The sequence below is a fragment of the Thermobia domestica genome, chromosome 17, assembly GCF_964235325.1.
Source record: "Thermobia domestica chromosome 17, izTheDome1.hap1.1, whole genome shotgun sequence".
NCBI lineage: Eukaryota > Metazoa > Arthropoda > Insecta > Zygentoma > Lepismatidae > Thermobia > Thermobia domestica.
In genome coordinates, this window is record NC_137470.1 from 93,713,762 (window position 1) to 94,002,119 (window position 288,358).

A 288,358-nucleotide genomic window follows, 5' to 3' on the forward strand; every position below is an offset into this window, starting at 1 on the left:
GATTCCATTCTTTTCTCGGCCCCGATTTCTCGCCTATTTTTCTCTTTTATCTTTCTACAAATTGCATAATTCCCTGTAATTCATAATCCTCTTTTTTGTCTGAAGCTTTTCTATTAATTTTCCCAGAGTTTATCTCCTACCCAATTCGATCTGTGTTCCATTTATTGTTACCTCTGTAAATTGCCGATAGGTCTTGTTGATGACAGTGACAACATTCCTGCTTCATTTCCGACGAAGCAGCAATAAGTGAGTGAAATATTCAAGTCACTCCAATTTATTTACACATGCTCTGAAATTCGCATTCGCATTCGCTTTCGGTTCTAATGGAGGCGCGGCCCAACGAGCTTGATGCTTTATATAGAGTGTGCGGCTAGGGCGAGAAATATGTGTATTTTGCCGTACTATGTTTTCCTGTTGTGTGTATTTGTGCATTCTTAACTTCAGTGCAATGGGTTTTGTCTTCGTCGTTGTTTCACATGTTAACGCTTCCTGTACGCTTGACTTTCATCTATCACAGGTAATTAATCAACGACGAATTACAGAAGTTAATCTTTCCATATCGATTTTGGCGTAGTTCCTAGTCACAGTTTTTTTAAACTTTCATGCCACAGCTTTTCTGTAATCTTTTCAGGTACTGCGCCATATTTTCTTTGGTTTGGAAAACATGCAAGATTTTCTGCAGTGTTGCGACCCCCAAAACTTATCGTTTTATAGCTCTCAGGAATGACTCGAGATATCAATTCCTCACAAACGCCATTGGAATTGCAAGACATCCTGTTCGTATTTCCGCATTGTCACATGAGACTACTTCTTTCTGCTGCTACTCTATAACATGTGCCCTTCTTTCGGTAAATCCTGTATTAAGTCTGTTAGTCACTGGATTTTATTCATGGTGTGGTTTACTCACTATTGTACCCTTGTTCCTCCTGCAGTTTTGTTGTTGTACATTTGTTCGTTTCTTCTTGCGGACTCAATAAATTCTCAACTTTAGAGCCTCGTATTTTCCTTATTCGACAACACTGATAACCCATCGTTTGCTTATTTTTTTCCACGTTTTGTGCCAATTGTTTTAATGTTATAAAATATTACGTTTTATTTTGAAAACTATAAGTTTGTGATGGGATGGCAGCACTGCTTGTGTGAGACTACTACCATGATCTTGGTTACGTATCCCCGTCTCATAGGTATTATGTTACTAGTTCACGTTTCTCATTTTCTGCTTTCTTCCGGTGATTTGTTCCGGTTTTATATGTAGCGGGTGAACAATGCATTTCAGCACCGAGTGACTATCACCACGTTGATTAGCGGTCCATAATTTGTCAGGTACCAATTCATAAATTTCTAGCTGTCACTATTCATATACGTCCTTTGAAAGATCCAAGATGCTAAAAGAAAATAAGATATCTATTTCTTTCAATACATATCAATGTCTACAGAAGGATATTAGTGGAAAGTATTTAAAATTTGACTTAACGACGCAATTTAACTCAAATGAATTTGATATGCCTAATTTTGTAATTGCGTTTTTTGAAGCTGATAGAAATGATAATCAAGAAAAAGACTCAAGTAAATTTGACCACTGTAAAGTTGTTAACATTTTCTTTCGAAACGGTCGGAGCCAATATTTTCCTTAAGAGTCTTTGAATTTAGATTTCGAAAAACATAAATATCTTAAAGCATATGAGATATATACAATATATTAGAGAGACACCACTGGAAATAAGGGAAGGCATTGCAATCCAAGAGAGTTCTTAGAAAATAGATCGAGGTTTGCAATTAATACAAGCAAACATAAATCTGCAACAGTACATGAATAAACTAAGTTGAAATTGACTGTTAATTTTGAAAGTGAAGTACCAGAGAAAACTATTTGTTATGTTGTCAGAATTGGGAGAAAGAATTTGCATATGATTTAAGTAAAGAAATGATGAGAAAATGTAACTATGTTTTAGATGTTAAGTGTTGTAATAAAGTGAACATTCAAGAGAACATTTCACGAGAGAATTTAACCCACAAACGCCCAAGACCAGTTTTATTTGTTAGCAACTGCCTTGAACAATACCGTGTTACATCGAAAACCTGAGAAGAAAACTGAACGAAATTCGTACAACAAGAGAACGGGTAGTGTGCCTGAAGTGGAACAACGGTGGTTTGGCTAAATGAATGATATAGCCCGTGTAACGTAGTGAAAAATAAAGTGGGTCACTGGTGGCACAAGGGGAGTTTGTGGGTTAATTCTACTAACTGAGGAAACAATATTAAATCTTGAGAAATTATAAACCAAAAACAAAAGGAAATTTAAGAGAATAAAATGTATATATATCATTCTTATTATATGTTGCTTTCGATATTCGATTTTGCTTTCTGCATTAACGTGCTTTATCAATGTATTTATGATTATCACAGTCTATTCGATTAATACAACAGACTTTGCTTCGACATCTGCTGTAATAACGTGTTTGCTACAATATTTAATATTGCATTGAAGAAAGAGAGTTATAAAAGTATGGTTAATCAAATTAAATTGTTTAAAGATGAGGTTAATGTAATAAAATTCACGAATGTTGAATTAACGAATAAGCATTTAAAAATATTGTTAATAGAATCAATGATATAGGTAACAAAAGAGTATTAGAAAAAATATTATTTTCAAAAGATCTCCTAGGAAAAGTTGAGCTTTTAGTATGGAACCCCAAAGAAATTTATTCCTAATACTTTCGATGTAATTGTGAAAAATATTCACGAAAATATTAAAATAGTTTGAAATATTAATTGTTTATTTTCTTTAAACCATGATCAATGCACAGAGTTTAAGAAATCGCTATTTCCCATAGAGAACCAAATCAGACGGAGACTACAATATCAGTATCCAAACTTACGAATAACATGTATACATATATATAAAATTTAAAAAGTAAGTCTTCATGATTTTAATAACATAAAATCTACTTATAGGGTTATTCTTAGCAGTGTGCAAACCGCAATGCATTGGATTAAACTTAGTTTAATCCTTTGTTGAATATAATTTCAATTTTTCAATATCTTAATTAGGAGCTGAGATTTTGAATTTTGACTGTACTTAGCAGTTGGTGGCTTGGAAGTATAGGGGTGAAGTTATTGCACAACTATTAAAACTAATTATGCCGTTTGAATTATTTGCGTCCATCATCTAGAGGCTGAGAGCTTGAATTTTGACTTTAATTACGGGCTGGTTGGGGTAGAAGTATAGGGATGAATTAATTGCACAAGTATTAAAACAAATTATCACTTTTGAATTTTTTATATCCATAATCCGGAGGTTAAGATTTTCAATTTTTACTTTATTTAGGTGTACCTGAGGGTGGGAGTATATGTTTGAATTTATTGCACAAGTATTAAAAGTAATTATCACGTTTGAATCATTTAGTCCATTATATACAGCCTGGGATTCTGAATTTTGACCTTACTTAGGGGTAGTTGTATCAGGGTTACCAACTTATTTTTAAAAAATATCATATTTACCCCTTATGGTCTGAGACTAGTCGGATAAATTTTAATTCGATATGTATAAAAATAAAAATTATGGCAAGGCATAAAAATATTATGAGTTAGAAACTCTGACTGCGTAGGTCTGACTGAAGTTAGCTGCCATCAAGCGGAAAAAGCTTCTCAATCATGCTAGCTGAGTAACCGTGGAAGTTGTTCATTTGCATAGTTGGAATCGCTTGTTCAGAAATTTGAATAAGCGATAGCCTCGAATCGAAATTATACAGACAAACTGCAGGACATGTTTTTTCGGCGGAGATAATTCTTGGCAGAGATAACTATTTTCTCAATCTGAGATAAAACAGATTGATAGAAAGAGGAACATGAAATAAAATTGGCCGATGTCCAAGAAATAAGAGAAACAAACCAGAATATGATGCAACAAGGGTCTAGGCAATTTATGTAAATCATGTGTATAGAAGAAGCATCCAGCTAGCATACATATGCAAGTTACATGAAAGAATATATATAAAAATACAATTTGCTGCTGAGGTTGTATATTGGAGTGTTGTCTATTAATATTTGTGTACATTCTAAAATTCATATTCCCTCTAGTCAGCTTCTGTGGACAGATTTGAATGAAACAAAAACTATGTGGGTGCTTATTTAATGCGAATTCTTTTGTAGTAAAAGAAATTGTTATATTCTAGTGGCTTTATGGAATTATTTAACCATAAACTATATATTAAGTTATAGTTTCTCTAAAAATACTTTTCCAGTGGCGTACTTAATAGAAGGTGTGAATGTATTTTTTTTTACATCAGAATGATCTGCTCGATATGCAAAAGTGTTGCAAAAGTGCTAATGAGGGTAAAATTTGGATATGTTGTAAAAGCTTATGCGTAAAACACTCCACTTAACCTAACTGAATAAACTTTAGAATTCGTAATTACCTAGGACTTGATATGCAAAAATGTGTGAAGAAGAAAAGTGTGCTCGCAGTTAGGTTTTTAGTCTACTCCCAAAAGCTATGATTCGACACTAATATCGGCCATTTTCTAGTTCTAGTTTTGAAAGTTTTTGTAAACGCCCCCTGAGACTCCCTGGTTCGAATTTCGAAAGAAACCTTCGTCTTGGTCTGGGGCGTGGACCAAGGTACCCGTGACCAAAATTTGGAAGGTCTCGATCCACTGGTGTTGTCCTCAGGTGGCACAGAGACAGACGAAAAACTCTTTATTTTATTTATATAAGATATGTGTAGGGGGCGCGGATGTTCAGTGTCAGAGCTTTCAATTCATTTACGTGAGGTTCCAGTAGAGTTTTGTTTAAAACTAACATCAAGATGAAAAATATTTTTGTTCAACGTCCCACAATTATGTCCAGGAGAAAAAATATGAACATGATGTTCAGAACAAACTTAATTCAACTCTGGTTCGTGAAGTCCATGATTCGTTCCCAGGAGAATGTATGAGGAAACTAGTTTAGCCGAGAAAACCTATGAACACCATGTTGTTCAACACAAACTTAATTGAGCTCTGGTTCAATAACAATTCCCAACAAGCGGACAAAAACTGTGTGTGTACATGGGCTTTCTCTCTAGGTTCTCCACTTTTACTAACACTTTCTTAATTCCATGATCCTTCTCCTATGACCTACAGAGTAGAACGGAGGGATTTGAAAATTAAAAGATTTCGCTTCATTTAATCTGATATGGGAATAGAATCGTGCCTCTCCATGTATGAAGTTTGGTCCACAGTCACATATTATTATTATTATTATTATTATTATTATTATTATTATTATTATTATTATTATTATACCTTTCGCCTAGGTGGGGTTACGCTTTCAGCTTAATCAGATCTATCGTTTGATATGACATGCAAAAAATTACCAAAGAAAAACGCTCATTACCATTTATGATATGGTAATGATTTTTGTTAGCATACGACAACTGATGTATCTTTTTGTTTCTCCGCCCAACTTACTCTTAGCGACTGTTATGCATTCATCATTCCCCCTCGCCTCCACACACGAGTTGCGTTTTCAACGTAACATAAAACGGCGGAAATCATACAGACACTAACTAACCTTGTATTGCATTCCATGAACTACAACATGCGTATACGTACGCGTGTGTCTTTTCTTAACGCTACAATTCAATGTTATTATGTAAATTGTATTCAATGTTATCTTCCATCATGTATGATATTTCGCTTACAAGTTCTTTTGATGTAGACTAATATTTATCCCTCTCACATCTCTCAAATTGTTATCGATACACGTACTTCGAAGCTGTGTGTGTGGTTGGGTGTACATTGAGGTATTGTACAGTTTGCGGCATAGAAATCGTTACCCAAATTCTAAGTCCAAATTAATAACAAACTCTTGCCCCGTTTTCTTATGCATCCTGAAATACAAGTCTCAATCGATTAGGTGCTTCTATTATTCAATCCAACTCCTTCCCCTCCTCCACCTCTCCTTGTCTAAAGCAGTGTGTGTGATGTAGTACACTCTTTCCATTCAGCTGAAAAAGAAACAGGAATCAAGTTTACAACGTTATAGCTTTAAAACAGTCTTTTCCATTCGTTTGTTCTGAAATATTTTTAAGAGCCTAAATTAAAAAAGTCACACGATGTTCCCAGAGCTTCATAAAGAACTTTAGTTTCATTCTTTCCCTTCTTTAAAGAGTGCAAGTTAGTAAGATGCTCCCTAAGAAATCTATGGAAATTTCTAATAACGGCAGTAGGTTTAGTGCTTCCTAAAGTCTGTAATACACGCACAGAGCTCTAAAATATCTACTGACAGAAATGAGTGTTATTCAATGATTCATTTCATTTCTTTTCAGTAATTGCAAACAAATGTTTCAGGGAGGTCATTCGGGCAGGACAGGATGGTGTAATTCCCTCTCAATTGAGCTTCATAAATACGTATTGTTTGATCAAATGTATAATAAAAAAGTGAAAATCTTATGTCGACAGAGAAGCTCCATCCTCGCCCCGAATAAAATCTAAAAGACACTGCTTTTAGCAAAAAACCTAAAAATTACGATAGCACATTGCTAGAGAGCTTACATTTGGTTTCAAGAGTCGAAGGTTTGATCTGAAGCCATATAAGTACATGAATGACATTGAGAGAGAGAGAGAGAGAGAGAGAGAGAGACAGACAGAGAGAGAGAGAGAGAGATATTCAAGTATGGAGACAAAGAGGGGTGATTTATATACACAGATTTATAATTGGGGAAAAATGATCGGACAGCACTCGTATTATGATGAGAATTGGGATTTTATGAAACAGAAGAAGGGAAGGTTTCGAACTGCGAGGATTTCGAACCACGAACCTTGTAGTTATCGAACCATGACCTTATCCATTGTGCTACAGAGAACCCTATCTACACGTTCATATACGTTTCCTTTAGCTACGTTGAAAGCTAACTTAATGGGATATTCCAAAGGTTCACTCGGTGGATACGCCGTTCAGATAAGACGTAAACCTCTTGTAACTTAGTTAGAATGTATCGTGGCGAATATAAATCATTGATCAGGAAATGGCGACAGGTTTGAAACAAATGCAGAGTATGAGAATTAAATCAGTCATATTTGTGGTTTCGTGTGGAGAAGAAACAAACTTGTGGACCAAAAGTTTAAGAACAACTCAAGTTATTAATGTAAACTTTGCCGAAGATTATTCACTTATATTCTCATAAAAGAAATACGAAAGACGTTCTGAAACGAAGAAATATAACATACAGCTTTGCAAGCGGAGGCAAAGAAACCTAAAGTAACGAGATTAAAGACGAATCATCCACCGCGTAGTTGTCGTGGTTAAGTGGTCAAGGCGATAAACCAGCAATCTGGAGGTTCGTGGTTCGAATGCACGTCGGGCGTTTTTTTATTTTAGGATTTTGATGGCGATTGATCGACGATGACACACGTTTTATTATATTCAGATATTTGAATACTCGGAAGTTTCAATACTTGAACTATCAAATCTTCATGAATAATAGTAGTAATAATAATAAACTAATAATAATAAGTATTATCTTGTATAAGATTAAAAGCTAGGAGCTAATTATCACTCAGGTCATACCATTACAAGCAGAAATGTGACATTTGACAAGAATATTTTGGTTTTGTTTAATGTTGCCCACGAGAAGAGGAATTTTTCAGAGGAACATTTTACATTCGAGACGGGACAAGGCTAACTCAAATTATCGTTTCGTTTTGGAGATGAGAATCGAGACGAGACGAAAAGTATCGTAAACATTTCTCGTCTTGTCTCGATTCTCGAAATTGTGTATGTCTATTCTTTAAGTAACAATTGCTCTGTAGACTGAACGCTATAGGATTTTTGTTACTTTGTATTTCAGAGGTTATTGGATTATGGTCTGTGTAGGTATTTTGGTTGCAAATCTTTTATAATTACCTTACATATCCTAAAAATTAGTTTATTATATGCCTTACTGTTGAGTAATATTCAGTTTTTTTTATTACAGTTATTTTCCTTAAAACATACAGTAGAATAGTTTCAACATGAACGTTTAGTGGAAAGCTTTTGTTTTAAATGTGAGTAGTTGCAGAGATGTGTCTTGAAGGTACGGAATCCCTTCTCAGAAATCCCTACGTTTAAGTAAGTGTTGCCAAGTTTTAGGGCAACTTTAAAACTTTTAATACCAGTATTTATTATTATTATTATTATTATTATTATTATTATTATTATTATTATTATTATTATTATTATTATTATTATTATTATTATTATTATTATTATTATTATTATCATTATTATTATTATTATTATTATTATTATTATTATTATTATTATTATTACTGAAGTGTTGTTAATTTAATGGTTCACTCTCTTCCACCCAGCTGCCGCCTAGTGGGCATTTGTGCTAAACAAACACCCTGTGTGTAGGTTTTCTCCGGGTTCCGCTTCCTCCCACTTTCTTTATTCCAATACTTTTTTCATTCTCATCATCGACGTCTTCTTTAGCTCATTCGTCATAACCATTACTTAAAAACAAATTTTCTTACGGCTTTTGTGATTTATGTATCCCTACTTTCTACATGAAATTTGCCTTGAAACTTTCCGTTTTAACATTTAGCTAGTTGTAGGGACGTATGCAGAGGGTATGTCCTGATGGTCCTGATACTTCTCTCCAATCCCGGTTATTTTCTAACTTCTGCCTAACGTTACGGGTGATTTTACAGATTTTAATACAATGTGTCCTCATACAGAATTCGTCTTCTATATTATTATTATTATTATTATTATTATTATTATTATTATTATTATTATTATTATTATTATTATTATTATTATTATTATTACTGTATATTTGAGACTTCAATATTACGTCCTATTCCAATGCAAATAAGCATACCAAAGTTAAGAAAAATAAAACGAAATTTTTTGGATCCTCTATAAGGATGAATTGCCTTATATGAGATACTTTGAAAAGAAAAGAGAGGAAAAAGGTGTCAGCTACTGGACAACATGAAAAGCGAACCTTCGGAAGCCTTAACAGAAACTAAGTAGGATTTGTCTTCATCACGATACATAGTAACACCCTTTCTTTGGGTAAGAGACATTGGATTATGTATGACTTCTATTGATATTTTAACAAAATATACAAACAAATATAAAAAGAATAGTTCCTATTTACTAATTTTTGTTGAACGAATATATGGAACGTGTTGAAAATGGCGAACGAAGATATTATTATTGTTTATAGTAAGAGTGGAAGAACTTAATAACAATTCCACAATGACCTTTCAGACAAATTTATGACTCATACTAGGTCTGAAGGATGACCCGTTAGTATTCATGAATTCTTTGCGGAACACGCGAATTTTTCAGACAGTAGAAATCGAGATTGTAGACTGTGATGTCATGTTGTTAGCTTTTCCCTTGTGAAGGAAGTCGTTTCAATTCTAAATTGTAAGAACGAGAGAAATTGACTATTTTTCATGTTATTATACATCAGAAATATCTACATTCTAAATTATAAAATTTTCCTGAATATCCTCGGAGGGACTCGAACCGCGGACCTCTAACTGACGAAACGAATGCTGAAGCCACTACTTTATGACCGCTTTTTGAAGTAAGAGTCAAGAAACACTCGTCTATGCAGCAAATTGCAAATGTTTACGATTCAAATATTTTATTAACTTTGAAATACTGATTTCGATCATGGTAAAATACTATAGTCCAGAGAATTCAAGCTTAAATTTAAAAAAAGACCGAAAGTATCTCCGTAACTTATCTATATTATATTCGGTTATTCTTGTTTTACAGGTATTTCCAGTAACCTTGAACGACAGGGACACGAACACAGATACATCGAGTACACGTAATATTTCAAAGGCTCTCCCACCGGGAATCGAAACTGAGACCCCGCCTACTGAACCATGTGATTGGTTGGGTGCCTGGTTCGTTCCTAATGCAAGTAAGCTTGAGGCGGACACATAGTGCTCGTGGGGTTTCTCGGGATACTCCCACTTTCTCATTACACGAATTCGTCCTTCTTAGTTCACTTGTTTTAATCAGTGAACTCAACCTAACAGGCATAATCGTTGTCCATTAAACGTAAAGATTTCATTTTCAAGGTGTAAACCCAAACTAATCCGAACCGAAAAACATTTGTATTTTCTATTGCTCATTAACGTGTTTTCACAATATATATATATATATATATATATATATATATATATATATATATATATATATATATATATATATATATATATATATATATACATAGGAAATCGTAATTCCATTCAAAAGTGAACAGAAGGCTCATAATACCTTAACCTGAAACGAAACCATTACATATGGTGTGGAACTTTTCCAAAATATATACGGATATTCTGAAAAGTGGTAATATATCGTCTATTCTCAAGCAAAACTGAACCAAATTACGGTTCGTTTTCTGAAATGAACGGACACACGTCTGCTTCAAGTTTAAACCGAACCCAAACCATTAACCCAGAGATGGCCTGGGTCAATGAATTCTTGACCCACAACCCACTGAACCAGCACCCAACGTGACCGACGGCCGAGCACGCATCGCGACCCTCTCCGACCCATGACGCACCGCGACCCACCTCCCATCGTGATCCACTATGGCCCACCACCCACTATGACCTACTCCAACCCACCATCCACCATGAACCACTGACCCGCCAAAACATATCGTCATGAACTCTGACATGATCCACGGCCTCTTTACCGACTAAAGAGTTTACACTTTTAATACAATCAGGTTGTGATATTCTAAGTAATCGGAGTTTGAATTTCTACCGTCAATCGCTCAAGCACCGCTCTGTTACAATAACGATGGATCTGACCTTTACAATATAAAATGGTGAAGTGTTTGCCATGGGTAAAATTACGATGAAATTCAATTAAATTATCATGGTCTAATTATTTCCTTGTTGAATTATCGATACTTTTCAGTGGAAAAACGATTGAAATTTTTAAAGTCCAATGCAAGGTCAGTAGACCAACTTACAGAAGCTTATATTACAAATTTTGTCTTTTTTCTCACAACTTTATGGGTAGATTGCCCTGTGCTTTAAGCGCTCCATATAATAAACAATTATTATAGCACAAAGCGCATGGTAAGCAGGGGCGATCCACTTGGCGATCACCCCTCAGAAGAGGAAACTTTCTTATTTTGTATATAAATAAAACCCTATGTTCGGAGCTCTCAAATGTAGCTCTAAGTAGCAGTATTACAACCCACCGCCCCCGCACAAGTGCGTCCTGGATTCTCCCCTGATGTTAAGCTATATGTATATATGATGCGAAGCATTGTATTGTTTGTGTCTCAACTAATATCGAGAGTTTTCGATTATTTTTACAGACCAACCCACTATCAAGTTACCATATATAGAAATGCCGCTTCTCCCCATAAAGGAGAAGTTTAGAAATGCTAGGAGACGTTCTGCTCATCCTCAATAAAGAGATAATATACTGAATTTCCGCTCCGTAAGTTGAACGGCTTGTAATGTACTCATTTTTTAAAAAAAATTCGGATCCCCACTATACCTTGGAATATTATTATCATGAAAGCAATATGATAACATCCAAGTTTGAATTAGGGCCTAAATATATACCAAAATTCATTCCATTTGACTGCAATTTGGCCGTAATGATTAGGCACATATAGTTACTTCATTTTTATATAATGATTTATATATTACAGTGATTCAAAAATGTATTTGTTTCTGTAGTTAGCTCCTCTAAAATCTCATGGTCTCGAAAGCCAAGTAGTAGTATAAGTTATATTGCTATTATTACAATTACAAATATCAATATCCAAGAATGGCTCAAGTTCTTTTTTCACCTAGAGATACTCTTCTCAGGTAAGTAAACAGAAACAAACGAAAAAGGGAAATGGGTGCCCTGAAAGTAAGACATAGACAAATTGACCAGTGTTCAGAAGCATATATTTAAATCACGCTCGACCCTACTCATAGGAGGTGGTTAGTTACAGTTATCAGTTTCTCGCCACGTAGCATATATAAATACAGCAGAAGTTAAATAACTGTTACTGGCGGTCTTCGTGGCCGTGCGTACTAGCGCAGTGCACTAGTAATTATAATTGCTTTCGGCGTGGGTTTAAACCAGGTACAAGGATTTTCTTCTATTTTTATATAAAAAAATAATACTCAAAAAATTGATTTACTTACGTTATGTGTGCAGTTTTGCTATACGATTCCACTGCGTAAGTAGTAGTAGTAGTAGTTGTTGTTGTTGTTGTAGTCGTAGTAGTAGCAGCATCGGATTAGAAGCCCCGCAGGGCTCGTTTTGTTCCACATTGACTGCCATTATAAAAATTTAACCTTAATTGCTTCTTCAATTTTCTTCTTCAACCCCAAAAATATGACAATTTTCTTCTATTACAACACAATACATACACCAGGTTTGGACCAGGCCCGCAACCAGCCACAGAGGTTTAGAGGGGAAACAAGTGCAATGGGGGAACAACTGATTAAAAATTCTCTTACACATATCTAAATTGTGTTTTGTGTTGAGGTCTGAAGATACCACGAAAAGTTTAGGTGGCCAGGCCCTTTAGCTCTCTGGTTGCGGGCCTGGTTTGGACAATCTCAAACTTGCAACCAATAAGAAACGTGTTTTTAGTTTCTATGGCTAGGGTCGAGTGTTAAAAGAAACATGCTGTTCAGAAGATGCTGTCTACAATGCAGTGAGCAGTGTGGGTCTTTGCGTTGTGGGTCGCAGTAGGTCATGTTGAGTGGTGGGTCACAGTGGGTCGTGCTAGGTGGTGGGTCGCAGTGAATCACATGCTGTTGACCCACTGACACAAAGAAAACTCGATCCTCTTTACCCACTGACCCACCGACTCACTGACCCACACCAACTCTGATTTTGACTTTTCGGAATATCCGTACATATTTTGAAATACTTTCAATCGATATGTAGTTGTTTAGTTTTGGTTAGGATATTATGAGTCTGCTGTTTCACTTTTGAATGGAATTACGATCCCTCATGTTTATTTCTACATATTTTCTGGGAAAAAACGTTAATGACCATTAGAATATACAACTGTTCTTCGATTCGGTTTGGTTTGGGTTAACAGCTTGAAAATGAAATCTTTACGTTTAATGTCCAACGATTATGCCTTATAGGTTGAGGAAGACTATGATTGAAGCAAGTGAATCATGATGGACGAATTGGTGGAATGAGAAAGTGGGAGTGTTCCAAGAAAACCCATGAACACGATGTTATCCATCTGAAGCTTACTTGACTTGGGACCGAACAAGGCAGCCAACCCATCACATAGTTCAGTAGGCGTTGTCTCGGTTTCGATTACCGTTGGGAGAGCCTTTGAAGTATTACATGTACTCGATGTATCTATGTTTGTGTCCTTGTCGTTCAAGGTTACTGGAAATACCTGTAAAACAAGAATAACATATATAAAAGTGATAAGTTACGGAGATACTTTCGGTCTTTTTTAAAATTTAAACTTGAAATCTCTGGACTATAGTATTTTATCATGACCGAAATCAGTGTTTCATCGTTAATATAATATTGGTTTCTCAAACGTTTGCAATTTGCTACATAGACGAGTGTTTTTTGAATCTTACTTGAAAGAGCGGCCTCTATTCCTACTGTCTGAAAACTTCGCGTGTTTCGCAAACATTTCATGAATACAAACGGACCATCCTTCAGAACTAATATGAGTCATAAATTTGTCTGAAAGATCATTGTGGAATTGTTATTAAGTTCTTAAACTCTTACTAGAAATAATAATAATATTTTCGTTCGCCATTTTCAACACGTTCCATACATTCGTTCAAAAAATATTGGTAAATAGGAACTATTCTTTTTTATATTTGTTTGTATATTTTGTTAAAATATCAATAGAACGCATACACAATCCAATGTCTTTTACCCAAAGAAAGGGTACAATGTACCGTGATGAAGACAAATCCTACTTAGTTTCTGTTAAGGCTTCCGAAGGTTCAATGTTCATATTGACCAGTAGTTGACACCATCTTTTTCCCCCTCTTTTCTTTTTAAAGTATCTCTTATAAGGCAATTCATCCTTATAGAAAGTCCAAAAATTTTCCTTTTATTTTTCTTAACTTCAGTATGCTTATTTGCATTGGAATAGGACGTAATATTGAAGTCTCAAATATACAGTAATAATAATAATAATAATAATAATAATAATAATATAGAAGACAAATTCTGTATGAGGACACACTTTATTAAACTCTGTAATATCGCCCGTAACGTTAGGCAGAAATTACAAAGTAACCGGGATTGGAAAGAAGTGTTAGGACCATCAGGACCATCGCCATCACAAATCCTAAAGTAAAAAAATGCCCGACGTGGATTCGAACCACGAACCACCAGATTACTGTTCCATCGCCTTGACCACTGAACCACGACAACTACGCGGTGAACAATTCGCCTTTAGTCCCGTTGCTTTAGGTTTCTTTGCCTCCGCTTGCAAAGTTGTATGTTATATTTCTTCGTTTCAGAACGTCTTTCGTATTTCTTTTATGAGAATATAAGTGAATAATCTTCGGCAAAGTTTATATTAATAACTTGAGTTGTTCTTAAACTTTTGGTTCACAAGTTTGTTTTCTTCTCCACACGAAACCACAGATATGACTGATTTAATTCTCATACTCTGCATTTGTTTCAAACCAGTCGTCATTACCTGATCAATGATTTATGTTCGCCACGATACATTCTAACTAAGTTACAAGAGGTTTACGTCTTATCTGAACGGCGTATCCACCGAGTGAACCTTTGGAATATCCCATTAAGTTAGCTTTCAACGGAACTAAAGGAAACGTATGTGAACGTGTAGATAGGGCTCTCCGTAGCAGAATGGATAAAGTCATGGTTCGATAACTACAAGGTTCGTGGTTCGAAACCCCATCAGCTTCAGATTTTCTAAATTCTTAATTCCTCAGATCTCAAGATCTTTGTCTGCCTTCGTAGTCATCTGATGCTCTAAAAAGAGTTCTCCACCTTAGTTCGACAACTAGCTAATGTGATTCTCGCAGTTCGATACCTTCACTTCTCTGTTTCATAAAATCCCAATTTTCGTCATAATACGAGTTCTGTCCGATCATTTTTCTCCAATTCTAAATCTGTGTATATAAATCATTCCTCTCTGTCTCCATACTTGAATCTCTTTCTCTCTCCCTCTCTCCTAAAGTAAAAAATGCACGACGTGGATTCGAACCTCCAGATTACTGTTCCAGCGCCTTGACCACTGAACCACGACAAATACGGAGTAAATAATTCGTCTTTAGTCTCGTTACTTTAGGTTTCTTTGCCTCCGCTTGCAAAGTCTTAGCTTGCATATGTCGCCCAGGAACTCATATGGCTTTATATCAAACCTTCGACTCTTGAAACCAAATGTAAGCTCTGAGGAGAGATGGAGGAGGGGGTGGAGTTGGATTTAATACTACAACCACATAATCGATTGAGACTTGTTTTTCAGGATGCATAAGAAAGCAGGGCAAGAGTTTGTTATTAAATTGGACTTAGAAATTGTGTAACGATTTCTATGCCACGAATTGTACAGACGTGGACAAGTTATTAAGTAAAAATTAAAGAAAATCACAAAGGGTCTTTCTTATTAAGATAGTGAAATCGGCCCTTGATCGAAATTGGGTTGCTATTGGCCAAAAAAGGTTACCCTTGACCTAAAAGTACCACCAAAAAATTTTTGACCCTAACACTTACCCTTACCGAATTATAGTCTCATACATGCTCAAAATTGAATATTTTAAAATTTTGGTGGGTATGGTCCAAAAATTTTGAAAGTTTCACAGATTGTAGATATTATCTAGATGCAAATGTAAAATTTTTTCAAAACTATCGATGCGTATTTTCTTTATTTTTTGCGTGTTGAAACGTTTTGTTGAGACACGTTCCAGATTTTCTGGTTAAAAAATGTTTATACCCTTAGGTACAACATATATTTTTTCGGTACATGAAAGTTATGACACCATTGTAGAAAATAAATAAAACTGAAAACAAACGTGTTTTTCGCACAGTTTATCCACCATTTAAGGGGCCTGAAGGTGAGGGCCACCTTCAAGCAATTCTTTGCCAATGATAACAATTTTCGTTTCTCGTCCGTCCCTTGTGCATCTGTCGTTTTTGGATTCTTCGATTGTGTCCATTTGGGAATAGAAAAACCAAATAGATCTCCGTTACAGTCTCTTCAACTTCAACCGCCTCTTTCAAAGTTACACATACCTCGCGTGGGTTCCTCGTATCTACCAGTGCTTGCTTGAGTGGCAGCACAAAGTGGCGCTCTCTACCGCGAGCTGTGTGTAACTTTGCTGTGCAAGAGTCGGTTGAAGTGGAAGCACTGTTGCGGAGACCATTTCAGTGCCTTATATGAAAACGCTTGATTTGATATAGTGTCTGGATTCGAATTAGCACCTGGTTTATTAACGTACAGCAAAATTTCTTTGTCTCTGAATCACCGTGTCATACATTATTGACTACTTCCATTGGATGCTGCTTTGTAACTTTTTTCTTCAGGAAGGGTCACACAGGTTCTATGGGGTTCATATCTGGGTTGTTTCCAGGAAACAAAGAGACTCTGACGCCTTTATCTTCCAAAGACTTCGAATCAGTTTTAGCCGTTTGGCATGGCATACCATCATTCATAAATATCTGGTCCCCGTGGAAATCATTCCCGCAGCTGTGGCAAAAGTTGTTCTGCGATGACTTATTGATATTGCCTGCGTTCATGTTCCCTTTTGCTACCTAGAGACGTCCTGTTTCTTTGACACTAATGCAGTTCCATACCATTATTTGGATATGTCTCCAGTTGGATATTTCTCACTTCGTCTTACACAATCTTCCTTAAAAGCTTCGCCTTCTGTTCTTTTTACATACTGGGAGTTCTCCTTTTCTACATAAATCATAGCCTTATCACTGAATACAACCTGTGGACAAATGGCTATGTTTTAATGACTAAAATTACTTAAGTCCATATGAATCACATTAGCATTCGTTCAGTAACAAACAATTCAGGCAGCCTGTACATTCAAGGTCTATCAAATTACACTTAAATGTTAAGTTAAATTATATATTATTACACTTAAACGACAAATAAAATATCAATCTATCATTCCTCAATCATCAGGAGTCTAACTATGGTGATCTCTAACCCACTGATACAGTTTCTTCACCATAGCCGGAATAAAGCTTCTCTTTCTTTCTGAGAGGCCTAGCTTTCAGCCCTCTTTCAAGCAAATGACGACGAACAGTTCTCGATGAAATAAGGATACCAGCATTTGTAAGCAGTCTCTATAGTTGCTCGATGATTTTTCTTGATTCTCTTACCAGCAGTCTGTCATAGTCTAATAGCAATGATTTTCGGCCGCATTCTGTTGTGTTGACAATGCATTCTCACTGCATAAGTTCTGTGCGATTCTTGAAACATACGATGCACTGACCCATATGTTTCTGCTAATTTCGAACTTGTACAAGCTTTTCCATTTCAGCAGACTAAAAAATAACCAGTCATTTCTTTGGCGACATATGTTTTTTCTTGCCCATTGCTCCAAAACAACGGTTCACAGCAATTCAAAGAATCGTTTGTCTATGTCTTCATGGGCATAATAATCTGCTAGGTATTTATTTTCGTGTTCTTTAGTTTTCCACCTACCAGAAAATGCTGAAGATTCCTGCTTCATTTTCAGTTAGGAGCTCACAGTCTTTGAACAAACTATCCGAATTATCCTCCTTAAATCCAAGCAGATCAAAAACCCACACTTTAATATTTTGCAGAATTCTATATCCAGCATTTAAGAGTAGCATGTTATGGTTACTACGAGCGCAATTTTGTGACCGGTTTATTTAGACATAAAATTAATGAAGTTGTACTATGCGAGAAGTATTTCCATAACTAGAATGTTAAAGTGAGATTGAATAGGCTTTTATGACATTTAAAATCATAAAAACTTACATCTAAAAACTTATAACTTATAGTGCTGTCTTTGATTGTTTGATCCAAATCGGTCCATAGATGGCTGAATGATTAGAAGTTAAAGTTTAGTATGAAGACAGTCAATTGTATATATTGTCTCTCATCTGATTCGCTGTTACATACACATACAGTCTCGCCACACACGCACACACATACAATTCAGTTGAGAAGCAAGAGCAGTATGACCTTTCATTTTTCTTTCTTTCTTAGACGTGACTCACAATCTGGTTTCTCTCTTCCTTCTTTTTTCTTTCCTTCAACAGAACTTGTAGCTAGCAATCGTGAGATGGCGCTGTACCGATGACGTCGTATAATGCCTGTTAGATTACGTCACATATATATACATATACAAGCACTCTCTGTGTTCATCAGCTCTGAACGACAGAGAGGTTTGTGCAATAGAAGCAGAGAGAGAATGATAAGAGCGAAGTAACGGCGATGTATTCTTCGCCTCCCTTATACTTAACATTGGGTTTAACGGCTAAGCATAGCTCGCGCGATGTATTCGTCGCTCAACTTTTCATCTCGTAACGGCCAGCTTTCAAGCGAATACATTTTCGCCGTTATAATCTTCCTTGGCCGAGTTAGCATCTAGTTCCAAAACGTACCACGTGCAGCGCTCGCGTCTCTCTCTCTCTCTCTTTCTCCCCTTTTCATCAGCACTCAGTCATATCATAATATTAGAATTAAATCCTAAGTTGTAAGACAAATTCTAAAAACAAGGTTGGAAACTAATTATTTTAACATGTTTTACCAGAATTGTTAAAATTACGAATTAAGGTTTGAAACTATTACCAATGAATTACTACCCAATAAGGTAAACATGATAATTTTTTGAACATGATAACCAACCCTGTTATTCAGTAGCGTATTTTAGAGGTACTATTTTCAAGTCGCTATACCATTCTTATTTATTAACCGATTTTCAAAAATCAAACGGATATCGAAATAGAATTAAAGGTGTTATTTTAATGCTGTCTAACTGGTTGCCTAACTTTAAGGATACGATTTTAATTTTTAATAACTTTACTAATTTTTGTCACTTTTGAAAAATAAAAAATACTAGCATAATCTACAAAAAATTCTAAGACTTTTTAAAAGAATAACACTTTCTCGAAAACTCAAAACTAAACCCGCAAAAATCCCGAAATTTTCAAATCGCTATAGCTCCGTTGTTTATTAACCGATTTTCAAAATTCAAACGGCAATCAATAGGGAAATAAATTTGCAATTTTTGAATGTATTGTGGGTAGTATAACCCTAAGGATACTATTACAAAACTCAAATAAATATCTTATTTATGCATAGAACTTTAAAATCACATAGCATAGCGTTGTGTATGTCTAAAGATCTGTTTTTATAGTCTTGAAAGCATAAAAACACTTATACACTTAGAACATACTTAAAATTACAAGTTTGGATACTGATAATGGAATCTTCTGTTAACCTCGTTTTCTATTGGAAACAATGATTTCTTAAACTCTGTCCACTGATCATAATTCAAGCTGAATAGACAACCGTTAATATCAAAAGCTACTTCCGTTTCGGTTTGCACATTTTTCACAATTACATTGAAATTATTAGTAAGAATGAACTTCTTTTGAGGATCCATACTAACCACTCCATTTTTTACTTTAGAAAAATTTTTTAAATCATTTTTGTTACTTCTTAGAATCATTTTTAAAGAACAGTTGATGTATTTTGTATCCATTAGAAAGATCCTTCATTCCATCATATCTCATAAACGGTTTCTTAGTTTTCATCTCTTTTGAAACTTGATCAGTATCTTCATTATATCTTTCTGGCAATAAGGTTTTGTATTTCTCATTTAGATGTACTAATACCCTTTCCCCAGTGTATTTTGTTTGTATCAATTTCCATGAGGTTATTTCGTATGATTTTCCTTCTTCTAGATCTTGCAATTTAACAAGCTTTAAAATGTTAATATTGTTTTTCTTGTTTAACTGTGAGGATATTTCTCATTTATTGTATGAAACTTTTAAAAATTTGTTCATTTTTGTAGTGATCTTATCTCGTTATATATATATAGTTAATTCTATCAACAATGTCTTTTATATGTTCGCCTGTTAATTCTCCATTCATTACTTTATAACATTCAGCTCATCCTTAAACATAGCAATTTGAGTAACCAAATTTTTATAATACTCTTTCTTCGAAGCTATATTAAATCGTGTTGATAAACCAGTGATAACGGCAGAAGCAGATGCAAATGCTGTTGTAATAATTGAATAGTCTGTAACAGGAATAAATGTATTGATAAACCCCGTTGAAGCAGAAAGTAGTATCGAAAATGCAATAAGAGTAACATAAATACATTTTAACCTCTTAAATTTCCTCTTATTTTTCGCTAGTAAATTTTGAAGTGTTAATATCGTATCCTCAATTAACGGAATTAGATTCTCTCGTGGAATGTTATCTGGTATATTCATTTTATTAAATAAGTTTTTATGATCATTTTTAAATTATATCAGCTCATCTTAAATAAATACAACACACAAGTGGAACGATTCGTTCCTATTAAACACAATCATCATTCATCTTAACTTAAACACAAGTGGAACAATTCGTTCCGTTTTTTACGGTTTGGATCACAATCTGTTTATCTTCTTGGTCTATATATAAGTTTTTTATGATAATTACCATAAAATCACTTTACAAACTAAAAACATCTAATCGAATTTAAATTTTCTCAATCATCTTTTCTTTCTGTACATCGTATTCAAAGTTTTTCTTACCAATCATAACCACATAACAAATGGTTTTATCAGGAACATCACTTTCAAAATTCACAGTCAATTTCAAATTAGTTCTACCATTTACGGTTACTGATTTATGCTTGCTTGTATTAATAACAAACATTGGTCTATTTTCTAAGAATTCTCTTGGGCAGTAATACATCTCCGTGTTTCCAATTGTAACTCTCTTATATACCGTATACATTTCGTAAGCTTTGAGATATTTATGTTCTTCGAAATCTAAGTTCAAAGATTCTAAGGGGAAACATTCATTTCTTCCGTTCTTAAAGTGAATATTTTGAACCTTACAGTGATCGAATTTGCTTGAGTCTTTTTCTTGACTATCATTTCTATCAGTTTAGAAAAAGGCAATCACGAAATCAGGCATATCGAATTCGTTAGAGTTAAATTGTGTGGTTAAATCAAATTCTAAATATTTACCTGTAACTGACTTTTGTAAACATTGATATGTGTTGAAGGAAATAGGAATCTTACCTTCTTTTAACATGTTAGTTCTTAACAAGGTACCATCCCTAGATTCATAATTAACAACAGGCATTCTTAACTCCATATTTGTAATTTTAACTTTATCTGAATGTGGTTGATCATTCTCATACGTTCATCTTGTTTCTTAGTTTTCCAAATGAAAAATGCGCTATCATCAGATCCACTTCTTTTAAATATATATTTCAATCCTCCTTTCCACATAATCTCTTTATAATCAGAACAAAACCCAGATAAAAGTCTTAATAGAAATATTTCCTCATCTGTTCTCCACCATTTGATTCCTTCCCATCCACTTTCATCATAATGATTTGCTTCTGGTTTTGAAATCGTACTCGTATTTACAGCTGCTGAAGTTAACCCGGGATGGTCTATAGTATCTAATATTTGTCCATGCTTGCTAATTTGTATTTGAGAAAACAGATGTGGAAAGAAATTATTAATGAGTTTAATATTTGGTTTACCAGTGTACTCACCGTCTGCATCTCTTCCTCTAATTTCAAAACTTACATACATATAAGCATAATAAGGATGAATATACCCGTCACCAATGTCGATATCAAACTCAGTTGATCTGTTTGGTTTGTTTAGGTTTTCAGTTCCTCTTTGATTAGGTTTAAAGGTTTGTAACTCATATGAGTCTATCTTTTTCATATTTATTATAAAGAAAAAAGTGTTCTTATCGTTTTATAATTTAAATCCATAAAACAACTTAAATGTAACTTCTCCAAATATCCTTATTTCTATTCCCCTGACTAATGATTTCTGAAAAACTATATCCACTGTAAACATTTTTAATACTACAATACATAAATTCCCACAGATTACTTCGTTAAAATGTTGTATTCGATTGCTATTGTACTCTATATTATGACCAAGATATTCTACGAGTGTTTTTAGTGGATTACCTCCGAATGAATCAAACACATACTTTCTATTTCCTTCTTTCCAGTAACAAATTTAATGTATTCCTATATTTTTAGATGCATCAAAGTTAACAATACCACACTCATTCTTCTTTGGCTGTTTAGGCAATTCATCAGTCATAAACACACCTCTAAACTTTCTTAAAGGAGCAGTTCGAGTTAAAAACAAGTTTGGTGCAATAGAAAGAGAAACAAAAAATAAGAGACCCGTATTTTTTATATCTTGATAGGCCGTCTCGTTCAGCTTCTACAGGCATTTGTTTTTGATGAATCGTAAATTGTGACGTCATGGGTGGGATACGCGAGAAACTCAATGTGAGTCAGCAACCACTCCCTTGTACGCAGCTGATAAACCTTTAATAGTGCATTGGATTTAATAGATTGTGTTTTGGATTTGTCTTGCTCTGTGTTGAATTCTTGAGGGAAGTTTTTGGTTGGTTGTTTTTCCTATAGCATTAGTATAAAAAAGAGCAGAGAGAGAAAGAGCAGTAATTACGTTTGTTGTGCGAAACAGTAGCTTCCAGACATGTTTTTAGGGTGGCACTGTCTCCAGGAGCTCTTAGAGATCACCCCGGAGGAGACCAAAATCATACGTCTATAATGTAATAAATATAATAGTACTGTGTAAAAATAATGTGCCTCTCCGAATACTAAGTGTCTCTTCCCCCCCCGGATTTTTTCTGGAAGAAACATTAGTGTGAAGTAGAAAACACGTGTTAGTACAGCGCGTGCTTTGTCTGTGAAGCGAAGTAGAAATGCTTAACACCTGCTGTGTTTTCGGTTGTAATGCTTGTTAAATTGAAGCCGAGGACGTAAAGTATCTTTTCTTACGTTTCTAAGTCGTGAGAAATCACCAGATCGATATAAATTATGGCTCAAGAAAAAAATGGGAAAAAATGTACCAAATAAAATCACTCGTGTTCCAAACATCTTGAAGAGCCTGCATTCGAGAAGTCAAGTTTACTGAAAGAAAAGTTAATGCCAGTGGCGGATCTAGGCTTGGGCCTGGGGCTTAGGCCCCCCCAGTTTTTGAGTGACAAAATTGATTTAAGCTATTATTTAGATATTTTTGATAGTTTTTAGTAAACATGATATACATATCATAGTCTGGGTTCTGACTCCCCCCTCCCTGAGTTTTTACCGTGTAGATCCACTCCTGGCTAATGCCAGGAGAATTATTTACACGCAAACTGAGAAAGAATGCTGTTCCAAGTATATTATTGAAAGGTTTAAAATCCGAGCCATTGAACAAGCACCGATCTATGTCCAGTTACCATTCGTACAAATATCGTACAAGACGCAATTGATGGTTGTAGTCAAGACCAGGCATTAGAGGGTAATAGAGACGATGTCACTCATGATTCTGAAGTTACTACTTTAAAAATAAGCTATACAATGTGAATTAGGGAGTGAAATATACGGGCTTGTAGAAGGAATCAGTGACGATGACTTCCTCAAGACATTGATCAATCGTTTAATTTCTCTGTATCATGTGACAATGATGATGAGATGATGAAACGGGTGATGAGAGTTGTTCCGCGGACAGCTATGAGAATAAAAGAAATTTAACCGGTGAAGTGTTTTTCGTATTCTGGCAAACTTTACAGATGTTATTTCATTTTTGCCTCATATGTTACGCTCGTGTACATACCTTGAAGCACAAAATTATAGGGTCAGTGTTAAAAATTGCAACAAAACGTGAACATGAACATACTTATGTTTGGGAATCGGAAGAATAATTAAAGAAAAGGTACTTAGGTGTTGCAGCAATCTCGTCCGCTATCTATTTACATATTGGTTTCGATTTTTTTTGAAACGCTGAACTCATGCTTTATAGGATACGTTTTATAATATTGTACAGCCCACCATCAGATATCATTTTCTACATGCAGATGATATTTGTAAGTCTTTGCAATCAGTTCTGGAAAAGGAAACCGCACTTAGAACGTGCCACCGCACCTCTCACAAACGAAATGCTTGGCACTGTGTAGTATGTAAGCCTGTTCTCGCTCTTTGCCCACCTATGACGTCATCACAAAATCTTTCTTCCTCTGTTATTCGCTAACGACTGAACGTATCGCGATCAAACAAACACAATTCCTTTTAGAATTTTCAACTCTACAAATGGAAATAAATTGTAAAAAATGCATTTCTAAGTCGAACTGCTCCTTGAAGTCGCTTAACAAGTTGTATTAGGCCTAAATTACTTATAAGTTTAATTTCTTCTTTCTCTTTACTTTTTTGGGCTTTTCGTTTTTTGTAAGCGTACCACCTTCTTTCTCTTCCATTGCTAAATTATGTCTCTTTTGTTCTTCTAATTGCTGTTTATTATTTTTTACATCATCTACAGCTTTTACAATAGTAGCTACACCTCCAGCAGCTGAACCAAGAGCACCTGTTAAAGCTAGAATTGTTGGAATTGTAAATATAAAACCTCCATAATGAACTTTATTATCATTTGACTTTATTTCTTTGTTTATTTTCTTAACTTGTGGTATAGAAAGAGTTAAAGACATACATTGTCCTTTGCTTAGTTTCGCTTCTTTTTTGATTTGTTTCTTAGTTAAAATGTGATCAATATTTAATTGTTCAAGTTCTTTGTTAGGAATTTTAAATGTAAAACTAGTCAACTTCATACTTATATATTTATTATAAAACTTTTATGGTAAAATCCATAAAAATTAAACACAAATACTTATAAACCTAAACCAAATCTTACTTTTGTATTCATAGCCAAAGCAGTTCCTAAAGCAGGTAATCGTTCTGTTAAGAAGTTTGCATCTTTAGCAAAAGCTCTTTCCCATGCTTTATTTTCTAATTCTTTGTCTGCAATATGTCTAGAAGCAGTATCTTTATTATCTCTGTAGTAAATATCATGTTCTCTACAAGCTTCGTCTAGTGGGTTAATACCTTTATCTCCTCTTTCTAACCTTTCTTGTAGCTTAGTTCATGGACCACAGTACGAAAATCCTGGAATATATAATTCAAATGGAAGTTTATTAAAAAAATCATTTAGTAATACTTTTCCATACTTCCCACCATTCCAAAACTTTGGTGGTAACGTATTCAATATCTTTATCAAATAACCTATACCCTTTGGATCATTAGGAATAAATTGTGCGAGTTTAGAATTAATCATATCCATTATACCTACTTTCTCATTGTAAAAGTTATCGTTTCCAGCTTTTTCTTCTCCACCTATAACTATCAATTAATTTTCTCACATCATCCATCCATCCATATTCTTTAGGTAAATCGTTGTATATTTTTATTCCCTCTCCTGATTTTGGTGTTTTCTTTCTTGGTGGTGTTGGTCCTAGTGTTGGTTTTATATATTCATCCCAAATGGGTTTAATGATTTAAGATATTTTTTACCTCTGTTAGATCTTTGTTTTCTTCTATTTGGGTCGCTATCTTGAAATGCTACATTAGAATCAATAACTATCTAGGTATATTTTTGTAAATCATCCTCATCATAGGTTTTTTGGATTGTTTCTTGTCAATAAATCCCATAAGCCTTCTGTTCCTGTATAATGTCGATTGTTTATTATTAAATCATCACCATTTCTTTTAACTTCTTTATCTCCAACCATATTTATTATTTTCCTATCCTCATTATATGCTTGTATTCCAAAAACCTTATCATCTCTTGTTGTATAATATCTTGTAACAACTTTACCAAACCGTATTCTTTTTAAATTGGTTCTATACCTTCTATTTTATCTTTAATTTGTTTTCTCATATACTTAATTTCTTTAGTCACAGGCGAATCATCATCACCTATTGCACTATCATAACTTGTTTAAAATAAATCAGAATCTAGTCTTGTATTTTTATTTACAACTGGAACTAACTCTCGAAATTAATTTTTATTTTCCCCTTACTTTGCTTTTGCTATATTTTTTCCTAAGCCTTCAATTGCATCTATAACAGGCTGGCTTTGTTCCTTATATTTCTCATATCTACCTCGATTAGCTTGTTTAATTTCCTTAAATCTTTTCACAAGTTCCTCTTTTAACTTTATATATTTCCTAGCTTCAGCAGCATCTAACTCACTCATTTATTATATAAAGAAAAATAATAACGTACACGTTCAAGTACGTTCACTCACGTTCATTATACTTGTAAAAAGTTTTTAATTTTATTTCTGTATTTTCCATTATTCGTTTTCCTAGTCGTATCTATTGTTAAGAAACCATGCTCTTCTTCCCAACACTTATTGCAGAGTGATTGCAATTTTTCAAACGACATATCAGATCAAACAAATTCATCATATATATGTTTTAAATTCACATTGTCCTGCCTAAAGATACAAAGAAAATTTAAGTTGTCTCTTATTTGTTGTTTTGGTACTTTAGAATATGTGTGTCCAAGATAGAAACAGTTTAAATCTTTATGTCTACTTCGAGTAAAATATTCTCTAACATGGTTTTGTTGTTTTAAAATGAAATCATCAAACACTACCAAAGAATCGTTCTGACACTCATCTAATGGAATAATCTCTTCGTTGTTTCCTTTTATTATTGCAATTGTCTTATTAATATCTCGTTCTGTCTTGGAAAAGTTGTATTAGCTGTTGGTATTTAGATTGATGTAAACTTTTAGAATAGATATAAACATTTGTATATTTAAGCCAATCCGGTGCTAGTAAAAAGTTATCAATCATTAGTGTTGTTTTACCACAACCACTAGGTCCTACAATTAAACATCTTATATCGTCAGGTAGCAATATACCATTCTTCTTCTTTTTTATAGTTTGGTCTGATAACCTTACTCGGATATCCCATTTATTCATTTCAACTTTTATTATATAATAAATGAAAGTATTTAATTTAAACGGTTATTCATCTGTACTAAGCATGTACTTGCATTATCCATTTGAAAACGATTTAGAAGTAGCTGTTGCAGGATTTTATACAACATACTTAACACCAAACATTACAGAGAAAACTAATAAATTAACATTTTGTAGTAATTTTCTAACTATCCTATTCTTAGAAAACAACTCATAATTCAACCTGGTCAATATAATTTAAAAGAGTTAGAATAATATATTAAATCAAATCTTCCATACTCAGCCGATGCTTATAAAAATATTAAATTTACTGAGGAGAGAAAAAATAGAGTTAAAATATTTAGCGAATATTGTGATATAACCTTAGATACCATTAACACTGTATTAGGTTTTAGTCAGAAGAAGTTAACTAAAGGTTCAGAACATGTTGGAGATAAGGTGCGAAAGTTTCACTCATTCGATACTATAAATATTCACTGTGATTTAGCAGAAGGCATGATTTTAAAACATAATGATACAACACATAACGAAACAGATTTAATTGCAACGTTTAGAACAAATGCAGAATTTACAGAGCCAATTATATATGAGCCTAAAGAAAAAATATTTTTCTCAATACATCACAACAAATTTAATAATATCAAAGTTTCAATTCGAGATGAGAATGGTGATTTGATTGATTTTGATGGAGCTCGTATAACTGTTCTTCTCGTTGTTAAATAGGTATAAATTTTGTATATAATAAATATGGATATCTTTGGTAATGTTAAAAGTAGGAAGAATGGCTTCATTAGCGAAGAGTTCAAAAACCTTATTGATTTAGATAAAGTTTTTACATCAAATAATAGAACATGGGTTGACTGTAAAAAGAAAAGACTTGTTAATGTAGCTAGACCAACAAGATGTAGTAACTTTTCATCAGCTTGAGTCAATAAATAGTCAATTAGAAAGTGATAGAAACAAATTTGAGGATGTATTAAAATCATTACAGAACACATACATAAAGATAGATGATATTAACGATTTTCGGAAAGAATATATGGAAGGAATCCAAAAGACTAGTAATAATGTAGTTCTTTTGTTTAGCGCAAAGGTTCCTATATCAGAATTCAATAAATACAAAGCAGAAATGTCATCGCAGTTAGAGAATGTTGTTAGAAAGAATGATATAGATAAATTTGTTACAAAAGAAGATTTCCAAAAATCAAACAAAGAAGCAAATATGTTCATTATGAACAAATAAACTACAAATCTATTATGTCGATTGAGAACTAAGAATGTTAAAGACCCAATCATTAGAATATTTAATCTATCGAATGGTTATAAGTTTCTCTATAATGGGAAAATAATGCATATGGAATTAAGTTTGGATAAATACTATCTACATATATTTTTGAACGATACTTTAGTTGAAACTTTTCCTTTAGACGTTAAAAATGGTGATATAATTACGTTTCAAGCACATAAAAATTCAGCTTTCGAAGAAGGAAAATTCTGTTATTATGTACGTAGAAAGAGAACTTAAATGATTTTCTATATAATAAACAGGATGTATTGTGTTAAGTGTAAGAAATCAACAGACACAAAGAAAAATACCATTAGGATAGTACAAAGAAAGAATGGAAGATATCTAAAGAAAGGTATTTGTTCTGTATGTGGTGTTACTAAATCTCAATTCGTTAAAAAAAAAGATTGACTAGAAGAAGGTAAAGGTTTTAGAGAACTCATTATAGAAGAAATTCACAAACCTTCCAGAAAGAATTATCCTAGGTTAAGTGTTATTGTTAAAGGTATAGATGATTTATGGCAAGCAGATCTTGTAGAAATGGATAGTGGTGTGTTAGAAGGTGTCTCCAAGTTAAATAAAGGCTATAAGTATTTGATAACGATTATTGATGTCTTTTCGAAATATCCTTTTGCTGTTCCCGTTAAAGATAAGAGTGGTAACAATGTTACAGAAGCGTTTGAACCAATATTAAAAATTAGAAAGCCTAATAACTTACAAACAGATCAAGGCAAAGAGTTTTACAATAAAGAATTTAAGAAGTTGATGGAGGAAAATAAGATTAATCATTACTCAACCTATAGTGGTAAGAAAGCTTCTGTTGTTGATAGATTTAATAGAACACTTAAACAAAACATGTGGAAGAAGGTTACAACACAAGAAAATTATAAATGGATAGAGATATTACCAACACTATTTAGCGAATATAATAATCGTGTGCATAGAACAATTGGTTTAAAGCCAATAGAAGTTAGCAAGAATGAGCGAACAATATTGGAGAAAGTTTATCAAAAAGAATATAAGCGTGTTAAACCCAAATACAAATTAGGTGATTATGTTCGTATAAGTAAATCGAAAGGATTATTTGAGAAAGGATATACATCTAATTGGTCAACAGAAGTAATTGTTATTAGCGAAGTTATTCCATCTAATCCACCTACGTATAGAATTCAAGATTTAGAAGAAGAGGATGTACAAGGCAGATTTTACGAACCAGAACTATTAAAGACGAAACACAAAGATGAATACTTGGTGGAGAAGGTGTTGAGAAAGAAAGGTAACAAAGTATACGTTAAATGGCTAGGATTTGATGATTCACATAATAGTTGGATAGATAAAAGTAATGTTGTAGTGTAAATATAAATGTTATCTTTTATGGTTATTATTCCATAAAAGGCTAGTATATTATAATAAAAAAACCGAATTCGGACTACTTTGAAAACTCATCTTACACAGTAACGAAAAACTTTATCCTTCTAATTCTAGGAAGTTTATTAAAGCAACTTGCGAAATAAAACTTGCAGATAGCGAGGAAAAATAAGTTAAAAAATTATTTTCTAAACAATAAATATGGGTACTATGGATAGTTCTCTTAGTTTAAACGATATTTGTTACGAACAGATTAAAGACAATTATTGGTATGGTATTTTTGGTGATTTCAAATTGATTATAGATAAGAGTACAGGATATTTCAATGCTACTAAGTTGTGTCAAAATGGGGGAAAAGAATCTAAACATTGGGCAAGGTTAGATAAATCAAAAGATCTCCTATGATATTATAACAAGAAATTAGGTGGGCCAGATCTGCACCACCAAAACTCAATTTACATAGTTGAGTCAAAAGGAACAAAAAACAAGATCTATTAGTATCAGGAACATATGTAAGAAAAGACTTAATATTGAGTATCTCGTTTTGGATTTCAAATGAGTTTTATGATAAGTGTTACAATATAATCGAAGATTACTTCACACACGACTTTAAACAGATTCAAGAAGACCAAAAAGAGTTGCAAATAAGAGTAGGGAAAATAGAACAAACAATGGAGAGATTGAGAATTCAAAACGAGGGCTTAAAAGAAATTGCAGAACCATATACAGAAGATAATTCAAAAGATAATTGCCTAATCATATACAAGAAGAACAAACTTAATAATCCTTTCCCTTATTATGCTATCAGATGCTAAAAGAGAAGCCTATATAAGCCTCTTAATGAAGCAGAAGAAAATATCCGAAAATGAAAATCTTTGAGTTTTACGTCCCACGGTTATGCCGGCTAGGCTAAAGGAGACGGTGATGATGAGTAATGAAGGAAATGGTGGAATGAAGAAAGTGGGAGGAAACGGGAGAACCCCGAGAAAACCCAAGCACACGGTGTTTGTCCACCACAAAGTTCACTTGGCGCGGTCTGGGATCGAACCAAAAATATCCGAATCATGAGATAATATACGAAAAGTTTAGAGATCCTAACAGTATTAAGTTATTCAACCTAATGCAGCAAGAACTAGATATTCGTAAAGGTAAGGGTAATGAGGTTTGGACATCCCTATCAGAAGAAGATTTGGTTAAAGAAATTGATTGCTTATATAATCGGTTAATATCTAATCCTATGTAAAAGCTTTAAATATAACTTTTATGATTATTATTCATAAAAGCTTAACATTAATCTACACTAACCTAATTCCAGTCTTCTTCTTCATAAAAAAACGTGCTATCAATATCAGGACTTTCAGGATATCTAGAATAAACCGGATTATCAAAATCAAGTTCTTCTGTAGAATATTCAATATCGTTGTTGCCGCTGTTGTCGTTGTTGTTATGTATAACCGCTCTACACAAATGACAAGTGTTATTATTTCCTAACCAGGTAAGCATACACTCAACACAGAACACATGTTCGCATGTTGTTTTACACAATTGAGTTTTTGTTTCTTTGCATCTTGGACATTCTTCTGAGTTTTGTATTAAGTGTAAACCTGATGAAAGTAACATTAGTTTGTTTCTAAGGGGATTGCTAACATGCTTATTTACTCTTAAGAATTCAACTTTATTGATCTTGTCTTTGAACGTTTTCAGAGAACCTCCTATTCCAACAAGTATATACTATCTTGCTTAAATCTAAGCCTTTTCTTTCAAACTCGAGAATGAATTTTTCGCTTTTATCATCTAAACTAACTTTTGGCCAATAAACTTTATTTTGGTATTTTCTCACGTGCGTTTCATCTAGTTGTGCTGTAATAGCTTGCCAACCAATAAGAGAATTAAATTCGCTCAAGAAGGTTGTTACTTCTTTTCCTTCAATGTAACACCTTTTAGAAACTATATTCCAACGGAGTTTATCTTTAAAGGTTCTTAGGAACGCAAGTTTAAGCAAATTTGAATGATGAGAGATTATATCCCAATGTAAGTATTCTCTGAATTGTATGCAAAACTAAATAGCTTATTTCTGTGTAAACTTTCTCCAGTTATTTTTTCACTGAACGCAAGCCAAGCAATCTCTTCTTTAAACTCATTAAGAAAATCTTCACTCATTTGTCGAGCATATTCGTACGTGTAGTAATCCCAATGAATATGCTGTCTTGAATGTTCTTTATGTTTTAATACGAATTCTGGTTTTAAATGAGGATAACACCTTGATCTATACTTTGGTTTATACAATTTGTCCCAGGAAAGTTTATCACCATACTTGTTAATGATATTTTCGTGTTTAAGTAGGTCTTTTCTTTTTGATAATCTGACCCAATCGATGTGTTCTTCATGATTTTCAATAAACGAAAGTGATAGATTATGGTTTGATGTAACTAAATATCAATTTACCTTGTTTTTCAAAGTATGTAGAAATTCATTGGATAAGCTCTTTATTTCTGAAATTTGTTTCCATTCTTCGAAATTTCGACTATTAAGTACATCTATGACTATATTTCTACAAACCGGATTTTGAAAGTAGTTTACAATATGTTCAGGATTTAATTTTTGAACCATGTCTTTTATAAGTTCAGTTAGTTGTTGTGAATTTACTGCAGTTGTTTTAGCTTGTTCAGTTGGTTGTTGTAAATTTGTGGTAGTTTTTCTTACAGACTTATTTCTGTGCTCCTTGATTAAGGTTATTAGTTCTGCTTTCCTAAGCTTTGAATAACCATGTATTCCTTTCTATCTGCAGTATTGTTTAAGTTGGGGAATGAATTTCATTTCCATAGTCTCGTTTTGTATATAAATTTAAAAAATAATAATCATTTTTGCTCATTTTCTATGTAATAAATATGGAAGCACATTGTAAATTGATACAAAATAAGCTTATCCTTATTCATCAAAATCTTAAACTCATAACAGCACTACTAGAAAAACAGATATTAGTAAAAGAACAAAAATGCTATTAAAAGAACAAGAAATGTTATTAAAAGAAAGATTTACACCAGAATCAAATTGGGATAGCGGTAAAGAGATTGAGTCCACAAATGATGGTGAGGAGGCAGATTTAAAAAAAATAATAATAAAAATGAATTATTTTTCATTAAATCAATAGTAGTTTTGATGGGTCTTCCCATGAAAACCATGTTCTAATACAATATGCTAATAGACATTGAGATTTCCTAGGTCGCATGAATATTAGCTGTTGTATTAGAAAACGAAAATGATTAAAATTATTTTTTATATAATAAAAAGTGATATAATAATAATGAGTTTAATTAAGCATACAGTAATAGAATTAAAAAAACTTGTGTAAAGAAAAGGGGATAAAAGGTTACTCCCGATTAAGAAAAGCAGAACTGATAGACCGAATTAAAGAACATGAAGATGAACAATCAGAAGACAGATTAGAAATATATTCCCATTTGAACAAGAAGTACTTGAAGAACCACGAATCAAAGTTGAATCAATACCAATCGATGTAAAATGTCAAAATATTACATTAAAATCAAGATTAGAAGCATGGAGATTTAAAACAGATTATAAGCCACAAGATCCACTCGAACAATATATTACTGCAACATCTAAAGCTATATTAAACAGATTACAAATTAGCTTAAGTAAACATAGTTCATTGAAAACTAATCTTTATATAAGTTGTACATATAAGAAAGGTGAAGAAACTCAAAACTTTTATTTAACACTGAAAGCCAAGAAATATATCAATCAAGTAATTTAAAAGAAGAAATAACTAAAATGAAACAAAGATTAAGAACAAGAATGGATGAGTTCCAAGCTAGAGGTTCTGGCTGGGCTCTTATAAACATTAACTTTTTACAACTAGCAATCGTCAAATATACACTATATAGAGGATCAACATACATAGATCTACCTGAAAAAATTAAAAATAGACAAGCAGTCATAAATGTAAAGAACGAAGATGAAAAATGTTTCTTATATTCCATTTGTTCTGCACTGTACCCAGCTAATAAAAATCCACAACGACCTTCCAAGTACAAGCAAGTTGTTAAATACTTAGAAGAAAAATTAAAAAAATATTCATTTTCCTGTAAAACTAAGCGATATTCCAAAAGCTGAAAAATTACTTAATATTTCTATAAATGTCTATGCGTATGGTAAAGACTATTCAATCTATATACTACATCACACGCAAAACAAGAAAGAAAATCATGTCAATTTATTATATATAAAAGAACAAAATGAAGACCAAGTTGAAACACATTATTGTTGGATTAAGGATTTAAGCAGACTGGTATGTGCACAGTTAACTAAAAAGAGAGCTCGAAAATATTTATGTGATAGATGTTTGTTATACTTTTACTCCCAAGACGCTTAAATAAACATGAGCAAGATTGTTCGTCAAATGAGCAAGTAAAAATAATAATGCCTGAAGAAGGTAAATACGTTGAATTTAAAAAACTACCAATACACAATGAAGATGCCATTTGTGATTTATGCTGATTTTGAATGCTTGTTACATAAAATTATGAGTTGTCAAGAATGTTATCCAGATAACGAATCATATACGAAAAATATCAACAACATAAGCCATCTGGATTTTGTTATTATGTAGTAAAGAGCGATGGAAGTAAAACTAATCCTGTTTTATACAGAGGTAAGAACGCTGCTAAGAAATTTATAAGACTGTTAACAAAAGAAGCCAAACACATATCGAACATATACAAACAAAATAACGAATTACCATTAACTAAAAGTCAGAGAAAAGAGTTCAATAAATCTAAATGTTGTTATTACGGTAAGCAGAAGTATACTAAAGAGAATCATAAAGTTAAGCATCATGATCATATAACAGGAAAATTTGTAGCACCTCTATGTAATGACTGCAATTTAAAAATTAGAGTGCCAAAGTTTGTACCAGTGATCATACATAACTTGACAGAATATGACTCCCACTTATTTATAAAAGAGCTTGGATATAATAAAGAAAAAATAGATCTAATACCCAATAACGAAGAAAGATACATATCATTCAGTAGAATGGTTGGAACTATTAAATTCAAATTTGTAGATTCATTTAGATTTATGTCTTCTAGTTTAGAAAAATTATCATCGAACTTGAAACCTGAACAAATGGTACATACCCAACACTTTTATTCTAATGAAGAACAGTTTCAACTTGTAATAAGAAAAGGTGTTTACCCATATAATTATGTTAACAAATGGAATAGGTTTAGAGAAAGAAAATTACCGCTAAAGGAAGCATTCTTCATCAAGCTTGTGAAGACACATATAAATGATGAAGATTATGAACATGCAAAGAAAGTATGGGAAAAATTCAACATTAAGTATGTGGGACAATACCATGATTTATATTTGAAAACGGATGTATTATTGTTAGCAGATATATTCGAAAATTTTAGGGAAACATGTCTTAAAGCTTATGACCTTGATCCTGCTTGGTATATGACAGCACCACGTTTAGCTTGGGATGCAATGTTAAAGATGACAAATATAGAATTAGAATTGTTGTGTGATTATGATATGGTAATAATGATAGAGAAAGGTATAAGAGGTGGAATTAGTCAATGCTCAAAAAGATATGTTAAAGCAAATAATAAGTATATGGAAGATTACGATAAGAATAAAGAAGATTCTTACTTAATATACCTAGATGCTAATAGCTTGTATGGGTGGACAATGAGTCAATATCTAACGTATAAGGGATTTAGATGGTTAAGCGCAGATGAGATAAGAGAAATAGACTTCACAAGTATATCTGATAATTCTGATACTCGCTACATGGAAGTTGATCTTGAATATCCAAAAGAATTACATAACTATCACAAAGACTATCCACTAGCTCCTCAAAACATATGTCCGCCTGGTTCAAAACAATCAAAGCTATTAACAACCCTATGTGACAAAGAAAAATATGTAATTCACTATCGAAACCTAAAACAATGTCTTTCACTTGGATTAAAACTTAAGAAGATACATCGAGTAATAAAGTTCGAACAATCAGATTGGTTAAAAATATATTGATTTAAACACACAGATGAGAACGAAAGCAGCAAATGATTTTGAAAAGGACTTCTATAAGCTCATGAATAATGCAGTATTTGGGAAGACTATGGAGAATATTAGAAAGAGAGTTAATATTAAACTTGTAAGAGATGAGAAAAATTACGAGAAGCTTGTAGCAAAACCAAATTTTAAGAGTACTACAGTTTTTACGGAAAATTTAGTAGCTGTTCACATGAACAAGGTTAAAGTGCAATTTAACAAACCGATTTATGTAGGCATGTCAATTTTAGATTTATCAAATCATTTAATGTACTACTTCCATTATAATGTAATGAAGCCAAAATACCAAGACAAAATAGAATTATGTTATACAGATAAGGATAGTAATATATATTATATTCAAACAGAAGATGTGTACGAGGATATGAAAAATTATATTGATTACTTCGACACGAGTGATTACTCTAAAGATAACAAATATAAGATACCACAGGTTAATAAGAAAATACTTGGTAAGATGAAAGATGAACTTTTAGGAACAATCATAGAAGAATTTGTTGGTTTAAGATCAAAAATGTATTCAATCAGGTTCGAAAATGATAAATGTTTTTAAAAAGAAAAAGGAGTTAAGAAAAATGTTATAAGTAAAGAGCTTTCATTTAACGATTATAAAGACTGTTTGTTCAACCAAAAAGAATATTATAAAAAGATGAATTTAATCAGAAGTTATAAACACAATTTGTACAGTATAGAAGTAAATAACTTAGCTTTAAGTTGTGTAGATGATAAAAGATGTGTTTTAAAGAATGGGATAACTACTCTACCATTGGGACATTATAAGATAGAAGAGATGTAGTTTTAGTTGTAAATTAGGTATAAGTTAGTTTTAGGTTTAGATATAAGTATAACTTAATGGATATATCTATAAAGTTTTCACAGGGATAATATAATAAAAATGAAATTTAAATATAAAAATTATAATATTTTACAAACATGAATAAGACACTTTGTGAACCATGTAACAAATACTTACTAGATATAGAAAAACATAATAATACTAAAACACATAAAGAAAATAGTAAAACTAAAATTTGTAAGAAATGTAAGAAAGAAAAATATAAAGCTCAGTTTAGATATATAGAAAAAGATTCTCTTTGCCGTGAATGTCTGTACGAAACATTATCACCCTTAACATATTTAATATGTCAAAAAGAATTTAAAATAAATCCAAGATATCCAAATGCTAAAAAATGTATAGAATGTAGAAAAAATAAACCAGACTTTAAATATACTATAGTTAAAGGTACTCATTTAGAAGGGCTACAAGATATTTTTGATTATGTAATTATTAATGGAGAAATTTATGCTGTTTTATCATCTAAAGAAGAAGAAGAAGAAAAAGCTATATTAAAACTACCATCTAGATACGAAAAGCATTATGAACATCTTAAAAATATTAAAAACGGAAAATTACATATATACCAGAATGAATATAATCGAATTTGTTATAGAATTATATTTATTAACTCCAAGTCTTTATGCGGCAATGAAGATCGTTTAAATTGTAAATGTATTTTCTAATCATCTAAACTTTATGGTTATAACATCATAAAGTCCTATACGCAGTACACCCTACTCAATCTCACTTTAACATTGTAGTTATGGAAATACTTTGCGCATAGTACAACTTCATTAATTTTATGTCTAAATAATCTGGTAACAAAATTGCGCTCGTAGTAACCATAACATGGTACTTTTAACGCTTTATGTAGTTCTGGGGTACAGTACGTGTCTGTTAAGGCACGCTCCGCGTCGCAATTCCTACCATTATTGATACCTTTCTCCATACACATGCGACATAAGCCAAACATAAGTCGACCATAACACGGACATGGCAGCACCGAAAATATAGATCTTTCAGAGGCAAGATGGTAAATTTAATCATCCCATGAATACTTCCCACATCTGGGAAGTCCGGCTCCTTGTGTATTTTTTACTTACAGGAATCGGTTTGCGTGCCATCACATAGGGTACAATGATGTTAGATCATAGTATACAATGAACTCATGGGAAGTACATTCGTACAAAGCACTGAACCACTCTGTCCGACCACCATGAAAGCAGACCTTAGGTATAAGGTGATTAACAAGGTCATTATATTGAGTTTTAAGAAAATCTTGCAAACTGTTGTCATTCTTCACCATGCTGTCCCAATCACATTCCCACATTTCAACGGGATTAACATCTCATTTGTTGAGGCAAATAACATTTATGATTGTCTTTTCGTAGCGGTCTTGTAAGGATGTATTATCCTTAGAGATAGAATTGAGACTGACATGGCGCAATGTTCTATAATTTCGTTTACAGCCGTGATAAAAGCACCCCATAATTTCGTAAGACGTATTTGTTTTACTATCATACCCATCGACTTTATATTTTATAATATGTTTTTCCAATCCGTTACCTGAATGTTCAATTCTATTACCTTTGGTATGTTCCAAATACCGTAACCAATACGAAGTCTTCAGACTTTGCCGGTCACGGTGATCGAACCCATAAGGCGGAATAATTGGAATAAACTCTTTTGGAAAATGCAAAAACCGACAGGTTACTATTGTCAAACTTGCAATCGTAGGGTGGATATAAAACACAGCATACCATTAGTTTTCTCCTCGAGTAAGATACAAAACTTAATCATAACCTTTGCAAGAATTTTTACATCGCTCCTCCAGTATTCCATATTCTCTTACTGGAAAACTTATTCGTCGCCGCTTAAGGTACGTTCTTGGTGCCAGGTGATTATCTGTACACGTTCTTTCGGGCTGAGACTGTCTGCATCAAAATACTCTAAAGACGAAATTTTGCCTACATAATTTTGATTTGAGGATGTATTGAACAAATATGTTAAATATCCCTTCTGCAAATTGCCAGACAAGCCTAACGTTTCCGGGAGTTTGGACAGTTTAACTCTCATGTACAAATATGTATAACGAAAAAAAAGAGTTTACCAAGTCTCGTTTCTACAATTTTTGGCCCGCTATTATTACATCTGGTACAAAATCATGTTTTTCTATGAAGATTCTCGCACAGAACTGCGTGTCGTTCTTACTTCCACTATGTGAAAGTACTATGATATTTTTGAACATTGGTCTACTTATTAGTATGTGACTAATAAATCCATCAATATCCGTGAAGTCAAACTTACGGGATCCATTTTTATCACCACACACAAAGCATGGAATATCCTTCTTGGCGTCTTTGCATCGCATGGCAGATATTAATACAGTTCTCAAAATTTACGTGATATTCTTGTTCGCCTCGTTCGTTCCTGAGTAATAACATCGTCTCTACGTCAAAAACGATGTACAGGAAGGTGTGAACATGCTATACTTTGGCAGCCTGAACAAAACAAATATGATCACCATCTACATGCATATAGCATGATTTGCAGAAATGTTCCGCATATACGTGGTCAGACTTCGTGTTTCGCCACAATGGAACATATCACCACAATCGGGAGAAAATCTCTTCATCTCTCACATTGTCATTACGTTTTAATGATTGGCAAAAACTCATGCGAAGAAAACAATCGTAAACAACTATCACACTCGCGTTTAATATCTTCATCACAAACATCATGATACTTGTTACAGATATTGCATTTAGAATTACACTTATGATACTGCGCCTCATTATACCCTTGAAGACTGTACTGACAATATCTTTTTGTCCAGTAATGTGGTATTATTTGCAATCAGTTCATAATGCCCTTCTCATACAATATTAGAATTTGTTTGCGCGCATGAATTCCCGGATATATTATATTCGCGAGTCATTTTGTTCTTCTCATAGATCAGAATTATTTATTTTGGTGTTAGTTTGTTTTGGAACTTCTTCGCATCAGCAATAGTGCAATCATTTTGATAATCAATGATAACATAAGCATCATCAGACAAACCCTTAGCCTGCTTCAATAATCGGTCAGGTTTCTCTTTTAATTTATACACGCAGTTACGGCGCTGCTGAGATCTACCCATTCCAAGAATGATAGCTTTGGGAAGTAAATAGATATTTTTCCATCGGGAGGTACACTTTTCCAGAACAGTAGAAAAATGTTTATACGTGGCCGATCCATGTGCTCGACCCCCTTCCTTACGTGGACTAGCAATGTGGATCTTAAAATCCAACTTCTTTCCTAAAAGAAAATGTTCATTATTATTTAAGAAATCATGAAACAATATATCGGGGTTCAATTCCGTTTTTGGACACCATGACATGTACACCGGCTTGTTTAACTTCGACGCAGAACTCTCAATAGTGATACCGATGTAACACATCATCATCGACATCATGTAGCGTATGCTGTTATACAAATTCAAATAATGAGGGAATATATGCTTCCGGGTGATCGATTTCATTAGTGTGCACTCAACGGTAACTCCCGTTCCACGCAGGCCAGAACAAGGATAGTGTTCAGTTCTACTATTGACAATACGAAAGTAATCCGTGTTGCCTGCACCATACAATGCAGGTTCCGATGTAGAACATGTACTATGTTCTGGTGAAGAACTCGTACTAGCCCCTGGAAGAACACCAAACAACTCGTCGGAACCATCTGCAGTTAATCCCACATTTTTCTCTACAGATAAAAACTCCCTAAAGTTTTCACAGTCAGGTCTTGACGAAAGAAGCCAACAGGATAAAAATCATCAATATCTTTTGTGGACTTACAACTTTTCAATACAATAACCAGTACACAGCCATAATGCAAGAATAACGCCTGCAATAGCTTCGCATATATTTAACTTTTTACCCAAACACTTGTAGCATGGAATTGCGTTAGCATCTCCCATGCAAAAAACACTAAAACAGGGTTTTCCTAGCCCCGGGCTTCCTTGGCTGCCAACATAGTGGAAATAACATTGCATGCTTCGATTGTTTAGTCATCAATCGCTGTTTAAATAAAAAACGTACTTCTAGTTTTCCATTATTGTTCGTTAGAACTTTTCTAAATATTCTTATCAACTTTTACACCATAATTAAATTAATGATGTTATTCGTTAATGATATAATTGAAGTTTCCATGCTTCAAATTAACAGCTTAATTTTTTAATTTACTGAAGATACAGTTTATTAGGCAATGCTTTAGTACTTTCCGATAACTGTAATTGACAATGTCCGGTAAAAAAACTGTTGATCACAACACGTAGAGTGGAATCAGGAACGTCTTTACCATACCATTTCTTCTTCTATACTTAGTCGCTGCTAATTTTACTTCTCTTATATAGATATAGATATTATAAATTCCAAGAATTCTATCCAATTGCAAGAATTCTACCCGAAGTTTCCCGAAGATTGATGAAAATTCCCGATAGTTTCTCAAATATCAGTCTTAAACCGGCACTGTTTACGGTAACTCCCTAACTTCTCGGTTTACCGAAAATGTACGTGAAAGCTTACCGGTAAACCGTTTAGTATTTGCTGGTAAGTTTAAATCACAAAGCGCCGCAAATACAGCCAAAAAGTGTTTTCACTCTATCATTAATGCTTTTGTAGTGACTGAGAAGGCTCTCAGCACGAAATTTATAGTTTCGAGGATGTAATCTTCTACCCAGACACGCTTAGTATTTGAAATCTCGTACCAAAACGCACTTACTCTTTGAAATGGCGTACCTAGACACGTTACAATCACGTATTAATGAAAATCTTTATAATGGAAACGAATTAGCAATTATTACGATGCGTAAATCAAAAGTAAATCGTGGTGATTCATAATAACTTCTCGAAGTTTTCCGAACTTTACACAACTTTTAATTTTCAAGCATTGTTATTTTCATATTAAAATCAACATCCTTGATGTGAACCGTCAAACTCAGAGAAGTAACATTCCGAAAGCATTAAAGTCACAATCATTTTAGGAAATACCATTAACAAAAAAGCGAAGTACGAATAACAAAGTAGTAGTAAACGAAAACAATTTAACACAAAAAGCATAATAAACAAGAAATAACAGAGATGAAATAACTTTGGCAAGGAAAAAAATAAGGTGAAAAGGCTATAAAAAATGTTTAGAACAGATTTAAAACAAATTATTTACCAGCCTAAGTGATAAACAATAATTTAACAACGTTTCATAGGAATGAAAACGAACCAAGTAAAATTGCGTAGCAAACGAAACTATTAAAGAAGGAAACAATTAGGAAAATGATTACATTATAAAGAGATTTAACAATAAGGAAACATTTAAGGAACATGTAGAAAATTAGTTTTCGTTTAGGGAAAGAGAAATATAAACATAAATAGAAAAAGGTTAGCTTGGGATAAGTTAATTAATGAAAATCATTTTATGAAAATAGTAAAGAAGAAAGAAGAGCCTAGTGGAAAAGAATTAGTTGGGACAAATATTAAACAATAAAAAACAAAAATGTAAGTTACCATATGTTAGTATAAACAAAATGAAGAGATACTATGTTGTACATAGTATACGATACATAGTACATAAATAAGAAAGACAAACGCTAAGAAAAAATACGATAGTTTAAACAAAATAACAAAACAGAGAAGCAAAAATTAGCAAACGTTAAAGAAAGAAAATAATAAAAAGCAAGTTAGCAAAGCATATGTTAGTTTAAACAAAAATAAAAACAATTAGAAATATTTAAGAAAATATAACGCAAAGAAAGGAAATCATTATCGAACAAAGTAATAAACACGTGAAATAATAAGCAAATTAATTTAAAATACCATTTTAATGTAAATGTAGGTACAATATGTTGTACATCCCATGGGCCGCGATTAGACGGGCAAAGAGAGGCCGCTTTCCCCCACTTTTAATAAGTAGCCCATTAAGGTATATAGTCCCATTTGGAAATGTGATTTGCGAATAAATTTTTGAACTTTTTTATGTATTACTTGTTCATAAAAAGGTGCCGTATACTATTTACCGTTCCGCGAGTATGTATTGTTTGTCTTCCCGTGGAGTTAAGAAAGGTACAGATATTGCGTTTTAATTACCACTTCTCATGTAATTCACATTCCTCGTTAATAAGTAAGTTACACCTCATTCAGCCTAGTTGCTGAAAGGGAAGTTAAACTCCAAATAAACACGACAATTAAGTGCAACCGAAAATAACCAAAAATAGCCTATTGTAGCACAACAATTCCAGCACACTTTCATTATTTCTTACAAAGGCTGGAAATGGTAATCAGCCGCTTTGAAACTAATTGAGAGAACATTTCGCAAAAAAGTCATCCACAAGTTATTCTTTAATTGCCCAAAAATTAATAGTTCCAAAAATGTCTTTTCTTCTTTCTAATAGTATGGAATATTGATTAAAAAGAGAGTAATTAAGAAAATTCTACCTTCTAGGTATTATTCAGTGACAAATGTATTTCAAAATTATCTTACCGAAGCTGAAGTTTAAATTTAACTTTTCAAGTTCCTTTTATTCCAGTGTTTTTAAACTTAGAATCCTTAAGTTTTTCACTGGCTCCGAAGCACGATAATACAAAGAAACATGCCATAAGTATTCATTCAAAGAAATTATTTTAGTATCGTGCATGTTTTAAACAATTAACAATGTGCAATGTAATTTTTACTACTACAAATTATTTACACGTTACAAATGAAATTTGTTCCGACTAATTTATTATGAGAATATGAATAAGCAGAGTTTCTGTAGAAAACGGAAGAATAAAATAATCACACTCATAGAGTGTACTCATTAGCTTTTACAAGAAGCAAACAAAAATAATTAACTACAAACTTTTTCCAGAAATGATTTAACTATAGTTAAATACGATTTTCCATTTTAGCAGTAATTTTTAAATTACCAGTCAAATAATTTTCTCAGTTGCAAATCTAATGTTTTGTCATTTTAATTTTTACTTGATCACAAATTTTAGAAACGAGTTTCCATTAGGAATCAAATGAGCTAAAGTTAAAATACAATCTCCCTGTAATTTTTAACGAGTATGTTTGATATTTGGTATTTATCAGTTCATCTCAACGAATGTTCTGTTAAGAGAAATAAGCTGAGTTTTCAATAATGAGAATTATCGAGCTGAAATTAAAAGATACGAATGAACAAAGAAGAATGAGCTTCTACAATAAGCGAACCAAAAATAATTGCAAAGGAAGTATTTATAAGTTCACAAAAATTTGCTACATGTAAATAATACGAAAACAAAAATAATTAACAACGAGTTTGTTAGAGAAACGATCCAATGAATAAACAGAGTTTCTGAAGGAAACGAAGGAATAAAATAATCACAATCATCGAGTGTTCTATTTTAAAAATAGAATGAGGTTACTTTGAAAACGAATTATTTATTACATCGCAACAATATTGCTCTTAGGGGTTACTATGCAAACGATTGAGTTAAAATACAAAAAAATGTACGTTCACACTGAATGAGTGTTCTATTTTAAAAATACGACGAATTTTTTTTGAAAACGAACGAATAAAATAAATACATTTAGGAAAATCCGCAGAGCGCCGTAGTATTTTCTTCAGGGTATTCCTCTAATTGTTCTGATGGTACACCAACAATTATGGTACTTCCACAAAAGAATTCTATAATATAATATCTGGTATAACTATATTACATATGTTGTTGTATACCTATAGAATATGTTGATTTTTGTTGTACACTGTGTATATTTATACTATAGAATGTCTTATACCTTATTACACAATATCTATATGTATATTAGAACCTTAAAATATGGTATTTCCTATGTATAATTAGTAGTATACAATGTATTGACATATGTATATTCTTGTAATATAGAAGATTCCTAGTAGACATACATGTATTAGAAGAATGGCGTGACGTAAACTGAAGTGGTAACAATGATTTCAAGATTTAACCACCACTAGCATTATATTAATTATTTCTTGACATGCATCTATCTAGAGATATGTTTCCGAAGTAGCTACAAGAATATAACTTATACTTGGTTCTGTATAAGAGGACGTCAGAATGAAGTAGTTTTCGTAATATCAAATATAAATCTGTCATTAGGCTGATTTTACTTTATAATAGGAACAAGTAGCCCTACAAGAACAGAGAAACAGTATGGTACCAACAGTAGCGGGAAAGCAATAGGTTTCGGGAAAATCAGGAGAATGCTTTTTCACTAGGAGTGTGGAACCCAGCGAAATGGTCAGTAAGGTACATGTGGGTAGTAGAAGTTTTTAGTAGGCACAGGTGATGTAAAAGATTTAACAGTAGGTCAAGGGAAATTCTGCGTACTAATGAGAGAAATACATACCTCAAAGAAAGAGAAATAACAGAGACAAAGAGAGGGATAGAATTTTAAATAGTTCAGCATTCATAGAAGTTTAGGAAAACATGTTTAGCAATTGCAGTGCAAAACATTACTAAGAGAGGAAACACATAAGAAACTTGGGTTATAAGAGCATACACAGAAAGAGAAGGAAATAAGAAAGAAATTAGGTTAAAAGCACAGCAAGGAACAAAAGAAATAGCACAGAGTATACGATATACAGACAAAGATAGAAAAAATTACTAATAGCAATAACAGCAAAAATTGATTGATTGATTTTGAGTTTAACGTCCCGTTCAGCAGCGAGGCTATATGAGACGTGGACCTACTGATTTACGTGGAATCCGAACCACATGAGCTCCCGCCGGGAATTGAACCCGGGACTCCCACGCCAAAGGCGCGTACGCTAACCGCTTAGCCACGAAGGAGCTCAACAGCAAAAATAACTTGGAAGGCAAACGCAGAGGATGCCACCAGAAGAAGTAGATCATGGATATCAAGCTAATATCGAAAAATAGAAGTACTAATAGTAATAGGAGTAATAGATTAAGAAGACAAACACAGAGGATAATACCGAAGGAAATAGAACAAGATATCAAGGAAGTATCTTAAGAAATAGCAGTAATAACAAATAGTAGAAATAGTTTAAACACCGTCAAAACCATACGTATAGACAGACGAAGAAGAGAGAAAAAATACGCAATAGAAAATAGCTTAGGATGGGCAAGCAGGGAGGATATCAAGGGTATATACGAAATAGAAGGCAAACAGAAAGGATAATACCAAAGGAAATAGAATGAAATATCAATGAAACATCTGAAGAAATATGAAAATGCAAACACAATGAAGAACAAATACAGGAGCGTTAAAAATGTAACATACCAACCAAGGGGGCACAATTGGAACTTCTGAGAGGGTAAAGACATCTAATAATAGAATTGGTAACAGGGAGAGAGCATATAATAACAAACAAGGGGACAGCAAGCAGACAACTTTTCAAATAGCTTAAGCTTAATTCTGAATAGGAACATGAACAAAGAAATTATGTATGAGATTGTTAATAACTTCACATTGCTTTAGCACTAATTAAGAAGTAACAAAAATAGAAACTAATTACTTAGTAATATTTACAAGAAATATAGCAATCCTTGGCATAGGTTGAGTCATTTACATTAGGAAAAATGAAACGAATACTTAACGAATACAGACATCTAAAGCTTAGTTAGGGATAAGCTCTTAGAAAATTTACATTAATTCATAATAAATTATTCAGAACATCATCATAGTAGCGTATCGGAGCTCACCGTCAAGCGGAGTTTCGGTTGGTGGCAAATTATTAAAAAAAGCAAAGTAGGAATAAGTTAGATTAAGTTTAGTTTATATTAGGAACTGAAATAGAGTAAAAACAGGAACAGTAATGGTACACTACTAACAGAAAACTAAATTTCAATAATAGCTAGCAAAGTAAAAGCAAATCATGTAGTTGCATGCCGTACGAAAGACACAAGGAAAATATTTACCGGCTCACAACAGTGATAGTACATACACAATGAAGGACAGCTATATTACTTGACAAGGAAAGGTAAGTGGATCAGGTTATGTTAAATTAAGAAAAATAACTTAAATATCAACTACACCTATAGAATAATCAAAAGAGAAGCAAAAAATAAGTTACTTAAAAGCACAGTTGGAAGGTCAACAAAGAACGGACAGAAATATGACGACATAGCGTAGGTAAAGTTTAGTTAGAAGCCAGAAATAGTAAAGTCAATGCTAAAGGACAATGCACAGAGGTGTCATGCTATGCCAAGAAGAAAAATTTAAATTGATAAAGTACAACAATTGATTAATACGAAATATGTCACGGTTTAATCACTACATTACTGATAACAAGTTGAATCTTCAGTACTATTAATACAGAAGCGATAGAATGCACACTCAAAATTTGTAGTGTTATATTATTTAAATTTCTCTGTTGGACAATAAGTTCATTGTCCATATTGTCTTCCATATTCAATAAATGGTTAAAGTCACGGTCACCTTACTTGTTTCATATAGCTATGTTTCATCTAAAATTCACTCTCAACTCTTTGCGTTTACCATTATTCTCATTATTTGTTGTGTTGATTCCCTATTCCGAGAATATTTCGTCTCACGCAATGATACTAGGGGTCCACCGTAATATAAACAAAAGATTTTCTCCCGTTCTTCTTTTAGTAAAACCGTGCGTCTAAATACTAGTGCTAATACTCAAGAAAGTCAGTAAATCTCTGTCATCAAATTCTCGTTCCGTTGCTATAACCATTACTAAGACAGGAATTTTATTCTTCCACATTTCGTAAAGTTGTTGCATCACAAACATTTCACATATATATCTTCATTTCAAAGTTGAATTTTGGTTGTTCCTTATGACCACGGAAATTTATTTTCTCCATACCCACATTTCGTAAAAGTTGTTGCTTTTCGCACCATTAATCGTATGAACGATCATCCATTTTCAGCTTACATAGTTTTGTGTTCTATGCGCACATGTTCAGTATTTTTCTGCCTTCTCCAAAAGTTTTTCTGAGTACGCCTTTTAATAAATATTATTTGTCTTTTACTTCAGGACTTGACGACAGCATATGTTTGCCTACATAAAATTATAACATTACTACTAATGATAATAGAGTAATGTAAGTAGCAGTATTAATAATAAAGAAATAATATTAGTCTAAGTTAGTTACCAAAGGTGTAAAATAGCCAAAAGTAAATATTACAAACCAAAGCAATCAAAATAAGTATGGAGTAATTCTAGGATATGTGCTCTCATCCTCTATATAGTAGAAACTAAAAAAGAATTCTTTAACAAAGTTTTCATAGCGTTGCTAGCAGACATCGTACTACTTTAAATTTTGAACGACCAACAGAAGAAAACGTTCAGAAAATGATAATCATAGTTGTCAACAAAGCGAAGCAAACGTATGACCACTGCTAATTAGGAAATCTTCGAACATAAGTTCTAGAATATTATAAGCGATTAAAATATATCGTTTACAAACAATTTGGTAACCTTTTTTAGTATGCAGCGCGGACAATGAAGAGTCCATATTCAAATGGCATAAAATGCTGTGTATATCACAACCGGAAAGAAAATCGCATGCCCTAATTAACACTTCGCAATAATAGAAGCTACGGTAGAAGGAAAAACCTAAAATACGAAGACCCAGGATTGAATATCTAAATGCTATCACCAAGAAGAGAAGCTTATGGGACTTGTATTTGAAGAGCCATTCGGTCATCCTTGGAGAAATTTTTATTCCTCTTCATACCCGCATTTTATTTTTCAAACAACACAAAATATGCCGTCTGTAAATGTAATATTGTTTGTCTACAAAAAACATTTATTGTACATGTACGCCACAAATCAAACTATATAATAATTGTTTATATTTGCAAACAAATTTCGGATTGTTCTTACATTTATGCAATGAGCCCTGGAAAGTAATTCCCGTAATAAAGTGTTAGGTGAGCATAAGTCCTAGTACCAATAAGGATCCACGAGGCCCCCAACTACTAATAAAGATAGTCGGCTGTGAAATTCAAATGGTACGTATGTCCGTATGTGCACTTTGCATCTACTTCTTAAGCGAAAAAGCTCAAAACATAAAGCCTCTCTAAGCAAGGAAATCTTTGGTGGGTTCCTGGTTATTCTAAAAAATCCGCTTCTATTGATGCATTTTACGTTCTTGTCCCACCAAATAATTACTATTCCTTTAATGTTCCTCCACTGTATTTGTGGTTTGTTAAATATGTCAAAAATCCTTGTTCAACAATCAGCTGTAACTGAATTACTTAGTAAATATACAGGGTGTCTTAAAACAACACCGACAACGTTTGGGAGATGATTCCTGACTCCAAGATAAGACGAAAAGAAGAGACCAACTTGGATGCACAAATGTTTCCTTTCGGAGTTAGAAGCCGCCGAAAACGGAATCCGGGCTTTAGACACTCGCAGCAACCACTATTGTGGATGTCTCTTCATCTGTCGCGGTTCGTGGGGCACCTGACCGTGGCCTGTCGGAAACATTACCAGTTACACTGAATTTAATAATGAGGTAGATAACTGTGTTGTGGGTTATTGAAGGTCTTTCGGGTTGGCGTGCATTGAAGTCCTGGTCAATCACACGACTACTTCTTTCCCCAGATATTAGGATATCTCAATTTTTCTTGCTTCGTCAGTGCCATCTCTCTCTACCTGCAACGAAAAGAAAACCTGTCAAATTTGGAGCATCACGTCTTTGTTGCAGCGTTAGTGCCATGTCGCTCTCCGTGCTAGGAAACAGAAACCCATCAACATTGGGGAGTCAACCTTGGAACGGGAGATGTTAAAGCGTTTCTGCTTCTGAAACTGAATTTCCCTGCAAAAAGCAGTGTTAATAACTGTGTTACATTTCTAACTTCCTATTTGAAAAATTGACCTGGATGCAAGATGGCGGCCATCAAGATGGCCGCTACTCAACACGCATGCATCAATCGGTACCACCTTTACCCATGTCCGCTCTCCGCTAGTCAGATTTGTTTTAATCATATTTCTTTCCAAAATATTCCACTGTATTAAGACTTATGGAAAACCCTGTAGAAGCAATGTTACTTCCTAAAATTGAACAGGGAGAGTAAAAACATCACGTGGATTTCGTAAATTGTAATCATGAATGCTACAGTTGTAAAGACACAAAGCTGCATGATCCGTGCTCTGAATGCGGAAATAAAAATGCGTAGCGATCATTTGACTTCAGGGATATATATGGATTTTGTCAATCACGTAAGTGGAACAATGTTGAAAAAAATCATTGTACTCACATATAACGGTAGTAAATATAATATGCAATTCTTGCTATCACTTTGATGATGATCCATCATCTTTTACCCCAATGACAATGTCAGGGCAAAAAATTGTTGCAATGCATTTAGGACAGAATATTTATTTTCGTGACACGTATTTGTATATTGGAGTTAATCTGTCGAAACTCCCAAAGACTTTTACGCCTATCTGGAAATTTGAAAAAGGGAAATTGGCCATATCCATTTAAGATTTTCGAAAACCAAAATTATGTAGGAATATATGGCAGAATACAATACTTTCACCCTGACTCGCGAAGCACAGAAGATCGACAGCAACTCATCGCGTGTCCCCGAAGAACGTTGCAAGTGGAGGGCAGTATGACCTGCAAAAAGATTAGGATTGACATTTTAGTGTTTTTGGCATATATGGCTATTTAGCCCGTCACGTTTTGAGGGATGACGCCCCTGGGCGAGCACACTATCCGAGAAAGGGGAAGGAAGAAAGGAAACCCAGGAAAACCACATTCAGGGTAGCTGCACTGAAAAACCACCTTACACTCTTACGAACGAGTGCCATCACCGGGAATCGAACACGGGGCCGCTTGCTCCAAAGGTGAGAGCGTTAGCGATTACGCTACGCGGGGTCACTGACCTGCGTGGTTACTCACAAAAGGAAATGGTGGAATATTATTGAAATGATGCTAAAATTTTAGCAGAGCCTTAAAGAATTTTCCAATTTAATTGAGGAGAAAACGAATGGTATCCAATGATTTATCTCATGCGTTACTATTGCTAGTTTGGCAATACTGACTTATATTCATTATATTTACTCAAAGAGATTATTTCAATTTTTCTGCCCTATGGGTTCGACCACTTGGATCGCCAAAACCCGAAGGCTTTGTACTGGTTACGGTATTTAGAACGTACAAGGACTAATTGCACGCGCCGTTTGGGAATGGATTGAAAAAACTATTTGGGTGGTATAAGGTCGAAGGATTTGAAAGTAAAACGGCTACATTTTTCGAATTAAATGAGTTTTGCTTCCACGGGTGACTGAACTGTTATCCTACACTTCGACACTTAAGTTTATATTCCACCTCTTAGCAAGGTACATCCCTGAAAGACCGATATGAAAGGACCACCACAAAATAGCATTTCTTAAAAAAACTAAATCTTAATGTCATTAACATGTGGGAATGGGAATGAGACTACAAGGATGAAAAACGACAAATACAAGATTTTATTCAGACTCACTGTAATGACCTTGTCGATCCCCTGATACCCAAAGATGTTTTTCATGTTGGACATACCGAATGATTCATATCCTTGTACGAATGTACTAGGGAAGACCGTAGGATATTATGAAGTAACATCGCTATACCCTTGGGTGATGGTTTGTAAACCGATGCCTTTAGGTAAACCAAACATATACAAGGAACCGCTTTTACCAGAGGTGGTATGTATTCATGGGTTAGTGAAATGTACCGTGTGTACCTACCACATACGTGCAATGGTCGGCTTATGTTTGTGTTGTGTCGTACGTGTAAGGAAGTAATGTCAATTGCACGCATTCTGATTTCGAACGTGACTTAACTGACACGTACTGTATCCCTGAACTAGATGAAGTGTTGAAGGCGGATACATGATACTGCAAATTATTGAGATTTTTGAATTCGAAATCGTAGGTTCTAAGGAGGATAATTAAAATAATCTTCTTAAAGGTTATGTGAATTCCTTCCTGATAATGAAGCAGGAATCGTCAGGATTTCCTGTTTGTGTAAGACTAACGAAGACAAACAGAAATACATTGCAGATTATTATGTCCATGGAGGTATACAGTTGACAGAAGATAACATTGAATCGAACCCAGGGCTGAGGTATATTTCTAAAATATTTCTCAATTCGTTTTGTGGAAAACGAGGACAGCGAGGATTTATCCCAATCTCTTGTCGATACTCTAGAAAAATTTTTGACCTACTTATTGACACCACAATGCGAGGTGCAAACCCTATTCACGTATATAATAACCAACTTATTTACATATATAATAATAACGTTTTTCTACTTAACAACAGCTTTCTATTTTATAAACATATTATGAAAAGAGTGTGATGTTCTCCGTAAGTTACTGTATTGGGACATGTGCCGTCAACAACTATTCAATCCCCCACGTCTACAGGGCCTTAGGACCTTAACATTCTTTCACGCACATGTGTACCCTTCCTCCACTAACATTCCAGATAGTTTCTTGAATATAAAAAACGTCCTGTTTAAGGTAAAACAACTTTCATGCAAACAATGAAATCATAAACATCGCCTCGCACCTCCACATTGATCTACTGTCAATAAAAACAATAACAGAGATACCGTCTTACGGAGGAGAGATTCGTACATCAAAAGACAATGAGGGAGGGATCACGTTCCTTTAGAGACAGAGGAACAAATATAAATAAAATTTATATTCTCGATCAGTCGTTTGTTTAAAAGACAACCATACCATCCCTCCTGTATCAGCCTCTTTGATGTCAAACTATATTAACAAAATTGTTTCTCAACAATCTAATTTGGTTAACAACACTGAAAATCACTATAAAAAGGAATGAAATGTGATAAAGTCACAATTAACAATATAAAATTACTATAAAACAATATTAAATCACCATAAAAGCTTATAAAGTGTATCAAAATATCCTATAAAACTATGAAATACTGGAAAAGATTGTAAAAAAACTAATTTAATGATAGACGTTGGCAACACGTGGAGGTCATAGAAGCCTTCTTACTACTTTGTTTTTTTTTTTAAAATTCTTAAATTTAAGAGGTGGCCGTATGTACTCCTCCCAATTTTTAGGATGAGAACATGAAATTACTCATGTTCTAGAATGTGAATAATCCCCTACATTCAATCACACGAGGTAATAAAGCCTCATCAAATAGGATAAAACTGGTAAGAAAAATATCAAAATTGATTTTTTTTGCAATTATTTACCCATGGAATGGAACGAGATTGACCAAACAAAGTTATTGAGGTACATATTTATACTATACTACCTACCTATACTACCAAACTAACACTTGCAGTTTGGCAATTTAAAAAAAAATAAGATTGTGGTACCTCTCCTAACATTTAGCGTGTGTGTTGCGAACCCCGTGCTAATATCAAGAAGACATCGATCCCTATGATTTTATACATGTAATCACGCCAGGAGATTACATGTATGACTTTATACATGTAATCTCCCATCCGATCAGAGTCAAAAGAGGCATAAGACTGCCACTGCGATTAGTAGCCAAAATTTTGAAGATCGTTCTTCAAAGTAAAACTAGAACAAATCATTGATAGTTACCTATTACCGCAATGTAAAGCATTGCTTTTACTTTCTACCGATCGAAACCACTATCAAATTAGATCGAGATGAATGAAAATACAATACGATACTGATAGAATTGACATAGGGGCTCATTGGGTATAGCGCTTTGCCAAATTTGGGGATCGCAATGCAACGCAAAGGAAACATAAGTCAATACAGATTATCGCAATTTGAAACTCTCATCTTGCTATGCGTTGATGGACAGACATGCTTTATGGAATGACCCCTAGAGATTAACTTTTCACTTGATAAAATGAGATTGATATTCGTTGGTGTTACAGCGAGGGAGGTGGCAATAATGCCTGTCATTCAATACTTTTTCACTGCCTACTTTCAGTTCTTTAGAATGTCATACTCTTTTATTAATATATCTTGCTCTTAATTCACTTTAATTCTGTAATTGCCTTGCCTAAATTTAGTGAAAAAGAAGAAGATAACAACTTAAATTTATTGGTTGGAGGCTGGCAACATTGGTAAACGTTATATACGTAGAAACCAGCTCTAAATTCGACAAAGGTATGGTATATTTCTGTTAAATTTATTTATTTATTTAACAAAATTTAATTGGACAGATGCTGAATATGTACTCTAAATCTTGCACGTAATTTGCATGTTTTAGTTATAGTAAAAATAATTAATACGCTTTATAAGTTAATAAATGTAAGCTCATGCAAATGACATCCTCTTTTGACAAATCACTGTTTTAACTGATGGATGTATTGACGCCTCCAGAATAATTTTCTAATGTTTATAGTTTTGATAAAAAGCGGGACAAGAATAAACGACCAAAAATGCCATTAAAACTAATGGCGTTTATGGTAGTTTATTCTTGTCCCGTACTTTATATGGCTATAAAAGCAACTTTTAAGATTAAGCAACTCATGTGTGAAGGGGAGGATTAATTGTCCGTATTAAAAACAGCATGTTATTTTTGTGTAGTATTAGGGATGATGCAGAGTTATTGTACGAATTCACATATTTGTAAAATTTGATAAAATAAATTTTAATATTTTAACAGACTAGAGTGTAAATAATCCAGAGTTGTTCTTACTTAGGAGATGCGTATCTACTTAAAAATACATTAATGAATGTCGAACCAGTTGCGTAGAGATTCGCCACGGTATCTGAAGTCAATGTGCTAAGTCGTGACGCGCAACTGTAGAAATGTCCCAGAGTTAACGGTTGCACATAATTGTGTAATTTATGTTAGTAATGTCTTGTGTTTCTTTGGAACACAAAAATGTGGGCAATGAAAATATATCGCTGTATTTGGCCTACATCTATCGTTTTAATAACTTGAAAATATGTAGTTCAACACGTAAGTAATTTATGGCATGCACAGTGTTTCGTGCTATCCTCTTTTCTATGTATAACCATTTCTGCTGCTCAGCTGCCTCCCACAGATTCGTAGTTAGGTTAGTTCCTTTCTGTACACAAGTTTAATATACACTTCACATAGTATTGCAGAGCCAGCGTCTGCGAGTGAAGGCGGGTTATAGCACCGCAGGGAACTTTGCTTTCGGTATTTATTACAGCTAAATGGGAAGGGGGATCTGTGTTCTAGAACCTTGCCCGTAGAGATTGTATATCCTTGTGTTACGTTTACTACATGTACCTTATTATGAAAATGTTGCACCATGACATGTTCATGATCAACAAGGTACCATGTCCAGTCCCACTATATAACAAGCAACGGCCTATGTTTAGCAGAAGGGGTCCAGCTCTTTTCTCTAAAAAATGTTACAATTTTGGTAATTTCTGTTCACATTCGGTTAGTTTGCGGTAGGGTTGGTTGATTTAAGTTAGATTAGGCTAGTTTAGGTTACGTTAGGTTAGTTTAGTTTATGTTATATTAGTGTAGGAGTCCCGCATAATTTTTCAAAAAATGATAGAATTTCGCCTATTTCTACTAATATTACGTTAGTGTAGGTTAGTTCAGGTTAGCTGACGTTAGTTTATGTTAGGTTAGGTTAGATTTGGTTACGTTATGTTACGTCTAAGTACTTGCATCACTCATTTCTCCTGTAAATTTTGCGTTTTTTACGTGCTTCTGGACCTCTTGTACTAAACATACCCCCAAGCAACCAATACTACATGTATAAATAAATCTTCGTAGACTCGTATATCCGCCATCGCTACCGGGCAAGCTGCCTATGGATCCCTCTACCACGCACTACCTTGGCCCTGCCCTGAATCGGATTAGGTGCAGAACTGATTTGGATGGCATTTAGTTTAGCGTCCAAACCATCTACCCCGCAGACTGTACTGTGACTTATAGTGAGCCGTTGTAAACACCCTGTTTATGCGAATACCTATCGTCGCTGACGTGCTTGCTCCATATGCACACAACCCCTCGCTGCCGCTCGCACCCCCCTGTTGCACTCCTACCCTTATTCGGTTCGATAGCATTCGTGGTTTTTAGTAGCTTCCTGGCGCAAGTTGATTTAGTGCTTTATGGAGTGTAGTTTTTTTTTTTTTTTGGGGGGGGGGGCTTACATACACACTATACTTATGACCAAGGTGGAAAAAAATCATGAATTTAAAAAAAAAAAAATTATTGATTCTTTTGATTTAAATCAAATCTTTCTCATATAGTACAAGTAACGAACTGAGGAAAAACATTAGGAATTAGTATTAAATGTTAATTATGTCATTTAAGTGAAAGTAGAATTTTGACTTAATCCTCAATCGTTAAACCATTTCAATTCCAAGCAGTGTTTCTTAAACATTAAGGAAAGTTTCATTGAACGTGACATTTTTTTCCACAGAAGTTACTGATACTTCCCAAGTGCATATTAAAAAAAATGGAACTAACTTGCGGCACGAAATACATGTAAAATACATAAATTTCGCCTAAAGTTGAAAAAAAAAAAAAAAAAAGTTGCGAAGAGGGGATCGTACTCCTTTAATAAATACCCTATTATCTGGGAACAAGCAAACAGACGCACACAAAAGAATTTTCGTCATAAATGTCCATGGTGATTTCTCCGTTAGAATAGTTAACGATTTGAAAACTTATTTACGAAGAGAGGAAAGCAGGATTCCCCCGTTACCCGATTAGTACAGGATTTTTCCTTATCATCCTTGGCATGACAATCGTTTTCGTGCTGTGCTGTACATATATTTGAATCTCATTGTGTTATGATTATTATCTTCCACAATCAAAATAACAGAACAGAAACGGGATATTACTTATTTTCACTTTATTTATTTCGGAATTTAATTTAAATCAATCCACCCTCCTTATGACTACATCACAGTTACACACATCGAACAATAATCACTACCAAATGATTTGGGGGAGAGACTAAATAATATCCCAAATTTTGGTCCTTGTGCCGCAAAGCAGGTCCAGAATTTTCATGCTTAAAAACTTTAAAATTTTGTCATTTATCAGGAAATTTAGTGTCACTATCTTAGATTGAATTTCTGTAGACTTCCTCCTTCCGCATTCACAAAAGATGATTTCACCCTTTTGCGTGTAAATTCTTCCATGGTAAATGTGCCATAAAAACAGCACTGTAAGAGGAACACAAAACAAGCCTGTCTTAGGTGCAGGGTTTGAAAAAACCCGGGTTTTTTTGAAAAAGCCCAACCCACCTAGGCCCATGTGGGTTTTTTCAAGTTTAATTGGGTTTTTTTGAAATATTTCAATGTCTTTGGGGTAAAAGTGTTAAAATGTGATTTATATTTTTTAAGATGATCATTGTCACAACTTGCAACAACTTTCTATTCACTGCTGTTTTAAAAAATGGTCGCCATTTTGAAATTTTACGTTAGATCGCCGCTAAAATATATACAGCTAATTTAGTGTGTCTCGTGCTTATATTCTAAAAATTTCAACTTAACAGACCGAAAATTGCACTTTGTAGCGTGGATACCCGCTATTTTTTTTAAAAAAAAGCAACCATTTTCAAATTGAACGTTGGTATGCCGCCAAAATCTATACTGGAAATTTAATGTGTCTCGTGCTTGTGTCCTGAAAATTTAAACTTAAAACATCGAAGGTGGTACCCTGTAGTATGTGTGGTACAGGCAGACGAACGAACAAATGTAGATCGAATCATACCAGAAGCCTCAGTGACGTTTGCCAAATATGAACACCAAATATATTAATTTAACAGCGTAAAATAAATGGTTTTATTTGAAGGTCACTTTCGATATGTTGTGCGTTCAATTAGGTGAAATTCCCGAGCATTTGTTGCAAGACGTTTCTTTCCAGAAAATTAATTTAAAACAATTAACAAAGATATAATTCATATTTTATAAAGTAAATGTTTCAAAATGTCTTAAATGAAATTAAATATCTTCCAGCGTAAAATAAATAGTCTTATTGTTGAAGTATTCAGTTCCGATGCTTTGTGCGTTCAATTGCGGGAATTTCCCGTGCATTTCTTTCGGGATTTTTTTTCCCCCCTCGAAAATGCAGGTTTCTTTACTGTACATCGAAACTTCCACTGGTACGGAAGTTTGAATTCAGCACTTGAAGTAGTAAGTGTGACGTATTTTTCGGAACTCTGAGCATTAAGTTTCTTAAATTTGTCAAGAATTTTTACGCTGTTGTTGGTGTTGATTCTAAAGAATGCTTATTTGAAGAGTACCAACAAATAACTGAACTAAACTGTTATTGTTGCAAAACTAAATTTTATTGAAGAATACTTGTGCTACCATCAAAGGTAAGAAATAATACTAATAGTTTTACTAATGCACTACATATTTACTTGTAGTACCAGAACATATGGCTTTAAACACGTCAAACGTAGGGGAGACCGGGGCACGTTGTCACAGTAGCAATTCTGAAAAAAGCGAAAACATTAGCTCGCCGTTGCTGCTTTCTTGTTTACTTACTATATGTCACTACTAACTGTACTCGCTTGGAGATGCGCGGGAACAACGGTGCTGCGTCAGTTAAACTTTGTCTATATTCAGTGCCGGAATGTACATTTTCCGAGTCCTGAAATTGCTGTTTTGTGTGTTCGTGAAAGCGGTAGAAGCAAATATTTGTGTGTGTGTTATGTAGGCTACAAATAGAGCTTCATAATGTGCTACTTTGAATGCGCCTAATCTTGTCGTTTGGTATAGATATTTTGTAAAAAGAGTAATGGCGACGCGTGGGGCAAGTTGTCACAAATAAGACGGGGCATGTTGTCACTGTGACAATGTGCCCCAATGTGTTATGTATAATGCAAACGATAGGATTATCTCGGTTTCGCAGACAGTGAGAATATACAAAAGAAAGACAGAGAGGAAAGCACCACCAGTGGAAGATCTACTGGTTGCAGCAAGAGCTATGAAAAGAAATAACAACCCCATATCAATACGCAGGCCTAAAGCTGCTAAAGAATTTCATGTCCACAACAGAACATTGGTAAGATTTTGTGCACGTGTTACAGATGGCGAACTACAGTTCGGCCAATGCTTATTTACATTAGGTTACTCTTCGTAATACTAATACTAGGAAGACTTACTAGTATCATACCAAAACAAGCTTCGCACATATAATTTGGACTCACTACAAAAGAGGTTTGCGATTTGGCTTACAACTATGCAAAAGCGCTAGGATTGAAATACCCAGAGTCGTGGAATGAAAAGGCCATTGCTGGCCCAGACTGGTATCCGATATTTCTGAAAAGACATGGTGATCTTGCTATAAGAACTCCCCAAGCAAATAGTTTTGCACCTATAAACAATGTCAACGAAGGTCCAAAGAAGATTACGATTCTTCCTCAGAGGACGACGATACATTTTGTTTAGTTTATGGCGATCCATACAGTGCAAGTACATGTAGCGAGAAGTGGATTCAGTGCATTCGATGTACGGAATCAGCTTATGAAAACTGAGGGAAGCAGAACTTGTTTTACGTGTGTATTAACTGTGACTCTGACGATGATCTCCAGGTATGGTACTTTGTCGAAGCTAAAGGATAAACATTTTCAAACTAGTTTGCGGTGCGTACTAATAAAACGCAACTAAACTTCGTAATAATATTTACTCCTCTTATAGCTATACAGTAGTCCTATCAAAGAAATTCTTTGCAATTCATAAACTACAATCAGAAACAACTTAAAATTATTTAAGTCTTAAATGCAATTGGCTAATTTTGTATAGGCCTATTGGAGATGTAGGCTATGATTTGATAATTTCGTCATTTTGTTATGACCTTTCAGTTTGTAGTTTTGATTCCTTAGCTATGAGTTAGTTCTGTTTTCATGGCAGTTTTGGTTTTCCTACAAAGCTTGATGTAACAATAAATCTGTTAGGTTGAAAAAATATAAGCTACCGGTCCCCGTACTTTCTTTCCTGTTTAACTAATATAATTTCCCCTTTCATTTAATTATGTTTTGATTCTCTTTCAGACGCTAAGTATTTAATGCTGGTAACATTTACAGTCTTTTTGCATTAGTAATAGTTGCATTAATAATATCTACCAATTTCTGGAAAGTACCACAAGAATAACATGTGACAATTTGCCCCATATATTGTGGCAACTTACCCCGAATATGGGGTACTTGTGACAACTGTATTGATCACAAAACATAGTACATAAGTCCAGTTCAGAGCGAGTTACATTGGACAGAGAAATATATGTTATGCACAAGATAACAAAGTATGTGTATACTAAAAATTGTAATTTTCGGCCTTACACGAGCATCACAAGAAAATAAAACGTGAAAATTGTGACAATGTGTCCCGGTCTTCCTTATGAGGGATAACGTCTCTCGGCATAGCCGAGTCGGCGAGCGCACTATTTACGGAAAGTATTTTCTAAAATATGAAGTTGCATCTTTTTTTTCAAATAGGCTATAAGCATTATCAATACATTAATTTGTTATATAATTATCTCAAGCTAAGGTAAGGTTTTTTCATTTATTCAGTGCATTCAGAAATTTATAAAGGTCTTATGTGGAATGTTGTTGTATACCTTAACGTGAAAGCATTTAATTCGCCCGAGGAAAGTCCAAAATTTGATAAAAATCACTTTCAATGTGATCAACTTAGTTGCAGCAATAATATATTAACAAAAAGCTCAAAAACCCAGGTGGGTTTTTTCAAGTGGGTCCAACCCGAAGAAACCCGGTGGGTTTTTTCGGGCTGGGCCCACTTGGGCAAACCCTGCTTAGGTGACCACTAAAAAGCACGAATACTATTTGTGTCAGAGTAGGGGCGCCCGGGAATGAGCGAGGTGTTACATTCGTAACGATCAGGCACGTCATCGACGGTGGGTATGTGCGTAAATGAGGATGTCTGTAAATTCAGTACGCCACGTTAAGTTCCTGCGATTGTAAAATTCTTGGCTATTCGTTTTCTAAAATTGCGGCACTGCCTTCAGGAAACTACTGGCAACTAGGCCTTTGTGTCAGAAAGTAGGTCCAATATTTTCAGTTTTAAAGTGGTAAAATTCCGTAATCAGGTAATTGACTGTTACTACCTTAGAAGATGTTCTCAAGAATTCCTTGGTGCATACTCATTATAAGACGACTTCACCGTTTTGCGGGTAAGTACTTCGTCCCGAAATATCCTATAAATACTGCAATAAAAAATAAAATCTTTGGTAACAATTAAAAAGCACGAACTATGTAAAAACAGTACCGAAGGGGCTTGCTCATAGGGAGTAGGCGCGTAGACGAGGATGTAGCTAAAACTACCATGTTACGTTAGGTTAGTTCCTTTCTTAACACATTCACTGCGATTGTACAATTACGACATTGCCTTCAGCAAGCTATAGACAGCGGACTCATTTGTTTTAGGGGACTTAAATAAGTACTTTGATAAATAACCTTCCATGTACTCATCATTAACACGATTTTCACATTCGAATATGTTACCGTGCCTCCATTTCTTTAATTTCAATGCGTTTCTACATTTGCCACACTTTCTGCTCAATTTCAGTAATCCGTGCCACTCCACATAACTTCATAACTTTTCTTTTCCACCAAAATACCTTCTTATAAAAATCAAAATTCAAATACCACATCTGTTACATGAAACTGTCAGCTTTCAATTCGGAGAACTAATTTCCTCGTTACATCCTAATGTCTCTTACGTCAGCATGCCTCCACTCAAAACAGTACCAACAACACGCATCTTTTGACATTTAAAATACCACATTTAACTTGTTTAGTTATCATGAAATTTGTCGAAAAATAAACAATTTTCCATTTATTTTGTGTTAATTTTACGTATTTTTCATATTTCTGGACTTACTTTCCGGAACTTAACCCTTAATTTGTAGTAACTACATGCTACAAGTCGGTCCACTTTCACCATACATTCGTGTTTATGTATATAAAACAAATCCACCTAGTGAATTTTATTGGGTGTTATTAAATTTTGTGCGTACATTTAAAGCCGGATTCTACTTACAAGGGACGTGTGGGAATCGTAACAGCTAGACATTTATGAAAATTGGTATCCTGACTAATTGTGGCTCGCTAGATAATGTAGGTAGAACTTCATCATCTTTGACAGCAAGAATAACTTGCAGATCAGCTAATATTGTTGGGCGCAAAGCTCGAGAATTTCCATAGACTGCTAGTACTTTCAGTCGATTTAAAGTTTATTTTACAATGAACGAACGAGTCGTATCTCCTCTGGAGTGCTTCCAAATTACACTTTTCTCCATAACAAAGAGCAATTCCACTATACATTCACCAGTGGTGACGACGTTAGAAAGGGCGAGCCCCTTCCCCCCCCCGGTGCCCCTAGATGTGTTGTATGGTAATGTAGGTCAAGGTCAAGTAATATGAAACATTGTTTTCGGTATACAAAAAAATAATTTCTCTCGAAAATGTCTCTGACCCTCCGCTTGCCCCCAAGAATCGTCACTATTAACCAACGCTAACAAAAAGTTTCTGAAAATGTTTATTCGTACTACACAAGTTAGGTCTATATGTAATTTCTACAGTGGCTCTGCTTCTTTTCAAGTTCCTGTCAACAGAGTCCTGTGTATTTTACTGTTTGCTATGATTTGACTTGTATCGGCTAAAAAGCCCAACGTCAAACCAATTGTTTCTTTACAATCACTGGCAACAAGGAAATTTTTGAAGGCAAGTATTTTTCGTGTCTTTCTAGTTCCTTCTGTGGGGCATAGTCTGCTTTCTAAACCCGCAAACGACCTTTTTAATATCCAATCTGAGTATTATTTCTCCCTCTCTCCTTGATGCCAAACTGTTACACATTGCCACATCTTGACAAAAGACTACAAATTAGCTAGTTATTTATCAGCAATAAACATATTGATTTGTGATTGATTGAGGGCTAATGGGGACGTCAGCTTCGGGGCTATTTGTCCTCGTCACGATATTAATTTATGGCGTACTATATATATCGTGGCAATTGGCACAAAAATGTAGAATATGAATCTGTCTAGTAGGCTGTTTGTTTCGCCACATTTTTTAAAACATGTAAATCAAACTACTGAACACAAGAGCAAAATGTCCGATAGTCAGCTAAGCATAGACCTGAATCTGAATAAGAATAGGCAATTTTGTATGCTCTGTGACACTTCCATTTGACATACCATTATCATACTTGATATACCAATGCAGTATGTATCTGGATCTGAAAAAGTGGTACCCGAATCCAGAAGCGCGTATTGGGTATGCCGATCCATTGTGACCAGGGTATTTCAGGAACCATTTATGACCATCCGCAGTGGCTCGACATAGTGGGAACAATGAATGGCGGAAATAGGAACTCATCAATGGGAAACTCGTACACGTAAGCAGAACATAGGAATTGTCAATGTAATAGAAAGATCTGGTGTTGGAAACAGGTCAGATATCTTGTGTTCGCAGTGATCAGGCTACGACCGCAGTGTTGGGCTGTTCGTGGTGGTGTCTTAGGGTAAGCTGGGTACTACGTGAAGAGTAATAGAACGGGAGTGTGTAGGGATCTGAGCAGACGATGATAGTGTAAAATAGGCAACCTCTCTTACTTCCAAACAAGGCAAATTGTTGGTGCTCGTTCATCTGGTCGGAGCGTGACGAAAGTTGCAAGTGTGTTAGGTGTGTTGCAAGGGTCAATGTTCAAGCTGACGACGGCCTACAAAACGCACGGCGAAGAGGTACAGTGTTCGGATTAAAATCCTCAGTGACAGGTCCCGGCGATCATTAGAGGGAATTGACACACAGAACCGTGACGCATCTTCGGATCTCATTTGGAAAGCTTGCATTTGCTCTCGGTGACTACACTCCTGTTTGTACTAGTGGAGGGTATGGTGGTTCAGTCGTAGACTCTGGTGCGTAGGACCCTAGATCGATCCCGGCCAAGTAAGTTTCTGGTCGAGAAAATCATGGCCGTAGGTTTTCTCGGGTTACTTTTCCTCCCACAGGTTATTCCATCAGTCATTTGCCTTAGTTATGCTCTCCCTTAGCCTACAGGGTGTACATAAACGTAGGACGTTAAACTGAAAGAATTCATTTTTGTTATACTAGTATTGCGGGAAATGAAGTTATATCGTTAGTTAATCGACTATGTTTTCTAAACTTACGGAAAAGATTGATAAATGGGAGTGGATCATGAAGGAGAAAATGATAAAACGAGAAAACAGAAGGAAATGAGAATTCCGAGAAAACCATTGTTAGAATGTTTCTTGCCTCAAACTCACGTGATCAAAGATAAAACCAGAGACTTTACACGAGATGTTAACGCTGGCATTTCGTTACTGAATTAAGGCGGATTTACTCCGAAAAATTGAAAACATGGTTAGTAACAAAAACATTACTAACAAAAGTGTTGGTTACATTTAACGAGAAATTTTAAAATATACGAATTGTTAATGACAGCGTGATTAGTAATATTTCAAAGAATCTATTTGAAATTGGTAGTAACATTTAATAGCAAAATAGAGATCTCTTCAGATATATAGTACAAAGTCATATATAGTGTGAATTCATTGGACAAATACTCTAGAGTGCTGCTGCTACTGGTGCTACTACTACGTATTATTATTATTATTTCAGGATGAATTTGCTGAAACTTTACAAAAAAACATATACCGAAATATTTTATGCATTACCTTTCCGCTGCGTCTGCGATACCTATATTTGGAATTCATGTATATTTTGTTCACTTTCTTTATTATGTTTAATATACAGAAGCTTATGATTTGCACACAGAGAGAGAAAGATGAAAAATATATAATACAAACTTAGAGTAGCAGAAACTTTCCTAAAGTGAGGTTCAATAAAAGTCACTAAACACAGGATAATGTAACAAATGTAATTAAGGATATAGTTACGTTTCTAACTCTTCCTAACAGTAAACTGATAAAACTTATTAATTTAATACTAAATACTTTATGACATTTAGAATTGTTATGTGTTAAACATTCTCTGAATTATCATAAACAAATCTGCTAAATTTTATCAAGTTCGATATCGTGATTACAATAACCATTAAAATCGCTATTGTAATCGCGATGCATAAAAATATTATGAATATAATAGAATCTACATTGAAAATGTTTTACTTATATTCTTCTGTAACCAATTCTTCAAAAAATCAGTAGATGATACGCAGACCTACAGTTTAAGGTGGAATTGAACCCGGAACCACGTGCACCTAAGACGCGCTCGCTAGCCAACCTAGAGCTAATTTCGTATTTAGAAAGTACCTTTCGGTGCGTCTTTTCAGATCCCTTAAAAGAAAGGTATGTAGTGAAATGGCGTGAATATTCCATGTTGTTAACATTAAATTTGCATAATAACAATAGCATTTTACCTTTGTATATTAAATGGAGAATGTTTGGTTGGAATATTCTCGATGCACTTCAATTCTGTATTAATTGTGAGGATACTCTATTTTCCTATGTTAATTGCCTTATATTCTTGCTGTTATTTTCAGAAAATGGCCGACGAAGAAATGGCAAATTGCCCGTATAATAAATCCCATAGAGTTGCAAGAAATAAAATTCATCAGCACGTAATAGAATGCGCTATGGTAAGCTTAGCACTTTAGGTAGACTAGTTGAGAATTTTAGAAATTTTTAACATGCCGTTTTATTCTGAAATAAATTTGGCCAACTAATTTAACATGTAAGAAAGATTGTATGAAAGAATGTTATACTTCTTTTGTTACGTTGTAGTACGTAATTTAGCTACAGTAGAACGTAGTTTATCCGCATACCAAGAATAAACAAGTATGTATGTATGCGTACAACAGTTGATTCAGTTTTGAACAGCTTTAAGCAATGTCATCAGTTATAAATTGGATCTAGATGGTTTTTTTAATGGACCGGCAACTCTGCAGAAGGAAATTTGAGTAACGTATTCCTCAAATACTAATCTGAAGGCTTCCAGTCAACTCTAAATTCGTCAACGTGGGATTCTTATCAGTAACAGTACAGTACTGAGAACGTTTTCATATATATATACATTTTTTTTAAATGTGTATTTCTTAAATAGTGCCTCTTTGTGTAAATAACTGAAGCCTTGTGTTCTTTATATAAAGTACAGTGCATTGCAAGAAGAAACTAAACCTGTCCAGTACGTGCTTTTCCTTGTTGAATAAGCGCATGTTTGATTATCAGCACAATGTTCGGTCCCAAACAATACGGATGAACGACGCGAATAGAAGAGGCTAAAAAATTGCATATTAAAAAAATCTTATTGCAGCTAAAAGTATTCAGGTAACCTTCAGAAAAATAACTCATGCCTGTACAACAATGTACAAGGGCCCTATACAACTTCATGCACAAACACACTAACGCACAGACAGGGCGCGGGCGCGGACTTTGTTCACTTTTGTAAAATCTCTTGTGCAGCTCATTCCACATCTTGCTTGGTTCTAATGCTTCAAGCATGTACAGACGTAGCCTGTGTGTCTAATGTTCGTGTAGCATACTGGCATTAGCAGCTACACATTGAAAGCAAGTATTGGAAGAAAGGATAGAAGCACGAAGTTTTTAGAGGGAAGAAAAAGGTTGTTCTTGATATTTGCAGAAATCAATGCACAAGGTCTCCATCAACTGCAATAGACTTGTAAATAGCTGTTTTAGAACAACAGCCTTCAACATCGATTTCAACCCCAGACTTTTCAGCCTTGTTGTACGCTGTGTAGATGCTAATAATGCCAGTATAGCACATGAAGAAGTCTTCAGAGTTGTAACAGATTTGGGTTTGACAGTGTTTATAGCAAATTTCTTGCTGGCATTGAAGAATACAAACATTTATATAAGGTAGTAGAAATTGGCCTGTAATTCACGCATGGAAATGCAATTGTCGATGGAGGGTTTTTCGTCAATAAATCACTTTTAATGGAAAATATGCATATGTATGGAAAGACTATTGTAGCACAAAGACATACTCATAACCAGGTATAAGAGGCAGGAAGTATTGAACAGTGCAAACCACCAGAAGGGTTATGCTTTGCGTGAAAGGGCCCAGGGAACTTACACTGGCATAAAGAAGAGATAAATGAGCACAATAAAAAGAAGCTGAGAAAAGAATGTTGAATACACAACTGAGTGACTTAGAGTAACAGAGGATTCGTCTGAAACGGAATAGTGATGAAAAGGGGCTACCCATTGATACCAAACAACGAGATCAAAAGGAAAAGAGTTTCGTTGAGTTAAATTTCAGTAACTTCCTGGGGTGAAAGTGAGGGTTTGGTCATCATTTTGCTTTAATCATCTTTTTAATTATGGTTTAATTATTTTAAACTCAAATAAATCTGTTGTTTTCGAGGCTTGTACGAAAGCGTTCGTCATGTGTATATGTTTTATGTAGAAATACGTAATCTTTTTTGTAGATTGTTGTGGAGTTTTTGTTAAAAAAAAAAAAAAAAGACAGTATATGATATATAAAAATAAAAACATAGTCAGTATAAGAGAACATGGTGAAGAAAAGTTGTCAAATTGGTGAGGGGGTCGTGTGTAAGGGAGAAGAAAACCAATTTCGCAAGATTTTCATGTAGTCATGGAATTCTTATGAAGATTCAGGGATTTCAATTTTATTCAGAACGTATAGGAACCCTAATATGGCAGTCTTTTCATTGGACGCCTAGAACAATTTCCTCTGGCTTCGATTCATTAACAAATTGGTCCACGACAAACGAACACTGGAACTATTCCTACAGTATAAATAACTACCCAGTTAAATTGTTGTGGTCCTTCTCCTACCGGTTTCCTTGATATAAAAATCAAGATTTGATAATAGACATCTCTAGAATGACGTACACATCTAACCTAGTAACCTAGTATATATTCGCTTCAAGTAAAGATGCAGAAAAGCCTGCTGTTTTGGAAACAAGCAGGAAATTTTGGCTTTTTTTCATTTTCGTGATTTTTCTATCTAAATAGCTTTCTTATAGTATATTCTATAGTTAAATATGATTTCATGACCTACATGTCATATTTCGCTTTGGAATTAACCATCATGATTGGATGGAGTACATGTTTTATGAATTTAAGTACACATTAGAGGCTATTTCACTTCTGAGTTATCGACATTTTTTTTTTCTACAGCAGTTACACCGTGCTCGTGGGTTTTCTCGGGGTTCTCCCGTTTTCTCCCACTTTCTTCATTCCACCATTTCACTCATCTCTCGTTATCACCGTCTCCTTTAGCCTAACCGGCATAACCGTGGGACGTAAAGCTTAAAGATTTCATTTAATTTCATTTTTTTTCTACAACAGTTAATTTTTAATCATCCGTGTTTCATTTCTTAGAGCTTAGTACTCTAGCTTCTGGCACATAACTTAATTTTTTTTTTTTTTTTTTTTCAATATATCCGTCAGAGCATAGGTTTTTCAATATATGAGTCAGAGTGTACTTCCAATCTGTTACACTGTAGCTGTGCAATGGTTTAGCAATAATCTTCAGGATACAACCTTGAATACCATTTTATACAAATAATATGTAGCGGATTTAGTAAAGTATTTTAGGAGGAGTGTGTCTGATTAATGTTTGGTTTTTCTAAAAATCCCTTTTCCTATTTGGGAGAAGCTTGAAGTTTATGAGTACAGGGATTACTAACATTTCGTTTCTGTTGTATATTCAGCAATAATCTTCCCAGTACAACCTTGAAGACCATTTTATACTGGTAATCAGTGGCGAATTTAGAAAAGTATTTTGGGAGGGGTTTTTCTTATTAATGTTTAGTTTTTCTTATTTGAGGAAAGCTTGAAGTTTATGAGAGAAGGCATAACTAATATTTCGTTTGTTTTAGAAATTCCGTAATTTCGGGGAATGAGGTAAATTTTAGACTTTCACTCAAACAGCTACTTCTTCCTTACTATTTATCGTAGGATCGTAGTTCATACCTCGTTTTTTTTTTTCTTTCTTTCTTCAGAATAGAGCATCCTTTGCATCGGTACCACTCATGGTGGAAACTGAGTTTTTCGAAGTTTTTTTTTTTTTTTAATTTTTGCGCCCCTTTGGCCCGTGCCTGGGTTTATGTAGGGATCTGAAAATCTCTTCAAAACTACGTAGTTAGGTACACAATGCGTGTACTTCGCTTTGATATTTTGTAGAAAAGGGGCGGAAAACATTTTTGGAAGTCTGAAGGTGATACATTTTTTAATATATATATATATATATATATAGGCGCGGATCCAGGGGGCTATAGCCTCCTCTTGACGCTCAGATATACACTTGATAAAATGGGCTTCAATCCTGCTTTACACTTGATAAAGCTGCAAACTATGGTTTAGCCCCTCTCTTGATCATATCCTGTATTCGCCACTGTATATATATATGATTTTTTTTTGTTTTTTTTGAAAATTCACTCCTTCTGGCCCGACCTGGGTTCACGTAGAGATGTGAAAATCTCTTGAAAAATACGTTGTTATGTACACAATGCGTGTGCAAAATTCGATCTGATATCTTGAAAACAAAGGGCACAATTTTTCCTTGAAAATCTGAAGGTGACCCATTTATATATATAGATACTGTGTGATCAAAAGTATCCGGACACCTGGCTGAAAGTGACTTACAAGTTCGTGGCGCCCTCCATCGGTACTGCTGGAATTCAATATGGTGTTGGCCCACCCTTAGCCTTGATGACAGCTTCCACCCTCGCAGGCACGCTTTCAACCAGATGCTGGAAGGTTTCTTGGGGAATGGCAGCCCATTCTTCACGGAGTGTAGAACTGAGGAGAGGTATTGATGTAGGTCGATGAGGCCTGGACGAAGTCGACGTTCCAAAACATCCCAAAGGTGTTCTATAGGATTCAAGTCAGGACTCTGTGCAGGCCAGTCCATTACAGGGATGTTATGGTCGTGTAACCACTTCGCCACAGGCCGTGCAGTATGAACATGTGCTCGGCTGTGTTGAAAGATGCAGTCGCCATCCCCGAATTGCTCTTTAACAGTGAGAAGCAAGAAGGTGCTTAAAAGATCAATGTAGGCCTGCGGTGAGAAAGTGCCACGCAAAACAAGAGATGTAAGCCCCGTCCAAGAAAAACACGACCACACCATAACACCACCAGCTCCAAATTTTACTGTTGGCACTACACACGTTGACAGATGACGTTCACCGGGCATTCGCCATACCCACACCTTACCATCGGATCGCCACATTGTGTACCGTGATTTGTCACTCCACACAACGTTTTTCCATTGTTCAATCGTCCAATGTTTACGCTCCTTACACCAAGCGAGGCATCGTTCGACATTTACCTGCGTGATGTGTGGCTTATGAGCAGCCGCTCGACCATGGAATCCAAGTTTTCTCACCTCACGCGTCATAGTACTTGGAGTGGATCCTGATGCAGTTCGGAATTCCTGTGTGATGGTCTGGATAGATGTCTTCCTATTACACTTTACGACTCTCTTCAACTGTCGGCGGTCTCAGTCAACAGACGAGATCGGCCTGTACGCTCTAGTGCTGTACTTGTCCCTTCACGTTTCCACTTCACTATCACTATTACATCAGACACAGTGGACCTAGGGATGTTTAGGAGTGTGGAAATCTCGCGTACAAACTCCTGACATAAGCGAAACCCAATCACCTGAACATGTTCAAAGTTCGTGAGTTCCGCGGAGTGCTCCATTCTGCTTTCTCACGATGTCTAATGACTACTGAGGTCGCTGATAATGAGTACCTGGCAGTAGGTGGCAGCACAATGCACCTAATATGAAAAACGTGTGTTTTGGGGGTGTCCGGATATTTTTGATCACATAGTATATATATAATCTTCCTAGGACAACGTTACTATTTGTCCTAGGACCATAGTTCAAACGTCATTTTCTTCACTATTACCATTCTTTTCCAACGGTACCACTCACATGTCCGTATCACACATGAACCCAGAAATTTGGGAAAATCGCATTTTTTTCTGAAAAATCACCCTCTTAGAACATTGGCGCTCCTCCGGGCCAGGCCCAGATTTGCGTAGGGATCTCCAAAAAGATTGAGAAATACTCAAAGGTGCGCACAATCCGTATGCAAAATTTCAATCTGATATCTCGAAAACTAAGGGCGAGATTTGTTTTAAAATTTGCTTAAGAAAAAAGTCACGTCCCTCAGCCCGTACTTGACGCCGCCAAGTTGATCATCCGGTTCCAAAACGCAGCTGGGGTGTTCTTTGGTCCATGCTTGACTTAATCAATAAAAGAAAAACAATAAAAACAAATTGTTCAATACGTGTTATATGAGCTTAATAAGCGTTTAAACACAACACTACTCCATGGTACAGATTCGTACCATAAGTCGACCAGAACTCATAGTACACACAGTATCTCTAAATTTAAAGATGGAATTAAGAAAAACTTTTATCAGAATGGTCGAGTGCGGGATTGAATCCCAGAAGTGCAAAAGCTAACCACTCATTCATGGTTGTTGTGCAGTTGTGCTTGACTTAGCTTAAATGTGTTCCGTATGTTTTTTTTAAATAAAGGGAGAGCTCCGTAATGATATGTTAAATTCCTTTTGCTAAAAATTCAGAACCCATCAGGACTGAGTAAACCGTGATGGTGGTTATATGTTTTAGAGCCTTGGAAACCACACGCTCAGATGAATAGTTTATTACGCATATGACCCATGAACAGCAAATTCGGTACTTTCCCGATTCTAAATCAGTTTATGGATTGTTTCCGATGTTTTGTATTATTATCTGCAACAACCCCAAATTAAATAAGTTTTTGTGTTGTAGAAAAGTGAAACAGTCTGCTTTATCAATTTAAAGCAGAATTTTGAAAAAAAAAAGCCCAAAATTTCCCAAGCAAAAAAAAAAAAATTTTTTTTTTTTCCAAAACAGCCGGTTTTTTCCGAGCCCTTGCATCTCTAACTTCAGGAGTACCTACCATAGTCTTGGACATTCATGACCATGTGTTTGTTCCACTACACAGTCCTTCAACAAGTACCGCAAATTCTCTCATCAGTACTCTCTAACCAGCGATACCTTTTCTAAATCATCCGCATAGACTTTAGCCGAGCAAGAAATACCGCCGACGCCAACGAACTCGCCACTGTTATGTTCTGTATTCCGATATTCTTTACTGAATGGATGGGTAGCGCGACATATTTCTGCCGGTAATTCGATCATCATTTGTTTCCGGTGGTTCCCAAAGTAATGTGCTGCATATGAAACCAACAAATGTGAAGTTTTGCACTGATCTGTAAATGAAAGAGATAACTGCAGTTTTTGTTCGAGTTTCCGAAAGAAAGGATTTTAGAGTAAATGGATCAAAGATAAGGAAATGTGAAACATAAAAATGAAGGTAATAATTTCTGCCTGAAAATTCCTGAAGCAGAAGTTACCAAATTGCTTGAATTGTCCGTATGATTCTCTGTGGAAACTAGATAATTTTTGTTATCCTATACTTATCTCCTCTCCTGAAACCGACTGACTCGCCCGAAAATCGTTTTCCGAGAATCCCTCAACCTCATCACGAGAACAATTTCCTTCAAACACATTACGGCTCCAACAAAGAATCTCATTTACGTTGTTAAATGCATCCATTGTCCAACTTTTTATATAGTCGAAACCAGCACCTAATTGCATCCGCATCAACAACTACGGACAGTTTACAGTGCTCAGATTCAGCATCTACATGTCTCAAATCATTCGAAATACCATTGCAGCACATCTTTCGTTTAAGGCCAGGCGCATATTGACCAGAGGAAAGCCAGCCAAGCCGAGGCATGTTGAGAATGTGGGGAGAGATGCCTGAGTGCATTGACCGTGTATCTCAACCAGAATGCTGGAGATACGGTACGAGGCTTTGTTACATTGTTTACAGCACTGAACCTCGTTTCTGCTGTCCTCAGATATGGTCAATATACGGCCAGCCTAGGCATGCTCAGAATCCGTTCTCTGTAGTCTTTCATGTTCTTTAGAAAGAGATGCCAAGATAACATTACCATTCTATCTGCGAACCGACTTTTCACCCTCTGTTATCTTAATTGTCTATAATACCTTACCTCAATATACTCTTCTTTGTTTTCCGTACATCTACGGATCTTTGTGATGTATTTTTCATACATACTTTTGATTTTACATTTTCTTCAGGCCGCAGTGGCTCAGTGAAGAGCGTTCACCTCTGGTACATGGGATCCTTGGTTCGATCTCAGCTCGCGTGTAATGAGCTTTGTGGTGGGCAAACACTGTATGCTTTTGTTTTCTCGGGGTTCTCCCGTTCCGCCCACTTTTTCATTTCACCATTTTCATACATTTGTTATCGTCACTGTCTCCTTGAGCCTACCCGGCATGAGCGTTGGACGTAAAACTTAAAGATTTCACTTCATTTTCTTCTACCGCTATTGCTAGTTGTTCTCCAAGCCTGCGGCTCGCTGTACGCTGTAGGTTAAAATCGAGATTAATTTTAAAAAATAATTGTTTGCATTTATCTTCTTTCTAAATTTGTCCATATACTAACTTGCGTTTACAAAATATTTAATGCTCAGATCTGAATGTGGTTCCTTCCTGTTAATGGCAGTATGCTTCATACGGGACAGGACGTTTGGGCGCCGCCATTTGGGCGCGGACGTTTTGGCGCTGCCGTTTGGGCGCCGGACGTTTGGGCGCAAAGCCGTTTAGGCGCCAGACGTTTGGGCGCGAGGTACATAGTAAAAATCACAATTTACGACATATAAAGTAAGCTAGGCACTGAAAACTAAGCGCCAATCAAGATATATACATTTCCTACACTTCTATCTTTATCTCACCTCATTTATCTGTATATTTTCTATCTCTATCTTATTTATTCATCTAAATTAAATAGTTTAATGCGTTTGTGGCATTTGTTGCCTAACCTCGTCATGGATTGATTTTTCGCTTGTTCACGATTCTTGTACTTCTGATCTAATTTTTGTATTATATAAGAAAGCTAGGAAATAAAGGAATCAGACGAGCTGTTAATTTTCTTAATGTTAATTAAAACATATTGATTTAATTTTTGTATTTTTTTAAAGAAAGTTAATAATTACATATTTATGAATATTAAAATTTGTTTTCTTTCGTATTACGTTTGCCAAACTCTTCTCTTCCTTAAGTCCAATAAAGAACTACCAATAAAAGATTGCAGCGTAGTCGCTAACACTCGCCTTCGGTGCGATCGGTTCCGGGTTCGATTCCCTTTGGGGGCACTCGGTCGAAAAAGTGTAACACGCTCTTTCAGGCCAGCCACCCTGAATGAGGTTTTCCTGGGTTTTCTTCATTCACACCAGGCAAATGCCGGGGTGGTACCTAATTTATAGGTCCAGGCAGCTTCCTTCCTTCCCCAATCCTTTCTTCCTTCCCTTTCCCCGGATAGTGTGCTCCCTCAAACGTGACGGGCTAAATGGCCTTAGATACCGAGAGCCCAGAAATCTAAAAATCCTATATCCTAATCGAGTTGAGGGAAAGATATTTGCATACATGGTGTCTAAGACATATTTTGCATACAGGATGTCTAACACATTGAGTTTAGGAACTGTAGTATGCCGTATTTCTGGTATCACTTTTTTTTTATTAACATTCCAATATAAAAATCAAAACTTAACACACATTTTTTTCGTCCCATTGTAAGCATTTAATCTGCATTAAAGAAAGTGGCGAAAAAAAAAAAACAAACAAAAAACAAAAAAAAAACGATTTCAAAGTGAAAAATAATAGTTAAGTGTACATATATTGGTCATTTAGCCACTAGAAATGTGTTTGACATTCACACTTATTGCGTAACTACAGCAGAAGGCCTGCTTTAAGTTTTTTAATGGAATAGGCTCACTATGTATGTAATGCAGTCAATCATATGTAGTCTGGTCGACTTACATTTGGCTTGAAAAGTTATCAAATAAAAAGCACACTTAACTTTCGTTGAAACTTAAATTTACAAAATTTAATTGTTAATTCAGTTTTTATAATTTTGAAATTCCAGTATTTCTAGTATGTAAAACAAAATCCAGTATAATTCAAGGACTTCCACTACAGTAGACACCTTGTGATATCTTGATTCGAACTTAGTACTCAGCGCCTAACATAACGACTTTTTAACTCGTGCCCAAACGTCTGGCGCCCAAATGGCTTCGCGCCCAAACGTCCAGTGCCCAAACGGCGGGGCCCAAACGTCCGCGCCCAAACGTCACGTACCGTGCTTCATATGGGTTGGCGGCAAAGCTTGTTAAATATTGTGCTGTCCTAAAGGTAAAAGAAGGAAACAAACTGTCTATAATTTATATAGGTTACTGTGTTCATTTTGCGTAATAACTAAATTATATTGTAGTTGACACGGAATAAATACTTGTGGATATAAGTAATTACATTTAATATCTCCCTTTTGTTAATAATAAACAGCAAAGCACGTTCATGTTCAGCATCGTCACTATCCATTTTCAAATAAAGGCAAACAAGCAGGCAGCGAACGTAGGAGAACGGCGATTAACTAATTAGGAATTAGTGTCACTCTCAGACTGAGATTTTATATACTTTAATATTTACTTTTGCTAATTTCTTTATTATTATTATTATTATTATTATTATTATTATTATTATTATTATTATTATTATTATTATTATTGTTGTAATTTTTTTCTGATTTAATGTTCCTTTGTCGTCCTGCATTATTAACCAACCCAACCTATCCCGTTAGGATTATCTTCCGTTACAAACTGTCTTTTCCTTCAGTATGGCTGCAGTAGCTCCTAACTTTGCATTCCGATATTGCATCTCCCACCTGGACATTCCACAGGTAATTTTCTGCTATGGTGAAGCATTTAGCGAAAACGTTCATAGTGTACCTTTCTCTGCAATGACTGATTGTGATTTTTCCTAGTCTCTGGGAGAATCTGGCTTCTATTATTGCCCATTTTCTTTGCTATGATATGAGCAGTTTTCTTTCATTCTTGAATTATTTTTCCCACTACAATTATTTGTTCTACATTTTATAATGAGAGGAGAAGTAAATTGTTGTTGAGGTTCTTATAAATAGTACCATTCATAATATTTCGCAATATGTTTTCCATAGTCTTTAGTTTAAGAAAATATAATAATTAGAATCAATTAACAATAAATGTTAACAATAAGTAGTAAATTATAACATTGTTATTGTAGTTATGGTTACCCTTTCCTAAATCTGGATTTTTTAAAATATAAATTTGCAGCAAACGAGTTACATATGTAAGTATATACTTTTTTCATGCTCAATACGATACAGACTATGGACATAATAGGAATACGGTTTTTTTTTAAAACTTCGATATAGATTTATATACGAAGAAAAAGACCATATTCTAAGCCAAACTTACGGTATATGTTTAAATTATTTTGTAATTGAGATAGATTAGTGGTTAAGTCCAGAATTTTATATGCAGACATAAGCCGCAATGTTTTTGAACAAATAACTCCATAGCTTTAAGAAATCTGGAGGTTCATCCCCTACGAAACAAGAACTCGCCAGTAAATTGCATCCTCTGGCAATTCAGATAGGATTCTTAATGTTCACTTTGCTATCTATATGATTTTCAAACCTTTTTGGCATATTTTAGGGCCCAAAGAAAGAAAGAAGGGGGGGGGGGGGCGGAAGCTACATTCATCGATGTAGGTAAACATTGAAAAAATGGGACCACCGTTGTAGAGACCTTGGTTGTCTTCTCCCGTGGCCACATGAATCGGCTAAGTTGTGTACTTTTTTTTCCTTCCTACCTTTAGCTTTGTATCAGATGTCTTCTTTGCTCTCTTACGTCACGAAGATGAATTAGTGGCAACGTTGACAGGCAAATAGTACACGATGTTGAAAATGACATCACCCAGCTTACATTCTTCTGTAAAAGGATGAATGGTTGACATTTTAAACATTTTCGCATTGAAGTTAATATCTCAAATTAACTAATCTAAAAATAACAGAATGATATATTAATAGGTTAGCCTTGCACAGCTTGTTGCATCTATCGTTTATGTATTCAGTTTTAATATTGGTAACTATAGTAGTTTCGTTATTCAAGTTTGCTCAATGTGTATTTTCCTGAAAGCGGAGCGCAAAGAGAAACTTGTCGCGATCCTAGATGTTGAAGCCGAATGTAAATCAAAAAGAAAGAAAAAGTAGACAGTTGTCGTGTGTCTTTTTTTTATTTTGTTTTGTTTAGTTTTATCATCATCATTTATGTTTTGTCTTAACACTGGGGCTTCGGTCTGTGTATCTATTTCACTTTGTAATTCTTATGTTTATTCGGTAGTTAATTGCACATAATAAAGTAATTTTAAAATTGTAATTGCTGAGCATTGTAAATATTGCAAATTTACAGTTAGTTGTACAACTTTTTTACGTTGAAATGTTCAGTATCTACAACAATTTGGAATTGTGTGTTGAATGCACTATAAAAAGTTTTGGTTTAAAATTTCTTTGTGTGTGAAGTATCGATTAACATTTGATGTTGAATATATTATAAATGTCCTGGTAGATATTTTATGTGAGACAACTAACATGTTCAGTGATCAGGAAATTCTGAAGCTTTAAGTAGATTTCGAGATAAATAAATAAATTAATTAAATATATATATATATATATATATATATATATATATATATAAAGTCGCGCTTGTTTCGACATACTTATTTCTGTTTATAGATTTCTGTATATAATTTGATATTCATTTTTGTTTGAGAGAGGTAGATTCTTAGCTTCCGTAAAAGCTTTCGTCTGATAACTTTTATATGAGATTCCAGTTAACAAATGAGGGAATAGTTCGATCTTGGGCCAAAGGAATTTGTAGTAGATATAATTATTTTCGTAGTTTTTCTGGGTTTTCTCTTTCCCTCTTATCAATTCTTTATAATCATTCACTTGCATGTACGATCCGTTTAATTTAACCAATGAAGCATATCGTGCAACTAAAAGGTTTCACTCTTCGACTACTTACTTTCCTTTGAAGAAAAAAAAAAATGTGTGATTGCATTACACCTGAAAGTTGCTATTACATGTAAGTGAAAATCGTATTACTCTTTAATAATAGAACAATTATACCTCAAAATATGTTCCCATTCCCCAAGTTTATGAAATTCGTTGCGCACGTCATGTACGATTCTGAAGCTTGGTCATTTAGACAGAGCCTCGACCAATTTCTAAGTAACTCCGTGAAATACCTTTGTTGTCTGCAGGTTTATTTTTCGAACACTCGGTATATTTGGAATAAAGGAGACTTACGAAGATCGAAATAAAGGTTGAGTTGATTTTGAGTTTAACGTCCTTTCAGCAGCGAGGCTATATGAAATGAGACCTACTGATTAACATGGAATCCGAACATTAGCTCCGCCGGAAATCGAACCGGGGTCTCCCACGCCTAAGGCACGTACGCTAACCGCTTAGCCACGAAGGATCTCAGATCAAAATAAAGGATATCGAGATGATCGTTTAAAACATGAGTGCATCGGATAGGGATATTTTATTTTCAAGCCTTGAACGCGTCGTCGATGGAGTGGACAGAGGAAAGAAGGAAGGAGCTAAAAACGTAGTAGAGATGAGTTTCGTGATCTGTCATTATCATCAATTTTGAATCTATGAATGTTGTACACTGGGTGCTGAAAATATGTCTTACTCAAAGTACACTAGTAGACGAATGACTAAGGGCGTGCTTGTTGTGCACGTGGTCCTGGTCTTTACTATGATCCTTTACATGCTACCTTAACATAGCATACGAACCTTTCTCGCAATCGTTCATTTCAGAATCTGCTTTTGCATCTATTTCTTCAGTAGCGTGTGTGTTATATAATATGTAATCAAAAGCAGTGCCTCTCATTAATAAGGTACTGATGCAAACGAAAACAGCTTTTACAGGGGACATTGAGTTGTATTCTTTCACAAACTAAGTAAGATGTTTATATTTTTGAGACTATTCTTTATTTGTATGTTTCTGTTTTTCATTTTTCCTTCTAATTCTGAATTTTGACGTATTCCCATTATACTTCAAATACTCACAAATTTAATTCAATTTATATTAACGAAAGGAGGAAACAACTGGTTTTTAACACCAACTGAGTACGAATTTAATGATATACGAAGAGTGAAATAGTACGTGATTGGACTGGTACTCGAACTCGGAATCTTTGGTGTATCATGCCGATGCGTCACCACTACGCTCCCAGGACAGCCATACACTCTCTCACGCTTGAATTCGGTTTTCTTTCACTCAGACCACATGATTTGTCCTATAACTTCTTGTTGCCAATCCATTGTCCATATTCAGAACACCTCTGACCATTGTATTACCATTATACTAACGCATTGGCACGGTACTTGGAAGATCACGGGTTCCAGTTTCGGTCCAGTCATGCACTGTTTTTGTATCATTGAATTGGATTTATCTCGAAATATAAAAACCTTGTAATCGCGATCTTTATTTGAAGTTGTAGTTTTGAAGTACAATGTTGAAAGGATTTTTTTTTCCTAATGTCGTACTCTCCTTTTCGTGATAGCGCATTAGCAAACCTGTGGGTAAGTCAGGAAATAAATGCAACATTAGTTGTTGTTCATTAACTCACGGAAATGTGATCCTTCAACTTCCAGAGTACCTACGAAATCATAAACTTCATTTGTCAGAAATTGCACATTAGGTAATACACAGCTGCTGTTCATTTCCAGGATGTGATTTGAAGCTGTCCGGGGTGCAAATTATTATTTTGTCTGCAAGATTAACGGAAGTATTGAGTACGTCCAACCTGTAATTTTCTTTCTTGGATATTCACCGCATTCGTATAATACCAACTAGTGGGAGACTCACTTTGTAAATAATAATAATAATAATAATAATAATAGTAATAAATATCCATTGCCTCAAGTCTCTCGTGCAGCGTCTGTTACTGCTAGGTAAGGTATGACAGCATATGCACATTTTTTTGAGGGGGGGGGGGAGTTGTATCGTGACGTAACACGTATGGGCTTATTCAGCATTTCATTGTAAAATAAAAATATTGGAGAGCTAGAGAGAATTTGACATTTGGTTGATTCACTTCCCTTATGAACAAGAGACCAGTTCACATCCATTTTAATATCGTAACCTTTTTTGCTATATTCATCTATTTTCATATCTATACTGTAGTACCGTGGGGAACTCACAAGTAATTGTAATACACGCTCCTTTCTGCATGGCACTGCTCTGTATGCTAGCACAATGTTGGTAACTTACTAGGCTTTTGTAAAATTTCTATTGCCAGTGATACTCTTGCTGTGATTATAAACGACCAAAATTACTACATTTCTAGTGATTTTGTAAAAACAATGTTGCTTCTTGCAGTTGTCTTGTCCAACCTATGATTCTTCAGTAAAATCTGTTGCATCGGCCCTGTACAGACCTCAAACATGCCTTGTTCTCGTTGAAGTGGCCCATTTCATCTCCGAAAAAGTACATTTTTTGACCCACTTTTATTGGGAATTTTTGTTTTCGTTCTGGTAGGTTCTACACAATATGTATAGACACAATACTTCGGGTTTCGACATATTTTCAGAAACTGAAATTATATTTGGAATACAATTATTTATATAATATTTGTAGTTAATATGAAGAAACTGCAACGTGCGCATATGAAAATAAAGATAAAAAGTATTTAAGACTTACGATCAAAGGCGAAGCGAACGTGTTGTAGATATTTATCTTCCGAGACGCCAATGGAGTGTGAAGAAGAATGAAGAAAAGATACCAGGGATAGCTTAGTTACAATTTTACATATTGTAGTGTTGAAAATACACGGAAGAACATGTAATCATGTCAAAGCAAAGTATGAAGAGACAGAATAAAGATGTAGAATGGTAATGGTATAACCTATTGGTAATCACTGCCAAGAAATTCGTGCAAATATAACTGTAATGGAAAATAAACGGAAAGTACAGAAGTACCGAGATAACTAAAAATATTTGGAGTGAAGAACAAGCACAGAAAATAAACCTTTTTATATGAAAAAAATATTACTATCATTATTTTCTCAAAAGGTGGCATGTTGGTTACACCTGCCTTTGCTAGTTAAGCTGTGGAGAGAGAAAATGGCCTGTATTACCTCGATAAGTTCGCCTAGGGCATTGCTTAGCCTTTGAAATGATTAGTTCACGAGCCATTACGGATTTCTACGTCACTGGCTTTTTGTAATTCGAGCTGCCACTACTTCAACCAAATTACTTGTCCTGATTGTGTATGGTAGACCTTACTTTCAGATGTTCATCGGAAGCTCCTTTCGGTGAACCTTTTGATGATCTAATACACAAACATCCAAATACTTCTTATCCACATGAAAAATTTCCGAAGCTTAAATTAAGTAGATATATTACACCAATACGTCCCCATAGACACCCCATTCTATTCCGGCTTTCATGAAACTCCTTGTCTGTACTGACGTGCATTTCACAACGAGTCACTGAATGTATGGTAGGGTTGTAATTGTGTATGGCTACAATGGAATCAGAAATAGCTTTATATAATCACAAAATAGTAATATAAGAAAACAAATTAAGTGAAGCTAACGGAGAACACATATAGAGTAAAGAAATGCAGTGTAAGCATTTTCTGATACTTCGTCAGATTAGGAAGAGGGGGGGGGGGAGCAATAGAGGAAATAAACACTGAAGAGAAAAAATGCTCATTAACATTAGGGCTAATGGCACGTTCACATTATAGTGTTTCCAGGTTAAAAGTAGAAAAATGAAGTTACGGGACAAGTTGGTCGGTAAGAGAATTACAGGAGGGGAGGTGGGAGTAAGTACTGGATAGCGAAATAAAGAAGAGTAGTCAATAATGATAGTAAAAGTTTAAAAAGTAACAAAACAATTTTGGAATGAAGAGAGTGGGGGTGTTATAAGCAACGAAAACCAAAAGTTAAATTTGCAGATAGGATCGCAGTTAAGGGTATTCCGGAATATTTCGGAATGAACATATTTATTCCGAAATCAGTATTAAAAATTTACTCATCCCGAGATTTCCCGAATTTGAAATTTGAGAATCTTGGAATTCCGAAATCTTGACACTTTAGCCTGGTACTTCGGAATTTCCAAAATTCGAAATTCTGGAACTTCAAAATTCCATAATATGGGAACTTCGGTGCTGCATTTCTGAACCGTAGAATTTCGGAATGCCCAATGACTGTACGTCGGTCGGGTATATCGAAATCTCAGAGCGTTAGTATTTTGGAATCTATTTCGGAATCTTGGCCATCAAAATTGCAGAACTAAGGAATTTGGGAGTTCAGAATTTTATAATTCTTTAAACTCATAACTACAAAATTTCAGAATCTTGGATTGTCAAGTAACATAGTTACAAGATCGATATCAGCATCGAGACGAGTCGCTCTGTTATGATGAAACTTATTACCGTTCACCCATTGGCAGTGGCGGTAATAGATCTCTCGGTCCGTCCTGCTGCAGAATGGAAAGTGCTGGAACCAGTTATTATTACAGAGTGCGATCCGGGAGAATATTTCCCTCGGAACATGTTTGATCGTGATCGTGGTATTTTTGTATTTCTACATTTACTGCTCGTGTAAGGCATTTCTCCCCGGGGGAATTCTGAATCGTGCATTATAGTGCACAGTGCAATATGCAAGACGTATGATGGCCAGATTCTCCGTCTATGTTCAATATGGTATATGTAAAACGGGGAATTGAAAGCCAAGGTGAAGAAATAGACTGAGAATTATGGTTCTGGACATCACCTTACAATAACTGATCAGTTGCCTAGATACTCTCTTCCACACTTCAACTGATATTCTTTTGATATTATCCGCACTCATACGTGTTATAATGTCCAAAGCAAGATTCCGGGAACGTACATGTTTTGTTTATAGCTAATGAAACATCAAGCGTTACCCCGTCCATGTCACTTGCGTTATTACTGTTGTAGACCCCTTTAAAATTAGGTTGTTTTTTGATGTTTGTGATCCTGTAGCGTCCTTAGTTTGCACCACTCCACAATTAGTATGGAATTATAAGGTTTCGTTTTCCATGTAGCTAGGTAAGTTTAAAATATACAATAACCTGTCGTGGTGTTATTTGAAAAATACAACTTTAAGTTGGATTGGCAACACTGTTAATTCGGTGGTGTTGCAGAGTATATCAAACACTGTCCGTCTGTGATTGTTTACCCCAGTGTTTCTCAAAGTGTGGGTCGCGGACAGTTTTTTAATGGGTTGGTTAACATTCGTGGTCGCTCGGGGTGTTCACATCCCCAAATAAATTTCATGTACTCAAGTTTCCTATACCCAAATACCCAAGTTTCCTATTTCAAATATACTGACACGATAGAAGATTAAAGAAAGCAAGATTCCGGGAACGTTCTGTAAATAATCAAGTTATACAATCGCTTAACTAATATTATACCCAAAACTGCTGTTAATAGCTTTAATTTTATGAAATTAACTTATATTAGGTTCTAATAGAAAATATCTGAAGCTCAAAATAGTGTTTTCCAATGGAGAACGATATGTAAATGAAATTTTATACCGAACTTCATTTTGTATATATTTCTTGATTTATGATATTTTTTTATTGCTTGTCAGTTCAAATTTAGGCAGCCAGTAAAAGACGTATGTCAAAATGAATAACTTTCAGAAACTTGATAAGGTAGTTACACAACAAAACTGGGGCTTGTGACATGTTGAGTTAGATGACACATTTGTTGGCAATTTAAGAAATGCCAGTTTTAAAACCAATCAAGATAGGCAGTCTTGGGCTGAAAATAGGAAAGGCACTTTTTCAATGATAAAATCCACTACAAGAAAAGAAAGGTTTTACTTGAATAAGAATGTCACAAAAAGCGATACTTCCGTTAAAAAAATCCAATCTAAAAAAGCCGACTCTTTTGCATCTAACGAAGAGTAATATGAAATGATATACTTAACTACTAGCACAAAAGAATTCACGGAAACATTTACTGGTGAAAAGAAGGCTTACTGCGTTTTAGAATTCACTAAATGTGAGTCAGTTGTGACAATACAACGACTGTTTCGTGCCACATATCACGTGTATGTATGTACTCCTGTGCCACATGATTTTCCAGAACTGCGGAGCAGAATCATGAAAACATTCGTTGACATCAACCGCTACATGTTGGATCGTGTGTGGCAAAACTTCAGTACAGGACTGACGCCTCCCCAGTTACTGGGCTGGTCATATGTAAGAATCTTTGAAAGGTTCTGCATTTTTTATATGAATAAATTTGCTGTGTCTGTCGTGATTGTCTCAATATTAATGTTCGAAACCCCGAGGGAATTATAAATAACCCCGTATAATTATGTACGAATAAAGGATTTTGTTTATTGTTATGAAAATTCAAATTTTAAACCTTGTTTCAAGTAGCAATCTTCGTAAAATAATTCTTTGTGAGTTTTGTGGAGACTTGACGTTCTAGAATAGGAAGAATAATTCTATTCATTCTCTTAATTCATAATATAGTCCGTACATTTTTTCCTGGAATACTTGAAGAATTCCGTAGTGGTCATTCGGTTAATGTATGTGCCTTCGAGCGGGACACCCGAGCTCGATTCCCGACGGAAACTTATTTGGTTCAGATTCCATGTTAAGGTGTAGGTCCGTGTTACAAATGGTACACCGAAAACAAACGTTAATCTACAAAGCCATTATCCCGATATGGTCAAAGAAAAAAAAAAAAATCCCCATCGAAAGATAGAGCACAGAAGTCAAATCCCAAAACAGTAATACATGAAGAGTAAGGAAATTTTTATACTCACACTCTCAGCTCACTTTGTAATTTTGTTTGCAATATCGGAAACTTAATTTAGCAATTATGAATACACACGAAGTAGATCTCCTTTCTAACACACAAGTTTTTATGTACAGTAGAACCTCGCTCGTCCGCCCTCGGCTGGCTCGCCACTCCGGTAGATCTGACCGTGCTCGAGCCGAACTTGTACCGACTCGTCGGTGACTTACGAGGCCCATTGTCGTTGACTGCTGTCGCGGCATTATTGATGTACTTGCTGTTATCGCATATCCACTTTAGTGCTCCGTCATCACTTGTATGGTTTCTTTCATTTTGCATGTTTTCTGTACTGACTGCGCAGATTTTAGTGCTTACTGTTTGTTTGTTTTTACTATAGAGAACAATACAGTCATTTTTGATTTCAGAGATTGTATATTTTACTGTAAATCCGTATTTTTCTGTATTTTCTGATAATCCGACCTTTTCTTGCGTTCCGACCATACCCCCAGTCAGTCAGAAAAGTGACGGATCAGAGGGGCTCTATTGTATATATATATATATATATATATGAATTACTAGTAACAGTGTTAGGAAAAATGAAATTTAATTATTAGTTTAGTGTTCCACTTTATGTATTGTAAACCTTAAAAAACGAATGATACATGCAAATGAATGATGAGCAAAGAATTGATAGAATGAGAAAACTCTTGAGACACCATGTTCCTTGTCATTAAAGGTAAGCATTTTCTCACTGAGTCACCGTGGTAGTTACATTAGCATTAACACCTACAAGTACACTGAATCTAACCTGACCTGTAGCTAGGTCCATACTAAAGGGCTGGGCTTGGGGAGTACATGTAGCAGAAACTTATTAGAAAAAAAGATCTAAATAAAGAACTTCAGATTTCCCATCCGTATTATATAGATTTATTTTTGGTTACATTTCAATTTATATAAATTATTTTCAACAAAATGTGAAGGAATATCTTTTATATGATTAAACTGTATACAGTATATTAGTTATGGTAAAATATTTATAATTTATTAATTGTGCATATAATATAGTGTTTACTACTCAATCTTCATATAAACATGAATACGTTTTATACGTGCACGAGGTTCACTTGGAAGGTTTCTCAAGGAATACAAGTAGAAAGGAAATAAAATTTTAGTATAAGGGAAACCAGCATGCATCTGGGCCATATGTAGGTAGTTTGAAAAAGGACAACTCACAGAAGATTTCCCCCTTCCCGATTCTATAATGCTGATACGGGCATACTACTTGGCTTCAGAGTTACCGGATTGACAATAGCACACTTCTTCCATTCGCGAGTTAATCAGCTGCTGCTCGTGATATTTTTCAGAAATTTCATAGAAAGAAAGTGCTTCAAGGTCCTTATAATAGAGATCTAATGGCTCTTGAATACCAGTTGGAGCAAAGCATGTTGCGCTGTTCGGTGGTAAGAATTTTATATTTTTATTAAAGTTAATTTAACATAAATTTGTAGCTTGTTATCTTGCAAAGTTTAAAGATCGTATAAAAGAATCAGATTTCTTTGTTCTTTTCTATGTAATATGAATACTTAACAGGCAATCTCAAAATTATCTAAACAGTAAAGTGGGATAAGTGACTCCACTTTACTTACTCTTTGTTGGAATATAACAACACATGTAATTTTAGATTTGTTTCGACATGGTTACGCATTAAGTAGGTAAGGTAGATTAACTTAAGTTAGTTTACTTAGGGTAAACTTCCTATTAAATACAATATTTATTAAATGCTTTAACAAGTTGTTTTTTTAGTTTTCTGGAATAAATTTTGCTTCATTGAACTACATTTTGTGATTTTTTACAAAATTTATTTATAGTTAAATAGTGCTACACGAAATTTCACAATTTTTGCCTCTGCAGTTCGAATTTTCACAACTACGAGTTATGTGGAATAATTACACTTGTGTCGATGTGCAAGCAAATAGATGTTTTTCTACATGATATTGGTTTTTAGGATTCTAACTGCACAGTGACTTTCCATTTCGCTCGCACTTGTCAGCATGTAGCGTTAAGTCTCGAACCTAGGGCGTTTTTAATTAGAAACCGTGCTCTACCCTCAAATGTTGTAGTACCTCACTCGCGTCGTCTGCAAGAGAGCTTCTATTGGCTGTTACAGTTCCGTCTCTCTCACCGTACTTGCTGAGATATTTACTATTCAATCTCACAGGTTTAGAGAAAATAAGGAACAATGGGCTATTGTAGTCTCTGAATAAAAAAAATAAACTTCCAATTGCATAGCACATTGTCGCAATAATTCCACATCACTAAGTTTAAAGGTAATGTTCAAAATAACATAAAATAAAGATGCTCCCAACAGGGAGAATGACAGAATTCAGTCGTGATTCGTTTTCATTCTATACCCTGGGAGTAAATATGAAACACTGATATTTAAAGTAATCCATTATATTAAAAAATAACCCTTCATCACACTATTCATCTGGTTCACTATCCAGTCAAAGGTGGTAGCCCCGCGTAGCGTACTCATTAACGCTCTCGCCTTCGGTGCGAGCGGTCCCGGGTTCGGTTTCCGGTGGGATCGAAAAAGTGTAGAAAGCTTTTTAAGACCAGTCATCCTGAGTAAGGTTTTCCTGGGTTTTTCTCATTCACACCAGGCAAATGCCGGGGTGGTTCCTAACTTATAGATCCCAGGCCGCTTCCTTCCTTCCCTTTCCCCGTATAGTGTGGCCATTTAACCCGTCACGAATTAGGAATGACGTCCCTCGGCGAGCAAAGATGCCGAAAGCCCAGAAATGGAAATCCTAAATCCGGTCAAAGGTTAATTAGATCACAAAACAAACCACTGAATACACTGACACTAAAAATAATGGGTGATATCAATAAAACGGAGAAGTTACTCATTACGCCCAATTTTGAAGTAGTTACTCGCATTGGTATCAATAAAAAGAGAACTGAGTACTAGTCGTCTCGGCTGACCTCGGAGAAGCCCCGCCCTTTTGAAGTAATCACACCTCTATTCTCGAGCCGAGTAACTACTCCGCGTTTGATATCAATAAAAATCAAAGACTCTTCTGTGATGCTAGTAACTTCTCCAAATTTGTGGAGCAAGCTAAATAGGTGACTCCGTGCGAAATATGGCAGAGTATATGATTGTTTTACTACGTAGAAAAACTTATAAACTGCATAGAAATGTTGGAAATGGAGATTACAAAAAGCATTATAAGTTTATGAAAGAAAATGCAGTGATTAGCACAACATTTTTTAAGGAGAATCAACCGAAATTCGGGGTGGTGGACTACGTAATGATGAAAAGATGCGGGTTTTCTTCAAGGGCGCCGATCCTGTGGGGCCCCGGGCCCCCCAAAGCTCATGTGGGCCCCCTATTGTATTTATGAATATACAATATTTGGCATAATTAGAGTGCAATTTGTCTTAAAATCCTGATATATATACCTTCTGCATCTGAATGCCCTCTCCCACCCAAAAAAAAATTTACAGAGAAATCGGTGCCCTTGGTTTTCTTGCGTTACGTGAGTGATCCGGGATTCCAGGTCGGAATGTCAGGGGATTCTGATGTGGCTCAAAGTACTGTCTATGACTACCTGAAAATGGATTGTTTCCGGAAGTGTGCGTAATATACAAACAGCAAAGCAGAGTGGCAAGAACAATATACATTTCCGGGTGCTATCGGAGCACTTGACTATATACAAGTGGCATTAAAGAAACCTAGTATTTTGGAGAGTAATACGTTAATAGGAAGAGCTATTTCGTGGCTAAGCGGTTAGCGTACATGCCTTTGGCATAGGAGACCCGCGTTCGATTCCCGGCAGGAGCTCATGTGGTTTGGATTCCACGTTAATCAGTGGGTTCTGTCTCATATAGGCACGCTACTGAAAAGGACGTTAAACTAATAATCAACTCAACTCAACGTTGATAGAAAGGGTGTATACATGAGAATGTATTTTGTTTATGTCAAGGCGAAAGGGGACACGTATGGTGTGGAAAACGCAATCAGATGGACGTGATTTATGACGAGGGTGGCTGGACTTTTTAAAAAAGAAAACAAAGGAGCCAAGTGTCTGATTTCGTTCTTAAAACCAAACAATCTACAAAGACCTTGGACAACACGTGATATGCGCTTGTCGTGTTAATCTTGATATTACTGGATTCCAATCAACATTCATCAGCTCAAATAGGTTCATTCCCATGGTTTCAGTATTACTTTCTTCTTTCTCGTTTCTTTTTTTTATATTTTTTTCTTCTTTTTTATTTTTGTTTTATTCTCGCTCGAATATTAAAGATTCTCTTTTGAATTTGTGTCTCAGTCGTAGATGTATTTGATATTTCGTTGCATTTCACTGTAATTACCTTCAAAGTTTCGGCTTTCCTTCGTTTACTTTCTGGTAACTGTGACTTTGAAAGTACCACTGGAAACTCTTTTACAATATCCACAAATGCACTTTGATTGAAGCTATCGTTGCTACTTGCCCGTTTCATGGCTTTTAAGATACTACGCCATAGGTTAAAAACAACGAAATGACTGCGCGATGAATGGGAGAAATGAGTAATCACTTCTTTTATTGATACGACTCAGTGCTACGTGCAGAGGAAGCGCGAGTAAACGTTCATAAATCTGGAGCAGACTAGACCTGAGTAGTGGCTTGTTTTATTGATAGGAAATTGAGGGAGGAGATTCCTCCAGGTGTAGTTACTCCGATTCTCGAGCAGGACTTCTCAGGAGTAGTTACTTATTTTTATTGATATCACCCAATATCTCAATACACAGCTGAAATAAGACATTAATAAACAGAAATAAATCTTCAAACTTGATATTTGTATAAGTTTTCTTCCGGAAAACACATAGAAAAATTAGATTATTCATATTGAAAAATAATGTAGTTATCAGTTTCCAGTTCCAGTTTAAAGTAGTGATAGTATACTGTTCAGTGCTACAAATAAATATTAATGAATAATCTGAACTCATCAATCTGTCATTTCATTCACTTTAATACCTCACTGTCCATATACAAACTGTTCGTGTACAAATACACAATAGTGCAAACTATGTATAAGATTTCTCTTCATTCATTCTCTTCCCATTGAGTGAACTCTGAAATAAATTTGTTTTGTATTCTTCTGATATGTGCAAAACTTCAATCGCACGGCGGAAGTTCGGAAGATATATTTGATGAAATTTGATAGCGACATACTACATCATCATGACTATTACAGTACTTTGAGAAGCAAGTAATTACTAGACGTAACATTCATTCGGAGTCCCGGGTTCAAACCCTGCTCCCGCCAAGTGAACTTTGTGGTAGAGAAACACCGTGTGCTTGGGTTTCCTCGGGGTTCTCTCGTTTCCTCCCACTTTCTTCATTCCACCATTTCATTCATTACTCATCATTACAGTCTCCTTTAGCCTAGCCGGCATATCCGTGGGAAGTAAAACTCAATTTCATTTAATTTGTTTTTTCGTAACATTCATTCAATGACTTATTTTCATACACACATATATACAGGGGTTGCACAATAACATCTGAAACGTTTGCAAAAGTGTGAAAATCATACCTAGTATGGTGTGTGGCCTCCTTTTTTGTCCAAAACAGCTTGGATCCGACGTGGAATAGACGTATACAGCTCGTGAATCTTGGTGTGTGGAATTTCGTACCATCGTTCTTCCAAAACATGCTCCAGTTTCTTAAGGGATGCTGGTGGAGGGTAATGAGACCGAACACGCCTTTCTAACTCAGACCACAATGGCTCAATGATGTTCAGGTCTGGTGATTCTGCGACCCAGGGGGGTGTGATAACTCCTGGTCATGCTCCTCAAACCATGATTTCACCGTTTTTGCAGCGTGACAGGTGCCAAATCATCTTGGTAGATGCCATCACCATCAGGGAACAATATTTGGGCCATGGGTGGAACCTGGTCCCCCAAAATGGCCTCTTACGCCTTAGCATTCATCATTTCATGCAGAGGTATGATGGGACCTGCGGAAAACCACGATATCACTGCCCATACTGTAACAGAACCACCGCCATGCTTTACAGTTGAGAGCAGACAGTCTGTATCATAGGCCTGCGACGGTGTTCTCCATACGTAAACACGACCGGTTGTTGGAAACAAGGTGAAGGTCGATTCATCGGACCACATTATGTGTATCCACTGCTCATGAGTCCAGGCCTTGTGGTCCTTGCACCACTGGATAAGCCTCTTCGCATTTACTGCTGTGACCAGGGTTTTGGCGTTAGCAGCCCTGCTATGAATTTTCATTTTATGAAGTTCCCGTTGTACTGTTTTCGATGAAACCGGGTTTTGTAGGCCGGAATTGAGTTCAGACGTAATTTTCATTGCAGTGGTGTTCTTTTTAGCTGCTACAATCCGTTTTAATGCCCTCCGGTCCCTATCTGAAAGGATTGTCTTTCGACCACTCTTGTGCTTTGCAGACGTCGTTTGCCCATGAATTGTGTATGCCCTCGTGATATTGGACACGGTGCCTTTCGATACCCCCACAATGTTCGCCACTGTTGCCACTGAAGCTCCAACCAGACGGGCACCAACGATCATGCCTCTTTGAAAGTCTGTCAGGACGCCCATTTTACCGCACCACTTTCACACTACGACACTCACAGATGAACGGGTTACTGCTGACGAAGAGGAAGGTCCACATGACACATTGAAAACAAAAAAACGATCGGCAACCGCAACACACGTTGTACAGTGGAGGGCCAAACTTACCTGTCCTGTATGAAGTGTTTTTAGATTATTTTTTTTTTGTCTACCCCTGTATATGTTAATGTTCATTACATGGTTACATTATTAAATACAGTGAAATCTGTCTATGTTGGCCACCATCGGTTCCATCGAAAAGTGGCCAACTTAGGCAGGTGGCGAACTTACAGAAAACAAGTATAATTGGTGTATTTTTAGAATAGGATTTCTAGTATTACTTGATTGTAAAATTTTAGTAAGCAGTGGCACGACAGCTACTTATAAATAATGCATATAGAGTAATCATAAAAATATACAGTGCTAGAAAATATTACTATACTGTGTTTAATATATGTACATACCTTTCTCTTCCTGAAAACTAGTCTGGTACATTGGATTATTCGGATTGAAAACACAATAACACAAACAACCATGAAACAGAGGCGTATGTACGCAGTTTATTGAAATTGATATTATAGCACACTGAGTTATTCAGATTGGAAACAAGAAAAGCTAAGTTATAAATTGAGAAATTCATATACAATTTATATGGCTTCAGTTGTTACTGAATGGTGGTTCATTCTAGACGTATTTGTTTTATTCTTTTTGGCAGATATGCACATTCTAATATTGTAGTTAACTACCTCTTGTTATAGAGCTAGAATTGTTTCCCTCGGAGCAAAAGATGTTTTGAGAAAATCTTGATTGAATTCATATCTCAAAAACTCCACTATCTTTTGACAAGCTGACAGGTGCCAATAGTTGACAATTGAGATGGTTAGTTTTAACCGTGAGAATTTTCTGGAATTACTAAAGCTCCCTACTGATGAGAGGAGCTGATATAGCTAATGGTTTTACCAAAACAGAGAGGGTAAACAAATACGTACAACCATTTCCTGAATTCCTGTACGTGCTTTCTCTTATTCACATCTTCTTTCACCACCCTTTTATCAGGGTAGTCTTCTGGCCGTTGACCTCCAAGAGCAAATCGCGCGAATCCTTGCTTTTTTTCTCCAGTCACAAATACAGAACATCTGTCTCTCATATGGGAATACGAAAGAATTAAGAAAAATAACAAAACAGTATTTTTCGTGGCCAAGATATGCAGGTAAATTTATCATTATCATCATAGAGTAAACATTGCTTCAGTGTGTCCAACTTCCAAGATAGACAGGTGGCCAACTTATAGAGTAGTAAGTAACGAATGTCTTATGGGAAAATGCAGGTTCAAGACGAACTAGGCCAAGTTGACAGGTTTCACTGTACTATTTAGCCTATAAGATTACAGTCATGAAAAAAAAAAAAAAAAAAAAAAAAAAAAAACCTCGTCAATTAGGTACATAAATTTCAATACTTTGCTAATCACTGAGATAATTATTGGCCGTATACTATATTAATTGGTCTTCTTAACGTGTCTTCATAAATGCTGTTATATATCTAGTGAAATGCACGCGTATTCTTCATAAAGTAAATATATATTGTTCTTTGTTTATAAAGTTCTTTGTTGTTATAATGTTCTTCGTGTATATAGATAAAGTGACTGTTTATTATGTATATGTAATATATCTGTATTATTGCAAAAATAGGATCAGTTTATTTAAAGGATATGGGTAAAAGGAGTACCATATAGGAAAAGATAAATATGTATGCAATATCATAGTCATTTCCCCAATTCACGATAAATATAAATTGCCAAAATTATATGATTCCATAACACAAATTTTCCATTAACAGTTTTTAAAGTACATGCATACAAAATAAAGAAAATGAAGAATTTTTCATGAAATATAGTAAAATCAAAATAATCACATGATGTAACAGATTAGATATATATAATACAGGGTGCGGAGAAAGTCTCGGAACGGTCCAATATCTCGCGAAATATACAGATCAGCAAAAGAAACAGAAACACGTGTTAAATAGTTTTGAAAAAGCTGTTCAATGATACCAAACGCAACCTCCTATCTGCACCTCTCTCGAGGGTACGGTGAGTAACTAAAATTTTAATTCCTTTGCTCATTTCTTATTGCACATTTGAATTCTCCAGAAAAAGAGAGTAAGGAATGGGATTTCCAAAAAGTGAGTTCGGCTACGGGCATATAATTTGAAGTACTCACCAACTACATCTATAAAAATTGTTGCGGAAGTACCACAGGATTCTGTAACCTAGAAATTTGGATAGGACACGTACTACTTCCTAAGTGAAGTCTTGACCCGACTACGGTACGTCCCATAGTATTGGAGCTTAAAAGTTCATGTTTTCGGTAGCCTATAACTCCGAGAGGAAGCATTTGTGCACCGAGGTTCGTCTATACTTTATGTCTTATCTTGGTGTCAGGAATCACCTCCGAAACGTTGTTGGTGTTGTTTTGAAACACCTTGTATTTTCTGAAACAACCTCCCTACTAATGGCATTAGTATTCCGTTTCCTACAATGAGCACTACTAATTTCACTATCCATAACTAAAATTTGTAATCCGTAATAATCAGCTTTTTCTTCTGCGGCTTGATTAAGGTTCAATTTTTTTTAGCGTAAACATTTTATCATTGGTTCTACATTATACCAATGCATTATTTCTTTCTTCTAAACTATTGAAGAAAGATCTGCTCTCCCTCTAGTTTGCTTCTTTCTAATTTTAAACTGTTTATAATAGGACACGAGGATTATGAACAGCCGTTATCAGTTTCGTAATCAGGACTATCATTGTAGATATTACAGCTATCCATAACAATACAAATTTTTCGACTGGGATTAACAATCAGCGTCTGATAAAAATTCTCTTTGATTGAGATTGATTATCTTGAGCCTTAGGTGAGTTTTCTTTGAGCATGGTAACAACAACAATTTTCTTCCCATCACTAAAACTGACTACATTTTTAGAAAACAATCAATGGTCATATTATCTGCAGTCAAAAAAAATACAACCTAAAAGGCATTCGGTATTCAAGTCGGATACAACCAATACTCTAATTTCAAAAGGTAAATGTTTCCGCTGCGATATTAACCTTGTCCTTGACATGCTTTTTTCGTTTATCAGAATAATCTACAACAAAATTGTAGATTGTCTTTTCTTAATATGTTTTGTATTATATATCGTTCAATGCAACTGCAGATTACAGTTTTTGAATTATAACATTTCCACAGGTTATCCGGTAGAAAACATGTTTGAGTATACAATGGAAGTAGATACTAATGAACCGATTGTAAAACAATAGTACAGCCTTGCTTATCCCTTCATAATTCAACAATCAGGCTTGCACTACGTATTCCGGCAATGAGGAAGGAGACTGAGGGCACAACACACACAGAATTATTTCCAATTCCCTGTGCAAATGTTCAATAATGTTACTAGAAGCATGATAAGGCGTTATACTCCTTTCCAATGAATTGGGGACCATTGCCTAGTAAAATATTCATAAATACACTCATTCGTAAAACGTATAAGTCAATTAAACATCGGTGTAACGGTAGCATACCTTGCTTTGCAAAGAGAATAAGTCACTAATTATCGAGAATACATTTTGCACATAGTAAATAAATACGTTTTACCGTGCTTTCCTTGAGGTAACGAGCTCACGAGATCGGGTGATACTAAATATCGTACTTTGAGCTGGTATACTTTGCATTAAACATTGTACAGAATTTTTGTCCGTTTTTGTTCTCATACAAACTTCACAAATATTGCCGTAGGATTTTATGTCCCTTCTCACGGTCTTCCAATAAAACGTTCAAGAGATAATGTTGAACACTTTTAAGATTCCAAAATAACCATAATGATAATGCAAGCCGAGTAAAATGTGATTCACTAAACTCGGTGGTGAAGCTCATGAATCATTAACATTCCATTTTGTATAATATTGTTTTCAGTTTTTAGAACTACTTCGAAAGGTTAATTGTGCACATCACTTTCAACATATTCACCACATAAATGTTAAATTATGGGACGATACCCATTACATTCCCACTGATTTTTCCAGTATTTCGTGATCTAAATCATACACTTCAAATTTAATAACATGTGTGGGGTTTATATTTGCCACGAGTTCTCCTTGCGTTAGTAGCATACACGACAATCAATCACTTGAAACATTTGATTTTCCACAAATATATTCGATTTCGTAATCATTTTGCTGCAATTCGAGCGCCAATACATTAATTGTGCATTCCAATTACGTATGCACTTCAACTGTGTCAATCCTTCATGATCTCTCCAAATGTAAACCTTTGATGCTTTCAACCAAACCCTTTACTTACACATCGCGTACACTATTGACAAACATTCCAAATCAATCATAGCATAATTGCTTTCGCATTAGTTAGTATACGGCTAGCGTACTCCAGGACACACTTTTCACCATCGACAATTTGATAGCACACTAAAATCAATTAAGTTAACGCAGCATTAGTTTCTGAATAAAACTGCTTGCTAAACTGTCGATGGTGTAAGATTATGTCCTTCATAATCTCTTACCTTAATGATTTAAATGTACTTCGTTATTTCGGTTCTCATTTTCACTTTTTCCCTTTAACTACTGTTATTTAATTGTTCAAGAATGCCAGTGCATTACACCCAAAAATGACCTAACGTTTTCAGATTTCTTGGTACTGGATTTCTCAATACATTCTAGTGGATTTGGATCTTGACGAATTGCAGATGCTGAAGTGTGATAGCCTAAACAGTTCATTTCACTAACACCAAAAATACACTTTGCAATATTATGTTTGTTTCACTAAGGACTGTAAGTACTTCATCCAAACGCACTAAAACTTCAAGAACTGTTTCAGCTGCAATGAATGCATCATCAATATACCTAATCAGCTGTTCTTGTAACAGTAATGGAAACACTTTCTTTAAACACAACAGTAATATAGAAGAACCATTTTTCACGCCCAAAACCATTAGTGTGTGTTTGTATAAATTTCCTTTAAATAAAAGTGGCAAGTACTGCATATAATCTTCAGTAATACCGCACTGTTGGTAAGAGGTAGTAAAACCTAGGCTACCGAGCTCTCTCTTTTTTTCCCCTGAAGTTCGCAAATATGTATGCAAACAGTGCTGGATTCTTTATGTATATATTTATGGCTCTGTAGTCAGTCAGAATTCGTAATGATCCATTCTTTTCTCAAAACAACATTTAACGGTAACATATGGCATGAAGAACTTGGTCGTATGACATTCCGTTTCAAGAATTTTGGCTTTTCTTTACGAGTGCTTTCTTTGAACTTTTGTGGAATATCATAGGTCTCGCAACAATAGTATCATTTGTGTCAACTTCTAAGCGATGCTGAAATTTATTACATACTCCAGGGAGATGGTGTAATTTTCAATTAGAAACTGCTCACGCTCATTCACACGCCATCGTATTAACAATAATAATTATAATGTCCAGTAGTGTATCACTTTAATCTTCTAACTAAAAACTTTTACGTACATAAAGATGCTTTAAAAATGACTGATTCTTACATCTTAATTTTATAATACAATAAACATAATGATAATACAAGGTCTGTATGATAAGTAATGAGACTCGCCGCGCCGCGGCGCGCGTGTCGCTGGAGCGGGTTTGTCGGTGATGGAGGATGTAGGGGGGGGGTCCGAGCAAAGCAACGCACCGCGCGTCAGTTGGCTCCGAGCCTTAGTGGAGCGCGGACAAGCCTTGGACAAAGCCCTTGTGAACATTCTTGTCACGGCGGAAAATCAACAAACATGGAGGGTTCCATCGAACAGCGTTATGCGATCAAATTTTGCGTTCGCCTGGGGAAAACGGCTACTCAGACGCTTTCTCTCATCACGGAGGCCTACAAAGAGGAAGCCCTATCCAAAGCCCAGGTGTTTCGTTGGCACAGTGCGTTCCGGAACGGCCGGGAAAGCGTTGAGGATCTGGAGAGGGCTGGACGCCCGACAACAGTGACTACGGACGAAACTGTGGCAAAAGTGAGGGATCTCCTGAACTCAGACCGTCGATTATCGTTGAGATTGATTGCTGATGAACTCGATATGAACCACACAACAGTGCACAAGATTGTGACGGAACAATTGGGAATGAGAAAAATCTGTGCGAAACTGGTGCCGCGAGTGTTGACTGACGAACAAAAGCAACGACGTGTTGATTGTTGTCAGGAACTGTTGAACCTCATGAACAGTGACCCTAACTTTGAAGATGACGTCATAACAGGTGACGAGTCGTGGGTGTTCCAGTACGACCCTGAAACGAAACGTCAAAGCGCGGAGTGGCACACTCCTGCGTCCCCGCGCCCCAAGAAGGCCAGAATGTCGAAGTCAAAGGTGAAAACAATGTTGATTGTTTTTTTTTGACAATGTGGGGGTGGTCCACAAGGAGTTTGTACCCCAAGGACAAGCCGTCAACGCCGCCTTCTACAAACAAGTCCTTGAGAGACTGCACAGGAGCGTCAAGCGGAAAAGACCGGCGATCGCTAGCCGGTGGAAGTTGCATCACGACAATGCCCCTGCCCACACCGCCTTCTTAGTGACCTCCTTTTTGACCCGGATTGGGGTGGAAGTCCTTCCACAACCACCCTACAGCCCAGATGTGAGCCCGGCCGACTTCTTCCTCTTCCCGAAGCTGAAGCCACGCTTGAAAGGAACCCGTTTTGCAGACGTCACAGCCATCCAAGCAGCCGTGACCACATTTCTAAAGGACATGCCGGCTGCTGACTTCCAGGGGGCGTTTGCAGCGTGGAAACATCGATTGCAGAAGTGCATCGACGCAAGAGGAGAGTACTTCGAAAGCTTTTAAGTCCCTGTACAGATCAGATCAATAAAACAATGTTTCCAGACCTGGTCTCATTACTTATCATACAAACCCTGTATTTCTTAGTGATTTTCTTCGTGCTTTTTATCTTCTTGTAAACGGGGAAAGTAATCTGCTGTTGTTTGTATTCAAAAGACATTTAGTTCCACAAATACCGAATTTTCACTAACAATACACATACACTACATTGTTCACATAATGCTCTTCAGAATACTAATAGTGCTACAAAATGCTCTACAAACCTTTACTAAATGAATTTATAAACTTTGCGAAAATAATCTAGGGGATGTTTTCACTTAAATCCTCTTCCTGATAATGAATAAAACCAATTAATTGGATACATTAAAATAGGAACTGAGCAGAGGGTCCTCTGTGGAGAAAGTACAGATGTGGAGTCCCAACAGAACATTGTACTGGGTTTCAGTTTAGTCGAACTTCAGCGATAGACAAATTTGTTGGGATTATTTTGTTGTGGGAAGTCAGTCTTTTCAGAAAAAGGTATGATCGGTTCAGATCCTTTATGGTTTATGCGAAAAAGGAATGATGCAGTGCGAAAAAGGAACGAAAAAAGGAGGCACGAGGACGTGCCAGCGAGCGAGAAACAGAAGGACCCAAATATTTCTAACCCATGAATACAATTAGCTGACTTTAAGAAGGAACAAAAATTCGCTAATCTTTTTCTAGGAAGAAAGAAAAAAAAAAAGAAAAGGAAAGTAATAAAACTACATATTTGCTATTTGGTACTTTCGAAGTTTCACGTCAACTTCTTTTTAAGACCAAACAGGAAATATTCGCTCCTCATTAAAAGGTGCCGGTTCCAAGTACCGTTGCGTACCGCCAGAAATAAAACACTGTATATAAGTGTTCGTACACCTCAATTTATGTCAATAATAAAAGAAAATGTTACATTATAATAGTATTATGTAGTATATAAAGATACGTATCTATACCTATTTTATATACCAAAAGCAAAATAATGTTAATAATATGGTACTATGTTATATATAATATACTAAATTTAGTGTATTATGATTTATATACAAATACAATATATAGTGCAGAATGTTATTTCATACTATGAAATGCTGTATAGTTAAAATATAATATTGTGTACACGTTATATACTAATAATACAAGCAACAGTATAATATTACGTCAGATTTGAAGACTATAAATTTATTGTATATGAGAGCGCTCGCATTACTTTTTTTTAGTCTTGCATAAGTAGATTTAAAAAAAAAAAATTCTTGACAATTATTTTTTTCACTTTTTATTGAGATTTGTAGTATATTTAGCACGATTTTGTTTGTTTTCTTAAGGAAAAAAATTTATTAATAATTCTTTTTATCTTGCTTTATTATAGTTATATTTTTTTCAAGTTTAGGTTAATCATCTCCTTGAGCTAATAGGAACTAAATATTATTATGAGCGTCAAAGTAGTTGTCTGAAAGCTATTTAACATGGCAGAAAAATACAGTCTCACTGGTGGGGAAAAAGTGTTGTGTTTTGTGCATAGTAGAGTGTGATGGAGTAGGAATAATTACGAAAGAATTAATTAATTTTTACTTTTTATTTTTAATAGTCTGCAGTTATTAAAGTTTGCCCATATAACGAAACTCATAAAGTTTTGGCTGCCGAGTATGATTTACATGTAAAAGAGTGCAGACGCCAATTGATGTCGATGTTTGGTGAGTTGTTCAGGCTTATTATTTTTATTTTCTCTGTATTGTTATATGTCTAAATGTTACTTTTTTTGTTTACTGTTACGTAGCTCTAACCTCGTACGTCCTTACAAATTACATTAGAATTTTAAAGTTTGAATTTTTAACTTTCTAGCGTCTTTAAAAGTATTATATAATATGAAACATTAATAAAAATAAAATGCATATGTAAATACTTTCTCGGGATCTCACGTACCAGATATATGAAAAATGGAACTTAGGGAATGAGAGTGGGGTAACAAAATGAAACTACAAATGAATGTGGCTTTTGAGGAGTACGGTAGCTGAGTGGTAGAGCGCTTACCTCTTGTGCGTGTGGGATCTCTGGTTCGTTCCTCAGCCAAGTAAGTTTGTGTTGGACAACATTGTGTCCGTGGGTTCTCTCGGTGTACTTCCGTTTCCTATCACATTCTCATTTCATCTTCTATCATTCACTGTCGTTAGTCATGGCGTTAAACTGAAAGATTTCATTTCATTTCATGAATGTAGCTTTTATAAAAGAGTTAAACGATTATAGCGTCATTACACACATTTATTTAGACACGCAATTAATAAGGCATTATTCGTGTCAAGGAAGCAGGTATTGGATGTAGTAATATTGCAGTAATGTTACAGTAACGGACATTCAAGCAGGGCGATTTATTTATTTATTACCGTCATCTAAGGCCTTAACCTTGTCAGGTATTAGGGATGATGTCCCTCCGGGTACACTATTCGGCGAAGGGGGAAGGGAGGAATCGACCTGAGACCTGTATGTTAAATACCATTCCGGCATTTGTCTGGTGTGAATGAGGAAAACCAGGAAAATCCTCACTCAGGATAGCTGGCCTGAAAAAGTTATTACAAGTTTTCGATCGAGTGTCCCCACCGAGAATCGAATCCGGGACCGGTCGTACGAAACCGTTAGCGACTAGGCTACACGGGGCCACAAAGACGAGAGTGTGTTAGAGATTGGAACTGATGCATTCTTGTTTATGCAGCAAAAATCGATTTTGTTATTCATTAAGTAAATTCCGTAATTGTCGGCGTTAAACAGCTCATCCAGTAACCTCAATTGGTGAATTTCCCTCGTCACCATTGTCTCCTTAAAAAAGCAGACATACCTATGAAATATATATTATAGCAAGTATTCTGCTCAGCAGCCTTCATTTGGATCAAAATAGTCGAAATAGGCTCTCGTCACCATTATTTCTAAATTTCAAGACTGTAGCTCACTAAATCTTAGATCTAATTCCAGGAAGTCTCCAGATGTCTCACGGTGCTGGGTTAACGCCAGAAATGTTATTCTTTATACTGGGAAACGAAGCCATTATTACGTTTACCGAAGACAAGCTACAAGAGCATGATATAATGTGCGTATAAAATAACTAACAGCGTGACTGTGTACCATGTGAAAGAGTTTTTTTTTTTTTTTTTTTCGTGGTATTTTCTCAATATCAGAAACGAAAGTGGTAGTAGATTTCTTCCACTTTCAGCTTTAATATAGAGTTTTGGACACCATTGATTGCAGGAAACCGCTTCTCACTATATAGAGTAGTTAAGGAGAAAATGCGCATTACTGTATTTAATCGGTAATTGTTAACATTCGGCAATATGCTGAATATGATGTGGAAAAGTGCTTAGTAGAAGAACTATTGCAAAGAGGAAATCACATTTTGATCGGTAAGTAAGACAAAGAAATATCGTTCTTGTATTTCAGTCATAGTTTTACGAACTATTATCCGGAAATAGTGATTTTAGGGTTAAAATGAAACAACGCGGACGAAAGAGGGAGATGAAGGATATTAATTTCTATCGGCGCTGTAGCACCACACATAGCATGAGAACTTTACCCTATATTTACATGTCTAGGAAATTAAAAGTGTTAAACCACTGCAAGTATTACAAAAAGTCGAATAATTCTTGATGATTTTGGGTGCTTACATCAAGAATTGCAGCAAATGCATTCATTCCTCATTTTAATGGAGAAAAATAAGGAAGCAATGCACAGTGGTTCCAACAGGCCCATAAAACTGACAAAATTGTAACTTTTGAAGCACGAATGTCCTCACTTTTCGGTTGCATATTTTCTCTAGTATGTGTGGCAGTAATAAAATTGAAGACCACGGAGAGATAAGCCTCTCGCCAGAGGGCGCTGATCGTTTGAAGTAGTAGGTTGTGTGTGTGGTTTGCTCTGCAGCGTTAATGCGTAAAATACCCATTATTTCAATACAAGATACCGTCATCCGTGGTTATTATTTCTGGTTAGTAATGTGTTACGTGAATTGACTTGTATATTTTCTCTAGTTGAATCCATTAAGTAATAATACATTTTAAGGTACACAGTTGGTTCTTGATGAGTTAATACATAGCGATGTGACTAATTTAATTTGAAATCCTATTCTTGTAATTATGCAGAGCTGTAAAATTTTCCCGGTGTTTCCCAATGCTGAAATCTACTGTTATATGCTGTGTGATTCTTCTAAATTTGCCTTCTAAAAATGAATTGTGTCGTCCTGCGATTTTAAATTATATTGTAAATTGTATCTGCTTAAGCCAAATGAAATAGAAAGCGAGATGAACTCCGTAGCAAAACAGCAAAATCATTTCTATCGATTTTTATGTGAGCACGGGTGTTATACTCTGTTTCCAATTGAATATAAACTGTCTTTGTTCAAAATTAAGTATTGCAGCAACATATTATTACGAGTAAATTTTCCTATACAGAGGTTGAAAATAGAATATCGACACCAACAAGAAACGTTGTACGGGATTTTACAATTACATTTTGGTGGAAGGAAGGAACAAAAGGCCTTCTTGTTAAACCACGTAATACAAGAAACAGGGATAGATGATTTCCATGGATTCCGGAAGAGGCCGCCCAACTGTCTCTAGCTTTTTAATGCTTGTAGGTAGCCAACCAAAATTGCTGTCTATGCAGGCAATATCTCACGCTACTTTTGAGTCATTAAACAGTTTTTGAGCAATGCCAACTGACACAGCAGACTCCGATGGAAATGAATGAACAACAGGCTTAATTTTTTTGAAAATGTTCATTGTAGAAATGTACTGCCTGTATCCAAGTGCCCCATCGCATTAGCACAGGCTCCGGAAGAAGTGGCACGTCTGGCAGTTGATCTCTGTGAATTTGAACACGTTGTGGCGCCTTAATGAACATTTTGTTCGTGGAAGGAACTAGTTGATTTACTTCGCAGAGGTTGTCTCTCACCTCTTCAGCAACACGCTCATGAGCATGGGCCATTCAGGTGAAATGAATTAAGTGAGGGTAAAAAACTGTAAGTGCTCTGGCCGCTTTTAACATGTACGCTGCACTGTCTGTATAGAGAACAAGGACTTTTTCTTCCGGAACTCCTCCCGGCCACAACACTAAGACCTTCGTTTACAAAGCGAGCAATCGTGGAATGATTCGTGCGTTCCAGCAATTTACACGCAATAAGATAGGATTTAGATGGAGCATTTTCACTTAACTTTCCAATCACTAAATTTGCTACATAACGTCCCAAAACGTCTGCTGTTTCGTCCACAGAAATCCAAATATATGAACTACCTATTTCTGCCCTAATGCTATCTATAGCTTCCCTATATCAAACTTCGAGATTACACTTTCGACGAGTGGATTCGTCAGGAATTCGACGCCCGCAGTACTTCTCCAGAAAAGCACGATATTTTGGCACTTGAACTTTGTTCCAAGGAATGTTTGCTGCTATCATTCCTTGGCACAAGTCTTTGAAAAACTCACTCACTGAAGTATCTTGATGCATTTGTGTCAAGAGTACTTGTTTTTCTGCAGTTCGCAAATTTTTATTTTTTGCATGGAGTGCACTTCGTACATGTTGTTCTAACTGAGATTTGATTGAACATCCAATTTTTTTTTATCACACACTTGGCACAACACCACTTTACCGTCCGTAGTAAACGCATCATCGATAGTTACTTACGACCGCAATTTCGCTTATAAAGTTGAGGCAACTGGAGCCATTTCTAACTTCGACGGTCAATACAGAACACGTGCGTTTTGCAACTCCAGTACTAGAGTACTGTCCTCCTGTCATTCAGTTGAACAAGCGAAGTTCTTTGAAATCTTAGGTTACCTGCTATGATATTGCCATTGTCGCCAGCTTCTTGGAACGAACTCTTGCAGTAAATTCCTGGAAGCACACTAGCATACAGTTTTAACTTGAATTGCAGGATTTGCTGTCATCTTTTTTCCCGTCCGACCTCCGATAGCAGTCAAATAGACTTAATTTTAGGAATTTCCTGGCCAGCCGGCTTTCAGGCACGTGATCTGTCTTTTCCTGCAGAGTTGAGAATAAAGGGCGCTGCTAATGTACCCCGGAGGGAGAATTTTTACTTGTTTCTTCTTATATTTCTTTTGTTATCGGCGAAAATTCTGCGAAACATGGTTTGACAAATAAAAAAAAAAAAAAAAAAAAAAAAAAAAAAAAAAAAAAAAGAGAGAGATTTTTCTTTCGGTAAAGAAACGAAAAGATAGATATGACGAAATTGAATCTAGATGCAACCCTTGCACAGTCGGAGAGTTTATTTTTTAATTTTAAATTAAAATTTCTGTAAACGCAAAATTTTAAGACAGTTTTATGTAAAAATATTTAGAAACCATAGAAATATGTAATATTGGTCAAAATATGTAAAAATATGTAATATGAAACTTGAGTTGAAGCACCCTACAGGTGTGAATCACAAACATTTAAGGGTTTGACAAACCTACATATGAAGTAAAAAATATGTAATTACATACAAATCCGGACATTACTCATCATTATCGTCACCTTTAGCCTAGTCGACATAAACGTGGGACGTAAAACTACTTTCCACTTTTTTCATTTTTTTCTTACTTTTAATCTGTTTACAAATAACTGTTTTGATCTGCCGATTTATTGAATCTTGCAATTTATTGAAACCACAAGTAATAAACGTTTCGTTCATTTTATTTCTCTGTACGTTCTGCAGTTTCTCCATGTTTGGCTAATTTATATTGACCTACCTGAGAGAAATATTATACGAAAAAATAATTAAATAGTTAAAAATTTATATTATAAGTAGTATAAATATAAAAGTGTATGTAATCATTAGGGAAAAAAGAAACAACTAAGATACAGTTTGTTAGTTAACATTGTAATTTGCTATATATACAGTAGATGAATAAAACTTTCTTCCATCAAAGTAAAATCTGTTCATTATTAGTGGTAGCGAACAGTATTTTTATCGCTGCAAAAGTACGTTTTTTAAAATACTCATGAACTACTCATGAGAATTTGCTTACAAATATGTTATTTAGTTTGGCTTCTTCTTGTCTATCGAGTGGTGCATACCTTACCCTCGGACAATATTTAAGTTAAACAGATATTAAAATTTCAGAATTAATTACACCTTTAGGTTATATATCATTAACCATACTATGTACTGTCATTTTGTTAATGTCATAATAAAAAGCCTAATTAGGATGTTTCAGTGTCAGTTTCACCTCTATAAGTAGCATGGTTCACCTCAGTAAGTACAGCATCAATTTTTAGATTTAGCAAAATAAATATATAAAATAAAATAAACAAACAAATAAAAAATAAAATAATCATTTTCACTCATTAACTAGAAAATAGCGCACAATCCCGTAAACTGAGTCTTATCAGTAGGCATCGGATTTTTATGCATTTAAAATTCATGAAATATGCGTGCAACTATGCTGTTAAATGTGTTAAAATATGCATTAATAATGCAATAAAAGAGAGCGTAGTAAGTTCTGACAAAGTTTTGTAGGTGAAATGTAACATCGAGAGTGAACTTCACCTTTCAGATTATTTTTATGACAGTTACAGTTAATATATTCCTAAGTTTTTAAAACACACACAAATTATAAGATTAAAATAAACACAGTGATATGAGAATACGATCTCTACTTTTTCGTTACATTTGTATTTTAGAGTGCTTTTACTTTACGTGAAATAATACGAGCCTCATTTTCTATACATTTTCACTATATATATATATATATATATATATATATATATATATATAAAGTTTTTAAGGATTTACTGCTTACCGTTATTAGCCTCACAAGATGCTTCTCTTGCTTCTGTTTTTTTTTTTTTTTTTTTTTTTTTTTGTGCCAGTTTGCGATATTTGTAGCCAGAAAATGACATATTAACATGAATAGATGTTACTAGACAATATTTATAAATAGGAGCAAGTTTAGTATACATATTTTGTGGCAAGCTGAAATTTAATCCTTGAAAGTATTTTCCCATGGCTTCAATATTGTTTTGTTCTCGGAGTTTCTGGCAATAACATTCGTTACTTTATTTTGCACAGAGCGCCCGAATTTACCACGAACTGACTCGAGCTCGTAGTTAAATTCATCGTCGACTAGAGCTAAGCATTCACTGAACAGCATTCCTCCCTTTCTCTTGTTTCTGAATTAATGTCGTCACGATATTAAAATGTCTTTATCATTATCAGATTTCTCTTAACATCTTGGCAGTTGTAAGCGTATCTACTGCGGATGGGTTGTTAACATTACTAGTCTTCCATAAACTAAGCATTTTTCCTCCCATGCAAAAAGCCGTTCTGTTACTGAAAATACAAACTAAAACTGGATTTACTCCATGCTAAAGCATAGATCTGAAATAAAAACTTACAGAATATGCTTTTAAGCACTAATATATGCCTTAACCTTTGAAATATGAATTTTTATATGCACTATAAAATATCATATTCGAGCTATATTATTGTTGTTATAAATACTTAGCAAGTTTAACATATATATATATATATATATATATATATATATATATATATATATGCACACAAAATATGCATTTGCATAAAAATCCGATGTCTGCTTATCATACTGTTGAGCTTAAGTTCTATCAATTGTTCGTATATGTCTCATCTTTGGATATGTTTTCCCGTTAAACGATAATCGTATTGTAGAATACGTGTCTGTAGCAAAATATATAACAACATTTTGTTTACTCTACTTTTCCAGCATCAGAGAAAGCACCTGAATCTTCAGGTTTTGAGCGTAATGACAACGTTTCTGGACGTTCACGCGAAGACACAACACAGACTGGAGATCCAAGTAAATCTGTTAGTGGCATTCGGAACGTGGCAAGTTCCAGTGTATATTCCGGTTAGTAGAAATTAATTTCTCAGTATAAAATAACTACAGCTATTTAAAGCAATTTGATCAAACTGGAAGTTTATTGACCATTAATATTTTTTTACTGTCGTTCCGTGTACAGTCAGCCAAAGATATTGTCATTATATCCTGCATTTGTTGGATGGCTGAAGAAATCAGAGGACATACATCATGCCTAATGCAGCCTGTGCAAAAAGGACATGTTCTTATCTAACATGGGAATAGCAGCAATCACATCTCATGCAAAGGGATCGGGTCACCAAAAGATGCTTCTTCTCAAATCATCACAGCCGACTATAGGAACTTTTTTCAAACCCAGGACTGACTGCAACAGTGGTGAAAACAGTGCTGAACAAAGTGCAGTTCAGGGTCCTTCAACATCTACCAGTGACACAAACTCGCACAACGTTCTGTCAAGTGTTGCGCGTGCTGATATAACTTCTGCGGAAATCCGATGGGCTTTGAAAGTAGTGGAAGATAGATTATCTCATAACTCCTGTAAAAAGATTAGTGACGATTTCAGGTCCGTGTTTCATGATAGTGCAATTGCCAGCAAATTTCAGCTGGGTAGAACAAAGTGTTCCTATGTTATAAATAATGGCCTAGCTCCATACTTTGATACTGAACTGAAAGACAGATTGAGGTGCTGTGAGGACTTTGTGATTTGTTTTGACGAAGCCTTGAATAATGTTGTCCAAAAGACTCAGTTAGACCTTTGTATTAGGTATTTCGACACTAACAGGAACCTCGTGTGTACACAGTACTTGAACAGCATATTTTTGAATAGAACCACAGCAGGTGACATTCTGGGAGCCTATACCCGTGGCATAGCAGATCTACCAAGAAGAAGTGTGTTGCAAGTATCCATGGACGGAGCTAATGTGAACTTGAGTTTCTTCAAGAAACTGAAAGGGGGCATGTTTGCAGAAGATCCACATGGAAAGCAGCAATTTGCTATTGGCGTTTGTGGGTTACATGTCGTTCATTGGTGCATTGGTACTGGAATGCGAGGAGTTGGTTGGAAGGTGAACTTATTTCTGAGAGATTTGTACTATATTTTTAATAACTCATCAGCAAGACGTGGGGAATATACAGCAGTTACAGGTGGTTCAATGTTCCCTATGAAGTATTGTGCAACAAGATGGTTGGAAAATGAAAAATGCACTGAAAGAGCATTGCAAATATTTGAGGATGTAAAAAAGTACATTCATGAAACAAAACCATTAAATTCTGAGCCATACAAAAGGGTTACTCAGCACATGCGGGATCCCTTTCTGAAATGTAAATTGAGTGTCTTTAAGAAAACAGGGTGATTGCCAAGGCTTTTTGAGATTCCAGACTTCGAATCCACTGTCTCCATATTTGTATGGAGAGCTTTTGCATCTGTTGAGGGTCCTCATGGCTCGAATTGTCAAACCAAGAGTAATGGAAGAAGTTACTACTGTCAAGCAGCTGTATGTTGCACACATGGATAAAGAGTCAGATGCCTTGCTTCTTGCCTCCAAAGTAAACATTGAATTCGAGTACGAAAAGTTTTTAAAAGATGTCGGTGTTTTACAGTTTCGGAATGAGTGTAGGACATTCCTCATGAAAATGGTGGACAAGTTAAAAGAGAGATGCCCCTTCAATATCCTAAAGTGAGAGGAATGTCTTGTTTTGATCCAGCAATTATAATGAACGAACCTGATGTGGGGAAATATAGAGCAAATGTTCTCCTTAAGAGACTCTTCAGTTTAAACAGAATAAGTGGAAGTGTTGCAGAGAAGGCAAAGTATCAATATTTTCAACTATGTTTTGAGGCAAACGGTTCTTTGAAGAACATATTCGAAGAACATGCTAATAAACCACAGCGATTAGATGATTTCTATGTACGTATTCTTCAGGATAAAAAGTATGCTGAACTGTGGCAAGTTGTAAAGCTAGTGTTGATTATTTCTCATGGTAATGCATCTGTGGAGTATGGATTTTCGATCAACAAAGACTTCATGGTTGAGAATCAGTAGGGGCAGGAGTTTTTTGCAATTTGAAATTAAACATTTCGCATTTGAAATTTAAAATTTCGTGTATTGTCGCATTTTGAATTATAAAACTTCTTATTTTGTCGCTAAGTAAATTATTTTACAAGCTCTAATATACCTAGGTATAAACTCTAATATTAATTTTACAAACTCTAATATAGGCTCAATATACGTAATAAACAATAAATCAATAATGCTACTTAGGACAATGAAGTTATTTTTTATGCAGTTACTAACAACAAATTACTTCTTTCTTCTTTTACAAGACCAAAAACTTAAAATACACTAGCACTGTATCTTCACGATTGCCATAACAAAATCCCATACATTGTATTAGGTATACACCACAAACACATTCACATGCAAAAACACATACATACAATACATTAACGCAGTATCATCTCGTATATCTCAACTGCAAATTATTATTCTGATGAAAAGTGCAGCATGTTGCACGTTTCCACATTTTCTCCTTTTATTTGTAGCCTTCTATCATTGACAACCAAACTGTATTTCGAAAAAAACCTTTTTACAATCAATATTTGTTAGTGGAAGCCATATTGCAGACAGGCACAAGTTACTGAAATTTAAATTTTCCTCCCCTTTGGTTCTCTGTGCAAGTAAATTATCCATCACACTGACATTTCCATCTTGACTCTGCATTACAACTTCCGTCAAACTCTTATGGAAATCAGCATACAGAGTTTCATACATTGCAGTTTCCTTTGAAAATCCTGGTATGTGAACAAACAGCTTGCACAAAGACTTTATATCAGGATTTGAGAGGCCCCCCTACAAATGAGGGATCAAATAATTTTCCAAGTCTTTCGTACATTTCATTCAATTGCTGCTTTTCTTTCCTTAAGGTATGTAACTTTAAAAGGGACTTTTCCCCGCATCTTTTAAACAATATCACCATTTTCTTCTTAACATCCTCTGACAACTTAGTAAGACAAGTATCTGTGCGAGAACCAAACGACTCATTTGCGATTAAATTAAAACGAGACGTCAGGTGTTCTAGACGAGCATGCAAAAGATGGGCACACGGCTTACTTTCTGTCTCGGTGAAAGTAATGAGATCCACCAAAAACTTGCTGTTCTCAGAAAGAAAATAAATCTACGCTTTCAAGAGATCTTCTTTACCTTTAACAAAAATCTTTAAACTTTTTGCTTGTGAGTTCAAAGAATCATGAGAAGAAATGAATCTACACAATGGTTCAAAATAGTCCTGCAAATATTGGGCAGAATAGAACCAGCTATTCAACCTTGTTAACACTGGTTCAGGAAACAACTTCGGCGTCAATGTAAAAAAGCATTTTTGATCTTGCATCATCTCCCTTAACTCATACAGCCAGATATCTCCTACTAAGTTTAACTTATGCGACCAACAAGAAACACGAATCATATGGCTCCCAATTAAAACTGACAGAGTGCCAAAACACTCGGTCATGTACCTGGCACCATCTGAAACAAATGCTAGAACATTTTTGTAATCTAATTCATATCGTTTTAGTGTATGCCGACTGTGAACATGTAGCATTAACACTATCAAGAAAAGTCACACTCAGCAAATAACACTTCTGCTCTGCTGCTGCTTCAAGAGTTCTTGCAAGAACAGCAAACACAGCTCTTCCCTTCCTGTCTGTAGTTTCATCACAACAAATAGCAATCTTCTTTCCTGCCAAATCTTCCTTTATGGCTGTCTCTGCCAGCCTTGAGACCTGAGGTACATATTCCTTTCGAATTTGAGATGCAGATGGCAAATCACCTGACTGTTGGAAAAAGAAACCATCATTAGAAAGTAAAATACACATAAGTGCAATAATATATCAACTTTCTGCTTTTCATTCTTCCGGGGCAAATCCAGCTTAGTTAAACACAATGAAGATCAGTAACTTCCTATCATGCCGCACATATGAATATCACTAATTATTAGTTTATTACTCGTCTGGTTTTTCTGTGAATGCGGCGAAGTTGGGAACTATTCACTTGTTTGTTCGATTCGCGGTAGGGTCACTCGGTGGAAAATGTGTAAAACGCTTTTTCAGGCCAGCCACTCTGAATGAGGTTTTACTGGGTTTTCCTCATTCCCACCAGGCAAATGCCGGAGTGGTACCTAACTTATAGGTCCCAGATCGCTTCCTTCCTTCCCTTTCCCCGGATAGTGTGCACGCCGAGGGACGTCATCCCTCAAACGTGACGGGCTAAATGGCCTTAGATACCGACAACCCAGAAATCTAAATCCTAATCCTATTCCCTTGTTTACGTAAGGTTCCCTTGTTTGTAGGAATCGCATGGCAGGGTTGCCAGATGTACTAGTTTAACTTAAGATTTCTTCCACGTGCAGTTTTTCAATTTATGAAGATATGCTGAAGAGAATCAAATTGCACGAGAGAACTCGTGTACATACTTCAAGTCGTTTTGCGAGAAAAAATATGTAAAATTATTTGACATGGAATCGAACATTAAACCATAAAGATGGTTAATAAATATGTGAAAATTAAGTTAGGAGCCATCTAGGTGATTTAATGTTTGATTCCATGTCATTAGCTCTCCTGAAATACTAATGCAAATAGAGCTAACAGATAGAAAGAAATACTAAAGTCGTTGGGGCTACAGCTAATGAATGTGATATGACTGGCCATATGTAGCATTTTCAACTGGGTGATGCGTGGTCAGCGTTTCGGCTCTCAGACGCCATTATTTCTGGCTTTCTGGATCACACTTTGCTGCCTCTTAATCACATAGCTCCCGAAATGCCTCATGATTATGGATGGGTTAACACCGTAAATTGAACCGGTAGAAGTCTTTTATCCAGAATTCTGCATTTTCATTACTAATTTTAAGAACGGTTCCCACACTCCTGCCTATCGTAAGAGCAGTTCTTTCTGCTGCTTTATTTAATGGTAATATGAGTCCACGTGTTTTTTCCTTCTCTGCAAAATTTTAACATTTTATATATAGTTATTCAGGTATCGAATCGAATTACCTTCTGTAGTGATGTTTCTAGCACAACAGAAGCGACACTAAAAAACAAATACACGGACTCGTGTGATATTTCCCTTTCGATTTCCTACGTTCCAAAGGCTGTTCTACTTGATTAAAACATTACAAAACATGGACATTATGCCGAAATTTACTTACCAGGCATGTACTTCAGCAACCGCGCACGAAATGCAGGGTGGTCAATTTTTCTATGGGTATATTGCACTTCAGCAACATCTCAGTGGTTTCTTTATGAATTCAGTCTTTTCTACTTTCGCCTCTTTCTGCGCATTTGCAAAGCCTTCCAATGTAATTTGTCGCTTCCCATTGCTTGGTCCACATTCAACTTAGTCTCTGTTACGTTTATGTCCTGCCGAATTTATATGTTTTTGTACAGTATCTTTCTTTTTTCATTCACTGCGAGAATTACAAAATTTACACATTAACGTTTGGATATCACTTACGTACAAGCCTTCACTGGCAAATTCACTTGTGCGATGTTGTACCGTACCTTTTTTATTTACCATTTTTAAAATTATAAACTCTTTTAGCGTACGTATTCCAGAAAAGCACCAAAGTGAGGATTACTGCTGTTTTAACACGACGCTAAATGTTCCACATTTGACAACTACCAGCTAGAAACTTGAAACGGAAGCTACTAGTAATCAGCGTTGCCAGTTGCAAATAGTAGTAATTAGCGTTGCCAGTTACAAAAGGAAAAGTTGGAAAATTGTACTTTTTATTTCTGTATTTTAACAACTGAAATTAACGTTCTAAAAAATTCGCAATTTGTCGCGTTTTGCGGCGTATTTCGCTCAAAATTCCAGTTATCGCACTTTGTCGCGACTTCAAAATATCTATATCCTTCCTCATCTGACGTAGTTCATCGAAAAACCAACTTTCAGCTTTGTCGGAAAACTTTCGCGATTTCGCAACTTGCGGAAAACTCCTGCCTCTAAGAATCAGAGTGAGTTCAGTATCATAGCACAGAGAACTGTTTATGAGGCCATTCAGTTTCACGGTGGCAGAGAACATGTAACCATTACAAGTAAAATGTTGGGGTCTGTTCGAGCAGCAAGACAGAGATATGAAAGTTTTTTGGAAGGGGCACGAAAGCAGAAGAAAGAGAAAAACGACAAACTTAGGATTGCAAAGGAAGTACAGAAACTCAAGAAGAGAGAAAGGTCATTAGGATGAAAGCTCAGATAGAAGAGGAAGCAGCTGTAGAGAAAATCCGACGGTTGGAGAACGAAGGAAAAAAGTGAACCACTGTTATTCATAACAAATCACTTGTTAATACATAACAAATCATTTCGACTTCATAGTGGGCATTCAAGACAAGAATTTTTCTTGCTCTCGCACAAAACGTATTGTATCCAGAAAAGTGAATCATTGTTATTCTTAAAACACATGTTAAAACATACACTTAACGAATCATTTAGACTGCATAGTGATCGTTTTCTTTCTCTCACACAAAACATATTATATCCAAATGTTATATGCATGTAAATATATTTTGTAAAGTGTACAAAAGAAAGAAAGTAAATAAGGTGTGCGTTGGGCGGCTATGGGGATGGTGGAGGCCGTAAAAAAATATGTATTATTTTAATTTTTCATCTAGCGGTCATGGTTTTCCGCTAGTACAAAACAACTGGAAAGTCATGGAAAATGATTTTAAAAATTTTGTGGCAACCCTGCATATTTTAAAACTGTATGTTAAACGAAAACTTATAATGTCATATTTATTATTCAGTGTTGCCAACTGACGACACTACAGTGTCACAAACTTCCAGAGAACATTCGATCATGGCATTAGTAAAAAGTTACCATACTTGGTTAAATTTCACATTGCGCTTTTTACACTAATTTGGGGACTCCGAATAATAATAATAATAATAATAATAATAATAAACTATTTTTAAACTTATCCTTGCATGGCACTACGAGAAAAATGATCTCAACATTGAAATACCGCTTATGTTAATAGTGAAGTTTACCCTTGTAACTCAGTATGATTTAATTTCCGTTCATATTCACGATAGAATCAATTACTTCACTTATCTGAAACCTATAGTGCTTTTAGCCCGCCCGTTTATCTAGAGAATTGTTACATGTGTCTGTGACAAATGTGTATCATACATCTTATTTACTTTACTTTTCCATTTCCAGTGTTGAATCCTGAGTTAGAAGTTTTCAAACTCGCTCAACAGCCTGTTCAATCCCATTCTGAAGAGAAGACGAAGGCCGTAGATCCGATGCAGACCCTCACAGATATGGCGAATGTAGCAAAGTATTTTCAGACACTTTCGATTAATCCTGGTGAGTAGAAATTTATTTTACAGTATGAAATATTTATTTAACGAGAATTTAAAGCAGAAAGCAGGCGACCTGTGGTTATTCACTGCTCGTTTCATGTATTGCTAAATAATAGGTGGGGCTTAGGTCAGATTCTATCTTTCGCCAGTTCTTTTAGCTTCATGTTTCTAAAAAGGGTTGCTAGAAACTTGTAAAGTGATTAATTTGTTATCCTTCTTAATATTATATCATTGCCTCTTACAATCAATTTCTGAAACTTAATAAGGTTCACAACGATTCCTTCCCCAATTCTTATTTGTGTCCACTTTAAGTATCAATACTTCGCTCAAGGAACCTTGATCAACCAATTCTCTTGTGATACATCAATCACCAAATTAAACGTTCGCATGCCAACAAACTTTACTAACTTTCATTCTCCATTCTCTATTACAGTAATGTCTTTTTTATAAACAGTATTTACCCTATGCAAGTAACATACTCTTTTAGAAAATACTCCAAGTCAAGATATAGGAGCCGATGTGGCTCAGTGGTAGAGCGTTCAACTCTGGTGCATGGTTTCCCTAGTTCGATCCCAGGTCGCGCCAAGTGAACTTTGTGGTGAACAAACAGCGTGTGCGTGGGTTTCCTCGGGATTCTCCCGTTTCCTCCCACTTCATGCCACCATTTCATTCATTTCTCATCACCGCCTCCTTTAGCCTAGTGAGCTCCTTTGTGGGTAAGCGATTAGCGTACGCGCTTTTGGCGTGGAAGACCTGGGTTCGACCTGGGTTCGGGAGCTCATGTGGTTCAGATTCCACGTTAATCAATAGGTCCGGTCTCATATAGCCTTGTTGCTGAAAGGAACTTTAAACTCACAATCAAGACCCTTAGCCTAGCCGATCTAAACGTGGGACGTAAAACTCAGATTTCAGTTCATTTTTTTCAAGTCTTGATAATTTGTTTAGAATGTAAATAAATAGCAGCTTGATTAGTTTCTTGAATACACTGTAGAAGATTTTGTTTTTTTGTTTTGTTTTGTTTTGTTTGAGCTTAACGTCCCCTGCCAGCACTGAGACATTACGAAACGTAGTCCAAAATCTTACAGGTTACAGTGGAATCCGAATCACATGACATCCCACCAGGAATCGAAGCCCGGTCTCCTGCGCCAAAGGCGATAACGCTAATCATTTAGCCATGATAAGCAATAACATAGAAGACTGCCAATTATGTTTCAGCACTCGATGAACTTTCGAGACATTTTTCGACGAATGTTTTAAATATGGCAGTACTACACTGATTTGAATTATAACTTGAAAGAAGTAAATCTAATGTTCGTTAATAATGAATAAAATTAATTTTCTTTAACGTTTTTTGTTGTAGCTTTGTACGGTATTGACATGTTATCCCTGTTTATGTTTGCGAAATAAAAGAATGAAATGAAATTTCTAGTTTCACTTCCCGCAGTTATGCCCTTCAGGCTAATGGTCACGGAGAATTAAGTAACATGAATCGTTACGAAATAATTGATGAAATGAGAATTGGAAGGAAACAGTAGAACCCCGAAAAAACTCTCAGACACGATGTTATTAACAAACTCATGTGGGCGGGAATCGAGCCTATAACCTTTTCGCACCAGAGATGAGCGCTCTACCACTGAGCTCCGGATCCATGTTTGTGTTTGTGTTATTATAGTCGAGCGTCTCTGCTCAGCAACGAGGCTATATGATAGGTTGGTATACAAGTTAGTTCGTAGTCCGAACTCTAGGTAGAAGTTGATTCACTTACCTTGAGACGAATTTCAATATACCATTTACCTAGGAAATGCCATGTTTCCACCACCGGTTGTTTCGATCTGCAGGCCACCTCTACTGACTATTGCCCGGCATCAAAGTTTTTATTGCAGGAAACTACAATGGAGCTTGTCACTTCTTACAGGATGTCCACAGGCCAGTTACGTTGCGGAAAAGCGCCACTTAAGGAGTCCGAAAGCACAATAATCTCTTCGACTGGCATCTTGACTTTTGACAGGGATGTCAGAGAAAGAAACTGCTGCAATTCTAGTTTTCTCTTCCATACAACAAAAGCATTCTAGCGATGTTTTCGCCGTATGGCTGGATGCCTTGTCTTCGCAATTCAACGTGGTTCACGTCCTGGCCGTACAATGCTGGGATTTCGTGCTGGTACATTTCAGTTAGGACATGAGTATCGTTGTTTTTGACGTTTGTCCTCCGGGAACGCAGTTAGCCCCTGTACGAGAATCCTGAACCATTTTGGGAAACGATCCCAACTACTCGCGTTGGTGTGATGGGCCTATGACTGTACAGCATATTTCTGTATAATAAGATTCACAGTGGCGCAAGCTACACGAAAATTACGCACTTCACACATTTCTACGACACGCGACGACGTCGAAAAGGGTCACAGTGAACTCCTCCCGGATTCTGTTCAGTTTCGATGGCATTAGACTACGCTTGACCACACTGCTCTACTACATGACAAACGAGATACTGTTATTGTCTCGTGGCAATCTCACGGCTATGGGTTTCGCATGTGCACGCATGTGCAGTACAGTTGCACATTGACTTCGGCTCAATATAACTGAATCAACCTCTGTATATCCCGTTGGAAATGTTATTCACGTACATGAGCATCGGTATGGAGGCTTGAACTAGACATGCAAAAAAGCCGTGGTTTTTGGGATGGATGTTTTTTCAATTTTCCCATAAAAAGCGGGCATTTTGGGGAAACGGAGATGTTAGCTTTTCTAGCTTTTTGTAGCTTTCTTATTCAAGTACTACCTTTGTTTTCCTATAATGGCATCTACAATTAACAAGAATTTTAAAGAAAAAATGGATCAAAAAATTGTGCTCTTGGCCAATAGTTAATTTTATACGACCTCTAAGGCCTACAAGAAAAGTTTTGATTGAAAAATATATTGGATCTTTTGATAAGGGGCACAAAATTTTTGAACGGCCCCTAAATCGAGCTTTCGTATTTTCTACGGAATAAGTACAGTACATCATACTGAGTTAACTGATAGTTTGAGTTTGGCTACTCTGTATATAGTTCTCCAGATATAAGGCCTACAAAAAATTCTTGATTGAAATATATTGGATCTTTTGATCCAAAAAAAAAAGTACCTCCACATCAGTCAGTACTTAAAGTGAAGAATCAGTTTGGTAATTGAATATTTTACCCAGGGAGGGAGGATAAATTCACACATATATTTACTTATTATATGTATATACATCACTTCTTCGGGTAGTGTCACAGCTTGCTTGTTTTATAATTATGGTCATACTGAGTTCGATTGGCAAGCATGCAATTATAGTACTTCTTCGATCTATATACAGTGACACGTGTATATCCCATGAAAAAAGTGACTTGTACGGAGTGATATTTTCTCAATATTGTAGTCGGAAGTTGTACTGATTTCTATCACTTCCGGTTGTGGTAGAGAGATTAGGGTGAAGAGGGAATATAATCTTGGGATACCTAATTGATTGCAGAAAGACAGTTGTTGCTGTCTGTTACTGTTTTTGCTCTAAAGAGATCAACGTTAAAACTGAAAGTGGTCGATTTTCTGCCACAGGAAACCGCTTTTCGCTATCTGTTACGGTTCTAAGGGTTCTAAGTGTTGAACCTGAAAGTGGTTTATATCTGAAACTTCTGATTTGAATACAGGGTTAAGACAGAAGGTATTTTCTATTCTTAGAACGCTGAATCGATTTTTAAAAAATGCCTCTCGCTATCTCATCATTTTTGGTCTGCTTAGATCAATACTGAAGCCGAAAGTCTTAGTGGACCTCTACCGATTTCGGTTTTAGTATAAAGTAAAGGATGTAGACGAAATGTGGTGTTGGGATGCTTAAGTGATCAACGTTAAAACCGGCAGTTGTTTATTTCTATTACTGCCGGTTTGAATATTACCTCCGTAGTCGAACTCCATTCCTAACTTTTGACATTCTACACACTGAACACATGTGTGGTGGTGTTCCATGAAGTAATCTTTGAGATGTTTTCGTTTTGTGGACGAATGACCACACGGACATAGTAGATATATAACGGAGGTTTGATAAACCCATTTCCTTAAGATGATATGTTCCTAAATATAGTGCTTTCACTTACAAAACAAAAGTTGTTCCCTGTTTCTTTCGTCATGAACACTCGAAAAAATTCTAGAGGGAGAAAAATTTTCTTCTTCAAGGGAGCACATATTTTTTTTGTCGGGGGGAAATTTTTAATATCCCCTCGTCAATACGCACATTGGGAAGAACAAACGCTTTAACCGATTTTAGTAGCATCTATGTACTATCTGAGATTACTGCCCAGATTATTCATTTCCTTGGTATTTGAGAAATCGTCGGATACAAACGGGAATCAGTTAGCGACTTTCTAAAGCATGACTTCTGAAGAATGAAAGAATCAAAAAAATAAATAAAATAAAATAAACTAAGAACAGTGGAAAAGTTCTTTTAAAAAAATAAGTAAAAGCAGCCAGTGGGATTCGAACCAGGTTCAAAAGTTGATTTCCAAAAGAAAGAACGAACTAAACACGCACGGCTATCGAAACTCACTATGGTACTATCTTTCAGTGTATTGATAGCGAGGGAACTCCTTAATTTTTTTAAACGAGTTTCGGTGGGTTAAAAAAAAGTATGTTTTTCTTTAACTAAACAAAGTTTTCTGCGTTTGCCAAGGTACTTTTTGCTCGGAAAGTAACATTATATTAAGTAATGAAATAGAACCTAAATAATGTCTCAAACGGCAGATGATAAAGTTTCTTGGAAATGCTTCACTACCCTTTTTCTCTTATGACTTCCGCTTCCTATTACTTCGAATGCTTTGTTGCCAAACTCACAATTTTAAAGAACTTACAAAAATTCAGGCGCTCATCTATATTTTGAAGTGTATGTATTTAAAAAACATATGAACGACTGACGGGAAAGTTGAAAACTTAAACAATGTACTAATAAAGCTGTCAACAGAAGGGTTCGGTAAAATATCATGAGGAACAGAAAGTACTTTACTTACTATACTTAATGTGTAGTGATGCTAGATTGTCATAATTCTGATGTTAATTTTCTGACGTTCTGTGCTATGCTATTTTCAATTTTAAGGTCTGGTGATGCACTAAATGATGCCACCATATCATGATTTCTGTATGGTAATTTGTATTGAAATTAATTCATTAATTAATAATATGCAGTATATCAAAACCCAGAGTGATGTAGCAATAAGGAACTCAGTCGTGTTGGTTCCCTTTTTTCACCTACCTGATGAAACCAATAGAAATGGGCAAAATATTGCTATATATTACTGCTTACAGCATGTGGATATTGTTTATGTACTTATTTATTATTTCATTATTGTTGATAACCCCTGGTGAAATATTAAGAGTTTTATAAAGTAACGGACGTATTCGAATATAAAATAATGTAAAATTCACGCATTTGCCTCACCACATCTTCTATTTTTAATGTGTAGGTACAATGAAATCATCTACTGGAACTTCTGCGGCTTCGACGAGCACATTTACTCCAACTTCCCCCATCTATATGAATGTTCGCAGCAAATATCCAGGATTGAGCGCTTCATCGAAATCTACTTTGGAAGCAGTTCTTTCTCCAAACATTCTGACTCGTAAGTCAATACAGTACGTGATATGTACAGTCCGCAGCAAAAAACCTGCAACATGAGTATGTAAGTTTATTGTGAAACGACGCCTAACAGCGCAGGGAATCAACATAACGTCTAAGTGGCACGAATCACGCCAGGAGAAACCTCAGCGTCCTCCCCTGCACATTTATTTTGGAACAAAAGACTTCGTCGTTTCACAATAAACTTACATGCTCATGTTGCAGGTTTTGTGCTGCGGACTGTACAACTTCTAACTTGTATTAATGATGAGATTGTGGGCAAGAGTTAGGTAAGGGAAACACACAAATTTTTAGCTTCGTATTTTTAACTGCTCACCTATATACACGCGTATGAGGCTGAGGGTTGGGGCAAAGAAATCCCGAACCAGACATAAAATCTTAACTACAATAGAGAACAACAGGCAAAATAACAACTGAATTTCATGAAAATAAATTAGAAACTTTCTTATGTCGATTTATCAGATATGCTAGGGAATAATTAGATACTCGTAGAATAAAAATTTTGTAAGAAAGAAATTAAATGTGTGAGATACGTACAGATTAGTCAGCGTTGTGTCTAATCCTCTAAATTGTAGCAAGGTATGAAGTATATTAAATTTGGTGATGTAAAATGAAATAATCACTGGAAAAAATGAACGTGTTGAATACGTTTGGAGGACTTGTGCTTCAGTTTCAGTAAAATTTGCCTTTTCGGTCTATAATGCCTATATTATTGCTTAAGTGCCGAAAATTACCTCCTCTGATTTTTTTTTTTTCAAACTCAAGGACTTCATTAGAATAATTACATACATCTCGTGTTTCAGTAAATATTTAACTTTTTTTATTTTTAACTACTTTACGTTCAGGTCAAAGACTATCCCCATATATAGACAAGATGCAACCACCAGCAGTGTGGATGAGCTAATACGAACTTAGACAAATTCGAACAATTGAACTAATGCTCAAGAGTAGAAATATGTGAATGAAGTTGATTCGCATGGTCTTGCGTGCTCTAAATATTTCCCGATTACATCTGTGGAAATGGAAAGATCGTTTTAGTTAAAAAATAATCTCAGACATAATTTGTCAACTAAAAACTTGACAAGTATCTCACCATGTGTAATCACAATTATTCCTTATGATAGACTGCCAAAATATATTCAATTAAGATAAATTATATGAGATATATTCATTATCTTCTGGTTTGAAAGTAATCAATAATATCAGACTGCTGTGCGCAAAGTAGTGCAAAACACTGTGTTGTTTTGTAGTGATATGGTATAAGTAAAAAGAATTTCTTGCTTTCTTCTTTAAAAGGCGTTCTTTACTAACAATGTTCAGGTATGTTTCTAAATTATTTATGAATGAATTCATGAATTCATTTCAGCTGTTGAAAGTTTATCTTCATTCTTTCAAGTTAGAGTTTTATGCGTATTTTTATTGCCTATATTTTGAATTTTGCGTACCTGTTTCCTTGCTTATTTTGCATATTTTTAGCATCTGATCTTTAGTAATAATAACAAAAACATAATGAAAACAAAAACTCATAACAAGAATTTTATAAATGATCCGAAAAATGGATCAAAAGATTGCTATCTTGGCCAAGAATTAGTTTTTTGATCAGGGGCCACAAAGTTTTTGAACTGCCACTAAATCGAGTTTTCGTATTTTTTTACGGAATAGTACATCATACTGAGTTAAGTGATAGTTTGGGTTTGGCAACTCCAGATATAAGACCTACAAGAAAATTTTTGACTGAAATATAATGAATCTTTTGATCCAATAATCGTAGAGATTAAATGAGTATATGGAAAACGAGGAGAGTTTTATGATGTTGGTTTTTAGAGAGGATTAATGCCAGGGGGACAGTCACGAATGGGGTGTTAATGTGCCTTTCTGGCTCCTCATGCATCAACCTGTTTCTGAAATACCTGAAACAAATTCTTCGCTTATGACCACCTCAGTCTTTCGTCTGGATTCAAATACTACATGATTTATCGTAATATAGGCCCACGGTTACCGAAAGACGAACCCAGGACCATGTGTATCAAAGGTGGTCGTCACGCTAGCCATTAGACTAACGTGGAAGGCTTTAAACCGACTACCGTTCAGGTTATAGCATTAGCTCCACATATCCATGTATCTAAGACCAAATTTCTTTTTAGCCGTCAAATTTAATCCTTACTTGAAACTGCTCGTTTCTCTTCTGTCTTATAACAACATTCACTTTCGGAAGCGTTTAATCGTTTATTAGAATTCAACAGTAAATACTGTCTAAACTCTTGACTCTCTCTTCCCATTTCATTCTTGGCCTATGCTATGCTTTTCCGTTACTTCTTACCCTTCAAATCGCAATATGTCTCCCTTCTTCCTATTTCCTCTCCTTGTAGCGCTATTGAACTAAATCAAACCTAATATTCCCTGATATATATATATATATATATATATATATATATATCGGATGTTCTAAAAATGGCGCCCACGAACAACAGAACGCTATTCTTCAGATCAAAATAGAGCAAAAATCCTATATAATGGCATACCCTCCAGGGCTTCCTTCAACCGCTATAGGGAACCAAAATTCCACTATGTTTCAGTGTCGGAGATTAACTTGAAACCATTAGCATTGCCCTACGAATCCATCAAGCAGTTACATCGATTGTTATTAGTAAGTGGTGCTAGCCATCGTATATCGACTTAAACTTCCGTCCGGAAAAAATCGATGTAACTGATAGATTGGTAAATCTTATCTGTGGTTCTTTGTTCGTGATGTTGCCACATAGTGCAATTCTCGTCTAAAGACCAGGGTATAAAATTATATACAGGGTGTTTCAAAACAAAACCGACAACGTTTGGGAGGTGATTCCTGACACCAAGATAAGACGAAAAGTATAGACCAACTTGGATGCACAAATGCTTCTTTTCGGAGTTACAGGCTGCCAAAAACATGAAAAAATGGATGAAATTGAGTTGCTGCGTGTTGCAGAATGATCCGTGTGCAAGTACATCACTTAGTAATGTACAAGGGAGTGACAAAATGTGGTTTTCTCGTGATGAACAATCGCACTTGCCTGTTTTCTAAGAAACTGTAGGGTTTAACGTTTGTCCTTGATCCTTCATATACTTCGTTAGATTGTTTTTCTATGTTTCTTGAATCAGATATGTTTAAACATGTGAAATCGGAAACAAATCGTTATGCTGCTGATAAAATTGAGTTGCTGCGTCGTCAAGAAAAGTTGAAACCACATTCTATATGGTACAAGTGTGTTACAGTGAAACTTTATGAACTGTATTAAGTCTTTGTAATTATGTTTCATATGTGTGTTGTTCAGCTACCGAAATTACAGGATTATTGGTCGACAAAGCCATTTTTCCGAGGAGTTTTGCAAGAAGCTTGATGACACGCAACAGGATTACGTGAATGTCAATTCAAAGGTTGTAAGTGCAGGTAAACGTAACCATGACCCCCTCTTCAAAGTAAGACCATACCTAGATTATTTTGTTAAAAAAAAAAAAAAAGTTTCAACCCAGGACGAAATATTACTATTGACGAGGGTATTTACCCTTTTCGTGGACGTATTCAGTTTCGAGTGTACATGAAAAACAAATCGAATAAATATGGTATAAAGTTGTACATTTTATGTGATGCTGGTACCGGATATGTTCTCAACTGTGAGGTTTACGCTGGGTCCTCAGGCAATGTAAAACACAGGATACTCGCTGTTGTAAGATGATTGTGCAAGCACTACTTCGGTAAAGGACATGTTTTGTTCATGGACAGATACTATACAAGTGTTGAAGTGTTAGATATGTTATGGGAAAATAAAACCCTTAGCGTTGGCCCAGTTAGGAAGAATAGCAAAGGGCTGCCTCCCATGATTGGGTATTCAAGCACGCAGCCTACAACGTACTTCAATCATTTTCGCTGGCGTTGAGAGCGTGTCTTTTATGTGCTAGGCAGCTGCTAGGATCACTTCTCTCAACTCCTCTACGGATACTACCAGTGTGCGATACGCGACATATTTTGTGACCCCAAATGTAGAAGTCACAAGGCCGTAAATCCTGACTTCGCGCCGGCCATGGTTTCGGTTCACCTCAACTGACCCATCTGACTGGATACTTATTATCCAACCATTGTTGTACGCCTCGGTAAAAGTGGATTGGGCAGCCGTCATGTTGGTAAACCATGTCTCTTTTTGTGGCTAGTGTCACATCTTCCAGCAGCATGGCCATTTTCTTTCTTAAAAACATGCCATACAGAATGCAATCTAAGATTTACAGAGAAGGAAAGAGTTTGGGACAGAAGGATAAAAGAAGCTGTTGCAATCACGCAAGAAAAAACGAGCGTTAACAGAGACACACGATTCCAACTGAGTCAAACATGGACACCAATCATATCCTGCTATTTCAAGCACCAATCAGAAGCCGCCATTTTAACCACCAATCAGAAGAGTCCAATCACACATACATGAAGTATATATTCCATACACTATTGCCCCATCATATTCGCCTGAAGATGAGGACGATGTCAGCCCTCGAAACGTCGCAAGGTATGACAGTATTTACCTGGCTGCTAGCCCGAGAAGACCTGTTCACAAAGAAAAACGTGTCTTTATCTTTTAATAGGCAGCGACATTTTTCAAATAGCTGACAAATGCAGTACTCCTGTAAAACGAACTACCATGCGCTGATTTCGTGTATTCGAACGTTTGTGGAGATGGCCCGATACCATGGCTGGCGCGAAATCTGGATTTAACTTCATGAGACTTCAGAATTGGGGTCACGTGTGAAGAATCTGTTATACTAGATTCCGGTAGCAACCGTAGGAGAGTTTTGAGAGGGAGAGAGAGATGATCTTGCCAATGCCCAGAACAAAAAGACACGTTCTGACCGCTAGTGACAGTGACTTTATTACGTCGTAGGTTGCGTGCTTGCATACGCAATCAAAAGGGCAGTTCGAACAGGATTTGTAGTATGTAGGTTTATTTTTAATTTGTTTCATTAAACTTCATTACTTTGTTACTTTCTCCCCATTCATTTCTTTACACTGGCAACTTCCTCACGTTGAAGTGAATTTACGAATCAAATTTAAATTAATGCTTCAGCGCATTGGGTGTTCTTCTTTTTGTCTAACTTTGGAAATTTGACAACATTTTACCTTTGTGAAAAGCTTGTAAAATGAGGTAGTTATTTTAGCAATTTGTACACCAAGTGTCTTGATGACTTTTTAAGTTATTAGCTTTGATATAAATGAGGTTTTAGAAAATAATATCACGATTTGATTTGTAACCTATTCGTTTCTGACTTTCTGATAATTTTGGGCATGTTCTTTCTCTTACAGTAGTACTTTATCGTCAGCTATTAGAAAAGTATCACTTTAGTGATCAGAGTAGAGTAGTTTGTTCGCAATGTGTAGCTTTTGGTTGTAAGTTGAGAAATCTCAGAGAAAGCATAGACCTGCAAATTACTCTGAAACTACTGACTTCCAACTTCCCGATTCATAGTGACAAATTTGTTCCAAATTAGTTGTAAAATAAACCCTTTGAAGGAAAAGGTCGAATTACCAGTCACCCCACATACATAATACTCATTAATAATAGTCGTAAAAACTCGCCCTTCCTTTGATTTTATTTTTCTGTCTAGGACTGGCCTGTTTAAACCGTATTTCTTTGTGCATATCTTAGGAACCAAAAGCCGGCACACCATAGTATTAACGTGTGCTAAAAATTTCAATCTGAAATAACTTAGCATCTTAGAAACTCTTATGCTTGAGGGCAGAGCGTAGCTCATCAGAAATTTGTAACACCATGTATTAAGACAACTTAAGGATGAGTTTAACGAATTTATTAGGATAAGAAATGAAATAAAAGAAAACATTTTCTTTGGGTATTTTCAACATCACACCACAAGCTATCAGGACTCGAAATGGTCTTAATTACAAAAATCTACTAAATTGTAATGGCACAGAAACTTAATCATGATGACTATCCCACATCGTAGATAGATGTAATACTCACTGGTTAATTCAGCTGAGATTTATCTCCTAACGTTGACTTTTCCCTATCAGCTCTTAATTCGAACTCCTCGAGTCCAGTCTCCGTACTCAACCAGCACGACCATTTTCCGGGATTCGGGCGCTTCCTGGTTGTAGCGAAGGACTTAGCTCAGGCCTTCTTATGAAATTCTTTATTTTGTTATTTCCTTATACGAAAACTTCCTATAAGTGTGGTGTGATGCCTACGTTGTCTGTTTTCATTTCCTTAAAGAAATAGTTTGATTATCGCTTGCTGATTTTACAATAAATTTCCAAAATACATGTTTGAATTTTGGGTACTTTACAGTATTTCACAAACATATATAGCAGGTCAGAGCCTACCAACATGTCAAGTTCAGAAATAAATAAATAAATAAAAATTAAAAAAAAAAAATCAACCAAACTCATCAGATCGGGTGAGTTCGGTTGATGTTCTTTTTTTCGAGAATGTGACCCAAACTTTCACCCCATAATTCGGAACCCAAAGCTTGCACAACATAATATTTCATACGGAGATCAGGGTTTATCACTATGCTAAGTTTAGTCTGGTCGGATTACTTCAGTGTATAACTTTTAGTTTTTGAAAATATGACTCAGAATTTGACCACCCATAGCTCGGGAGCCAAAAATCTACACAACATAATATTGCACACGCGTATGTAGCAGGTCAGTGTTTACCTTCATGTCAGGTTTGGTCCTGATCGAATGAGCTCGGTGCATAACATTTTGTTTTCAAAAATATGACTCAAAATTTAACAGCCAATAAGTTGGGAAGCGAAACTCAGCACAAGACAGTAGTTCACACGCTTGTATAGAAGGTCAAAGTCAACTGCCATGCGAATTTTGATCCTGATCGGATGAGTTCGTTGTATAATTTCTTGTTTTCGAAAATATAAATCAAAATTTGACCGCCTATTACTCGGGAACCGAAAGTCTGTATAACATAACTTTTCACTCTTTTATAGCAGTTCATAATCTAGCACCAAGCTATGTTTGATCCCATTCGGATGAATTCGAACGATATGTAGTGTTGTTGATTTTTCATGAAAAATCGAATTAAGGACAAAAATAAATAAATAAATAAATACAAATGGAGCGTCGTGACTACCCTACTTCGTCTCCTGTGTTTGTATTCCCAACTAAGTCATCATGGCTCAACATAAACTCATTCATTTCTTATTCATCATCTCATCTCGACTTTAAAAAATAAATAAATAAATAAAAAATATTACGTAAGAGTTTAAGCTCATTCCTCGTAAACATCGTGAAATACCTTATCTGTTTCTCTGTACCCCATTAAATGTGCATGTTTTGTATTTCCAGACATATTTGTCTTTCCCGCTTTCTATACTTTCTTCAAACACACAACAATATCACAGTTATCGAATACAAGAACATCCCGCCTTTGTGATGTAACTTATCATCATCCGCCTCGCTTATAAAGACTCCAGCATGGTAACCATATGTTTTTAGAGTTCCATTGCGAAGCACATCATCAATGTTCCTTTCTTTCACACCATCAACATCATCTTTTATACGCTTCTTGAGAGACTCCCCACCTTGTTTTCAAGAAACTAAAATATTACGTAGACAACCATGATTTACTTGAGGAACTATGTAAAGCCACTGTCATGCGTCTCATTAAGCTCAAAGGTTCTTTTATTCCAAAAGGGTTATTTCCAATATCACGGTCCCTTCAAGCGTATCGTGTATTTTCTCAACTAATTATGTGTACCCATGTTCAGGTTTTTCCAGCAAGCCTTAAAGACACAGCCGTTTCAGATTTCTCAACCACTTTTTCTCAAACCGCTACCACTTAACATGATTTTTGTCGTTAGCACATTCAATCGAGATCAAACTTGGCGTGCTTTAGACCTTGATCTGCTATATAAGTGTGTGAAACATGTGCAGGCTTTCGGTTCCCGAGTTATGGGCAGTAAACTTTTGGGTTGCATTTTCGAAGGAAGAAGAAAAATCAACCGACCTCATTCGATCTGAATCAAACTTGACATGATGGTAGGCCTTAACCTGCAATATAAGAGTGAAAAATGTTAGATATGCAGGGTTTTAGTTTCTAACTATGCACAAAACTCTAAATCAATGTACTCGACATGATGAAAGTGTAATAAATATTGTTTAAGTAGCAATTAAAGATAAATCTGGGACGGAAAAAATAATAAATACTCTTTAATTAGCAGTTAAAGGTGTCTTGGTCAGAAAGAAAATAAACGAAGGACTATTCTTTTGTTAGGAAGATCGAATTTAAGTTGTACCTAACTTCATTGTACGGTAGTATTCCATTCATTTATGGTCTTAGCACATTAAGGAGAAACCATACATCACCGGTGTAACAACCAGAAAATGCGGTGAGTGCACTGTGTACATAGCGTGCAGTAATACTTCATTATTCTGCATAGTGGTATTAATATAGCACTTAATATCAGAAAATTATTTCCAATTTTGAAGTCTGACGATGGAATAAGTTATATCGCCGGACCATAGTTTCTTCGTTGCAGTTTGTGTTGAAATAACAATAGTAAGTAAATAAATAAATAAAATATTTAATATATCGAAACCTACAGGGAAGAAATAATACAATCCGCCATGTTGGTTCATTTTTCCTATTAACTGCTGTTTACAACCTCATTGTTCTATTTTGCAATAGATTTATTCTGTAACACGTTTATACTTTTTTTTCTTTCTTTCTTTCTTTTTTTTTTTTTCACGGGCCTGATAAAGCCTGTAACAATAAGCATATTGTGAATGTTCGTGTTTACAACGTGAGCATTTAAACTTTATTATAAGTATTATTATTATTTAATTTTGATGGTTATCTGTTTTGTTTGCCAAATAATTCGAATATGTTTTGTCTTTTTAATGTATAAAATAACGGACCTAAGTAAGCATAAGGAATTGTAAAATTCACACATTCGTCTTACTACGTCTTTTATTTTATAATTCATAGGTATAATGGGACCATCTTCTAAAACCAGCACGATTTCGAAGACCAGCCATATTCCATCTACCGCCACCTGTTCGACTTCTCGCGGCACATCCTCAGAATCGAACGGCCTGACGAAACATGGTCTGGAAATTCCACAGTCACATCACCAGCTGAGACGTAAGTAATGAAGTAATGATGTATACAGTTTGTGATATTGACAGGACCTAGGCAAAATTTTCGTAAGAAAAGAATACAAGCTTGGCTCCAGATTATTAACCAATTAATCAGTGTGCACCGTACATGTAGACTCTTGTTCAGAAATCCTGATCATAACCTTTCTTTGGAGGGTCATATTCTATCAATTCGGTGTATTATTTTGACTTAAAACAATGATGAAAAATAACCAAAGAATCACAGTATTGCAAGCGGTGATAATCTTTAGAAAGAAATGCAAGCAAAAGGCTAGTACTCACCACCACCCAAAAAAATAATTAAAAAAAAGCATTCTTCTGAGTAGCGCTTTCGGAAATTCCTTTCACCTTCAGCTTGGATCCAGTCCGAAGAGGATTTAAAACATAGGGAGAAATGTTGATACGTTAAAAAAAGAATGGTTAAGAGGGTTTAAAAATGTGAAGCACAAGTCTTCTGTCAAAAATGAAGACACAAAATGGTCACTTACTCGTCCTGTTACTCGGAACTTGCAGAAGGGTTCCATGTTTTCGCTGAAACAGTCAGACTGCACTTGCATGGAATAGGAAGTCGTACAAGTTAAGCAAGTTGTTACCCCACACATTATTGGCAGCCAACAAGGAACAACGAGTGATAGCCTGTTTGTCCTTGCTGACTCGGCACATGAACACGCTTATCTTTGATCACTTCTTCACTGGTGACGAAAAGTGGGTCCTCTATGACACTTCCAAGCGTACCAGATAATGGTTGTGGCCATGTGACCCTGTTCCTCACACCTGAAGATCACCCACGAAAGGGTATGCTTTGTGTATGGTGGAATTGTCGGCAAGTGGTGTATTACGAGCTCCTTCCACCTGGTCAGACCATCACTGCTCTACTCGCAACAGTTGCAAAGGGTGCATTGCGGTAGAAAGGGCCGGTATTGGCGAATCGCAAAGGTGTGCTGTTCCTGCAAAACAATGCCAAGTCACATATGGCAAAGAGGATCCGGGAGAGCCTTTAGCAATTTGGCTGGGAGACACTGTCATGCACCATATTGATTGGACATTTCACCAACAGATTGTCACCTGTTTCGTTCCTTCGACAACTACCTCCATGGGAGATCCTTCGCAAATGAGGGAGACCTGCGGAAGATATTGCTCTTTATTTGCGGACGTCTTTGCATCCACTACTACCGAGTTTTATCACCAGGGCATTGTACAGCTGCAGAAACGTTGGCAAATGGTGTTGGATGCTGTAGAGATTACTTCGAAATCCAAGGGTATGTGCCGTCCGCTATATTACTCTTTGTTTATCACTGCTCTAGAACGGAAAGAACTTTTTTGGTTTCCTTGTAATTAGATGAATATTTGTTCTAACCTTTATCCTAATGAACTCTCAAAGAAATAATAAGACCGGATGGAAGGTATTTAAGAATATGTGTTAAACTCTAACTTTTGAACATTTTATCATATTTTGTTCAAATTGCATTTATACGTAATTTCGAGAAGCTAGGAATAAGTCAAAATATTCTTTAGTTTCAATAAATATTTGTTTAGGGTCTTCTGTGAGAAAACTTAATCCTAGAACTACGCCAGCGAACGCCTATTGTTCAATTAAATGGCTTTGAGCGTGGCCATATGTTTGGGTTACTGGTAATCTTTCCGCAGAGTTGACACTCATATGATTCGTAACGTGTCAATGATCTATCGGTGACGTGTATCAAGCTTTCCTAACCGGTGTGTTGCAACACATTGGTATGTCATTCAGATGGCTTAGCGGTGTGGACTTCATACGACACATTTCACTTGTTTCATGAAGCCTTTAATAATGATTTAAAATACAATTTTGAGATAGATTTACCAGTGGCAGTAATGCCCAATGGTACCAGTCAACGGCAGCATCAATACTAAATGCCACTTGCGGATAATTAGATAATAGTATATAGAAACTTACTGTACACTACAGTTTATTATAATGTATTTACCATTATAACTTATATAATCTTACAGTATTATAAATTTACTAGTATATTCTAATTATAAATCTAACAAGTGGGGCACGGTGGCTCAGTGTTAGAGCTCTTACCTTTGGTACATGGGACACCTGGTTCGATCCCCGGCCATGTAAGTTTGTGGCTGGCAACGTCGTGTACATAGGTTTTCTCGAGGTACTTTCGTTTTCTCTATCAATTCTTCCACTATCATTCACTTCCGCCTGAATCATCCGTCTCCCTTAGCCTAAAGGGCAAAAACGTGGGACGTTAAATTGAAAGATTTCTTTTTTTTTTCATTCATTTTATAAATCTAACAAGTTAGTCGGGTTGTTGTGAGCGTTCTGTAAAATGTGTTGCCAGACAAAAAGATTGGAAATCTCTTGTGTACGCGGTGGGAGACAGGTTCCCATAGCAGGGGTGCCCCGCAACACACCAGAGGGCTCCATGACAAGTATTATTTGGACCCGTTACTCTGTGGACAACTACCACCGGTGCAACTAAATTCACCAAAGGTTGCAACTTTAGTGTGCAAATAATCGATCGTTCGAGGCAGGCCTACGTTCCCGGGCTCCCCGCAAAATTGTTCCTTACATCTTTTCATCACCGTAAGCGTTTTCAGCAGTGTTCGGAGAGACTGAGTGGCAAGAGAGTGGATGACGGTGGTATTCACCGATCAGAGTCGTTTCAACCTTCTTTGTGGTGGACAAACACCGTGTGCGTGGGTTTTCTCGGGGTTCTCCCGTTTCCTCCCACTTTCTTCATTCCACCATTTCATTCATTACTCATCATCACCGTCTCCTTTAGCCTAACCGGCATAACCGTGGGACGTAAAACTTAAAGATTTCATTTTTTTCGTTTCAACCTTGGAGACACTAACGGTCGTGTGCAAGTCCCTACACGTGCAGCTGAATGGGTTAATCAAACATGTATTGCGCTCGTCATACAGCGTCCTCACATGACATTCTGAGAGAATGGGTAATAAGTAACATCCTCCCTCCCTGATTCATCTTTTGACATATGACTAGTGCGTCGTACATTTCCGAAGTCGTGAATCTTGTCCTCCGACCGTATCTGAACATTTTGTTGAACCTCTCATTTTCAAGCAATATAATGTGTATCCGCGTGCTGTACTCGGTATGTGCCTTCCACCATAGTATGTTAAGTTCTATCAAGCATGTGCGGGACATGACGGGACTGCACTTGACCGCCAGTCGGGCTTCAATAACGACCATCACTCAGATACACCAAAATCTACAGAGCGTGATATACCCTACCGCAGATGGACATTCAGCATCTTTAGGACTATCTACTTGTCTGAAAAACTGCTTTCTTTCTAATGGGTACATTCCATTACCATGTTGTTGTGTACCAACTTTGAGCCAGATCCGTGAATTCCTATTGGATGTGCGCTTACACCAATATACCAGAGTTATTGGAGAGAAAAAATCCCGGTGGGGGCACTCGGTCGAAAGAGTATAAAAAGCTTTTTCAGGCCAGCCATCCTGAATGAGTTTCCCTGGGTTTTCCTCGTTCACACCAGGCAAATGCCGGGGTGGTACCTACCTTATAGGTCCAGGCCGCTTCCTTCCTTTCCCTATCCTTTCTTCCTTTCCTTTCCCCGCATAGTGTGCTCGCCGAGGGAGGTCATCCCTCATACGTGACGGGCTAAATGACTATAGATGCAGAAAGCCCAGAAATCTAAATCCTAAATCCTTATTGGAGAAAAGTGTTAGCTATAGTAGAAGCAAAAATATATTTTTTAAAGATGACAAGCTTGCAATAGAAATTTCGAAACTTTCCGTAAGGATGGCAGTATATTCAAGTACAAAATAAAAAATTTGTAGTAATACATATTTTCGAAAGAATTCACTAATTTTTTCTCTCTTTCTCTTAGATCGATGCAGTCATCATGCAGCTAGAGGAAACAAGGGCTATGGTGTGTCAAAGAAGGTAAAACGACTAGATTTTAATATACCTTTCTGAACTTAATATAAACTGCATTCATTGGTCAAATAGAAAAATGGAATAATACCAGTTGGAATTATGTGCGAATTCCTGGAAGTAGGGATTACTCTTTTGTCACAACCAGAAGTGCTCAACTGGTTTTTACGTCCTCCTTCAGCTACGTGAGACTTGTCAATTGTAATTTCTTACATGTATATCAATTACAGATTTAAGACATAAGTATTTCAGAAGAGATCTGTCCCAAAATGTGATTACGAATGACATATCTGAAGATGTTTCTGTGGTCCATACTGCCTCTGATGTATTCAAGTATTAAATCTGTGATTTCTGTGTTGCTGGGAAAATGTGGGTGCTCGATCTTATTTAACTGAGGGCAGAGCTCATGAGTTTATTCACCTCTGGATTGCTAGTAGTACCTTTGGGCGATCCATATTCTGCTCGGGGACTGCCGGTAGACGCTCTAGGGAAAGAAAGCATTGGGTCATATGGCATCAGTTCTTCATACAAGTCCGGAATTCACCATACGATCTGAAACTTCTACCTTTTATATATTTCTCGAGAGGAGACAAACAAATGAAAATCGCCATTGACTGGTCTTGGCTCTAAGACGGATGTTCCAGTGCTGTTGCAGACACGTTAGCTCAACATTAGAGCTCTAAGTTGTGATTCAGTCTCAGGCGATATAAGTTTGTGGTGGGACGTTGCGTCCGTTGGTTTCCTTGGATGTTTTCTCGTGTCCCTATACTTTTTTCATTATATCAGTTCTTCCATAATTATTCACTTTCAGTAATCATCCCTCTCCATTAATAAAAAGATTATATCAGCGGGAGGTTAATTTAAAGGTTTCATTTCTTCCAAAGTGAGATCGTTGTTGGAAAACAAAAAATTCCTGGAACATTTATCCGTGATATACAATCCTCCGCATAAACGTCAATTCATCCTCTGACGAATGTAACTATTATGTGCCTAAACGACTTCTTAGACAGTTGTCAGGGCACAGCTGGATGACAGCTCATTTGACATCAGTGTTGTGTTTTCTGCCTTGTGCCTGTTTGATGTCAGACATATCTCTACATGATTTTCCACTGGTTGTTGGTAACAGTGCTCTGTGTTAATCCACATCCTGCTCGCGAACAGTTTTAGAGAGCTCATCACAGTTTCATTCGACCAATCATCGTAATTACATTGGTTAGAAATGTTCTTGAATTTTTTGTTTGATATTTGCATAAGTGTTATTTTGTTTAAAAGTTTTTGAAAAGCTTTAATTAATATTGCTTATCACTTACTGTACCAGAAATGAAGATGATCCAATGTCTTACTTCCTATATTCGTGTAATAAGCATCCTTTACCAAGGAGCCGCGGTAGCTTAGTGGTAAAGCGTTCATCTCTGGTGCTTGGGGTCCCGGGTTCCATCCCAGCTCCCGCCAAGTGAACTTTGTGGTGGATAAACACCGTGTGCGTGGGTTTCCTCGGGGTTCTTCCGTTTCCTCCCACCTTCTTCATTCCACCATTTCATTCATTTCTCATCATCACCGTCTCCTTTCGACTATCGACATAAGCCTGGGACGTAAAACACAAAGATTTCATCCTTTACCAACTTGTCCATTAAGCAAATCATTTAATTTCTCCTTTTTTTAACTTTCACTTGCATTCACCGTTTTCTTGACGTCTCCTTATCTTGAAGTCACGCCAGCTCCTTGACGTTATCTTAAACTCGAGCAGGAGCCGAGCTGTAAAATATCTATATCAGGGTGTTTACTAATACTGGAAATACTTGAATTATACTGGATTTTAATTTTGATACTGGAAATATACTGGAATTTTGATCCACATATTGGAAAAATTATGAAATATACAAATATTTTCATTCTTGATAATCTACCAGGGGCGTCATTTGGGAAGGGCAGGAGGGGCAATTGCCCCTCCCCCTAAGTTCCAGAAACATGCTTTTTAATAACTTGTATACTAATACATTAATAAATAACATGAGACACTTTTGTAGATGGCCATTGTTGCCCCTCTTAATAAAATCGGAAATGACACTACTGTAATCTACCCTGGATTTTTGAACTCCGAAAGTCCAGGGTAATAACAATCTTGCATTATAACTAGAATAGAATAATATACAATTAATTATTTATATAAGTTGTAATATAAATTAATAATACATTTATATAATACAAATGATGCTCTTGGCTCACTGTATCAGACCTCCGAGCAGGGTGTCTACGGGACATGAAAGTCATGAGTTAGGGTTGTCGGTCAACAGATCATGAAAGTAGTGAAATTGAATTTCAAGTCATGAAAAAATTGATTTTATAGAACAATATTTATGTAATACAGTACAGTTACTGAATAATAAATTGTGATTTTCCCCAATGATCCGGTGTTAAGACCTTTCTCTCTCTTTTGGGGTTGCAGATAGTCACTAACTTCCCTGTTTCTACCAATACTGTTTTCAGTTTCCGTGTTCTTTTTCTTTCTTTCTTTCTTTTCTTTTTTTCTTTCTTTCTTTTTTTTTTTCAATACCTCACGTATAATAACAATGGATGCATTATATTATATACAATGCTTCGAATACAGTATACAGGGCTGCAAATAGTCAGTAAAAGTATGCTCAATAAGGGGAATTGAGGGCTAGTTTTAATGCTTTGTATGGATGTGGCACATTGTTTGTGTAAAGAATTCAGCGCTTTCGTGAGCAGCTATATACACCTAACAGCAACACCCTTCTTTAATTTATTTTATTTTAAATTATTTTTTGTTGCAGGTCACATTAACTATTGATTTTTGAAGAAATATTTTGTGAAGTCTACGAAGTGTTTGTTGAAAGGTTTTTTGTCGTGCACAATGCAGTACAAATTTTTGTGTACGTACGTCTTTATTTTTATATTGTATATTAAAAGGGAGGCAAGGGAATTGCCCTAAACAGCTGTGACTTACTCTGGGCTTCGATGATTGCACAGCATTACCTATTTATCGCGTTTCTTTGTTTTTTAAAGATCGAATTTCAATTTTCACAGCTGCTCAGTGGGTAGAAGGTGGCCAATTTTAAAAGAAATTAATTATTTGATTTGTTATTGTAGCCTAGCCTACTTCATTTTTTAAATGAGAATTGATATCAGTAATGTCAGATATTTAGTCAGCATTTCCACATTTTTAGTCAGTAAATGTTACCCTACAGCTAGTTTGCAGCCCTGAGTATATTATGTATATAATATACTACATCCATTGTTATTTATTTACTTACATTATTGTTTTACTTATCTGTTCAGAGACAATGAGTAAAATAAGAGGAAAGACTTTCAAAGATAAATGAGAGAACAATAAATTCAAATTGGAATTGGCTCCAGAGGTTAGAAAATGGAAAGTGTAATGGGTATTGGATGACAAATTTTGATATTAGCAACATGGGATGTCTTCAGTTCGATCTCATGCCAAAAGCAAGAAGCATATTGAAAGAGTAAATTCTTAAAGTTTGAGCAAAAAACTGTTTCACATGGTACCTGCTAAGGAAGCAACTACAGAGTCTGTTCCTGTAAATACTGCTGCATCAACTACAACTCTGTTCCGGTGAAAACTGAACTTCGTGAAGTGCGAATTTCAGTTGCTAATAACGAACGTACTTGTGTTATTGATAACAGGATCACAACATTCAATACTTGTGTTACGCGTAGAAATACTCTTAACAATTTTATCAAGGATGAATTTTTTACTGCAGAAATATTGTGGACAATTAATCAAGTTATTACCCTTCTTCTGCTAGAAGTTTGGCATTTGTAGTGATCTTTTTAAAGTGATGTTTCTCGGCGAAATTGCAAAGCAGTTCAAGATGCACAAGGATAAACTTGGATACTTATATATGGATTGTGCCCGTACTTTCAGAAAGAATTGACAAACGTAGTTAAAGAGTGTCCTATCTTCTGTATTTCTTTAATGAAAGTTTAAATTCTGTCGCTCAGAAGGGTCAAATGGATTGAGTTTTAGATTTTGGGACGAACAAGATATCTTATGTCCACATTTTTAGGTCATGCTACTGCTGAGGACCTTCTGATGGCATTTTTGAAAACTTGAAAGAGACTGGTTTGGATACGAAAAAGATGCAAATATCAATGGACGGGCCGAATGTAAATCTGAAGTTTTTGAACGCCCTAAAGAAGTACTTAAATGTTCACATTCAGATCCGAAGCTGTTGGACTTTGGTACGTGCTTCTTGCATGCTATTTACGGTGCATTAAAACAGCAAATAACAACTCCGAATGCTACATTCACAGATTTTTGCGCTGTCTGTACTTCAAGAACTACCCAAGTAGACGTGCAGATTACAAACGCATAACAGGGTCACATCTCTTTCTTATGAAGTTTTGCTCTACCAAATGGATCGAAAACTCAAAAGTTATTGAAAGAGCTGTGGAAATGCTGTCACATATTAAGAAGTATGTTGATGCTTTTGAGGACAAAAAGAAAAAAAGAAAGAACTTCCTGCATCAGAAAACTTTGTAATTATAAAACCTTTTGTAAGAAATGACCTGCTCCCAGCACAGTTGGAATTCATGCGTTTTGTTTCTCTTGAACTAGAACAGTATCTCTCCAAATATCAGAGTAATGATTCTCTTTTGCCTTTTATGATTCACTGATCTGAGTTCACTATGCTTCGACCCTGTTGGCAAGAATTGTAAAGAATCAGGTTTTGGAATCGGCGAATACTAGTGAAAAGCTTCTCTGAATTGATTTGAAGAAGACAGAATGCCTGAAGACCTTCCGTGCTGTTGACATTGGATTTGCAGCCTAAACAGCTTTAAAAGGTAAGGTAATAAAAGATGAGAAAGTTCTTCAGTTCTATGGTGACTATATAGAAAATTCCTTGTTGATATATACATGAAGATTTTTGTAAGAATCCTCTTGCTTTCAAGTTTTTTAGAGGTGCCAACTGCTTCAATCCTGCTATTATGACCAATTCGTCTGTTAAGACCTACAGGGTAACTGATGCATTAGAAGTTCTTGTTGAGGTAAATCAATTATCTAATATGGAAGCTCGCACTGCAAAACGAGACTACTTAGATTTCTCATCAAAGGAAGAAGTAACGAAGTATCTCAACAACTTTGATACCATTCTAAGCACCGCCTATTTTCGACACAATGTTTCCAAAGAACTGATCCACTTCACACATAAAAGTACTGGTTTTGTTTCACGCCAACGCTGCTGTTGAAAGAGATTTTCCATAAACAAAGAATGCCTAGTAGAGAATCTTCATGAAAATAGCTTGATTACACAGCGTATTGTGTATGATGCAGTATCTACAGTTGGTGGGGTATTAGCTATTAGTGTTCCGAAAATGATGATCCATGCGTCCAAAGATGCATCAACATTGAGAAATGATGCTTTAGAAATGTACAAAAAAAGTGTAGATAATAACACAGCCAAAAGAAAGTTAGCAGCAGAAGAAATGAAACAATTAGAATTGAAAAAACAATGTATTATGCAGAGTGCTAAGGAAAAAACAGAACAACTAGAGAATGAGGTGAGGTGAAAAGACTGAAAAAGATACTGTCTTAAATGCGTGTACCTCGTGAGTGTAAGATATAATCATTGTGAATTAATAATCAATAATTCACAAATTTGTTATAAAATGTATACTATAAACTGTATAGCATAGAACATAAAATTTTGTGTTACATATTTTATAAAGCATATAAACTACTGTATACAGGCTAATGTATTAAAGTTTTTTCTGTGTTGCATATAAAGTGGTTGATTGTATATATGACTTATTATTTAGAACAAGTTTTTACTTACAATAAGCCTGGTACAGAATCCACTGAAGAACTATTTACTTGCACAGTGTGTGTTATGATACTCTTTCTTTAGCTGTGTTTATTGGATGTAAGTGTTAACGAAGTGATCTACGTAGCCAAATTACGTGAATATTACGTAATATTACGTGAATATTAGCACTATTCAAATATATTTTGTGTGTATTGTATCATTGTGAATTAAAAATGAACAGTTATATATGAAGCTATAAATTTATAAAACGATTTTCATAATTTATGTAAAACTGGTAATTTGTCAACCATACTTTTCTGTAATTGTTTTAGAAATATTAGTCTTAGAAACAATTTTAAATTCATTGAGATTGTAAATTTTTCCAAAACAAGAGTTATATACATTTTGTAATTAGACATTTAAAGCAATGGGTGGAGTGGGGGACTGTGAGAGGAGTTGGGAGCCCCTTTACAAAATGTTAAATAATTTGTATTTTTTTTTAAAAAAAAAAAAAACAAGGCTAACTAAGGCTAATTAAAAATAAAATCTTTTCTTGGGAAAACAACTACAAACCTGAAATTATCAAGAGTGTGATTATTCCTAAAGGACTTTAAAAAAAATCCTTGTATTAGGTCCTGGAATTTTGCTGATAGTTATACTGAATATACTGAAAATATACTGGAATTCTGAAAATGCAACTCAGTAGACAACCTGTATAATAGCCGGTGGATACGAAGTAACATCCTACCCTCTGATCCAACTAGTTACCTTGAATTTTAGGGAGGGCCTTGGTGGCTCAGTGGTAGAGCGTTCACCTCTGGTGCTTGGGGTCCCGGGTTCGATCCCAGCCCCCGCCAAGTGAACTTTGCGGTGGACAAACACCGTGTGCGTGGGCTTTCTCGGGGTTCTCCCTTTTTCCTCCCACTTTCTTCATTCCACCATTTCATTCATTTCTCATAATCACCGTCTCCTTTCGCCTAACCGGCATAACTGAGGGACGTAAAAGTCAAAGATTTCATTTCATTTCATTTTTGAATTTTAGGGAATATATTTCCTGTTTTAGCTTTTAACTGGCAACTGTATTGACAAGTAATCAACAAATAATTGTTCACTCCTTTGATGGTAATAATGGAAGGGTGATAGTATTTTGCAGAGCTGTTGTACAGTTTTGCAAATTTGTTGTATGACTTCTACAAGTAACTTAAAGTATAGTTTTCTGCGGAATTTATACTTGAAAATATACAGAAAACCTTATGTATTATATTTTCTGAAAAGTGAATAAAATAAACAATGGAAATAATATATGATACTGAATATTTCTTAGTTGGAATAAATATAGGTTCAAAAATTTTCGTTTTCTGTAGATATTTTCAGTGGACATTCCTTAACTTCATTGTGGTCGACAGTGAAACCCCTTACTCTTGGTCATGCGAGGACTATCTCTGCATTTCATGTTGTATTTCTCTAATTCGATTTTATCCCTTTATAATTGAGGCAGGGACCATATTTATTTAGAATCGTTTGTGACATTTTATATAATAGAGTTTGCATTATGTTGTTTGTTTCCATTTTCTAAATCCTTTTCCATTTTTCTTATCAATGCAAATAGTAGAACACACACACAGACAATAGTAATAATAAATACAATTGGTATCTCTTTGTTAGGTAAGTTTTCAGCCACAGTGCACAAGTGGCAGGGGTGCCAACTTGGAATCGAAGCTCGTATCCTGACAATTGGAATGGAACAGAAAGATGTACACGTACTTTAGGAGGTGATTCCTAATATTAAAAGAAGATAAAAAGCCCTCTCGTATGTTGTCGAATTCCGCGTCGTGTACGAGTAGCAGGTGCCAATTTGAAATCGGGTTCACCCTGTATATTTAGGATTTAGATTTCTGGACTTTGGGCATCTATGGCCATGTTAGCCCCTCACGTTTTAGGGATGACGTCCCTCTGTGAGTACACTATCCGGGGAAAGGGAAGGAAGGAAGGGGCCTACGACATATGTCAGGTACCACCCCGGCATTTAGTTGGTGTGAATGAGGAAAACTGGATGGCTGGCCCCACCGGAAATCGAAGCCGGGACCGCTCGCACCGAAGGCGAGAGCGTTAGCGACTACTCTACGCGGGACCACCCCTGTATATATGTATTATATTAATATATATATTAATTTTCTTGTTTTTTTACGTGTCTTTTGCCTATAAGGACATAACTGTCGAACGTTAAACTAAAAAAATAATTTTTCTCCTCATACTGCTACCTTCTACATCCTGAACTCGTTGGTTTTGTATTCGTTCTTAATCCTGAGATGTTCTTTTTTTTCCTCCTCATTCAAATAATCAATGTTTCTTACCAGTACATAGAGCAGTGCCTTCCTAATATATTCTTGCGTCTTGTTTTCCTTCTGGAAAACTTCCATACTTGGAATTTTATTAGACTTGCAAATTATGCAATGCATAAGTACCGGAAGTCGCATAGAACAAATATTAAAACATAATGGCAATAGTAGCAAGAAGCGGGTTTTCGGAATCAGTTAAGCATCTCAAGAATATATTCTACCTCTATGCTAACCTCTCTACTAAAACCGGAAGTGGTACAAATTCACTACAACTTCTGGTTTCAACATGTATCATCACACAGCCTAAGCGCTACGAGATATAGAGGCCATTTTTTGGAATTAATTCTACGCCCGGAGAAGAGGTCTTGTCATCTACCTTAATTCTCTATTCAAAACAGAAGTAGTATAAATCAACCATTTCCGGATTTAACATTGATTGCCATAGATCGTTGATTGGTAATAAATAGAGAGAAGCTGTTTTCTGCAATCCATTAAGCATACCAAGAATATATTCCTTCTCAGCCCTAATCTATCTAGTAAAAATCGGAAGTTGTAGAAATGAACTACAACTTCCAGTTTCAACATCTATCAACACAGAGAGAAAACGATACGAGATAGCCAGAAAGATTTTTCTTTTTTCATTCTTTAGAATCGATTTTAAGTTCCACGAATGTGTTCCATCTCTGTTCTTAACCATATATTTAAAGAACGAAAGGCAGAAATCAGTCATTTCCGGTTTTGTTGTTGATTGGTGAAGAGCAAAAGCAGTAATAGATAACGAGAAGCTCTTTCGTTCGACTGATTAAGCGTTCCAAGAATATATTCAATCCCCAGTCTAATCCCTCTAGTTAATCCAGAAGCGATAGAAGTCTTACTACTGTTTTCAGCATTAATTTTCATAGTGCAAAAATGGTAAGAGACAGTGAGAATTTTTAAAATCGATTCAGCGTTCCAAGGAAAAGTTTTATCTCAACCTCTATTTCTCTAGTTAAAGCAGAAGTGTTGGAACTTTTTTTAAGATTGTGAAAAGGCGATAATAGATTAGCGAGAAGCAATTTCTTGATGTGGATACACTACCAGAAGAATATATTCCATTTGATTTTATTTCTCTTAGTGCAACCGTAGAAATCTACTACCACTATATTAATCTTCATATAGCAAGAACGGTAAAAGGTAGAAAGAAAAGACTTTTAATATGGTTTCGGCATCCCAATAATAAATTCTGTCTCTTACCTCATCCCTGTATTTCAACTGAAAGTTATAGATCTAGTACGTTCGATTTCATTGTAAAGTTCTCATAGTTTTGAAGACTGCTGTAGTTTTTGTTTGTATTGTTTTGTTAGTATTGTCATTTAATATATATATTCACCATTTTCACCTTTATATAGATCAGTGGCGGTATTGAATCGATATCAGAAAATTGGTTGTCGCTATCTATTACAGTTTTTTACCATGGCGATCAATGTTGGGATGTACGACTTCCTTAGTTGTTTCAAAGATGTGTTCTTCATTGAGTGTCTGATAAAGACAACGTTCAGTTGTTGAAACTCTAATATTTTATGTATTTCTTAGCATATATTACCCGTTTCGCTAGGTTGAGATGAAAATTTAAATGCACAACTCCGTATCTCATGTGTTTAGTACCCGTGAAATATGCTGTTTTCGTTTTTAATGACATCGGAACGATCATTAAACGGCATCGGAAAGATCATTGATCACCTCGGCAACCCCGAAAACCCTGAATTCGACACTAATATTGGTCATTTTCAATCATTTTTATCTCTCTTTCTCCCCCTTCCCCAAGTGGCGGGGCTGATTTTGGATTTAAACCAGATCGGAAATGCCAGTGTTCATCTGAATGACCCCGAAAACTATAGATTAGACACTAATATTGGTCATTTTCGATCATTATTATATATAGCTTCCCCTCCCCCTCCGTGCTGCGGCACACGGCATCAGAATTGTCACTGCTAGTCTCAGCTACTCCTAAAACTATGGATCTGATACTAATATTAGTCATTTTCCATCATTTTTAAATGTTTATCCCTCTCCCCCTCCCCAACTATCAAGGCTGAACTTGGATTGAATCAGCATCAGAAGTGTCACTGTTTCTCTCATCGACCCCGAAAACTATGGATTCAACACTAATATCGGTCATTTTCGACCATTTTTAAATTTCTCTCCCTCTTCCCTCCCCTACGTTGCATCGTCAAAATGAATAGCCAAAAGTAATCCCTTCCCCTGAACTCATGTATGTTGAAAATTTGATTAAGATCGGTCGGGTGGTTCAAGAGTGATGAAGTCACAAATGCAGTCAATTTTATTTATTTTTTTTTTTTTTGTTTTACATATATCTCCATCCTCCCCCTCCCCTAGGTTGGCTCGTCAAAGTGAAATGATAAAAAAACATCCAAGGCCCGATTCTTATATATACTGAAAATTTGATCGAGATTGGTTGAGTGGTTCAAAAGTTATTAGGTTTTATTAGTTTATATTTATACGTCCCCCTGCCCTAGGATCTACCGTTAAAGTGAAATTACAAAAATGTTTCCATATCCGAACTTCATGTATCTTGAAAATTTGATTGAGACCGGTCGGATAGTTCGAGAGTTATAAAGTTACAAAAATAGTCACTTTCAGTCTCATATAAATTGATTTTTATATATCTCCTCCTCCTCCTGCCTGATGTTGCTTCGTTAAATTTAAATCATAAAAATGATCCCAAGCCTGAACCTCATTTATATTGAAAATTTGATCAAGATCGGTCGAGTGGTTCAGGAGTTATTAAGTTTTATTTATTTTTATACCCCCTCCCCCATCCCTCAGTTCTACCATCAAAGTGAATAGCCTAAAACCAGCCCAGCCTCGAACCTCATTCATGTTACAAATTTGATCGTGATCAGTCGGGCGGTTCTAGAGTCACAAACATAGTGATTTTCAATTATATATATATATAGATTGAACAAATTTGCAGATGCAGCATAACTTTGCCATTTTACACAGGGAAATTTTAACAAACAGGAAAAACAAAAAAAAAAAAAAAAAAAAAAAAAAAAAGAAAAAAGGAAAGAAAGAAAAGAAAATGTCAGTAAATAGTGCAAAAGTAATACTATTTCGTTAGAACTCGTTTAATTGCTCTTTCAAATACCGGGTAGCTCGAAAAAAATGTCCACCTCAGTTGTTAAGGTGGATCACCATTCGGAGATCAGTACATATTTTGGCTCATTTCCTTAACTACTGCACAATGAAACGTTACATATTATAAATATTGTACTATAAGATAAAGTAATGTTTCAGCTACAACACAAGACGCTGATTCATTTGGTTATGTATTCTGATATGGAGAAAGATAACAAATGAGAAAAAACTTGATTCGTTTTACAATGAGCAAACAAGATGGCAATTGCTGTTAGATTTTACTAGAAGTGCTCCGTTTCGTAAAATGTTTATTTGTGCGTGTAAAGTATTTTAAAGTAACAATTTTGTCACGAAATAGATACATTATTTGACCGTTTTTCGTGTTATGCTTCATATTTCATTTAAATATTAATTTGCATTTAAGGAAATAGATTTTGAGACGAAACATATTTGTCGATTTTTCATACTTACCATACTTACAGTTCCTGCTGTTGCAGTTCCTTGTATATTGGAAAAAATTAATATTGTATACGTTTTAATTATCCAGTATATTTTAAATTTCCTGTCCGCAGACTACAGAAGTTGTTGGTTGCACTTACATGCCTATATGAATTATGTATAATATATATGTAAGAATATCCTCAGTGCGTGCAAAATAAATGAGAAATCTTTCGTGTGTTAAATGACCTTTCTCTCTTTTTTTCAGAAAGTGCTCGGAAGGGAAGTGGTGGAACGTTCACACAAGAGACACATTAATCTTTGTGACCACAGCAATGGAACTCGTACGGTTGTAAAGAAAATTGTAAGAACTATATATATATATTAAACTAAATTAAATTTCAGATAAAATGATAGGATTTTTCAATATTTAAAGATTGTATGAAAAGTAATATTTTTGCTAAATTTACCAATGTATTGTCAAACTGTCTTTATTTTATCTGAAACAAGTTTATTCTATATAGTAGGGGAGCATATGTCATCCCGTGGCAGCTTTCGTGAAGATAAGATGAGAGGGTGATTTTTTGATGTAGAGGAGCCTTCTGATGAATAATTTTGATGGTGTCACTCACTGGTGCGTGGCGTGTAGACATGATGACGTCATCAAAATGGCGGACAACTCGCTTCAAAAAACAAGCAATATCTCCGTTGTTTATGGACCGATTTTCTTGTTTCATAGCTCATTTTAAAAGAAATTAAATTTCCCATAAAAAGTATTTCTTCTAAAACTAAAGGTTTAGAGGTTATTTAATAATTTAATGAATTATTGAACAATTATTTATGAAATAAACAAAAATAACTCCGAAACCGTTAACTTTAGAGAAAACACTTACATAGCAATTTTTATGGAAAATTTACTTACTTTTAAAATGAGCTATTAACGAAGAAAATTGGTCAATAAATAACGAAGATATGACATATATTATGTTAATTACGTCATCAAAATGGCAGTCACGAATAAAATTTTACTTCTTAACATGTCATCCCGTGGCGGCTTTCGTGAAGATAAGATGAGCGGGTGCCTTTTTTTATTTAGAGAAGCCTTCTGGTGAGTGATTTAGGTGGTGTCATTCACTGGTGCATGGTGTATAGACATGATGACGTCATCAAAATGGCGGACAACTCGATTCAAGAAATAAGAATTATTTTCGTTGTTATATTATGAGATATAACAAAAGGAAATCGCAGAAAAATACCTGAGATATGATATATGTTTGTATGATGGAATCTCGGTCAATGGTAGTGACAGTGATAGCCAAATAAATATCTTCGTTGTTTATCAACCTACTCTTTTTTCTTAATATCTTATTTGCAAGTTAAATAAATTTCCTTGCAGTTATTTTGGAACAAGGTTGTAATATTATTTGTAAAATAAGTTACTGGAACAAAACAGTAAAAGCATATATATAGGTAACCAAGAAAGTTATGTCGCTTTTTGTGGAGGTCTATTATCAATTCGTCCTCTTACCGTGAGTTGAATGCGAATGGAGATAAGACGAAGACCAGTTGTTGGTGTGGGTGTATAAAACACACTCCCTGGTTGTGACAGTTCAGTTACACCGTGAACTTGCGTAAGGACATTGTAAACATGGAACTTCCACAGTGCTTTATATGTGAGTGTATATTGTACGAGTTCAAACTGGGGGTCAAACGCCGCTGCAGCGGAGCGGAAGATAGGCCGGGCCTTTGATGAGAGTGTCGTGACTACGTGGAGAGTGCAGCGGTGGTTTAACAAGTTTAAGAAGGATGACGAAACACTCGAAGACGCACCACGTCGCGGAAGTCCAACACATGTACAAAATGAAGATCTTCAGGCGGCAATTGAGGCGAACAGTGGTAAGATATGTGAGGACTTGGGACTACAATTCAGTGTGAGTGGATAAACCATATGTCAGCACCTCCATCAACTTGAGAAGCACTCCAAGTTAGGTCGATAAGTCCCACATAATTTGACTCCGGACCAGAAGGCAACGCAAGCACACGTCTGTGTTTCTTTGCTTTCTCGTCGGAGGAAGAAGCAATTTCTGGACAAGGTGTTGACATGTGATGAGAAGTCGGTCCTGTACGAAGCTCCACGGCGCCGTCATCGTTGGTTAGCGTCTCATGAACCGGTTCCAAAACAGCCGAAAGAAGGTCCTACTGTGTGTTTGGTGGACTGCTCGCGTCATTTGTTCATCGGGCACTGCTACCAGCTGGTCAGAACATCAATGCAACTGTGTACTGTCAGCAGTTGAGCCGTCTCCAAGAAACACTCAAAACTCTGGAGCCAGCACTTCTGAATTGCAAAGAGTTCCTCCTGTTACAGGACAACGCTAAGCCCCATGTAGCTAGGATGACCCGGGATACCATTCTATGTCTTGAATGGGAAACACTATAGCATCCGCCGTACTCCCGGACATTGCACCGTCCGATTATCACCTGTTCCATTCCTTGGACAATCACCTCAGAGGACACCAGTTCAGATCCCTAGTAGAGGTGCAAAATGCACTTGATACCTTCTTCGCTTCACTGCCCACCTAAGTTCTACCGCGATGGGTGAGAAAGCGATAGAACCTTCTTAGTTACCTTTATATATATATTGTACAAATGGAAAATGAAAGATAGTACTTCTTTAGAAGAAGGCGAGATCATCCCTATAGGTTTTACATGAATGAAAGATAAAAATAAATTAACATAATGCAGTGACATTAATCTGAAATTTTTGGTTGAGAATTACAGTCTTGATTTCAAATCATAAGTTAATAATTAATTCTTTTTATGGCAGGTATAGATGAACTCTGTTGGTGGCAACTTTTCCCAGCTTGTCTGTTTATTCGGGAAGATATACCATCGCAAATATTGACGAATGAAAATATTTGATTTTGGTTGGGAGATTTGGCAGATGAAATTTCTAAGGCTATCATCACTTTATCAGGAATAAAATCTTGATTGCGTAGTGAACAAAGTTCTGATAGCATACCGTCTGATGCAGAACAGAAAACTTTCCAATATGAAAATTTCCCTTTTATTAACAAAATATCTGTGCTATTACATCCGTAAAGCGAATGAAATGCTAGGAGTGAAGAAGCTTTTAATGCACCTAGAGCATTGAATACATCTCCAATCGGAATGGTCTTTTGAATTGGGCACAAAATATGACAACACTGGAAGTACAGGATATCTTCGTGTGCTAAGGACCAAAATATCTATTTGGTCTAGGAATTAATTCGTGCGGTTGGTACGCACACATTGAAGCTGTAGTACAAACACAAAATACATAAATACCTTAAGAAAAATATTGTCCATCGCTAGCCACCACTTTCGCCCATCTGTCAGGCAATGTACGGATTCCGTGGCGAAAGAAGTCCTCATCCTTGGAAGCGATCCAGTCAGAGACCCATGTTTCGATATCTTCTGAAGAAGTAAACCGCTGTCCAATCAAATCGTTGTTCATGCAATCGAACAAGTAGTAGTCCGAAGGAGCAACGTCTGGTGAATACGGCGGGTGGGGTAAAACTTCCCATCCGACATTTTCTAAATAGGTTTTGACCGGTTTTGTGACATGTGGGCGAGCGTTATCATGTTGAACAATAAGTTTATCATGTCTGTTCTCCCATTCTGGTCGTGTTCTGGCCAGAGCTTGCTTCAAACGCATTAATTCTCGTCGATAACGTTCTCCATTCATAGTTTCACCCGGTTGCAGCAGCTCATAGTACACCACACCTTTCATATCCCACCATATGCACAGCATAACCTTTGCACAGTGAATATCTCGTTTTGGTTGTGATGGACCTGGTTCACCTGGTTTCACCCAGGCCTTTTTTCGTTTAGGGTTCTCGTAATGGATCCACTTCTCATCACCCGTAATAATTCGATGCAGAAACCCCTTTCTGCTCTGTCGTTGAAGCAGCAATTCGCAAATGGTTTTTCTTCTTTCAACGTCTCTGTCTTTCAATTCATGTGGAACCCAATGTGACATCTTTTGAATCATTCCCATGGCTTTCAAGCGTTTGGAGACTGTTGTTTGATCAACGCCTTTGCTGCTGCAAGTTGTTCCTGCGTTTGACACGAATCCTGCTCGAGCAATGCTGTCAATTCTTCGTCTTGAAATTTTTTTGCCTGTCCAGCTCGCTCTTGGTCTGCCAAGCCGAAATCACCACTTCTAAACCGTGCAAACCACTTCTGACACGTTCGCTCAGCTAGAGCATGGTCACCATACACTTCCACCAAAATACGATGACTTTCAGTCGCACTTTTCTGCATGTTAAAGTAATGCAGCAGGACACCCCGCAAAAACACTTTATCAGGCACAAATTGCGCCATGTTCACTTAACTACAAACTGGTGTTGTTGACGCTTTAATCCACTGCCCTATACTACGAACGATACGCGATGACAGGGGTTTGCAACACATGTGGGGATACACGGAACTGTGGGACGCTCCGTTCGTTGCGCCATCTCTTGTCCACCCGCACGAATTAATTCCTAGACCAAATATATTTTGTGCAAAAATAAACAATTTATCACCCTTGTCTTTTTTTTTTTTTTTTTTTTTCGACAGAATGGAGAATTATTTTCATATCTGACTCTTCTTGAGTGCTACGTAGGTGATCCAATGAGCAATGCGTAGAAGAATCTTCTGAACGTTTCCTCTTCGTCTTTCTACAGTAAAGCGTTTTTTGGTCCAAGTATTATATTAGTTCATTTTTTGTACCATCATGTGAAAGTATTTTCTGCATCTTGACATTTACTATGTTTGTGCTGTCGGTGATTTTGCATTGAGTAGGTATAGTTATTACTTCTTTTTTGCCGTGTAGTAGTCTTTATGGAGTTTTCTTGATAAATGTCAAAAACAGATGAACCTCATCGTAGTTCTAGTACTTTGTTTTAATATTTTTCATGAATACTTCTGCCAGATCTTCTCAGTTTTTGATATCTTTGCCGTTACTTATGTTAAGTGATTGACGTTCTGGCATATACCATCTACGACTACAACTGGAAACGATCTTTTATCAGCTGAACCTACTTTCGATTGACTACTGTTTGGTGTGTAGATTTTAAAATCTCAATCACCTTACTTCTCCTGGAACATAGAATCATTGTATTGTCATAGTTAAAAAGTGATCTCGGGACAGCTGATAACTCGTACGTTCCAATCGTTTCGTGTGTCACAAAAAGGGGGGGGAAAAAAGTTTGATTGATTCTACAGATCTAAGGTGTTCTTCCCAGTCATCAATTCTTATTGATCATATTAACCCTAACAAATGTTCGACTATGGTCATGTATGCTTGTACCAATTTAAATGTGTTTTGTTTTGTTCTTGTATATTATCGAATTACCTAATTTTTTCCATATAAATTGCTTCTTCGAACAATATTTAATAAATTATTATCCCAGTACTTGCCTTAACTCTTTAAAGTTCTTGATAATCTCTGGGCATGGATACTTCTTCATAAACATCTTCAGATAAAAGTAAGCAAAACGATAAGAGTACGCTTGTGTGGTTCTTCTGCTCGTCTAACATGTTTGTCCGATATAATCTGTTGCACAGTATTCACACTATACCAAACTTTCAACATCTCTGGAATGCCAGATCCATCTATAAATGTGCCAATAGCACGTAACAGTGCCATATACATGAGAACTCCCCAGGTCGTAGAATAAGAGTAAGCCAATGAACAACGAAAATAATGTTTATTTGACTGCATTGAAATTGAACGAGATTCCATCATACAAACATATTACATATATCTCAAGTATTTTTCTGCGATTTCCTTTTGTTATAACTCATAACATATTTACTAAATAATTGTTCAGTAATTCGTCAAATTATTAAATAACTTCTATACTCTTCTATACCTTTAGTTTTAGAGGAAGTACTTACATAACGTATTGATGAGAATTTAATTTCTTTTAAAATGAGCTGTGGAAAAAGAAAATCGGTCCATAAACAACGGAGATAATGCTTTTTTCTTGAAGCGAGATGTCCGTCATTTTGATGATGTCATCATGTCTACACACCATGCATCAGTGAGTGGCACCATCGAAATCATTCACCAGAAGGTTTCCCTAAATAAAAAAATGTCACCCACTCATCTTATCTTCACGAAAGCCGCCACGGGATGACATGTTAAGAAATAAAATTTTATTCGTGACTGCTATTTCGATGACGTAATAAATATATTATATGCCATATCTCCGTTATTTATCGACTAATTTTCTTCATTAATAGCTCATTTTAAAGGTAAGTAAATTTTCCATATAAACTGTTATTTAACAGTTTCGGAGTTATTTTTGTTTATTTCATAAATAATTGTTCAATAATTCATTAAATTATTAAATAACTCCTAAACTTTTAGTTTTAGAAGAAATACTTACATAACAGATTTTATGGGAAATTTAATTTCCTTTAGAATGAGCTATGGAAAAAGAAAATCGGTCCATAAACAACGGAGATAATGCTTTTTTCTTGAAGCGAGTCGTCCGCCATTTGGATGACGTCATCATGTCTACACGCCACGCACTAGTGAGTGACACCATCGAAATTATTTATCAGAAGGCTCCTCTAAATCAACAAATCACACTCTCATCTTATCTTCACGAAAGCTGCCACGGGGCATGTTTTTTCTTACATATGCTCCCCTACTAATATTAGAAATGCGAGGGATTTTCTTATATTTCTAAAATACAAGGACTGTCCAGAAAGTAACAGACGTTTTGAAATTTAAAAAAAAAAAATAACATAATGAAAAACCAAATTGTATTACATACATTTGAAAGGTACACTCTTAAGCTATTTTTCCACATAATCGCCATGCAAATTAAGGCACTTATTATACCGTGACACAACGTTTTTCAATACAGTCGAGCTAGAAATCTGCCACATGGGATTGGAACCACTGGCTTACACCGGCATGCAGTTTGGCGTTAGTATCAAAGCGTTGTGTAGCGAGCCATATCTTAATCGTTTGGAAGAGATGGTAGTCGTTCGGTTCCAAATCCGGGATGTATGGTGGGTGATCAAACACCTCCCATCCAAAACCATCCAAGATCTCTTGGGTACGCTTGGCCGTGTGTAGACGTGCGTTACGGTAAAAAAAACAACAGCTTCGCGCTAAGTTTTCCCCGGCGCTTGTTTTGCGATGAATTTCAATTGGCTTGTGATTTTTGCCAACAAAAACATAATCACAGAACGCACCTTACAAGAGGCGGGATTTTCTATTGCAACGCACATTGTAACACGTTAGAGAAAGCACAGTAAGAGCGTCATAATTCCCACGCTACCACAGATGGATGCGTACTGAGTGCGGCAACGTTCTGACACTAAAATGGTGACTGTATTCCGGCTCACTGCCGCAATAGGCCAAAACGTTTGGTATTTTCTGGACAGTCCTCGAAATTTAAAGTTTCGCAGTAATGCCAAAGTAAACGACTTGGGATTTAGTATGCGTAGAATTTATTTATTTATTTATTTATTTATTTAACAGGAGCTTCAGCGCGTTTGTCCATATGACTCTGCTCATCGTGTAGCACTTCGAGATTATGATGAGCATGTAGAACAATGCAGAGGCCTTGTGGTGTCCAATTTCGGTAAGATATTAAGGTTTATTATTTATTATTATATGTGTATTTAGAGTATTTATTATTAAATGTGTAAATAACGTTACTTTATTTTTAAGTGTTATGTAGCTCTAACGTCATCACGTAATACAAGCCGATAGAAAATAATAAATGGTATATACTCTTATATGAGAAGTGTACATCAGACGTATTAGAACTTCATTCACTAATATTTGATGATTAAAGTTCACCTACATTGAATTAGACATTGAACAATATTGATTCTGAACATTTATCATAAAAAATTACGTCTTTCAATAGGACCTACGGTGGTGAGGCGTTTGCCTAAGTGGGAGGCATTTCCCTCAGGTTCGATTCACTGTAAGAGCGGGAAGTTTTTTGTATCCTCGTCCCAAGCAGCCCAGGGGTTTATTCAGTCTTTGTAAAATGGGTATCTGCGGGTAAACGCAACTAGGTTGTTGTGCTCATTACATCACCTCGTGTATGTGTAGCTTCACCTCTGAACAACCCTTGGGCTTTCTATGGCTTGTCTGGAATACAAACTTATTTTGTTACTCATTACATCTTTTAATAAGTTGATCAATCCATTGATAATGTTTTCTGTCGTAAAGTCGGTTAATTTTCTTCTTTCACTGTTTCATATTTTGCGTGATTTTTTTAACTGAGAATACAATTGCTCAATCATAGTTTTCAGTAATCAGTATGGGAGACCCATCCCTTGGAGAGTTCTCTTTCGAAATCAAGTGGGGAAAAAGACTCTTAGGTAGATCAAAAAGGTGGAAAGATAATATTATAAAGCAGCATATTAGGAAATTGGGTAAGAATTCTGATTATGTTGGGTCTCTGGAATTCAATAGAGAGCTTTTGTTCTTGTGACGATTAACTAAGCTTTTTTAGGACATACAGTTAATTAGTTGTATACTCTAAATATTCTACATAAAAGAATGTAATCTTACGAACACGAATAGTAATTGTTTGTCGATCCAATTATAATTACGTATGTACCGTTTAGGAATTCAATGGTAACATGTAACCTATAAGAATTTGTGAAGAAAAGAAAAAAGTAACTTTAGCCGTGAAACCTGACGACGAATCACCGTAAAAATAATCGTCTTCAACAAATGGACAGTTTTATTGTTTACTATGGATTGGAATAAATCGATCCTATTTCTAGGGCAATTGGTTGATATCGACATTTTATCGAGAACTTCAGTCAAATTTCTAATAGTTAGACTTTCCTTAAAGATCAGAATATAGAACTTTTGCTGTACATTTTTACTGTTGGAAGACTGTACCATGGATGTACTATGGATTCTACGTGTATATTTGGGAAACATGTTTAGGTTTTTGTTGGGTATATGTGAAGTATTTCCCTATTCCAGTAATGAAACTTAGACCGCAGTGGCTCAGTAGTAGAGCGCTCACCTTTGGTACATCGGGTCCCTGGTTTGATCCCGGCTTGCACCAGATATGATTTGTGGTGATTGAGCACCGTGTATATAGTTGTTTTCGGGTTCTCATATTTCGTTTCACTTTCTTCATTCCACCGTTTGATTAATTATATTAGATTCCGAGTATAACGTGGGACGTTAAACTCAAAATAATAATATAATAATAATAAAGAAAATGAAACTTAAATTTCTGTAAGCTCCTTTTATGTGAATGAAATGTTTGCAGAAGAATATAATCCTTCCTAAGGTAATGATAAAGAGAAGTGCATCCTGGAGTATATCCGTTCTACAGGGGCAAAAGAGAAATGAGTCTCTTTCCTGCTCTGGCCAGGACTTTCCTATAGAATATAAAGAAATGCACAAAAGCATAGTGTTAGGGTAGCCTTCAAAGCACACTCACACTCACACACACACACAAAAAAAAAAAAAAAATGAACAGGGTAAGAGGTTACTATGTAGACGCAAAAGTAAATTCTGGTATTTACGAGGTGGTATATACTTGTGGCCAAACTCTGTATAGATATGACGAACAGAAACATTGAAACTAGAATAGAACAACATATTACAGACTCTATTAACTAGTTTCAGTACTCAGAAGACACCTAAGTAAATGTGAGCATTGCATAAAAGAAACTAGTATTTTGCAGAGGACTTCTCCAGTTACACACAGCCAGGTATACGAATCTTTGATCAGAATCAACTTTCAACCGTATAATAGAAGACTAGATCCTTATCCCGAATACAACAGAGAAAGAGAGAGAGAAAAAAATGAATTAAGAAGCGGTTCTAGAAGTTATTTGGAGATTAGGACTACATGATGAAGCAAATTGTGACGTTTGCGAAATAATGTCAAAAAGTAGTAGCCAAGATGCATCACGCCAGTAACAAAATTAGTGCTCTTTTATATAAATTAGTGCGTTGAGAATTCGTACGGAAACGGATAATAGAATCGTGGTTTATTAGTAACCTCTAAAAAGGTTGTTAAAACGCTAAAGACATGATGAACCCTAGACATACTACATAAGTAGTTAAATAGGAGTAGCTCAAGCGATTCGAGAAGTTATACTATGGTTCATCATGTCTTTAGCGTTTTAACAACCTTTTTACAGGCTACTAGCATCAACTACCCGCTTCGCTGGTATAAATTAAGAAAAAAAAAAAAAAATAATATGTTCGTTAGTCAGTTACCTTTTACTGTTACTAAAGCGCTCTCTGATATCGGTCATTTTCGATCATTTTTATATTTCTTCCCCTCATCCTCCATATTGCTGGGCACGGCATCGGAAATGTTCATCTCAGCGACCCTGAAAACTATAGATTCGACACTTATATCGGTCATTGTAGATCATTTATAAATGTCTCTCTCCTACCTCTCCCTAAGTTGCACCGTCATAGTTATATGACAAAATCATCTCGTGTCCAAAACTCATCAATGTTGAAAATTTGATCGAGATCTTTTGGGTGGTTCAAGAGTTATTAAGTTACAAACATAGTTATTTTCAATTTTATAATAGAGATTAGTAAAAATTGTAGTTAAGTATGGGTGCTTACGAGCCGTGCCGTACCTACTTGGCGTATGTTCGAAGGGTAAGTGTAGTAGTTGGTGTTAAAATATACGTTGTTCGTTGATAGTCTTTATTCAGCTACAATAAATTATTTGTTTGTGTGTGTACTGTATGTAAAAATATACACTCTTAAGTAGTAGATTGTATGTGTTGTTTTCCTAACATTCTCCTAACACTCACATGCAGATTATTTATACCTTGTAACGTTGTGTAGTCAGCAACACTTCATAAGAAATTGTGTAACTAGTGTGTTCTTCTATCTTCCTCAGTACCAGGTCATGAAATATTTAGAAAGAAAAAGAGAAGTTAAGAATGTTCCAAGAGCATTGTCAGAACGAATTTAAAAAGAATTAATTTTTCTTATTAATTTCAACAGGCTTCATACCATTTGTTCTCTGTACTTTATTATTGTACTGATTAAATAATTCTTGCAACATATCTATCCATTTATAATTTCCTTGAGTTTTAAGAGTTCTGTTAAAACGTTCTACGTTATGTTGTTTTACGAAGAGACATGCTCGAAAAGGTGGGCTCAAAATTTTAAAAAATTGCAAAATATCATCTTTCTCTGACTTATGGTTCCTGAGATATGGCTCCTTAAAGGTCCGAACTTTTTTGGCCAATACCTGACAAAACGGTGGCCAGTTGGACAGTGGCCACCGGTTACTATTGGTAACAAAATGTTCACTATCCTCTTAGGTATTGACAAACGCCAATATCATCTCTCTAAGACTTACGGTTCCCGAGATATGGCTCCTTAAATCTCCCGAAATCGGAACTTTTTGGTCAATACCTCGGTAACGGTAAGAGTGACGCGAAAAATTCTATAACTTGTTTCACACAGTTTTTGATGCTGTATCGAATGGGTGGCTCAAAATTGAAAAATTTGCAAATAACAAACACAAACACAAACACACACTCATATATATATATATATATATATATATATATGCACAGAGAGAGAGGAGAGAGGAAATTCAGTAGACACTTTTTAAGTTCGTTGAAAATGAAATGAGGTCTTTCAGTTTGACACCCCACGATTATGCTTTTTAAACTAAGGGAGGCAGATGATTAAGGCAATTGAATGATGATGAAAGAATTGGGAGAATGAGGATGTGGGAGGAAACAGGAGTATCCTGAGAAAACCCACGGTCGCAATTGTTGTCCACCACAAACTGATTTGGCCGGAGATCGAACCAGGGACCCAACGCACCAGACGTAAGCATTCTACCACTGAGCCACCGTGCCCCCACGAAATTTTTCAAGTAAGGAAAAGTACCTGTCTCGCAGATCAAGTTATGTCATACGCTATGATTTCATCTAAATTCCTCAACCCTTAAAATTTACAGTCTCGAGAGCTGAACTTTATTTGAAAGCACTGAGTTCAAATTTGAGGTTACTCATTCATGCCAACAAATGGAAACAATGGATGTTTTAGTTTGTTTCTTTCTTTGTTTAATCAACGATGACAGACACTAATAGTTAATAAAAACTGTTATACCAGAAGAATCCAAACGACACAAAAGTGACAAACAGTTTCGAGGCACTCCTCACCTCAACGCATAAAATTATATATATATATATATATATATATATATATATATATATATATATATATATATATATATATATATATATATATATATATATATATATATAAACTTGTTGCTACATAAAGACCCTAGTTGTTCTTGCCAAGCCTTCGGACCTCAATGCACTATATCTAAAAATCGTGCTTAATTAGAGACTGTAATTCTATACATGTCCCAACAATAAATCACTTTTATAATCACTATCGTTATTATCCATTTTCAAATAATTAAATTGAAAGAATACAGTTTAATCATTACAATATATTGCTTTAAAAAATACACAAATATCATATTAATATTCAAATCTAAATATGGCTCGTGTACTATTGTTCTATTTTCCAAGAATTAAATTGAAACAGTAGTTTTTAGGTTGCAATTGAATGATTTTAATAGTTTTAAATCTGCAAATTGCTTCCACGGAACCGACATCTATTGGTATTAGACAGGCAGTACCTCAGGTAGCGGCACATATTAACTTGACTGCATACAATTGGGAATGGGAGTTACTCACGGACTGATATGTTTTTGTATTATAAATACAGTGGTGATATTTAAAATTCTATACTTGTCTATCCTATGGAGTAAAGGTAATGCGATTGAAGGACTATTTTATTTGCCTTACTTTTTCAGGTGACGTTTTGAATCCTCTTTCCGATCTACCAGCTGCTAGTCCTACTGTCGTAAAAGCTGTTCCCGATTTACTCCAGATCGCTGATACAAGTACCAAAGAGGACTGTAAGACTGATAGCCAAATGAATACCAGTGGAGATACGGAAATTGTAGGGAACATGTTTGAGGGCCAGACTATTAATCCTGGTTAGTAGATCTTTCACTTTTTTTTTTTTTTAAAGAAAGACATCACTACATTAAAATAAATAAATAAATTAAAAATTAACAAGAATTTTAGGAATGATAAAAAAAATGTATCAAAAGATTGTGATCTTTGTCAATAATTAGTTTTTGGATGAGGGGGCCACAAACGGATTTTTGAACGGCCTCTAAATCGAATTTTCGTATCTTTTACGGAATAAGCAGATCATACTGAGTTAAGTGATAGTTTGGGTTTGGTTACATTATATGTAATTCTCCAGATATAAGGCCTACAAGAAAATTTTTGGCTGAAATATGTTGTATCCTTTGATTGGAAAAGTATTATCAGTATTTATGTGGAAAGCAAAGGAATACGAACTTATCACTTTGAACATTATAGTATCGAAGTCTGATCAACATGTCATTCCCCCAACGTATTTTAACATATTTTTCTGGAAATCATTGAAAAATGATAGGACCATTTATATTGATTGTGTTTTGGCGTGACTTTCTTATGACTCCCTCTGGGTAGCTGAAAGCCAGTTGAAACTCCATTCTTTTGTTTGTAATCTATCCAACACTAAAATTTCTTGTACTCTATTATTTCGAATTATCCAAACAGGAGATTCATCCACGACTTTTACCATTACTTTATATTCAGTTTTCAAGGGAAATACACTTTTGTTCGAATTAACGAGAGTCCGCTGTATTTATTTCTGATGTCGCATGAACAAAAGCGCTGAGTCGTTTCTGAGAAAATCGTGGTAAAAGAAAGTCATCCCAAGAGGAAACTACCCTTTGTAGATTTTTCATAAGAAGTGACTTATCGTGTATTCTAGTGTTATTAATGGAAGCGATGAAATATGCAGAACATCGCTTGAATCATTTTTGAGAAAATCTTTTGAAAAAAAAAGAATAAACTGCCCTCGTAGATTTTATCATCAGAAAAATGACTTACACCTCAATATAGGATTATTAATGAAATATTGATATATGAAATGTAAACAAAATTGTTAGATCCTATTTCGAGAAAACCACAAATTTTGATTTTTACCCTTCCGTAAACTACCCTTGTTTTTGATGATAGGAAGAAAATTCGGAGCTCCTTCGTCGCTAAGCGGTTAGTGTGCGCACCTTTAGTGTGGGAAACCCGGATTCGATTCCCGGCAGGAGCTCATGTGGTTCGGATTCCACGTTAATCAGTAGGTCTTGTCTCATATAATTAGTCTCGCTGCTGAAAGGGACGCTAAACTCAAAAATCAACTCAAGGAAGAAAATTGGGAAAAAAAGAAGAAAAAAGCCCAAGAGAATTTTATGAAAACCTTTACGTTTAAAGTTTGGTGTGGACACGTTTGAATGGTATGGCTTAAGCTTTACTCCTGGGGAGTGATGCGAAGAAATGTAGTATGGGTTTTGTGTGCGCTGGTGAATCTGACAAACTCGAAATTAGTTCGTAAGGGGTATAACCAAACTGAAAGTTCTGCACAGTCGAACCGCAAGGCAGCCATTTTGAATAGCACACAGTATTCCTGCAGAAAAAGTTGGATTTTTTTTTTGTCAAACATGCTTCTTATGACCTATAAATGAACTTCTAAGTTTGAGTATCTCTTAAATGTAAACAAAGGAGAAGAGAATTAGATTTAATAGATCGCGTAACTCCCCAGGGAGACAATTGTACTTTGAAAGACATTTGGGTTGAAAACTACGATTTCGGGATAAATATTTCGAACAAACGTTTCTTATTTTTCGGCGAGAAATTGAAATTCGTCAAAAAAAAAAAAAAAAAAAAAAAAAAAAAAAACATTTAAAAGAACTGACTTTTTCGCTCTGAATAGTTACTTTCGAAGGGAGTCGAAAATTTGAAACATGTCCAATTGATCCGGCATTGTCCATTTATTATTAGGGGGCTTTGAATTTTTCACTTTACTATATATTCTAGATTTTAGAATGGGTGGATGTGCTGTTTGGGATACTTTGTATGTGTGTGTATTTGTGAGCGAGTAATCTCATTATCTATTCGGTTGATTGCACACTATCTCTGTTTCATCACAGATGTTTTATTTTGAGTATTAAATCTGAACGATTTGCTCGTGTATAAAAGAACGGAAGGGAAAAAATGTGAACTTTTTTTTTTAAGATCCTCTATCTTCTGTGAAAAAAAACGACAGATTTTATGTGGTATTATGGAGAAGTTACACCTTCTGGTAGGCTAGTGAGATCATATACTCAATATATTTAAACAAAGGAAGTGGTCAAGTCATACATATTAGAAATCTCTTTCTTCTTGTTTGCTGTCTAATAAAATCCTTTAAAAAGAAAATTCAATAACTGTAAAGATGAGGTTGAAACTACTAATCTCAAAGGTTGTGTTTTTGATACAAATACCGCTAATATTTACATCCATGTATCTGAAACATCTGTTAAAGCAGTTTCGATAAACACTATAATAATAGTACGTATAAACTGGCAAAGCTTTGTGGACAGGAGGAAATGTTGTGGTAAGACATCTAAAACAAAGGGCAAAAATACGAGCCCGGATGAAGCCAAATGAGTAATTCTCAATCATCTTAAGTATGCACTTTAGCGTTTTACAAATACTCAGGACTATATGTACTCATCACTTCGTATCTTCGCCTCCCATTAAATTGGTGTCATACGATGGTTCTGTGTTATTCCCGTTTTTATCTTTTTTTTTTTTTTTCTTCACCGGTGCTTCTTACTGTAGAACTGGTTTACAAAATCTGTAAACTGGATTTTTTACATCCCTCGAAGGCGTGACTTTTTAAAAGTTGTTGCTGCTAATGGATATAAATAACAAAGGTAAGGATGGCGCAACAGCATTTGTGGAATGTTAATCCAGTCCTCTTTCTTTTACAAATATATTATATTTGTATTTAATAGATACATCCAAAGAAAGTTGAACTTTTTTTAAAGCAACTCCGATTTCTGCGACACCTCTTCTACCGTGTCAAATATTGGTGAAAGCAACTAATTCCTTATAAGGCAAGTGATTTTATAGCATGACTACGCAAATGCATCAAACTGGTATATAATGTAAGTGTCAAATGAGTGGTGATGACTTTTGTAGTGAACAGTATACCTGTTCAGCGACTAGCAAGTGGGAGCTAGTATACGCCTATATGGGGGTGAAAGCTTATAGAGCCGGATTCTTCCTACATTGCTATTCTCAAATTTCAAAGAATCTGTCTGGTACCACACTGTTTTCTTGGGAAGTTCGAGTGCTCGTCCACCTCCTAATCTTCGTTATAATTCATAGAGTTAACGGTATGTTTGCTCTCTTACAGTGTGGAGTTTTTGTTCTCTGTCCAAGCCTAAGGTAATAATGTTTTAAAAATTTGCGGAAGTGACAACATAGCTGTGAAATGAAAAGTTCTTAGCACTGAACATGAAGTTCGAGAAATAGAAAGTAGAAGTAAAGCCTGTAATTCGAAAGTGTGCATTGGGCAAGTAACAGAAAACAGACTATGATTACTTATTACTGCTATCCTACCTACGTACAGATGTAGCCTACAGTAATTTGGTGAATATCTGCAGCAGAGTTGTATGTATGTACTACAGTTTAAATAAATAAACAACAATAGAAAAGGGTAGTATCTGCAATGCAGGCTTCATCGAGTAGTCAAATACTGTACTTCCCAATTCCCCACCTTCAATATCAGATATCTTGATACTACACATTTCGGTTACAACGCCACTACTAAAAAGTTATCCCTTGGATGCACGTCTCATAAAAGGTCCCTTGGATAGCGTTATTACCAAATTCAACTGCATTTTCAAATGCATAGAAGCAATCAATGATGAAATTTGGTGGCATAGTACAACCTATACAGATTATTCACCAGCTTTACTACCTGTCACAATAGTGTGGCCATCTTGCTATTAACTTATAATTTGCAAGCAGTATTGCATATACTTATTGTGTTTCCAGTATGATATATGTATTACTTCAAAAAGTAGAATTGCGAATTATGAAAGAAACACAAAGAGATGAATTGCTCATTCAATGACCTAAAGAGAAGAGCGGATTGATCGTAATTACAGTAATTTTGAAAATAATTACTATTCCCGTCTTGCAATAAATATGATAATTATTTCAAAATGACGTTTCACATTCATCATATTGCCAGCCCCCAAATATGACTATATTGTTCTCTACAATAATTTATTACTTTTGTATGTGTAAACTACCTTAAACGACGAATAAACAATACAAATGTTCTATATTAAGTTGTAAATGCACGTCTTATATAGCCTCGGTGCTGAACGGGACGCTAAACTTAAACACCGAACAAATTACTGATTATTGTAAAATGTTTTGTTTTATAACGTGTGTTCACGTAGACGTATTCGATATTAAAAATATTGATGATGGTTCATGGAATTTACGAACTAGCTTTCATTTTCTTTTGTTTGTAGTTTATTGTATAAAGAGACGAACGTAAGTAAGCCTAAGGTAATTGAAAAATCCCTGTATTCTATCTATCTACTTTTATGTTCTTCATCATTAGCTTTGTTGGGAGCATCTGGTTTTGCGTATGCTGGCCCTAGCAACATTGGTACGAAAAACGGACCATCCTCAGCGTCGGTTACGTCTTCTAGACGCCACACACACCTGATGCAGTCGCCATACCCACTGCGAGGTAAGTGTAATAGAACATGAACGTATTAACTTACGTTATTTACAGGACCAAAGCCAAGGTTTTGTTAAGAGGAGGACGTAAATACTGGCCTCAAAATTAGTGACCAATTATCAGGTAGCAATCTTAAAATATATATTCACCAAACTTGGAGAAGTAGTTCTTTAAATCTATTTACACAAAAATATATTTCATTAAACTTGGGTTTAAAAACCCTCATTTGAGAGTTATGAGGTGCCAAAAATGTGAGGGAAAAATATTGTAGCTGGGAAAATATGGGACCTAAATAAAATTGTTCGATAATTTATAGAGAAACTACTAGATGTTCTAGAATATCTTAAAAAAAATTTTAAAAAAACTGCGGAATCTATCACTATTTTCTATTACAAGAAAATGATGAACCGATAAATTAAATATGTGCGGATTCGAGGAATGATCGAAAACTACTTCAGACTCAAATGAAGAACAATATAGAGAACTGATTTTCCAAAAAGAATAATTCATTCTACATTTTAAACATAGTTTATTTTAGTATTACACATGTGAGAACGAAATAAGTGACTTTGCGTGATGAAACCAGGAAATTGAGTCCTTTATATTTAGACAATATGCGAAACTTGGTATGATTTTCAGTTTAGTGTTCCTTTCAACAGCGAGGCTATAAGAGACCTTCAGCTTAACGTGGAATCCAAACCACATTTGCTTTCGCCGGGAATCGAACCCAAGTTTTCAACTCTAAAGGTACGTGCGCTAACCGCTTACGAGGGAGCTCTACAATATACAAAACGATAAAAGAGTGAAATAATTGGAAAAGCAGTTCAGACACCTTGGAAACAGGTTTAACCTTTAGGAACATAAGCTCTGTAAAAATAGTGATAGTGAAGAGATGCAATGATATAATTCTAAAATAGAGCAAGATCAGGATCATGAGGATATACCACAAGAAAACTTGGATGTTGTTTGGAGTAAATCACAAATTAATTCCAGAATGGTAAAGTAGTGTCAGGGGTAAGAAAGAATATAATGCGAGTGAAATGGATTATTATCAAAAAATTCCGACTGAAGAGTTCGTGATTCGAGTCAAGTACGAGAGTGCAGTACGAGGTCAAATAGTGCAGAAGGGCTTGACAAGAAGATGTTAGAGATTGCCAGCCGCAAGGAAACGGAAATGAAGTTACTTGGAACGTTTATATGATATTCGATGCATGTATATAAGAAAATTGTTTTCCTGTTGGAAGGGAAATAGTTTGTTGGAAATATTAGATGGGTGGAAGCAGTTGTTGATTTCCATATTATGCATTAACTTGAAAAGCATCTTACTGTTATTTGAGATAGTTATATGTAATGCTGTAGGACACATGCTAAGTTATTAAACTTGTGGAAGAAAAATTCTGAAGCTTTCTAATGGAAAACGTTTACAAGTTCATTATATGTCGGAACCTTTTAGTGTTTTGCCCCGCTTTTTTAGTCCGAAAATCTGGAAGCCCTATAAATGATCGAATAGTAGAACAGTTGTCTAACAAATGTTAAGGATGATATTGAATCCCACCCACACGGGACGTACGTAAAGGCCGTAGGCAACGAGCCACTCAGGCAAATATTGAGGTTGATAATGATCAATCAAGTGAGGCATTGGGAAGAAATGCAGAAGCAATTCATCAAACGCCCAGCAGCTTGAGAAGTGATATTCCTACATGACTGGCTGCGGCTCAGAAACGATAGGAGTAAATGCTTACGTTTCTTTGCACCACTGCTTTAACAGAAGGTTATGTTTGTTAGAGAAAGGATTCGTTTCTGGACAAGATGTTGACGTAGGATGAGAAGTGGGTTCTTTCGTACAGAGCACAGCATCATCATCCTTAGTTGGCACCATGCAAAGGAACTACCAAAATGAATTCACTATGAAACTACCAAAACCACCACTACTACAACAGAAAATGGTTGTCTTGGTACGTTTCTGGGCAGAATGCTGACATGCGATGAGAAGTGGGTTCTTTCCTATACTCCAAAGTGCCATGATCCTTGGTTGGCAATATGCAAACTCACTACGAAACTACCAAGAAACACCACTATATCAACAGGAAATTATGTTATTATTATTATTATTATTTGTGGGGCTGCTTGAGATATCATACATCTTGCATTGCTCCTAATTTGCCAGTTGAACAGTGCAACTAAGTACTTGTAGCAGTTGAAATCTGTAGGGAAATTTGAAGGCCATAGAGCCAGTACTTTTGAATCGCAGAGCTGTTATTCTGCTTAAGAACAACGCCAAGGCGTGTGTTCTCAACCATTATCTGACATGGTTAAGAAATTATGATCCATCTCTATGTAGTCCAAGATATTACACCGCTGGATTTCTTCCACTCGCCAAACAACCTTCTATGATGATTCTGAATGTTGTACAAAGTGGCCAACGCACTCTATGACTTCCTTGAGTCAGCTTCCACTGAGTTCTACTACTGTGGTATCAATAGTCTTACCGAGCATTGGAGAACGTTTGTTGCTGATGGTTATTTCTGATTTTTTAGGAAATCTTGTACTTCGTGTTATTGTCTTCATCTTTTTGGGGTCGAAGTCCAACACAAGTTGTTTTGGATAACTAATACATTGTTGTTGAAGAAACGAAAATTAAGTTCAGATCCTACTTCAAGTACAACCAAGTACTTCTGATTTCAAGTTTACTTACTCCACACGTTATCTGATTATTGCCCAAATAACGAAGTATTACAAAATATTCTCAGTTTTTAGAGAATAGAAAGGTTATGGATTATCAAAGATGAATAGAATTGTGATATTACTTACACATCAAACAGTTGATATTGTTCACTAGTTTTTTCAAAACTCACGCTTGAATCTTTTCAGGAAAATACGAGCCACGTAATATAAATAAAGTTTATTTTTTTTATTTGAACACATTTGCTCACATCTTGCCGCATTTTCAAATAATGTTTAGAAATCTATCTCATTATAATAGGTACCATACTCCATAATGTCACTTTTCCTGTTTAGTGTTCTTCCTGTTGTATTGTTTGGCCTCACACTAAATTAAAATGTTAAAATAAAATTACCAAATTTCTGATCGAAGTACTGTTCATCCTATATATAAGTTTATCAATTCTACACAATACTTGACTAAACAGGCAAGTAACCTGTTTAATTAAGTTACATTTTAAAATATTAACTTAGTATTACATTATGAAGGTAACCAACAAAGTTCTATCGCTTTTTGTGGAGGTCTGTGTTCAATTGGGCCCCTCACCGTGAGTTGGATATGAATGGAGATAAGGCGTAGGTCAGTTGTTGGTGTAGGTATATCCAACATACTAGAACGGGGCGGAAGATATGCCAGCCCTTTATTAAGGGTGTCATGACTACGCGGACAATGCAGCGGTGGTTTAACAAGTTTAAGGACGTTGACGAAACACTCGAAGACGCACCACGTGCCGGAAGACTGACAAATGCACAAAAAGAAATTTTCAGGTAGCAATTGTGGCGAACGGTGGCCCAACATGTGAGGTACTGGGACTACAATTCAGTGTGAGTGGAGAAACCATTCGGCAGCACCTCCGTCAACTTGGGAAGCACTACAAGTTGGGTCGATGAGTCCCACATGATTTGACTCCCGACCAGAAGGCGAGCAGACATCTGTGTTTCTTTGCTGTGTCGTCTGAGGAAGGAGCCATTTCTGGACAGAGTGTTGACATGTGATGAGAAGTCGGTCCTGTACGAAGCTCCACGGCGCCGTCATCGTTGGTTAGCATCCCATAAACCGGTTCCCAACCAGCACTGCGCCAGAAGAAGCCCCACATGGCCAGGATTGCCCGGGACACCATACTCCCTGGACATTGCACCGTTCGATTATCACCTGTTCCATTCCTTGGACAATCACCTTATTTATCGTTATTACCTATTACAGAGCTATTGCTCCCTTTACAATAGGTATTACAGGTACTTTCCTTATAAAATTACTCAGTAAAACTAATAAAGACAGACATTACAAAAAGGAAAGAATAAACAAAGTGAAAAGAAAAGTAACAAACGTATACAGAATAATAAAAGAAAATAGTACATACATTCAATACATTACATAGCAAAAGAGTAAATACATTGTTTTGTTATAAATGTGTAATAAATGAATACATGAACAAAGTGCAAACCGTAGATATTCCTATATATAATTTCATATGTATTTGATATTTGTTTTGTAGTTTCTAAATATACATGGTCCAAATCGCATTCCAAATCAATAGGTCCTCATTAGCTACAAAAGTACTGTTTTACTTATTAATGTATTCTTTTATTATGCTAATATAATATTCATTGCAAAGTCGACATCACAACATTTTTTCACTAATAGATTATGCTTTCTAGTTATCCTTGCTATTGGCGAGTTTTGATGTACGAGTGTATTAGATTTACAACAATGAAAAGGTAATCGAACTCGGAGACTGTGCTTCCTAATATTAAAATTTAATTAATGTAATAGTTCCTGACTATCGACCAAACCATTAACTATTTTGTACAAGAACATTTGATCAATTAATTCCCTCCTATCACACAAGCTATCATAATGAAATTCCGTTAAAAGGGTTTTATACGATGTTCTCTCTTGATACGATGATCGTTAATGTTTTTTATAAAAGAGACATCTTAAAAATTTATTTTGTACCCGTTCAATCCTTTTTATATAATATTGATAGCAGGGAACCCAAATTATACATCCGTATTCTAATTTAGTTCTTACAAAGCTATTGTATAGACTGGAAATTGCATTTATATTTCTGAAATCAACATTATTTCAGTAGAGGACGGTAATTCAAATCCCTACTAGAGATGCAAAATACATTGATACCTTCTTCGCTTCACGGCCTACCAAGTTCTACCGCGGTGGAACCATGGCTTTCCAGAACGTTGTCGATGCTGATGGGGACCATTTTTGATCTTCCAGGTACGTCGTAGATGACATATCGATGTTCGAAGGTGGTGGGTGAAAAAGCGATAGAACTTTCTTGTTTACCTTTATAGAATTGTGTACCTGTGTGCATTGATTTTTATGACGAAGTACGTGGTTTTCTGTGCATATGATATTGTATAGTCTTTTCTCTAGCGGTTTAGGGATAGTAGGAACTAAAAGTTGCTATTGATTAAGGTTTCTCGCTATAATATTATTATTTTGCATGATCGTTATGATTAACTAAAGAATTAATCATGTCTTGCTGATGAGCTCTCAAGTAGAAAAAAAAAAAAAAAAAAAAAAAGGAGAGACAGAGAGAGAGAGATGGTGATCAAAACAATAGGAATACCTGAATATACAGTTGTACAACCTTTGTGCTTCAAAACAGCTCTGATGCGACGTACATTGAAGTCATAGCGGCCGTGAATATTAGCAAGTAGAATATTACAAGATTGCGCATGGGGTGCATCACGCAGTTTCGTGAGAGGCGATGGAGTCGTTCACTGAATTCGTGGTTCCAAAACGGACTACACATGTTCAATTATGTTTTGGTCTGGGGATTGAGCAGGCTAAAGGAGGAGGTGGTCAACTTAATCCCGATGTTCCTTAAACCACGTTGGAACAGCTCCAGCTGTGTGAATTTACACCTTATCATTGTTGAATATGGCGTTATGGGTCCATAGAATGGACATGGTCCTCTAAAACGTCGACATACGAGGAGCAGTCAAAAAGTTAGTTGCACTGCTTAAGAAAATAAAACAGGATAGAAATTTTACAATAACTGTATTTGTATTGTAAAATTCCATTTGCAATCTACTTTTCAACATAATTACCTCCGTTAGTTAAGCATTTGTAGAGGCATGGTACAAGTTTTTCTACGCCTTCTGCAAAGAAATCCCGTCCAATGCCCGATAACCATTCTTGGGCTGCAGTTTTTTCTTTGTCATCCGAGTGGTATCGTCGCTATGAAACTTCGTCTTTCATGGGATTAAACACATGGAAGTCACACAGTGGAAGGTCTGCGCCATAAGCAGGGTGATCCACACTTCCCATCTAATCTTTGTCAGAAGTTCGCACGTTTGTTGTTAATATCTGTACGTCCATTCTCAAACGTGTTGCACCACTTCGCGATAGCTTGACATGACACTGCATTTTCACCATACAGTTCATGCTACTAATGATAAATATCAGTGCAGTTACACCTTTTCGCCCATAAAAAACGAATCACTGCACGTATTTTCAATTAGGACGTCACTTGCAACTGTTGGGACATGTTTACGACTGATTATCAGAACACTTCCACTTGCCTCGTGAAAGCCGCTACGTCACACGATACAGCTACATGTCTGCAATGTTGCCACACAGTTTCATCAAAATAGCCTTTGATCGAAAATATTTACGAAGGAATGCAACTAACTTTCTGACTAACCCACGTAATTACGGGCGGTGAATTGACCAGTAAGCGTCAACTCGGACCCAACTGGAAGCCAGGATATTGCACCACACAGCCGCCGCCATATTTCACGATTGGACGGAGACGTTGCGAATCATACGCTTCTTTGTGCGTCCGCCACACAACCACGGCCCGTAGTTTGAAGCGAGGGAAACGTATTAACTCATCTGGCCATATCACATGTTTCCAGTCACCAGTAGTCCATGTTGCTTCTCGGCAGCGTTGGCGTCGTGGTAAAGTGTGATAGTTCCTTATCAGTGGTTTCGCCCATTCAACCAGATTCCGTATGTCTACCAGATGACAGTGGTTGTTGACACAGGGTCTGGGAGGTCGTGCTTGAGATCCTCCGCGACTTGCACCGCAGTTCCACAACGGTTCTGAGTGACCATCCTCTTTAATGTTCGGCAGGACCTGTCACTGAGGGTTCCTCTTCATCGATATGATTTTGCCTTGAGTTTTATAGTAATCAGCTTGGACATTGTCATCTACGACACCCGCAACACACTTTGAACTTTCGTCACCCTCTCACCACATAATTTACTGGCAATATTTATCCTGTTTGGAAATCCTATTACCGTCTGCTTACTTTACTGCACATTGCCGTGCTACTGCTTCCCACGTAGTACGGAGTTTACTTTAACACACCACTACCAAGAGCTCGGCCCTGTGGTCACCGCCTGACAGTTTCCAACTCCAGGTGATGCTGTTATTTTGATTACAATCTATGTGTACATATATAATCAATAAACCAGAGCTATTGAGGGGAAAGTGTCAGTTACAGTCATTGATGATTTCAAGGGGTAGTTTCCCCAGAGCCACGAAATTCCCCCTGGGGTTATACCTCCGATTCTGTTCAATGTGGACTAGTATTTTTTGCATTACTTTCCACTCTTTGTATATTGAAATTCCAACCGGGGAAAATCTCTTGAAATCATCACTGGTTACAGTATACGCGAAAATTCCGTTTGAAGATGGCTCTGCCCCGAGTTAAAGCTTTGAATCTTATTCTAAGAATTAGTTTTCGTAGTACATCCAGTATACAATAAGAAATCAGTAATGCAAATTCAGCAGTAAATACGAAGAATTTACTAATTTATTTATTTTTCTTCCTCAGGTACATACAGTCATCATGGTTCAGAAAAAGGCAAGAATGGTATTGTTAAGAAGGTAAAATGATTAATTTTTTAATAGCCTTTTCTGAAATTTAAATGAACCACAAGGATTGGTCAAATCGAAAGATAACATAGTATCAGATAGAAGTACGTGCCGTATTCTTGATACTCAATGTTGTCTCAACCTCATGAGCCCTCTTTCACCAATGTAAGATTAGTGACACACAGCTGTCAGTCATAAGCTTATGACATAAATATTTCAGAAGAGATTTAGACCCAACCAGTAACTGCGAACACAATTAATTTCGAGGATTAATTTTATGATCCAGACTGCTTATGATATATTAGTCTTAAATCTGCAATTGCTATCTACGTGGGTAACGATGTCTGGTCAACTTTGTTAGGCTGGGAGCTGATGTTATTTGCCTCTTTTTCAGCTGGATAATCCTGCTGGAAGAGTTCATAGGCCGCGAGATCTTCAGCTTGATATCCGATCTGAAACTTTCATCTTTGGTTTATTTCTCGATATGGGACAAATAATTGAAAATCAGCGATTCATAAATCTTGACTCGAAGATGAATGTTCCAAGACCTGACAGCAAGATTGGAAAGTGCGAAAAGTTGATGAGATACTTTGGGCGTAACACACAGTCTTCCTCATCAAAAGCAAGTTATTCTTCGACGAATCTTACTGACGTGGTGGCTTCACAATTATACTAGACAGCTAGCACTGCCCACTGAACAATTCATTCGACACCGCTCTCTTTCATTTTTTCGTAACTGCATGATCTCAGACAACATACGCGTATCGTTATCTTTTCATTTGTTCAGTCCTTGTAATTAAAGTTGTTTCAGTCATTCTTTTATTTATTTATTTTGAATATTGTTTTGTTTTCCTTAGGAGGTTTCCCTAATAGCTTTAGTTAATCTTACTTTTATTAACTGTAGCAAAAAGGATGGCCCAATATCTCACCTATGAGCTTCGTGTGATAAGTCTTTAATAGTTTGTTCATTAAGCAATAGTTTAATATACTTATTTTGGTTAGCTTTATTGAAAGACTGGTTCCCAATGTTAATTTTTATTCATCAACATGTTGTATGAGAGCTATAAACAATATGCACCTAATACAGGGCTAGCAGAAATGATTCATTCATTTTCAGAAGGCTATATTTTCAAAAGTATTGCACGTACACACATGAAAGATTATATATGAAAAGAACCACAAACTCGCAAAATTTGTACACCTTCTACCAAGCGAAGTAGCACAAGTGGTAGAGCTTTGGCTTCGCATTAGTGAGGTCGTGGGTTCAATTCCCGCTGCCGACCTTCTTGACGGATTTTCCAGGGTTTTCCTCAGTCCTACCAAGCAAATGCCGGGATGGTACCTAATAAACAGGCCCTGGTCGTTACTTTCCCAAATCCTTTCCACTGTTGTTGTTAGATATCCAGTATAAAATGGCCTCTGAGCTGTATCTGGTGATTGTTAAATAAGTAAATGTTCACCAATATGTGCCCCTTTGTTGACACGACACGCATTCAGACATCTTTTTTCTTGCTTTCCCTCCATTTTTGGCAGATGCTAACCTCACATTGCCACACCTGATCGGAAAGATAATGGACTCGTGCTGCCATATGGAATACACAAGACAAACTTGATGAGTTTGTGGTTCTTTTCATATATCTTTCATGTATGTACGTGCAATACTTTTGAAAAATATAGCCTTTTCAAAACTAATCATTTATGCTAACCCTGTATTTTTCCTCCTACCAAAATGTCTTCTTCCCTATGCAGACTTTTCTTGGCTGTATCTTCTAAATGGATATTTAATAATGTTGGTGAGAGGCAACACCTTTTGCCAGTGGCGTATTTACGATTTTGTTTCGGGGGCTTTGTTAACTTTATTCCTGGAAATGTGAATTCTGTAAGATACTTAATTTACTTTAAAATAGTAAATAAAATTTCGGGGGGGGGGGGCTTAAGCCCGGAAGCCCCCCTTAAATACGCCACTGCCTTTGCACTCACGTTTCAGCTATATTTTCTTGTGTTATTCTTCTTTATTTTAATTTTTACTTGTTGATGTACCGCGTGTCGCACAACCTTGGCTTCACTAGTTTACCCATGAAACATTTGATATTTCTGAAAAGTGCTTGAAACTGTATTCCATTAATTTGAGGGTATTACGTTAGAGTACATGGCTTCTGTATATTTCCATCTAACATGGCGGATCTCAAGATGGCTATCCTGATATCTGCACAAAAAAGAAGCATCCCATCCGGTCTGTGTGTTCACAGTATGGTCTTATTTCAGAATGTGAAAAGGTAAACCTTGATTTTTGATTGATTTTTTTGTTATAAAGGGAACATAAAAATGTCGTTATTTCACTATAATGTTTATTTTGTAAATGTCTTTCAAATGATACATTACTCAAACCTGTTACTTTTCAAGCTTTCTTTCTTTGGCTACACTCTTGATCGAATTTTGTTAGTTTCTATTTTAATCCTATCAGAAAATACAATGATTTCTTTAGACCTAATTGTACCTTGTCTACCATTTTAGTACAGGGTTCACATAGAGACGCTGTAATTACATCAAAGTGTTTATTTTGTAAGAACCTTTGAAACGGCATATAATTCGATCACGTTTGCTACTTTTTAAACTGACTTTTCTACTTCCGCTCATACATTTGATGATACCCGTCGCCAAAGGTGGTCAAAATGCCTTTCTTTTACGTTAATAGAAGGGATCTCTCTACATTTTTTTTTAAACAGATGTCAATTATTTTTGTTTGCACAGTCTTTTCTGAATCAATAAATGCTGCGCAATTTTCTTCGTTTTGTAAATTATTTTTTCTTCCTATAATATTTGACAGATTATTAATTTTAATACATCAATAGATCTCTTGTAAACTGACTTTACCAACTTCCTTCAATATTCAAAGCATAATATTTGCTGTATGCTATAAGAGACTAATGACCTTGTTGCCTTCCCATTTTTCTGGATTCAATTTCTTACGCAATGCAGGGTGTCTATTAGTGATAGAAGTCAAGAAAAAGCCACTAATTTAGCTGGTGAGATCACAAACTTTTATTCGTATAGAAGTAGAATGAGTTTAGACGGAAGCGCTGCATATTAGAACACTAAAAACTGATTTTGGTGAAATTGCAGTCTGCGACTGTATATAGAATGTGTATAAAATTCTTTCTTTATTTAAGGTTGAAGAAATTTCTTGCATCTGTAGTCACAGTTACGTAGGAGTATGACCATTAGATGGAATTATTCATACGTGTCGTGAAGTAAACAACATTAAAGATAGTTAATTGTTTGTTCAACACCATATAATTAAAGAGCATACAAATATTTTCAATAGGAAAAAGAGGACTGCTGACATCAAGAAATGTGTCGCTGGACGTTTGAAAACGATTTGTTAAGACTCCGGTATGGAGCGTGGCGTTTTAAGGATCAGAGTCGTGGAATTGAGAAAAGCTGAAATATCCTAGCTGGAAGTATTTGAAATGTGGCATTGGTACAGAATGCTGCGCATATTGTAGACCCAAAGGAAAAGGAATGACATACAAAAGGAAGCTAATGAAGGATGACAGATCATGAAGATAATAGGGAAAAAGGAGAAACAGCATGGTTGCTCATCTTATTCGGCACTCCTATTGGATCACCATGTTGATAGAGGGAAAGGCAGAAGAAAGACCAAGGATAGAATATCTAGATGCAGTTATGAAGAAGAGACCTGATCAAAGTATAAACAGCTCTCCCAAGAGAGAGAAAAGTTCTAAAATTTCCACGTTACCCACCAACCTATGGTTGAGGTGAGAAAGAAGACAAATATTTTGATTGATGTTTCTTATAAAAACGTTCAATGCAGATGAAAATCTTGTAAAATTTCTGTAAAGCAATATCTATGAAAATAATGCTGTCGGAGGAGGATCATAATCACTATTAAGTCAGATTGAGAACCCTTCCGACGAGTCTTCGTTATCTCAACGCTCTTTAGCTAGTGTTTTTTTTTGTAGAGTTTCGCAGAACGTTTCGGGTACAAAGTCTATGATTGTAGCTGTGTGAAGTTCGTCTCACAAAGGATATCGGATAGTAATTTGTGGCAACTTTAGCTTTGTTTTTCATTTTTCTTTCTTTCGTAACCTTTAGTCTTGAGCGAAGTTTTAAAGAAGCGACTTGGTTATTATTGAATTAACATTTGGTAATGTATTCAGCATGAAGGAGAGATTCATTTAAGTAAGTGGTGTGACTTGTCGGAAGTTTTAGGTGAGAGAAGAAAATTGTAGCGAAAGTAACCATGAATTAGGGTAACTGACCCTGGTTTATATTCTACTAATGTGAATGCAACATGACATTGTCTTCTTTTGATGTTACAAATCACCTCCCGAAGTATGTGCACTTGTTTGTGTTCGTTTCAATGGTCACGATTGGAATTTCAATTCCAAGTTGGCACCCCTGTCACTCGTACACGATGCGGAATTCAACAACATGCAAAAGGACTTTTTGCCTTCTTCACGAATCACCTCTCGGTGTTTGTGTACGTCTTTCAGGTTCACCCTGTATATTCAGAACTTGTGATTGAGCACCAATGTGATTGAAGACATACAAACGTCAATAGAAGTTGCAATATACAGGGTGTTAATGAACTATACCGACAAACTGTAAGAGATGATTCCTGGCATCAAAATAAGAAAATGTTCATATGACCCTATGGCGAAAAGTGCATAGTTTCAGAGCTAGGGCTGTCCAAAATTGCGAAAAAGCTAAGTTTCAACAGGCCCTATTTCGAATTCCACAAACTGTGGATGGTGGTCCTTATCAGGGTAAAGGAAGCCACGCATACACAATCCAAAAATGCATATTTCATCAATTTTCAATAGGTATACAGGGTATTTCCTACAGGGTGTAATTCTCAGATATGCTCTCAGTAGAGATTTCAGATATACACTGATTTCAAGGAGGTCCAAAGTAGGCAGGAGGTAAGCCTTGACAAGAATGGACATCCAGTGCTTCGTAGGGAAATAAGAAGTGTTGGGAACCAGCAGCTCCACGCGTTTTTGTGCTCAGAATAACGTGTGATGATATGTATTTAGTCAGGGTATATTTCACGTTTTCTTCACTTATAAGCGTGAAAGAAAACATCGCAGCATTTGTTTTCCCCGAGTACGAGAGATCGTGCTGCTGACGATCCTTAACACTTCCTACATCGCGGCAAAGAATTCCGTGTTCACTGCTATCAAGACTTATTATTTGCATACTTTGGACCAATCATAAATACAGAGCATATCTCAAAATTCGGTTGATGGAATGTCTGGGAATTTCAACCTGTAGGGAATAGTCTGTACACCTATTGAACATTAATGAAATGTGCATTTTTGGACTGCGTATGCATGATTTCCTTTACGCTGATGAAGACCACCATCCACAGTTTCTCGAATTCGAAATAGGGCCTGTTGAAATATGGCTTTTTCGTAATTTTGGACAGCCCTAACTCTGAAACTACGCACTTTTCCCCACAGGTCCATATGAACTTTTTCTCATATGATTAATGTGAGGAATCACCTCTTATAGTTTGTCGGTTTAGTTCATTAACACCCTATATAATGAATTTCTGCTCGAACATGTACTGCCCTCTCACATGGATGTAAATATTACAATCTGTAAATATCAAAAACTAAGATGATATCGTAGAGACGGAAGTGCGGAAGGTATGTTCCGACGGGAAAACACGAGACAATATTTGAGCTCCTTCATGGCTAAGCGGTTAGCGTACGCGACTTCGACGCGGAAGATCCGGGTTCGTTCCCTGTGGGAGCTCATGTTGTTCGGATTCCACGTTAATCAGCAAGTCCCGTCTCGTATAGCCTCGCTACTGAAAGGGACGTTAAAATCAAATCAAGACGAGTCCTTTATTTGTATTGTATACGGTGGTGAATCTGAACTTTCGACACACCTCTAACTAGTAATGCCAGCTACCACTTCATGTACATTTGAACTAAAACTCAAGATACAGAGATCCAACCTCGGGAATAAACATTTTTAGGTTTTGAGCTAAAATTACCTCATGTTTTGGTACATTATTGGCTACTTCAATTAGTGAGCCTTTTTTTGAAACACTTTCAATGGTTTACTACTGTTGTCTTGTTTAGTTGGTTTTCTATTGGATTTTTTTCTCTGCATGTAGCGCAGTACAGCCAATTTGTGGCATTCTGAAGTTTCGTGTATACGGAATTTTTCTTTACCCTTCTTCCAGTTGCAAAATCCTACAGTAGAGAAAGCATCTTCCATGGTTTTAGTAAGAACTTTTTTTAAAAAAATATTTTTCAAGATGTCCATACAGTAGAAACAGAAAATGACGTTAATTTTGTTTGGATCGACGTGCAACCACGGAAGGAACCAAGATGGCACAAATTTCAATGTTCGACCTTTTAGAGACTCTTGTGGAAAATTTGTAGGTAACACTAAAGTTTAATTGGGCTTTGAAAATTTCGAAGGGTGAGGAGAATCTGAACCACTTGGTTGACGTGGAGATTGAGAGGTTTCTTCTATAGACATTGATGGTGACCGATACGAGATTTGAATTTCCTTTGCCACTTTCAGGCTGTAATCCATCAGCAAAACTATCATTTGAATTAATTTTTCTCTTGTTTACTTCAATAATGGCACTGCTTTTACCCACGTGCTGTCTTCTTTTCATTTCCTTATGACAGATTGACCCATTTCAAAAAATAAAACAACACTAAACAGAAACAACAGATGAAAAACTTCATATCAACGTTATATTCACAGTAATACACACAAACGCAGCTGTCTAAATATAATTACTTTTGGAGAAAATACGCTGCAAAACATTTCCTTTCAAAAACAGTGGGGCACAGCCCAGCTGACGAAGTTCACAGTACATTAGAAAGAACACGCAAAGAGACTTATGTTACCCGCACACGAAGAAAAAGGTCTTTTTAGGCAGGTTTTGAGTTATATTTCCGAAACTAAACACAGTGTCTTCCATCGATCGTCAAGGTTGACGCAATAATGGTGGTATTTTTACACGAAGCCGATACAGCAAGAGTCGGTATATTAAATAAAAAAAAATCATTCTACGTTTTCTCTTTTCTCTTTGTAATGCTATAAGTGTAGAGGGAAAGGAATCCTTTTAGATACTTAGTAAGCGACGTTTTTTTTTTCTTCCAGCTATCCCTTTCGTGGAAGACTAAAGATAAAATCTCAAGGCAGAAATATTTGCAACTGAGCATGAAACTTTTGATAAGTACTAATTCGAATTCGAAATATTTTTACCTTGTAAGCAAGTTGTAAATCTTTCACAAAGCGGTAGCTGTTCAAAATAAAAAGATACACTAAGAACTGCGTATTTTCAATTAGAATCTACTATTTCCATAAAGATACTAGCTCAGCCTGCGCTCACTACACAGAGCATCATTCACATATGAGCATGAATCTCCTTGTCATTCCTCACAACATTTGTACATGTCCCTCTACAGACACAAGTGAAGGACGTCTTGATAAAAATTGGCAAGGGGTATCACAAAGGGGAGATTTTTTTGATTATTTTTTCAATATCTTGCACCGTTTGCAAGATTTGAGCCTACTTCCGGCTGGAGTTTCTAATTCATGTATGATCAGTGCTTTCTTTCTTCTTGCATGCAGTATGTAATAAGCAAATACATTACACAATTAATTATAATGTCAGTGATATATGGTGTTCATTGGGTAAAACACTCCAAACAATAAAGATTCAACTCACTGTTAGAGTGGAGAAATAGTTACCCTTCGTTTTTCATTACAATTTGGCCATAAAACAAATGCCTGAGAGGTATGCAACCCATGTATACAATTATGTGGTGTTGGAATGTATAATGTGTAGCATATGATGCTTTAGTTTTTTTCTTTTTTTAATTTCAACACTTCCAATGTACCCGTAAAAATATAATAAAGAAATAATGGCCATATTTTTTAAATAGAAGTGGACAATTGTTATGCTTCGAGCAATGCAGTATGCAATGAGCAAACACATTACACACACAATGAATTATGTCAATGATAAGCTACATGGTGTTCACTGGGCCAAACACTCTAAACAATAAAGATTTATCTTACACTGGAGAAATAGTTATGCTTCGTTTTTCATTATCATTTGACCATTAAACAAATGCCGGAGATATATACTAACCTCGTATACAAATGTGCGGTGTTGGGATGTATAACTCGAAGGATATGAGGTTTTACTTTTTAAATTTTCAATACTTCCGTGTACTCCTAAAAAGAATGCAATAAAGAAATAACGTCAATTTAAAAAGAATATTAAATTAGAACTCAATCTTCACAAAATTTGCAATCGATCAGTGGAAACGGCATGTTTCCAGAGTTTGTAGTTTCCGAGATATCATTGTTAAAAGAATTTGCCTCAAACATATAAATATCCACAAACATGTAAACGTAGCATTTTAATATAGATACTTCAAAATTTTATTTTGGCTGCAAATGAATGTGTGCACGTTTCATGGTAGTTTTCGACGTAGCTAATACAGTGTCCCTATGTTCTGTACTTCACTTGTATACCCTGGTAATTGTTACAGAATTTTCTTCAATGAAACTAATTCCTTTCAATTCCAGGAATTAATTGACAATCGACGTTCCCATTCCAGTATTTCATCATTTTTGCCGAGATATTTGGGGAAGAATTCCTGCTTTACAATTTTCTGGGGGGGGGGAGCAATCCCCTCCTAGAAGATTTCTGGGGGGACGCGTCCCCCTCACCCCCCGGCTGGCACGCCCATGATTTATGCTAACCCTGTATTTAGAATAGAAGCAGCTTCCTGATTGAAAGTCTCGAGTTTCCCTTAATAGAACTGTGATTTTAAAGGAGTTACACAGTTTTCTTAGAATAAAACTTTTTGTGCATCGTATACCATCACTTGTTTGTGTCCTGATTTTAGAAAATACAAGACCGAGGATATGTTTAACTTGTATGAAAGTATAAAGACATAATGAAGCAAAAGTCCCTGAATTTATGTAATCTACACAAATCGAGAACGATATGTACTGGGAAGGGGAATTACCTGCTGAGGTGTATAACCGTCACGACTATAACTTGAGAGTAAATCTACACTGGAAGCAAGAATATGCACACTCATGTCCAAAATGATCGTCGCATATCTATAACTGTCATCTTGTAAGAATATAATTTGATAATGATTTTGCAGGGCACTTTTAATACTGATACTATGTGTATAATCGGGAAATGCATATTTGTGGTACATTTCATAGGAAAATAATTGTATATACGAAAATTAGGATGAGTAAACAAAATGTTGCTAAATTGACAAAGTTTTATTTTCGTTTTATTGTTCTTATTTACTACTGTTTCGACATGAAATTTGCCACATACATGTCTTTGACGATTATATACATACTAACATTATAAGAAATACCTGGCGTATTCGTTATCAAATTATATTCCTACAATAACATATTTATAGACATGCGACAATAATTTTGGACATGAGTGTACATAAATCGCCATTAAATTTTCCTTTTTTCTGGATGTATCCTGTTTATATATTTTTTCAAAAAAAAATGGACGTAATAATTGCTACCTAAACTGAAGGTAGCATAAAAATTTAGTTTTTTCATCATCTTGTTAGGAGAATATGGTTCTGATACTCCGTTTTGTTTTGCAGAAGCTGAGACGGTAGGGTAAGATGCACAGTCCGTGCCAATAAGTGGAAATTGTGGTTAGAAGATTGGAGTCAATTAGTACCAATATTTCTTAAGTGGAAGTAAACACACATCTCAAGACTGATTAAAACTACTGCCCTCATTTCCGTTTCTAAACCTCGATTAATCGTGAATAGAAGTTGTGATTTTTGTACTTATGTATGGCGGTAGTTAAATGATGACGTTTTATGTATTTCGAATAGGAGCTTATTCAATCGCTGTTTCTTTATTTTTCTCTTTTTAATCTTAATAGTTAAAGTGAGCGTTATACCTGCTGTTTTTCCTCGTAGCTACAGAAACTTCAGTCTCAATAGTAGTTCAAAGAATTCTGATAAAATCTCGAAATCGAACCCGAGTCGTGCATCACGAAATTTACCTTGCGGGCATTTTGGTTAACTATATTGAAACAGAATTGATAGTAGTAGTTCAGTAAACAGCCAAAGTATAAAACCATTTTAAATTATCAGTTTCTGAAAGAATAGTTATATTATTCAGATATCAATGGGGAACCGATTAATTAATAACAAGAATGTGCATGTTCAGCCCTATATGATCCATACTCGTGTTTGTTACAATATGCATGTTGTTTTCATAAAATATGGAATTGTTCTAATACTTAAGGGAGTTTTTGCAACATGTATGTATAGATGTTTTTCGTTCAAGATACTGTAGAACCTGGTGTTATTCTTATATCAGTACAGGAGAGTTCAAAAATATAAAGACTTTTTGCATTTTTTTTTTTTTAACGTTTTATAATTTTATATAGCCAGTGCCATGAGTAAAGAATATGATATTTTGTTCAATATGTTTGAATTAATGGTAAAATATATTTAGACATCTTATTAAAATTTGAAGTTATTGTTAGTAGAGTTGAAAATAGAGCCTTTTATTATTAGTGAAAAAATATACACACTCTCTCTTAGCTGTATGTGTACATTGAAACTTTTTTTTTTTTTCTTTCAGGATTTTAGTTATTAAGTAGCCAGTATAATGAATAAAGATACGCTGGTATATTAATTATTATTGAATTAACTCTTTCACTACGGATTTAAAACTTTCGGGTGATTCTTGACAAAAGGCAACTATTTAGCAAACAATTCAATTTTCCATTTTATTTATTTAAAATTCAGTTTTAAGAGATTTTGTATTAAAGGAACACTTGAAATTTTAGTCTTTTTTTTTTTTTATTGCCCAATAAATTTGTTTTTACGTGCTCTGGCGAATATTTTAGTGCTAATTGTATACAACATTACCCTTTGAAATGTTCAGCCGTTTATAAATCAATTACGCAGTTTATATTTACAAATGTGTCATTTTTATTGCCCAATAAAATGATACATAGCAGATCACATATATTTGAAATATTCAGAACATGTTCTTTTTTAAAATTGAGGAATTTTTTTGCTCTAATTAGATGGCTTCAAACTCTCACTTTCGTATTTCCCTGCTAACAGAAATCGCTGTCGGTTGGGAGGACAATACAAGGCATTGTCGCTACCAAATATTTCGTATACAATGAACGACTAAAGTCGAATTTCGCAGTGAAAGAGTTACTAGTGAAATATGTTTACAGGGTTCTTACAAATCTAGTATTAATATTCATTCTTGTTTTTCTCTATTTTTTTGAAAACTATTGTTTATGCTAAAAAGTTTGGTTATTGGCGTGAGCAGCTGTAATCTAATAAAGATTTGGAGGAGGAAATATTATACTTTTAAATACTTGCATATGCAAAATTAAAACGTTCTTTCAATATTCTATTTTTATGCAATTTGGGGAGAAATTGAAATGTTTCATTATATCTGTATTTTTGTCTCTTTACTAAATTGTTTCATGGCCTGGTCTCATTTTCTTTGAAGTTGACTGAAGCAATATCCTTATGTTACAGCTGCTCGCTAGGAAGAAGGGTGACCAAGTAAAAAAAAAAAAAAAAAAAAAAAAAAAAAAAAAAAAAAAAAAAAAAAAAATTATTTCCAGATACCTTATAAAATTCATTCAATAGCAAATTCTTTGGTTAGTTTACATGTTTACTTATCCATTGTTATTAATCAGGCCTTTATATAGGTCCACACAGTCGTTCTTTATTTGTAGACCATTATTCCTTACAAGCGGCATTAAATAAGATAATGGTTTGTCTGTCCTGGGGGGGGGGGGGGAAGTACAAATTACGTCTTTTGTGAGAATTGTCAGGCATCAACGAAAGATTTGAAATGATCGTTAGTGAAAGAGTGTCGTACATAAAACCTTTTATAATTAGTGATAAAAATGAGTTCACAGTGGATTACGATGTCATAAAAGATCACTTTCTGTAAGTGAAAATAGTTCAGTTTTTCAAAATAAATAAACGTAGGTTTTCTTTTCAATCGAAGTATCGAAACGCGGCTAATTTCGTTGTCATCAGTAGAGGCAATGTCCGAAATAAAATGGGAAAAAATATCTCCCGTGTTAAGGAAGTCCATCTTCAACTGAATTTATATATTGATTTTTTTTTTTTTTCATTTATTAGTGATATATCCCTTAATGGAACAGCGGTTTCTGTCATGTTTTATGTAGCCAGTATACTGAGTAATGAATATGTTATTGCAGTAATGGTGTAATATGTATAGGTAGCAATGTACGAGTTGAAATTATTTTTCGTAAACAAGTCCAAATTAGAATGTTAATTAGTGTAAAAAGAAGAAGTAAAACTATTAGGGTACCGTACAGAAAGTTCACTTTTTGACCTTAAATAACGAAACTGCATTAAAGTTTTTACAATGTAACCTATATGTGCCATTTTGATTAGGAGAAACCTTGTTCCTCGTTTCTAGTCAATAATAATAGTCATTGTTTATGCAGGGCACTGTACTATGTTCTCTGTTTATACTATTGTTTATTGTTTCGTAAGTGTCTCGTTTATATTTTTATACTGTAATGTTAAAGTACAAATTGTATTTTTCATGGTGGTGTGGTAAATTTATACCATTTGATATCACCATTTACTGTTCATGTTTGTTATTGTTGGAAAAATTTTATTCTAGCAATAAAGAGTAGATTAGTATCATATTTTCTGTTAGTTATCTTTTGTATCCGTCCTCATTTATTGGTCATAATTAAGAGCTAGCAATTTCTTGGAAGAGAATGTCAAAGGGAAACGGTCAGTTGTAGATAAATACATCTTTATTGATAATACAAAGACTAGTTTCTTGAAACGCATAAGACGCGTGTCGGATAACTATATAATCCGTTGATGCTCATTATTTCTACAATATCTGGAGACATTTTGAGAAAAGACTCATTTTATAGAATTAGAGAATTATAAAAAAAAGAACCTATTTCCTTCTCCATTCATTCCGGAGTATTGGTGGCACTTAAAGAGATCACTAATGTTTAAGGCACTGTGGTTTTCTAGAGACAATATTCTATTTTCTGTAGCCGTTTGACTGCAATCATACTAGTGACGTGCAGCGGAATGGGAAGCTGATCACTACAACTATTAGTAGTATACATACCTCACTTCTAGCGCACTTTTCCTTTTTAATCCTTTTATGTACAAAAATACATAATGTATTACAAAGATCTTAGAACTTTATTTACAGCCTGATTTTCGTTGTCGTGATTCAAAAACTGGTCAATAGAAAATTTTGAGTTTAAATATATGAAACACGCAAAATACATATGTTTAAAAACAAAATCACAGCAAAACTGCCGTGGCAGAAATCCTGATACCCATCTAGGAGGTTACTGTTTGTTGTTGATTCCCTCCCTGATGGATCCCAGGATTTTTTAGTTCTCAGTTTTCAAGTACCAGAGACGCCAGCCTTATCCACACGTGAATCAGAAGTGAGGACACTGTAGCCATGTGTTAACATGGAATACAACTTCATAGCTCAATTCATTTTACAGTTCATTTGGAAATACAAATTTATACCCTGGCCGCAGATATAAATTTGGAAGTCCTCGGCTTGGATTTGAACCTACGTTGTCAGTTAAACTCAAGCTTTATAGAACTGCACTTAACCAATTGAGCTACCTGGGTAAGGCGAAGAGTAAGAAAATTCACTCTTGTTCGTGTGGCATTTATACACAAAGCAAGTAACTAATACATAAAAACAGAACCATCTGTTGGATAAGTGTATAACTATTTGAAGAGCTCACTACTAACATAACAGTAAGACAAGAGAGTAATCAGCAAAATGTTGGATTAAAGAGCGCGTAAGTGTTTGAATCTGTTCCGTTTCCTCAATTGCCCGACAAAGTCAAAAACAATAATACTAATATCTCAGTTCCAATTGAATATTTTGGCAATCTGACTGCATAATTGAATAGCCCATATATATATATATATAATGGCAGTAAATATCGAACACCTTGGTCATTTCGTTAAGAAATAAGAATACCGAAAACGTTGCGTACTATCTGAAATTTGTGAACACACCCTTCCGAACCTTGCCTTATCGAAACGTATCGACCTATTGATTTTTATATTAGCTAACGCGAGAAAGTTTCCATATCTGGGGTTTTGTTGGGAGATTGGAGAAATTGCTATATTTTTTGTAAGGTGCAGCACCGCAGTAATGATCCTTTTTCCCATGTGTGATGGTGTCATTATAAGGTATCCTTTTAATAATACGAGGTGTTAATATATGTATATTTATTTGTTATAATGTTACTTTTCAGCAATCATCTTATTTGAAGGAAAAAGAAAATAGTGTTCGATATTCGAGATCCATTTCGTAATATCGAAATGCTGTTCGATAAAAGAGGTTCCTTTAAGAAAAAGTGTTCTTTTGTATCGAACATTATTGTAATTGGAAGGGCTATTAGTGATTTAAATATTAATTTAACTAAGTTGTTAATTTCTTTTACACTGAATTGTAAGCCATCCACCTTGTATCTGATAGTTCTTGGGCTCAAACCGTTATAAAAAAATATTTAGATTTACCATTTTTAGTAATGTTTCGTCTATCGAGGTCTTACGTCGTGCTGATCGCATTATTTCAGACTTTTGACCCTTGCTCTTCTTCTCAATGTATAGACTAGTAAACATAGTTGAAGTTAATCATAAATAATTGTTGAGTACCTTTAACTACTGCTCAGAATTTGCCAATGGGCAAAATTAAGAATCCCAACATGGAAGGTGTCCCCAAAATCAGAATCAAACCTGTCATAAAATGAAACCATTCCAGTATTCGTTATCTGCCTTGATAAGCTGTTCAGCAGGTGAGGTCCGGTATGATGTTCCAAAGGCAGGCATCGAGAACCTTCCAGGTTCCTATAACAATTTTAAATTATCAAGGCGTCAGAAGACTGAGATTGCTCTTGGCCGGAAGCCGTTCCTGAGCCCACAAGAAGAGTAAATTCCTGAATGGGTAATGAACATGACAAAGAGAGGATCTCCGTTTAAGAAAAGTAATTTACTAGACACTGCTCAGGAAATTGTACAGTCTTTAGGAAGAAGCACATCGTTCAAGCATGGAAAACCGGGGAAAATTTGGTTCAGGTGTTTTATGGGACGACATCCTTGCCTGTCTCAGAAGAAGGCTGAAACTATTAGCAAGGGCAGGGCTGCGGTTTTATAAGAGAGAATACGCGGCTGGTTTGCTGAACTTTCGAGCTATATTGAATCTGAGGAATTAAGTGCAATCATGGAAGACCCAAGAAGGATCCTCAACGCAGACGAAACAAACTTTCTGTTCCACACGGTTTTAGGAAAGTATCCTGAAGTGAAAGAACAGCTTCAAATTACAGTAACATCTGTAGAAAAAAGGGCATAACAGTACTTGGCAATTTCTGTGCTGATGGGCATTGCGCCCAAACCATGATCATCTACAGCAACATACAACTTATGCAAATTATGAAAAATAATGTGCCTGAGCTATAGACCTACGAGAAAACAGAAAGTGGCTGAATGAAGACAACAACATTTTTTGACTTACCACCTACGGTTTAGTCCGTGGCTAGAGACTGAGAAAATCACACTTCCTGTTATTCTCTTTCTTGATGGGCACAGGAATCATGTATCACTTCAAGTCAGTGGAAATTGTTACGATTATCGAATACTGGTGAATTGTTTTTTCCCCAATGCCACTCATCTTCTGCAACCAGCAAACGTAGGCGTATTTTCACCCTTGAAACGAGCATTGAAGAATGCTCTTTAAGACGAGAAAATCAAACCTCTCGGAGCACGGGTAACGAAGATAAATTTTGCACCCCAGTTGAAGAAAGTTTGCGATGATGCCGTCAAGGCAGAAATTGTGAAAAGCGCGGTAAGGAAGTGCGGTCTTTATCCATTGAGTTCTGCTGCTGTGGACTATAGCAACTGTGTTGCCGATATTCTGAAGACCCCAGTGTGAAAACCACAGCAAGAGAGTGACCAGAGCACCCTTTCATCTTCTCAACAACTGTTCCCTACTCCTCATCAGAAACTGAAGTTTGTGCTTGATGATCTGGAAGAAGTCATGCCTCCTCATGTTCTTAATATGTTCTGTGACGAAGAGGAACAGAGTGATGGTGATTCAGATTTGGATGCATATTGGAAAAGTGTTAAAACCCGGTACAGTGTGACACATGAAACTAAATTGGCTGATAAAAACTAAACAATAAATGATTCAAGCTCAGAAGAAGAAAACTAAGAGTAAGAAAGTGATAATCCTGAATTCACATGGAATAACGAAAGCTTAAATGTGTACGCACGTTCACTCAAGAAGGATCTTCTAGGTGCCGTCATTTCGAAACTTGGAGTAAAAATTCACAGGTCAAAATTATTGCATCAAGATGAGATTGCTTCGGAATTATTATGCTTGCCTTCCTCAAGTAGTAGTGATGAACTTCCTGAAGCCACAGAGAAACCCCATCAATTTAGGCTGAAGAAAATGTATGCAATATCTTCCGAGGAATACCGAGAACTGAAGAAGAAAGGCAACAAAAAAGATTAACGTAAGATGCTCCTCTCTGTGCTGAAGAGTGACAATATGAAACACATTTTGTAGCTTACAACATTTTAATATGTATTTCTCTTTGCGCTTGCTATCTTACTTTATATTTTAGAATTATTGCAATGTGTGTACAATGAAACTATATCCATATTGTCGTTAAAGTGAACTTGTTTAAAAATAAAATATTCTGTTCAATATTTAAACCCCGCTGTTCAATTATAAAACATCATGTTCGATAATTAAAACATCATTAATCGATATATAGTACAACCCGTTCGATACAAGAAGTAATACAACTTTGCTATTTAAATGCTCTTCAAATTTCAACATTATAATTGTCATAATGGGCTGGTTTCAAACAATAACACCTTTACAGTTTTATCGCTCAAACAGTGCCCTGTTCCTCACTGATAGGAAATAATGATTAAATATTGTAATGTTTTTGGTAGAGTCAATAATGGACCGAGATTTATCCCTTCACCAATTTTATTATAAAATTTGATAAATACAAAACGTCTTTGATTACAAAGAGAATAATGCTGTTTCCTCGTTAATGTCCAAGTAGAGGAGTATAGGTGTTTTGCACGGTGCCCCTTCTCTCAAAGCAGTCTCCAAGGCACCTGCCGGTTCGGTGAGTTTGGAAGGATAGCCCCCTCAGCTCAAGGCAGCTTCGCAAGGCTTTGTTGTTGAGAGGATCCCTAGTCCAGTGCGACCTCAGGGCGGTGTAGGTGATTTGATCAGTTGGACGACTGATCCTGGGTCCCTCGGTGTTCCTCCTTTTATTTGTCCTCCTCGGGTCCTTTCGTGAGGTCCGTCTGCTTTCGGCGTTCCTCGGTGTCCTTCCGCGTTGGCTTGCTGTCTGCTATGTTGTTTATAAATAATAGCACGTGTTGAGTTGACACGCGCGTCTGTTGTGATGTGGGGATCCTTGCACCCCCCACACTGGAAAAAAATAATCTGGAAGATTATTTTAAGGAAGTGCATAATTGTAATTAGTAAAAGGTAACTGCACCAACACTGATACACTTGATACTGTTTGGACACAAAAAAACACTATAAACACCATAATACACCAATATCACTTATGAAAAACTTGTGAAATATACACATAATGGTAATAACACTGTAGTTCTTTCCCAACTAAGCAGGATCAAAAACAGTTTATCATTTCCCTCAAAGTGGGTAGAAGTGTCATTACTGTGATGAATAAATATATCAGTTTATTAAGGATTGCTCACATCCGGTATGAATAGTCTATATCAGTGAAGTCTCTTTCGTAGTATTAGTAAGCGCCAGTGAATTGTGTGTTCCTAATGGTGAAGGTATGTTTAGCCAATTGGTTAAGTTTTGTTTTGTAACGGGACTTATGAAGATTGAGGCACAGTTTAATTATTATTAGAACGAATGAAAAGAGAAGAATCAGTTTTTGAATTTAATAGCTTCTTTTCTTAAAAAAAGAAAAAAACAGAGAATGTGAATTTTTGGTCACTCTGTATAATGTTATCAAGAGCCTGATTTTATGAACATCCTGTATAAGGAGAAGAAGTGACGTAATAAGCATTCATGTACGTTTGTATTGAAGAAAAGATGTTTAAGACAAGAAAGTATTGTATTTCGACCTTGCAAGGATTAATGACTTTTGAAACTAAAAAAGAAAGAGAACAATGTTGATCTTGCATTTTGCGAAGAGAACGGAAATACAAATTGTAACGAAGTTAAGTAACAAAATGAGATATAGTTTATAGTTGAAATAAAGAAGTGCGAATTTATGTCAGTGCATCTCTCTCTCTCTCTCTCTCTCTTTTTTTGTGTTAGTTCCTCTTCTTTTACTGGTAAGTATTAGACATTTTGTTAACTTCTTCTTCTTGGATTTGTGCCTTTTTCTTCTTAATCTTGTGTTCCCTCAGTTTGGTCTTCGTAAAATGGTTTCAAACGGTCCACCGCAATTTCTTGAATTCTGACCTTAAATTTAGATGGTAATTCTACTCTATACAAATTTGAATTAATCTTCTCCAGGACGCGTGCCGGGCCGTCGTAGTGAACTGTGAAATGTTCGGGTAAGCCTATTTTCCTTGTGGGATAATATACCAAAACAAGGTCCCCTGGATTATAAGTTGTTTGTTTATGGCGCTTATCGTAAAACTGCTTTTGTCTGTTATGCGCCTGTTCCAGGTTATTTCGTACTTTCTTCCTGATGGCCGCTAGTTTCTCTCTGTCAATTTGTATATGTTGTCTTGATTCTAGCGTACATTCTGGCGGGGTCCTTGGTTCATAACCAAACAATAAGAAACTTGCAGAATATTTGGTCCCTCCTTGTACGTACGTATTGATACCAAAAATAACGTGCGGTAACCATCTTTCCCAATCCGTATGGTGTTCTTGCACGAAAAACTTTAGACAATTCTGTATGATTTTATTAATTTGCTCTACTAACCCTATGGAAGCATGATTATATGCGGGTGAGTACTTATAGACGAAATCGTACTTCTGCACCAAATTCTGCAAACGAGTTGCTCCATGTACTGGGTGTCGGTCCCAATATAATGTTGTAAAAGCTCCAAATTTGAGAATAATACCATGTTCCAGAAATTTATGTTTTCCGCGTTTATGGCGTCTACTGTCTTTGCAATGACATATCGTGTGGCTAGTTCCGTAGCTAATAGTATGTACTTATTTCTTCCTTTTCTGCTTGGTAGGGGCCCTAACTCGTCATATATCCATGTTGTTGCTATCTCTCCCACCGGGTGATGTAAAAGTTCGGCTTGTTTCTTTTGTGCTAGTTTCTTCAGATGTTGACATTCAGTACACGTGCGTATCTTATGAGCCAGATAGTTTTTCAGATATGGCATATAAAATTTCTTGATAGCGGGCTTGTATGATTTTGAAAATCCAAAATGCGGATTGGTCGCCTGGCGGTGGAAGGTTGTGAACCACAAATTAGCTAGGGACTTCGGTATACATAAAAGATGTACTAATCCATAATTAGGGTGGTGTTGTTTTCGATATAAAATGCCGTTTTTAAGACAAAAAAAATCTTGTTGATCTGACTGTGGAGATCTTTTCCGGTTCCCTTCCTTCTAAAACGGAAATGATGTCTTTGTAATTTTCATCCTTGCGCTGCTCTCTTGCGATATTCGGTAAAGGCTCGTTATTTCCTGCTTCTACAGTATTAACTTGAAGGCTATTTGATTTAAAAGCATAATAGTCCTCCCCTTTTTCTTCGTTATTTTCTTCTTTCTCACCTTCTTTCTTAATATCTTGGGCCTGTTCTAGCCTACTGATTATGTCTGCTGGGTGTTTGGGTCCAGGCAAATATTGTATATCAAAATCATAATCAGCTAGAAATAACTTATATCTTGTGTACTTCCCGACTTTGTCCGGTTGGGTATTCATCGTCGCGATACACTTTGCGTCTACATACAGGTTAAATTTTCTATTAAGTAGAAAGTAGCGAAATTTGCGCAATGTATATATGAGAGCATATAACTCTTTTTGCCAAATGCTTGCTTTCTCTTCACTTTTCGTTAGCCTCCGGGAACAATAAGCAACCACCTTCTCAGTGTCAGTTTTTGGGTCATAGCAGGCAAGTAGTCCTCCTGCTTGAGTTTGACTGCAATCGCTATAGACGCGAATTTCTAGCGAGTCGTCAAAGTGAGCAAGTGATGGAGCGTTTAGTATGTCTTCTTTTAATTGTTCAAAGAGAACATCGTGATTCTCTGTCCATTTAAATTTAGATTTGGATGTTACTAATTGTTGGAAAGGCTCAATTTTTAACGTAAAGTCTTTAATGTGGGCCCTTAGATATGAACATAGGCCAATAAAGCTTTTAAGAATCCGCTTTGTAGTCGGTCTCTTAAAATTTCGTATCTTTTTAGCTATTTTTGGAGATATTTTAATGGATTCCCCACTAACAAGGTGTCCTAATACATTAAGTTCCTGATAGCCAATGTGGGTCTTCTTGGGTGATGCTCGAAAATCGTGTTTCCTAAGCTTCTGGAATAATAATTCTAGATCCTGCAAATACTATGGAGAATTATACGAACTAGTAACAAGATCGTCAGCAAAATTTGTAATTCTATCTGGTAATCCCTCCAAAATCATTCTCGTGGCGACACTTAAACTTTGGGAACTTGTTTTGGCCCCCATTGTGCATCTCAAAAATTCGTATGACTTTCTATTATGATTGAGCTCAAAAGTCATATATTTACGGCTCTTAGGATGCAACAAGATTTGGAAGTAGGAATTGGAAAGATCGGCAGTGCTTATGAAAGTTTTCCCCTTTATAGAGTTTAGAACGTCCTCTGTTGCTTGAAATGGTACCGACAGATACTTGGTATAAGTGTTGCATTTCTGCAGGTTGAGAACTATTCGAAATTCCTTCGTATTAGGCTTCTTGAGCACAAGAAGTGGAGAAGAGAATTCATTATTGTCAGTAGGCCTGATTATGTTTGCCTTAATAAGGTCTTGAATTTGCTTATCTACTTGACTTCTAATATGTAATGGAATAGGTGGGGAGCGGTCGTGGAATACGGCAGACTTAGAAATTCTGATTTTATGAACGTATCCCCTAAAATATCCAATATCAGGTGCATATGTAAAAACGTCTCTGTATTTAAATAAGTCATAAACTGCTTGCTTTTGTTTTCTGTCCAATTCGGGATTGACGTCAAAAAGTTCTTTATTGAAAAGTGTTTTTGTGTACTTTAAACGTTCTTCCGTTTCTTCTTTTGTTTTAAATTGATATGCTTTTTCAAAAAAAATCTGGTTCTTCTAGGGCGTTAAAAGAGATTTCGTGCCCTTCCTCAAGAGCCGCCACTGTCGTGTTTCTCTTTATAGTTACGCTTTTGCCATTTGGATTTGAAATTAACATGACCATTTTGCTTGTTTCTATCTTTTGATCAAGGGCATTTAAGTTATATTTCTCGCGTAATCCAGGAAGCAATGATACATATAGGAATTCTCTGTCAGCTATTTTTTTCTTTCCTGCTACTTGTACATATGTATGCGATCTTGGAGGCAAAGTTATTTGCTTAGTCAGGTATAAACAATTGTGATCCGTCTGCGATATTATCTGAGTTGTTAAAGCTGACAATGTATTCTCTGTACTTTGAACTGGTAACTGCGGTTTCCTCGGTCGTTTAAAAAACGAGATTGTGTTCTTGTTTAAATCCATGGTGGAATGCGAACGTTGGAGAAAATCGATTCCTATTATTATTGGCATTGTTTTGTCAATTATCCTAAAGTAATGAGTGAATGTTGTCTGTCCTATTTTAAATTTTATTAATGCTATTTGGTTCAAATAAATGTTGTTGCCTGAAATTCCTTTTATTATTGTCTGAAATGGAATTATATTTGTCCCAGGGGGAACGATTTGGGTGGGCCATAGGGAAACAGTACTTCCTGTATCAATTATCGCATTTTGAAGGTCCAATTTAGTTTTAATTGTTAAATGCGACCTGTTATTTTCGTCCTCTAAAGCAATATTTTCCCGTCTTTCTGCCAATTGTCCTGATTGTTCGTTTATTACAGGAATTTCGTAATTTGTCTCTCCTCGTTCCGTGTAACTATCGGCCCCCTTGTCAAGGGGCTGCCTTATGCGTTTTTTTGACGCTTGTAACAATTAGATGCCCCATGCTCCCGCTTCCGGCATATTGCGCATACCAAAATTTGATCTTCCGTAGCCTGCTGATTGTTCTTCCCGTTATTATTATTTCTCCTCCTGTTTCCCTGTTTCCTATTCCTCGGATGTTTTTGTAATTCGTCTGGGCTATCACTAGCGACAATTCTGCCATTTTATTGGCCAAGGTAGAGAGGTCACTTTGTGGAGGATTTTGCTCTTGGTGGGGAACGGTCTTAGGTTCCTGGCTTAAGGTTTGAGTTTCTTGAGGGTTGGGTTGAGGAATTGCCATGGGAAGATTATTGTGTTGTTGGTATCCAGGTATATAGCTGTTCATTGGTTGTGTAACAGGTTGCATCTGCACAGGATAGGTATGATGGTATAACTGTTGTCCAGGATATATTGACTTTGGTTCGGTTGATAGGCCATAGGATGTATTATGCAGGTTAGGTATATTATTCTGGCCGTATAACATATGTAATTTTTGTGATAGCTCTGCGTGTTCTCTTTTCCTTAAAAGGTCATTAGCTGCTTCCAGTGTGTTTAATTTATTCTGTAGCGCTTCTACCGTTGCAAACCTTTCTAATGCTATCTTATTAAGGAAATCCCTCTGCAAACCCAAAGATAAATGGTGGATCTTTTGTTCTTCAGTCGCTTCCGGTAATAACTGCCTTATTGCTCGAAGTTTACGTAAAAAGTACGAGTCTATTGGCTCGTCCATTCCTTGCTGTACCTTGAATAATTCCTGCTCTACTTTATACGATGGGACCTTTGGTCTACATAAAGCTACTAACTTAGATTTTAGATTGTCATATGTCATTGTGTCAAATTGATTTTGATTTTTAAACTGTAATACAAGATCTAGTGCCGTGTCTTGTAAATATATTGGTAGAATTTCCTTCTTCTTAGCCGGTGACCATGCCTGCATTGCTGCCATATGGTCGAATATCATAAAAAAAACCTGTCCGGATCCTCGTGCATGTGTCCCGCATACTTCGTTAAATGTGGCATATTAAAGGATAAATTGGATGCACCCTCTGTCATATTTATGTTATTCTTTCCTTATCTATATGTCTGTTTACCCGATCTAGTTTCCGGCATAAATCGCACTTAAGAAAGGAAAGGAAGAGAGAAAAATTTGATAATTAAACTTAGAATTTTGATAGTAAAACTTAGATAAAATAGATTCTGATACTGACCTTGTGCCTGTTAAAAAAGTTAATAAAAAGAGCGTCCCGTACAAAACTTCGGTGCCTATCACCATGTAATGTTTTTGGTAGAGTCAATAATGGACCGAGATTTATCCCTTCACCAATTTTATTATATAATTTGATAAATACAAAACGTCTTTGATTACAAAGAGAATAATGCTGTTTCCTCGTTAATGTCCAAGTAGAGGAGTATAGGTGTTTTGCACGGTGCCCCTTCTCTCAAAGCAGTCTCTAAGGCACCTGCCGGTTCGGTGAGTTTGGAAGGATAGCCCCCTTAGCTCAAGGCAGCTTCGCAAGGCTTTGTTGTTGAGAGGATCCCTAGTCCAGTGCGACCTCGGGAAGGATGGGTGTCCCCTAGTCCAGTGCGACCTCAGGGCGGTGTAGGTGATTTGATCAGTTGGACGACTGATCCTGGGTCCCTCGGTGTTCCTCCTTTTATTTGTCCTCCTCGGGTCCTTTCGTGAGGTCCGTCTGCTTTCGGCGTTCCTCGGTGTCCTTCCGCGTTGGCTTGCTGTCTGCTATGTTGTTTATAAATAACAGCACTTGTTGAGTTGACACGTGCGTCTGTTGTGATGTGGGGATCCTTGCAATATTCATAGGAATGTCCTTAAATGTTCGATATATAGTGACATAACACTATTCTGGGTAGTATAGTTTCAGGGGGCAAATATAACGGTATTGGCTAACTGAAATTTTCAAGGGTATGTATTGTTGGATTGCAAAACTCAGGGATAAATTCTAGAAACCCTAATTTCTCAGTCGTAGTTAAGGTATGTAAAAATTCAAAATCTCAGCTTTTAATTAAGATATTTAAAAAATTCAAACGATACTCAACAAAGATTAAACTAAGTTTTCCATAATGCATCACAGGCAGCCTACCTCTAAGGATAACACTAGAAAATCCCTTTTATAACCTTAAAAATCATAAATACTTACTACTAAAATTTTATAATTAACATGTAATATATATATAGTATGCGGCAAATCAAACAGCACTGAAATTCGCGTACAGATGGCGCGTAGATGTAGTTGCGTATGAGCCATGAGCGCCATACATGTGATCATTTGTGTGTGCATTAGTGTAGTGTGCATTTGGCGCGAATATAGTGTTATTCACAACAGAGGAGGTGTTTATTGTCGAGCACTATTTTTGTTCATACGGTGTGGGGCAGCGTCTCACTGCAGGAGATGAACGCGCACGTCTACTGTATTGCTCTGGAGCTATGGCATATGAAGATTTCACCAGTATCACATGGCTTAGGATGAAAGCCATGTGTACTTTGATCGTTACATTAATCGACAGTGGATTACTGACACGTTCTTGCATGATTTATGGGTTTTTTTGCAGCACCAAAAATCTGTCGTCATGAGGTCAGTGGAGTAGCAAGAATATGGAAAATCCGTTTCACGGGAAATCAAACGATGTCCAAACTCTCGTGGGCAGGACACGTGACTCACTTGCAGTGTGGGCAGTCGTCCGTCTTGCTGCATCCATTGTCGTTGTAACATTTCTCGCAAGCTTCTGCACTACTGAACACAAACAAAAGCAGGCCTAATTACTGAACCATGCATAGTTTCTGAGATCTAGCATGAAACATATCAAAAAATTTATTTTTTTTTTTTGGCTATGACCATCGTCACGCGCGTACTTTTTTCGCGCTTTTACCATGTCCTCTCTTTTTTCTCCATGCAATATCAGTCATTATTTTTTTGCAATAGTTTATTCACATACAGAATTACTTTGTGGCCTAAGCAGCATTTTTAGCACTTTGTCCTCCTGAGATATTACGCCCTAAACATGGCATCAAAATCGCAAACTTCAACATGCAATAGTATTCAGCACTAAACTTATGAACTTTATGCTATTCCAAAATACAGCTTCTTTACAAGTGTAATTTTCTGTACTTTTTCTAGTGATTTCATGTATTGGTTTGCAACCCTGCATATTTATTTAGTAGCAAGAGTATATGTTCTCCGTGTACCTCAGTCTCTCCTCTAAACATTCGTTTTTGTTTGGAATTGTCTGGTATGTACTAATGCTGTGGAAATCGGTTTTTGAAAAACCGAAACCCGGTTTTTGAAAAACGTGAAATTTCATAAAACCGAAATGTCGGTTTTGAAAACCGCTTTTGTGGTTTAGGTTTCGAAAACCGCTTTCGCGGTTTCAGTTTTGAAAACCGCATTTGCGGTTTTTGGTTTTCAGAAAACAGGTTTTCTCAAAAACCAAAAACCGCAAATGTTACAAAAATTCGACAGCACTATTATCAAGTAACGACGAGAAAACAACAAAGAATCTTTCCCCACTTCGGCTCACAGTTGCCAGATGGAGGGAAATTTTCCTCGGCGTAGGGAAAAAATGCTCAAAATTTGCAGTGGAAAGAAGGTATTTTTTCTTAAAATGTCTTAAAGTGTAGGGAAATTCTTGTTGAGTATACTTTTACATTGGCAGAATAAAAAAAAAATAAGTTGCAATTTCTCACAAAAAGGCCCGGCTATCGTTATTGGGAAGTAAAAAGATACATATTAAAGCACGATCGGTGTTTCCTTCACGTGTAAACTATTGCAGGTGTCTGGGATTTGCGATAAGAAACCAGTGAACACATTCAAAACCACAACATTCATATTTATCGGAGTAGCAACAAATCAACAATAAAATTGTGTATTGCGATCTAGATTTTCTTTCTTTTCTTTTTTTTTTTTTAAAAAAAGAAAGGGGAGGTGGTGCTGTTTTGTTAACAATGAGTGACAGTACTATTTTCAAAACAAGGGAAATGAGTAATAATAATATAAAAGATCTCATCTAAGTGGATGAGATTTCAAATTGAATTTCATGAGTTGCATGTGTAGTAATCTTAAATAGGGATATACCTTATTTTGTATTTAGCTTAGTGTTGCCATATTACCCAATTTTAGCGGGTACCACCCGATTTTTAGGTTCTATATTCGTCCCCCGCTTAAACATTTCTTAATCACGAAAAACCCACCCGTTTTTTGGGATTGGAGAAAAATCTAAGCGACTTAGTTGATATAAAGTGTTGGTATATTCAACGTAAACCGCTACACCTCTGACAAGCGCAATCGCGATTGAGTTAAATTTGGACTTGCGCTCAGGCTCAGGCTGTGGGCTATCTGAGCAGTGCGAGTGTGCAGGGCCATTTGCTAATAAGAGATCTGCTCTAATGCACAATGGTTTTCTTTGTGTAGTTCATGTGTTCTATACGAATGAATGTTCGTTTGTAGATGTTGTGACAAACATACTTGAATTATTCATGCCTTCATAAGCTACAAGAATGCTGAACGACAATTTCAAGTGTAACTTTAAAGACTCTTATAGAAGCGAATTTACGTTTGTTAGCCAGGGCAGAACTCAGTTTGAAGCAAAATGTACACTCTGGAAAGTTCAGTTTTGTTTGAAAAGTAGGCTGCAGGGAAGCAAACTGGACCCCACCTGATTTTTATATATTTTGTAAACTAGACCACGAGGAACACGAATCTGAAGGAATTTTGACATTCCGAATTTTGGAACTCGATATATTCGAACATAAAGTGACCACGGAAGTAAACCGAACCCCACCTGATTTTTATATAGTTTGTAAACTAAATCACGAGGGACACGAATCTGAAGGAGTTTTGACAGTCTAATTTCCGGAACTCAAGATGTTAAAACATAAAGTTTAATATAGACGCTATGTATCTACATGAAAAAAAAACAATATTCTCTATACGAAACATAGTATGTCCTGTGAGATATATATAAAGGTAACCAAGAAAGTTCTGTCGCTTTATGTGGAGGTCTGTGTTCAATTGGGCCTCAAACCGTGAGTTGAATGCAAATGGAGATAAGGCGAAGGTCAGTTGTTGGTGTTTGTATATCCAACATTCTACCTGGTTGTGGCAGTTCAGTTACAACGTGAAGTTGTGTAATTACAGAGTGAATATGGAACCTCCACAGAGCGTCATAAGGACGTGTATGCTGTGCGAGTTCAAACTTGAGTCAAACGCTACTGCAGAAGGGCGGAAGATATCTCAGGGCTTCCGTGAGGGTGTCGTGATTACGCAGACAGTGCAAGGGTGGTTTAGCAAGTTTAAGGACGGTGACGAAACACTCAAGAAAGACGCACCACGTGCCAGAAGACCAACACATGTACAAAATGAAGATCTTCAAGTAGCAATTGAGGCGAACAGTGGACAGACATGTGAGGAACTGGGGGTAACGTTCAATGTGAGTGAAGAAACCATTCGGCAGCACCTCCATCAACTTGGGAAACACTACAAGTTGAGTCTATGGGTCCCACATGATTTGACTCCGTGCCAGAAGGCTACGCGAGCAGACACCTGTGTTTCTTTGCTGTCTCGTCTGAGGAAGAAGTCATTTCTGGACAGATGTCGACATGTGATGAAATGTTGGTCCTGTACGAAGCTCCACGGCGTCGTCATCATTGGTTAAAATCCCATGAACCGGTTCCAAAACAGTTGAAACCAGTAATGCGGCAGAAAGTCCTCCTGTGGGTTTGGCGGATTGCTCGCGGCATCGGGAACTGCTAACAGCTAGTCAGAGCATTAATGCAACTGTGTACTGTCAGCAGTTGGGCCGTGTTCAAGAAAAACTCAAAATCCTGAAGTCAGCACTCCTCAATCGCTAAGGGGTTCTCCCGTTACGGGAAACCGCTAAGCCCCTAATGGCTAGAATGACCCGGGACACCATTCTACGCCTTGGATGGGAAACACTATTGCATCCGCCATACTCCCCAGACATTGCACCATTCGACTATCACCTGTTCCATTCCTTGGACACTCACCTTAGAGGACTCCAGTTTAAATCCCTAATAGAGGTGCAAAATGCACTTGATACCTTCTTCGCTTTACGGCAAACCAAGTTCTACCGTGAAGGAATCCATACCCATCCCGAACGTTGGCAGAAGATCGTTGATACTGATGGGTGCTATTTTTGATATTCCAGGTACGTCTTAGGTGACATATCGATGCTCTAAGGTGATAGGTCAAAAAGACAGAACTTTCTTCGTTACTTTTATAATACTATATAAAACTACTGTATAAGTTCTAGTATCTCGAATTCGAGAAGTCGGAATGTCAAAATTCCTTCATTATTGCTTATTTTGGTCTAGTTTGCAAAAATATAAAAATCAGTTGGGGTCCAGTTTGCTTCCGTGGTCACTTTATGGTTGAATATCTCGAGTCCCGACATTCGAAATATCAACATTCCTTCAGATTCGTGTTCCTCGTGGTCTAATTTACAAAATATATGAAAATCAGGTGGGGTCCAGTTTGCTTCCCTGCAGCCGAAAAGTACATTGGAAGTGTCAAAGAAATAACTAAAAAAAAGTGCGAAGGATCCCAGGTCAGTATTTGTAACACACAAGTTCACATCAGTACTTACGGTTTAGAACTCCCCACTTTTCTGACTTTAAAATATTGCAACCCTAATTTAGCTATGACTTGTACAACCATCGAATTATCCCTTTTGCACAGTGCTGCACATATTACCGTAATAGTCTTGGAGCAAATAAAAGAAGTTAAAACACACATACAGGGCCTATAAATCAATACAAATGTCTCGATTGATAGATGCTTTCACAATTACTAAAAAGTGTAATTAAAAACAGCAAACATTGTTTCTGCTTTAAAAAGGACAAACATGGTTTCGCTTATAAAACCACAAACAGGGTTTCGGGCGGCTTTCGCTTTCGACGAGAGCTTTTGCGGTTTTTGTTTGGAAACCCGCCTTTGCGGTTTCGGTTTCGAGAACCACCTTTGCGGTTTCGGTTTTGAAAACCGCTTATACGGTTTCGGTTTCCAAAACCACATTTGCGGTTTCAGTTTTGAAAACCGCTTTTGCGGTTTCGGTTTCCAAAACCGCAAATGTCACAAAAATTCGACAGCTCTAGTAGTACGTCCTGAGCAACTGAAGTATTTGTAAACGCTTGCAAATGCAAAAAATGGCACTCCACCGACAATAAAGATGGACGCCATCCATGAACACTTGTACTTACGACAACGTGAATGGTGTTATTGACCTTCTCATACACAGGGCTCGTCACACTCAAAGTTTTGTAATTTTCGGAGATGGTCGAGCAACCACCTCTGGACCACTTCGTATAGATTGACCCGTAGGTAACGTTAGTTGTCAGCCACCCGTCAAATGAAGTCATTGGTGTTTGGAGGATAGTTGAAGTACTTAATTGTCGCACGTGAACAAATGTGTTACAGTGATTTGTGAGTGGTGTGGTACTTTGCATGGGTTTTCTTCTAATCCTAGTTATTAAATTAAGTGAACACTGAAATAAAGTAAACTGTTGCATGTTGATGCGCGTGAAATAATTGTCCGTGTGTATAACTTCTTTAAGGAGTTGTTTGATGCTGCTTGAAGTAAGTCATCTTTATCGAGAAGTCGTGTCATGGATAGAGCGGTTAAAGTTACGAATGCTTCACAAAGGACAGAGCTCTTTCGTGGCTAAGCGGTTAGCGTACGCGCCTTTGGCGTGGGAGACCAGGGTTCGATTCCCGGCGGGAGCTCATCTTGTTCGAATTCCACGTTAATCAGTAGGTCCCGTCTCATATAGCCTCGCTGCTGAAAGGGACGTTAAACTCAAAATCAACTCCACTCAAGCTTTACAAAGGACAGTGCGTAGGGTTCTCACTGAGAAAGACAAGGCTGAAGAACGTAATTCTCCATTGAGAACTCTGGGGAACTGGCGAATGAATCGAAAAGAAAATCTATTGTAGATGATTTTGATGTAAATATCATTAAGCAAACAATTTCCGAAATGTACATGGAGGGAGCTATTCCAAGTATGGCAGAAATTAATAAAGTGTTAACCCTGTAATTGGGTTCTTTGGTTCGCTATGGAGCTTCACGCACGTAATGAATGTCTCCCAAGACAATATAAGTTTTTAAAGTTAAGATCCATGTATGTGAGGAAACGATAAGGCAATGGCTGAGTAGAGCGAACAATAGATGGTTGCCACAGTCAGTTTGTGGGCCAAGACAAGTGCTGGGAAATGGACACACGTCATTGGAGCAGTTTCATTCACGTCATAAGATGGCCGGGCCACAGAGGGTAACGCCTTCTCTTGGACAGTGACATCGAATTAACAGTAAGTAAGGAATTTCAGATGAGTTTAGGATTTATTATATTTATTTACTCATTCATGCTTGTTATTCATAGATAATAACGTTATGAGAGAGCATATGATATAAATTGTGAGATGAAGTGCAATGAAAAAAAAACACAAACAGATGTGTTAGTTTAAACAAGGATATTATCTTCTGCTCTGAGACTACTCAGAGCGGGTGAAAGACAGTTGGAGCCCTGTTAGTAAAAGCGAAGGAGTGCAGTAATGAGATCTTGAACTATAGATGTATGGATGACGACTATAAATGCGACGATGAGAGTTATGGAAATCTGTGGCCTCTTCACGTTCATGAATTGAATATGGTCGACTGGCGAATAATCGTAAGGTGGTAAGGCTGGAGTCTGCTCGAGAAGTTCATGGAGAATTGGATGAGTGTCTCTGATAAGGTGGTAAATATAACGAGAGCGAAGGCGGTAGAGATGTAGTAGAAGTGTTTGTACATCGGTGCGGCGATAGACGTTTTGTGTTGGAGTGTTAGGTAGTATGCAAGACGTAAAACATGACGTTCCAGGACTCTTAATCTGTTCTAAAATTTTAATGGAGCTGGCAACCAGGTGATATTTCCATGAATTAGAGCAAGGCGTAGAAAAACCTTGTAAGTATAAAGTATCAGCCTCAAATTGAGGCATCAGTTGGTGCCCCGTAAACTACGTAACAAATTGATTCGACGGCGAATATTAGCTTCGATGTTGGAGAGCTATTTGTCAAAGGTGACGCCAAGATACTTCACATTATTTTGTAAGATAAATGGGGAACCTAAGAGTGTGAGATGTAAACGCTTAGGATTTTGAGTTGGACAATATTTGTTGAGTTTGAGTCCAAATAACGTCGTTTGTCTTTTTGTTGCATCAATTTCAGTTTCTATTTGAAAGACCAACTAACAAGTTTGTCGATTGCCCGTTGCAGTTTAGCCTTAATACGATCCACTGTGGAACATAGTGCTACGTACGCAGCAGAGCCGGCGCTAGCAGTTTTGCTGCCCTGGGCGGTACTTTCAAATGCCGCCCCTTTAATCCACAAACCTTATTTTGACAGAAGACATTCAGGTATTAAGAAAAAGTAAGATACCCATATTTAAAAACATGTATGAAATGGAAAAGTAAACAAAAAATTGAACTACCACTCTCGAATGTTTACGTAATATTTAAACGACTCCATACATGACACAATATTCAGTATGATCGATTTCGCTGTACGTGATATACAGCAGGGCATACAGTTTCTTTGAACATATATGCTTTAGTCCGACTAAGAATTTTAATTTTTGAGCTTATTTTATATCAAAATGTGTTTCCAATAGAGTGTGGAGCAAAAAGATAATATAGTGAGTCAAATACAGTGGCTCAATAAAGAAGTCGGACATATACATACTTACACATTGCAAGAGAGGATAAACATTCCAAGAGTATTCTTCAGAGAACAAAAAATATATTTTAATTACTCTATATTATTTCCTTCTGAAAAATAGAAACATCAATGACAAAACTCAGTTTGATGACTATAAAAAATACCAAAAGTGAAAACATGGCGTAAATCCATGTCAAAGAAGAACTCGGACACTTTATTTCTAACAAAATTTTAGACTGTTATTAGATATTTTTAATATTTTGTTGTCAATCCTTTATTTTTCGCGATCGCTTTCAATCTTTCGGGCATCAATTTTACAAATTTTGTGCTGAAGGAAGGATAATTTTTTGCCCATTCAGTCTGAAGTGCTGATTCCAAGTCTTCCTTTGTTCTAATAGTATGATATTTTAACTGGTTTTCCAAATAAGCCCGTAAGTGCTCAATAAAGTTATTATCAGGAGATTGCCGAGGTGTTTCCAGCACATGCAGATAATTATACAGGAGTTAAAAGCGCATATTGAGTGCTTCGTGGTTGGAATCGTTATCCTGGTAGTACTGGAAGTTATTTGTTATTCCCAATGTTTCAGCACGTTGTACCAAATTTTGCTTCAGAATGTTTAAATACTACGTTTGTTTCATAATTCCATCGATTATACACAGTTTACCTGGGCGAGCACCGGACATACAGCTTCAAACCATTACTCAGCCATCTCCACTTTTCACAGTGGATCGAAGATTACGCTGTCGGAATTCTTCATTAGGTTTTCGCCAGATATAACATTGATCATCTGAGCGGAACAAATTAAATTTGCTTTACTCCGCGAATAACACAGTGCTCCTAAACGAAAAATGTTTATTTTTATAAGTTTTTGCAAAACTAAGTGTCTTTTGTCTATTGCACTTGCTCACGAATGGTTTTCTACGGGCTACTCTTCCATGTAAAGTGCTTCTTCTTAGAACCAATCTTATCGTTTCGGGATGCACACTTTTATTAAGATGTTCTGATAGTTCTTTGGCCAGTTTAGCACACTTATCTTGGAGTATTTATTAACCTATAGTACAATCCATCGCTCACCTGACTTTGAAAACACTCTAGGTCTACCACTTTTTGGTTTATTTTCCAATGATTTTGTTGATTTAAAACGTCTAATAATGTCATAAACTTTGGAGTGTGACCTATTTACTATTTCTACAGTATCACGAACTGATTTTCCCTCTTTATAATATTTTAAAATAAGTTCTCTTGTTGCTAAAGAAGTTTGCCCAAGTTGACTTCCCATTTTAAATTTTAAAGATACAGTTTTACCTACGCACGAACAGTGTGGCTTCAACTCGTTTCACTTGGACACCTGAAACTGTCAAGTAGACAAACTCTTGGAAATTTTCCTACTAAGCCCAAAAAGAAAGAGTGGTGCTACCTGTCCGAGTTCTTTTTTGACATGGATTTTAGCTGTATTTACACTTTTTTGCATTTTTTATAGTCATGAAATTGAGTTTTGTTAATGATATTTCTATTTTCCATAAGTAAATAATATAGAGTAATTGAAATATATACTTTGTTCTCTGAAGCATTCTCTTGGAATGTCTATTCTCTCTTGGAATGTGTGAATATGTATATGTCCGACTTCTTTATTGAGCCACTGTATTACGGCAGAAGTAAGTAATTAGCTTAAGACTTATAATGTACTGAAACACAATAGAAATACACAAATTTAACATACTTTAATTGAAAAAAAAAAACTTTTCTTGCTTTGATATGATACTTTCTTCCTTTATCACATTCGCGTAGTCCAATGTTTCAGCCAATTAATGTTCCATTGATATCATCACTAGACCACTTAAACGTGTTTGAGATGTGGAAGAACGTAGATAGATTTTAATAAGCTTAGAGTAAGTTTCGAAAAATTTCTTTCCCTACTTTGCGCGGTTACTGATAAGGTAAACAAAATCATAAATGCAACACTGACATAGGGAGCAAAGTAATATTCTTTAATTAATGTTAGTCTCTTTTGGTGAACTTTTAGGCTTAATTATAGCGGTTAATAGTTTCAGTTCGTCTTTCAAATTACTGGGGTTAATATCTTTCAATTCTTCGCGTATTAAAATGCAGGCACTTTTCAGACAAAAGTTCAGGTGGCATATCGTTCAGATTACTTATACCGTAAAGAAAATCGAAATACTCGCTGTGATGTTTAAGTTGCTCAAATTTTTCTTTTAAATCTAACGCAATCACGTCTAGAAGTTTGTAATAAAAATCTATCTTGTATCTTGTTTGTGGATCTTCAATAGCTTCATCTTCTGCCTTCTATTGAAACTGTCTCTTCTTTCGACTTCAAGCTTGCACTGTATTACCTATCCATGGATCATCCATATCTAATGCTGATGCCAACTCCATCGCATCAACTAAGTAAGATTGAAACTTTGCATCAATGCTGCTCCTCTGAAAGTTCTCAGATTTGTTTTAAAGAAACCCTACTGGATCAAATACATGAGAATCAATGCTTTGGATACTTTTGTTTACTATGTTTATGTGGAGTGAAAAGTCATACCACATAACGAGTGAGTAAAGAAAGTAAAGCCACGAAACTGGTTTGCTATACACAAAGCATCATGGGCGATCATTCTATCCGTTATATTGTAGTTACTTATTTGAAGTAAGGTATCTCTATTTGATATCTAACGAGGGAACCTACCCAAGTGCAACTCTGACTTCGAGTCGAGACTATGGACGTTGGATACCTTGTCCCTAAAGAACATAACACGAGAAAGGATACATCCTCGATCGCAACCGTTGCGGAGATATAAGCGTAAAAAGTTAGAAATTGAGCTCCATACTATACATTACAAAGTCAGATTCCGGGTCAGATTTTTCGGAAACGGTCGGGTAAGGAAACTCAGCGAATACATATCAAATTTGTGTGGGGAGCCCAGCACCTTTTGAATGAAAACATTGTGTCCCTGGGGCACTCGCAGAGTCCCAGGCGGGGTCCAACTTAAAATTTGCAAATGGAACCGGGGGTCAAGTAGCATATTGTATGAAAGCTATTGTTAAATAAAAGAAGATAGAACAAATCTCAACTCTCTACGATAACCCTGAGCAAACGGGAAACTGGTCAAAATGTCAATACAAAAAAATGAAATGAAATGAAATCTTTGAGTTTTACGTCACACGGTTATGCTAGTTAGGATAAAGGAGACGGTGATGATGAGTAATGAATGAAATGGTGGAATGAAGAAAGTGAGAGGAAACGGGAGAACCCCCGAGGAAACCCACGCACATGGTGTTTGTCCACGAGAAAATTTACTTGGCGACGGCTGGGATCGAGCCCAGGACCCTAAGCACCAGAGATGAACGCTCTACCACTGAGCCACCGCGGACCCCAAAATGTCAATCAGAAAATCTATGGCTACGCTTCTAAATCCGTTAAGTTACGACAATAACAAAACAGAAAAGCACGTTTAAAAGTGCAAGGTATTAAAGTAAAGCAAATTGCTGCAGAGTTTCTCTCTCAAAAGCACCCTCCGATATATTTTATTTCTGCATCATTAATCCAGTTTTCTCCAACCCCACTCCTCTCCAAGTTGCCTCACAGTTTCAAGATCACTCCTTTACCATCATGTTTCTCGTTCAGCAAATGCCCCCATAAAAATTTCACAGTGCAATCTGTGAATTTGGGGTCCCGATGCCCGAAGCACATACCGTTGCCTTTTGACCTTCTTACCCTCCACGACGGTTGTAATTGACAATGTATTCTTTCTCTTCTAGGACACGAAATCCAATGGTCATGGTTATTCTATGGTCCATTGGTCATTCGAGGTCATACTTATACTTGGATAAGATCCGTTGTGCGACTCTGTGAGAGACTGCAGCAATTTGCTTTACTTCAATACGTTGCACTTTTAAACGTGTTGTTCTGTTTTTCTTATTGTCGCAACTTAACGGATTTAGAAGCGGACCATAGATTTTCTGCTGTAGGTTGTATTGACATTTTGAGCAGTTGCCCGTTTACACAGGGTTATCGCAGAGAGTTAAGATTTGTTCTATCTTCTTTTATTTAACAATAGCTTTCATACAGTATGCTACTTGACCCCCGGTTCCATTTGCAAATTTTGAGTTGGACCCCGCCTGGGACTCTGCGAGTGCCCCAGGGACACAAAGTTTTCATTCAAAAGATGCTGGGCTTCCCACATAAATTTGATATGTATTCGCTGAGTTTCCTTACCCGACCGTTTCCGAAAAATCTGACCCGGAATCTGACTTTGTAATGTATAGTATGGAGCTCAATTTCTAACTTTTTACGCTTATATCTCCGCAACGGCTGCGATCGAGGATGTATTCTTTCTCGTGTTATGTTCTTTAGGGACAAGGTATCCAACGGCCATAGTCTCGACTCGAAGTCAGAGTTGCACTTGGATAGGTTCCCTCGTAAGTGGAATCAGAGCATCAACTCGACTCTCCAATCTTGTGGTGCTGAATGGTTTTAAAGTGAGGCTGCTAATATGTTCCTTTAGTATGGCCCAACGTTGAGCTGACGCAGAAAATAAGTCAGAAACTTTTTTAACTAAACAAAAAAAGAAAAAAAAGAAAAAGAAACTGTGGACTGAAATGTTGTGGCTGCATCGTTAACGACAAAGTTTAGTAAAGGAACATAGAAGGCTTGGGAATTTATTTTTGCTTTTCATATTGGAACTATTGTCATATCTTTGGCCCTTCATATCTTCGATAGAAGTATATTTCTTTTAGCTGTTTAATTATTACTTCTGTCAGTTCTAGCTAGACCAGTGATGTCTTTTACTGGTACGAAACCAAGAAAGTGTTCGCAAATTTTTATAAGCCATTCTCCATTACTGTATGTAATTTGTATACACGACTCCAAAAGTGCATTACCACCTGCAATTCTCGTTTTCCTGCAATAGCAGGCAACCCAAAAAGCTCGGCGGTTGGGTTGGTTCCGAATTCGAAAGGCGCTGGACCAAACCTCAATTTTGTAATAAATATATCAGTGTGGCAGACTGCAAATGAGGGAATAAAACAAATTGTTAAAAATGACAATAATATTATCATGACGGAGATGGATGACATCAAAAGTTACAAAATAATCTTACTGAAGCAGTTCAAAAAAGATGAATGGCAAAAGACACATATCAGAGGAAAACATTTCTCTCCTCACCTCCCAAAAAAAGAATCTCATAAAAAAGAAAAAGTTACATAAAGTTACGTAAATTTTAATATAATAGCCCCACTCTATATTGTGAAAGTTGACACCCGAAAGGCAAGAACAACTGAACCAAAGTCAATAAAATTGTGCACAGATATTGTAGACGTAAAAGGAGGGAATACGAGTTTCGTATTTTCCTGGAAAAAACGGTTGGGTGGGGCACGGACCCCTCCAAACCTTTTATCACGAAATATCAAAACTGCTAGTAACAGTATGTCAGAAGTGTGTAAAAGACATGAATAATTGCAACGGAACATTTTGTATTGAAAATACGCAAAAACTAAAGGAATACGGCCTTTTTAAATTTTCAGCTGAAAAACGGATTTAGGGGCAAAAGCTCCCACCCAAAATTTTGAAACTTGATGTCCGAAAGGCAAGAAGTGAACCGAAGTGAACGAAATTAGGCGCAGATATTGCAAACGTAACATGAGGATACGAGTTTCGTATTTTCCTCGAAAAAACGGTTAGGTGGGGCACGGAACGTGGCACGGAAAATCAAATGTGCTGGTAACAGCATGTCAGATGTGTGTAAAGGACATGAAGAATTTAATCAAACTGCGTCTATGGACAATACGCAAAAAATAAAGGAAAACATTTATTTAAATTTTCTGTAAAAAAAACAGTTTTAAGGGAAAAAAGCTCAAACCCAAAATTTTGAAAGTTGATGCCCGAAAGGCAAAAGGAAGTGAACCGAAGTGAATGAAATTGTGCACAGATATTGTAGATATAAAATGGGGGAATACGGTTTTAGTATTTTTCTGGAAGTAACGGTTCGGTGGGGCAGTAACCCCTCCAAACCTTTGATCACGAAATATCAAAAGTGCTAGTAACCGTATCTGAGATGTGTGTAAAGGACATGAAGAATTGCAACGAAACTTTATGTGTGGACAAAAAAATAAATGAATATTGTTTTTTTTATTTTCCGCGGAAAAACGGTTTTAGAGGGAAAAATTCCCACACAAAATTTTGGAAGTTGACGCCCGAAAGGCAGAAGAAAAAATGAAATCTTTCAGTTTTACGTCTCACGGTTATGCCGGTTAGGCTAAAGGAGACAGACGTTGATGATGAGTAATGAATGAAATGGTGGAATGAAGAAAGTGGGAGGAAACGGAGAACCCCTAGAAAACCCACGCACACGGTGTTTGTCCGCCACAAAGTTCACTCGGCGGGGGCTGGGATCGAACCCAGGACCCCAAGCACCAGAGGTGAATGCTCTACCACTGAGCCACGGCGGCCCCTGAAAAGCAGAAGTAAACCGAAGTGAATAAAAATTTTCACAGATATTGAATACGTAAAATGAGAATACGAATGTCGTATTTCCCTGGAAAAAACGGCCGCGTGGGGCACGGACCCCTCCAAACATTTGATCACGAAAAATAAAAGTTCTTGTAACAATATGTCAAATGTGTGTATAGGACGTGAAGAATTGCAACGAAACTTTGTGTATGAACAATAGGCAAAGAATGAAAGAATACGTTTTCTTAATGTTCTACAGGAAAACGGTTTTAGGGGGGCAAATGAACCCACCCCAAAAGTTTGAAATTTGACGCCGAAAAAGCAAGAAGAAGTGAACCGAAGTGAATGAAATTTTTCACACATATTGTGAAAATAAAATGTGGGAATTCTAGTTCCGTATTTCCTGAAAAAACTGTTAGGTGGGGCACGGACCACTCCAAACATTTGCTCAGGAAATATCAAAAGTGCTAGCAACAGTATATCAGATTTGTGTAAAGGGCATGAAGAATTCCAATGAAACTTTATGTACGGGCAATACGCAAAAAAAAAAAAAAAAAAAAATGGAGAAGGGTTTTTCTGCGGAAAAACGGTTTTAGGGGCAAAAGCTCTCACACAAAATTATGAAAGTTGACGCCAGGAAGGCAAAAAGAAGTGAACCGAAGTGAATCAAATTGTGCACGGACATTGTAGACATAAAATGAGGGAATATGGGTTTGCTATTTTCCTGGAGAAAAGGAGTGGGTGCGGCACGGACCCTCCCTAACGTTTGATCACAAAATATCAAAAGTGCTAGTATGTCAGATGTGTGTCAAGGACATGAAAAATTGCAACATTACTTTGTGTATGGACAATACGCAAAAAGTAAACGAATACGGGTTTTTCTAAGTTCTGCGGGAAAACGGTTTTAGAGGCAAAAGCTCCCACCCTAAATTTTGAAAGTTGAACTCGAAAGGCAAACAGAAGTGAATCGAAAAAAATGAAATGAAATCTTTAAGTTTTACGTCCCACGGTTATGCCGGTTAGGCTAAAGGAGACGGTGATGATGAGTAATGAATGAAATGGTGCAATGAAGAAAGTGGGAGGAAACGGGAGAGCCCCGAGAAAACCCACGCACACGGTGTTTGTCCACCACAAAGTTCACTTGGCGGGGGCAGGGATCGAACCCGGGACTCCAAGCACCAGAGGTGAACGCTCTACCACTGAGCCACCGCGGCCCCAAGAAGTGAATCGAAGTGAGTGCAAATGTGAACATATATTGTAGACATAAAATAAGGATACGGGTTTCATATTTTCCTGGAGGAAATAGTCGTGTGGGGGCACGGACCCCTCCAAACCTTTGATCACAAAAAATTAAAATGCTAATAACAGTATGTAGAAAGTGTATAAGGGACATGAAGAATTGCAATGAAACGTTTTGTATGGATAATACGTTAGAAATAAAGCAATACGGGTTCTTTTATATTCTGTTGAAAAATGGTATTAGGGGGCAAAAGCTCCCACACAAAATTTTGAAAATTGACGCCCGAAAGGCAAAAAGAAGTGAACCGAAGTGAATGAATTTCTACACAGATATTGTAGACGTAAAATGAGGGAATACAGTTTTCTATTTTCCTGGAAAACAGGGTTGGGTGCTGCATGGACCCCTCCAAACCTGTGATCACGAAATATTAAAAGTGCTACCAACAGTATGTCAGATGTGTGCAAACAACTTGAATTCCAACATAACTTTGTGTATTAACAATACGCAGAAAAATGAATACTTTTTTTTTTGTTCTGCGGAAAAACGGTTTCAGGGGCAAAAGCCACCACCCGAAATTTTGAGAGTTGACGTCCGAAAGGCAAGAAGAATGAGCCGAAGTGAATGAAATTGTGCACAGATATTGCAGACGTGAAATGAGGGTACGAGTTTCGTACTTTCCTGGGAAAAACAGTAGGGTGGTGCACAGACCCCTCCAAACCTTTGATCCCGAAAAATCAAAAGTAATAATAACAGTATGTCAGATGTGTGTAAAGGAAATAAAGAATTGCAACATAACTTTGTGTATGGACAATACGAAGAAAGTAAATGAATACGGGTTTTGTTATGTTCTGCGGGAAAACGGTTTTTGGGGGGCAAAACCTCCCAAACAAAATTTTGAATGTTGACTCCCGAAAGGCAAAAAGAAGTGAACCGAAGGGAGTGAATTTGTGCACAGATATTGTAGACATAAAGTGAGTGAATACGGGTTTCGTATTTTCCTTTAGAAATCGGTTGGGTGGGGCACCGACCCCTCCAAAGCTTTGATCACAAACAATGAAAAATGCTAGTAACAATATGTTAGATGTGTGTAAAAGACATGAAGAATTGCAACAAAACTTTCTGTGGACAAAAAATAAAGAATATGTTTTTCTTTTTTGCGGAAAGACGGTTTTAGGGGCAAAAGAACCCAAAACCAAAATTTTGAAAGCTGACGCGCGAAAGGTAAGAAGAAGTGAACTGAAGTGAATGAAATATGGACAGATATTGTAGACACAAAATTAGGGAATAAGTTTCCTTATTTTCCTGGAAAAAACGGCCAGGTGGAGCATGGATCCCTCCAAACCCTTCATCTCGAAATATCAAAATATCTAGTAACAGTATATCAGATGCGTGTAACGGACATGAAGAATTGCATCAAACTGCGTGTATGGGTTGAGTTGATTTTAGTTTAGCGTCCCCTTCAGCAGCGAGGCTATATGAGACGTGGACCTACTGATTAACGTGGAATCCGAACCACATGAGCTCCCGCCGGGAATCGAACCCGGGTCTCCCACGCCAAAGGCGCGTACGCTAACCGCTTAGCCACGGAGGAGCTCTGCGAGTATGGGCAATACGCAAAAAATAAACGAATACATTTTTTAATTTTGGTTAAAAACGGTTTTGGTTGGCAAAAGCCCCCATCTACAATTTTGGAATTTTTTGACCCCAAAAGACAAGAAGAAGTGGACCGAAGTGAATGAAATGTCCACTAATATTGTAGAGGTAAGGTGAGGGAATACGTGTTTCGTATTTTCCTGAAAGAAAAAAAAATGTGATTGAACCGAGGCGTTGAGTCGCGGGAGAAGTGGACCGAAGCGAAAGCAATTGTATGTAGATATTGGATATGTAAAATATAGCCTCTCGTGTTTCACAAGTGTCGTGTCTCCATCCGATTTCTTCAAATTTGACAGATGAAGTAACAGCAAACACAAACAGTATAGCGTATTTTATAGTATTTCAGGAGGCACCTTTAACCCTTGCTATGTTTTTTAGCATAAAGAAAAGCACGTGTCGATTTATTTCCAGTTTGCTATTGGTATGCCAAATTTGAAGGAAAACGGATAGGAACACTTGAGAAACACGAGAGCCCTTATTTTACATATAATGTCTACACACAATTTGATTTGCTTGAGTCCACTCCTTTCTGAGCTATTACGGTAATATTTCCTTTTTTGGGGGGGGGATGGGACCTAGGCCCCAACACTGTTTTTCCGCAAAAATTAAAACACGTTTCATATACTGTTTTGCAAATAGTCCCTTTACGAAGTTTCGTTCCAATTCTCCATATTCTTTAGGAACTTTTGCGTATGCTTATTTGCACTTTTGATATTCCGTAATCAACGGTTTAGAAGGTCCGTGCCTCACTCAACCGCTTTTCCCAGGAAAATACGAAACCCAATTATCTCGTTTTTCGTCTACATATCTGCGCACAATTTCATTTAATTCAGTGCACTTCTTCTTGCATTTTGGGCCTCAAATTTCAAAATTTGGGATGGGGGCTTTTGCCCCCTAAAACCGTTTTTCCGCAGAAGATAAAAGAAAAACCGTATTCGTTTATTTTTTGCGTATTGTCCCTACACAATGTGTCGTTCCAATTCGTCATGTCCTTCAAACACTTCTGTTATTAGCAGTTTTGGTATTTCATGATCAAAGTTCTGGAGGTGTGTGTGTCCCACCTAAACGGTTTTCTTTTTTTTCTCAGGAAAATGAGAAAAACGTATTCCCTCATTTTATGTCGACAATATCTGTGCACAATTTCATTCAGTTCGGTTCACTTCCTCTGGCCTTCCTGGCCTTAACTTTCAAAATTTTGGGTGATAGCTTTTGCCCCCTGAAATCGTTTCTCAGCACAAAATAAAAAAACCGTGTGCCTTTATTTTTTGGTATGTTGTTCATACACAAAGTTTCGTTGCAATTCTTTGTGTCCTTTACACACATTTGTCATATTGCTATTATCACTTTCGATATTTCGTGATGAAAGTTTTGGAGGGATCCGGTCCCCACCTAACCGTTTTTTCCAGGAAAATACGAAACACGTGTTCCCTCATTTTATATCTGCAATATGTGTGTAAAATTTCGTTTACTTCGGTTTCCTTGGTTTTTGCCTTTGGGGCGTCAACTTTCAAAATTGTGGGTGGGGTCTCTTGCCCCTTAAAACCCTTTTTTCCGCAGAAAATAAGAAACACGTATTCGTTTATTTCATGTATAGTATCTACCTTCCAAATTTTATCAAGATCGGAGTGTTACACTTCAGAAGTGTTGCTTGTTAATAATAATATTTCTCTAAAATTTTATGAACAAATAGAGGGAATTAAAGCGAAAAATTGGGATCAATTGGAACTTCGGCTCCTACCAACATTGAAAGAAATGACAGCACAAGTATTTAGATGCAAGGTACACATAAAATTTAGAACTGAGATTTAACTATATTTCTGTCATGATTTTAATGCAGACTTCGAAGTTCTTAAATGCTAATTAAGTCAGGATTTCACATCCAAATTAAGTTGCAACATAATAATTCTTGTTAGAAAACCCGAATCGGCAATGCGAATTTAAGATTAGCCGATACTTTAGATAGCATGGGAAAAAGTTGAAGAGTGTAACCTAAGTGTGCTGCCAAGTGAGTTGCGAGGCGGTTTAATAAATTGGATGTCTTCTACTCGGCAGAGTCCACTTCAACCGTTTAATTTTGTTTTAAAACAAAACATTTTTGTCATGAGTTACATTTAGGGATGCGCACGAGACGAATCGAGACAGGATTTTCCTGACAAAATTCGAGTCGAGACATGGCACTTCCAATAGAGAAATATACATTTTTCGAGTCGAGACATCACTTTTACAGCACATTTTCGAGACGAGACAGCCACAAATCTTGTCTCATGCGCATCCCTAGTTACATTACCACACACTACATGAGTGACAATTTATATTATGATGGAATATACTATGAGCTTTAATAGAAAAAGTGTAGACACTTGATAATTATTTTATGTAGTAAGATTTCAATAGATTCAGTGCTTGATCGTGCCGTGTGTGAAGTTATGAAATATGAATTGGTTTCAACAGGCGCGGATCCAAGAGGAATTTTATAGGGGATAGGGATACAGCCCCCCCCATGACGCTCAGGTGTACACTGGATAGAGTGGGTTTCAATCCTACTTTATTTACACTGGGTAAAGTTTGAAACTATGGTTTAGTCCAGCGTTTCCCAACCTTTTTCAACTTGCGTCACACTTCAGGGTAACTTGAATTCTCGCGGCACACATATTATTATTATTATTATTATTATTATTATTATTATTATTATTATTATTATTATTATTATTATTATTTGAAAATATAAAATACTGTAGTATTTTTTTCTGGTTACTGACATCCTTCTCACAGAGAAGAAAGCTAGACCACTTTTTTTCCCCGTGGTAAATCATTATGCTTATTTTTCATTTTAATTTAAAAATAGAAAACAATTACAATCAGATATAGGGCTCAAGTTGTTAAAAATACACTTTTTTTTCGAAAACTGTATCCAACCTTTCATTAAGGAGGAGGATCACTAAATAACGAACGAACAAACGAATCTCTTTTACTTTTAAAACACAAATATAGGTAATTCGTATGCATGTTTACTTTGCCGGAAGGATTGAATAATATTTTAAAATTTCAAGTTACGAAATAGTCTGCAACAATAAAGAAGCAATAATGGTCATAACAATGATAACAAATACTTTTTTTTCAAAATTAGAAATGTACAGAAAAATGTTCTACAGAAAAGTAACACAGTATGAAACTTTAAATTTTAGATTCATGGTAGTAATTTGAAATACAAAATGAAGGGTAAGGAGAAAAAACAAGGAATTTCCATGTATGTGCTTTTTCGGGTGCTTTGTCCTATCTGTTGGCGACTCTTGGTACTATTTGACTGTATATGCCATGCATGCCTAGATGTAAAAATGTCCATGTAAAAAGGGGCGAAAGATTTAATAATTCTATTCTTTTTACACGGTTTTCAATGTTAAAACGCCGTTTTCTCGAAAATGTGGTTTTGTGACATTCCTTCTTTTTTTCCCTTACCCTTCAAATATACCTTTTTCTGTATGTCTTGCAATTTGATTGCTATAGAATTAATAATTTTGTTCCGATTTCCTCGCGGCACACCAGCGACCCATTCGCGGCACACCACTGTGCCGCGGCACACCGGTTGGGAAACGCTGGTTTAGTCCATCCCTTGATCATATTCTGGTTCTGCGGTGTTAATATCTGGTCAGAACTTGCTGTTCTAGAAGCCTTAAGTTCATACGCGATAAAATAGTATTTCCGCATTATGCACCTTTTTAAACTATTTTCAATATTTGTATGTATCTTCAGATAAACCCTCCGTGAAAAGTTTTATTTATTGGATACTGTATTTCTGACGATGCTTCCATTATCAAATAGTGTATGTAGTTTTATTTAACATAGAATTGCATACGACAAAACAGTAGAAAACATTCTCATTGTTTTAACTTTTCTTGAGTTGATTTTGAACTTAACGTCCCTTTCAGCAGCGAAGCTATATAAAACGTGGACCTACTAATTAACGTCGAATCCGAATCACATGAACTCCCACCGGGAATCGAACCTGGGTCTTCCATGCGTTAACTTTACTTGAATTTGGACTCGAACGCTCTGCAGCAGATTTAAAACGGTGGACTTGCCACTCCTGAGTTTTTCAATGAATGTATTTCTTAGTAATTATTTTAATTTTACTTTTGAAAAGGTGTAAGCATTTTGCTTTAAAAAAATCCTTGAATTATACGTAGTCAGTGTTGAATACAGGTTTCATTTTTGTACGTGGCAATAGTAACTTCCATGGTCCCCTCTCTTCTACCTCTAGACACAGAAATTTTGTTTTTAATAACGCCAAATTACGATTTTTATCAATAAAGAGTGGCTGTCCTACTAACTCTTGTATCGATTTCCTGCTAAGCAAAGATAAAGTGAATCTGAAAAGGTAGGGGAACGGTAGGTAGCGGCGTGACATCACGCCGTCCCCCATGCCTATCTTTGCCCATTGTAATTTCTTAGGAACTGGGGGGACGGCGTACACATTTTTTGGAGGTGGGGGACGGCGTCCCCTGCATTCCCAAGCACTTTTACCTCTGCTGCTAAGTATTAATTGCTGTAAGGACCAACGAACAATATTATGTGGCAATTCTACTACTACTACTACTACTACTACTAATAATAATAATAATAATAATAATAATAATAATAAATGATCTGAATGATAAAGATATTTTTTTAACTTTCTAATACAATCTCTGTGGGCTTTCGCGAATCTGGATATATTGTTTTTATGAAGAATAAAGAGGCTTCAAACAACGACGATTTGTATAAAAGTCTTATCAGGTTTCTGACAGCTGACCTTGTGTTTGTTTTTTTTCTTACATAATGTTACAAGGCACAGAAGCATTTTGCTTTTTTTTGCCTGAGTGTATTTTCAGTACTAAAATCAAGACTTTCGTTCTGTCGTTGGCACGTGTCGAAGCAGCTTGTTTGCTGTGCGATGTTTTGCCTTCAGGCGATCGACTAGATCGAAGAGTCAAGAAAGAAAGAAATTAACAAAACGATATGCTTGTTTCATGGAGATATGCTTGCTTCTTGGCATTAGTGTTTGAAAACCAAAACTGTTCTGAGTATCCATTTTGTTATGTCCATAATAAGTATAAAGGGAAATGTTAATTCTCATATATAGTAGGGGTAAAACTGAGGGGGAACGCGAGAGTAACGTTATATATATTAGGGATGGCCGAATCCGGATTCGAAATTCGGATCTGGGTTCGAAATTCGGATCTCAGATCTTGATTCTTATCCAAACCCACATCCCACCCAAATTGTGATAAACTTGAATATCAAAAATTCGCCGAAAGAAATTTCACGAAGTCCTGACAGTGAAGAAGAAAACAGAAAATTAAGAAGAATACTGGCAAGTCTATTTGTCTCCTTCAATCTACACTAACGATTAAATGCTTGCCTAACTAAAAAATAATCTGATTTGATCCGGATGAGAGTTCGAATGTCGAATCTAAGTCCACCCGGTTGCAGGACCGAGATGAAATACATACATATTTATATTTGAAACCGGAATACAAAACACGAATATTTAAAATTCCTCAATACACCTATTTCATTGACAATTAAGAAAACATAAACAGTTAAGATAAGTATTGACTAGTTTTTACGTATATTTATCTTGCTCAGTCTGCTCAAAATATCAAATGTATAACTTACAATTAGATTTAATAATTATTTAATAAATCACAATATGAGCACCGAGAATAAACTATGAATTTTGGTGCCCCTTATCTAGATTTGAAATTTCGGATTCATACATAGAATCAGGCTGAAAGATAAATATTTGAGATCTGGAAACCGAAACAAGTGCTAGTACCAAGATCGTAGCCGTTTGTACCTAGGTAGTGCGAGCGGAAGGCACTTGCACTAAGTCTGGGTGTACTTTGGGGAACACGAGAAACTAAAAACAGATATATATTCTTTTTCAGGGGCAAGTCGCGCTTTAACATGACTTTTCATGAGTGTTGTGTTTAAATACGAAAACTGTAATGGCGACTTGTTTGAAATAAATGCCATTTTTTTTAGCAATAAAGTTAGGTACTTTCACATTGAATAAAAATTACCAAAGCACATTTCACTGATGAGAGTGCTGGTTCTTATGGAAGTTTCACACTGAATCGAAGATTTCCTCATGTGGGTATCGGATTGCCACAATTCACCTTTCTGAAAGACGTGGTTTATCAGGAGGTCGGCCAAGATTCTTTTGGACTTAGCGTGTAGACTGCTTCTGGTCTCAATTATTCAAATATAGTAAGACTAACCGTATATAAAGTTGGTTCGAAATGATTTAAAATGAAGGGTGCGGTGGCTCCGTGGTAGAGTGTTCACCTCCGGTGATTGGGGTTCCTGGTTCGATCACAGCTCACGCCGTGTGGACTTTGTGGTGGACAAACATCGTGCTCGTGGGTATTCTCGGGGTTCTCCCGTTTCCTCCCACTTCCTTCATTCCACCATTTCACTCATTTCTCATTATCACCGTCTCCTTTAGCCTAACCGGCATAACCGCGGGACGTTAAACTTAAAGATTTCATTTCATTTCATGATTTAAAATATCACTAATTGACCTTAAGGGTATAATTGCGATTTAAATATTCGTAAATTAGAAGAGATGTAAAAATTAAGCGTTAAAATAAATCCGATAATTCCTAATGCAACCTAATAATAGCAATAAAACTCCTTATGTAACATTTTCAAAGCTAAGATTAACAGTTATGTTCTTGAAGAGGGTTTATGGCAACAGATTATAAATCTAATTATCATAAGTAGTACCTCTGACAGCCCCGCATTTCACATCACCATCGCCCTTCATCCTGACAATTCCGGACATCCGGGCAATTCACTTACCCACAATGACTTTTCAGGCGTTCCAGTGACATCAATATCTCAGTTTGGGTTTGGGTTCATGCTTCGGTAAACCTTGACTATCACCATCAGCAGCTATTAGAGAATCAGAACTTATTTCTGTATTAGATAATGTGGGTAACTATAGCTTTTCGTCTATAGAAGACTGAAAGCCTGCCTTCGGTGCCCGTGGTCATGGGTTCAATTTCCGGAGAGGCACTCAACAATTTCGATGTTGACCCAGCATCGTGGGGGAGTTATCTTAAGTAAGAGGTAGCGGACTCCAGTCTAGAAAGCCGGCATAAGGACTTCGGGTGTCGATGCGTTGACTACACATCCCCACTTTGAACGTAAGGCCGCTGGTAGGAACCAAAGGACTGTCGTGCCAAGAATTTAGTTTGTTTTAATTATCATAAATGCCTTCTTTATTATTAAATTTTATTCAATATTTTCTTTTCAACTAGTTTGCGAAACTCGGAGCTAGCTACTTGTTTTCTTTTTAATTCATGTTCATAGTTAGAAGAACTAATCACTAAGGAAAAACAATCTTTTCAATAAAATTCGTCTCGCGTCTTTCGTAGCTCTAAGTTTAGTTATTTTTAGTTTTTTTTAAAGTTGAAGGGCGGTTTATCATTTCCCCTCGCTTTCCCTATTTTTTTCTCTAGTTTTACCTATATTTCTTTGCACGGACATTGCACCTATACCCACGTGCTTAGTGTGTTCGTTTACAAAAGCGGGCCATTTTCCTGCCACTATAGAAAGTAAGAGTGCACTGTATCAGAGAAATATTTATTGACGTATGTAAGTGAATATATCTGTGACGAAGTCATAATTACTCAGTTTTTGCATCGTACATAGTTTCCTCATCCTCATTAATCTCTTTACCCCCGCTTCCTGAATTCCAGTTCTAGTATTCTTTCTTGATAGCGGACTGATGTCTCATGTAGACTTATTAACTATAACATCAGCAATAAATAAAGTACGGTTTAATTTGCACTAATTTTAAAACATTACATTAATTAAATAATAATAATAATAATAATACGGAGCGAGCTCAGGCTACTTGTTATGATTCTTGCTTCGCAATTGGATAATACCGGATTCGAATTCGGAGACCAGCCATCCTGACTGAGGATTTTCCAGGGTTGTTTCTCAGTTATACTGGGCAAATGCTAGGTTAGTACCTTGATCTAAGACTCTGGAGACCTTCCTTCCATTCCTTTTCCAATGTTTTCATCTGTTGATTACTACAGTGTAAAGTAGCCTCTGAGGATATATCTGGTAGCTTATAGTGAAAAAACAATAACGACGTAATATATCTTCACGAAACGTGTGGGTTAATTTAACTACAGCCTTACAGTCCCAATATATAGCTAAAGTTTTAATATCAATTTCCTGACTTTTAAATACTATTTTCATATTGTTTCAGCTTTCAATTTTCTCATGTATGTTTCCACCGAGAATTGAACCTGAGATCACATGAACAAATGCGAATATGTTAAATATTTTTGAACACTTTAATATACAAAACACAAAACGCTTCAATGATACGACGCATGGATATGTTTTGGTTACCTCCTGCAATGTATGTTTAAAGAAACATGAAGGGTGAAGAAAAAAGAAATCTCTTTTATATTTACTCCTTCAACAAACGACCGACCTCAGAAGGGCAAGCCATAAGTTAGGTAATAAAGTCATACAACGAACACAACCATATCGCTCTCCTGAAATACTCACACCAACCAGTCTACATTTTTTGTTGTATATACCTTCGAAGTTAAAGATATTCATTATTACATTTGTTGATGGTTGGACTCTAGTCAGTCAGAAACTACTATTAATAAAGAGTTTGTTTTGTCTAGTATTCCTGCGATTAAAAGGGCCTTATCTAAAAGATATTTCATTTGTATCTGAGAAAAGGAGAAAGTTTATTTTCTAAGAATAAAATAAATATTATCAATGTGAAGTTAACATTAAGTTTCGAAGAGGAGCTAAACAGAAGAATTTGTTACCATTTACATCAGTTTTCAGACAGTTCACTATACTCTGAAATGGGAAGAAATCAAACTTGGAAACATTTTACTAAAGCGACTTCGACAGAAAGTGCAACATGTAAATATTGCAAGGTTAAAATAAAATAAAGAACAAAGGTAGCACAAACGTGTTACGGAAACATTTAAAAGCACAGCAACCTACTATATCAGTGAATCCGAAAAAAGTTTTAACGAATTTTAGATATTCAATTTTATAAGATCACAATTTCAGATGTAGGTTTGGATACGAATCAAGATCTGAGATTCGAATTTCGGATCCAGATCCGAGATCCGGATCTAGGTCCGGATCCGACAAGATCCGGATTCGGATCTCACTGGATCCGGGATATCCGGATCCGAAAATTTTTGGCCATCCCTAATATATATAATAACATAGCATATTTCTTTCCAAAATTTTATAAAAACTATTTATTTTATAGAGTTCAAAATTCGGCCAAATGTTTATTAGTATTAATATTGCGTGTTCTCTTTTACTTTTTCTTGCTAAGGTAATATTATAGCGCGCTAATAAAAATTAATTTTCTTCCATTTAAAAGCTGTTTAAGATATTGGCTGCATTTTGCAACAGTGCAGAACAGCAGATAGGAATCTAACCAGGTAGATTTCTTTCTCTCTCTTCCCTCGCTAGGTCACGTGCGTGAACTTTGACTTGTCTTAATTAAGAATTGTCCGCGGAGAAAAAGAAACTGATATAATGTAGATTGACAGCAAATAAGAACAAAGTCTGTTTTCTTTCTCTTCATAGATCGTAAAGATTTCCTTGATTCTATGTAAACATCTCCGCGAATAATTACCTGTACAGGAATATAGCAGCTAACAACGTACGAAAGTTTCAGAAAATCTGTCTATGTTGTTTTCAAGTGTGGGGAGTCTGTTCATCTTATAAAATCAGTTTCGAAATGTAGAGCGTAGAACAAACTCACTTATTTTTTGCATCAACTGACAAAAGTTTACATACAGATCAAAGAGAAGTCTTAGTGCGTTTGCACACGGCAACGATAATATCGGTGGAAGCATCGATAATGTCGGCGGTGAAATCGACTTCAATGTACTCAAATCGTAGCTTACACACGCCACCGATATTATCGGCCGATCCTCCGACACGCAGATGCTGTCGGCCAAGCCCCAGATAATGTCGGCGGTATCGCCGACACCGATTTTGTCGGTGGCAATGTTTTCTTATGATTGGATGCACATGTGGCCGATAATGTCGGCCGGCCAGTGGGTTAGATGAAGAGAGTGAGTGACAAGGCGCTGTATATTTTTGTTTCGTTTCTTGTCTTTGGAATTTTGTTGTTTCCATTTTTTTCTATTATAATTGTATAATAATATTATTATTATCTTGTCCTATAAACAACTTCGGAACAGCTTATTATTTTTTTACAGTCTCTGTTTTGGAGTAGCTAATTCCCTTTATTAAATAAGTATAAAATGTGGGAAGTTTGAAGAGTACTGGTTTCCCTCTAAATAGCTATTACCAAATAGAATATAGAAAATTTAGATAACCAAGTTCTTGATTATTTTCCACTAATTTTTAATTTTTGTCCTTTCTCTCTCTGTCTCTCTCTCTCTCACACACACACACTCTTTGATGGTATATTTTTTAATCTATTAATGCATTTAAATTTCAATACATTCTGGAAATTAATTTAAGCGTAATTTTCAAATTTTGATACACTGTGAACATAAGCATATGGAAAAAATCCTGATTATTATTACTTCCTTTTATTTTCATTAGAATTGTGTGCAGATCACTTTTCCCGGTTCCACTCAATAAGCAGTGATTGAATACAATATTTTTTGACAAGTCAAAGTAGAATTATTATTTTGAAACGAAACCAACACAATCAAACACTCTTTCCCAAGCTCCAAGGACAAGTTACTCACTTGGCATTTTCTTGATTGTGATCTCAACAATAGGGATGTGACTTCATGCTTCACTTGTTACAGATTTTTTCTCTCACTTCCAAAACTATCCCAAATCTCCCATTTTAAAAAATAATGTGTAGAATGGCAATTGAAAACAAAGACCAAAGCTATGTATCCAAGTTTTCCCTCTCCCCTTTGTACCGGGATCGACCCCCTGATAGAGTTCTGCATTTTAGCTACAGTGACTGGATCAAAAGGTTGTGTATTATTGCATTCTTACCTTTCTAGTTTTGCTTAGATTTTTAGAGATAGCAGGAATTGTTCCATTCGATATTTTAACTGTTATTGAACTTGTGGAATGTAGACTTTGCATATGGGATAAGATAACAGACTCTTTCAAGGACAGGATTGAAAAGCAAAAAGCACGGCGAGAAATTTATGAAAGCCTTGTCCAGGATTTTGAGTTCATGGACAAAAAGAAACGAGAAACGACAGGTATGTATGCAACAGCGCAAATCTGTCTTCAACATTAGGGGAGGGGGGGACGGGTAAGATCGTTCCCATATTATATATATACATATATAGCGATGTTCAAAATATTTCTGTAGCCGAGAAACAATGCTGTAGAAGATCAGGGGAGCAGAATTGTCTTCAACATTGGGAGGCGGGCAGATTTGAGGCTTATTCTGAGTGGACATTAATTTCATCTCACTTTCCTTTCTAGCGATCGGACACAAATAATCAAATTTCTCTCCCAAAAAACACATTTCAAATCGGATTATTGGGGAGGACAATCTCCCCAGTTCCAAGATTGGAGGGGACATGTCCCCTTCATCCCTCGGGATTTGCTCCAGTGTATGTATGGAGCAATGTAAAACAGAATTACTAATTCGAATTTTATCATTTAATCTACTATGACATTAATGTTAACTACATGGAAAACAAAATAATATATATACATGTGTTTTCATTGGGAAGGCCGATGGGGGCTGAATTTGAACGTAAACACTATCGGGGTTGTCACTATACATCTGAGCAATCCCGATAAATATGGATTCGACACAAATATTGGTCATTTTCTACTACTTTTACATGTCCCGGTAAACGCCCCCTGAGACCCCCTTGGTTCGAATTGTGAAAAAATCGCCTCTGGCCTCCAGCCGATACCGCGAAAACTATGAATGTGACACTAAAATCTGCCATTTTCTACTACTTTTACATATTCCAATAAAAGCCCCTATGATCCTCTGGTTCCAATTTTGAAAAAAACCATGCCTCTGGCCAGCAGCCGATGGGGGCAGTATTTGGAAGTCAACGCTTGTGTGAGTATCACCATTCATCTCAGCGACAGTGAAAACTATTGATTTCAGACTAATATCGGTCATTTTCCATTATTTTTACATGTCTCGCAATTCTCCACCCCGGTGACTCCCAGCCCACATACAATGGTGGCTGAATTAGAAAATCATCGCTAATGAAAGTATCACCATTGATCTCAGCGACCGCGAAAACTATGAAATCGACACTAATATCGGTCATTTTCTACTACTTTTACATGTCTGGGTTAACGCCCTCCTGAGACCCCCCTGGTTCGAATTTAGTCAAAAACGCTTCACCTTGGTCTGGGACCTGAACCAAGGTATCCGTGTCCAAAATTTGGTAACTCTCGGCCAACTTGTCTGGTTCCCAGGCCGGTCCCGGTTGAAAAAAAACTCTTCGTCTTGATCTGTGGCCTAGACCAAGCTACCCGCGACCAAATTTTAAAAACTTTCGTCCACTCGTCTGGTCCACGGGCCGCACACTGATAGAGAGACAGACACTCAGGCAAACTCTATTTTATTTATATTAGAAAGGTCAGATCCACCGTTATTGTAATAGAGCGGTGCTTGAGTGATTGATCGTAGAAATTTAAAATCCAATGAGTGATAATTTCATAGCCTTGTTTTATTACAAGTTTAAACTCTTTAGTCAGTAGAGAAGAGGGCATGATTCGTGGGTCAGAGTTGATGACAATGGGTTTCGGTGGGTCTTGGGTCACAGTGTGTGACAGTGGTTCATGGTGGGTGGTGGGACAGAGTGGGTCACGGTGGGTCATGGGTCACAATGGGTGGTGGGTCAGTTGGTCGTGGCTAAAGTTTTCATTGCCCCACACTCTCTCTGAACTATAGTGTTGAAAATTAATCAGTGAAAATCAATTGCAATTGATCAATCAATTGAAAGTAATTGCTGTGGAAATCAAAAATTGCAATTGAATTAATTGCTAATTAATTTCAATTGCAATTACTTTCAATCGATTGATTAATTGCAATTGATTATCCTTTATTAATGGGCAACTGCAATTAACAATTAACCATTACTTACTTCCGTTGTCAATTGCAATTAACAATTAAATTTACAGATTAATTGTTAATTGTCAATTCAATTGAAATTCGCCCAACACTGCCACTCTTCTCTTCACGGTCCCGATCCGGCCCTTCAAACTTTTTTTTCCTTCTATCAAAGCCAGTACTGCCTATTTGGGAAAAGTCTCAATGTAAAGTGGTAGTGATAAAAACGATGCATATTCGCCGTTCTGTTGGAAGGGGGCTGGTGGAATGTGCCGTAAAAAAAATTAAATCTTTGAGTTTTACGTCCCACGGTTATGCCGGTTAGGCTAAAGGAGACGGTGATGATGAGGAATGAATGAAATGGTGGAATGAAGAAAATGGGAGGAAACGGGAGAATCCCGAGAAAACCCACGCACACGGTGTTTGTCCACCACAAAGTTCACTTGGCGGGGGCTGGGATCGAACCCGCGACCCCTAGCACCAGAGGTGAACGCTCTACCATTGAGCCACCGCGGCCCGGAATGTGCTGTAAAATTTTACGTTGCCCCCATAGGAAAAAATCTAGATTCGACAGTACTAATATATATATATATATAATTGAGAAACACTATTTAAGGCGATTTAGTGAATTTAGTTCACTTTTGGTTTATGTTGGGAATACTGGAAATTGATTGGCAAAGAGAAGCTAATCAGAAACAGGATAGAAATATAGAGCGTGTTTCAAAACAACACTTACAACGTTTGAGAGCTCATTCCTGACACCGTGATAAGACAACCTGGGTGCACAATGCTTCCTTTTGGCGCTATGACCAGCCAAAAACCAGTCCTAAAAATGCCCAAAACAGCCGTAACTCGAGAACAAAATGTCGGATCGAAGTCGGGGGAAAGGAAATGTATATTATTTTTAGCCATGGCTTCCATTAATGCACAACCCGATATGGTACAGAGGCAGCACAAAGGTCACCTCAAATAAATTGAAGAATTATGGGGATATTTTATGAAAGGGGGTTTTTGCATTTCGTAACAAATACAACTCATTTGCCCCAAAATCTTTACGAATAATTATTGGAGAAAACTGCTTCCAAAATTTAACATTGAACCTCCCATAAGGAAAATGAACTTCTGTGTTTACACTTCCAAAAGGGGGGCTAAACATTAATTTTCTTCTATTTCCTTTAGAAATTCGAAAAATTCAGATATTTCTCAATAAGAGTGCCAAATTTTATATTAATGGTGTGAAAACTTCATCTTCTCCCAGTGCTGTAGAAAATTACACGAATTGTATAACAGTCTGTATATATATATATATATATATATATATAACAGTCTGTATATAATTCAAAATCACGTTTTCAGTCAAAAGAAAAAAAATATTTCATTTGTTTACCTTTGGAATACCAATATCTAATCTAAATGATCTAGACCCTCAAAAGTATTGTAATATTTATTTTGTATATTACTGTTACGCACACGCCTAAAATGCCATGATTGTTCTTTCATTTTAGTAGATATTTCTTTTAAAGTTATGTTTTTTAAGTAACATTCCGTATTTTGGAATGCAAAATATTGATGATAATGCTTCTACAATAACTTTGTTTTCCTTCTGTCGTATCTTCCTTTCACACCTCGCAAAAGTCGATTTATGGTCAAAAATGGTTGGAATATGAAAATAGGGATATTTCACCCTGTTTGACAAGTCTTGTTATAAAATACTGTACTTAGAAGTTAAATTCTGTACCACCAGACATGTCAACTCTGACGCGAAATCGTAGCAGTTATAGTAGTATTAACTGTAGTCGTAGTAGTAATAATAAAAGTAGTAGTAATATTAGTAGTATTACAGTACTTTGCAGTCTTGAATAAAGAGTCAGTTTCCCAAACACACTACGATTAACATAGACTGACAGTAAGACCGTACGAACACGGCAAAGGCAGGGGTAGTGGAGGACATTTAAGGGAAAAAAATGACAACATTAGTTTCCAATCTGTCCTTGAGTGCCCGGTTCCAACCCAGAAATACGTGCGCCCGGTTCGGCCCTATAGCATTTGTGTCCGGGCCGAACAGGACACGCCCAGCCCGTGCAGGGCAGAGCCCTGCAAACCCAGGCCCGAAGACGGCCCGGCCCGACCCGAATCGATCTCAATTCTGTGCCCGGCTCGACCCGGCCCGGCCCGGCCCGAATCTCGAGCCGGGCTCTAACCGGGCCGAGCACAAATCGGGCCGAGCCGGGCCGGCCCGACTCGGCCCGAACACTCTGAAAGACTGATCGGAAACTAATGTTGGCAGCCTGTGTTAATCGTAATGTGTTTGGCATGGGCGGCGATTAGGGGAGGCAAAGGGGGCAGTTGCCCCCGCACTTTTTTTAAGTAACCAATTAATGTATATAGTTTCATTTGGAAATGTAACGATTTTGTATGTGTTACTGATTAATAGGAAAAAATGCTGCCATATAATATTTGCTGTTGCGTGAATACGTATTGGTTGTCTTCCCGTGGAGTAAAGAAAGCTACAGTAATTGCGTTTTAATCGCCACAGAAAATAACCCCAAAAAATAACCTATTGGAGCACAATTTCAGCATATTTTCATTTCTTCTTACAAGGGCTCGATACGTTAGTGAGCCGCTTTGAAGCTAATCGAAAGAACATTATGCAAAAAAGTAGGGCCTATTTCACAAGTTATTCTTTAATTGCACAAAAATTGACAGTTCCTAAAATGTCTTTTCTTCTTTCTAAAGTAAGGAATATCGATTAATAAGAGCGTGATAAGAAACAACTTCTACCTTTTCCATTGTTTTGTAGTGTAATATACGAGTGAAGTGTTGTGTTTAAGGATGTACGAGTGTATATACAATAAAATTTAGTAAATTGAACATAACTCTAGGTTTTAAGTTTATTTTGTATAACTGAAGTGTGGATTGTAAGTATTGTTGTGTTTTGATGTGTTCCAAGAAAGTGAAATCTGCACCTAATGGCAACGAACATATTTCAAGAAGTTGCAAAAGCAAATATTTCTTTAAATGTCGTAGCATATGCTTGTAGTATTTACTGTCTTTCATTTTCTAACAGTAATACCATACATTTAATATCATGTGTGGAATTAAATATTAAGTTTTTCATTAATCCTCAGTTTCAATATAACTTTTGCAAAACAAGCATCATTATTCATTACTATGATTAATATTATCCTTTCTATTTATTTGTTTTGCAAATTTATTAAATAATCTGATCACACAATTTTCCAGACAGAATTTTAAGATGTTCATGAGCAAGGAATCAAATCTCTTCTTACACTTTCGTTGTTTAAGAGTACAAAGGGCTAGTATCTACTTGCGTTGTTCTTCTCAATTTACTTAATAAACTATTATATACGATATACGGTATTTTAACTGAAAATATAGTATCCTATTAGTTATACAACCTTTCGTCAAACAAAATGTTAGAAACAACCAGGAAAACTAACATTTATATACAAATATTCAGATCATGTCTTGCCCCCTCACTTTTAACGTCCAACCGCCGCCACTGGTGTTTGGGAAATTAACTCTTTATTCAAGACTGTAAAGTACTGTACTTCTACTACTCTTATTACTACTACTACTGCTACTGCTATTATTATTATTATTATTATTATTATTATTATTATTATTATTATTATTATTATTATTACTTCTACTACTACAACTGCTACGAGCGTCAGAGTTGACATGTCCGGTGGTACATACTTTACAATCTAAGTACAGAAAAAATCGAAGAAATACTAGTTATTATGGCCAGTCTGCGTAGTCTGGCCAGTAGAATGCATTCACATCTGGTGCTAGAGGTCGTCGGATCGATCTCTCCTCGTGTTATGTGAGCTTTGTTGTGGACAAAAATCGTGAGCGTGGGAGTTTTTGGATTAGACCGTTTTCGTCCACTGTCTTCATTCCACCAATTCATCCATCATCATTCATACGTCTTGAGCCGTAATTCCCTAAAGATCATATGAGAAAGTCAAGTCCTTGACCTACTAATTAGAATTTGTTCCGCTACATTAGACCACGGAGGCCGAAACCATGAACTGGCGTGTTCATAAGATTAGCGCAATTTGTAGTAATGTTCAATTAGCACGGCAGATTCCAAATCATATTACATGTTCCTGTATTCTTTATAATTCGATGCTACAATAATAATAACAAAAAACAATGATCAAATAAATCACCCAGACCCCAGGATCGATGAAGTGTTCCTGGAACGGTGCGTAACAAGTAAATAACAGAGCTATATGACGGAATGCGAGGCAGTAAATCAAAACAAAATCCACACATATCATTGTTGATCAAAAAATACCACAAAAGTCCCCTGAATGAAAAATGTATAGATATCAGCTATCAAAAATGCCTCTTAACATCACATATAATAGAAGGGATAGTTGATATTAAGAAAATGAAAATATAAGGTTTCCTAAGAAACCAATAGTGCAAAATGAACATCGCTTTACTGTATGTCCTTGTACGCATCGAATAGCCCGGAAACAGATTCAACAGTTTCAGGCTTTAGAGCATTTCTCCGTTCCTGAGTACTAAAATCTCTTTCAGTAGACGCACTAGAAGCAGGGATGACGAGATACTGACGCGTTAATTTACACAATTTTGGTAATGTTTGTTCTTGTTGCTTCCACCACTGCAGTATATCTAGTTCCCTTACACATGATGACATGTTGAGGTAGATGTCTACTTTATCATCAAATTCACCAGAGACTGAATGTCTATCTTCCCAATCCATTAGTTTATTCTTCTTGGTAGGTGGTTCCAAGTTATGCCAACTACCTAAAGGAGACGATGGTGAGAAATAAATAAAATAGTGGAGTAAATAAAGTGGAAGGAAACAGGAGAACGCCGCGAACCCCCCACACGGTGTTTGTCCACCACAAAGTTCACTTGGTGAGAGCTCGGATCAAACCAGGGACCCCATACACCAGAGGTGAACGCTCAACCGCTGAGCCACCGTTCCAGGAACACCTAATCGACCCTGGCGATTTGGTGATTTATTTGATCATTATATTTTGTTATATTTGTAGCATCATACTATAAACAATACATGAACATGTAACACCATTCGATATTTGCCTTGCTAATTGAACATTACTACAAATTGCACTGATCTTATGAGCACGCCAGTTTATGGTTTTGCCCTCCGTGGTCCAATGGTAGCGTACCAAATTCTACTTACTAGGTCAAGTACTTGACTTTACCATACGTTCTTTAGGTAACTACGGCTCAGGCTGAATGGATGATGATGGGATGAATTGGTGGAAAGAAAACAGTGGGAGGAAGCGGGACCACCCCAGAAACTCCCATGCACACGATGTTTGTCCACAACAAAGCTCACATAGCATGAGCAGGGATTGATACGACGACCTCTAGCACCAGATGTGAGTGTTTTTTCTATTGAGCCACTATTCTCCCTCGTAGATCAAGCATCGGTTCACATTCTACGCAGACCGGCCATAATAACTAGCATTTCTCAATTTTATTCTGTACTTAGAAGGTAAATTCGGTACCAACAGACATGTCAACTCTGACGCGAAGTCGTAGCACTTGTAGTAGTATTAGCAGTGGTCGTAGTAGTAACAGTAGAAGTAGTAATAGTAGTAGTAGAAGTAGTAATAGTAATAGTATTACCAGTACATCACAGTCTTGAATAAAGAGTCAGTTTCCCAAACACATTACGATTAACATAGGCTGACAGTAAGACCGTACAAACACAGCAAAAATAGAGGTAGTGGAGGACATTAAAAAAAACAAGTAGGCTGACAACATTAGTTTCCGAACCGTCTTTCAGACTATAGGGCCGAGCCGGGCCGGCCCGGTTAGGGCCCGGTCCAGTTTGATATTACTTGAAACGGGTCGGGCCGGGCCGGGCACCGGGCCGAATCGGGCCCGCCCACCCCGCAGGGCTCTGGTGCAGGGCTCTGATTCATATCCACTGCAAACGCTGTTTTTGTTCCATTTTGACTTTTATTTTAGTACTCAGACGAGAATTGTGTTCTATGTCTTAATTTTCTGCATTCTTTCACATATGGAAAGATTCGTTTACGTATCTAAATGTTTCATTACGTATGGAGAGCTAAATGACAAACAGGCATGTGCTGATATTAATACAAAGTTTCGAAATATTGAATTATTAAGTATTTCAATCAATGTTGCTTTTTTATACAATTAATAACAAGTCTTATTATATTTAAAAGAAGAAAAACACATCTGCAAAATTTCTCCTGATTGCAAAGGTTGACTTCGAGGTTCGAACCTGGTTTACTTTTTCCCGAAGATATCCGAAGCTGGACTTAGAAAATTTTTTCCTTAAAATAGCAATAGAGAATACCCTCGACCTTTGAGACAACATGTACCTTTCGGGAGTCAACTTTCAAAAGTTTGGTGTGGGTTCATTTGCCCCATAAAACTGTTTTTCTGCAGAAAATAAAAAAGCATTCCTTTATTTTTTTTGCGTATTTGTCCATACAAAAAGTTTCGTTGGAATTCTTCGTGGCCTTTACACACATATGACATACTGTTACCAGCATTTTTTATATTTCGTGATCAAAGGTTTGGAAGGGTCCGAGCCCCCTAACCGTTTTTCTCAGAAAAATACGAAACCAGTTTGCCCTCAATTTAAACCTACAATATCTGTGCAATATTTGATTCAATTTGGTTCACTTCTTCGCGTCTTTCGGGCGTCAACTTTTAAAATTTTGGGTTTGTCTCTTGCCGCCTAAAACCGTTTTCTCGCAGATCATAAAAAACCCGTATTCCTTTATTTTTTGCGTATTGTCCATACAAAAGGTTGTGTTGCAATTCTTCATGTCCTTTACACACATCTGACATACTAGCACTTTTCATATTTCGTGATCAAAGGTTTGGAGGGGTCGGCGCCCCACGCTTCCGTTTTCCCCAGGAAAATACGAAACTCGTATTCCCTCATTTTATGTCTACAATATCTGTGCACAATTTAATTCACTTCGCCTCACTTCTTCTTGCCTTTCGGGCATCAACTTTCAAAACTTTGGGTGGGTTCTTTTGCCCCCTACAACTGTTTCTCCGCAGAAAATAAAAAAAACGTATTCCTTTATTTTTTGCGTATTGTGCATACAGAAAGTTTCTTTGGAATTCTTGGTGGGCTTCACACACACCTGACAATCTGTTACTAGCACTCTTGATATTTCGTGATCAAAGGTTCAGAAGAGTCCGGGCCCCAACTAACCGTTTTTTTTTAGGTAAATACGAAACTCGTATTCCCTCGTTTTATGTCTACAATATTTGTGCAAAATTTCATTCACTTTCGTTTACTTTTTCTTACTTTTTGGCGTCAAATTTCAAAATTTTGGGATGGGGTCTTTTGCCCCATAAAACCGTTTTTCCGCAAAAATAAAAAACCCGTATTCTTTTGTTTTCAGTGTATTGTCCATACACAAGTTTCGGTGCAATTCTTCATGTCCTATACACACATTTGACATACTGTTAGTAGCACTTTTGATTTTTCGTTATCAAACGTTTGGACGGGTCGGCGCTCCACCCGACTGTTTTCTCTAGAAAAATACGAAACCCGTAACCTCATTTTCTGTCTGCAATATCTGTGCAAATTTCATTTACTTCGGCTCATTTCTTCTTTTCTTTCGGGTGTCAACTTCAAAATTTTGGGTGAGAGATTTTGACCCCTAAAACAGTTTTCCGCACAAAATAAGAAACCAGTATTCATTAATTTTTTTTGGTTATTTTGCATACACAATGTTTCGTTGCAATTCTTCATGTTCTTTACACACATCTGACATACTGTTACTAGCGCTTTTGATATTTCGTGATCAAAGGTTTGGAGGGGTCGGTGCCTCACCCAACCTTTTTCTTCAGCAAAATACGAAACTCATATCCTCATTTTACGTCTGTAATATCTGTGCAGAATTTCATTTCCCTCGGCTAATGTCTTTTTACCTTTCGGGCGTCAACTTTTAAAATTTTGGATGGGGTCTTTTGCCCCCTAAAACCGTTTCTCGCAGAACATTAGAAACTCATATTCCTTTATTTTTTGCGTATTGTCCATACAAAAAGTTATGTTGCAATTCTTCGTGTCCTTTACACATATCTCAAATACTGTTACTAGTACTTTTGATATTTCGTGATCAAAATGTTTGAAGGAGTCCGTGCCTCACCCAACCTCTTTTTCCAGGAAAATACGAAACCCGTAACCCCTCGTTTTAAGCCTTCAATATCTGTGCAATATTTCACTCACTTCGGTTCACTTGTTCTGACCTTTCCAGCTTCAAATTTAATATTTTGGGGTGGGTTGTTTTGCCCCATAAATCAGTCTTTCCGCAGAAAATAATAAACCCGTATTCCTTTATTTTTTGCGTATTGTCCATACAAAAAGATATGTTGCAATTCTTCATGTCCTTTACACACATCTCAGATACTGTTACTAGTACTTTTGATATTTGGTGATCAAAGGTTTGGAGGGGTTGGCGCACTACGGAACCGTTTTCCCCAGGACAATACGAAACACGTATCCTCATTTTACGTCTGCAGTATCTGTGCACAATTTAATTCACTTCGGCTCAATTCTTCTTGCCTTTCGGGCTTCAACTTTCAAAAGTTTGGGTGGGGCTATAGCCTTTAAAACCGTTTTCCCGCAGAACATAAAAAACCCGTATTCCTTTATTTTTTGCGTATTGTCGATACGAAATGTTTCTTTGGAATTCTTCATGTCCTTTACACACATCTGACATACTATTAATAGTACTTTCGATATTTCGTGATCAAAGGTTTGGAGGGGTCGGCACCCCACGCTTCCGTTTTCTCAAGGAAAATACGAAACCCATACTCCCCCATTTTATGCCTACAATATCTGTGCACAATTTCGTTCACTTCGGCTCAATTCTTCTTACCTTTCGGGCATCAACTTTCAAAATTTTGGGGTGGGTTCTTTTGCACACAAAATAATTTTTCCGCATAAAATAAGAAACAAGTATTCATTTTCTTTTTGCGTATTCTCCATACATAATGTTTCGTTGCAATTCTTCATGTCCTTTACAGATATCTGACATACTGTTACTAGCGCTTATGAAATTTCGTGATCAAAGATTCGGAGGAGTCCGTGCCACACTTAACCGCTTTTTTTTTTTTTTTTTAGGTAAATGCGAAACCCGTATACCCTCATTTTATGTCTACAATATCTGCGCAAAATTTTATTCACTTCGGTTCACTTTTTCTTCCCTTTCGGTGCCAAATTTCAAAATTTTGGGGTGGGGCCTTTTGCCCCATAAAACCATTTTTCCGCAAAAATGAAAAACCCGTATTTTTTGTTTTCAGCACATTTCCCACACAAAAAGTTTCGTTGAAAGTCTTCATTTCCTTTACACACATCTCACATACTATTAATATTAGTTTTGATTTTTTGTTATCAAACGTTTGGGAGGGTCGGCGCCCCACCTGTTTTCTCTAAGAAAATATAAAACTCTTATCCTCATTTTACGTCTGCAGTACTTGTGCAAATTTCATTCTCTTCGGCTCATTTCTTCTTGTCTTTCGGGTGTCAACTTTCAAAATTTTGGGTAGGAGCCTTTGACCCCTAAAACAGTTTTTCCGCAGGAAATAAGAAACTCGTATTGATTTATTTTATGGTTATTTTCCATACAAAATGTTTCGTTGCAATTCTTCATTTCCTTTACACACACCTCACTGTTACTAGTACTTTTGATATTTCGTGATCAAAACTTTGGAAGGGTTCGTGCCCTTTCCAACAGTTTTCTCCAGGAAAATACGAAACCCGTATTCACTCATTTTACGTTTACAATATGTGTGCACAAGTTCATTCATTTCGATTCACTCGTCCTTGCTTTTCGTTCAACTTTCAAAATTTTGGGTTTGTGCTTTTCCCCGTAAAACCATTTTTACGCAGAAAATAAAAAAAACAGTATTCGTATGTTTTTCGCATATTATCCATACATTAAGTTTCGTTGCAATTCTTCATGTTCTTTAGACACATCTCACATACTGTTACTAGCACTTTTGATATTTCGTGATCAAATGTTTGGAGGGGTCCGTGCCTCACCGAACCTTTTTTTGCAGGAAAATACGAAACCCGTATTTTCTCATTTTAAACCTACGACATCTTTGCAATATTTCACTCACTTCGGTTCACTTCTTATCTTTCTCGCGTCAACTTTAAAATTTTGGGGTGGGTTCTTTTACCCTATAAAACTGTCTTTCCGCAGAAAATAAAAAAACACGTATTCCTTTATTTTCTGCTTATTGTCCATACAAAAAGTTTCGTTGTAATTCTTCATGTCCTTTACACCCATCTGACATTTGTTACTAGTACTTTTGATATTTCATGATCAAATGTTTGGAGGAGTCCGCGCCCTACCCAGCCGTTTCTTAAAGGAAAATAAGAAACCCGTATTCCCTCATTTTATAATATCTGTGCAGAATTTCATTCAGTTCGGTTCACTTCTTCTTACCTTTCGGACGTCAAATTTCAAAATTTTTCGTGGGGGCTTTTGCCCCCTAAAACTGTTTTCCGCAGAACATTCAAACCTCGTATTCCTTTATTTTTTACGTGTTGTCCATAGAAAAAGTTTCGTTACAATTCTTCATGTCCTTTACACACATCTGACATACTGTTACAAGCATTTTTGATATCTCGTGATCAAGGGTTTGGAGGGGTCCGTGCCCCACCCTACCGTTTTTTTAGGAAAATATGAAGCCTGTATTCCCACATTTTACGTCTGCAATATCTGTGCACAATTTTATTCACTTGGGTTCAGTTATTCTTGCCTATCGCGTGTCAATTTTCAAAATTTTGGGTGAGTCTTTTATATTAAACCTTTACTTTATGTAACTTTTTCTTTTCTAAATTCTTTTTTTTTTGGGGGGAGAAGGAGAGAAATGTTTTTTCTGATATGTGTCTTTTGCCATTCATCTTTTTTGGGCTGCTTAAGTAAGATCGTTTTGTAACTTTTGATGTCATCCAACTCCGTCACGATAATAAAATTGTCATTCTTAACAATTTGTTTTATTTCCTTATTTTTCAGTTTGCCACACTGATATATTTTTAACAAAATTGAGGTTTGGTCCAACGCCTTTCGAATTCGGAACCAACCCAACCGCCGAGCTTTTTGGGTTGCCTGCTATTGCAGGAAAACGAGAATTGCAGGTGGTAATGCACTTTTGGAGTCGTGTATACAAAACGAACGATCCTTTGCTCTGTACCAGAAATATGTGGTGTACAGTCTAGCACTATAGTATAATATGTTGCAGCTCTCAACAAAAACAGTATTTTACCTTCAATTTACTCACTAAGAATAGGAATAAAAAAAATTTTGGACATCTTTTCCTTAGTAATGGTGGTATTTATTTTGCCCTTCCATGGTTCTTTTAATGTGTTCGGCCATGATTTGTATTCCTTAAATATAAAAACAATTATATATATATATATATATATATATATATATATATATATATATATATATATATATATATATATATATATAGTTGATAAGACATGATAATGAACAATTTGTAAATTGGTTAAAACCTCGCTGCTAGAACCGAAATGTCTGTAGGTGCTGTAGGCTAGAACGGCCTGTCTCAAGTGGGAGTGTACCTTTTGCGTACTTGGAGTAGAGCGTTAGAATATTGCTGAATAGAAAAATATAAAAGACACTTGACAATCTTATCCGCCCTAGCTGAAAATCTTATCTACGCTGCTGCAAGGGAAATCTTGAACGAGATACCTGTGGGTAGTAGTTTGATAACTAAAAATGAGGGGGAATGCTCTGAATTTCCTGAGTGAATAATTTCCTGAATGTGAGTGAAGTAAGTTTAATTACATTCTCAGGGAACACAATTTTATTTTTCCATGTGGGCCTATTACGAAGCATTATATTTTAATAGTATTCTTTTCTTTTTCAAATTTTGCCGCCCACTAGACGTGCCACCCTGGGCGGTGGCACGGATCGACCCCCCTCGCGCCGGCCCTGGTACGCAGTGTAATCATCAAATTGTAGAGAATATGTTGGTGGTTGAGGGTGTGGCTTATCAGCGACATATCCTGCGTTTTCCTCATTCACACAAGGCAAATACTGGGATAGTAAATAACATACCGCTTCATTCCCTCCCCAATCTCTTTTTCCTTCCCTTTCCTCGGATAGTGTGATCGCCCAGGGACGTCATCCCTCATACGTGACGGGTAACATAGCCTTAAATGCTGAAAGCTCAGAAATCTAATTTCTATTCCACTGTACCGACTTTTTTGTGACACCCTATGTATATATCATACAATTTAAACTGACTTGTGTCGAATTATAATTCATATCAAAGATTTATTTTCTATATCGGAACTTGTAGTCAGACACGTTTTGAGGCAGAGGAACAGATGAAGCAAATCAATACTTCTCTCTTAAGATAGCAGATATTTCAACATTTTTTCTTTGAGACGAGGAAGGAAAAGCCTTTTTCTATATAGTCTCCTGCATTCGTAAGCACATCACGCAATATCATTGGCAGTGGCGTATTTACCATTTTGTTTCGGGAGGGGGCTATGTGCAACAAGGGGAAGCAGAGGCAGTTGCCCACCTGAGTATGAGAATTAAATATATTTTAATCGATTGTCTACTAATATACTAGGAAAAAACGTGAAACTCGTATGTCGGCGGAGGATCTTACCTCCCTCTCCCATGCAATGACGCTCTTGCAAATATATGTTGAATATTTGTAATCTCATTTCAACTTGACTTATTTCATTTCAGAAAAAAAAACAGTTCAGAATGCTCCAAGAGCATTGCCAAAACGAACTTAAAAAGAAACCATTGGCCAAACCAGTGACCAGTTGGACAGTGGCCACCGGTTACTGTTTTGTACCAAAATATTTAGCATCCTTTTAGATATTGATCAACACCAATATGATCTCTCTATGACTTACTGTTCTCGAGCTATGGCTACTTAAAGCTCTGAAAATCGGCCATTATCTCGGGAACGGTAAGAATGACGCGAAAAATTAAACCACTTTCTCTGATAGTTTTTGATGCTCTATCGAATGCAGAGTTCAAAAATTTAAAGAATCGCAAATAACAGACAGACGGACAGAGACAGACAGACGTAGAGAATTCAGTAACGAACTTAAGTTCGTTGAAAATGGAAATATTCAGTTTTATCTGTGTACGTTTTTAACTGAAGGAAAATGTTGAGAGAAGTTGAAGCTGAAATATACTGATTGCAGTTTTAATGGCAAGAATTGCAGACTGGTGAATCTTATGTGATATGATACATACAAAAGTTTAGCTGTGAATCTAACCCTTTATTCTATTCATAGAAGAAAAAGGATTTAGGATTTATATTTCTGGGCCTTCGGCATCTATGGTCATTTAGCCCGTCGCGTTTTGAGTGATGACGTCCCTCGATGAGCACACTATCCGGGGAAAGAGAAGGAAGGAAGCGGCCTGGGACCTTTAACTTAGATACCTCCCCGGCATTTACCTGGTCTGAATCAGGAAAACCCAGGAAAACCTCATTCAGGGTGGCTGGCCTGAAAAAGTGTTTTTCAGGCGAGTGCCCACACTTTTTCGAGCGAGTGCCTACACCGGGAATCGAACCCGGGACCGCTTGCACCGAAGGCAAGAGCATTAGCGACTACGCTAAGCGGGGCCACTAGAAGAAAAAAGAAGCATCCTCTTGGCCTACCTAATTTCCAGGGCTACTTATTCCCCCTCTTGATTTTCTTTCATTCAAACATTTACCTTTCTTTATAACTAAACGATGTAAATATTCCTTTGCTATAATAACTAAGGTTCCGTTATGTTGATATCCGTGCAAGTTGGTGTGGAACACCAGTTTCGGTTATCAGATCAGCTCCTTTTAGTTTTGGTGTTACTTACGACGGCAGACTTGAATCTCAAACAACGGTCGTCGAAAGAAACGAAAGAAACGAAAGAAAGAAAGAAGAACGCAGTTCTTACATGGAATGAAATTTGACAAATACAGTGTTATTTCTGAACAAAGAGCATAAGAGAGTGGAAAGTCAATGAAATTCTTAGAAATGGTAAGAAGGATTATTGTTGCACGTGAAATGCGAAAAACTAACAAATTTATTTCGGGGACGGGGGCTTGGGCCCGACAGCTCCCCAAGATACGCCACTGATCATTTAGTTTAAATACATTGCTAAATATATTTTAATTGTAGATTTTCAATTCTCAAAATGTAATAAAATTATTTTTGTGAAGAAGAAAGAAAAATCTATATTATGAATTTGTAAACAATCAAATAAACAATTAATTTTTTTTTAAACTTATTGTTGTCGCTACGGTAATAAAAAACTAGCTTATACAGTACTGATAAAATACTTAAATTATCCGTGATTGCAAAGAGTAAAACCAAAGAACAAGTGACAATATGACAGATTTGGGTGAAAAATTACAAATAGAGAAACAGCGCTTGGTATCCCTATGTAAAAAATGGGATAAAATTCTGAAAGAAGAGCCAATGCCAGAACCAGCAGCTGACCAGGTATTTTCCACTTTGGGATTGACAAAATTGCTCATGAATGGTAAAATGAAACAGTTTGAGAAACTTCTGGAAGATAGAGAGATTGAATCGAAGTCTGGTAAGCCATTAACCGAAGTGGACGTGACATCATACTGGGAGTTGGTGAAAATTGAGGTTGAAGACGTAAACAAAAGATTTGGTAAATTGGATGCACTCAAAGAATCTAAGTGGGTGATTAAGAAGGATCCTACTGCCAAAGCTAGTCCTAGTCCTTCAAAAGCGAACCACAAGTTGAAGACATGTAAGAATGTTTGTGACAAACCCACCAAAGATACTCAAGACAAACATTTGCAGATGAAAACAAAGTACAGGAAATGGATCAAGAGTGGAGGAACTGTGAGTGACATAGAAATATATACAAGACGTGACCAATCACCTATTCGTATTAACACACCCAAGAAGTAACATTACAACATTCAGAAACCTATTTTTGCATTTTATTCAAGAAAAATCGATTATGTCAAATATTGTGTGTCTAATGATTGTATTGTAATTTGACATTGGAAATAGAAAGGATCGAAATTTGTAACCTCCCGAAAACAGTGTAATTGACTCTCAGAATTGGTGTTTTTTTTTTCTGTTAAGTGTTCTATGCATTGTACCTTACTTTCAAATTTTGTACTAAACTATTGGATTTCTCCGTTTGGAAACAAGTGAGTGAAGTGTCTTCAGATATATTTGTACTCCCACTTTTATTTGTGAATAACCTATAAAAATAGTAAAATTACATAATGCTTGCATTTTTTATTTAAAAAAGTATTTATATATATGTTACCTTAAGATGAGATCGTGTTTCTTCTTCTTAACTTACATTGTTTATCAAAATTTTGTATATTATATATATATATATATATATATATATATATATATATATATATATATATATATAGATAGATAGATAGATAGATAGATAGATATATATATATGGTGTCCCATAAGTCCGTTTACATAGGCCATCTCGGTAACTACTGAAGATACGAAAAAATGATAAGAGCAATATTATTGGAAATTATGTGTTTGCAATTTAAAATGTTGGAATTTTCGGAATTGGACCAACCGTTTGAGCTCTACATTGGTATAGCGCCCAATGGCAAAGAGAAATGCAACGTTGCCACATCTTTGTTCGAAAATAATGAAGCAAGTGTCGTTTCAAGTATCCTGGACCAAGGAGAATAGAAGGGACGGCCACAATGCAGGATATAAAGAAGGATCACACACAACGTCAATACAAGGCAGGGCGTCACCATCAGAACGGGAGAAGGCAGGTACGAAAAAGAAATTGAATTTAATTTATTCACGGCAAACTGGTATTAATGGCTTCGTGATGTCAACGAGACGAGACAACAGGACAATTGAATAAAATTAGAAAGGGCCTAAGAGTCAAAACTTGAAAACCAGGGAAAAATCATAAACATGAGTTACAGGAATAGAAGTTAAACAGATACTGCGACCATGTGAGTGTTTTGAAACAGAAACAATAACTTCTAAGCTATTCTGCGTTTGAAAAACGTATTCTGCATGGTACTAAGGTAACTTTGAACGATACAAGACAATGCGGCATTTAGATCCTTTCTCATTATCCAATTGTTCTCTCGTCTAGAAACATAAGTGCCTGTATCGTCACGTTTTCAGACGAGTTGAAACGAGACATTAATTATCTAGTACCCAACCGGTGGTGTAGGGGTATCGTGCCTGCCTGCTACATGGCATTTGGGAAGGTTGAACGTGGCTACAAATCTTGCTCCGACCGCCTTTCCTGACTGAGGCTTTCCCTGGTTTTCCTCATTTCCCCAGGTGAATGCCCGGATGGTCCCTTTTCTCTGCCTAGGGTCGCTTCCTTCTTGAGTCCGAGACTCATCTAAAGGGCCGATGTGATCTCGCAGTGGGGTTCCAATCTCTTCTTGTGTACCACCTTGATCAAATAACTAAATAAAGTGTCTCGTCTGGTGAGCATAATTGTTCGTGCGCAGGTCTCGTCTCGCATCGTAAAATTGTTGTCTCGTCTCATTTTGTTGAGTGGTTGTCTAGCTTCATGTCTCTGGAAAGTATGGGTTTTCGAAACGAAATGAGACATCAAGAATTTTCTTGTCTCGTGAACAATACTACTTATGTTATTGGAAAGGGATAGAAAAATGTAGACGCCAGCCATTTAAGATGTACAATCCCAGCATTTGTCTGATGGGCGAAAATGACGTACCATCCTTGTTTCTTTGACAGATGAATATAAGGAGAAAGCACATCGATACACACACAAGGATACCACATCTAATCTAACCCATTCACTTCAAGTCATTTACCTGTTGGAAAATCCTCAAACAGGTAAAACAATGCTTTAATTTTGCTTAGCGTAGATGATGTTCAAAGTGAGTCTATCTTGTTGTGCACAAATTGCCACATGAGGTTGGAAACTGCTCCTCACCCGTTGCAAAGTCGCAGTGGTAATAACAGCGTAGACCCCGCGAATATTATGTTGTAGAGCAGCAATTGTACGCGAGCGATCCCTATAAACAACGGACTGTAAGTGGCTCCACAGAAAAAAATCAAACGGTGTAAAATCAGGCGATCTCGGTAGCTATTCCACCGCACTTCGACACTCGATCCAATGTTCACGTATTGCTGCATCCAACTATTGTCGAAAATTAACCCTGAAGTGTGGTGGCGCGACGTAGTCTTGTAAGTGCTGGCGTTTCGCTAGAGACAAGTTTTCCAAATAAGGTTTCAATATTGCTTGTAGCAGATTTTGATAGGTTTCACCTGTCAATCTCGCCTATAGGACCCACCGGAATATTATCGTGAATTGCACACCACACTTTATACGAGGGTCAGCTTGCTAATGAGCAACTTCGGTAACATGAGGGTTGCTGTCTGCCCAATACACATAGTTATGTCTGTTAACAGTTCCATGATGATGAAACGTGGCCACATTGGAAAACATGATGTTAGCTGTCAGGGTGGGTTGTTTGTGTTGTGTACATGTAAACCATTCACAGAATTCACGTCGTCGGTCGGCATCATCCCAATGCAACTGCTGCAAAAAATGTACCTTGAACGGATGAAAATAACGCTTACGTAGGATTCTTTGGTCAGACATTCGACTAGTATTACTCTTTTGGTCCATCTTTCGTATCGGTTGCGTTGGACTACAAGTAACTTTAGCCAGAATTTCAGCAAGTGTGTCATTGTCGGTTACGGATCGCAGTCTGACAGCGAGGTCAGTCCAAGACACTGCCAGTCTCCTTGAAGCGTGTCAAGAACTTGCAAGTCATTGTATGCGATGGTAATAGGAGCTCTGGATTGCGGTGATGAAACTGTTGCTCAGTTGCACGTAGACTCAAGTCGGATGCGTGAAGAAAGACCATTTCCACTTTGTCCGCAGGTGAATACAGTCACTATTTTTCATACATACGAAGACTTATGAACACCAATTCAACACACTACTTGAATGCAACGCACAATTCAACAGCAATTCAACACGCAACGCCACAAACAGAGCTAAACGGGAAGTGAAAGATGACTGACGTGTTGCTCCTGCTTGATTACGTGAGACACTGCCGCTCGAGAAAACAGGCGTATCATGGCACTATGCTAATTTTAGCACATTGCTCAGCGGAACTTTCTGCAATATTTGACGGTTCTCTCTCCCCCTGCTTCTTCCTACCTTCAACGGAATTTCCCATCAAATAACGCACATTTGAACAAATACTGTGTCCCAGCTAAGCCATTTCCGTTCCGTTTCTTCATTTATTTTATTTCGATTATTTTCCAGTTCCTGTACAGTTCGGCATAGTTCAGTCGGTAATGCGTCTGACTACGATTTAGGCTATTCAGGCGGTCATGGTTCAAACTTCGTGCAGAAAATTGGTTCAATTTTTTAAGGGCTTACGTGTATGGTGACAGAGGTGAATTCAGCCCCCTATTAAATTGCGTGTTTGATGAACCAGTACTCTTTTTATGTTCTTTAATTTATGTCACAAGTAGATGACGAGCACTCTTGCTAGACTTGCATTCCCTTGATATCATTCATTTGTCAAAGAAACAAGGATGGTGTGCCAATGTCGCCCATCAGACGAATGCTTCTACATTTTTCTATCCCTTTCCAATGACATAAGTAATATTGTTCACGAGACCAGAAAATTCTCTTCTCGTGTCTTGTTTCGAAAACCCATACTTTCTAGAGACACAAGACTAGACAATCATTCAACTAAATAAGAAAAGACAACAATTTTACGAGACGAGACGAGACCTACGCAGAAATAATTATTCTCACCAGACGAGAAACTTTATTTATTTGTTCAAGATAAAAACACAAGGAGAGATTGGAGCCTCCAGTCTGAGGTGACATCGGCCCTTTAGGACTGGAGGAGGAACTTCTAGGGCCTAGAGAGAAGGGACTATCCCGGCATGCACCCGGGGGAACTGAGGAAAACCAGGGAAAACCACGGTCAGGAAAGTCGGTCGGAGCAGAGTTCGTGCCCACGTTGGAACTACCCAAATGCGTGTAGCAGTAGGGATGAGCACGAGTCGAGTACGATTCGTCGGCTCGATTCGACTCGAAACTCGACTCGAGTTTCGAGTTGAATGAAAGGTAATTGTCTCGAGTCGCGGACCGAGCCGAGTCACTATTTTTGAAGTCGAGTTTCAAGTCAAGTCTGATAAATGGCTTGCTCGATCAGCTCGTTTAACTCGTTTTGAAATCATGGCATGATTCAATTGGAAATCGAAAGCCATGATAAATGTAAGCAATAATGCGAAATACTTTTAGCGTTGCTCAAGACCAGGGGCACTGCTCAAATCTCGTCTCGTCTCGATAATTAGACGACAATAGATAGATAACGAGACATCTTCAAATGTCATGAGCATTAGTAAAGTATATACCTAGATACTGTAGTTCTTACCATCAAGACTGAGACCTGCACGATCGAATTTTTCAGCCCAAGAAGAAGTTCAACCTGGGTAGTTATGCCAACTGGCTGGGCTCGGTTCAACTGAACGAACAGCTCGAGCCGCCTCGGTTTGGGTAAGCCATCGGCTTGGCGCAAGTAGTCGATGTCTTGAGCTGGCTTCATTGGGATGAGCCGTCGACTCGGCTCAGGTGAGCCATCGACAAGGAGCCGGCTCGGTTCGCCTCGGCTAAACTAAGCCGATGGCTCGAGCCGGCTTGGTGGGGTGAGCCATCAGCATGGTTTGGTTCGGCTTAGATGTGCCATCGGCTCGATTGATTGATTGAAAGGATGGAGATGGGCGTGTCGACAACGAGGTCTTCTGCACCCGCCTGTGACACTTTAAAAACAAAAGAAATCAAGGCACAATATTCTAGTAAAATTATAAATACAGAGCGCATAATAATAATAATAATAATAATAATAATAATAATAATAATAATAATAATAAAAAGCATTCAATTGAGGGAATAAAATATCATAGCATTGAAAAAATGTGCAAACTCAATACACGAACAAAATGACTGGTTAGTACACAAAGCATGTTAATCTTCTCTGCCGGAGCAGCTCGACAATAGGTAAAACACACGTGGAGTAGCCCGTAATCAGTAGTGAATATGACTGTACATGGTATAAAAGATAACACAAATGTTATGACAAGGATAAAAAAAGCACAGTAAGACATAAGCAGTGGATAAAATTAGAAATAAATTAATTAAAATGTGGAAAAGATCTCATAGAGCAGTCAGGATCTGGGCATGTTGGAGCAAGAAAAAATCTTTGGGTATCATCGTCTCCCAGCAAAGTAGACGGATCAGGTGGTAGTCCAAGTCGGGCTTGCTCAGGAGCAGTGACGACGCCAGAGGGGGGCAAGCGCCCCCCTAGTAGCTACTTCTGCTCCCCTGACTGCCACCTAGACTGCCCCCCCGACTCCTACAATCTTTAAACATTCTATATGTAGTATTTTAATAGTATCAACCAATCTCATTGTCAAATTGTTAAGTCTACTTTCCATGCATTTACTATGTGGCAGATTAGTCCTCAAGCTTTCTTCTTTGAGCGTCTGGGTATGCACGCATAATTCTCTTTTCTAATTTAAAGCCTTTTGAGGTAAATTTTAGGTATAGGCCTACCTCTTTCTTATGATTTTTAATTATTGTGCCGAGCGAACAATAGTAGATTTGGTCGACTTGTTTTTTTTCTCATTGGATCAACTTCGATTGGAAACAAAAGAAAGGTAAAACCAGTTACGTAACTTGTTTGTATTTTTCCAGGTTTGAAGTTTTAAGTTTCATACTTTGTTTTATTTAAAGGTTCTGTAATTCATTTTTCTGAAACATTATTCTCGGCTTTCAGTATTCCGACGACGTGCTTATAACAGCTTAGTTTGCAACTACCAGGGCTTATTTTTTTGAAAGGGATAAAAGAGTTGTGTTTTCTTTTCCTGCAAATGATAACAATAAATTTATGGAATTAAATTGATTCCCCATAAAACGTATTGTCAGAGTGCTGATCTTCCGTTAGTAATTGGTATATACTAGTGCTCCCTTACTTATTTTATTTCAAAGTACTGACGTGACGTCTACCATATTGACTAGGAACTGCTGAAAAATTCGTAGCCCAACCCAGAAGGAGTGCACATGGAATGGTGAAGTTCTTCTACACTTCCCCCGAGAGTCAATATACTACCTTGTACAGCGCTTCAATTTTTGCAGAAAAGTTAAAAAATCTGACTATTTCCTCGCACCACTGTTCGTAGCACTACCCCTATCAGATCTAAAATGGCGTCCTTTCAAGTGTTCTTTAAGTTAGAGAAATAAGTACAGGTAATAGTTAAGACGGAGCTCAATCTGCGGAATAACAATGATGATCTAGACATTGAAATCCTAGATTATGCAATGTTAGTTGTGTTCGCAGGGGCTTGATGGACAGGTGTATTCCCTTGAAGGAACAGAACTCCTTTCTTTTCATTTACTGCGGCGTTGAATTTTGAATTTTTCTTTCAGTTTTGTGAGTAATGTAGAGATTCTGGATTAAATATCTGACCGTTGCGGAGGTAGTCTATGAGTACGACTCCATACTTATCCCAGAAGAATGTTGCAAACAGTTTCTCAACCTACTTCTGTGTTTTGAACTTCTTGGGGCGATGGAGAAATCAGTGCTACTACTCCATTGACTGTTGTTTCGATTCGGGATCATAGTGGTACACTCCGCATCAAAAAATTGCGACAGCTAACGCCGTGCAGTTAGGCCACCCAATATACACCTTCTTATCTCATAATCGTGCCAGGTAAAGAGACCCCCCTCTCTCTCCTCTTTTCTTCTCTCCTATACTAAAATTAGCTAACAACATGAGCGCAATTCTTATTTCAAACTACACATGTATTAGTTTCGATAAAATGAAATAATAAAACCGAGACGAAACAAGATTCATAAGTTGATGTAGGGAGAAACTCAAACACACACAATGAAAAATTGAAACCAATGGATGTCTATTAAACTGAAATTCAGAAATAAGACAGAGAGAGAGAGAGAGAGAGAGAGAGAGAGAGAGAGAGAGAGAGGAGAGAAGAAGAAAAAAGGAAAGGGAGAACAGATAAAACTGTAGAATTCAAACGTAGTAAGAAAATAAGCTAACATTATAAAGTTCCGTTTCCAGAAATCCAACAGTAATATAGAAATAACGTTTGTTTTTACATATTTTTGCAGAACTATTCGAATATATAGACGATGCTTTAAACATTCATTATGTCTCTTTCATAATGGATAGCATACTCAATTTCAAGTAGAACTGTATATCTCCGAGACACATCTAGGATAATGTCAAAAGTTTAACACACATGCTTTGTTTCCGCGTGGTTCGATTGCTAATTCAGTAGTGTTCATCGGACGTACTGTTCCAAAATACATTCTAATAAACCCAGTAGATAGCGTTGGTCATATCCTCCATTTCAGACTACTAACGCAAACTGAACAAAATAGCAAGAAAAAAACCGAAAAGAAAAGAGAAAGAAAGAAAGAGAAAATAGAAGAGTTCTATTTTACTGCTAAATTTTTATCAGAAATACCCTATATTAAAAGTCCAAAGTGTATCGTAATGAAAAGTTGCAAATGTTGGAGAGGAAAAGTTTATGTTCTTCATAGATGTAGCATGTTTCAAATTTCAACGTGAAAAAAAAAACACATTGAATTATAGGATGAGAACAAATTTTGTGTCGAACTCGTATAAATAAAATTTTGTTTTCAAATAACCAAAGTAGTTACCATTTTCCAGTCTTTTCCGAAGATTTATCTGTTCCGAATATCCAGCATTGATTTCATCTCTTACGGGTATAACGTAATTTGCACTGATAAAATGACACGCTAAGAGCTCAAACGGATCATCGTGTCAGTCGGATGATGTTGGTTAGGTTATAGACCACCATTGGGTCGAGGATTCAAATCCGTAGTGACCCGGTAATTCGACAGACTCGGTAACCCAGATGATAAAAGAGAGATTTTACTTATTCCCTTGCGTTTAAACAGTATTTCTGTCACAGGTGACCAGAACTGGAGATGTTATCCCCAGAGCACGAAAAACACGACGCTGAAGTTCCCAGTTAATTAGATGCTCCAGACCAGGTATATCGGCCTCTTGCTCCGTTTTAACTTTGGAACATGAAGTACGTGTGTGTGAGGGAGGCAGAAAGGGGGAGAAGTGAAAGATGCAAAGACAAGATAGGGAAACATCAAGAAAGAGATAAAGGGGGACGGATATAAATATGAAACGTACTTATCATTATAGTGTATGATATAGAACGCACACACTGTTTATTCGAACTATCGCCAGTGATGCCTTGTATGTTCTCCATCAGAAGATAAATCTCTTCATCCATTATTTTATGCGAAAAAATCATATTACCGGATGAGGAATCGAACCAAGATTTTCCATTTGAGAGTGGCCCGTTACCACTACACCACCGATCGTTTTAGCCAAACTTTGTTTAACAAACGGCGTAGTGTTTCTTTCTGAGAACGATAACACGAAAAGTGTATACTGCAGATCAATGATGTCTTTGGAATGTCCTGGTAATTCCCTTGCCCTTTCCCAACGAGCATTCGTAAATCGTCTTTATCACGATACAGGTGTTTGCTTCCACATTCTTATGTATTGTTTGTCCATTATGATAAGTCGATTCTTTACAATCACTTGTAAAAAATTAACTTTGGCGTGAACAGGATTTGAACCTACGTTCGATAGCTGTATTATTCATAAGGCCATTACGTTACCCCTACACTATCATGCCATCTGAAATTACAAGCCAAATATTTCTTACTTTAGCTCTGATCTTTGGAACGAACCGGTTTCTTTTTGTAACGTTATTTGCACCAAAGTGAACAACGAAATTAATTTATTCGACGGCCTAGAGAGAAATTAGCGTCCACTGATAAAGGAGAAACAAACAGTGAAAGAAAAGATAGAGAAATAAAACATGTTTTGCAGTAATTTCGCCATGCAAGTTCAAAAGTACGCAAATAATAATAATAATAATAATAATAATAATAATAATAATAATAATAACCTACAGCATATTATAATATTGAAAGTAACTATGTTTCTGACTCCTAATATCTTGAAGCACGCGACCGATCTCGTCAAAGGACCCCGCACTTTTCTTATGGAAAGTGGCTTTCGGCTAATGTTGTTGAAACTTCGCTGGTTGATAGTTCTTAACATGTGGATCAAAAGTCTCAATGGGCACAAAGACGGAAATCCACTCCTTCCCCCCAAAAAACCGCCTCCAATTAGCTGGGGGGGATTGAACTGATTTCAGCATGTAAAACAATTTGTTGTTTTAATCAACTCAACAAGGACCCCAAACAACCACATGTTAGACTATCAAACTACCCCACTTGACACCACCCTTTGCCCCCCACATATCCCCCCCCGCGAATTACCTTACGGATGTTCCATATTACTGTAGTTTATAGTTGCGCGTATGTGTTGAAATACCTACAGTTTTGGTCTCACCGACGATATAATGGGTTTCACGTATCGCTGATTACGAATCTGAGGTGAGAGTTCTAGAATTCAAGATGGAGGATCAATATGGCGGATCAAAAACACGAAACTCCTGAATGTAGTCACAAATAGCTGTTTACTAGGGTATTTTGGGTCGTTGGTTACGAATCTGAGATCAAAATTCTTGAATTCAAGATTGCAGATCCAATATGGTAGATAAAAAGATCGAAGCCACAAATCGTAATAGACTAGAGGGTTTTTAGATCGCTGTTTAAGTACGCAACATTCCTTGATACTTCAGCCACCATGTAGAATTATTCTGCACCCTTGCCCTTTACCAAAACCTACCACAGATATCTTAATGCTGAACGGTGTTAAAATAATTCATCAATTATCTGTTCATTATTTTCATCATTTCGGTTTGCAGCATCTAATGTGGTACTTAGCAGTGAGTCATCGGGATATCTAATATTCTGTAAATGTCGTGCATGGCCTAAATACCACAAGACACTTGCAACGTGCGCACATGTACCAAATGTACGAGCACCGCTTTGACATGTACAGTAGTAACCTTGAATAACATTTTGATCATAATCCTGGTCATTGTGTTAGTAGACAGAGGATACCGCGATGCAATTCCTTTTCTGGAATATTCAGGAATTGATCATAGAATGCCCGCACTCCTACTACCGCGTGAAAGACAACTATCAACAGAAGATGCTAATACTTCTCGACTAGTTAATAAAAGTCGATGGATAGTCGAGGCAAGAAACGGGCATCTAAGATCTGTTTTTAAGTTTCTAGCACAAACGTTGAATCTGCAACATGCAAAGAAACTGAACACTTTCTATCGCATAGCTGGAGCTATTTTGAACAGATACCATCCCGTTATTTTCATGCAAGATGCAACCATTGAATTAGCTAGAGAAATGAGAAATAGGTCAATCATGCCGAACGTTGTTAAAGCAAGAGTGGAGGTAGATAATCTTATTAGAAGGAACGGTCAATGGGTACCACTGAATGATCAAGGCCTAATTGATTTATCTATACTTAAACTACTTACGAGATTTGACTGTAGGCACATATCAAGTAGATCTCTCATCCTCTTACGTCCAAGATAAACTAATACGAGATAAGGATGAGCAATTCCAGCTTGACGAAAACGTAACTGAACCGGGATTCCTGCTCTCTCTACTCAAGGTTCCGCAATGCAACTAAGCATCAAGTTTTCATAGCATATGTAGCTAATGATGAAGATGACCAGGATTATGATCAAAATGTTATTGAAGGTTACTACTGTACATGTCAAAGCGGTGCTCGTACATTAGGTACATGTGCGCACGTTGCAAGTGTCTTGTGGTATTTAGGCCATGCACGACATTTACAGAATATTAGATATCCCGATGACTCACTGCTAAGTACCACATTAGATGCTGCAAACCGAAATGATGAAAATAATGAACAGATAATTGATGAATTATTTTAACACCGTTCAGCATTAAGATATCTGTGGTAGGTTTTGGTAAAGGGCAAGGGTGCAGAATAATTCTACATGGTGGCTGAAGTATCAAGGAATGTTGCGTACTTAAACAGCGATCTAAAAACCCTCTAGTCTATTACGATTTGTGGCTTCGATCTTTTTATCTACCATATTGGATCTGCAATCTTGAATTCAAGAATTTTGATCTCAGATTCGTAACCAACGACCCAAAATACCCTAGTAAACAGCTATTTGTGACTACATTCAGGAGTTTCGTGTTTTTGATCCGCCATATTGATCCTCCATCTTGAATTCTAGAACTCTCACCTCAGATTCGTAATCAGCGATACGTGAAACCCATTATATCGTCGGTGAGACCAAAACTGTAGGTATTTCAACACATACGCGCAACTATAAACTACAGTAATATGGAACATCCGTAAGGTAATTCGCGGGGGGGGGGATATGTGGGGGGCAAAGGGTGGTGTCAAGTGGGGTAGTTTGATAGTCTAACATGTGGTTGTTTGGGGTCCTTGTTGAGTTGATTAAAACAACAAATTGTTTTACATGCTGAAATCAGTTCAATCCCCCCCAGCTAATTGGAGGCGGTTTTTTTGGGGGAAGGAGTGGATTTCCGTCTTTGTGCCCATTGAGACTTTTGATCCACATGTTAAGAACTATCAACCAGCGAAGTTTCAACAACATTAGCCGAAAGCCACTTTCCATAAGAAAAGTGCGGGGTCCTTTTCAACATTGATAATTTTCGTGCTCTGGAAGCGTTTTTATCATTTCATTTTAACGGTAAAATATAGGGGCAGGAGGAGGGTTGATAAATAAAAATGAATAAAACGTAATTACTCTTGAACCACCAGACCGATCTCTATCAAACTTCCAACATAGATAAGGTTTGGATCTGGGACGACTTTTATCATTTCAGTTTGACGTTGTAACGTAGGGCCAGAGAGAGGGAGATATATGTAAAAAAATTAAAATGAAAGTGACTGTCTTTGTGACTTCATCACTCTTGAACCACCCGACCGATCTCCATTAAATTTTCAACATAGATGAAGTTCGGGCCTAAGATGGTATTTATCTATTTACTTTGACGATATAACTTAGGTTTGAGGGGAGGGAGGGGTTAAAAAAATAAATTAAACTTAACTCGTGAAACATAGGGTCAATCACAATCAAATTTTTAACATAGATGAGGTTCGGGCCTGAGATGATTTTTATTGTTTCCCTTTCTGGGGAGAACTTGGGGAGGGGAATGGGAGAGGGAGATATATAAAACTAAATAAAACTTAACGACTCTTGAACCACCAAACCAATCTCGATCAAATTTTCAACCTAGATGAAGTTCGAACTTGAGATGATTTCTGTCATATCACTTTGACGGTGTAACTTAAGATATGGGGAGGGCGAGCGACATTTAAAAAAGAAGGAAAAATTACTGGTGTAAGTGGAGAATTATCATTTTTGGAGTCACTGACATTAACAGTGACGCATATGATGCTGTTTAAATCCAAATTCAGCCCCTCAACTTCGAGGAGGGTGAGACATAAAAATGAACGAAATAATCAATATCAGTGTGGAATTCATAGTTTCTCGGCTCGCTGAGATCAACAATGACACTGCAGATGCCGTGCCCCACAGCATAGGGTGGGGAGGGGTTATATAAATCACATCGAAAATAACCGCTATCAAAGAGCATTTTAGTAATCCTAAACAGTGACTGAGTAACGGAACATATTACTATTTTTCTCAATTTAACCCAACGAAGCGGGTAATTGATGTTAATAATAATAATAATAATAATAGACTACTGTACTGTGAATGTGAACATTTATTATTATTATTATTATTATTATTGTTATTATTATTATTGTTCACGTAGCTTTGAACTAGGACGTCGAAATTAGTGCAAAATATGACAACTTCAAGCACATTTGCTTCAGTGTAAGTAGCCAAAGAGCGCCTTTCGACACAGTAAACATGTGAGAAAAGTTTAATTATGATTTGTCATATTTTTGCCCATTACTCCCATGTACTCGACGCGCTCTGTGGCTGTCCCGCACCATGGTCAAATAGTAGCCGGGCATAGGGAAACCTCAATTGTACCGGAATGCGAATGAATATTTTCTAATATATGTAAATTGAATTAGAGTGCTTTCAGTAGATCCGACCTGCGAATTGAGAAGACCGGCAAAAAGTTGCCAATGCCAGTGATCTCAAATTGCTAGTACTGTTCATCCTAACTCGTGCAAAGAGAAACGTCATCTCTAGTGCAAGCGGAAAATTTTTATAGAATAGTGGGCACCAAACTTATGAAGCTTCTGAGCTACCGTATCGTTTTTAAATCCCACTGCGAGCTACTAATAAAATGAACTACCTACTTTTTCTTTTTAAAAAAATACGTTTGTTTATTGCCTGTAAACTTACGTTTCTAGTAAACATGAAATCAAACTAAGTGAGCATATGTCTAATATACACATGAAAAACATAACTTGCACAACCCCTCGCGTATACAATCAACTGTGAGATGAGGCTGACAATGGCAATTACGTGAGAGAAACAAGCAGTTGTTGTCGTCAGCGCCAGCTCAGTGGATGAATCAAGGTTAGCCAACCCGAACGTTAACGCTATTTACCGAAAATGTCCTCGCGAGCTACTAGTAGCTCGCGATCGACGCTTTGGCGATCACTGTTGTAGAAGCTGCATTCAGGGAAGTTACAACTATATCAAGTGCAATAACACTGTACAAGAAATTTAAACTTTTTTCTGTCCTTCAAATGAAATTATGTGGTTTTAACTAAACGACAGGTGCTGAATTCGTTGTTTGAAAACAAAATGTCCCATCACGTCACTGTTTTTGCTGGGCAAGCTACAACACATTATACGAAATGTGCACTCATGTCCAAAAGGATTGTCGCATATCTATAACTGTCTTCTTGCAAGAATATAATTTGATAATGATTTTGCAGGGTCTGATACGAAAAAGATTTATATTACGAAAATTAGAATGAGTAAAACAAAATGTTGCTAAACGGACAAAAAAGTTTTCATATTATTGTTCTTATTTACTGCTCTTTTAACATGAGACTTGCCACATACATGAGACTTGTTTTTGCCGATTATACACATACTAACATTGTAAAAAATACCAGGCGAATTCGTTATCAAATTATATTCCTACAACATATTTATAGACATGCGACAATAATTTTGGAAATGCGTGTACATATTTACATATATTTACTATCCAATGTAGGCTAGGTAGCCGTATTATACTAATATTAAATTTTGTTAACTTGCACTTTAAAATACATTTGTTGGTCCTTGCGCTTTTAGACATCTTCCGGAGTCTCTCTGACGATAGACCAGCAATACTCAGCAAGCATACTTTCAGTCCATTTTCCACTATAACGCTTTTCAAATATGGTAATGTCCTGATGATACTGTTCCGTGTTCATCACTTACTACGCCGAGGTTTTGAGAAAAAATCAAGATGTGAGTGCAAAAAGTATAATTTTAATGACACGTTGTATCCCGTGAGTTGATATCTGCGCACCGTGTTACTAACAATAGCTTGAAAATTTTCATCCTTTACATTTCCAAGAAAACCGAAACATACCGATTGAAATGACAGCCAAGCTAATTTGTCAATTTTAGAGAGTTTAGTTTTAAAGTCTTCATCCTGTATGACTGTTTTAATCTGTGGATCAACAAATACTCCTTCTTTAACTTTTGCCTCGCTTAAGTTTGGGAATTTCTCCTTAAGGTGCATGAAAGCAGTACCTTCTCTATCTAGTGCGAATCTTCATCAACCCAGGCTTGATATCTAGTGTTGGCAAAAATATATCTTGAGGATTCATTATTGGTGTACAAAATATGTTCTTGGTGCCGGGAATTAAATCTTGCCTTTAAGGCCAGTATTTACGGACATAGTGGTTTGCTTTGTCACGGCTATCCCACTCATATAAAAATAACAATACTTGATGTATTCTTGTTGCATTCTTGTGAGAATACCAATAACTATCAAATCCCCACACACATGTCATTTGATTTTTTTATATATTCAATGAAGTCCAATGTCGCATTCGTAACTTCATACGTCTCCTTTGTATGAGACGCATAGCCTACAGAACAAATGGGTGAACATTTCTAATGGAGAAGTACTGCCTTCAGACTTAGTTTCGAGCTGTCAATAAACAAGCGCCAGTCGATGGGATTGTATTCATGTCCAAAAGACTGAAATAAGCCACCAACATCTTTGCAATAAACAATGCCTCCATTTTCAACAAAATAATCTTCAAACTTACTTTGTCGTTTTCTAAACAGACTTATTTTAACATCTTGAGCTAAGAGATTCCAACCTTGAAGCTTAGAGCCCAACAATTACATTTTTCTTTCACGAAGATTTAAGTCTCGAGCAAGATCTTTAAGTACTTCCTGTGTGGTCAAATGAGGTAACGACAGGTATGTCGAAGGTTCAAAGTCTATATCTTCTCTGCTTCTTAAACGTCTAAGGTATCTTCTTCTAAATGAATAGTGTAATGTTCTGGAGCTTTAGGTACTGGAAGATCTTCACTCTGGGGAACTAATCAGATAGTTGTATTTAAATTACGGCCTGAATCTGATGTTTCGATTTAGAGGAAAAACCCTTTACATCTGTCAAGCATAAGTAACAGTCAGTTACATGATCTATTTTTCGCGTCAACTCACAGGAACAGTAAATTTCATAGAATTACGTTTTCCTTGTAGCTTGTGTCCCAAATTCCTGGAACACGTAGTGCAACATACGTGTGGGGACAAAGACTTATCCTGGTCTCCAGCTTCAACTTGTAACGCCCCCGTCCGCAGGCTATCAGACAAGGCGCCGAGAAACCAGTCCAACTAGCCGCAGAGGGAGCTTTACACGAGGAAGAACTACTAGAAAATGTGGTCAAAATTATTAATCGAAAATACAAGGGGGAAATATAAATCACACCAAAACAATATAAATATAACAAATGACAACACACAAACTATTCCCTTTAAATATACAATAATTACAATCAAATCCACTCGTAGATACGGTAATCAAATTGGATAAATTCAATTCTTTAGAATTAAATCTCAAAATTCTCAAATAAATGACGTTAATCTCAAAAGTTATTTAAATTTCCAAATCTAAATTCAAAATTCGACAATCTCAGGCAATTCAAGGACCTTTAACATACGAGTAGATATAATTCATTTCAATTGCAACACTTCTCAAATACTATTATAATCGGATGAAGATTTCCTTTTAGTTCTGAGCCAATTAGCTTTCGATCAAAATTCTAGGAAAATAATATTTTCCAAAAAAAATTATTTAACCTAATTTTAGTTTCTATTAGAGAGCCTAACTAGTCCGAAACAAGGTGTTATTAATTTTCTCAAGCCTGGAAATGTTATTACTAAAAATTATCTTCTCAATCTAGCAGCAAACACTGACCTCAAACAATATAAACATGTCAAACAGTTCAAACACGAATATTCTATGAGTTCACTTTACCTTTCCGAAAAAGAAATTTAATATAATCGTAACTGATCCATGAAACATATCAACCAAACAGTTTGATTGAATTATCAATTTTCTTAGCATTGACCTGAAAAGAAGAAAAATATCACATTTGCACTTCTAAGGATTTGGGTTAAATCTCGCCACCTTTTCTCCCCTGGATTTTCCGTTAAACCTGCTTAATTTTCTATATTGAATTCCTAATTTAACCCGGTTGGAGTACAATAGACGACCCACTTGAATATTACACAGACGAGACACAAACTAGGAAGAAAAATTAGTATTGCACTCACCTTTTATTTTCCGTTAATTAGTTACCTCCAATTTATTTTTGTTCTCCTGGGCCTCAGATGTCTCACTCTTGCATTAAACAAGAATAAACCAATTTACAGGGAGGAAATATGCATTGCAGTTTAACCGGACCGATTTTAATAGCAACTTCAAATAACGGTAAACATCCAATCAAACGAATAACGAATTAATTAACAAAGCATTTTGAACAAGAAAACAAAATTAATTCTTTTAAATCTTGTTTCGCTTGGCTAAATACAACAGAGAGAACTCAGCCAAGCCTCCCATGTTTACTCTTACACTTTCACTCAACACAGCAGCTTGAAAGTTGAGAAAATTGCTACACTCACTAATTCTTGCTAGAAATTTCACAATTAAACACAGCATATTCCTCACTTGCACTGGTTATTCTTATTTTCACTTCCAACTCGAAACACAATATAACAGCAAACTACTCAGACTTGAAGAAAGAAACGAAATAAAATCGCCCTTTTCGAAGTTCTCTCATTTTTTCGTCAATTCCCGAGATCCTCCCCGTCCAAGCAAATACAGCGAAAGTCAGCCTGCACAAGCATGCTGATCACGACCCAAAAAATTTAACATGCGCAAGAGACCTACATGCGCAGATGGAAAAACGTCCTTGAGGCGCTAGACCCCGAACGTAAAGGAAACCTTCTCACACAAATCTTACTCTAAACCTTTCTTTTAACAATTTCGTTCGAACAAGAGCCCTTGAATCATTTCTATTTTTTTTTCTTCAGGCGCTTGTATATACAGGTAACGGGATCGTTACAAACTCTACAGCAAAGTACAGTTCATAAGCTTTTTTCACTAAATATTTAAGGCTCCATTTTTGAGTTACAAATGTAAGTTTACCAGACACATAAATCGCCTTTAGATGTCACTTAATGGGTCTTTTCAGTTTGCAGTCAGTCAGAAGTAAGATGGTGTCCGCTCAATAGAAGGCGTGTTGTGTGGTGCAGTTTCCAAAGATTGACTCACTGATTTCGGTCCAGTGTGCTTTTCGTTGGCGTTTTGGCATTGATCCGCCTGCACCCAAAAACATTCATCGTTTGTATCGCCAATTTGAAGAGACAGGATGCTACAGGATAACTGCTGTAAACACAGATACATTATGTAAAGTTTATGATGAATATAGCTATCGACTAGATATTTTTCGTGCTGCTGCTGGTGGAAACATAGTATTTGTAACAGCATAGATCATCCATCTACTTGAAGTTTTTGTGAATATTTTGCAAATTATTCCATTTTTGTAGTATGCTTTTATCAATATATGGACTTTCAAAATCAGTTCATTCATTTCAGACACCCTGTATATGTGTGTTAGTCAATGACATAATAATGTATCAATTGAAAACGTTAGCTTTGCTTATATTGCAATGTCTGTGCTGACTTTTGCACACAAAACGTGAAATTAAGCTTCTGTATGTTGCACAAGAAACGTCGTCACTGAGCAGCATATGAGATCACACGACTTCCATCAATTTGCAGGAAGAAGAGCTACGTTAACAACACTGTCCTAATTGCATCTCACTATTTTCGGGAAGCTCCCTTAACATGAACTTCTATATTATGAAAAAAAAAAACAACATTTTTACGTTCTATGTGTACAGAGCCGGGCCTAGGCAACTTGCCGCCCCATGCAGTGACATCATCAAGTATGTTACTCCATCAGAAACAACGAAGGAGAGAGAAAGTCATTCACACTTAGAAAGGCCTAAATACTACAAATACAACCTCGTTGTGATTGTTTTTTCTTTAAATAATAATGTATTATGATAGTGAAAGTTAAAGCAGAGACACCTGCAGAGGAGAAATAGTAATCTTTTTTATAGATAGTATTTTTTTTATATATAATTCAATATAGAGCTTCAATTTCAATAAATCAGTTTGTAATCCATTTCAAGTATCTCTTTTATCTTTATTTTCCTTCTACATCTATTAAAAAATTAAAACTTGTTTCCACCTCAATGATAAGGAACTTGTTCATGACAAAGACAAGACTAGTTTTCATATCAAAACTGTGGTAACTAACCAAATGGAACAGGTGTTCGCTACTGTTTGTGAATTGAGTTCTTGTATTTGAGAGCAATCAAGCAATTCATGCTGGAATTTGTTTGACCATTTGCTTTAGCACTGTCCATGTGACCTTAAACTAATAGGACCTACATGAGAGCTCCTTCGTGGCTAAACGGTTAGCGTAAGCATCTTTGGCGTGGGAGTCCCGAGTTCGATTCCCTGCGGGGGCTCATGTGGTTCGGATTCCACGTTAATCCGTAGGTCCTGTCTCATATAGCCTTCCTGCTGAAAGGGACGTTAAACTCAAAACTCAACGAATTACATGATTTATGAATGTAGTGTTCAAATAGGTCAGCTTAGTAAATTTAACAGCCATTATCATGAAGTCTCGCGTATTCCCATAAGATTAATAGAAATAGAAATGAACGATTAATGATTACTGGAAAATTAAATATTAATAGTCTTGTACTAAGAATCAAACGAGCAACCTCTACACCAGTTGCACACACACACACACCTTACTTTAAAGGTTCAAAGTCATTATACATACAACAGATTCCGAAGAATCATTCAAAAATATCTAAAAATCGATAGCTATTGTTAATCTGCGACAATAAACATTCCCTCATTCCAATTATGTAACTAAAAGTTTAATGTTTTAACTTCGTGAGTTTATAATGCAGAACAAACATTTCCAAACCTGTAAATAATATCTGTAGAATCGTTGACAGTATTCAATTAGAAAATTACTAGAACCATTCGCAGATAATTAAAGCTAAATTCAGTTCTTATATTTTTAAGAACTGGTTAAAATTCTAATAGGAGCCCTGTGCTGCCATCTGTTGAGCGCTTTTCCCATTTTGACGCTATTCATACAAGTTACGGTAAAATCATGTAATTGAGGGTTCTCAAGATGGGCGTTAACGCCTCTCGTTTCCAAAGGGGGTGTTTGAGATTTCATGACCTATTAGTTGTTTTTTTCTTATTAATGGACAAAAACCATTATGAGTTTTTCAAATTATCAAAAGCAACAATGCCCTATTTCATATAGGTACAGTCTATAAAGATATAGCTGTGTTTGTATTTTATTTAATGTATTTGTCTATTTCATTGGCTTACAAAACGCGAGAAATTCTCATGTAAGTATTACAGCCATGCGCGCCACCGACTACGTGGGTGCTTCGGAGCTCTAGCACCCACATAAGTAATCTTGTAGGTGCTTCGCACCCACATTGCCTTAACAATGGGCGGTGCAACGCACCTGGGCCCCCAAGCCTAGAGGGGCCCGTCGAGCCCGTTAATTACTCAATAGGTTACTGAATACTAACGAGCAACACACATTATGCTTTATTTTTTCCCAGCTTTACTGTTAATTTCAATCATTGTTTTACATTAATCGTGTATAATGTATAATATTTACTATACATTAAATATTCTAAATATCTTGATCTATCTATTAATATTTTATGCAACCAGTTTAGAGATATGCTTTACTCGAGTCAGTTTTTCTTATCACTTGTGTGCGCTTTAGAGGTGCATATATACAGAAAGGGAAAGTAGAAGATGCCACCAAAAAGCACAGAAAGTCAGTCGTGCTATTCTAATTTTTAACAACCGTCTCTCTCTCTCTCTCTCTCTCTCTCTCTCTCTCTCTATATATATATATATATATATATATATATATATCTGTGTGTGTGTGTGAGAGAGAGAGAGAGAGAGAGAAAGAGATATAGTAGACGGGTAGGTAGATATAATTTTCTTGTGACATGTAGTACATGTAGTAACCAATACAGCATACAAATGGTGTGACGAAATTATGCTGCACTTCCAATATCTTGGAAACGAATAATCTAAGACAGATGGTTGTCAAAAAGTAATTTAAAATCCTTCATCCAGCAGTGGATCGACAATTGTTAATAATGGTGTGTACGAGTTTCAAATATAAATAACCCTGACTGTTTCACTCATATAATCCTAGTTCTCATTCTTGATATCTGAGCATTTCAGATTAAGGAATAAACGTCTATACTATACCTTCTTCTGAGAGATCGTACTTAACCCTGTAGCTGTAAGAATTTCTAAGAATAAAGACACTTAAAATAAAATTTACCATTCCCCTCACCCTCCATTAATTTTCTCGTATGTACAGAGCAAAATAATGTTCTTCAAATAGGTAAATTGTTTTTGGCTATGAAAAATTTGTATTCTACAAGCTCTCCCTTCCAGCTGAAATTTGCAATACACACACTTCCTATGCTAATAGAAATACGAAAGATATAGAAATCTTATCTGCATGGTTTATTTTCGGTTGCCGCAAATGGGTTCTGCTACGTGAAGTTGCCACCGCCCATTTTGTTTTTGATATTGTTTATAAATCCTGAACAAACGAAAATTTTATGAGAACAATCATGAACAAACGATCTACATAGTTTAATTTTCAAATTCTGAAAATAGGTTCTGCCAGGTTTAAACACACACTTTTTTTTGGCTTCTTTCACCCTTTGCTTGGTAATGTGTATGTATGTGTACATGTAGGTTTATCTCGGTATAACAAACGGCTCTGCGAACTCGAAATATTTTAACAACCGGTTCGCGCGAACCGGCTGAATAGCGCCACTGCAGAAAGTGCTCAATAGGTACACATAACACTATAGTGTGGAGTTCTTGTGTACTATTCATTGTTCGTGGAACGGTTTCTTCTTTTCCTTTTTTGTTGAAAAGTTTACAGAAATAAAAATAAGCTTTTCATTGTTGCATTGTTATGTTCTCAATAATTTTGCATTGTAAATATTGATTTTACAAAATATTAACACAGTAATGCTAAACTTGCAGTTAGACCCTAAGCAGATTTTTCCAAGAATTTTCTATATATATATTTTAAATTATACTTCATGCTTTATTTTCTAAAATTATGCTTTATTTTGCTTTTAAAATTAGTTTTCTCTGGACTCTTGGACAACCACAACCACATTCAAGGTACCAACCAAATGTGTAAGTTACTGTTTTTTTTTCTTTTGCTTTTGGATTGCCTTCTTTATTATTCATTACTTATGTACGAGAGAAAATCATTGTCAGTGTTACAATTGCAAACAATTTTAGTAACATTTTTTCTTTCTTTTGGGATCTCCTAAGCCTGTAGGTACTACACTCATGTCCAAAATAATTGTTGCATACCTTTAACTGTCTTTTTGAAAGAATATAATTTGATAATGATTTTGCAGGGTACTTTTAATACTGATACTATGTGTATGATCGGGAAATGTATATTTGTGGTAAATTTCGTAGGAAAAGAATTATAAATACGAAAATTAGAATGAGTAAAACAAAATGTTGCTAAATGGACAAGAAAGTTTTATTTTCGTTTTATTGTTTTTTATTTACTGCTCTTTTGACATGAAATTTGCCACATACATGTCTTTGCCGATTATACACATACTAACATAATAAGAAATACCGGGCGAATTCGTTATCAAATTATATTCCTACATCAACATATTTAAGGACATGCGACAATAATTTTCGACCTAAATGTACATTTCTTATGTGACAAAAAAAAAAAATCATTGTAGTGAAATTCTAGATTACCAGTAACTTCCGTAACATTTTTTGGTTCTGGGGTCCCCAAGCCCAGGGAGACCCTCTAAACTCGTTTATTACTCGGTACTGTATACTTACGTTATTTATTTCTTATGTAAAAGAAGTAATCATTGTGAAATTTTAGATTATGAGTAATTTTGGTAACATATTTTTCTGTTTTGGGGCCCCCAAACCGAGGGACCCACTGAACCCGTTTATTACTTAGTACTGAATAGGTACTTATTCTTTGTTATTCAATTCTTATGTGTGAAAAATAATCATAGTGAAGTTCTACATTACTAGCAGTTTTGGTAATATTCTTTTTTGTTTTTGGGGTCCCCAAGGCCAGTGGCCCCTGCTAACCCGTGTATTACTCAATACTTATAACCTGTTATTTATTTCTTATGTGGAAGAAATAATCATTGTGAAATTTTAGGTTACTCTTGCAATTTTGACATAACAGTTTTTTTTTTTTCAGTTTGGTTGTTTGGTGATAGAAGTACAAATCATTTTAAAGACAGAATGGATTGACGGTATTGAAGATTGGGGTCATCTTTCTCAGAAACTAGCTGTTCATGAGGGAAGTGTGATTCACATGGACGCTACGAAGGTCAGAGTTAGTTGGATGAAAAATGAGAATTGGTAAGGATTTCTAGCATCAAATTTCAGACGAAATTTGGAGAGAAGTTTTGATACGTCTCATTAAATTAATACTTTCTTTAACATATGGAAACAAAGCTTTGAGAGGAAATGAAGGTTAAAAAAAAAAAAAAAATTGAAGACGAGTTTGTAGAGGGGAATTTTCTACGAACAGTGAACTTAATCGCAGAGCTTGATCTGGTTTTGAACACGCTGCTACAACAGGAAAGTAGAGTTAAGTATTTGGGTTCCGCAATGCAGAACGAACTCATTGACATCCTGTCTAGCAATTTGAGAAACTTAATTTTTGATGTTCGAAAATTTCAGTTTTTTCAACAATCGTGGATTCAATATTGGACATAACAGAAACTCATTAGGTTAGTGTCATTCTTCGCTATGTTGTTGTGAACTATGAAGAAGCGAAGTAGGAATTAAAGAAAGTTTCGTAGGATTGAATGCATTGGATAAGCATGGTGCCGAGAATTATGAACATGTCGTTCGTGAAATTTTACTTAGCAACCAAATGGACATACAACGGTACAGAGGGCAGGGATATGATGGAACATTTGTAATAATGAGCGAAGTTTATAGTGATTTACAAGCAAGAATTAGTAATACCACTCCAAATGCTCCGTACATTCGTTGCTGTGCGCATAATCTAAATCGTGTTATTGCCGATGCTGTAAGTCTTCACATACGTTTCCGATTTTTTAAAGTTTTTCAAGATATTTTCCTTTCTTTTCTTTTTAGTTCTAGTGCTCATAAATGGTCACTTTTAGCTCTTGGTAATGAAATGGCTTCAAAATTAAAGAAGATAACTAAAAGAATAAAACATACAAAAAAATGTATAGCTAGATGGGACACAAAACATTGCTGTTAACTAGATGAAAGAGAGAATTACTGATGTCCAGAAATCCCTTACTGCGATTTGTCTGACAAATAAGAAACCAGATGAGTTGGGAGTAGCTGAGGCATTAAAGAAGATAGGGACATTTGAATTTGTGTTGATGCTAGTCCTTTGGGAAATGATCCTAATGTCCATGCATGTAACTTCCAAAAGTTTGCAGTCTTCTGATATTGATCTGCAAGTAGCAGAGAAAAATTTAAAGAAATCACTTCAGGAAATGAAAGATCTTCGGAGAATGTATGACAAGCTTGTAAAATAAACAAAAGACCTGTGCTCGAAATTGATTCTTTCCGAAACATTTCAAGAGAAGCGAGAAAGGTTTGCAAAGAAATATTTTGATGAACTAGCCAGCGACAGCTAATGGATTTTGGTTTCGGGTGTTGCAGTACGAATGATCGGAGACAGAAGATATAAAATGGAGTCATTGACTAATCAGCATAACTTTAGATGCAAATGCTATGTGATATGTGAAATTAAATAAAATTCTGTTTTTTTTTTTTTAAAAAATAAAAATCTCTGAGTTTTACGTCCCACGGTTATGCCGCTTAGGCTAAAGGAGACGGTGATGATGAGTAATGAATGAAATGGTGGAATGAAGAAAGTGGGTGGAAACGGGAGAACCCCGAGAAAACCCACGCACACGGCATTTGTCCACCACAAAGTTCACTTGGCGGAGGCTGGGATCGAACCCGGGACCCCAAGCACCAGAAGTAAACGGTCTACCACTGAGCAACCGCGGCCCCTAAAAAATAAAAAATAAGGCAGAACATTTTATCCGGCTAGTCACATTAGTTAATTAGTAAGTCTATTCTCCTCTCTCTTATTGGAATAAATTTGTCTAATACATGCTGGTTGAACTCCGGTGTTCTCATTGTCAGGTCTTTCTCGATGAAAAGCATAACCAATGTGATAACCAGGGCCCGGATCTTGTTGATAAGTCAACTTTCTTCTGTTACGCATAGGAGAAGACAAGCTCAAGTAAAAACGTTATCCATCAACTCTAGGTTCTAAAAATATAGTTTTTTAGGATCAACTTTTGGTCTCTTTTTGCTGTTTTGAAATTTCAGGTCATTTTTTAATATTTTAAGGTAACTTTTAGGTCACTTATGGTCTTTTTATTCTTTTTTTCTACATAAGGAAATCTTTAAATGGACACGATTTACGGATGTGGAAAAGACGAAGTTGAATAATCTCTTTTCTTACTTCCTGACTATTGGAGTGGAAAAACTGCATTCTTAACAAGCTAATGAAAACTAAACTGTAGCTGGTTAACGAAAGGCGGGGGTTGGTAGGTGGCCAAACAGATAGTTTTGGGTTATTGACCACAAAGAATGTGATCACGTGAATAACTAAAAATGCATTAGAAGGCGTACAAGGGCTTTAAACGTGTTTTATCTATTATTTTCATGTAGTCTAAACTTGCTAAGTTTTATTGTTTAAGAGTGCTTCCTAGTTTCAACTCGGGAGTGAACTGACGCTTTCAATACTTACAACGCCGTACAATGGACAAAAGTGATCAAAGGACTGCAACTAACTGAAACAAAACTTTTTGAATATGAGTGAGAAATGTTAATTAAAAATCCAATGGATATTAAAAAATGTCAATGTTTAATGAAATAAAAGTTTGAGAAAACGTAAGTTTTAAGGTCAATTTTTTTGATTTTTAGGGTCATTTTACAGGAATTTTAGTCATTTTATAGGTCACTTTTTAAAATTTTTTAGGTCAACAAGATCCGGGCCCTGGTGATAACCTTTCTTGGAACATTCAATTCCTTGAAAGTGTCAATTATTTTCGATGTGGAAAAACGCCTGACTCCGTTTGCTGACGCCATAGATACAGTTAACATTAATTCACTAAACAATTTTGCAGAGTCACTAAATACTTTTTCTTGATTATTGCGAACAATTCATTCTAGCAAACCCAGTCCCTGACAGTGATGCAGATTCTTCTGCAGCGTCGACTGACGACAGTTCGTGGCAGAGATTAGTGTTATAAAAAATGTAAATTGACACACTTTATTCACAGTTTATCTAGAAAAATTTTAAACAAATTGTGGAAATATATCTAAGGCAAGCAACATTGCTGCTATAAGATGTTCTTTGAATTTAAATCAGATATTTTTCGAACACTTCTGAATTTCCCTTTGGTTGATTTGTCTAAGCCTTAATTGTAAGTTTTTCCTCAGTGTAGAGCTGAGGAAATTGCTTTTTTTGAAAGTTATTTACAGAAGTTATGGCATAGAATTCGTTCAGAATTTGTAGATTACAGAATTAAAGCACACTGACTCAAGTAAATCTATTAACTAAAAACGAAAACAGCTGATACAAAAGAGGTATATGAATCCCCGTGCGTAAAATAAAAAAACTACATTCGAAATCATCCGTCTTGGTTGTAAGCAATGCACGATAAACACAATATACTTCCACACGAGAGGAAACAATGCTTATCAATGTGATACGTTCTTCAAAGCAAACTTTGAAACCCGCCAGATATAGGATCAGCATGTAACAAAGGCCAAAAGTCAAAGAACGTCAAAACAAACGGCATTGCCAGTTCTACACCTAGAAATGTTTACTGAGTGGGGTCCAAAATATTTGGTGGGGTCCAATACGTCTATGTAATATCGAACTTGTCTTATTTTGCACCCGAAAAGACGATCAGTAATTAATTATTGACACCTATATTTCTAGAAAAAATGATAGAATTATTATTTTTTTATAAGAAAATAAAGAGTACATGATGAGGCGTAAAATAAAATATCAATCATCATCCTACCTACATCAATCATTTTTCTGTTAAATGTGGTGGACAAACACCGTGCTTGTGGGTTTTCTCGGGGTTCACCCGTTTTCTCCCACTTTCTTTATTCCACCATTTCACTCATCTCTCATTATCACCGTCTCTTTATCCTAACCGGCATAAAAGTGGGACGTAAAACTCTCTTCATTTTTTTATTCTTCTTTTAAACAAGTATAGTTCGTTAAGACAGTCTTCGAAGTTAGTCGAGTTTCGAAATTTTTGGAAGGTCCAGACCCGTGGTTGCGTCCCTGAGCATTGCTAACTAGTCCCAAATTCAATGTGGTGTTTCCCGTTATACAGTTTTATGTGGAAAATTATCAAGAGTTTAAAATACATTTGTTTTACAAATCAAAATATGTATATACTAAAATACTATCCACAGAGGGGAGGTTGAATTCTATATATTGACTTACTAATATTTGGTTCACAAATTGCTTTACAAGAAGCCCTCATTATCTATATAAGCTAAGAATTAACTTGTAAATGCGTGTTTACTTTCATTTGTTTTCTACTCTATTACATATTTTCTTTCTTATTTTGTAATTTTGCGATCACTTTTTTGTCGTTATATTGGTTATCTTCAGTATAGTCCCGTAATTTAAAAATATGAATGCATAAAAATAAATTCCATTTGTAATTGGTAGTTAAATAAAATTCAGAAATCTTATTTAGCGCGAAGAACCTTCTCGTTCACTGGGAACCGTGTCTCGTTGTTGCAGAAGCACTGCAACGACCAGAGCCTTTAACTTCTGAGATAGGGGAAAGGAGACTTAACATTCGTTCCAATTGGCGCGCTGTAGAAATCTGGTCGTTGTATGCTTGCTGCAACGCAACATAAATTAGAGACTCTGTGACGAATTGTTTTTCACTTTTTAAAAAGGATTAATGGATTTTATAGTTATAGAAGTAAAACAATATGTTATTTGAATTATATGGAGGTATTAGAAAGTAATTTTTCCTGTTCTTTACTACTACTGTTAATAATATTTTTTCTTAAAATACTTTGGTCGTCGCTTAACACTACAACACTAATATTAGTCGTCACTGGAACTAGCTAAGGATAGTAGACTTGATGTATCGGAAGATACATTTCGTGTCACTGTATTTCATCCTATTCTGGATTGTATTGTGTCACAACTTAGCACCCGTTTTCACGGAATGACTGAAGTGCTCAATAGCTTTTCTCACCCCAGCAATCACGGGCGGATCCAGGACGGACTTCTGGAGGGGCAGTGGGTTGTAATACTGCTACTTAGAGCTACTTTTAAGAGCTCCAAACTCTGGGATAGGTTTATATTTATATATATAAAATAAGAAAGTTTTCCCTTCTGGGGTGGGGCGATCGCTCCAATCGCCCCCCCCCCTGGATCCGCCCCTGCCAGCAATATTGTTGTCTGCATCTTAGGAAGGCCTTCAGTAATCTGGATATGACTTTGCTACAAAGTACAGTAGTGATGTAAACTCAGATTTTCCACGGCAAGTACTGGTATTCAGAGAATATAATAGGTGTGAAATAAGTAACCTCTTAACAAATGGGGGAAATAGTTTTGTTCTTAATGGAAAATGATATTCTACGTCTTTTCCTGATGTGCTTACCAAATGTGTAATTTTTCTAACAACAGCAGTAAGTGTGGCTGCTGCATAACGCTCGTTCTCGAAATTAAAGCTCAAAAAGAACTACCTGAGAAGTAGTACTTCACAACAAAGGTTATCAAATGTAAAACGAAAACAAACTTCAAGACTAAACATAGACAAGATTGTTTCAGATTTTGCTGAAGATAAAGCTAGGAGAAAAAGCATTTGGAAACGACTTTAAATTTTTGTTGTATTGTATGGTACTTTGCATGTTTGAATATTTGAATCCATTACAATAAGTTTATTTTGAAATTGTTTCAGCAGTTGTGCAACATCCCTGATATTACATTTTTATTTCTTGATCATGATGTTCTTTTCTGCAAATAGCATGTGTATAACTATGGTACACTATGAATAACATCGTTTGTTATATCCTTTGTTTTCTCAATCGCAAAGGGGTCCTAGTGTTACAGGACAACGCTAAGCCCCACGTGACTAGGATGACCTGGGACACCATTCTACGCCTTCAATGGGAAACACTATTGCATCCACCATACTCCTCGGACATTGCATCATCCGATTATCACCTGTCCCATTCATTGGACAATCACCTTAGAGGACGCCAGTTCAAATCCTTACTAGACTTGCAAAAGGCACTTGATACTTTCTTCGCTTCATGGCTCACCAACTTCTACCGCGATGGAATCCATGGCCTTCCGGAACGTTAGCAGAAGGTCGTCGATGCTGATAGGGATTATTTTTGATCTTCCAGGTACGTTTTAGGTGACATATTAATGTTCGAAGTTGGTGGGTGAAAAAGCGACACGATTTTCTTGGTTACCTTTATAGATTAACTGTATAGTGGTCTTGTGTCCAAAACCTTGTGCTTGATTTTGAATAACAAAGGAAATAATTTTCACTAAAATCCAACAAAGCAATAACTGCTCTAACACTGATTGTCCCTTTATTGTGTTTTAGATAGTCTAACTGTTGTTTTTGTAATATGTATGTGGGGTACAAGGATTCAAGCTTTGAAACTACCGTTTCTATAAAATCATCGACACTTGCAGTGAGGGTTTGTAATTCTGTTCTTTCGGTATGGGGACACTGGTGATATTCATTACATCATCTGGACCAAAGTCCAACTTACTGAAGAGATTGTGCTTTAGGCTTTGTGGAGAAGAACATTGTTCGCATTGTTGGAGCATACAGATAGGATTCCCATCGTCATACATACGAAATTAAATAAGTTATCTCTAGTTACCATAACCTAGAATATGAAATAGCAACTGAACATGTGGATGGATGGTTCAGATACAGACTGCATGGGTTCCCGGACTTCCTACCAAAACACACCATTTTGGGCGTAGAGTACAGAATTTTGAAACTCCTACTATGAATTGAGGATTTTTTCCCTAAAGGAACAATAGAGCTCGCGTAAGTTGCATACCGGAAGCCTTTTCTGTTTGCACACATTCCTGGATACTCTGATTCAGTCTTTAGTTCCTGGCCTTTGCCTGAAAAATTTTTGATCCTGATAAAAATCTTGAATCATTTGTACTCTCCATGAAGTTTCTTCCCTGGTGTGGGATGGGGTACTTCACATATTTCGTGTTCCAATGTAAGTTTTCTTGCTGCCGAACCATGTATTCTGAAACATTGAGTTCGTTTGCAGTCTTCTTCCTGGACCAAGATTGAGGGGTCAGTGTGAGATAGTCTATTCACTTTGAACGCAACGAAATTTTGAGTTTCCTTGAGTCTATTCACTGTGGGCAACTTCTGCTTCATTAAAGAAACCAAGCGATCTAAATCTGCAGCTTTCTGTTCCAGGTTACGCTCACACTTGTCATATCGCTGCTTGAGCTTTCGTCAAGTTCAACTTTTCAACGTTGGATATCTTGTCTGCTACAACTTCTGCAAGCTCCTGCACTCTAACGTTTTCCATACTTAAGTCTTCCACAATTTGGTACGGAATGCAGCTTCAAGGTGAATTTTGTAAATCTTCTAAAGTTCTGTCAAGTACATCCAAGTACAGCTCGAGTTTCTTCTTTCACTGCTTCAATGTTCAAATCCTGAGTGATATCACTTTTTTCTGATTTCTGGGATAAAACTTCTAGTCTGGGGACAATGGTCAAAAAAAGATCTCATGGGATATATAATGAAGCAAGTATGAGAGATGGCTCAATCTCTTCGTCTTTATGTACAAAATAAGAATTTGCATAGTGATAACCTGGCATTCTGTGCAGAGAGCAGATATTCAATAAAAACAAAATGGCGTAAAGTAGCCTTCCGACACCCCTGCGTCTAACCTTTAAACCCTTATGTCTCACTACCTAATTAAGTTACGAAGACACTTTTATATCGATGTATTTCTGAAGGATGTAGCTTTCCAGTGATGTGCATTTTTTATGTCGAGGATTTTCAGGGGGAAGGAGAAGGGTAAATTTGTCTCTTTTGTCCTGTTTTTACCCTTTCCGCATTTAAAGGTGGGGCCATAACCCCAAAAAGTATACCTAGGTAGAAGGATACAAATTGGTATAAAAAATGAGAATCTGTGTTGCATTAGCTTTCCAACAATTGAGGCAGTGCTAGGAATTTCATTTTTTGCACTGGAGAAGCATCATAAGGAATGGTTCAAGGTAGTATCGATTATGGACTTTTTCAATTTGTATTTTACCGATGAATTAACAAAAACATCGATAATAATAATAGTTGTAATGTTATGATGATTTGAGTAAATTGACGTCAGATTGTGACGGTAGCGTGTTTTCCATACGAGCCATTGTGCCATGATCTAAACCTACAAACTAGATTACAAGTAATCCACAACAAAAAATCATGAGTTACATTGCAGATAGTGACGACCATTTATCTATGAATCAGAGCTTAGTGATTTAGCTTGGCTGCTGATACGCAAAGTCTGTATCTTAAAAATACAGATATTTCAAATTCAGTGCATTCTCCTACTTGAACGGGATTCATACTAGTGCTGTTGAATTTTTGTGACATTTGCGGTTTTCGGTTTTTGAGAAAACCGGTTTTCTGAAAACCGAAAACCGCAAATGCGGTTTTCAAAACCGAAACCGCAAAAGCGGTTTTCAAAATCGAAACCGCAGATGCGGTTTTGGAAACCGAAACCAATGTTTTTAATTACACCTTTCAACAATTGTGAAAGCATCTATCGATCGAGACAATTGTATTGATTTATGTCTGTGTTTCAACTTTTTGTATTTGCTCCCGTTTCCTCCCACTTTCTTACGGTTTAGAACTCCGTAAGTACTGATCTGAACTTGTGTGTTACAAATACTGACCTGGGATCATTTGCTCTTTTTTTTTTAGTTACTTCTTTGATGACACTTCCAAGGTACTTTTCGGTTGCAGGGAAGTAAACTGGACCCCACCTGATTTTTATATATTTTGTAAAGTAGAGCACGAGGAACACGAATCTTAAGGAATTTTGACATTCCGACTTCCCGAACTCGAGATACTAGTACTTATACAGTAGTTTTACATAGTATGTATAAAATTAACGAAGAAAGTTCTGTCGCTTTTTGACCTATCACCTTAGAACATCGATATGTCACCTAAGATCAGGGGTGTAGCCAGCAGGTTTCTGTAGGAGGGGCCCGTCGTTTTTGAAAGGGGGCAGCTACAATCTTTAAAAAATGTGTTATAGCTAGTGTTTTTGAAGCCTGAAAAAAACTGGAAAATTTTGGTTTCCTTCCGGAAAACTAAAAACACTGTTTTAGCTTATTATTATTATTATTATTATTATTATTATTATTATTATTATTATTATTATTATTATAGTAATAATAATAATAATTTCATAAATTATATTACAGATAGTTTGTATTATGTTTAACCAAGAACTACTGCCCCCGACCAAACATTATAACTTTGTGCATAACTATTTCAATACACAGAACCGATCTATATAGGTAAACAAGAAAGTTCTTTCGCTTTCTCACCCACCACCTCCGGACATTCATATGTCACCTAACACGTATCTGGAAGATCAAGAATAGATCGACAACCTTCTGAAAACGTTCTGGAAGGCCATTTATTCCATCGCGGTAGAGGTTGGTGTTCCGTGAAGTGAAGAAGTTATCAAGTGCATTTTGCACCTCTACTTGGGATTTGAGCTGGCATCCTTTAAAGTGATTGTCCAAGGAAGGGAACAGATGATAATCGGACGGTGCAATGTCCAGGGAGTATGGCGGATGCAATAGTGTTTCCTATCCAAGGCGTAAAATGGTGTCCCGGGTCATCCTAGCCACGAGGGGCTTAGCGTTGTCCTGTAACATAAGGACCCCTTTGGGATTCAGAAGTGCTGGCTCCAGAGTTTTGAGTTTCTCTTGAACACGGCTCAACTGCTGACAGTACACAGTTGGATTGATGCGATGACCAGCTGGTAGCAGTTCCCGATGCACGATGCCACGAGCAGTTCATCAACACACAGGAGGACTTTCTTCTGGTGTAGTACTGGTTTCAGCTGCCTTGGAACCGTTCATGGGATGCTAACCAATTATGACGGCGCCGTGGAACTTCGTGCAGGACCCATTTCTCATCACATGGCAACACCTTGTCCAGAAATGGCTCCTTTCTCAGACGAGACAGCAAAGAAACACAGGTGTCTGCTTGCGTTGCCTTTTGACCCGGAATCAAGTTATGTGGGACCCATCGACCCAACTTCTAGTGTTTCCTCAGTTGATGAAGGTGCTGCTGAATGGTTTCGCCACTCACACTGAATTGTCCCCATGCCGTAAGCGTCGGTGGACCACAAATGGGCAATTAGCGACATCACGCCAAACATTGGCGGCGCCGCAGCGACGATCCCCGGTGGCCCCTCTACCGTTTTGAAAATTATGCCACTAGCGGCAGAGATGCGACAAAACGCCAATGAACCACAAAATTACTCCCCCAAACGTTAAATGTTAAATCGGCTATATGTGTGATTTAGTTACATTAAGGTGAGTCTAAAAAACACTTTTAAAAAGTACCAAAAAATTACCCCGAAGGGGACTCAAACCACCAACCTTACGATTACTAGGCAAGTGTTCTTACTACTTCGCTACGATGGCGATGAAGGAAACGTCACTTGTAAAGGGATAAATCGTTAAGACCTTTTTAATTTGGTCAATCACAGTGCTCCTTTAACCGTGTATATTCGACGATAACTGTTTGGAATTAGATAAAATGTGTTCGCCATGTAATTTTGTAACAAAATGACGCGTGTCTATTTACTTTATTTCATAGTTCTCGCATACTCACTTTCTAATGATCGACGACAGTTGTCATCTAAATTCATACAATTATCGCACTTATCTCAAGATTTTTCACGTCATGATGTTGAGGCAGAGGTTATTCTTGACCCTTGGAGCTCACTTTAGGAACAATTCGTCAGCAAAAAATAAAATATAATAATAACTGCATGCACATGACTGGCGACAGTTCGTGTTGGTCCCTTCACGATTCTCCGCGAAGAATCTAAGAAGTGCGGACCAAGACGAAGTTCTCGCTGGTCGCTGCTACGCGGTGGTAAGTTCAACACCCCGACGCGAGATATATGTTTCGACTCGACGAAACCCGGCCGCCAGTGAGGGCCAATTATCGCAGACCTCCACAAAAAGTGACAGAACTTTCGTGGTTACTTTTATACATAAGGCTGATTTTCTTTGAAATTGCACTTAATTTATTTTAAGATTTTCTGAAAAAAAAATGTTTATTTATTATTCGTGACTAAAAAGACATTATCTTATTAACAACTATGTCTCACTTCCTGTTTTACACGAAATAGCATTTTAAAAAGCGAATGAAATCCAAACTGAAAAACTTAATAAAAACGTTGCTTTTCACCAAATTTTCCATCTGATAAAAAGTTTTCTTGAAACACTAATTACAGCATATAAATAATATAATGTACTTACGATTCAGTATAGTACCATTGTTTTATGATAGAATTTATAGTGGGGGGCGCGGTGGCTCAGTGGTAGAGCGTTCACCTCCGGTGCTTGGGGTCCCTGGTTCGATCGTGCTCATGGGTTTTCTCGGGGTTCCGTTTCCTCCCACTTTCTTCACTCCACCATTTCATTCATTTCTCATAATCACCGTCTCCTTTGGCCTAACCGGCATAGGCGTGGGACGTTAAACTCAAAGATTTCATTTCATTTCATAGAATTTATAGTACCTTGTCAAAACGTTTGTCTTCAAACTGTCAAATACAAATCGCCGTAAATTATGTAACCTACTGTCACAAAAAGTATACCATATTATTTTCGGATCGCTATAAGGAAGAAATACCATACTATTTTGTGATCGGTATGGTAAAATACTATTTTTCCATACTATTTTACCGTAAATCATTAATTATATGTAAACATTGTTATTTTTAAATGACTGAAGCGAAGTAATCTCACGATGATGTTTTAACATCTGGTCATTAGGGGGACCAGGAAATCATTTGGGGAGCCTTGCCCCGATGGGCCCCCCGTGGCTACACCCCTGCCTAAGACATACCTGGAAGATCAAAAATAGTACCCATCAGTATCAACGACCTTCTGAAAACGTTCGTGATGGGCATGGATTCCTTCGCGGTAGAACTTGGTTTGCCGTGAAGCAAAGAAGGTATCAAGTGCATTTTGCACCTTTACTACGGAGTTGAACTTTAGTTCTCTAATGTGAGTGTCCAAGAAATGGTTCAGGGATAATCGGACGGTGCATTGTCCAGGGAGTATGGATGGTGTCCCGAGTCACTCTAATCATGTGGGGCTTAGCGTTGTCCCGTAACGGGAGAACCCCTTAGCGATTGAGAAGTGCTGGGACAGGGTTTTGAGTTTTTCTTGAACACGGCTCAACTGCTGACAGTAGACAGTTGCATTAATGTTCTGCTCTGACCAGCCGGTAGCAGTTAACGATGCAAGATGTCGCGAGCAGTCCACCAAACACACAGCAGGACTTTCTGCTGCATTACTGGTTTCAGCTGTTTTGGAACCAGTTCATGGGATTTTAACCAATGATGACGACGCCATGGAGCTTCTCATTACATGTCAACATCCTGTCCAGAAATGGCTCCTTCCTCAGACGAGACAGCAAAGAAACACAGGTGTCTGCACGCGTAGTCTTCTGACCCGGAGTTAATTCATGTGGGACCAATAGACTCAAATTGTAGTGTTTCCCAAGTTGATGGAGGTGCTGCCGGATGGTTTCTCCACTCACATTGAATGTTAGCCCCAGTTCCTCACAGGTCTCTCCACTGTTCGCCTCAATTGCTACCTAAAGATCTTCATTTTGCACATGTATTGGTCTTCCAGCACGTGGTGCGTCTTTCGTGAGTGTTTTGTCACCGTTCTTAAACTTTCTAAACCACCCTTGCACTGTCTGCGTAATCACGACACCCTCACGAAAGGCCTGAGATATCTTCCGCCCCACTGCAGTGGCGTTTGATCCAAGTTTGAATTCGTACAGCATACACGCCCTTATGACGCTCTGTGGAGGTTCCATATTCACTATGTCCTTACACAAGTTCATGTTGTAACTGAACTGCCACAAGCAGGTAGAATGTTGGATATACCCACACCAACATTTGACCTTCGCCTTTTCTCCATTCGCATTCAACTCACGGTGTGAGGATCAATTGAACACAGACCTCCACAAAAAGCGACAGGACTTTCTTGGTTACCTTTATATATCTCACAGGACATAATATGTTTCGTATAGAGAATTATTAAACTTAGTTTAATATCTCGAGCTCCGGAAGTCGGAATGTCAAAACTCCAGATTCGTGTTCCTCGTGATCTAGTTTACAAAATATATAAAAATCAGGTGGGGTCCACTTTGCTTCCCTGCAGCCTACTTTTCAAACGAAACTCAGTTTTCCAGAGTGTACATTTTGTTTCAAACTGAGTTCTGCCCTGGCTAACATACATAAATTCGCTTCTATAAGTGTCGTTAAAGTTACACTTGAAATTGTCGTTCGGCATTCTTGTAGCTTATGAAGGCATGAATAATTCAAATATGTTTGTCACAACATCTACAAAAGAATATTCATTCGTATAGAACCGAAAACCGAAAACCGCAAATGCGGTTTTCAAAACCGAAACCGCAAATGCGGTTTTTAAAACCGACATTTCGGTTTTATGAAATTTCACTTTTTTCAAAAACCGGTTTTCGGTTTTTTCAAAAACCGATTTCGACAGCACTAATTCATACCCAGCATAGGAAAGAGAAATTCTATACGTATTACGAAGGCCATTAATTCCTGTAGCACCAACAGACCAGTCAGTAGAACTAACATCCATTAAACATTTTCAAAAGCTTACCAAATTTGTTAACCATGATGAAATATGAAAGTTGTGGTAACTGTTGACATGGCTTTATATAAGCCACTTAAGCAGCTTGAAATGGCTAATGATATTGATAATGGAAAGTGGCTTTTAAAACCTAGAAAACTACATACAACTATTCCTCAACTACGAACCATAGGACCATACATCGAAGGATGTGGAATTCCAGAGCTTTGGGTGGAAAGTGATATATATATGAATCTGCAGTCACAAGACAGATCCTTGAAGGAAAACATGTTCGCTGTGGAATGGAAGTACATTTTAACACAATGTGGCACTATCAATATTGTTTTTGAATGAATTTGAAAATGAATATTCTGGTGTGCTTGAAGAAGCTAATCGATCTGCCAATGAATTGCTAGTTTCCCCAGGGATAGACAATAAATTGAAAAATTGCAATGGTATCGCAATTTCAAAAGGAAAGAAAGTTTCAGAAAAGCTCAAAGCCTTTTCAGGAAATGGGAGAAACATTGCCATACGTATTTAAGTTGGCACGCATACATATGGATATGCTTCAAACGATGTTACACTTTGTAAACGCAGTAAGATCTGGAAACTGGATTTTAGCACTTGTATCACAAAAGAAGTTTCTAAAATATTTCTTCTGAATGGATTAACAGAACTATGCAATGATGATGTCACTGCTCTTGTGTGAAATTGATTACTTAAAGAAAACTGACAAATTAACAAAGGATGAATAGTAGTAATTGGGTAATAAACAAAAGCTGTACTTATTTTACATGATTTGGGGCAGATGAGGCTTTTGGAATATATAAACAATGATTTGGAACATATAAGAATGAAAATGAAAGGTGGTCTCACTGAAATTTGTCTACTAGGTAAATGAAACACCAAGAACTAGATATTTTGGCAGATCCTGAGTCCAGCAGCAGAGAAGCTCGAGAACATTGCTAGACTATTACATTCAGGAAGGAGCGGTTTAACATGAATGTTCTTTGAAGCTTAGAAAGAGATAAGAAGATAAGGTTAAAAAGCTAGTAAGTACAATAAAATTCACAACAAATGCTTTTAACTAAAAAATGAAAACCTGACACATCTTATCACTGGAAGAGTCTTCTCGAAAGACGCAGAGAAAGACATGATCAGTGTAAAAGAAATAGGAGACCAGTTGAGAGCAATTTTTATCGAAAAACGAATTTCAAATAAATCTGTATATTTCTGGTCGAAGATGAAGAAAACAAGCCTCAAACCATTCACAACTCTTTCTAAAAATTTACAAGTGTCTTTAAATGGTAAATTAGAATCTCTGTTTTCAAGACTTCGTTTAGCATCAAGTTCAAGTCCTGGTATTGATGTTAAATCTTTCCTAAGCCAATATGAATTTTCAGTTATACCCAAGTCACTTTTCTCTGGGGATGGTAAGATGCATCATTGTCTATCAAAGCATAAGTTAGGAACAATTTTGGAAGAATTCCCAAGTGTGAAAAATGAGATTTCTCAAGAAGTAATCATGAGCTGGAAGTGGAGCCAGAGGTAGCTTTAAAAACAATGGTGTAGAACGTGAAAAGAGCAATAACTGACGGTATGGCAGAACTTCATCGCATTGGTAAACCAGAATATGTAAAGACATGCCAAGGTTTATAATAATATTTCTGGGCGTGTGTTTTCTCGAAGTTTGGGCAACATGAAGAGCTACATGTCGTTTCTGATTCATATGTAGCTGGCTCTCTGAAAATGGTCACACGCTATCTGAGAAGAAGGGGATCAGATGTAGTCGAATTTCAAACACATCCATCAACTAAAATATTAAAGACAAGCTTAAAGAAACTCTTGTCTCACGACCAAAACTAACTTGTTTCCAATTACACTTCTTGAACTCGGTATGGAACAAAAGAATATTGTAGTGAGTTGGCAAAATAAGACAATAACAACTTATATTGATGTGAATGAGTTGGAAACAACACAAAAAAAGCAGTTACAAAAATAATTCTTCATACAGCGTTTTTTAAAAAGCAAGGGGCTAATGGAAAAATGAAATCTTTGAGTTTTACGTCCCACGGTTATGCCGGTTAGGCTAAAGGAGACAGTGAAGATGAGAAATGAATGAAATGGTGGAATGAAGAAAGTGGGAGGAAACGGGAGAACCCCGAGAAAACCCACGCACACGGTGTTTGTCCACCACAAAGTTCACTTGGCGGGAGCAGGGTTTGAACCCGGAACCCCATGCACCAGAGGGGCTAATGGAGTTCATATATATTAACCTAATGCTGACGTCCTTGTACTTGCGCTAAGAAGACATCCCATCCTCCCCGTTAATACAGGTATCTATCTTGGTCAAGGAATGAAACGATTCGTACGGCTAAAACACTTATATGACAAACTTGGAGCTGTGAAAGCTGCAGCACTTTCAAGGTGTTATACTACTGGATCTTTCGTCAACAAAGGAAAGTTAACTTGGTGGAAAGCCTTCGGAAACATTACATGTTCCTACAACAACGATGCGAACTCTTGAAAAATTCGTCTGCCAAGTATACATACAAAATGCAAAAATCGCCGAAATAGGTGAAACAAGATTATGGTTACACACTAAGAGACTTCTAGAAGATGAAAAACCTCCCCCAAGAAAAGGAACTTTGGAACCTGCAATATTAAGGGTCAATTTACAAGCTCATCAATGGCAACAGCACCTTCAACAGCATCCTATAATTCCAGGTCCAACTGAATTTGGACGGGAAAAAGTAGAAGATAGATATGAACCGATTATGTGTAGAATGCCTTCATACTTGAACTTACTAGTTGTAGCTGTAAACAGAGATGCTCCAATGGTTGTTCTTATAAAAGTCTTAAATTAAGGTGTACAGAATTATGTGAGTGAAGAAGTAGTGGAACAGTGTGTAATAACAGAAGACGAATCGATCAAGATAGTGACCCTAAGACTGACAGTAAAGAATTTAATATAACATATTATAGTGGTGATGAAAGTGAAGATGACGAGCTTACATAATGATTTCATGGTGTAAACAATACTCCCAAATTAGTCATATGCAAACCTACTTTCCTATTTTGAACTTTGATACTAGAACTTAACATGGTCATTAAAGGAAACAACAGAATGATATTAATTACAATTAAGCTTTAGTTTCTCTCTAACCATTTCTTCTTAGAACATTTTCTTTTTAGTAACATGTGTGGTTAGCATTATAAAGCAGTTCTTACTTCAATAACATAAAAAATTACTGTTCGATGGATCATTTACACTATAAGTGAATAATAAATGTGAGAATGACCTGATTGGCGATAATAAATGTGATTGACATATGCCCAAAAAATCAAGAAAATCGTAGACATCCATATTGCTGCCCTTAGCACTGCCTCTAATTATTCCAGCATCATAAGTGATACATCATTGGAAAGCTAATGCAACACAGATTCTCATTTTTTTTATATATACCAATGTGTATCCTTCTATACTTTATGGGAGTTAACGCCCCACCTTTAAATGCAGAAAGGGTAAAAACAAGGAAAAAAGATACATTTGCCCTCCCCCTTGACCCTCAAAACCCCCGACATCATTAAAATGCCCATTACTGGAGAGCTACATCCTTTACAAATATATCGACAAAGGCTTAAAGGTTAGACGCAGGGGTGTCGGAGGGAAGAATACATTACGCCATTTTATTTTTATTGAATATCTGCTCTCTGCACAGAATGCCAGGATATCCCCATGCAAGTTCTTATTCTGTACATAAAGACGAAGAGATGGAGCCATCTCTCATACTCGTATCATTATATATCCCACGGGACACCATTTGTCCGCAGACTATTCATCAGCTTGTAGAATTTTCATATACACGCAGTTCCCTGCCTGAAATGTTAGTCCACCAGTCCAACATAGGAATTTTGATGGTTGCCTATGCTCGTGCAGTTCTTACAAGGGAAGGTCACGAATTGGCTCCGATGAGATCCGAACGAGACAATTGTGTTTGCATTTGATGTATTATAACCAGGGCCCAGATCTTGTTGACCTAAAAAATTTTAAAAAGTGACCTATAAAATGACACTAAAATTCCTGTAAAATGACCCTAAAAATCAAAAAAATTGACCTTAAAACTTACGTTTTCTCAAACTTTTATTTCATTAAACATTGACATTTTTTAATATCCATTGGATTTTTAATTAACATTTCTCACTCATATTCAAAAAGTTTTGTTTCAGTTAGTTGCAGTCCTTTGATCACTTTTGTCCATTGTACGGCGTTGTAAGTATTGAAAGCGTCAGTTCACTCCCGAGTTGAAACTAGGAAGCACTCTTAAACAATAAAACTTAGCAAGTTTAGACTACATGAAAATAATAGATAAAACACGTTTAAAGCCCTTGTACGCCTTCTAATGCATTTTTAGTTATTCACGTGATCACATTCTTTGTGGTCAATAACCCAAAACTATCTGTTTGGCCACCTACCAACCCCCGCCTTTCGTTAACCAGCTACAGTTTAGTTTTCATTAGCTTGTTAAGAATGCAGTTTTTCCACTCCAATAGTCAGGAAGTAAGAAAAGAGATTATTCAACTTCGTCTTTTCCACATCCGTAAATCGTGTCCATTTAAAGATTTCCTTATGTAGAAAAAAAGAATAAAAAGACCATAAGTGACCTAAAAGTTACCTTAAAATATTAAAAAATGACCTGAAATTTCAAAACAGCAAAAAGAGACCAAAAGTTGATCCTAAAAAACTATATTTTTAGAACCTAGAGTTGATGGATAACGTTTTTACTTGAGCTTGCCTTCTCCTATGCGTAACAGAAGAAAGTTGACTTATCAACAAGATCCGGGCCCTGATTATAACTATACTACGGCAGGTATAACGTCGTTGGCTTCCCGCGAAAAGTTGCAGTGACGTTCACGCGGAGTTGCCAGCTTCGTTACTTGTGGCTCGCTGAGCGCAGCAGACGGTTTCGACATTTCTCTTTTCCTTCCCATCTTACATGTGGTATTAAAAAAAAACAACTAAATTGCAGGTTGGACTGCTTAGTTTGGTATAATTATGTTTAAAAGAGTACTCGATTTCCAATTATCAGTTCAAAGTAGAATAAAATAATAGTAATAATAATAATTATAATGTAATAACTTCATATACCGGCAAAGCCATGTGAAATTTTAATGAATGAGTGTGTTTTCTTTTTTCTTAGTACTTTCTGACTACCAATGTTCCCATTGGCCTTTGTCTCTCGTGATGTTTATTTTATTTATTTTATTAACTTACTGAGTTGTGCTCTGTAGGTGTAGAGTAAGGAAGACGATGGACATGATACATGTACAGTCAGCGACTGTAAAAAGTGGAGGTTGGATACATAAGAAATGATAGCTTTTTCCAGTAGCAGAAAAGTTTCACTGTATGCCTGATAGTTGGACAACCAACATGACAGCAAATACATGCCCGAAAAAATAACATGGCAGGATATTCCTCCATTTGGAGGAAGAAGTATTCCTATCTGAGAGCATCACTTAGAGAAACAACCACGAGATAAATCTGCAGAAATTCCATTCGCGTTAAGTTCAAAAAGATAGGAATTAATGCAAAGGAAACGAAAAGAATAATACGCATCATGCAGAGACCGAAAAAGTATGTAAAGCTAAACAAAATGAGAAAAGAAGAAAAGAGGGAAAGGAAAGAGCAAAAGACATGGGAATAAATTAAATTTTAACACTTAAGGATAAACAGTCTCCGTCTTTCCCCCTGCCCCCTGTATTGTCTTGGTTTTTCTCCCTTCATAGGATAAATCTCTTTCAGTATCAAACGCGAACATCATTTATAATTTTTAATTCCTTGAAAAAAAATGTAACTCAGTCTAGGCCCAGACTCGAACACAGAATCCTTAGAATAATACGCATCATGTAGAGACCGAAACACACACACACACAAACAACCCTCAACAGACACACACACACACACACATACTTACATTATATATATACATGGGCGGAGATTAGGGGGTGCAAAGGGGGGCAGTTGCCTCCCACTTTTTTGAAGCAACCCATTAATGTATATGTCGTAGTTTTATTTGGAAATATAAAGTTTTTGTGTGCATTACTGTTTCATAGAAAAATGGTGCTATATAATATTTGCCGTTGCATGAGTACGTATTGGTTGTTTTCCCGTGAAGTTAAGAAAGCTAGAGGAATTTCGTTTTAAGTGCGACGGAAAACAATCCAAAAATTCGAGCATATTTTCAATCCAGAGATATAGAATCTGTTAAATTCATTTTCAGTTTTGTCAGGAAACGAAGAAGTGATGCCCTTATGTTTCAGAATTGTTGAACAATTTTCTAGTTTAGTGGTCCCTACTTAATACAAATTAATGAAATCAACCACTAAACAAAAAAAGCTGCTCAACAATTGAAAACATGAGGCGTCACTTTTTTCTTCGTTCTCAGACAAAATTCAAAACTGGATTTAGCAGGTTTTGCTTCTATATCCCCTTCTTATAAGGGCTCGATATGTTAGTCAGCCGCTTTGAAACTAATTGAGAGAACATTTCGCCAAAACAAAAGTATTTCACAAGTTATTCTTTAATTGAACACAAATTGACAATTCCTAAAATAGCTTCTCTTCTTTCTAAAGTAAGGAATATTGATTAAAAAGAGCGTAATAAGAAACAACAACTACCTTTTTCATTATTTTGTAATGTAATATACGAGTGAAGTGGTGTGTGTTTAGGGGTGTAAGTGTATATACAATTAACTTTAGTGAATTCAACATAATTCTAGGTTTTAGGATTATTTTGTATAGCAGGAGTGTGGAGTGATTCTAAGTATTGTGTTTTGATGTGTTCCAAGAAAGTTGAAACTGCACCTAATGGCAACGAACATGTTTCGGGAAGCTGCAAAAGCAAATACTGCTTTAAATGTCGCAGCATATGGTTGTAGTATTTACTGTCTTTCATTTTCTAAGAGTAATAATATACGTTTAATAGCATATCTGAAATTAAAAATTAAGTTGTTCAATTACCGCCAGTTTCAGTATAACATCTACAAAACAAGACTCGTTATTCATTACTATGATTAATAATATCCTTTCTATTTATTTGATTTGCAAATTTGTTATTAAATAATCTGATTACACAATTTTCCAGACAGAATTTTAAGATGTTCATGAGCAAGGAATCAAATCTCTTCTTACACTTTCGTTATTTAAGAGTACAAAGGTCTAGTACCTATTTGCGCTAGCCTTGTCAATTTACTTAATAAAATATGAAATACGATATATCGTGCTTTAACTGAAAAAATATAGTATCCTATTAGTTATACAACCTTTCGTCAAAGTGTTAGAAACAACCAGGGAAACTAAGATTGATATACAAATATTCAGATCAAGTCTTGCCCCGCACTTTTAACGTCCAATCGCCGCCACTGTATATATATATATATATATATATATATATATATATATATATATATATATATATATATATATTTATTGATTAAGGATTAAATGAGTTATTTCGTAAATTTTCGAAACGGGTCTTGAAGGAAGTCGTCGCAACAGTAATGACATCTCGTAGCATTGTTACGTAACACACGCAATATAAATAAAGCGTCAAAAGGAGAAGTCACAGGTTGTGGCGTGGATAATTCGGTAAGGTATCTGCTTCTAGAGTGGGCAGCGCGGGTTCGAGTCTCGAGTACACCGATAACTTTTCTCTTTCAAAATGCATTTCTATATTTTTATATATGTTATTAATAATTGGTTTCTTGCATTTTTTGTAAATTATCTTAAATTAGAGGAGTTTAAATAAAGTCAGGAAGGTTAAGACACATATATATGATTGCTTTATCCGTATATGCAGTCCAGAGATGGAGTGGGTCAGTGGGCCACTGGTCAACAGAACGTGCCCACGGCGAACCACCGGGACCTACTCTGGCCCACCGACCCATTCTGCTCAGTGCATTGTAGACAGCTTCTGAACACTGGTGAATTTGTCTACGTTTTACTCTCAAGGCATCCTTTTTTTCTTTTTTCATTTGTTTCTATTGAAAAAAGAACTTCAGGCAATCTTAGATATTGATATTTGCAATTATAATAATAGCAATAGGACTTATTAGTTAGCTTTGAGACGCAGCCTGTGACTTTTTAGAGGAGCTGACTACTGAATAAAAAAATGTTTGAACCGTACCGTACCGAATGTATATACCGTACTTTGCACATCAAGGGTTACTTTGCACAAAATATGAAAAGAGTTTCACAGTCCTCTGTCGGCAAAACCATGAACAGAAAAGAGGAAGTTTCAACTGGCACCGTAAGATAGAACACCTAACTGTATTTTGGCTATAATGTTGGCGGTTAACATCAGTTCTAATTACCGAGAGGGTTCATTGTTGTAGAGGTATGGAAAGCACTCATTCTAAAGGCCGCCAAAATTTGAAAGATATCACGTACGAGATTTTCCGTCAAAGTTAAATCAGTTTCGTAGAATACTACTGTGGATAACGGAACTTCGATGCAATCAGGGACGTGCGCAGGAATTTATTTCGGGAGGGGTCCAAACCTTTCCGGGGGAGGTCCAAACACAATTTCAGGCTAAATTATATTAAAAATTGTAAAATTGCTCCTAAAATTAGACTAAATTTACAAAAAGTCCGGATTTCGGGGGGTCCGGACCCCCAGGACCCACCCTCTGTGTACGTCCCTGGATGCAATAGTTGAAATTGAAATGTGAAACGTTTTAAAGTCATAAAAATGTAAAACTGGGAGAAGGTAGTTTCAGTCTCTACTCGGGGTTCCTTTGCACCGGTCCAAAAATACCGCTTAGATAGGAAATAATTACTACTAGAACCTACTGCATTCTAAATTTAGGTAAATTTCCTATTTAGGAAGATGTTGGAATGAATTTCTTGTTGATAAATAAATTATGAACAGTGGCGGATTCAGAAAAGTAGTTTGAGAGAGGCTTCAACCACAAATATTTCTTTTTTTTTTTTTTTAGAAATGACTAGACTTTTTGGAGGGGGGGCTTCAGCTTATACGCATAGGAATGACTAACATTAGATTTTGAAAAGGAAATCATGCAATTTGGGTAGTTTTCATCCTGAAAGTCCTAAATCCCGTAAATGTCCCACTAATTACGGTTGGGGTGATATTCTTGGACATAAGGAACAACCAAGGAAAATCAGTTCACGGGGATTTTTTTCTGTCCCTGAGTTGGCATTTTTGTGGGACATATGCTAAACTATTAGAATGCGGTTCCTGTGCCAGTAGCAGAAAATACATAATTTTCTTTACAAATATCGATAATTCAAACTAAGTACTAATACCAGTAGCATCATTCTAATATTAATATTTGTAGACTGCATGCAGTTTTGTGTAGAAAGTAAAATGTATAAATGTTGAAGGGAAAACATTGCACGGAAACGTTATGTTCGTATGTCGAACATACTTTTTTGCACGTTGTGCAAAGTAACCCCAGCTATGGGGTTACTTTGCACCAAAGTTTATATTTCAATAGCTATGGTTATACTGAATGTTTACTAATGAACTTGCACTAATGTTTTCCTTATATATATCTAGCTATTATATGTTTAAAATACAGTGTTCTAAATCATTACGTTTGTAAGTTAAATGCAATTTTTTTTTTAAATGGCTTAAATCTTGTGCAAAGTACACAAAGTCTTACGGTACTAAGTTTCATCTCACTAACGCGAAGTACTCTATTTGTTATGTATTTTTAACCCTCTCTCCTCTATTAGGATACGCACTTTAATAAATATGACGTGACAACAACCCAGTTTGAGGTAGGTGTTAACTATGTTAAAAACTTCACACCGAACGGTTCAACCATTTCCTTTACGTTAAACAATGTGTTTTTCATTTGTATAATACAGACGTACCCTCATGAAAAAAAAAAAAAAATGCGCGTATACTGTAACAAACGATTTTTCGCAATTATTCCATTTTCCTTACGTTTATGGGTAAAATTCAGTTATTAGTAAGTGGAGATAATAGAAAGCAATCCATCCAAGAAGATATTTCCAAAAAAGATAATAAAATAATAAAAATATAACAAAAAACAAAATTATGCTCGGTTTTGTGTATACTGGTAATAATGCTTTCAAGAGAATTTTGCAGCAGCAGAGCACGACTGCAGAGCGAATTTCACGATTGGTAGTATCGTAGTATCCAGAAGTTGAATCAAGGAACTAGAAAGTAGAGTAAAATGTTGCATTTATTGGTTTAAACCTAGAGTGTAAATTGTCTACCAAATATAAAGTAGCTTCTGTAGCCAAGATGTTGAACGGAAATATAGAAACAAATAGGAAAACTGTTTTCTTAAATTTGGAAGTGACATGCTCTATAGCCATGAGATTTATTTGTTAAAAGACAGGCAACAAACGTAGTATCTGTGGTCAAGTGGATAGAGTGGCGGACTACTGGTTCTTATACTGTTTTGACACCAGATCGAATCCCATCCCATGCCATCCATTTTACTTTTTTTTACAAAACATTATAGAAAGTGTATAATTTTTATGTTAATAGGAACAAAAAGAATATAATAAGGAAATAACTTTGTTTCCTCTAATGGCATATTTATTCAGAATTAGGGTACTATTAATAATAGCTATTGTTTTCAGTTTATGGTATGGTATACCTGTTCCTCCCCTCTCCGTTTTTGCATAGCAGAAGAAACTTCAACTCACTTCGAGTCAGGAAGAGAAAAAAATACCCGACCTGCAGCCTGACAGTCACAGCGAAAGAAGAACAATAGCTCGTTGTCATAAAAAAAAGCTGATGTTAAATTATTGTTCTAGTGTTTGTGTGTGTGTTTCTTTTTAGAGTATTGACTCTCTCTGTCTCTCCTTTTTTTCATATCCACAAGTGCAAGAAATGCAATCATAAGTCTGTGTAAGGAATAAACAATGCTTTCTTTAAACAAAACTAAATTATACAGCTCTATTTGTGAGGAACACGAATGCTTCCAAAATATGCCATGGATATTAACTATAATCATAACGTTCTTCTGAATTATACAGTAGCGTGAAAAACTGATAATAAAATGGTGTAACAGGCATAAGTTTTTTTCTAGCGTGACCACATTAAACATAACAAATTAAATTTTGGGGATTACAAATTATCACTTTGCGTGTCGGTGTAGGCCTATTCGTTTTCACATTCGAGCGACGAAAGAAGAAAGTGTGGTGATAGTTATAAAAATCGAATACGAGATTTCAATGGATTCAAGTTACATGTCCCCTACATATCGAAAAAATTAGTTTTCCATGTCTGCCCATCTATTCGTCTGTCGGTTCGTCACGGTTTTACATGCACTGAATTAGAGGTCATACTGTTCAATGTATCTGGAACGAATTCTAGATATAACGTTTTAATAACATACTATCGTTTCGAATTTTATATCCTTCGACACCTAAATGTAAGGATAGTTTACTGAAGGATGAACATTTAAAATAATTCAGTTTTCTCAAAAAAAAGCAGCTGTGACGATTATATTTATTTTTATAAATATATATTTTATTAGCAACTCTCCACCGTAGTATCAATTATTTTTCTGAAAAAAAATACATATGGTGTAATTTATTGTGTAGTATGCGATCTGTTTGCACAATTTTCTCAACCAAATTTCATAAATAAACATATAATTAATAACCTAACTATATGACAACTCGTTCGTCATGTAAACATTCAAAAGGAGTAGCTTTCTCCTGATGATTTTACCATTGACGCCTCAGGCAATTGTTTCATATTTCGTAAAGAAATGTTTCATTAATAAACTAACATACAGCATAAATCATTTATCCCTTTAACATACAGAAGGAGACGTTTTCTCAAGAATTGACTTTTTTTTTACAATTTTCTCAGTAATAACTGAGACAAATTTGTTGTAATTTCAGTTAAAATATATTCTGTAATAATCTCACAATATGGTATAACTCACTTGTCCCGAAAAGAAAAATCGAAAAGAGATAGTTTACTTTGAGAGTGAAATTTTTCCTGACGATTTGCTTAAAAATTACTCGATATACTTGGTGCAGATTATAAATAATTTACAATATGGCATAAATCGTTTATCATCAAAATTACAGATAGAAAAGTTTACTTTTGACGGTAAGTTTTTCCCGATGACCTTCCCAAAAATACTCAGGAGATGTTTGTTGTTCATATTTCATAAATAAATGTTACATAAATAACCTAGCTATATGGTATAATTCCCTCATCCTGAAAATCTAGAAGTGGTATATTACTTTTGACATTAAGTTTTACCCTGCGATTTTCTCAAGGACGACTCAGGCGATTGTGTTCGTATTTCATAAATAAATGTTTTATGAAAACACTAACAATATAGCATAGCTCGTTTGTCCTGAAACGATACACAAGGGACATTTATTCTTGGGGTGACGTTTTTCATGATTTTCTCAGAAATTACTCAGACGCTTTTACTTATAGTCCACATACAATTATATCCTTAATAATTGTAATATATGGCTTAAGTTATTTCTAACGGAAATATGACCAATGGGTACTTTACTTTTATGCCTAAAGTTTCTTCTAACAAGTTTTCCAAAACATTATTTTATTGGCAATTTCCCAAATAAATGTTTCAATAATAGCTGCAGCCTAACATGAGTCAGTGTAAGAAATTCGAGCGAGAAAGTACAGTGCGTTTGCTCCGTACCATTTCTTGAATATATTTTAAAATGTTTCCTAATCACAATTTTTGGAACAAAATCGAAAATCCCTTTTAAATGTATCT

The 288,358-nt window shown here is 36.3% G+C and overlaps 1 protein-coding gene across 6 annotated transcripts; it reads left to right on the top strand.

The window, feature by feature from the left end:
• Positions 1-53,441: 53,441 nt before the first annotated feature.
• Positions 53,442-182,310, top strand: LOC145673896 (uncharacterized). Of its 6 annotated transcripts, XR_014128840.1 has the most exons (16): positions 53,471-53,650; positions 64,982-65,077; positions 85,555-85,650; positions 99,271-99,376; positions 106,410-106,553; positions 113,735-113,884; positions 119,348-119,503; positions 128,499-128,654; positions 132,536-132,591; positions 144,558-144,653; positions 151,815-151,917; positions 157,147-157,332; positions 161,856-161,987; positions 166,790-166,935; positions 169,509-169,561; positions 179,215-179,513. XR_014128840.1 is itself a non-coding variant. In XM_081743696.1 (15 exons), the coding sequence occupies exons 2-15, from the start codon at positions 64,985-64,987 to the stop codon at positions 176,828-176,830; spliced, it is 1,650 nt and encodes a 549-aa protein (XP_081599822.1). In that variant the 5' UTR covers positions 53,464-53,650; positions 64,982-64,984; the 3' UTR covers positions 176,831-179,196. The 6 variants fall into 6 exon arrangements, 5 of the variants coding, with proteins under 5 accessions (XP_081599826.1, XP_081599822.1, XP_081599825.1 ...); XM_081743696.1 differs by lacking the exons at positions 166,790-166,935; positions 179,215-179,513 and adding an exon at positions 176,708-179,196 and having other exon boundaries at positions 53,464-53,650; XM_081743699.1 differs by lacking the exons at positions 166,790-166,935; positions 179,215-179,513 and adding an exon at positions 180,215-182,310.
• The last annotated feature ends 106,048 nt before the right edge of the window (positions 182,311-288,358 follow it).

Excerpts from the sequence above, each read along its gene's own strand:
- LOC145673896 (XM_081743696.1), top strand. The coding sequence starts at position 64,985 with ATGGCCGACGAAGAAATGGCAAATTGCCCGTATAATAAATCCCATAGA. Across the intron at positions 85,651-99,270 it reads GCATGTTGCGCTGTTCGGTG|TCTGCAGTTATTAAAGTTTG; the intron begins GTAAGAATTTTA and ends TATTTTTAATAG. Across the intron at positions 119,504-128,498 it reads TTCTCCAAACATTCTGACTC|GTATAATGGGACCATCTTCT; the intron begins GTAAGTCAATAC and ends TATAATTCATAG.